We start from the raw sequence: 288,358 nt of genomic DNA, 5'->3' as shown, positions 1-288,358 counted from the left end.
GGGCATGATCATGAGTGATACTAGAGAGGTGTGTCTATGGGATAAGTTTATCCACTTGAGTGTTCTTGAATGTGAGTGGAAATATCAGCACACAGCAGACACTGTTTAATGTCCAATGCAGACCTGTATCATGAAAAGAAGTACATAGTCTACCTCCAGAGTTAGGTTTGGATCTACAACCTTGGTCATTTTGCTGCTGCTCTGCTGAACACGCATAACTAAAGATATGTTGCGCAAAAATGAGTTCGCCCCCATGAACACTGGGTCTTGTGAAAGGGAGTTGGATGTCTACAGCATTGAATTACCACACTGAAGCTGTGTGCAGGATGCTAAACTGACATGCTGTCTGAACAATATGATATGATATGTTGATATGATATATCTGATACGTTATAGCTTCTAGAAAAAAAAAAAGTTTCATCTCAGAACCCGTGTAATCTTTTATGGCTATGACACCTTTTGAGTAATATCACAAATGACATGAAGCAACAAAGCCTGACAAATAACTACACAAGATGTTGTATGACCCTACACTTACCACCATGTGCTAAACTGTAATATGCAGTTAGACAGTTAGAAAAGAGATACTATAAAAAGAGATAAAAATGATGAGTTACGACACAATGACAGAGACTGACACATACATGCGTTTCAGGGCATGCTTGTGTCAGACTTTGTCATTGTGTCTTTGTTTTCACCCATCACTAAGGGTTTGCACTGTAGTGACAGTCTACAGCATTGGGCTTTGCCGGTCGGCAAAGCATGTAAACCTAGCTGCTTTAAAGGGGTTGTGAAACCATTTCCAAACTTTTAAAGGAATAACATTGTAAATATTGATTTATGTGTACTAAACATACACATCAAAATGCTATGTTTGTGTGATTCCGCGTTACGAAGTTATTGCACTCCGAAGGTCTCCCGCTGGGCTAGCTACTCTGTCACTCTCAACTCTTCACCTCCTCGCCCGTTTTGGAGTGACGCTTTATTGTGGAGAAAGGAAATTTCCATGACAATGCAGGCGGTTGTAAAGAGGGAGTCAGCGACCGGAGAATGGCCTTCGGTTTGGTGACTTTCAGGTACTTTAGGGAAGGTGCATGAATAAAATTTCATTTCCGTGTGTCTGCTGACGTCTCTCAGCGCAGTTTGGTGCCACCATTGATGATGGCTTGAAAGAATCCCAGTTTTAAAAACCCAACAGTTAAAAAGCTTTTCAAATGAACAATGTGCAACTTTGCGTGTCGAATCGATGGGCTACAATGTATGAAACGGAGCCATACATTTAGTGGGTTGCATGTGGTTTCTCAACCCCTTTAAGGAGATCAAGACCCTTACTGTTGACTAACACAGCCAACAGAAAGGCATGTGTGACGGCTGATATTTTCTCGAATTGGGTTGGCTGGATTCATAATTTGGGTGGGTGCAACATCGCTAACGATGTTGACAGCGTAGTGACTCATGAAATGAATGCACTCGCATGTAACAAGTTTTCTCCCCTGAGATGTTTTGGTGCTTACCTGTGCAAGTAAATATTTTGAAATATTAGTGACACTCATATTTCCGGCATCCTGTGACTGCGAACGTGCGGCAAGGCCTAGCGAGCCATACTGAGTCTCTGATGCAGCTAGTATCGGTTGCGAGTTCATCAAGCAGGAAGAGGGAACCCCTTCAGTTTGACCTCTGTTTTATTTGAACAGATCTTCAATCCCCTTCGAGTTCAAATTAGTGGAATTGCATACTACACAGCTTCAGTTTTCAGTGCCGAAAAGCAATACGAATTCAATTATTAGATGTCATATGCAGTGTTGGAGGTAACTCCTTTCTGTAACTCAGCTACTTTTTTTGGTAACTTCTAACTTAACTCGGTCTTTTTGAGCTCCAGTAACTTCTTGAGGAGCTCGTTCCTTCTTTTGGTAACTTTGTCAAAGTAATCTTGGGTAAGTTCCAAGTTCCTTTTGTTTGATTCTGGTATACAAATATTGCAAGCTGCGTAATCCCTCTCTAATGAGTAGGGCCCGGAATTTTAGGCATTTGCCTAAAAATGCCTATAAACGCCTAAATGCGACATTTTCAGGGTTGCTCGCCTTTTTGTCGACTCTATGGAATTGTAGCCTTTTTGAACATTTTTGGATGCCATAACAGCCCTTTTGTACAGGTGCAAGTGCGAGTGCACCTTTCAGTCTCATGCTGAGTGCTGCATTTTACTTTTCGTTTCTGCGTTTTGCACCTTTTATTATTATTATTATTATTATTATTATTATTATTATTATTATTATTATTTCTCTCTTTCTCTCGTTTCGTTTCATTCAGTACCTTGGTTGGCTAGAAAGGGTTCATGTATATTTGAACAAAATATTTGGCCTTTATTGGCCTTTCGAGATCTTTGAGGGCGGAGAACTAAAAGTAGTATTCAGCATCGCATGGTTCTACGCCACCTCTGCATTCGTGTACAAGTACTCAAAGCATGTACGGTACCGTAGCCTTTTTTCTTGGATGGAGCATTCTGAAGCACCGACAAAGTCAAACCGTCAACAAAGTCAAAGTCAAAGAGTGTACCGGATTAACATGCCTATTTTTGTATTTTATTGCCTATTTTGCTGTTTTTGAGGGCCTAATTGCCTGCCTATTTCCATCGCTTTTAGTGCCTAAATTTCCGGGCCCTACTAATGAGACAACAGCCACATGTGTGCCGTCGTATGTGCACGGCACGTCTGACTCCGCTTTCCTGTGGTTGCATGGTAAACACTGCAAATTTAATGGCGCTTTGTAAACGACAAGCTTTTGAAAGACTGAAGTACTACCTTCATTTAATTGTAAACAAACACATCAATTTGAATTCGAATTTTGCGTGACCTTCTCCACTGCGAAGTGCGCACTTTCTCAATATTGTGCCCTTCAGCCTACGCATAGATGTGTTTAAATACATGGTGTCCCAGAAAACGTGTCATTGAATTATAATAAAAAAACTACGCCACCTAGAGTCATGCGGTCAACGGCATTTGTTCTTATTAGGTTTTTGCCACCTTGTAAAGTTAATGTCATGTACGCCAAGTTTAATTATGTAAATATTTGCGAACTGAACTCGGAAATTTGCCAAGGGAAGGTCACTTTTTCACCCCATCAATATAAAGAGCGTGCCGAATTCACTCAAATTCATGATAATTCACAGTGATATTTACGAGCTATCCCATCGGAAAAAATAGCCGAATATCATGATTTTCAGAGCACCGGACCATAACGCGCGATGTCTTTTTGAGCGCAATCGCTCGCAGTCCGACGAAAGGAGGTTCCGAAGCCAGCCTACAGAGTGATAGTAGAAAAAGTAACAGTTCATAAAATTGGGAGAGGGAAAGTATTATCCCAGCGAAAGTCGGACGTGATAAGCCATGCCTGCGTTATCTCTTTCTGCGATACCGGGGTGGGCTGGGTTTCCAACCTCCTTTCGTCGGACTGACAAAGATTGCGCTGAAAAATTGATCGTGCGCTATTCTGTGCGACCTCCGTAGAGCTAGATGTTTGGCTATTTTTTTCGATGGGATAGCTCTTGAATATCCCTGTCAATTATCATTAATTTGAGTAAATTAGACACGCTCTTCACATTGGTGGGGTAAAAAAGTGGCGTTTATTAGGCAAATTTCCGACTTAAGCTCGCAAAAATTTACATAATTAAACTTACGTTACGCGACATCCACATGAGGAGGTGGCAAAAACCCAGTAAGAACAAATGCCATTGACCGCATGACTCTAGGTGGTGTAGTTTTTTTATTATAATTCAATGACACGTTTTCTGGGACACCCTGTATATTTTTTCCCACACTCAATATGTTCATGGAATTAAACTCCTGGTAGTAACAGGGCTCTTCCCACGAATAATTTTCTGTAGCATGCAAGCCTGCTCCTGCCTTAGCATTAACAAGGCTGCAACATGTATAAATAAATGAAATTTTGTTTTGGCCGTACATTAGAAGACTCAGATGACGTTCATCATAGCGTGGAGCAGTGTATTTATAATGACAGAGGGCCCTGTGTACTAAGATTAAAACAGCTCAGTTCTACAAAATGTGCGTAGAAGACAACTCATGGAACCGATAAACTTTCAATGCATGGTTTGTGCTCCGTTGAAAAACCTTATTACAGGATAAATTCCTCAAATGCCTCGCTAAAGAATCACAATCTTTTGTCACATCAAATACTGGCACAGTGTTCGTATAAATAAAAATATTTGCACAAAACGTCTTGCACCACCCGTTGTGAGATCAATATCTGAATTAATTATAAAAAGGTCAAGAATTAGAATTAAGTGTATATTAGGTAGCAAGTAACTTGAAAGTAACTCGTTACTTTTCCAAAGTAGCTTAGGAACTTCAAGTCCATTTTCATTACCTGTAACTTCGTTATAGTAACTTAGTTACATCTTTTGCAGAGTAACTTAACTAGTAACGAGTTTCTTTTGTTGAGTAACTTCCTCATCTCTGGTCATATGACAGGTAGCATACTGCAGCGCACATAACACATACAATACAAACATCATCTCATTGCATTATTTTACACTGAAAATATGAACAAAAAGAGGCTGTGCTCAGCACATGCTCTAGATTGCTAGTGGATATGGCCTGCGCAATAAGCACTGTTGAAAATTATTACTCACCAAACATCACAATTTGTCTGCCGTCAATGCTAGCAGCAAGGCGACGGTCTTGCTTGGGGAGATCTCCCAATCGACACTTGATACGAAACATGCTAGTGATGGCGGATCCAACGTGGAAGTCTCCTCTCCTCAGCAAGCGCTGACCTCCACAGCTTTCTCGTGATTCTGGCTGGTACATGTAGAGGAGCAGATTCTGCTCAGAGTCTGTAACTACAAAAGCAGAAGCTATGGTTATATCACAGTGCGTTGCACAGAAGTTGAAGACCATCTGAGTACAATCATCTATGGTACAGGTGGTGCAACAATACACTATACACCATAGGTAGGGCTTGTGCGTAACTTTTTGCATTATTCTCATTCAGGTGACAGTTGTAATAACTAGAAACTATATCAGAATAGGAAACCCACACATGAATAGCCAGGTAAATTACCAAAATAACCGTATGTAACACATGGACATAGCCCAATAGAAGCTATCTCTGATTGCTCTAAAATTGAAAAAAAAAAAAAAAAAAGCATGCCGCACGAACAATGGAAGACGACTTGGCTATCAGTGTCAAATTCCTCTGTAGCTCACAATACACACTATAAATCAGAGGAAATACTGTGATGTATGCCGCATTCTAAGAAAGATTAGCTATTGCTTGTATTCACCATACAGAGAAAGCAGTCATTTGACTTGTTGCACTCATATGAACATGCTTCCGATGCTGGAACTTCTTACTGAATAGCATTGCAGAAGCATTTAGGAAATCGAGGACACATTAGTGATGCCTCAGCTTCTTTTCACATGCACTTTTGTTCATTAAGCGACTTGCAATAACCCCCAAGAGGAAGTACAAAGTTACATGGAGCATCATGGGTACAGCCCTAGCGTTCCGCGAAATTTTGAATTTAACGGAGTTGCCCATGTCTCGCGGAACCTACTGTTTCCCTCAGAATCATTTGTTTTTTGCGGAATATTCTATATATGTTACAAAATTATGTAAGGATTTCAATCGATTTGTGACATTTTCGTGGGTTAAACCCAATCAGTCACGACTGCAATGCTTGACACATCTGACACTGCTGGCGCTTACATGGCTGAACGTGCCGCGCTGAAAGAAACTTTAATGACAGGAACACCCGGAGAGAAATTGTCAGAGTTGAGTCTAATTTTCTTTGCGCACTGACAAGTTACGAAAGGCTAGAAAAGCGTGCGGGACAAGTCGCTAAGTGATCTTGGGAGAACGCTGTCACATTTTTTTTTTTTCTCTTGACAGCAGAATCCCGCAGATTTGTAAATCCCACTTTGCAGAAATGTTAATTTTCTACTGCAGAAAGCTAGGGTCTTTGAGTTATGTTGCAGGCACTCCACAGTCCGATGTGCCTTTAACAAACGTGGAGTAATGTAGCACTTCTTTTAAAGCAGGTCACAGTGCAAGGGCCTACTGTTCATCGTCATTAAATTTGTGGTATTATGGGTCTAAGTACAAAATGTCAAGCATTCCAGAAACTCCACACTTTAAGAGTACACACACAAAAAAAAAATCATTAATAGATTACAAACCTGGAGAGTGGGAAGAACAAACTGGTATTTATGCGTCTCAATATTTAAAATCATAGCAGCTCAACAAGAGTGTATTTACAGTGACCTCTCTACACACAAGAGCAATATGAAATATTAAAGGAGTGACTATAACATCGCACCAATGTCATACTAGGTACGTTATCTTAATCTTTATTTTTTATGTCCATGAACAGCAGCTATAAAAATGAAATTACATGGAATACTCATCTATAAAAGCCAAGCTTGCAGACAAAAGGCAGAGTTAAATACTCTGCAGATAGTGAGTCATATTACGTAGTTGTGTGGTATTACACAAAATCTCATTTCCCATTCAGTTATGCCTTGTGACAACCTGCAACTTGCACATTCTTGTGCTACATCACATACATGATACATTAGCTGAGAGGCCAAGTAGTAGTATACATATATAATTAGGGCCTCCAAATTAATTGCTAATACGTACATGCAGTGTGAGTGTACAATAAATAGAGAATATATAACGTTCAGTATGCTATACCACACTGCTAGTTACTATACTACATCACTTTTCTATGACATGTTTCCTGCTATCCTCGTATTCCTGCGTGATATTATAGCACACATGCAGGGTTTGACTCAAAAAGCATGTGGATGTGAATTGTGGATGCAAATTCAGAAGAACTGAATTGAGATTAAAAACTTCATTCGGTAATCATAGTTTAAGTAGAGCAATACATTACAGGGGAAAAAAAGCTTAAACCTACCAAGGAAGCTCATCTGAGAGTTGTCAACAAAAAACTCCACTGCATACACCTCCAAGGGCCTCACATCCTGCACATGAGCACAAAGCATCGAATGACATAAACAGCAACACTGAATGTGTTTTACTTATGAGTGTCAAAAGAAGGGAATACTGGGTGCAGGGACTGCCAGATGACTGTGAAATGGGTCAACAACACTTGAAGATACTTGAAGCACCAGGAAGACATTGCAGCCACGACTGAGGTGGCAAACAAGTAGGGCCTGACTTTTTAGGGTTATACCCGATTACGCCCTATATTTACCCCCTGATTCAAACCAGCAAAAACAGTGTTTCACCCGATATTTCCCCGAAAACTGCTGCACCACAGGGATCCGAAGTCATCACAGCCAACATAGAACTTTGGAAAGTGTGTTGTAAATGCATAAATATGCTCATACAAACTGTCAAAACGGAGACCCTGCTGCCTCTTAGATGCATGGACTAAATACTGATACTCTGTCTACTGGTGTGTCACGCGTATATGCCGAGTAAACTGCAGATTTATACCTGATTCAGCCCGATTCAACCAGAATTGGGTTGAATCAGGTTCAGTGCAACCCGATTACACCTGAATTATTGAAGCAAAATATAACCCGATGTTGCTGAAAAATATATAACCCGAAAAAGTCAGGCCCTACAAATACGGTTCTGTTGTATGAAATGGAAGACACTCTTAGGCTGCCAAAAGAAAATGCAGATAAAACACATTTTAAAGCTTGCACCATGCAGTGCAAGGCTTTGACATAAATGTTGTTGTCGTCACCATTAGCAATTAGTCAAAATATAGTAGCCAAAAAATAAAATCAATTAAAAGCAGACCATCTTCAGACGCATACCATAAAAAGAATTGTACCCTGCCAGTTTTTAACAGGCTTTTAATGTCTTAAATGCCCTGGTGCTTCAAGCACAAAAATACTCTGAGGTACAAAGGAAAAGATGAACATATGTTGTTTGCCCTTGTTGGCAGAACAGCATTCTCGTAAGCAGCGTTGTTAGTAGGCATAGCTTGACTGAAAGGTGGAATGCTATGCAGCACCTCTACCAAATGTAAGGTGGATACAGGAGGCAGGGTCTTAATTGATATGTTTGAAAAACCTGTTTGCAGTCAGTCACCTCAAAAGAACCCAAAAATGATAAATATGATGGTGAAGATGATGATCACAATATGTATTTGTCAGATTTTCCAGCGCAGCCCCAGTGCTATTTTTTAAAACCAATTTTGCAACTAGTGGAAAAGGTGCAGTATGTGGCACCTTCTGTGCCTCTTCATGGTATTCCATGGCACGCTTAGGACTGAAGGCCTCAAAGCCCCAGCAGCTCCCTTCTGCTGTCACCCAAATGAGGTCTGTATTCCACCCACCCACAGAATAGAGAGATGGCTCCTGTTATGTTTGATGTGCTGCGTAGTGAAGTGATGATGTTCTTGTTGTCATAACAAAAGTTCAGAAGGTTATCAAAGGAACAAAACAAAACATTTCAAGTAGTCCACATCTGAAGTAAACATTTATTGGCTTAAGCGACAAATCACTGAGGACAAGTTTGACTTGCCACTGGGTAGCTTGCCCTCAGGTCTTTCTGATACTGTGTTTAGGTCAAGTTTGCTACATTCACTATTCAGATATGAATAGAGAGACCCACTCACCCTGCTGACAAGAGACAATGTTCTCGATGCTTCTTGATATCTCAGCAAAGAAACTGACTTGAAAACATCTCCGACTAGTATTAAATTCTTGACTGTCACCATGGAATGAATGTAGATCTGAGTGTCAATGAATGCCACACCCACAAGTTCATTGTCTTTCAGTTGCCAAATGTACATCTGCAATCATATCATTTATTTGTTTTTGTTAGTACCACAAATGTCTACAACATGTCTACAACAGTAAGTCATTAAAGGGGAGAAAGTCAACCCCCAGCAAACCTTCTGTCCAATGGCACTGAGAAGGAACCCAACCACTTGTGTGAGAGACGTTACAGGACCTTTCTGCTCTTTACTGTACACAATCTAGGATGGTAACAAAACAAGAACACATTCAGTTTTTTTTTTGTTTTGTTTTTGCTTCACTGGATAGTGCTTTTCGAACATAAATAACCTTATTTTATACTAAAAAACTGATACAACTTTGTTCCAGATCCAAGTAGTTAATTACCTACTGGAAAATAGACAATGTATATAAACAAATAAACCATGAAGCAAATGTGTTACCTTAATTTTGTTTTTTGTCAAGGGCTGACCAGGCTCAGGCACCACATCGATGATATCCAGGATTATGATCTGGACGAAACATCACAGTCAACCACTTTACTGCCCTTTCATTTCCTCGTGTAATTTTGCATCTTTTAGCTAATACGCACCCTTCCTCGACTTGTGACATCCTCCCCGTAGCAGTAGTTGGTACCTAAAGCCAGGTAACCTTTCATGCCAGAACTTGTGCCCTCAGAAGACAGCATGACATTCTTGAGGCAGGTGAGATGTTCCCAGTCATCAAGATCAACCTTAGTGTTAGGGATTGTGTCCCAACTCACAGGCGACACCAGTTGTAGAGAGAACTTGTCCATTACAGGGAATATGTAGCGACTATCTGAATGAGCAAAAACAGAAAAAATTATTTTAAAAACTCTAGATGCTACTTCCCTTATTATACTTTCTCTGCATGGCAGAAAGTCTTTTTTTTTTGCACTTAAAGTTTTGGGCACGGTGCACTTTTTAATCAAGTAGTGTATTACAACAAGCATCCTCCAGAATCAAATTAGGGTGGATGCAACAAGCAAAATAATCCTTGAGTGTCCTTCGCACTGCAAGGTACAGTAAAACATTATTAATTACTACTCAGTTATTAAATATACTGATTAACAGAAGTTTAACCCTAAAACACAAGGCCCTCAAAATCAAATATTTCCTGGAACAAAGAGTTAACAAAGTCCACTATATATATGTAAGATAATGAGTTACCTCGTTCTAGAAGTTCATATTCCTTCTCCTCCCCTGTGAAGCGAACAATTTGAGTGCACGGTTCTGGCTGACTGGTCACTACACAGAATGTCTTGCTATCCACATGGTAGTTGACAAAATGTGGAGTGCAGCGCAGTGGCACCTTCCGTACTGGCCAAGGCGAATCATACGTCAAGTGTGTGGGCAACGTACTGATTCGAAGTTCACCCTATCGTAATGAACATTCACATATGCAGGATGGGATGCATAAGGTTCAGCAGGATGCAAAAAAATATATACACAGTATATATATTACGGCGTTCAGACTTTGGTACTAAAACCAAATAACTAATATATTTATCAATCAATTTCAATAAGTGTTACTTTACAACATTTTTAAAAGTATTAGTTATCACCAAATTTCAATTTCATAAATTACTAGAATTAACACATTAATTATTGAAGAATTACAAAATTAAGCAATTAATTATGCACATCTTTTGAAAAACTCCCAAGTTCCATTTCTCCGAGTAATAACATGACCCTCATGCTAATGTTTTCCTTGTACGTGCCAATAGTATTTCTAAAAGATTTCAAGACAATATTATTGGTGTGAGAATATTTCTATATCACCGTTATCAGATATGCAGAGTGTGTCGCAATGGCTAACAGAGCATTGACATATTGACACAGCACTAAGCTGACATATTGTGCATCGTTTATGTGAAATCATTTTCAACTATTTGATTGATTTTGATTTGTTTTGTATCAAATTATTGATTTGTTCTATTTACGATGTACATTATGTCATCTGTCACATATACAGTCACATACACTGACCCTGACGCAAAGATTCCTTCGAAACTGAAACTGTAATGCATAAAGCTAGAAATTTTGATAAAGTTGGTCTTGACAATTATGACTAGTCAAACAAAGACTTCAGGTTGCTTATTTCCTACTAAATAAAATTATATTCATGCACAGAACAGACTTTCGTACAATAAATAACTAAAAATTAGTTCAGCAAGCTGCTCTTAATTAATGCTCTCGTATTTGTGTAAAATATGCACAGAGACGAAGATGCTTGGCAAATCATGCAAGCAAAAGCAAATGACAAGAGTGAGAAGGAAAAACATGTTGATTGTGGCTAATCCTTCTTTCACACATAACAGAGTTACCACAAACAGAAAAGAATATGTTAATGAACTAGCGACAATATTTACCTGTTTATTGAAGTGCAAGAAACCTTTGGGGCAGTTGACGTTGTGAAACGGAGCAAAGCAGTGAATAGGGCCATCAATAAACATGGGGTGGTAACGCAGTTCTCCTCGTGAGGTCATGAACAGCCAATATGGCCGGTTGCCGCACAAGAACACCTAAAGATTAGACACAGAAGTAAATAATATGCCTTCCAATACTTCATGCTTCTTCATGCTTCAAAACCTAGCAAGTCTGTAATTAGGGTTTCTCGTTTTCAGTGACTATATTTTCCCCCCGAGGCATTATGGGGTAGGGCATAGACTAGGTTATGAAGAAAGATTATCCTACTATCTCACGATGTTACAAGTAAATTCAAACTTGTATCACTGTAATTTGGATTTGCGCTCCTTTTTCCCACATTTTGGGAGGTCCCTAAATTGTAATCACCGAAAACGAGAAACCCTAGCAGTAATGCATAATGATGAGTAGAATGATGGTGACTTACACCTGAGTAGCCAGAAATATCACCAAAGGGCCTCAGCCACTGTTGATTCGTCATCAACTTCTCTTCCTCATTCTCAGGCTTCTGAGATCGGAACTTGCGAGTCCTCAAGATGATGTCGTGATTCAGCTGCAGCCACAAAATATAATTGGTACTTACTTAAAACAAAATGCAAAAGCCACACAGACTGTTCTCAGGTTGAGAACAGTGCTGGAAGACAAATACCCTTAATGTATGCAAGCGTTACATTGGATTCACAGAGATGACTCCGTATTTTACCTCCTTTTCAACAGGTGAGCATCCATTGAGTAGCTGATCAGAAATGAACTAAAAACAGCATAGACATGTTGCACTAAATGTCACAGGGGTCCAAGTAAAGTTCTCTATATCTGCTAATTCACTGTTACCAACATTACTGAACATCGATTTGATTTCCTTCACAAAACCAAAAAAAATATTGTTGACCAAAAAAGACAAAAGAGTGTTGTCAAATGTGAGCATTCACTCTACTGCGAAAGAATATTGCGTTCTTTGGTTGAATACAGTTTGCGCCACACATGGGTTGATGCTAATATGGCATAGTAACCATCTGTTTGGTAAGAGCAGGTTAAGTTACTCTAAAGAAGATACACTACTAATTTCTAATTTAAGTGTCCTTCCTCGTCCCAGACTGGCCAGACTGGCCTTGCACCTATCCATGCCATCTTTGTACGTACTGCAACCACAGCCTCACTACAGCTTAGGCAGGCCATGTGCCTGTCCCTCAGTCCCTCATTCCAAGTCCCTCATCCATGTGCAGTCCTCATTCTACTCTTTGAAACATCAATGGGGGCCCTAAACTGCAAACACTGCTATGGGTCCGAAAGAGGGTGATGTGGTTTCCCATGAATGACAGCGCTACTTCATTACTGATACACACTACACATAGGCTTCAGTTCTCTCAGCATCACCTGGAACTAAGCTCCATAGCACATATTATCATCGCCATGCATGGAGGGGAACTCTACAAGACTTACTGCAAGAACCACAGTAAATAGCCTTTTACTATGCATATTATTCACCCTTGTGTAGAAAGTAGGGAAAATGAAAGAAAGGAAGAAGACAAAAAGAAGGTATGGTGCATAGTTATTCTCTTGAAATTTAAATATAAGCCTGCTTTCTTGCATAAGACCGTTCTGGCCAAAGAAAAGGGATTTCTGTTGTTGTTGTTCCGTGTTAGCACCGCGAAGCAACTTTGGCTATGAGTGACGTACAAATGTGAACCGTCCGGCGGAAAGGTCCGCTGAGGTAGTATACTTCCTTCTTTCCAAGTCATCATCCATGATGAAACAAGCCTAAGCATGGGCTACATGAATTAGACAAACATACACAACAAACATTGAGCTTTGTTGTGCATGTTCGCCTAATTCGTGTAGCCCATGCTCAGGTTTGTTTTGTCATGGATTTTGTCCACCAGTTAGCATGCGTCTATGCTATTTTCCAAGTCACGTTTGCTGTGTAAATTGCAACATGAACAGTACAAATAGAACAAACAGTATGCTTTCATGCAAGCTGCTGAATGAGAGCTTTCTCTCTTGATGTGCTTATCTTTCTCCCATTCCCTTTCTCGTTTCCCTCCCACAATCATCTGCTTCTCCTCTCCCTTTTGGTCTCACTCAAGAATAGATGTCGCATGATCTGTATTAGTTGATCATAAGAAAACCATCACTCTCATACACATTTTGAGGTTGTGCACAGGGATGGTAAAAGCCGTGATAAAAGTATCCAATAACATGGCTGACCCCATATATGATTTGGACATAATTGAAATACTCACCATAGAGTGCACACACAGCCTTACTTATATATTTCACACGAATAAGAATTGTCTTAAGCTAGATGCTAAAATTTCACACAGAATTGCACTTGAGCTAATTTTCTTCTTTTTTTTTCATCTTTCAGGTTTCGTTATTCACTTGCCTTTTTGAACCTGAGTTTGAGATGGCCTTCCCTCTGAGTTTCATGAAAAGCAAAAGCTTCATAAATTAGCAATTCTTCATCCACTCGTGCCTGGAACAGAAAACATTGCAGTTTGAAAAGGTTCTATATTCCACAAGCTGTTGCACATCCATTTAAAAGTTTGTGTTGGGCGCCTTGCCAGAAATAACATAAAATGGGAAGAACCCATACCAATAGCAGTGGCCTAGAATGCTGAAGACCAAGACCCACGACAAGAATCTCATGCACTACAGGCATTGATTCATGAGCTTTGTCCTTATCTCCTGACCTGAAAAAGAACACAATATTTGTGCAGACAGTGGACTGTGATCTTTCTTGCATATCCTGTTCCACTACGACTATACAACCCAAAAAGAAGTTGCTCTCATGATCAAGTACTTACTTCATTGCTGAAGATGCTGTCACTTGCACAGAATCAACAAGTACTTTCTGCCCCATCGGAAAGTTCTTGACAAGAAAACAGAGTTTGTAATCGGGAAGAGAATAAATCTGAAAATAAAGAGCATCATCTCTTTTACACAGCATACAAGGCATGTTTTTCTAAAGTGTGTGCAGGCTTTATTGGGAAAGTTCTTCTACTATTTAAATTACTAAAAATATATGTAATGTTAATATTTATTTAGGAAAAGAGATAAGGCTAAAATGCTACACTTAGGTTGAGCACCATGATAAACAGTAACAAACATTTAATAAATCTGCTGTGCCATATCATTTGCAAAGAATACATTTTGGATGTTTTTTAACATGGTGTATTGCATTATCGGCAAGGCTTGAAACCTTACAAATTGAGGAAGTTTTGAAAACAAAAATCTACAGACATTGAGAAAAAAAATAATAAAAATTTGGCTCATCCATAGTAGTGTATTCCATCAAGCCTGCTCATAGGATAACTGATTATGGCGAAGATTCAATAAAGCCTACCTCCAGGACACCATTTTCCCTGGCAACAAACACCCAATAGCTAGGCTTCACTTCTTTTACTTCAAACACATTGCCCTTACTGCAATATAAAAACGTTAGAAAGCATGCTGTAAACTGAATTGTACTTCATGAGCTATGTGGCAAGCATAACCACTCACTTTGGTAATGCCTCCTTCACTGGTATCTGAGATGCCTCCCTCCCTAAGGGGTCATCTTCAGATTCACCATAGAGTAGCTCATCTTCGTCATCCAGAGTGCCACTAGAAAGTTAAGAGGTTGATGAAATAAAAGCAACAGATGAACCATGAAGCTGCGCACCACCGTGCAATGTTCCTCGCAATGTACCTGTATAGAGCAAGGTCTCTATAATAATTACTATCTATGGCCTCTATGAGGATGAATGAGTATTACACTCGATGGAAATTGGTTTTCTGAGGCTGGAACACCGAAGACACAAAGCCTCAAGTGAGTATTACACAGCACTTAATGTATAAAAATATTACTTTGCATGTGTAACAAATGCTTCATAATATCTCAGCACTAGCACATCTTTAGATCCCGTAACAATGATTGACGACAGTACTCACTTATGTACAACAAAGGACATTGCTACTCCACACAGATATTGCTGCTAAATCACTATGTGCCTAAGCTTAGCATTTCTCCAAACAAAAACCTTCCATACAAAACCAGCCTGCATATTGTACTACTCCGGAAAGAAACGTGACAGTGCGTTAAGGGGAGCCATGAATCAATGTCTACAGTGCATACGAGACCCCCTGAGGAATCACAGTTAGGGCTGTGCGAATAGTAAAAATGTCAAATACGAATATTGCAAATATGTATTTGACTTTGAATATCGAATTGGGAATCGAATTGAATATCGAATTGGGAATCTAATTGAATATCGAATTGGGAATCTAATTGAATATCGAATTGGGAATCTAATTGATTATCGAATTGGGAATCTAATTGATTATCGAATAATGACTTCAAGCAACCCTGTTTACTGCAATGTGCACATACAGCACATACAACCACATTTTGATAATTACAGAAAAAAATTACAGGACGGTTAAGACTGTGTAACGCGAATTTCAGCGGTAGCTGTTGTGTGTGGATGTTGACACTTTTATTGCTGATATATGCACAACTAACCCAGCCCACAGAGTGATAGTCAAAAAAGTCATAGTTCCTGAAATTGGGAGAGGAAAGGTATTATCCCAGAGGAAGCCGGATGCAATAAGCCATGCCTATGTTATCTCTTCGTACTATCACTCTGGGGGCTGGGTTTGTCACCTCCTTTCGTCGGGCTGGCAACTATTGCGCTGAAAAAGTCATTGAGCGCTATGCTCTTGGTGCCCTGAAAAGCATGATGTTCGGCTATTTTTTCCCGGTGGGATAGCTCCTCAATATCCCTGTCAATTATCATGAATTTGAGAAAAATTTGGCACGCTCCTCAGATTGGTGGGGTAAGAAAGTTACCTTTACTTGGCAAGTGTCAGAGTTCAGTTCGCAAAAATTTACAGAATAAACCTTACGTTACATGACATCAGTAGGTGGCAAAGACATAGTAAGAACAAATGCTGTTGACCGTATGATTCTAGGTGGTGTAGTTTTTTTAATTATAATTCAATGACACGTTTTCTGGGGCACCCAGTGCAGCATCTTTAACTCTAATTGGTTAGAATGAACACATGCAGATAAGCATACTTTGTGTATGGCTCAACCACTTCCTTTGCAGGAACTGAGCTCTTTTCTTGCTTTGCAGGCTCTTCTGGTTCCTGATACTGTGTTGTAAAAAGTCCACTCATGTCCTTGTACACACAAATGCTTAGTATCTTTGATTTCTGGAATGACATATCACAATAATGCTATGATAAACAACAAATAAAGCATAATAAAGTGTAAACACAGAACAGTTGACACAGGAAAGATGTAATAGTAGTCCTGAAAGGCTAACTGGTGAATTACTATATTCCTAATGCTTCACTCAAAATATTACCACCGGCCCCCTTCTATATCACTCCAAAAGCTGCAGTATTTACACCTTTCTGGTCACGGGCTAAAATTTGCCTCGAGGAGTTAAATAAGAGCTCTCTGACGATGCTGGCCATGAAAACTCTAAAGCACTAGCTGTGAAGTACAAATGAGACATAGAAGTACAATCAGTTACAGACAACGAGGTGAAAATTAAAGCCGAGAAATATGCTTAAATGACTGGGTTGCGATATTCAATACTGGCAATACAGAACAAATGTAATTTAAGGCAAGATATTTTACAAATTTGCAGAGCGTAAACTTGGTTGTATTGGCCCCAAAGCCTCTGTGATTCTCTATTCTTGCAGAAGACAGAATCCATGCTCTTACAGGAGGAGGGTGGATAGCCTAAATTAAATTATCTATATGTGATGACTCATACTAGAAGCACACAATTTCTTTGCAGCTGGTATCTTTGGCTACAGGCACCAACAGGCAGACGTTTGGCACTCATATTATATTTCCTTCCAGTTTCCAAACAGGTTTGAGAAAAATAGTTCATGTAGGTATAAGCAGCACGTGAGCTGAGAAGACAGACACAAAGACGAAAGACACAGGGACGTCCAAACGTCACGCGAAGATCGTGTTGGCCGTCCGTGGCCACTTTCTTCAACTGTTTTTGAAAATTTGACAGCGCAGTGACAATACACTGCACAGTGAAAATATTTTGTATGGTGACTCCTGATGGACAGCTTGACAGATGAGACGGGGTTTTGCGCCACGTTAAATGTCACCTCATTGCTCCGTTAAGTGTAGGCCACTACGTAATATGATTTTCTAAGCAATCCCAGTTGGGTTCTCAAGTAAAAGTTGTGATGGAGAGGATAGTTGGGCTTCTCGCGTCTGGTTTGTATTAAAATCTGCTATACCAGAATGCAAACTCTAAAACACCGAAGGATGGCACAGGTTTCTGTTGGAAATGCGTAACAGATGCATGTGCTTCATAGTTCTCTAAAGAAAAAGCTCACTTTATGTGCCAGATTTTGAGCTTTGGTGTAAAAGAGCTCATCAAATTAAAGATTGGGGTCAACAAAAACTGCACTATTATGCGTGAAACTTTAGGGTTGAGCACCATTTGGTGGACACTTGTGTGCTAAGTAATATCTTATAAAAAGGAGACTACATATTTCTTTTTATGTTTTGTGTGGCACACTGTGAGGGTAAACGTACTGGAAAATGCATCAGTTGAGTATAAAAGCATGCTGTATTACCACGGCGGTGAGCTGCGGCCGCAGCACGGCAAGGCGACAGCCCGTGGAAGCAGGATCACCACGAAGAGTAAGGTGGATTACGAGCCCATCTCGGCTACGAATCAGCACATGTGGGTCTGCTAAAGATCCTGTGACAATAGGAGAACCCACGTCCAAAGGAATGTGTTGCAGCTGCCTAGTTCCATCCAGCAGTCGTACTCCCATTGGACAAACCTACGAATATGATGGCTCGATATTATAACACTGTGAATTAAGTACACTAGATCCTCAGTAACCTACAACTTTGAAGAACCCCAAAATCGTTTACTGGTACTTTGAATAGAGGGGTTGCGACACTTAGTCCCAAGTTCTGCCGGTTAAATGTGGAAGACAATTACTTGCATCGATGTGAACCTGCCTTCCAATTTTTACGGCAAAGAGGGTAGTAGACGCACAGAAAATTGGCCCTGCAAATACCAAAACTCATCTGGCTCTAACATCACTGCATGTGTCTCCACTAGTGAGGCAGTGTTGAGGAGGTCATGTGCTTGTGAGAACCAATGGGAATGGCCATAGCCCTTACACCTCTGATGTCAGAGCTTCATGTGCACGTTTTGAGGGGTTTGTATCTCATTCGGTACGACTAGTAGAAAAATAATTATGTTTTCCTGCCTACTCTGCACTACAATGCATGCATGATGTAAAGAGCCACGTTTATCAAAGTGTCACAACCCCTTTAATGAAATGGAGTTATTATCAGGCCGAATATCTGTTGCAACAGTCTCAACTTGCATTTCAGTGAACTTTGACTTTTGTAAATCAAAACTGTTGCAATATAAATTTTCAAGGCCACATCAGTCTTCATCCTTTCTCCGTACATGAAATACAGCAATAGAAAAACAAAATGGACAAGCACCTGAAGCACATAACTACGTCCATCCCCACCAAGGTTGCCAGCAAATACAGTGGGTGACTGTGTGCTGAATCCACTGTGATCCAGCTCATTGATCTCTTGTCCAGTTTGTAGAATCTACAAGTAAAGCATTCAGTAGAACACTGTGACAAACTTCGAACTCCATGAGACTTCAGGCAATATACTGCATATTTCTGTAATGAGGTTCTTGAAATGATTCTTTAATGAATTTAATGATTCATGCCCACAATAATTTTAACTTTTATCTAAATAGGCTTTGACTTGCAGAAATTTGGCTACGATTGGCTATATTCTTGGATTAGTAGACTACGAATTTTATCTGCAATCATGGCAGTGAGAGTGCACATTATAAACAGACCTGTCTGTTTTCAGGTTTTATGAAAATCTGGGGTAAATCTGGGGGAAAAGACCAATTTCTCGCACCTCAAGTTTACTATATCTATCTCTGACTTTTCCTATCTCTTCAAAAAGATTTATGAAAAGGTTTAGTTATGACTAACACATATTAAAACCATTAAAGTTTGATCAACAGCTACATATTTACTTCCTAACTTTTTGTAACTGGCTCTAGCTATGTGGTACTGTGGTATCACTTGTGCGTGTCACGAGGTAAGTGTATGTAGCAGGGAGGATGTATGTGTTTTATTAAGGTGTTTATACCATTCCAAACCTGTCCAAGTTATTCATCATTCAGCTGTGCGACGAGATCATGGCTCTCAAAAGCATACCTCACACCTAATCTTATAAAGCCTGTTCATTTGGTGATGCAACTAGACACAGAAAAATCTTGGATACAAAATAATCTCAAATTGCAGCTAGACCAAGCTCGCACACAAATGTAATGTCCCGTGTAATGTCACATCTGTGCACATTAACCTTATAGAAGGATTAATGAGACATGCTCAGTGTGTTCTCCTGCTTGTGCTATTTCTGCAACAAACGGATCTTTATCTTCTCATAGCCGCATTCTACAAAACTACTTGGCTGAGAATGATTAGGTAAGACCACAAGGGTTGATCATGGGCATGCAAATACGGAGATATGCTCACTGATGCATGTGATATGATACATGTTCACCTGGGTATGTACGTGGGGTGTACAAGTCAAACCGGGACTTTTCATTTTTTGCAAAAGTACAATGAACTTACAGGCGAGAAATTAGTTTTATTTTTCAACGTAATCTACAGCTGCACTAATGCACTTGTCCCAGCGTTTCACGGGAGCTTGGATGCCAGCAGCGTAGAAATCCTGACCGGCACGTAGCAGCCATGATCGGACCGCATTCTTGACCTCGTCGCAGCTGAAGTGGCAGCCCCCAAGGAACGCCTTCAGTGGCCCGAAGAAATTGAAATCGCTGGGGGCGAGGTATGAACTGTAAGGGGGATGTGGCAGCAACTCCCAGCCAAGTTCCCGTAAGGTGCGTGTCGTGAGATGCGCGGTATGTGGGCGTGCATTGTCCTGTAGGAGGAGGACTCCTTTGGTGATGAAGCCCGGCTGCTTTTGTTTCAGCGCCTTATGCACATCCCTGAGAACCTGACAGTAATATGCACTATTGATCGCACTATATGCACCATTGATATCGAGACATGTTATCCGTCGGTCCTTGAGGATCAGGCGCTCCACAAGTTGGATGTTCTCAGGAACTCTGAAACTGGGCTCTGAACCGCCCCGGCCGGGATCGTCCTGCACTGATGTACGGCAGTCTCGGAACCGTTTGCACCATTCAAATGCTTTGCTGCGGCTAAGTCTATAGTGGCCATACTAAGCCTGAAGTATTCTGTGAATTTCAGATGACCTTACGCCTTCATTCACGAGAAACTTCATGACAATTCGCTGTTCGACGTGCACGCTCACCTCGCTGTCGGCCATCTTGTCCAGCACGTGTCTTCTGTTTTGCACAAACTTTGGACCACCACGTGGTGAACGCGGAGGCCTGTCGCGTGTGAAAATGACGAAAAAGAAGTAGCACGAACCATTTGTACACTCAGGAGACAGAAAGTCCGGGTTTGACTTGAACACCCCTCGTAGGTACAGATGCACATGCAGATCTAACAGACACGGATAAATCCCGATGCAGGCATGATTTCGCTTACTTGAACACAATTCCAGTAATAAATACGATAATTTGAACCAGCTATCAGTTCCATGTGCTCACCATGCTGCTGTCAGTCCTGCTAAGAATAAGGTAAGAATGGGTATTTATCAAAGGTGCTGATTCTCCAGTCTTTTCTTCTGTTCCTTGGTCTGGGCTTTCCTTCTTCTCCTGATAATGACCAACAATTGACAATGACATGGACTTCCAAATCCAAAACATGAGTGTGATTAACCAGAAATGAAAATTTGAAAATTAATGCTTAGCATCACTGATATGTCAATTCACAACACCACATAAATCCAACAGCATATTCAGTTCCTTACAACAGGAGAGATGGCATGTAGAAAAAGCATCATAGAAAGTTTTATGTCAGTATTCCCAACAGTAAGATGGGAAAAGTGATAATAATAAAAGTGATAATAATTGCATATCTTGGAGATCAGGAACTCTCTGTCGTCATCAACAGGTCCAAGTCTGAGACGTCCGGGATATATTATGGGGTTTTTCAGGGCTCTGTCCTGGGGCCCCTTTTGTTTTTAATATATATTAACGATATAACGGAAGGCATCACATCCAAAATTAAGTTGTTTGCGGACGACTGTTTGTTGTATAGAGAGATCCATGGTCCTGATGATAGTACTGTTTTACAGAGAGACATTGATAGGACATATACTTGGTCCAATCCCTGGCAACTTCCAGTTAATTTAGATAAATGCAAGGTAATGTCGTTTACTAGAAGTTCATTATCCACACCATACTTGCTTAATGACAAATATTTACGCAGAGTGAACGAGTACAAATATTTGGGTGTAGTTTTTTCCAGCAACTTTACCTGGAACAATCACATAACATTAATAACTAACAAAGCTAGTCGCACACTTCAAATGCTGGTGCGGAACTTTAAGGATGTTGCCTGAAATGTAAAAGAGGTCCTCTATTCTACATTTGTAAGGCCAATATTGGAATACACCTGCGTTGTGTGGGACACTCGTTCCCTAGCGAATATTAGTAAAATCGAAAAAATACAGAACAATGCAGATATATCTGTTCTCTCACGGCTTAGATACGGTGACAATGTCACTGAAATGAGGGCTATGCTGGGATGGGAACTCATGAGTATTCGGAGGAGAAACCTCAGACTCAAGTTTTTTTTATAGCATGTATCATAATATGAGTGTATTGCATTGACATCATTACTTATTTCCTCCAACATATGTCTCAGCGAGATTAGACCACCGCAGGAAAGTAAGAGAATATGTTTGTAGAACCGATGTCTTCAAATACCCTTTTTTTTTCCATAGTCGATTTCCCAGTGGAATAGGTTGCCAGAACACGTTGTGAATTCAACTGACCATAACGAGTTCTACATTAATTTGTGTTCATTGTGAATTGTTACATTGTATGTCACGTGGGCTTTTGCCCACATTCATGGCGGTTTTTTGTGGGAGTGCCTTTAAATGCATTGCACTGCAATTAACAGGAGTATTATCCTGAGATTTCCTTTCTTTTTCTTTGTCTGTGTAACCAGCCCCCCTACTGTAATGCCTCTGCGATGGAGGTAAAAATAAATAAATAAAATATAAAAAAAAGACAATACACTAGTGCTCAAAATCTAAAGGGTTTCTGCCTTTCCAGGTGTCCACTTTCCACCAAGCATGGCAGATACATTCACTAGCTCCCACTGACACAATATGCAGACAAAACATTAAGGTGCCAGCACTGCTACGCTCAAAATATAATAATGCTGACATTCCCGTGAAGCAAACAAGCATCCATGTGTTCCCTCCAGTGGCTGCTGCCATGTCCCTGGACATGCGCCCTGTAAGCCTCATCCTGTTCTACATGGAATAAGAAGTCAGTCCACTTTGGCCATGGCTACTTGTGGACGAGCATGCCGAGAGCATTAACGAACATCCTCTTCCTCCTGGAAGTTTCTTCACAGCCTAGAGACAACGCCCACACGACACCCCCGTTGTGATTGGCCCACGTCAAAATGCCTAATAACTCTAGCTCCTGTTATGCCATAGAAGTAGACACATTGCATCATAGAAAACTGCAAGAAAGTGCCAAGCAACACACATTATCTGTGAACCTGAGAAGGCAGGTGTGGCCTTTACATGGATGGCAGTAACATGTTAATCTCTTACTGCAGTGGTGCTGCCACTTTTATGTTTTGTCCCTGACATTGTGTCCCTAGAAGCTACAGAATGTATCTGCAAAGATTGGCACAAAATGGATGTCTGGAAGAGTGAAAAGTCTCAAATCCCTTAGCACACGAACACCACTGCGGTACATCAGTTACTACAGCTACAAAGGGCTACATGAAAAGCAGCCTTACCTCGGGCTTCCTAGCACAAGGTCCCATAACAGTCCACATATCCACACATCCAGGGAGTTCAAACGTGGTGACTACTTGGGGCCGAATACTCCTCTGAAATTGGAAAGTTAAAGATAGAGTCTCCTGGAGCCTTATGAAGGTAACATAAACACAGAGAACACAGACAATGATCCGGACAGCACAAGACTTCTGCCTCGGACTTGTATGGCCCAAGACTCGTGAGTCTTGTGCAGTCCGGATCGCTCTCTGTGTTCTCTGTTTATGTTACCTTCACCAGACTCAAGGAGATGTTGCCGCTATTGAATCTAGACCAGCTCGCTTCCACACTTCTATTTTGTTCATGGAAAGTTAAGATTTACAAAGAATAGCAAACTAAATTAGTACGTCCCTCACCTGCATGATCACTTGTGTTACAAAGGAAGTGTAATTGCTTCAGCGTTTATATCAACAAACATACCACACGTTTCACTTGACATATGAAATAAACTTTTTCAAGGGATGGTACCATGAAGTGAAACCCACTCAGAATGTTATTTGCAAATGTCTGGCCGTGTTCAGCTCTCCATTAGATCACTTCAATAAGCAACACGAGGAGGACCTGCCCCTTACATTTTTTTCTTACAGGTGCCATAAATAATGACAGTGACGATACAGCCATATAGTGGTGCCTTCTCAAACACTGCTGATGAACCATAATAATGTAGAAAGAAGGAAGTCACTGAAAAGGTTAGCCAGCTGTAGGACTGGAATCCACATCTTCTGGATCTTCTGGCAGAGCCCCGGACCGGTAATCCAGAAGATGTAGGTTCAAGTCCTACAGCTGGCTAACCTTTTCAGTGACTTCCTTCTTTCATTGTTCTTAGGCACTTGGGGCTTTGTGTGTTGTCCTTCTGTGTTCCAGCCTCAGAACATCACTTTCCATCATGTAATAATGTTGTCTATGTGGTGCTGTGACAGCATTTGGGCAACACATATATTTCCCAAGGAGCTTCAACTATGGCATTTTCAAAGAGCTACTAATTCATTTCCAAAAGTAGGAAATGAACAGAATGTGGATGGATTAAAGCAGGATGTCGAACCGAAAAGTTTACGGGTTCAGTTCAGGTTCAGAGATTGTGTTTCGGTTCAGTTCCAGAGCACAGAAATAACTGTTCAAACTGGTTTATTCAGGTTCGTAATGGTTCAGTGCACTGTAGAAAAAGTTGTGTCTAACATTCTCTGGTAATCCGCTGGAGTGTATGGAACAGGATGCAAGCTTTCCCACGAACACATTAAGTAAACTGGTTTTGACATCAAGTATAGATTTATTTAAGATATGCATGATGAGCTGATGACAACACAAGCAAAAGAAGTAAGAAATGTTAGTAAAATAAGGAGTACATCTTTGATTACTTAGTATAGCACCTACTTTTTGTGGTGCCCAGGTCACCACAGGCTAACAGTAGGTGAATCAAGGTCGCAAAGATACGAAAACAAGCTTTGTACTGGGGCCTCACCCAAACACAAAGACACAAAGTGCATGACCAAAACGATTACGAGCATCGTGTACCACATTCACATGTAGATTGAATTTTCAATAACATTTGCAGCATATGAGGGAGTTTTAGCCCTCGACTATGATTTCCTTCACACCTTTCATATCATACTTTGTCCAAGCACATTGCAAAAAAACAAAAAACAAAAAAAAAAAAAAACATTACACTGAACCATTTCCCGAACCGGTTTGGAGCAGTACTTTTCATTAGTTCAGGTTCAGGTTCAGTTCCAAGATGGCAAAAAAAATAGTGTTTCAGTTCGGTTTTGGTTCCGGAAAAAATAGCGGTTCAGTTTCGGTGTTCGGTTTGGTTCTGGTGTGATACTCTGGATTAAAGAGAACAGGGAGATTCCTAAAAAATATTCTTGTTGACGAATCAAACTGTTATAGGTATGAAAGATGCACGTGAATTGATTGCAGCATGGGGATAGAGATAATTGTGCTTGCCATGATTGTTGAGTTCACTGTCTGGAGTGCCTCATGATTTCAGATGCATGCACAGATAACCCGTCATATCTCAAGACAGTGCTCAGTTATAGATGCTAATGCATAACTGGCGAATCAGGACTGGTGTCACTTCAGCTAAGCTGCATGCATTATACGTAATGTCGAATTTTAAGCCTGACTCAACCAATCCTGAATGACACCTTTGTTTGCTTATGTGTAGTGCCTGACATGTAACGCCTGTAATAATGATAGTGTAACAACTTCCAGGCACAACAGAAAGGCTAAACAAGGTGGGTAGAATTTATAACTATGCTTAATAATCACTGATCAGATGTAACCAAAAAACCTAATCTTAGCATCTGATCTGATTCAAACAATCTGGGCACAGAATCGATGCTTTATTTTTTAAAAATTTATTTAGTGTTCAGTCAAATTCCAGTCAAATGTTAGAGAGAAAAAGCATGTCCAAATACAAACCTGCAAAACACAGAGGGCACCATTCTTGCCATAGCCACAGGTAGAAACAAGTTCAAGATCAGGGTCTGTGGTCTGCGTGAATTCTTCAGACAGGAAAGCTGGTTCACCCATACAGACCTTTCCACATGGTGCAATGTTTATAAGACTGTCACACACCTGCCACAATGGAGAAGTAAATTATAAATTGCTTCAAATAATCTTGACCCGTGCCTACCAGAAAGGAGGAGGGAATGACACGCGAAGACTTTTAAACCACTATTGCTTTTTAAGATACTGGTCACCACAAACAAACCGCTTCTCTGAAAACATCCCATTTCCAGGAGTTCCTATATACCCTAATGCCCATTTCCATATTTCCAATCTGAAGTGACTCATATGAAATGTATGACTCGTGAGCAGTTTTTGACGCATCCGCCACTGATAATCATCTTGGAGTTTAAAGCCTTTCTGTTCATCGGTCTTCAGGGTTTCAAAATCCATAAGGTCATACACTTGAGGCTTTACAGTAGACACAGAAAAAGTGAACACTAAACAAAACAAGGCTTTTATGTCATTTACCTCGAAGGTGTACGAAGTAATTTGCTTTGCTGCCATCGTTTGACTTCCATACACTTCTAACTCATCAGGGTCAATCAAGGCGACATCGGATGCTGGAAATCCATTCAATTATTTATGACACATACATTGTACAATACTGGACACAAATATGCAGACCATTTAGTAAGTAGGAATGTCTACCAGCCTCGTTGGTGTCCTTTGAATTTGAGACTTACCAATCCAATCATCAATGACATCCATTTTCTTCTTTTTTGCAGGAGGATCACTCACCTGGAGGAGCAATGTGAACCACACTTACAAAAATGCAAAGCAAGGCATGCAAAAAAAGAAAAGGAAAAGAAACGAAAAGAAAAAGAAGGCATATGGAACACAATAACTATTTCGAAAGGATAACGCACATCACCATCAGTCTTCTCCTCCTTTTTGGAAGGTTCCTCTACATCATCCGCTTTTTCTGTATAGTAGAGAAGCAGGGAGTTACCCAAGCGGGATCCCAAAAAGAGGTAACCATCCTCGCACAGAGTCATCTGTAAACAATGAGTATTATAAGTATTAACATTTATCAGGTTCAATCGTGCAAGAGCAACCAGAAATACGTTTGCACCAAACCTCTTCATGAAGTGCTTGTACACTTACGCATGTTGTGAGCACACTTGCAGCTGCCCGATCAAAGTAAAAGTTCCTAACACTTCTCATTCCATCGTTGAACAACGTAAGCACATATCTGGACAAGAAAGATGCACATCTGTGTAACTACTTCTAGATGGCCAATCCCCCCCCAACAGAAAGGGTATTACCCAGAGAGGATAATACCTGTGCTAAAATTCCCACTGAATGCGGGAGGTCCCAAAACTTTGTTCTTCAGACAGCATAATATGAATCCGAAACCAAAACCAAGTGGCAAGTGAAGATAATGGGGTACCAGAAGGGCAAACCCCTATGTGGGGAAGGCAGCCTATCTAGGCTGCTAAGGCCTGGTTTTACCAACGCTGATGAACATTTGAACCAAGATCAACACGGTCCCTTAACTTTAATTTAACGCTGACCTCTGTTTCACTAAAGGGAATTATTGTCACTGAAACATTCATCACATCACCAACTACCATGTGTAAAAAAGAATTGAGTGTTGACTTCAAGTTTTAGCAGCCCTTGATCTCGGTTCAAAATTAACCAGCATTGGTGAAACCGGGACTAAGTTGTTTATCCACTATAACTGCTATAACCTGTAGTGGTCTATCTAACCCAGATAAGCAACCTCCCTCAGAAGAATAGTCTCTGTTCAAAATATCGGGGTCTCTTGTCCTGAGGCTCTTCCTTTAGCATAACCTTCCCTAGATAGGGATTGTCCTTCCTGAGCACTCTCATTCTGGCTGAATTCTATGGTAAAATTTTGCAATGTATATCTCAAAGTGCATTCTCGTTCCACGATTACTTAAAGGTAGGCTGGCTTTAAGCAATGACTACCTCCAATTCTGCTATCAAACATGTACCAGGGAACTCTGAAAGGTTGAACAGTCGATTAAATAACTTTTGGTAATTAGAATGTCTGGCCCACCTGCAAAAATAGTATCTGTCCTGCTCTCACAGGTGTCTGTTTTTTGTTAAAAATTGCATTCAATGAAAATAAATACTCTTATGTTTATGTGCTTTTATGCCTCAACTTTGCCACATCTATGTTCCCACAAACAGGTCTATCATGTACCAAATAAAAATAAAAATAAACAATACTTGCACTGTACACCGGTCATCCCTTATGTGTACCAGACATAACATAAATTTATCTAGAGCGGCCCACGTAATGTTTCCCTTTGGACACACATTGACAAATTTAATCACCAAACCAATGTGTGAAAGTATCCTATATGTTCATATCATATTGTTGATATGTGCAGTAAGCCGATGTGAACTTGGACCTACTACCCCGCTTTGTCCCTCTTGTGTATCCTATATGTAACAGTTCTCGACGGTAATGCCAGAAATGGGAGGTGAGGCCATCCCTACCAGACCAGGTTATTTTTTTAACAAAATATGTATTACACTGGAACAGATTATGCTCAAATTTGCAAATGCTATGTGTCCCCTTTCATTGTGCATAGGTATCACATCATCATTCAGCAAGGTTGTTTATAGCAATTTGGTGGATACAGTAAGCTGTTTTTTTATATCTTTTGTAGAGTTTCCAATGACATCATACATCATGACACTAAAAAGTTATCATTAAACAACATAGTGAAACGAAAGCTCACAATTCTCCTCCCTTGAGAGAAACAACCAGCCTGTCATGGTTGAGGAAGCATGCCTGAGCACAATCGAGAGACAGCTTTACTCCTTCTTGAGATTCTGCACAAGATAACAAAGCTGTCTGACATGTGCTCCTTTACTGTACTTTTCCCATAACACGCTGCAGCATGCAGCTACTTACTGAGTGGAAATGCTGTACTGAAATCAGTAAACGAGCTCAGAGATACGCCATAAGGTGGCACACTTTGATTCAAATATAGCAAAGCGTTCACAGCCATTATAAGAACGCCACCTGAAGCAAAAGAAGACTGCTGTTATTACGAAAAAAGCATTTTGGTTTCAAAAGCTTTGTAAATAACAATTGTATGGAGGTGTTACCTATGGGTTTTGGTACAGCAAGCACTTTGGTACAGTCAAACGGCAAGTTTGTAAAGGACCATATGATTGGATGCACTCTTTGCTGTAAGTTCAGTGATAGTGCTAAAATACAGCATGTGTCCTGGCGTACAGCGAGACGTCTGAAATAAAACAACCACTTTTCACTCTACAGTCACAGTGTCAAAAACTGCTATTATAACAATAAAGTAAGCTGCATCAAAATATAGTGACTATGGCACAACTTACCCTGGCCATGTTCTCAAAGGTTCATAAAGAATGAGAAGCGTAGGTTCATAATAGCCATGCAGGAACTGCATGTCGACAATGTTGTTGATTTTTTCATCAAAATCATTAAGCACTATGGGATAGTAGTCTAGAAACGGCGGCTTGCTGCAACAATAAATCAGAACAGATGAGTCCAAATACACAACACAGAGGTAAGAGGTGTGTAGAATGTAGCTAGAAGCCCATGCAGTAGCTAGTGTTTTGGAAGTACGAGATATTCATGGTTTATTTGAACCCTTCCATGATCATGCTCACAAAGTAGCACTCACTTCCCAAATGCAAGACCAGCGTCTGCTTCTTCTGTAGCCCCATCCTTCCGAAATGGAATGACGATAATGGTGCGGCTATAGACTAACATAGCAGCACAGCGTCCACAAGGATCAACACGTATCATGGGAAGCTGATAGTGCTGTACATAACCACCCTACATGGAGGCATCATCATTAATGGATGTAAAACAGCAATGCATGCATGCAACTCCCTCAGTGAACAGCACTAACCTTGAATTCGTCTTTTTCATATGACTTAATGCACACTGTTTTCAGATCATGAGTACTGGGATCATACTCAACCAAGGATAGCTGAAGATAAGATATATTTCGTTACTTTTACATACATTTTTAACACTCAGAAGTGTTCAAAGTGCCCCTGACGCAAATCCTTATACTTCTTCGATGACATGAATGTCCTAAGCTATGGAAAACCCTGTCTCATTCATCAAGGTGTCCATCAGGAGTCATCATGCAAAATATGTTCGCTATGCGTGTATTGTTAATGTGAAATAAAATTTACAAAAGCAGCCAGAGAAAGCAGCCACAGATAGCCGTCACGATCCTCGTGTGATGTCGGCAAGTCCCTGTGCGTTTCTTTCTTCTCAGCTCATGCGCAGCTTATAGTTGCTTGTGCTGTGCCAGTCTATGGTACAGGGAATATGCTATGCTAGGGAAATGTTAAGTTTCCATTAACTATAGCAACATGCACTATTGATCTTGCAATATTTTGAGAGCTGAACTATGGTATTAATTGTTTAGTCTTCTCGTTTCGTAACATGACTTTGACATTTGCTAAGAATTCTTGACGTTTATACGGTTGTGCCCTGGAAGAGCTCAAATGGGAACCACTTTCACTAATGCTTTTGTTAGTGACTTTCACCAACGAACCGGTCCAGTCTAGGTCAGAGCTTGGCTACCTGGTTGGCATAGAAAGTTATGATGACCTTTGTTTGGGGGATACACAATTACCCATCTCATCCCTATAAAGTTTGGGGAACTAGACCAAGGTCAAACATGCAAGATCGGGTTTCCCGTTGCCTTAAGAGTTTCTTGGAGAGTGTTCCATTCGTATTTGAGATTTTCTCTTGCCACAAATGAGTTGGATTATGTTCGCGCTTTTATGTTGTCGTCTTTGAATGGGTGAGATAATGATTTCGAAAAGGGTGTCTTGAGGAGTTGGACCTCTTAGACGAATTGGTCTCAAAAGTTGGCGAATCACTTTTGGGGGAAAGATCATTGGTGCTGTGCTTTGCCACAGAGTATGGGTTGTTCAGGAGGTGAGTAATTAAAAAGAGCATGAAGGGCAGGAGAGGAGATCTTTTATCTTTGACTTTTGATCTTCAGATTTTATATTTGGATCTCTCGACCAGGACTTGATCCACGGCGAGATGGTCTGTCTCTACCCATGTACTGTTTTACTCTAATCAAGTATATAGTAGTAAATAAATGGCAAAAACTGTTGCTACCCTGAGCTGGCCCTTGCTCATTCCGAGTACGGACTCGCGTCGTCCCGCCACCATTCTTTAATGACAACTTTGCTACTGGACATCAACGGTGGAACCCAAGAGCGGACGGATGGCGAAGTTGACTGGGAATATGCCGGGAATATGCCAGGAATATGCTATGCCAGGGGAATAGGATACATCACGATCTACCCTAACATGCAGCCAAAAACACAACATAGTTCTGGAGGTCACCTCAGTGCTCCGGTTACCATTGGGCCCAATAAAGGGTCTGGAGTAAAAAAAAATGCTTGTGTAGCAACTTCAATGCACCTATGCTATCTACAGCCATATAATAGGGTCACAGCTACGTCTTGCAGTGTTGTAATTATTAGATTTTAATGACATCATAAGTCACTCAATTTGTACACATACATCTTATAGCACTAACATCACATCAATACCCTGCAATCACTTGCCAATACAATAGTGCACATATTCTGCGGCTCATGCACCGTAATACACTACGGGTGAACGAAAAAGAAAAACAATTACCTTTGCGTCTTTAAAACCAAGCAGAAGCGTGTCACGTGGTCCCGAAAGGCGTACCACATCGAGGCAGACAATATTCCCAAACAAGTTGAATGTGTGAGTATGCTCTAACTTCACACGTTGTCTTTGCTCTGGGTACTAAAATTAATGAGACATGAGACAATTTTAAGAGTGCTCTTTAAATAGATGTTACTTTCAGGTACAGTGAGAACTTGATACATCAACTGAATAATGGCAGTTGAAGAAATGGCACCAGCAGTGGGATTATTCAACTGTCATTATTCAATTGAAGTATGCAACTGGGTGTTGTGATGCTTGTGTTGTGTTCATTCTTCTATTTTTAATTGCCTCATCTACTGCTACCTTGACACATCAAATTCGAGTCTTTTGTCATCCTGTCCGGTTTGTTTTGTCTTTTGTGCAGGTTTCCCTCAGACTCAGGGAATTAGCTTCCCTCATCGAAACAATATATACCATGCTTTGGTACCAATACGTAGGCAATGTTTACTTTTCTTGCAAAAGACAGTGAAACATAGAAACACAGCTAAATATTCCGTATATCTTTCCTAGCTTTTTGACAAAGTAGACTGGTGTGTCACGCTACTATCCTGTGTTTTCCCACCCTTGGGGAGATTTTTGAACTCGGGTTCTTGTGGGTATATTGTTCATGGTAATATTTCGCTCTCACCTCCACTTCTGGAACTAAACGATAAACCTTCAGGACTGTGGCTCCAGCTACAACTAAGTTCTTCGAACGGGAATTGTAGAAGTTGCAGTAAACTGAATGCTCTATCCCAGTGGGTGGATGTGTCTGCTTGTAGACCGCATACATGCTTGTAGACATCTTTACACGCTCCTCGAAATGCTGTGGGAAGAAATTCAGGCTTAAATTAAATTAGTTTGCCACATTGTGAACAGCAAAAACATGCGTGTTGAGCACATAGATGTTAGCTGTTGTCGTCCTGAGCTTCGTGAATTTATGACGCAAAATTGCACAAAAAGTCAAAGGATCTTTTTTGACAACGGCGTGTCTAGCCACTGTTTACTAGACATCGTAAACTTTTCAAATTTAAAGTTTGATTTCGACGCCATTGTCACAGAAGCAGCACACCACTTTGCCTGTGTTCTACTGCTGCAGTAAAACTACAAAGTGCTGGCTAATATAGGCTATGAGTCTGACCTTAATTGTTTCCATGGCTCTGTCTTTATTGCGTGTGCCTTCGATCTAATAAAGAAAATATGGTGACACTGCTAGAGATAGAGCGCGATCCGCATGTCCTCTTCTCACATCATGCAAAATGCTGTGGACCGGAAGTGGTGTATTCGATGCATGGATGGATGGATACCTGGATCAAAGCTTGGATACTGTCATAAGATGTGGCCCTTTTCTTTGAGCGGTAGCTTGCGCCACCTAGTCTAGAATTAACAAATTAAAAGGATTTAGTTACTGGAACTAACTAATAACTAACTAACTAAGCCAGGGTTTTGAACCTGTGACTGCCTTTTGGGAGTCTGCCCTGTAGGCCTTGCGGGCCCTGTATCAAAAGGGATTAGGTGCAAGTACTCTAGTGTACTCCACAGGGATTAGGATTAACACAGGATAAAACAGGTCCCCCAAGGTCGCCATTTTCCCATGTATTTGTTCCTATCCCGATGCGTGCAATGCCGGAGGCCGCCCTTAGATACCCCATTGTTACCAGACGTTGGCTTGCGTTTGATTGTAGCGCGCTAAAGATCCAGTTGAAGCACAATCCAAGCCAGGCCAAGTCACCGAAGGAGAAATGGACGACTGCGCCTGCGGCGCCTCGTACGACAGGTACGCTATGCGATGCACGCAGCCGTGCACTAGATCCTTCCGATCGCTCAACACGTTTAAAAACGGGACCAAAAAGTGAAACACGACACAGAAAGTTGTTATACGCGTATTATTTGGACATATACATACTAGATTCATTCGCAGAAACAACAAAAACCTTTTGCCGCTAAACTTAGCGCGCTGAAGTGATCCGGAACGGCAACCGTGGGGTATCTAGTGGCGGCCTTCTTCGTTCCACGCTTTTCCGTGGTGAGTTTGGGGGACCTGGGATAAAACATAGCACTAGGAGAACTAGGATAGGAGTACTAGGACGACTAGGATTAAGAAATGGCACAGGATAGGAAAACCCAGGGGGTGTAGTACCGTATTGGGATCACTTTGTTTTAAAAATCAGTGAAAGCTAGCGTTGAAAGGTAAATATTTGAAAGGTAAAGGTGGACAGGAAGTCTTTTTACATGCACTTGAACAACACCATCTGACATTTCTATGCCATCTGAAGCACTTCTAACGCAGGAGAAACGCGGCTAGTTGCCACCTTGCAAAAGGTAGAATCGTTAGGTTGGGTAATTTTTTTAAAATTCTGTGTTAGCACCGCGAAGCAACTGTGGCTATGAGCGGCGTACAGAAGTGGACAGAGGGAGGACAGCAGGAAGGAGTTGGGGACGGGGGTTAGTATGCGTCCTGGGCCGACCTCAAGGGAACTGTGCCGACATTCGTCTGGAAAGCCTTTGGAAAACCCAGGGAAAACCTCAGACAGCACAGCCGATGACAGGATTTGAACCCGTGCCACCTCCCAGTCTTGGCATGGACACCTAACCACTATGCCACAGGAGCTGGGTTGGGTTATTTCAGCTCACTTTAGTGAGGTTAGGTCAGTTTGGGTTTGGCAGATTGGGGGGGAGGGTGCAAGAGAAGCGAAAGTGATCTCCGAAAGAAGCGATGCACATTCCCCCTACATCACCCCACCACCACCACCCCAGAAGCGATGCGAGGAGTCAATATACCCTCCTTTTCACATTTCCTTTCCCAAGCTTCTGCTGATAACAGCAGCACGAATGGTTGCAGCTGATGGTTGCCACGCAAAGTTATCTGCAACAAGGAAACGGGAAGAGGCGGGTGACCATTTTTCTTCTGCCATATCATGCATTAATTTGTCGGACTACCAGCCTCAACCGATAATCTGTGCACCTCAAAACGACGTTTTCCACAATTTTCTCTTAGCTACTACGAAAGCAATAGGGAATGTATTTTACAATGTAATGGGATAAATCTGACGTGCGCATTCTGTTTATGTAAAAAAATTGGTGAGGTTGACTTGGCAAATTTCGGTGGCCAATTGGGAAAATAAAATTTTTTGCAAATGAAATTTGATAAAATTGTTCAGAAGTCATGACAAAATCTCTCCCAAGATAAATAATGTTGATCCCACAGTGTTCAGACAAGTAGATTTTTTAACCCATTACTACATGACGTCCAATTTATCAGATCTGGCTATTTCTGCCTCTAACGACAATGTCATGAGGTTTCAGGTTGTTTGAGGTTTTCAAGTTTGAAATGTTTTAAGTTCCCACCACAGGTGAATTTTTCCACCCAGGAAAAAATTTCTCCTAGTGGAATGAAAGAGGCACAAACCACGGTTACCTTTGCGTTTAAATCATGAACGACGCCATGAATCAATCCTATTCCTTCTTGTATTGCTGTCAAGGCTTGAGAGCAATGCAAGAAGGAACCGGTTTGATCTGTGGCGTCATTAGTCATGTGACTCTTGTGACTCATGAGACTTAGTCTGTGGCGTCATGGTTAGCAAAGGTAACCATGGTTTGCACTTCTTTAATTCCACTAGGAGAAATTTTTGCACCTGAATGCCTGTTTCACTACAGATACAAAAACCACAAACAAGAAAGGTATTGGATGCTCACTAACTTTGAGGGGGCAAAGCTAGCCAGAAATCCCTTTTAACTGTGTCTTCCACTTGGGAAAATGCAGACCAGAATGGAATCTGCTGATACACATGCACTTCAATAAATAAATAAATAAAATAAATAAATCTAGTTCAAGATTGGTAGACCGTTCTGAAGGAGTCTTTGGGACACAGCACCAGCCATTATATGCCTATAGTCAGTGATGGCCACTAACTACTTCTACAGTAGTTTAACTATAACTACTTTGCAATGGAGTAGTTTAACAAGTAGTTCAACTACTTTTCAGGGGAGGTAGTTAAAACTACTTCTTTAACTACTGCAATGTATTTTAACTACATTATAACTACTTAACGTTGTCCGTCAACACCAATCCCATTCTATAGTGTTCTCGGACACCTAAATATGAGTCACAAGCACTGATCAAAGTGAAGATTTAGTACACATGCACGGCACAATTGCTCTGCACTTCCGTTCTCATCAAACAAGCAGCTCAACGTAAAAGTTGGAAGCACAGTCGTGCCGTAAAGCTTCGGTAAAATCGGAAGTAGTTGGCGCCTGCAGTAACCTAACTACTGTAGTTAACTACTCGAAATAGTAGTTTAACTAGTAGTTGCACACTACATTTCTGCAAGTAGTTGATAACTACTTTTTAACTACAATCAGGTAGTTTAACTAGTAGTTTAACTACATGTAGTTAACAACTGGCCATCACTGCCTATAGTATTACTGTGCTATGTATTAAGAGTTAGTAAAAATTTTAATGGGTTTGGGACACTTTCATAGATCTGGTTCATTACATCATGGGCACTGCCAACTTGGACTAATTGCCTTTAATTCATGATATTTCGAATACATTTAAGTACATCAGCCTAATGAGTTATTGACTCGCAGATGCTACATCTTCCCGTTCCTGATGCTGCCGTTCCACAGCTCTTGACAGAGCCACGATAAAAGCTTCAACGGTCATGCACGCATCCTGGAAAATTCACAAGCACATAAATGGCAAGCTCCATCAAATACTAACAATATGTATACTTTGTACCAGTAGTGTTTGGTACAGGCTAATATGTACTGCTACTATAATGTTACCGTGGCAAACATAGCATGTGCTATGAGGGGTAACTTTCGCAAGGTTCGTCCGCTCAGTCCAATGCATCTTGTGCACAATGATTGGAATATGTTCCTTTGTCTATTGCCTTCAGAATAATCTTCCAAAAAATTTGTGTCTCCTCTGATAATATTTGTCTGAAACAAAGAAAACAAACATGGTATGTAAGCACAGAATGGGTTCTTAGCAGGTATTTTTCCAGCACCCCCAAAATTTTCTGGTAGGAATATCTTCTATAGAAGAGACGTGGCTGGCAGTAGTCAGCTGAAAGAGGTGCGACCCCCCCCCCCCTCCTTCCCTAGATGAAAATCCCCATAAACCCTTGGACAGTGCACAATGGTTTATAGGTATGGGAGAGCATGCAAGCAGTATTGCCCCTTTGCATGTAGAGTTCATTTTCCTATCTACATAGCATGACTTAATCAGGGACGGACAAATGAATGTTTTTGATCTCCATCATATCCTGCAAGTGACATCACAATGCTTATTTATTAATTTATTATCATACCAACATCACCAATAAGCATTACAGTAGGGGGGAGGGGGGGAGTGTACGGACTTTTATGTCTATCTTGACATCTGAACAAGCATTGAAATCCTGTGTGATGGCACTTGGCAGCAGGTGGAGCTTCTTTTTGCATGCAAACCACAAAGCTCTTAGGTTCAAGAGGAACCCGCGACACAAGGTTTGTGACAAGCATGATTTTCTTTACTAAGAATGCCATTTGATCAGTGACAGGAATATGTTCACAGTTTAACTTTTTCCTACCTCAACAAACGCATTAAACAATCCGACTATTTCATGAGAAACTAAAGCTTGCAAGATCTTCAAACTTTCATCTTGCCACTGATCTTATCTGATACTAAAGAGTGAGAATAAATACAAAATGAATGCTCACTGTCATGTTTTTATCACCTCAATTTCACAATGCTGCTCTAAAGTTCCAATAAATTTGCAATTTTCTAAGCATGTGTGTAGAAAAGTTGCATATGCAGGAAGTGCACATTAAACTGCTCCTGGTACAGTGCTGGGCGAAAGGTTATGGAACATGCTCCGCTGCATTCCTTCCTCAGAGTGACATGCTAGCAGCGAATGGTGCCGTACAGACTTACAAACAGGTAATAGGGTTACCTAGGCACATGTCTGCAAGTCCGTATGGCCCCATTTGCTGCTAGCGTGTCACTCTGAGGAAGGAATGCGCTGGAGCGTCTTCCGTAACCTTTCGTCCAGCACTATACAAATGTAGGTGACATGTCTGCAAGTATGGTGCAAATATGAAATTACTTTCCTGCACTGACCTCTATCGAGTCCTCCTCGTGCAGGATGGGGCTAATTTAGGGGCCACGGGGGCCTGTCCTCAGTTATAAATTATTCATAGATCAAGTACTGTATCCTTTATTTAACTCCCTTACTGTTACCTTTATTAACTCCTGTAAGCACGACTTCAGAATCTGAGCCACTGCATTCTGTGAGGGGTATCCAATGTACTGACGGATGTCCGCTCTGTCAACGAAAGCCATGTCTATCGATCCTGTCACATTGGATGTTGCCAGCACCAGCACATTGGAAAACCTAGAACAGTGTTCTTCAAGCTTACTGTTATGTAGTCATCTATAGTTTCTACATCACTTCATTTTGGTGGCTGTTAAAATACAGATTTCTCACTGAAGGACATGCAATACTTGAGCAGAAACAAATGTCCCACCTCTTGATAGAGTCAATCTGTGTGAGAAGAGCATTTACAACTCTGATGGCATCTGAAGGTTCGCTGCCGCCAAGAGCAGCTTTACGGGAATGTGCTAAGCTTTCTACCTGAAAAGTAGATATTTTTGTGTACAAAACACTGTGTACGAAAAATTTTTGTGGCATAAATATTTCATTATTGTCATGTGCTTTTTGTCTGTTACTAAGGTAATTTTTTAAAGTATCGTTAACTTTCAAACATATTACAATAGTGTAGGCCTATTGGTAAACCTGCTGGAATCTCTGCTGAACAAGCATAGACATGCCTCACCACACCACACTGGAGCATTCTGCAGAGTATGCATACATATCAATGTTGCATGCTTTAGAAAAAAAAAAAAAAAAAAAGAACAAGAGGTAGAAAACACTAGGCACATAAAACTATTAATAGTACAATGAAGTTGCACTTTTCTTTGTTTGAAATAGCTATGGCATGTTTGAAGTTATGTTTGCATTACCATAGGGTACCTGTGCTAACTTGTATGCCAATACTACAACTGTGCCTCGTAAGCACTGTATAAACTAACCACTTGAACATGAAATAAAGTTATAAAACTACCTCATCAATAAGAACAAACACCAAAGCATCAGGATCATCAATGAACTCCTGAATCTTCTGAAACATCTTAGTTACCAGCTTTCCACTCTGCAAAATACAAGACATAAAACATGTTCTTTGCTTCTCTGGCACCATTTGTGAACCTCTGAGAACCACTTGGAGAAAAGGCTGTGGCTGTTGATTTCAATCAGTTGCCCATAATGAAAACGGTGACCAAGACGAATGGATAGTTTCTGTGCAAGTGCCTTGCATAATGATGTTTTCCCTGTTCCTGGGGGACCTGGAAGCAATAAATGAGTTTTAAACCCTCGGTAACACTTTGCATTTCAACAAAACATAAATAGTACACAGAACAAAGTTCTTAGCTTAGAGTACACCCACTAAAGCAAGAGAGCCAAAAAGGAGCCACAGCCTTTTAAAAAATGCACTGAGAAATGACATTAAGAGTTATGTTGCATAGGGCATTTATTTGACCTGAATAAAAAATTTGAGATGTGGTTGATCTTGGAAAGTAATTACCGTGAAGGAGGACCACCTTATTCCAAGATATTATGTTTGGGTCAACGCATTGCTCCGCAAACATCAACGCTGTCGATGCATATTGTAACAGCTGTGAAAATACATGATATTAAAATATAATGCTCCTCATTAGTGAGGCAGAAATTTAAAGAGAAGAGCACAAGGTCTCAGCTTAAGTATAAGATCAATGTTTCACCTGGTCCTTTATTCCTGTATCATACACCAACGTTTCCCAGAGACCATCAAAATCAGTTGATGGTAAAACCCACTGACTAGCAGCTGACAGACCATCCTCTTCGAGTTCTTCTGTTTCTGCACCGCCGTCGTTCAAGTGATAATAATGTGGAAGGAACTGTGAACAATTTAAGTCTGCCTGCAAAACAAGATCAGCTGTCAGGGATGCCAAACTGTAGTATTTTACAGCAGTGCTAAGGGTTACGCAACAGGCTCAAGTGGCTATTTCCTTCTTTCTCGTGATTCTCACACAAACATATGCTAGGTTATAACAGACTCTTGGGGCAGTTTTTGTCGGGCAAATCAGCATTATCATCATCGTTATTATGCGTGCAGCCATAAGTCAATCATAGAATTGGAATACAGTGAGTCCTAACAGCGCAATTGTATCCTGACTTATGTCGCATTCGTACCGGTACATATTGTTATGGTATGTATGCAGGGCCGTACCTTCCTCACGCCAGCGTATTCTGCTACCACCTTTTCTAACTGTCCGTCCAGGAAAGTTCCTGTGAATGACTTCATAACCTCAGGATATCCCCTTTTCCTGAGCAGATTCACTACTTCCTCCGTCATTTTATCGTTCGTGAGGGAACTATAACAAATGACATCAAAAATAAGTTAGACGCGTTGATACTTTTTCCTCGGTTACATGCATCAGCAAGTACCTTTTCTTTGATTTTAAGATATCCATGTGAACTGTGGTTGTCGAAATTATTTCCATGGTATGATCGTCCCCACCATTAATATGCAGCATATCTGTAGGTTAAAAACTACAACAGGCTGAAACAAAAAAGAAATTTCAAGCAGCTTTGGACCACACACCACATTAGCGATTGAATGCCCGCCAATGCTCTGAGTTCAAGAGTTCGGCGGTTCGGCCATTTGGCTGGTCGTGTGGTGTGGCTTTGGCTACTTTGGCTTTGGCCAACTGGCCAACGAACAGGCAGAATGCCACTGCAGGCGAGATTATTTAATTGATAGCAACGTTGATAGTTTCTGTCATGAAAGTTTCCAATGTTGGATTTAGTTGTTCGTCGTTTGTTTCGTAATGGATTTATCACGTTGTTGTTACCTGTGGATAGCGAATATAAGGACCACTGCTTAGAACCTGTTACTCAAAGTACCATACGCCATGGGTCACCTCTTATTAATCGCATTTGTTACAGGTGGGTATATTTCACGTTACTTAGGCTTATTGAGTTTTGTTGTCAATTTTGTCATTTGGAGTGTCCGTAGACTATAACCAAGCATAAGATTAGTTCGCGAAGAAATCGTTCTTTCTTAGTTTTAGTACAGCTTTTCGCAGTTGTCTATCTTCTGTGCATGGTTTTAGGAGATGTGCTTGATAAATACCTGCGGGGCACCCTATAAAGAAAGCAAGACAACATCTTTTTATGAGGAGTATGTTCTGTAGTGTTAGATAGGTAGTCTCTGCAGTAGAAAAAGTTATCTGCAAATCATGTCACTTACCCTGATATTGAGTTTGCGCCGATCCTCTTGTTCTAGCTGTTGCCCTTCATGAGTGTTCCTCACTTCGGACCTTCCTAGCATCAAAAGGAAAAGATCCGAGTAAGTCTGAAGCTATTCATCAGCACTTTTTTTTTTTTTGCAAGACTTTCTACTGTGGAACATGACGCGGGCACATAGTGGTGCAAAGCTCAAGAAGCACTCATGCACGACACGGGTGTGTGCGAGTTCTACATTCACGTGCGTAAATGGGTCACAAGGACATGTGTTGTGAGTCACAATACGTTACATGGCTGTTGTGGGATGTCCTGTGCACCGCATATCAAACGCGACTAAAACCGTGAATGGATGACTATATTCTGATAACATGTTTAGATCAGGGGAAGGGAATGTATGAGCCAAAAATTGCACATTCTCTCTCACATATTTAAGGCAAGTAACATTCCCCTGAGGGTTCCTCAAAAGCAAGAGCTCCAAAACATCTAACACATGTTGCAGTAACAGAAGGGTGATTGAAATTTTTCTTGCTGAGTTCTGTGTCTCATGTGCAGATTTCATATGTAGTGGCACTACAGTGAACCCTCGTTAGTATGACCGCCGATAATCTGACATACTCGTTTTATGACTGTTTTTCTTGGGAACGGTTCTACCGCCATGTAAATCCACCTCATTAGTATGGCAATCCGCTTATCCGACCGTGAGTGAGATTTTTGGCACAAGTAGGATAAAACACGGGTATTATGGTGTTGTCACATGACCTGCAGGGTAGCCACAGGGAGAGGCTACCACATACCTCTGGCAGGGGGTGACACCTGTTAAAGTAGGCCGACGAGGTTTGGGATGACTCCTGATGTCTTTGATCACGGAATTACTCGTAGCACTTGTCAGGCTGTCAAAGCACTGTAGTGCATAAAAAGGCAGTGACCACGGGACCTGGTCACACTCTGATGCTGCTGTCATGCACGTAAGAATGGCTGGAACGAAGCGATCTCTGCGGTCAGCGGATTGTGCTTTTCTCGTTAGTATGACAATTCGCTTTTCCAAAATCTGCGGGAACGGTGGTGGTCATATTAACGTGGGTTCACTCTACACATCAGGCACATCATTGAGGGACTCTGTAAAACTGTGCTTACATCAGTAAGTGTGCAGTGTTTCAAGAGCTGACTAAATCATGACTGGAATCATTTTTATAGTTCAAACTCATCTACAGTATACATTTAAAGGCAAACCCAGGTGAAAAATTTTTGCAGTTATAAGTGGTTTATGGAACAATTTCCACTTGCAAAAGATTTTACAAAGTGGTTTCAAGTGGAAATTGTTTAATAAACGTGTAACAAGTTGCTTAGGCACGCCGTCTTCTGCGAGGACCATTAAGTGTGATGAGATTTTGGCACATGCTAAAGAACCCTTGGGTGGCAAAATTTATCCACAGACTGACCGCACTCATGATCATAGTTGTTTCGTGACATGAAGCCATGAATTGTCATTATTATGTTTCTTAAATCACTTGTCATTGTGAACATTTTTCACCTGGGAAGGATGCAAAAATTTTTTCAGGGGCCTTTAACTGAAGTTCTTGCCACTGTAACAGTAATTCATTTAACAGGGTAGAAGGTGGCACTGTTTCATTCCAACACTGTGTGTAGGTGCATGCTATTACATGTTTAGATGTTTATTCCATCTACAGTTACCCATATTAAGTGAGAAGCAAAAGTACATTCCCTTGTTATTTAGATTGCTCACAACTTGTTATGCATGTGTAAGATTGCTGCAAATGAACTCATTGCACCTTTCTGCAGGTTCCTGCCAGAAACAAAGACATATCGGCCCAAGAGGAAAGATTGCCAGTCCTGGTTACCCTGTTTCCTATGCGACCCAGACATCTTGCAGCTGGTACATTATTGGACGTGTTGGCCAAGTTGTTACAATTAGGTAGGCACTTTTCGACATTTTTATGTTGTCCTTTCACATACTGAGTAGGAATCTACTTATTGTCTATTGCAAGGGTTTTTCATGTTATACGGGCAGCTGTTGTCTTTGTCATACACTTCGTAACTTTGAGAGAAGTCCAACTTGCATAAAAAGTCCATCTTTAATGTGTGTGATGTGCTTTCCAGCTTTGACGACTTAGACATTGGAGATTTCGACGGTTGTAATGAAGGTCCACTGTGTTGCCTTCGTGCTTGGGTGAAGCTGGGGCCCACAGAGGATGGAAAAGAACGCATTTATTGTGGTCGTACAGTTCCGGAACCTTTCTTGTCTTCAACGAGTGAAGTGTGGATAAAATTTCATAGCTCTTCAGTGGGGACACCACATGGACGAGGCTTTCAGCTTTCATACACAGTTGGTGAGGAAGATTCAAGTTTATCTTCATATTATTCTGTTCTTTTACATATCGTTGGAAGATTTTGTTAAGCTTTACTTTGTATTGCTCAGTAGTATACATATAATTTTCTTTATACCTGAATATCAGGTTCTCTCAGGGGTTACATTGTAGAACTTTTTCCAGAAATCCCCCGTGGAACCAAGAGAACAAAAAAAAAAAATCTCTGCCTTTGTATTGGGAGAATATAGTGCTCTTCCAACCCTTCTGTGTATACCAGTGATATTGCTGCATAGGCTTGTTTGTTACTTTGTGACATTTGAAAGAGAATTTTTGAAAAAGTTCTGAATCTCTACAGCAATCCTTAATTTTGCTCACTAAATATATCTTTGTATGTAATATACATGGAGCCTAACTTTTTGGGGTGGGTTCACACGAGGGACACATCCCCGGGATAAGTCCGCAGATGGTGTAAATGTCGGCGCCTACGTCATCAAAATGTGCGTCTTCTCCGGTCCGCGGAGGACCGGAATCCCACCGCGGACCGTTCGTCTCCGACCCACAAACGGCCCCCATGTTGGCGGGGGACATGAGGACGGAGCAGCATCTTTTCACTGTTTTTTTCTTCTTTCGACTGGCTGTTTTACAGCTCTGACCGCTGAAGCAGAGGGGATTCAAAGAACCGCGTAATAAAAAAGAAAAACCGTGTACGTGTCTTCACGAAGCAAGAAAAAAATGGGGAAAACGAGGGTTTTGCTACGAGCAAGCGGATCTCCAAATACGATGCGCACTACAGCACGGCGTGGAAATGTGACATTACTGCGCATTCAACAACAAAAGATAAATTACGATTTTGGTTGTTATGATTGACAGGTTTTGCATATATATATGTCGCTTTGTACTGTAAATAACTTTTACTACGTGTCCAGACTGGAGAACTGACAGTTGTCTGTTTCCTTCGCTGAAAACTCAGTGCAGTTTGAGTTCTTTGTTTTCAACGAAGAGGACATTTTATGATTCTGCGGCACGGCAACACAGTTCCTACACAAAGGTGTCGACAGCGAAATATCTGTTGTCATCGACGACAGCAGTTTCTTTTTGATTTCGCTAGTGCAGTGGTTCCCTGCATTGTGGAATGCTGCAGGTGCAATGTACCCCAACGTACAAAATTTCATTTCTTCTCTGTTCAACCACAGTGCAGAAAAGTGAGAAAACTCATTCACGCAGCCTGATAAGTAAAGTTGGAGATGAACTTATCCGCTCCCATCCCTCGTCCCGTGTGGATGCTCGGCGGGGACGAGGACTCCTCTGTCCACGTGACGTCACCGCCCGCCACGGACTTATCCCGGGGATGCGTCTCTCGTGTGAACCCACCCTTACAGTTATACCTAAGGTTCCCGGTTTGTGCTTGTGGTGTTTATAATTTTTGAGACCTCCTGAAACGCGACTGCTGTAGGTGACAAAGAGAAGTTGCCCTGTTATTTAACGGTGTTACAAGCGCATTCAGTCTTGTACCCCTGTAATTTAGTTTTGCATTCATTTTTGCTGCGTTTCGAGAGGTCCCAGAAATTATGAACACAGAAAACTGGGAACCCTAGTTATATCCGATTAGGGTCAATATTTACCTCCCGATTCAAATCTGAAAAAACAGGGTTTAACCTGGTATTTCCCCGAAAACTTGCTGGATCAGTGGGATCCAAAGTCATTACAACTAACGCAGAACTTTGGAAACTGTGATGTGTAAATGCATAAATATGCTGATACAAACCGTCAAAAGAGAGGCCATGCCACCTCTTAGATGCATGGACAAAATATCGATACTCTGTCTACTGGTGTGTCATGTGTATTATGCTGAGTAAACCAAAGATTTATGCCTGATCCAATCCGATTTAAGCAGAATTCAGTCGAATCAGTTTCAGTTCAATCCGATTACACCTGAATTCTTGATGCAAAATATAACCCCATATTTACCCCCCCCCCCCCCCCAAAAAAAAAGAAAAAAATTGTTGGGAAATATAACCCGAAAAAATCAGGCCCTAAACATACATATTGTATATCGAGATGGACTGTGCGAGATTCGACTGAAAAGTAATGCACAGTCATACGTGGCTTGAGACCAGAGCATCGTACTGGGTGGTGTCTATCATCTTGTAGCTACATTCGCCCACTACAAACACGTCAAGAAACGTTGAATTCCATTTACTTGTTCTTTGTCAGTAGCTGTTGCCATAGGGTCGAGTGTGCCTGCTACGTCAGTGTGTTTAAAACAAATCCCAGTGATTGATTTTTTGTCATCCGAAAAAGTAAATCCTAGTGTCATTCATCGTTGTTTATCAGGCCGGCTGTGGTGATGAAACTGTTAATCGAAGTACTGTGGATAGGTGAGCAAGAAAATTTCATGCATTAGAAGCTGGCGAAGCAAACGTTGAGCACAAACTCCTCTCAACAGTGCTCTGCGATGCCAGACATGTGGGATGGAGTACCTGGAAGCTGGGGCGACCACGAATTCCATGTGGCAGTTGAATACGTCTTAGATCGTGAAAACAGTGATAAATAGCGTTTTTAGAGCGATTGGCAACGTGGAAAATTCGAATAAGACGTGTGTGTCATGTTCAAAAATTTACTGAGCCGATAGTCTTGCAACACGACAATGCTGAGCCGCACACCCTGTGCGCTGCTGCCACGGCTGTTGTGAAGTTGAAATTTAAACCCATCCCACACCCTCCATACTCATCGGATTCCGGACTTCACCCTGCGATTTTCACTTGTTCCCAAATACAAAGTGGGTCATTAAGGGCATTCATTTCACCACAGATGATGACGTGAGGGGTGCATTGAGATCGTGGATCAAGGAAGGACCAACGAAATTCTTCATTGACAGGATGAGAAAATTGGTTCACTTCTGGGATTAACGTACGGGCTAGCTGTAAATGGTGACTACGTTGAAGAGTATATGTACGCTCTTGTAGTCAGTAAAATGTAGTGTCATGCATTTTTCGTCACTCTATATCTCGCTTATTTGTCTATTATCTCTCTTCGTTTGCGAGTTACATGCGACTGTGCATTATTTTTTAGCCACACTTTTATTTCTTGTCATACAACACTCAGAAGAACATAATATGGATTGCATTGCATAAGTGTTTGTGTAACTTCATTTGAATAGGTGATTTTAGCCAGCCAACCTGTAAACAAGATGAATTCCAGTGTGTCAATGGCAAGTGCATTCTTCAGAAATGGGCGTGCAATGGGCGCTCCGAATGTGAGGATGGAACAGACGAGGTTTTTTGTAAGTCTTGCTTGACATTTTGCACTGCCTTCATCATAAGTTAGATATTTCATGTGGTCACCTTCGTGATGCTAACTCCAAGAAAATGTTTTCCAGGCACTTGTCCTGAGGGCATGCTGCGTTGTGCAACAAGTTCGCAGTGCTATAAACGCAGTGGGAGATGTAACGGCCACACAGACTGTCCAGATTATAGTGATGAACTTGACTGCCGTTTCTGTGGAGGGAACCGAACTCTCTGCAGTCCAACGTCTACCACTTGTTATGACCCTGTTTCAGAACGATGTGACAAGTGAGTATTCCTTGTCATCGCTGAGGTTCCTCCCTAAAAGTCTGCCCTTCTAAAACCACAGGATTTCTTCCAATTATTGTATATATGCATTTCATGTCTGTCATATTGATGTGATGTTTGTATTACATACGTTTACGGTGTGTCCCGTAACATTAGAAAGGTGGCCATGAGAAATGGAATTCCTGTTGTTTTGAGAGCACCTGCTAGGTTGGGAAGATTATGTGCCAAAGTTGATAATCCCCAAAAGAAAAATGCATGCATTGTCTGCCAAAAGAATCAGTTTGTTTAATGTAAACAAGAGGTTTTGTGCAGCATTCCTTTAGGATGTGGTAGTGTACATATCTTGGACAAACTGGCAGGTTGAAGGAGCATGCTGCTTTTTTGACTGGCACTCGGCCTGGGCACATTCCCATTCATTGTAACATTGCCCGCTACTGGAATCTACTGGGTTATGAGGACATTCAGGTTGAAAGGGATATATTCAAGGTCATTTGTATATGTATGGTCTGTAGGACTGCAGTTGTCTATAAGTAGAGCCTTGTGTTTTGTAGTTAAACATGGTAAAACCCATTTTTATCCCCGATTAGTATCATTGTCACTTCAGCTAAAACCCGAAAAACCTTGAAAATGAACTCTCCAAAGTGCGAATTCAACCACCAATGTAGTCACTGGAGAAAGCTCAGCATGTCATGTTCATTCGAAATGTGAAACGAGCTTTTCTTATTTTCCACCAGGAAATCTGCCTTTCCACTTGGCATATAACCATACACCCTGATTTTATCCTGTTTTACATCTTTACACCTAACCTAATTTATACCCCCCAATTTAAGAAAAAACGTAAAACCTGAAAACATGAGGGTCTATGTATAGCCCATCAATTTAACTCTTGCCATTTGAGACAGGTTATCTTGAAAGGGAGCACATGCGTAGCACTATCAGCAAGGAGGGCAGATATCTGTTAGGGCATGAGCACAATTGACCAGGTAATGCCCTCATAGGGCCCTTGGGATTTAAAAAATGAAATGAAATTAAGTGAACAGATGCATGTGAACTTAACGTGTGGCTCTGCGCGATAGAGTTCTGTTAGTTAATAGTCAGTGATGAATCTTGTCTTTCTGCCCCCATTGTGTGCTCATTGCTAAGATTCCAAATGTCATGTTACATTGCTTTGTAGAGCACTGTGCATGAAAGGCTCTATGTATTCAAATAAGAAACGAGCGCCTTTGTTTGGGAAATTGGATACAACAAATAAGATCAAGTATAGGTTATTTGCTGTGGTTTTTGTCAAATTTAGTGGATACAGAGAGTATTAAAAGTTGGCTAGTTCCATCTCAAATTGAACAAGGAGTGAAATCTTGGGTCTCGGATGAAATCGAAAGAAATATATGTTGTAGTTACGGGTCAGTCATGAAAAATAAACGGATTTTAAAAATTCTGCATCACGTGGTTCGGGAGCTAGGAGAGGAGGGAGAAAATACCTCTCCGAGGTCATAGTCGTCACGTGCGAGTTTGAGGGCCCCTTGCAGCGGCGCTTTTTGGTGCATGGTACTGATATTTTTTCGGACCACAGTTCACATGGCGTATAATGGGCCACTGCATTTTCGGAGTTCCAATGATTATCGTTTACCCGGGAACAAATTCCAAAGTTGAGCCGCGGCATCAAAAAGCACCAAATTCACGACCACACTGTGGGTGATCTAAACAACCGATGAAGTTTAGCCTTATGCCGCTGTATTGCTTGTTTATGGGGCTATTGAATGTTACTCACCTCGTCGCTCCATATGGCTTGCAACACAGGCTACGCTGGCTCGAATGAGGCGACACCTCGGGGAAAAAATGGCAAATTTCCGTACGCGTTACCTCGAAAACCCCACTAAAACGTTGCCCCAAAATTGGATATATTTTAGGTGAGTCCATTGACTGCATAGAGAAGAAAAATGGAAATTCGTATTTTATCGGTATTAGCGTGGCGATTTTTTTTCGAAGCGACGTCACCGAGGGAGAACAAGCCTGGACGCCCACACACCCACACACACCCACCCACCCACCCTGAGGAGGACTCAGTTGTGCATTTACGCGATGCAGTTGAAGAAATTAATGCATTCATATCCTTGGAACGAATCAATGTCACGCCAGTTAGGGCGAAAAGGAGGTTCGTAGAAGCATACACAAAGCGAAAGTGCTGCGAAATACAGCAAGAGCTGAGCAAAAACGCGGGTCGCCTAATCGAGACCGCTTTTGGGATTGCGGTTCCTGGTACATCAAGGAGTGATTGCAAGGAGTGCAGCGAATGGTCATACAACATGAGAACTGCTTATGAAACAAGCACGTCCTTCCATGAGCGCTGCCGGATTTTAACACTGCTCCCCTCGTTATGGTCAGAAAAGAAGATCCTCGAAGTAATTCCAGAAGCTACAAGATATATGGTGCGCAAGTCAAAGAAACTTCGGTTGGAAAAGCACGCATGTGCTTCACCAGATCCGTACCAAGGCCACTCACTTCACCAGGGGCACATCAACGCAGCCCTGGAATTCTTTACGAGCAACGACCTCGATCCTTTTGGTTCAAAGCCCTCGATCCAGAGATGTTGTGCAAGTGCGTGCAGGAGGATCAAAAGTCAGCAAAACAAAACGCTACATGACTCGGTCCATACGTGAGGCATACCAACTTTTCCAAGCTGCTTATCCAGACATCAAGCTCCGCCGAACAAAGTTCTGTTCATTACGACCGAAATGGGTTAGCAGCAGCCCATGCAGAGAAGAATGTGTGTGCATTTATTGCGCTAATTTTGACCTCTGTGTCGTTGCCATCAACACCGCATCAGACATAGTTGTAACAGCAGAGTACCTCATAGCCATGTTGATCTGTCAACAGCCGTCAAGTTCTTGCTTTCTTGGTGACTGCGACACATGCCCTTGCAGTGAAAGCCTTACTCCCGAGAGCCTGCACCTTTCAGAAGAAATTGATAATTTAGAGGTGGCACTGTGGGAATCTGGAGGGCTTGTGAAGAAACTTGTTCCCATCAAAACCTTTTTCAATCTCGTTAGACATTGGACAACGTGCTTTGTAATTCACAGCTACATCAGACGAGTTCAGCGTGAGGCAATATGGAGGGAGAAGCTCTGCGTGAAACCAGGAAGTGTCGTCTTTCACTTCGACTCTGCTGAAAACTGGACTGTCATTCTGCCTAAGGAGATCCAATGTTACCATTGAAAGAAGCAGATTTCCATATTCACATGCGTAGTTACAACAGCGTCGTTACGTAGTTGTTCTGCTGAGAGGAGACCGCCGTTCAATTCTGCGACGCCTAGTGACACCCTTGGCTTCCCGCCAACGGACAACCGACATTCTTCCGCCCTCTATGTTGAGCAGAGTTGATCCAACGCTCGCTTTCCGCATGCCACAAAACACCTCTCGTCAAGATGCTGCATTAATCCACCGAATGCGCCTCAATGTGGCCTTTACAGCTCAGTGGCGTTACCACTTGAGACAAGTTGACTCTCCCACCAGCTGCCACTGTGGTGCTCTTGAGGATCTGGAGCATATTCTTCTTCATTGCCCTCACTACCAACCTTCCCGAACCACACTCTCCGAGTCTCTTCGTCAGCTGGACTCTCGCCCTTTCTCCCTATCGAAATTGCTTGGTCCCTGGCCCAATCCAGCCCAGCAATGCTCTGCGCTCAAAGTTCTTCTGACATTTCTGGTTACCATCGGACTTCGATCGTTATTGTGAAGGGGCTCCTTATTTTATTCCCCCCATTCCAACCAGCAATGGGGTAGAATATCGCCTGTGGCGATGAAACTCCCCACTCTCCAAGGTAAAAAATAAAGTTGTTGTTGTTACATCATCAGCCGGAAGTACTCAGAGCTATGCAGTAGTTAGTGACGACACACGGCATGATATCGCCCCAGCACTACTTTCCATCCGGAAAATAGACGACATCATCGATGAGAAGGGTCCCATCTACGGCAGCGTAGTGTACATCACCGATGGAGCTAGTGCCACTGTTAGAAACACTGCACTGAAGAAATGGGTCTTTTCAGCTCCAGGGCATGGAAAGAACGCATGCGATGGTATTGGAGGCATAGTCAAGCATACTGCGACTCTTCATAACCTGCGCTCACCAGCGACACAAGTCGTACAAACTGCAGCCGAGTTTGTGCATATCTTGTCGGAAAAGCTGTCAAGAGTATGATTCAAGAGTATGAAGGACAATTCATTTACCGCGGAACGCAGTGGAAGAGTTCAGGCAATCGAAAGAAACGGAGTGGGATTGTGTGCACACTGTTCCAGGTCTTCGCTCGTCATTTGTATGGGAGAAGTGTGACACTCAAGATACGTCAAAAGTGACTTTGAAGAAAACAGACATGTGCATATGATCAACATGACCATGTACGCAACCCCAAGTGCAATATATGTTAACATGTGGAAGAAATGTGGTATTCATCTCTCAAGTGCCTGTGCAGGTTCCACGAACAACATGGAACCTACTGCACTGTCCACTATTTATCTGCAGCTTAAAACAATGTTTTGGATACAGAAAACGAGGATTACACAAAAGAGAGCAATTTATTGAGAGGAAAACGTTCAGCTCGGAATGTTCGATTTCCGCGTCATTCACAGCGGGGAGTCCAGGCTTGTTCTCCCTCGGTGATGTCGCTTCGGAAAAAAATCGCCACACTAATACCGATAAAATACGAATTTCAATTTTTTTGCTGTATGTAATCAATGGACTCACCTATAATATGTCCAATTTTGGGGCAATTTTTTAGTGGGGTTTTTGAGGTGAAGCGTTCGGAAATTTGCAATTTTTCCGAGGTATCGCCTCACTCGAGCCAGTGTAGCCTGCGTTGCAGGCAATATGGAGCGATGAGGTGAGTACCATTCGATAGCCCTATAAACAAGCAATACAGCGGTATAAGGCTAAACATCATCGGTTGTGTGGATCACCCACAATGTGGTCATGAATTTGGTGCTTTTTGATGAAGCGGCTCAACTTTGGAATTTTTCCAAATTGTTCCAAAATAATTGGAACACCGAAAATGTAGTGGCCCATTATACACCACGTGATCTGTGGCCAGAAAACACATCAGTACCATGCACCAAAAAGCGCCGCTGCAAGAGGCCCTCAAACTCGCACATGACGACGATGACCTCTGAGAGACATTTTCGTCCTCCTCTCCTAGCTCCCGAACCGCATGACGCAGAATTTTTAAAAACCGTTTATTTTGAGATGGAACTAGCCAGTTATAGCTGTTTTCTACACTTGCGTTCTGGACTAGATTGCCCCTTCTATGCATTTTGTGGTCTCGAATCACAAGCATCTCTGAATTGTTTATTTCAGCATCTTCCACTGTGAAAATGGTGAAGATGAACAGGGCTGTGTAACGGGTTGCGAGCATAAAATTCGTTGCATCTCGGGAATAGGCTGTTACAGCTCTGAAGAGCGCTGCAATGGTGTTCTGCACTGTGCTGATCATTCTGATGAGCTTGGTTGTGGTAAGTAATATCTCATTGTTGGGAAGTCTTACCAGCTGGTATTCTTGAAAACATGAAACTTGTTTATTCTATTTGTCGTCTTCTCCACAATCCTCAAAATTATACCTATGCCTTTGCAGGACGTGACAAGTGCCGTTCGGAGCGTGGTGGCTATCTTTGTGGTGACGGCCGATGCATATCTGAGGATGCCGTATGTGACCGAATTTCTGACTGTTCAGATGGGAGTGACGAATATGCTTGTGGGTACCCAATTTTGCATTGGCCTATTAAGGTGCCATAACATGTTAATCTTGCTCCAAATTTACAACCTAGGTCTCAAGAATAGCATGATCACAGCAGCTGTCATGGGATCTCTCATCTGCGGCCTTTTAGTTGTGGTGGCTGTCAGTTGCTCATGTCGCCTGTACGCACTGAGGCTGGCTGTACGCAGACAAGAGGCAGCAGCAGCAGCAGCTGAGGCTCGCTTGGATATCCCACCCCGTTTTGTGGATGATGGCGGAGACTTCTGGTTCAGGGAGCCTCCTCCACCATATGCGGTTGCTGTAGGGGAACCTAGGTAAAATGTCCTATCTTTTGTTCAGAGAAAGGTAGGTCTTGTGTACATTGCCAGTGTTCGGAAGCAGCATCTGCCTGTATTCATTTGTGAAATTAAAACTAGGGCATTCGAAAGGGCCCAGCAATTAAGTCGGAGTAGGCAAAGGCACCCTCATGTCTTTCGTGTCTTGAATGCTAACCATGCAACAGGAGAGCATGTTAAAGGACCCCATCTGTGTTGTCATTCTCCGCCACGGTATCGCTGCATGTTCTTCGAAGCTCAGTTATGTGGTGCTGGAAGTCCACTAGGTTGTCTCCACATTCTTTGGATAACTTCTGACAAACACATGTTTGTTGCCAGATGCTGAGTGCCATGCTTCTTGTGAACCGTCTCACCCATTACACATTGTTCTTAATCTCAGATCTGTCTAATCCCTGAGACCTGTATTATTATGGACACACACAACTCGCACCGATTCCTTTGATGAAGTGATCCTGTATATCCAGACTGTTTTTCTAGCAGAGTTACATAATTTCAGCTTTGGTAGCCTTGGCATGTAGCTTTCAATTTTATAAACAATATCATTCCAACACTGTGACTGCCTCAAGCACCTCACCAGAGCAGTGTGTCAACAACCAGGGCACCTGTGTGGCAGGGCAGAACTAGTGGTCCGGTAAAAACTCATCCATGATTGAAGAACCAAGCATTGCAAGGGAAATGTGGGTCCCAACTACTTCCCTGGGAACCTGCAAGAATCCATAGAATCTAAAAGATTGCAAATATTCTGTAGAAAACACTGAAGCGAATATTTTGGCGCAAATAAGTCTCTGTAGTCACGTTATGCATAGGTGCATTCTGCAGTGCCGTGTGACATCAATGTAAAATTTTCTTCCCCTCCATCTTTTTCATTGTTTTTGCAAGGGAAGCCCTTGTTCTATGTATTGATACATGGGGCAGTAAAAGCCTCAGCAAAAATATACGAGTCAGCTGTTGGCCACCATGCTTCACAAGGTGCTTCTGGTGGTACTCGTAAAACAGAACTCCACCACATAGGACACTGAAGGCCAACCATTGCACAGAATAATACTCTTACAACTTGTGATTTGTGCATAGCAGGGTGCACACATTTTTGTGACAACTAACAGTCGCATGAGTGTCACAAAAAGGTGCATGCCTCCCACTTTCAACAAATCAGGGGAAAGAATGATGTCATTCAGGATTATGGTTGGCTAGGAGTTCTGTTGGTGGAGTGTAGGGGGCACGTTATGAAAGCAGTTGGCAGTTCATATCTTAATTAACAAAGATACATAAATTAACTTTCGTAATGAAAACAAAAACTGCTAGTTGTAGAAATAAAGCATACGTGAAAAGCTGTCGAATGTCCTGTAAGCCACAATCCTGAATTCCCCATGCCTATCTAATTTTTCTTTTTCGGGCTCCGCGTATTTGTATAGATTAAGCGGCAAATATTTTTGATTAACCAATAGGCATATCTATTTTTGCCACAAAAGGTTTCTCCTCACCTCAGTCGTTTTTCTGAAAAATTTCGTCACCTCACCTTAGTCTTCCTTTCTGTGAGTTTTCCTCACCACACCCTATTTTCTGGAAATTCCCCTCCCCTCATCTTTATCTTTCGTGGGGAAATTCTCCTCACCTACACGACCGTTAGGCGAGGACATCCGCGCCCTCATCTGCCCTCGTTAGGATGACGACCCCTGCGTGTCGGTAGTAATGAATAATCTTTTTTTGACTCTAGTATGCATTGTCCTAAAAATGACAATATGGCAGTGAAGTCGTGAGCACAATGGCCCCAAAGCATGAACAGCACAAATCACCACTACTACTTGTGGGAGACACTGGTACACCAACGTGGCATCTTGAAAATCTGTGCATAGACATCCTCATACAGATAACTCTTATTATTATAGTAGTGGAAGAGAGCACATACTTGCGACTGGTGGGTGTGTAACCGGTCCTTGGTTACATGTGACGGCAGTGTGCGTGAGCTGTAATGTTTTTGATCGTTCATTAAACCGGTTGGAATTTTGGCGTTGTAGTGTTGTTTGGTCTGTGTGGTGTATTTGCACCGATATATTCTCTATTCTCAATTGTCTCTTTTTTTTTCTCCTGGTCCACCAGGTATCGGACCTATCCTGAGAGTGTCATGTACAGTGGGACAACATCTAACATCCCAAGGAGGTCACGTCGAATCCGAAGGCATCGTAGGAGGCCCTTATCTCCTCCAAGTCCATCGTCATCTCCACAGAGAACGCAGCTGGAGTCCGAAGAGACCCCTTATGCCTCTCTTCCCAGCATGGGCATTGTGCTTGCTGTTCCTCGTGAGGTAGTGGTGCACTCTTCCCATAATAGGCCGAAAGATTGCCCTTCTACAACGGCACTGAGGGAAGATGGTGTGGATGAAGTGCAGCCTGTAGCCATGAATGCTGGCATGACTGTGACAACAGGCACCGCTGTGTCGTGTGATGATACACTGCCACTCATTGAAGAAGACGACACAGTCAACTGACGCATACATCCAGTGCTAGGAGGCTGCCTATTCGTCCCAGTTCTCACTTTGGTGAAAAATGACAAGGACCATCAAGTAGCCGAGGAGAAAAGGAAAGGTAACAAATGAGTAGGAAAACATAGTAGCAACTAATGTCATAGAAGCAACATCACCAGTGTGGCATGTGACGTGCCACATGGCTAATATTAACAATGAGCTTTGATAATATGTCTTAGATACATATCTTAGAATTGGTCAATTTGTTGTATATTTGAACTTCTGAACTTGTTGCTGAAAAATGTGCTGCCATATTTACTCATTTGTAATGTACAGTCCCATTTCAGGGACCATTGTGGGGGGAAAGTGTGGAATCACATACAGCTAATCTATTCAGCTTTTGGCACATGCTAATCATACACCCACCTCAGTACAGCTGGACAATATGCCATTGTATTGAGACTGTGTTATGTGAGTTAATGGGTTCTATCAACGCCCTATCGCTATCTGCGCCCCCTCCAAAGGTGTTACAGTAATTCTACACATAGTGCCGTGTTTGTGTAACTTTGGCTATGAGTGGCTGTGGCTTGTCTCAGCGGGTGTGGCAAACATACTGTGGTTGTGAATGGAGGGAAGGGGTTTCGGAGGATTTTGCCTACATCACATGTACTGGTGATAAGGTATTGCTTAGTCTATGGAGTAGCAACCTATAATGGCTAGGTGTCTGCAATGCATCATATAAACCCTGTTATAGCCCTGTCGCACAGGCTAATTTAGTGTCATTTGTGAAGTGCACTCCGACCAAGCGAAGGTCACTTTCACTACGAGCTTGCTACACGGCTTAAGTAAGTGTCACTTATGCAGTGATTGCAATTACGATAGATAAGAATAAACGGTGGGAAAATTTTTAGGCGTGCGCCGCAATACCTTCCTCAGAATGCTTTTCTTTAATTTAGAAACACCTCCTGCAAATCTTCTTCCAACATTAAACAAATTGGCCTCAAACATGTGCCACAACAAAAATGGCCGCTGGCAGATCGGCGAGACTGCAATGTTCTCACGGGCTGTTAACGAGAGTAATGATATGTTTCTTCAGCACATAATCACACTGTATTAAAATAAAACAAACACGCTGTTGGAAATACTTGTTTAAAAATATTGTGGTGTCGGGGCTCCTCACTTTTTCTCAATATTTTTACCTGTACCAGAAAGCCTGCCGTCGAGGCTATGCACTCGGTCGTGAAGTGAGTTTGGGGAACTCACTAAATCGTTAGTGCACTTTCTGCCGAGCGTCACTAAAAGATGTCGTGTGACAGCACACGAATGACACTAAGTGCAAGTACCACTCGTAGAAAGTGACATTAAATGAGTCCGTCTGACAGGGGTATTACATTCAGATTACTTTGCAAATTTGTGGAAAAACTTATGGGACAAAATGTATGAATCCTCAATGTTTGGTTTGGTTCAAAGCGATTGCCCACTGCCAAACACGTTTTCCATTCAGCATTAGCGCATTTGCTGTTATAACTTTTGCTCCAAATTTTTTATTTCTATGAAATTAACAGGGGCTGTATATACCATCAGGTTTCTTTTTTATGCAGATGCAGCACTGATCCTGGCTACATCTTCTTGATATAGCAGATTGGAGAAACTTGCTCTGCACACGCAATCAATAAATTCATCCTCTTCTTTGTAAACGGTGCCACAGTTTTAGATTCATTGAGCAAGTAATGAGTAACATATGACTGCTAGCACCAATTCCTTTTTGAAGCAGCGACTGCCAGAACAACTACCCCGCCGCCCAGTCTTGAGCTCAGACATAACTAGCATTATCGTTATTTTTCAGGTTGGCGCACTCCAAATATCAAACGTCACTCAGCGTGCAATAATACTGGTTTTCTAGCACCCCTAACCTACCAGGGAAGCACCTAGCTTAATATGGATACACTGAAAGACCTCTATACAAGATCAGAAAAAAAAAAGTAAATGTGTCAGTGGGTGCCATTCCACCAACAGAAGGTGCATAAACATGGCAGTATATGTAGAAACACCTGTAACATTCCTTCATGTAGCGCTGTGATGCAGAGTGACACCATGTTATATTTGTTGTGACCATGATGACGATAATGTTTGTTATTGTTTCGAGCCTTGTGTTCGAATAACAGTGCAACATCACGTATGCCATTGTATCTAACTAAATTTAACCGTACTACTTCCATAATGCAAAACCTGGTGTAACTTCATCTCCGGTGCCCCTCAGGAGTTGTAAATCCTGTGTGCTCTGTACTTACTGGTCTGGCTGTACTGTGAAAGTGCAGTTAGTGGCTTGAGGTGGGCTGGGAGGACGACAGGAGCTGCCCTCTGGTTCTTTCTGTGGGATTTGTCACAACAGCTGTGTGTGGCTGGTCCCAGATGCTAGTACTGCCACTCTCAAAACCTGACAGTGCAAAAATGCATATGTTTCATGTGTTCATGGCAAATGTGAATGATCAGCATGAACGTTGTACTGTCTGTTATGTCTTTCAAAGTTATTTACATGGCAACATTGTGCATGCAGGCACTCCTTCCATTTGCTAAAGTGCTTCCTCTTGCCTGATAGGTGATCAGCCTGATTGGTGAGAGACTGAGAATAAGGGTGTAATTTGCGCTATGGTAAACACAACGTAGAGACTTCCACAGATGCTTCTTTACGTACTGATGCTGTTGATGTTCTCACAGATCACTCCAGCACAGGTGGTATTTCAGTCCCCACACACAGCATTTATCCCTGTAAGCACCACATGCTTAATATGATTGCATGTTGATGTATCAGATGTAAGTGGCAAAGGGGCATAAGTAACACCCAGAGACAAGACAGCTACAAGCTTGTACCTGGCTTTTCTTACTGTTTTTGTTGTCGAGGGCTACTAAGAAAGAATGAACAAATAAAAATCATTCATTTGTTCATTCATTCATTGTTAATGTTCTTACTCCAGCTGCATTTCAGAAGTTTATTATAAGTCCATAAGTTAGCAGAAGACCCTTGGCGGTAAACTCATCCGAATAGGTAGACAGCAGTCAATACATAATTAGAGGCTATCTTATAAGTAATGTCATGTCTTTAGGGGATATCTTGTAAGAGCTATGAAGCCATGAATGGCTACATTGTATATAGAATCTCAGGATCGCATATGGCACATGTGCCCCCTTGTGTTCATCTGCATGCTGTATTCATTTGAGCTAAATGTGACCTCCTCACTTCAGGATATACCATTTAAGCAGCAATTCGTCTTTTTTTTTTCTTCTTCTTTTTTGCCTTCGTGGATTAGTGTAATGACCATAAATTATACACACAAATGGAATTGTGTAAACTGTGAATTTAAACATAAAACATCACCTTTTATGCCCTTGACTATATTCGCTTTTAGTCCATGAAGAGAGCCATGGGTTTTGCACAAGGGATATCATATTGGCAAATGGAAAGAAAGGGACCAGTGAAAAAGGGAGTGGAAAGCACATAGCTAGATCTTTTTCACATGTCACGTTACCCCTTGTTCAAGGAGTAAACAAATATAGCAAATGTTTTAGCTTAGTTAAAGCTTAGTTAACGAAAGGGACATTCATGATGCCAAAATTTTGCAAAAAATGTAAAAGGAATGGAAGTATTAAATGCACATTAATATGAAATAGCTTTCCTTATTTTAACTTTCTGAAGGATTTGGCAAAACACCTTATGCATCTCCGAATAGCATTTACCATCACTACTTTGGACGTATTCCTGTGTTACATCCTGAGCCTTAATCTGGAAGACAAATTTGCAGTTAAATCTCTCTACATCATAGTAGTGCACCTCACATATTGCACAAACTCAATACTTTAAAATTCAGGCTACAGTTGAGCATCAGTATAGAATGTAATTGCACGTCGTACTGCAACCAGATTTCTACAAGATAATGAGGCTGATTCCACAGTAAATCCTATCTCAAGGTCAGGCAGCTAGCAGGATAGTTTCGGTAGGAATTATTTTTAAGAACCAGGCATAATGTCTTGAGATAAAATACGTATCAGAATTTTTAGCATTCAAATCATCATACAGGGTGAAGTATTGAAGTAAGAGCTGAACTGTTTGGTACACTTTTCACAGTAGTGCAGCAGAAAACTATAATGACAGAAGGCACGCACAGGACGAGCCACAATTATACAGGTTATTTTTTTATCGGCAACAGTTTTTTTTAAGAGCTGTAAGAGCAGCATAGAAGCTGTTTTTGCAGTTGAGTTATACAGATAGGCAGACATCGTCTCGAAAGAGTATGTAACTGCTATATGAGTAATTACCTAAAATCATTAACTTTTTAATTAGGTGCTCTCAGGTAATAGTGAGGTAGTAGAAGGATAGACAATCCTCGTTCAGACATTGTTTTTAAAATCCTGAAATGAGCATGTGCTTTGAAATATCCATCACCGAATTTTGCTATGTAAATGAGCTGAAACCAAAACTGCTGTTTCTAAAAAACATCTGCTGCAGATAAAAGAAGTAACACCATGTATTTGAAGACAAGATGTTTCCTGTCGCCTACTGCTGCTGCTAACATGTGGAACTTTGAGGATACACCAAAAGCCAGGGGACATCATGAGTATTCACCAGGCTTGTACAAGATAATCACAAAATGTATTTAGGTTAAGTTACGGAGTACCAGGAAAAAAGTAACTGAGTAGGGTACTAAATACCCAATATTGAAAAATATTTAACATAGAGTATTAAACACTCTTAAAACTAACTAGCTACTTTCAAGATACTTTGACGTCACTGTTGTAATTTGCTATCAAAGAAATATGAAGAGCATGAAGTTGAAAATGGCATTGCCAGAAAGCTTTATTATCTTGCAGGGACAACTGCTTTTCAAAATTGCTATCAGATAGCCTGCTCCGTTAAAAAAAAAAAAAAAAGTTACCCCCAATACTGAACAGGCACTCTACAGATGTGAATGAATGCTCCAGAGCACGACAGAATTTACTATTGTTTTTCTCCTTATCTTTGCTTTAAGTTCATAAAGACTTATTAATATTTTACGTGCACACTCTCTCTGTACGGCTATTGCCACAAGTCTTGTATCCTGCCTGTCCCTGATAGGGCTTTCAATGGTTAACCCACAAACCCTTCAGGAACACACATTGCGCATCATCCATGCTCCTAAACCCAAGGCACTGCACACTAACCCGATATCCCGAATATAACAATATCCCGAACATCTCGGACGCTGAAGCATATGTCCAGCGTAATGCGCATTGCCAAGACAAAAGAGAATCTCTCGCTCAACGTCCGTGCCACACACAAGAAGTACACTAGAAGTATATTCAAAGTAACTTGGAAAATGAGGTACAAGTTATTGAAAAAAGTATTAAAGTTAAATTATGAAATACTGACCTTTCAAAGTACCAAGTTGCTCGCAAATGTATTTAAGATATGCAACTTAAATACTCTACTCAAGTTACTGTACAAGTCTGGTGTTCACATATAGACACTGGCTTAACGCAACAGAAGAAAACGAACTTCAATGTGGAACTTTATGTGAAACTAACTTGCATTCAAGGGTGATGTCACATCATTCTGTTCAGGGCAGAGAATTTTCTAGATAAGTGGTTGTATGCACAGTTGATTGAAATGAAATGGTCAGGTTTGCATGCATCAGTACTTTGCCACCATCAAATTAAACAACATTTTGAATTGAAGCAGAGTGTGCTTTCTGTACATACCATTCTGTGAGAAATTACAGTAGTGCTATTTTGTTGGATCTAATGTGCAGCCATCAAAGTTGTTGGGAGGGAATTTGAAGTTTTGAAAAAAAAAATATCTCAGAGGCCTTCTATGCCTTTATTGCTTTCATGTTCTGCTGTAATCTCCTATGTTTGCTTCAGCTAAACTGCAGCATAAGCTACATCAGTCACAATTGATATAATTGCACCACTTCAGAGGCAGAATCAAAGTAAATTACAGTTAGGTTATGTTTGAACAAATGCATTTTCTAGTGTGTTCTTTCCTCACTTTAGATTCTGTCAGTATATTCTGTTACCCGAGTGCTGGGCAACCATGTATAAAACAACTAACAGTGTACATATTCATCAGACCCATTCACTTTGGCAGAATCACCTACTATCTGTCTATCGAATGTACATGAATACCTGGTTCAAGGAGCTGGTTTTGATTGCAGCTGCCTCGGAAACCAAGGATAAGAAAAGTATCTGTTGTGCAAGGTGTCATGTTATGAAGGAAATAGTATCAACCGACAAGTGTCATGCCATTGCATCCATAAGTACTGTAACTGGAATGCTAAATTTTTCTTCCATCAATTACCAAAGAAGTCGCATCAATGACTCGTGTACAAACCACTCCTTAAATATCTGACTTTGGTGTTAACGAGGTTGATGAATGTCTTTGATGTGGCTTTTTTATACCATGTGGCATGTTTCATAAAGGGCCTTGAACACATATGAATACACAGTTTTAAGTCTGTTGTAAGATAACTAATAACAGTGTAAACCCATAGTAGTTAGCTAAGAGTCTAGGACAAGGCTGATACAAGCATGATACTAAAAGGTGTTATCCTCGTGTCTTTGTAGTACCAGCACTGAGTTCTTATTGCTTTTGCTGATATGTAGCAATCAATCCGGCTTCTAATCATGTTCCACGATCAGTCATTTTCAAGTCATTCTAAGCTTTGTGAAAACTATTCAAAACAATTTGGTATCTATATCGCTGATGTGATTATGGCTAAGCTTCTCAGAGCAAAATTGAATTTTCATAAATTTTGGAGCGAAAGTAGATGTAGCACTCTGTGTAGTGTCTGATGAAAAATATAGGCATTTCTTACCGTAACAATTCCAGTGTAGCTATGCATGTAAAATTCACTTGTTGTGATTAGGCTTGTGGAAATAGTTGATGTCTCATGCAAGGTAAACAACCTATATGTACTTGAATTCTCCATATGCATCCAAGCTCAATGAGCATAAAAGATATGAACCCATTTATAACGATAAGGGAATTGCAAAAGATCACAGGGCCTTTTATTCGAGACTTCTGAAAATCATACCCACAGTCGAGTAACCACAAGAAATAACGTATAAATTGTTGCACGAAATCATTTCTGGCTATGTTTTGCCATTGGGAAGCATTGAATTACACTGCATTTGAATTTTGTCTTAGAATTCAGAAAATCTGAATACCCACCATAGGAGTGATATGATGAGTGAATCAGTTGCATGTTGCCCGCGTAGGCTCCACATTAGATTCATTGTCACTTTTTGGAATCCTGTGGTTCATATATATGTGCTTCTTCAATTCATATTGCACAGCTGACATGTCACAGTGTGACAGTAGGTGCTTTGGAATTCAGGAGGTCCACCACAACCTCTCTCATGTTATCAGTTCAACATTGGAATAAGTGTCAAAATATGGTTGGCTACCTGCAGGGTGAAAAAGTAATTTGTCCACTTCTGATGTTCTGCTGTTGTCCCAGGAAAATTTTAATTGCTATGTGTAATCAAGCACTGCTAGAACGGTCACTGTAGCTTTGTTTTCTTCATATGTGCCTCATTATTCATATGTGCAAAATTGAGTGTAAAATTTTATTTCTATATCAAATGTCACCTTAAATAGCATTGCTGCACAGTTCACATTTTGGCATGCCCTTCACACGAAATTTAAGGTCATGTTTCTTATTGAAAGACGTGCCTTACTAGTAGATCATAATGTGTTCTGATTAGCCAAAAGGTGTATTCAGCCACATAATGACACACATCTTGTATCCAGTTAGAGTGCATTAGACCCTTCAGATAGCTTGAGTTAATGAAGCATTAACATCTGGGCATGTTCGTACATAACTAAACATGAGGAAAAACTAGACACTGAGGCACTAATGCTGCAGGCAAGGTGGTTTTCACCTAGGCTCTACACTACCCTCCACCATAGTGTTTTCACTAAGTAGGTTGCAAGCACCTCATTTTGCAACTGCAAATGTCAAACTTGAGCATTTACTCTATGAAACCTGTGCCTTCTGCAAAGAATAATTTGGGGGATCTCGGTCGTCTTTGCATTCAAAGAAAGTTATTGCATATCGCAAAATGAAGGATACAGGAGCAGCAACACTTGTGTGAGTCAGTCATCTGCTTGACAGGTATGGAACAGATAATTGGAACAGCTACTTGGAGAGTCTGGATATGTGCACGAGCTTTAAAAGTAAGAAGAGCCTTGCGTTAAAAATGATAAACGTGCGCAAGAGAACAATAGGTTAGGGCACTTAAGTACACAGTGCTGACTGTGTTGTGTGTTGACTACCTTGTAATGTAAGTGAGTATGCATTGGTAAAGTATGTCAGGATAGGCAGGACCAATTGCATTTGAAATTTAAAAAAGTACTTAGTTGTAATAAACAGACTATAGTGATAGTGACAAGTCCAATTCTTTGCATTGTATAAATATGTACAGGGATGCAAATACATATGAAATGCTAGTTCAGAGTGTTGCATATCAGAGAAATATGTATCTGTGGTTTTCTTTGTTGGTACCCTAGTTCACAGATGTACAGAGTAAGGTACCCAATTGTTGTTAAAAATGTTGACAGGGCCTTTCTGCCAGCATCTTTTATTGCCGATGAATTTTCCACACAGCCACGCACTTATGCTTCTTAGGTCAGATAAGATTTTGTCATCTGTGGAAACTTGACGTAATCATTATGTACTAGGTGTCCAGAGATGAACTTCTTTCTGCAATGTTTATGTACATTTCAGGAGTCAGACGGACATATGGTATTGCTTTATGCTTCAATTTGAGTGGTAAAAGTCAGATAAGGCCTCGCTGTCTCATAAAGCAAAGTAGAATGCGTCCAATTTCTGAGGTATAGCAATTTCTGTGGGGACTATCGCTTGAAAGCTGCCAGCCATGGTGTTGCCCCAATACATTTTTGCAGGATCCCCCTAGAAGTGCAACTGACTCCCTGCAAGCCATAACAAAATGGAAAATAATGACAGTTCGATTGTCCCTTTAGCATGTGCATGGAAATATGCATATCTGCAATGCTCCGACTGGCAGTTTGCGAGCAAAGTATTGCCCATAGAAATAGCTGTAGTTTAGAAATTTACTCGTTTTACCCCACGTTATGTGGTAGTAAGGCCACCCCAGAATTTAGCCACTGATATTAAAACAAAATAGTATGTTTTTCTTTTTTGCGTAAAATTGGAGGCAGAATACAGACAATTGTAATGTCAGTGTCTGGACATCCCGTACATCAGGGTTATTAAGTTCAGTTTTGAGTTGTTGTCCTATTAACATGTCACTCGCAATGAAGTATTTTCTCTGCTGTAGCTTTCAATCTGTTGTGTGCATGAAATAATTTTCTAATCCGTAACTGGCAATAAAAAAATGTGTAAAAGATCAATTAGGTTCTTGTTTAGTAAGATTGAGTATAATGGCATCTGTTGCAGCTATGCACAAGCAGTGAAATAGTGCACAGGAGTGTACTTGTTGGCCAGCTGCTGGTTGCTGTCTGTGTGTGCACGTGCTGCAACATCTAAAATCTGTGTATGACGAGGTCTGCCTTGTCTTGTGTGCCTACAAAAGACACATACAATGGCATGGTTATATCAGTGCAAAAGACATGGACAGGAAACAATGTAGACGACCCACACCTGTCTACATTATTTCTTGCATGTGGCTTTTGTGCTGATACAACCATGCCAATTTCGCACCAACGACCCAGCTTTAGAACTTTACATATACAATCATTTTCTTCTGTATGTAATTCCTGAAAGTAAATATTTGAGTAGTTGCTTCACCTCTAGAAAAATGTGCTTTCTTTCTTCTACTATTTCTTTTGTGCCAGACTGCACAGAAATGATGTGGCAAGCTAATCATGCTTTGCAATGTAAGCTCCCTGAACACAAAGGACATATAAGTATACAAGACATTTTCTTGAAACATCCAATTCCTAAAGCTTTTACACTTATCTAAAATCCCAACTTCATGAAAGGGCTTTCATGTGCCATCGCGTGCCATTTGGAGCACAGTAACTTAAAATATAAAGGTAACACTTGTTATGTAAGAGTTCAGGATTGAGGCCCACGAAACCATACATAACGAGCGTTATATTTTAAGCAGCCTCGCTCTGAATGTCGCGCGACTGCACATGAAAACCATTTTGGTTTGCTGAAATTAAGCTTTGTGATGGGCCTTCACGCCAGAGCTGATGGTGAATCAAGTGGTGCTTTTAGCACATCCAATGGAATATCGACAAGTTGAAGACCTGGGCCCTCGGCCTGAGTTCCTCAAACTTTTTATCGATAGACTTCTGAGCACGTGTGACTTGTGGTCGATGTGGCTGGGGAAAAAAAGAAAACGAAAAGCATTTCTTGGTCGGTTTGCTATTAGGGGCGATCCATACACAGTGCACAGACCTGACACAGCCAGAAACTTGATTTTTGTGCAAAGGAACACAATGGTCTTGTGGTGAAGCACAGAAGGTGGCGTTTGCCTTCCTTGCCAAGGGGACTGCACAGACCATTTGCCAACATCTCCCAGACCTGAATTGCCATATCGATAGGTGCAACCAATTATCGCCTAGGTGCAGGTTAGGACAGCACCAAGCACCTAAGTCCGACCTGTAGCTTTTGCATGCTGCAGGCTGATGTCTACAGAGGAGAATGACACTATAATGGGGGAAGGAGTGCCAGGCTACCATGCTCGGTTCAGACTGAACAAATTCAACATGCACCTGAATGATCTAAAATTTACCATCCTGCTGATCATCAGGTGTTCACCTTGCAAAGTAGGTTGAAAAACCCTGCCAGAAGGCTAGCATGTTGGCACCCAACATTGCAGCAATACAGTTCGTCGGGGCCAGAGGTGAACCTCTAACCAGGTGGCAGCTGCACTGTCCCGTGCACCTCTGCCCATTGACAATGTTGTTACCACGCAGCAGGTCGTGGCCACAGATTAATAGTAAGGACCAGGAGGAGAGCTCTAGTGGGGACACATTATGACCCAGGGGATATCTTGGAAGCTCAGAAGACTGACAGCCTGTTTTGGCGTGCGCCAAGATTGCTGGTGTCTACAGACCCAGTGAAAACCTGATACATACACTGAGAAAGGGTACAACTCGTATCAGCTGAGTGAGCATGGTCTCTTGGTGACTACATACCCCAGGTGGACAAGGCGACAAACTGGAACAGCCAGGAGAAAATATTTGTGATGCAGGGTTGTGATTTTTTTTTCTGTAGCATGTGGCACTAGCATCCATACCTCATAAACAAAACATAGACATGAATAACCAAAGGAGTGAATTCATTTCAAGGATGCACGATAGTTCCTTTTGTCTTGGTTTGCAAGTGAAGTGTGAAATTAAAACAGTTGCAGTCTGCATTTATTATGACGTACACCTTTCAACCTCTGTGTTGAATGTACTAACAAGACAAGTGTTCTAAGGAAGGGCATACCATACTTTTCAGTGTATAACACGTGTGTTCTACACACAAAAAGTTGAAAATACACCAAAACATTTTCCTCTAGGGCGAAAATCAACGGGTGTGTGTTATATAGAAACAATTACGGTAGTAGAAGTACGGTAGTACAAACAATTCGGTTTTGCACTTGAAATGTAAGGTACTGGGAACGCACATTCTAAGCAGTTAAAGCAACTACTGTTTGACGCTTCAGTGACTAACTACAGCAGACACTGATTGGGAAGCAGTGAAGAGCTGCACCAAAGAATGGTACAGCACGCACAACAATGGCTTTACATGGCAGGCGACTGCTGATATGGCCATACTTTGGTTTCAGCAAAGCTCTCCACCATGCATTGAACCACAAATGGTTCAACCTTACCCAGACGGCAAAGCCTGAGCAGCTTGTTACTGGTTCAGTGTTGATATAGTGCCAGGACGATGGATTCAATTAACGATGAAAGATGGAAGTCACTGAAAAGGTTAGCCAGCTGTAGGACTCGATCCCACATCTTCTGGATTACCGGTCCAGGGCTCGAGTCCTACAGCTGGCTAACCTTTTCAGTGACTTCCATCTTTCATCGTTAATTTCTTAAGCAAATTGAGGCTTTGTATGTATTTGTCCTTTCTATGTTGTTCCAGCCTCAGAACATCAGTTCTCTCATGGATTCAGTGTTAGGAACTGCCATGGCACAATTGCTTTTTCGCAGTTGACTTAGGATTTCGTAAAGAAGGCTTTGCGTTCCAGAACATTCAGGTCACCAATCTGTGAAGTGGCTAAGACAAGTGAGCTCTACTATGCAGTTTAATTATCAACGTAAAATGGGAACTAGCTGAGGCAGGCTACATTTAAAGACAAACACAACACGTAAGCCTCCAAACGCCCAAGAATTTCGTTAATTCGTTTGATTTCATTAATTATCAAGGCACGCTCTTGAGACGCCATTTGGTGCCAAGCTGTCTGCTGCGTTTAAAAAAGAAAAATTAGGGGGCTCTTTCCGTTGGAGAGGTTTGCGAGATTTTGGGCCTAGAATTTACTTTGGTGACTCTTACTTTAGTTTAATTTAATTAAACAAAGCAATTGACTAATAATTACCATTACATTAATTAATTAACGCATAATTAATTAATTAAACAATAACACCAAAACGTTTGGTTTTCAGACTTATTTGGCGCCTTTGCATAGCCTCTGTAGCTTTGGGTGGTCATTGGACGATGTTTCATGACATTGCGAAAGAGTACCTTGAGATGTAACCGAAAAAGCTTCAAGATCTTGAGATACCCAGAAGAAGTGAGACACAGCACTGGACGATATTTCTGGATAGACATTAACTTGTATTTCAAATACATATATTTATGCATTTACAACACAGTTTCCAAAGTTCTGTGTTAGTTATGATGACTTCGGATCACCCTGGTCCAGCAGTTTTATGGGAAATATCAGGTTAAACCCTGTTTTTGCTGATTTGAATCTGGGGTAAATATTGGGCCTCATGAACTACTGGCATCATGTCACCGCATACACACACCACCTCTTGTGCCCGCCATATTTCTTGCATCAGCAAGGAATGTGTAGCTTGTGACTTTCCGATCTTCGACATTTAATTTACTTACTATCAATCTACTGCAACTTAATGGACTGCCTTTTGCAGTGAATCTGCAGAGTCAGACCTAATTTGTACTGGTCAGAAGAGTGGTTTTTGCACACACACAGACATACTCGCCTGATCTGTTCCTGCTTAGCGTTTTGCTACTTCTCAGGCTACAAAGGAAGGGCACTCAAGGGAATTTGTTTTGAGAGTGTGGAGTCTATTCAGAATGCAGCAGTGATGGCCCTACACAGAATTCCAAAAGAGGGCCCTTCCAGAGCTTTCCAGCAGCAGTGCCAGACGTGTCTAGAGAGGAATATGTCTCAGACTAAAAGATCAAATTTTGACTACATGTAAAATTCGATTTTTAGCTGCATATTAGTCCTGGGACATTCTGAATAAACTGTGCATATATATAGCAATGAACATTCAGTACAACAAACTATTGGGAGTGCAGCTTTTGCAGGCAGGAGAAAGGGCTGATGTGGAGGCACACGGAGTGTCCAAGACACGGTCCAAAAAGCACATGGTCTGCCAAATGCGCTTCTAAACATCAAAGTGCCTTAGTTTTGTGTCCAGTTGGATGAGCTGGAGGAGAAAGCCATTATTGGGCCGTACGGCGCGGTGCATACGAAGTGTGCGTAAGGCATCGTCCACTGTCATGCCCTTCTTGATCATGAGGTAAGCAATGGTGATGGTTGCAGATCGAGACATGCCCATACGGCAGTGGACCAACACTTTACCTGCAAAGACAGAAGCTATTGTGACTCGTTTCTGTGCACTGGCATTATTCTCCAAGAAAGCAGGCAACGGTAAGCATTCATAAGAAACCCAGAACCTTTTCTCTAAGTACTGAGAGGAACAAGGCAATGTGTGGCGGTAACTGCGATGATGTTTAAGCTCATAGCGTAACACGTTTGTACGTAGAAGTAGAAGGGAAGTTAAACTATGTAGCTAACTATGTTTATGTTGCCCCTAATTGAACCTCTGTATGCAATAAGGGGATAAGTCAAACAATCCCAAACCGAGAAAAGGGACCTGATCTGATTGTCCGTCCCATTGCCACACATGCATTTCCCATTTCTTACCCTCCTGTAGCGGGCCAATAAATTGCAATACGGTCCTAACTTTTCTTTGCCAGATACATACTGGTATGTAGATGTCATTGCAGCAAAAATAGTAAAAAGGGGATAAGTCGACTTATCCCCTTATTGCATACAGAGGTTAAACTGTGGTCTGCATCGGCCAATTCTCGTTTATGTTTCTAACATTAAGCAGATTGGGCTATGTAATTGGGCTATTGTTATGTATTGATGTTTTACAGTGTTGTATGTTTAGACCTTTGTGCTCTCAGTTTTATGTTTTTTTAAAATGGGGGGGGGGGGAAGAAATCTGGCTTTAGATCAAGAGCTGTAAAGAAGGAAAAATTTGGCAATATTTGGTAGAAAATAGAAGGACTGCTTCTACATTTTATATTAACACAAGGTACCAAGAGGCTCTGCTGAATAAGCAGTGCTTAGCATCCTCCACTGCCTCTATATGTGGCTAAACTTGCACTTTGGAATGTTCTTTTTCAGAGTTTTTCGACTGAAAAACTGAACGGCGGCAATGCCCGCAACCAACCGCCCGTGTCGCTTTGCTGTCGCTACGGTACGGCCGCTAACTGGTTTGGAGAAACGTTGTCTGCTGCACAGAGAGAAATTGGAGATAAACAAAAAGAAAAAGGCAGGAAATGCCGACCCCGATTGGGGTGCGGTCGACCTGGGAACCGTAATGACATCACCGGTGATGTTTACGTCGTCCTCCTCCTCCTCATTTTTTCCCTGCAGAGTGAGCTGAGTGGGCACGCACGTTGATATTTGGGTGCATTTTTTATGCAAAAAATATTGCATACAGACATTTTCTTTCTTTTTTTGTATTAGTCATGAAATCAAGTCACATCCTTTCATAATGCATCAGAAACAGAAAATCTTTGAGATGACTTTCTGTGCTCCTTAACATGGACTTGGTGTGTTCATCAGCCTTTATTTTATTATTTAGCATTAAAAGACAGGTGGCCTGGCTCACTTGCAGTGATGGGAAGGAAGAACCAGGTACTCAAGTACTACTTAAGTGCTTTTGTCACACAGTTTCCTGTCCTGGTCCTGGTATACATGGTCAAAATGTCAGTGAGCCATAAGAGCTGGTAGTTTTAAATGAAAACCATTAATTAAAGCTATTCTGTTGTGCAGAGGTCAAAATTAGGGAACATGAAAATACACGTGTGCACACATGCACACATACAGGGACAGAGAGAGAATGAGATATTGTAAAAGTGGTTAATTTCACAGTCTTAATAATTCGCGAATTTGTGTGGAATCGTACGGAATCTGAAATCGCAGGATCGGGGAGTTCGGGGGTTTGCGACACTGCCTGCAGTAAACAACAAGAATTAGCTAGCCTCTACATGCCGGCTGGCTTATAGAGGCTCACTGTGAACTCCAATCCCACGACAATGACATACGTGCTGGCTTTGAAAGCAGGTATCTGCAATGCCAAGTGATACAGTATGTGAATAAACTACTGACGTTGAAGTGGCGTTTCAATATAGAAATGTTTGACAACAACAAATCTGTGAGAATAAAGGCTGCCAAGCTAGTCGATTTGTCTTTGCGGAACTTATATCATCGCGAATTCCAGCGCCCATACTTTTTCGTCCCGGCTACCTATGTTTCGCAGGAACCTTAATTTCGCGAAAAAAGTTTGATCGCGAAATTCGCGAAAATTAAGTCTTCGCAAAAATGTATACTTTTACAGTAGTTTAGCTTCACATAGTAATGCCACAGAAGAAAGGAAGTTCTGCACTGCAATTTCTATTCAACTTCTCTGTTGAAAAGCACTTGGTATGTCTGAAGATGGTCGTGATGACTCGGAAATGTGTAGTGTTTGTTTGCATGTTTTTTTCCCAAGAGTGGTCAAGCATTAAAGGAAAAAAGACCGAGAGACAGGGAATATGAATGACATGACAGAATCTGCACCCATTTCTTCTTATGGCTCTGACATACTAAATTCAGAATGTACTTGAGTACTTCAGTGTATTTTGTCTAGTGCTTTGCACTGTCCCTGAGGTATGCTCGCTGTATAGTACATTGCACTGTACTTCAAGTACAAATTACTTTATGTACTTTTCCCATCGCTGCTTATGGGCTGTGTCTAACAATGAAAATACTGGTCATGATTGCCGCCAACTTTGGATGTCAAGGATGGGTGATGAATGGCGTGAACTCAAGTTGTTTGGTTGCGGGTTCGCTCGCAGTGTTGTATGGACATCCGTACCACTGGTGGCGCCCGAAATGTTTGGAACTGGCTCTGATAGTTAGTCCATCAATTCTCACGAAGATATGTCAGCCACAGATGCGCTGGCAGAATCGGCCGATGCTGTATTTGTGTGCTCTCATGCAAATTTCTATCATCCCTTAACTATGTGATGCGCTCAGCAATGGTCATGGCAGTCCTATTCATAGTTCTGACGCATTTTCAAGGACATAACTCGATATTATTTAAATTGTGACCTGAAGAAAATACTTCCACACGGTGTTACACAACCTTAACACTGCACAATTAACCCGGTGGCATTTTATGTTAGCTGAGCAGCCCTTTCAAATGATACGTCGGTCAGCTGACCAGCGTACCATGCTCAGTTGCCTCGCTACTTAGTGCTGACGCGCGTGGCAACTCTTTGTTCCTTACAACTATTGTATGGTATGCGCATTATCGCTCTCTGTTTAATAGCCAAGGAATGTTGAACGATCAAAACGTTTGGTCACACCTCAACTGCCAAGTGGTACCTTGTACAGGTGTAGTTGTATGTGAAAAACTGGCAAAGTTACTGTGGAACGTAACAATGAAGTACCGTCAAGAAGGCATTTTTTTATTTGGTGGACCTTGTGTGACAATGGCTGGAACACTTGTTCCCTCAGTACTTGAGAGAAAAACTTAACTGCATTTTAAAAAAATGTACTGCTCTATCTATAACTTGATTCCTAGGTAACTAAGTCCTGTGCATTACCCTTTCTTTCTAAGCAGGACTCTATGAATTCTGCAGACTTGTCAAAATGAGCTGATATGTCTTCTTGGGGCATATCAATGAGACGTAACCCAAGGTACTCGATGTGATGACTAGCATAGAACTCTTTGGTGGTATCCACTTGGCCGAACTGGTAACCCTCTGCCGTATTTAACACGTGGGTAACGCCGAGGCCTCGAAGGTAATCCTTGTTTCTTGCTGCACCTCTGTACGAAGAAGAAGAGAACATTTGAGATGTTTTTCGGGTGGCACCCAAGTTGTTGTAACGTCTCGCCATTTCTTCAAGACAATGGGCAGAATATTCTGCAGAGGAATAGAAGAAGCCCTATTGAGCCTGTGCACGTAGTTGTGTCCATGCCTGTAGAACCCTTTAATTTGGCTACCACAGTTTTTGCGTACCGGATACAGGGCACATACTCGCAGGCAGTGGTTTATCCAGAATCGCAAGCAAGGGGGCTGCAAAAATCGGGGGGGGGGGGGGGGGGGGGGGGGGCATTATAGTAACCCCATTACAGCTCGGCATATCATCACTGACATGTGTCTAAAGCTTAAATAGCAAGGAAAGGGTGCACATTTTTTGAAACCTGACATTTACTCCACCCTTTTTTTTTATCTCGTTTCATTAGGAAATTTGCAACTGGGTGTGTATAGTTGGCAGTTCCAATATTTTCGTTTTCTTCTTCTACCTTTTTACTAGCATGAGATTTTTTTAAAGTACAGATGCAGCTATCACATACCATGGTTAGTGAGTAGGTCACACTCAAAAAGCTATGGTTTGCTCATGACGTTCGCATATCACCTGTGATGCTATCGCGCTGGTCCTGTTAGCTTAACCTGCCCTCTTATGTTGTGGCAGGTTGTAGAGATGTTGCACAGCACTCTCGAAAATCGTGTCCTTGATGGCTAATTGTAACCAGGCCCGCTGCTTTCATTAGAGCCTTGAATCTCCACTTTCCACGATGCTAAAAGGACGCACATTGAGTGCTATTGCAGCTATTTTTCATGTCAAAAAAGCTGCCTCTCTCTCGTGACAGCGGTTGCTTTTGCTTTACGACAAATGTGATGACTGGGGCATCTCCCGTTGTGTTCACAACTACCTCTTTTAAGAAACTCACTCGAGATACTGGGGTGTAGTTCAATAGGATTGTACAGCGCAGATGTGGTACTCTGCTGGTGTTTGGAGAGTTTGATGGCAAGCATTACACTCTGCCGTCACCGGCGATCTGTGCGTTAAGTGCTCCGTTCCGTATGGATTTCTGACGTAAAATTTCAGCCATCCGTTGTGTGAGTTTTGCTAGTGGAGTCTCGTTACTAGGGCCCAGAATTTTAGGCATTTGCCCATAAACGTGTATAAACACCTAAATGCGACATTTTCGGGGATGCCTACCCTTTTATCGACTATATTGAATTGTAGCCTTTTTGAACATCTTTAGTTGCCATAACAGCCTCTTTTTAGAGGTGCAAGTGCGACTGCACCTTTCAGGCTCGTGCTGAGTTCTGCATTTTGCTTTTTGTTTCTGCGTGTTTGCCCCTTTTGTTCTCTTTTTTGCGTTTGGTTTCCTTCAGTACCTTGGTTTGCTAGAAGGGGTTCATATATATTTGACCAAAGGTTTGCCCTTTCTTGGCCTTTCAAGATCATTGAGGGCGGAAAACTAAAGATATTATTCAATATAGCTTGCTTCTAGGCCGCCTCAGCACTCAAGCTGTACCGTAGCCTCTAAATGAGCACGTTTTCCTGCGTGGAGCATTCTGAAACACTATCAAAGCCAAAGAGCGTGCCAGATTAACGTGCCTATTTTTTACATTTCATTGCATATTTTTGTGTTTTTGAGGGCCTAAATGGCGGCCTATTTCCATCATTTTTAGTGTCTAAATTTCCGGGCCCTACTCGTTACCAAGAGCAGATCCGGACAATGCGCATCCTGCTGGACTGGGGAGAAGCCGTCGAGCACGATTTGGCGTGCACGAGCACGGAACGCACCGCTACAGTGCATTCCTGTCGGGAAAACACTGCATGGGTTAATTGTGTAAGGCTCGTTCATTCGGGAAATCTCGAATATTCAAAGATATTAAATCTATTCGAAAGTCACGAATATAGAAACATTGAATCAAATACTGAAAATACCCGATTCGTATTCGAAATGTCGAATATTTTCTCAGCCCTACAAATAATACATTCCTGCAAAAGAGAGGGAGGGAAAGAAAAGGAATGCAGCCTCAAAGTAAAAGATTTTCACTGATATGTACACTGGACATCTATATAGTTTGTAATGGAAACAAAATTTCCGAACAGTGCCATTGCTATGCATTGACAGAAAGTGCAAGGGAAAGGATGCTGTGCTATTTGTTTCTCATTGGCTTTGTATAGTTCACATGCCCCTGCCCCGGCTACTGGCGAGGCTGTTGCTTGTAAATACTTCCAAGTTTTGTTTGCAACTGAGGCAAATAATCGGCTGCCACATGACCCTCAGTTGCCTGATGCAGACAAAGTAAAATACTTGGCCGCATAGAAAGCCCCAAACCAAAATGGTAACCGCAGCCCTGGCTTATAGCCCAATTTTTTTCATGCGATGACGTTCGGACGACATCACTGTTGATGAAAGTGAAAGCGAAAGTTAGTCACAGTGAAATCACAGTTGACATAAGAGTAAATAAAACATGTACATGTTCTACAAAAGGTAGAGCGTTCACTGATTATGCGACAACAGAGATAATATAATACACAAACCTCCTGCCGTTATCGATCTGAGGTTTTGATCAAACACGGATAACACAATCACGGATGGCATCACACTCAGATGACTTAAGCGATTCGTGGTTATACTTACTCGTCTCCGACAAATATCCCTGGAAAAACTTCATCACAGTCTATTCCATACGAATACCGATCTGCAGGAGGCGTTTTCCTGCCGTACACATTTGACAGCAGAGCTACGCCAGGCAGAGGTCTGAGTTCGGGTTTCACTTCCACGAGAATTTGATGTAAACCTTTCATGACGCTGTGGCTACTTGGGGCGAAGCAAGTCATTGATGCCGGAACTAGAACACGTAATATATTAAATATAAACGATACTCAGTCAATTCGCGCAGCAGTGCGCTGCGTCAGCGCTCGGTTCTTGCCAAGGTTGCGGTGCAGATGTATTATTTTAGTTCCTTACCATTTTTGGCTCATCGAATGGCGTTATAGCTCAGTTGGTTTCACCAGTTGCATTGACAAAATTATAGAATTCCTGCATACAACAAAATCATGGCATTGGACAGTGGCAGCAAAACAAAATCTCACATTCCCATACAACCTTGCTATTGTTTTCCTTGGTTGCCCCCGTGAAGAGGGGAGGCGCTAGATCCTGAGGGGTATCATTCGTTGTGTTCGTACGCCTCGGCGGCGGTGGCTATGAATGTAGTGCCCTGGTCAGCGCATGAAGACATCGATTGTTCTCAGTCGTCGGTTTCGCGCTGTCGTGGGTTGACGTGTGTGTGTGTTGTGCTTCTTGTTTCATGCTAATTACCACATGGAGGTAAGTAATTTTAGTTCCTTGGTGTTTGTACTCCCGAATTTTTAGTGAAACATTCGCGACCTGTTTCAGCTGTGGTGAAATCAGTTAAATAAGTTCAATTTCGGTAGATTTGCAGGCAACAGTGCTGAATGATGCGACGATCAAATTTGGACAACCAAAAAAGTTTATCTGTTCTCATATAGTCTTCGATAGCTTATAAATAGCCTCATTGATGATTTAACGTGTGATACAGTTAGAATTTAGGGCTCAAAACTCCGCGGTCAAGCAGCAGTTACGAATGATACCCCTCAGGTTTTAAGCTCCGATCAAGTTACAACAACAGAACGACGTTTTCCTGTTCTTGTGCAGCTTTCGATAGCTTATACAAGCCTCAGTAAGTGACTTAACGTGTGATACAGTTAGAATTTAGGGCTCAAAACCCTGCAGTCAAGCAGCAGTTACGAATGATACCCCTCAGGTTTTAAGCTTCGACCAAATTACAGCAACCGAACGACGTTTTCCTGTTCTCGTGCAGCTTCGATAGCTTATACAAGCCTCAATGAGTGATTTAACGTGTGATACAGTTAGAATTTAGGGCTCAAAACCCTGCGGTCAAGCAGCAGTTACGAATGATACCCCTCAGGTTTTAAGCTCCGATCAAGTTACAACAACAGAACGACGTTTTCCTGTTCTTGTGCAGCTTTCGATAGCTTATACAAGCCTCAGTAAGTGACTTAACGTGTGATACAGTTAGAATTTAGGGCTCAAAACCCTGCAGTCAAGCAGCAGTTACGAATGATACCCCTCAGGTTTTAAGCTTCGACCAAATTACAGCAACCGAACGACGTTTTCCTGTTCTCGTGCAGCTTCGATAGCTTATACAAGCCTCAATGAGTGATTTAACGTGTGATACAGTTAGAATTTAGGGCTCAAAACCCTGCGGTCAAGCAGCAGTTACGAATGATACCCCTCAGGTTTTAAGCTCCGATCAAGTTACAACAACCGAACGACGTTTTCCTGTTCTCGTGCAGCTTTCGATAGCTTATAGAAGCATCAGTAAGTGATTTAATGTGTGATACAGTTGGAATTTAGGGCTCAAAACTCTGCTGTCAAGCAGCAGTTACGAATGATACCCCTCAGGTTTTAAGCTTCGGCCAAATTACAGCAACCGAACGACGTTTTCCTGTTCTCGTGCAGCTTCGATAGCTTATACAAGCCTCAATGAGTGATTTAACGTGTGATACAGTTAGAATTTAGGGCTCAAAACCCTGCGGTCAAGCAGCAGTTACGAATGATACCCCTCAGGTTTTAAGCTCCGATCAAGTTACAACAACCGAACGTCGTTTTCCTGTTCTCGTGCAGCTTTCGATAGCTTATAGAAGCATCAGTAAGTGATTTAATGTGTGATACAGTTAGAATTTAGGGCTCAAAACCCTGCGGTCAAGCAGCAGTTACGAATGATACCCCTCAGGTTTTAAGCTCCGATCAAGTTACAACAACAGAACGACGTTTTCCTGTTCTTGTGCAGCTTTCGATAGCTTATACAAGCCTCAGTAAGTGACTTAACGTGTGATACAGTTAGAATTTAGGGCTCAAAACCCTGCAGTCAAGCAGCAGTTACGAATGATACCCCTCAGGTTTTAAGCTTCGACCAAATTACAGCAACCGAACGACGTTTTCCTGTTCTCGTGCAGCTTCGATAGCTTATACAAGCCTCAATGAGTGATTTAACGTGTGATACAGTTAGAATTTAGGGCTCAAAACCCTGCGGTCAAGCAGCAGTTACGAATGATACCCCTCAGGTTTTAAGCTCCGATCAAGTTACAACAACCGAACGACGTTTTCCTGTTCTCGTGCAGCTTTCGATAGCTTATAGAAGCATCAGTAAGTGATTTAATGTGTGATACAGTTGGAATTTAGGGCTCAAAACTCTGCGGTCAAGCAGCAGTTACGAATGATACCCCTCAGGTTTTAAGCTTCGGCCAAATTACAGCAACCGAACGACGTTTTCCTGTTCTCGTGCAGCTTCGATAGCTTATACAAGCCTCAATGAGTGATTTAACGTGTGATACAGTTAGAATTTAGGGCTCAAAACCCTGCGGTCAAGCAGCAGTTACGAATGATACCCCTCAGGTTTTAAGCTCCGATCAAGTTACAACAACCGAACGTCGTTTTCCTGTTCTCGTGCAGCTTTCGATAGCTTATAGAAGCATCAGTAAGTGATTTAATGTGTGATACAGTTAGAATTTAGGGCTCAAAACCCTGCGGTCAAGCAGCAGTTACGAATGATACCCCTCAGGTTTTAAGCTCCGATCAAGTTACAACAACAGAACGACGTTTTCCTGTTCTTGTGCAGCTTTCGATAGCTTATACAAGCCTCAGTAAGTGACTTAACGTGTGATACAGTTAGAATTTAGGGCTCAAAACCCTGCAGCCAAGCAGCAGTTACGAATGATACCCCTCAGGTTTTAAGCTTCGACCAAATTACAGCAACCGAACGACGTTTTCCTGTTCTCGTGCAGCTTCGATAGCTTATACAAGCCTCAATGAGTGATTTAACGTGTGATACAGTTAGAATTTAGGGCTCAAAACCCTGCGGTCAAGCAGCAGTTACGAATGATACCCCTCAGGTTTTAAGCTCCGATCAAGTTACAACAACAGAACGACGTTTTCCTGTTCTTGTGCAGCTTTCGATAGCTTATACAAGCCTCAGTAAGTGACTTAACGTGTGATACAGTTAGAATTTAGGGCTCAAAACCCTGCAGTCAAGCAGCAGTTACGAATGATACCCCTCAGGTTTTAAGCTTCGACCAAATTACAGCAACCGAACGACGTTTTCCTGTTCTCGTGCAGCTTCGATAGCTTATACAAGCCTCAATGAGTGATTTAACGTGTGATACAGTTAGAATTTAGGGCTCAAAACCCTGCAGTCAAGCAGCAGTTACGAATGATACCCCTCAGGTTTTAAGCTTCGACCAAATTACAGCAACCGAACGACGTTTTCCTGTTCTCGTGCAGCTTCGATAGCTTATACAAGCCTCAATGAGTGATTTAACGTGTGATACAGTTAGAATTTAGGGCTCAAAACCCTGCAGTCAAGCAGCAGTTACGAATGATACCCCTCAGGTTTTAAGCTTCGACCAAATTACAGCAACCGAACGACGTTTTCCTGTTCTCGTGCAGCTTCGATAGCTTATACAAGCCTCAATGAGTGATTTAACGTGTGATACAGTTAGAATTTAGGGCTCAAAACCCTGCGGTCAAGCAGCAGTTACGAATGATACCCCTCAGGTTTTAAGCTCCGATCAAGTTACAACAACAGAACGACGTTTTCCTGTTCTCGTGCAGCTTTCGATAGCTTATAGAAGCATCAGTAAGTGATTTAATGTGTGATACAGTTGGAATTTAGGGCTCAAAACTCTGCGGTCAAGCAGCAGTTACGAATGATACCCCTCAGGTTTTAAGCTTCGGCCAAATTACAGCAACCGAACGACGTTTTCCTGTTCTCGTGCAGCTTCGATAGCTTATACAAGCCTCAATGAGTGATTTAACGTGTGATACAGTTAGAATTTAGGGCTCAAAACCCTGCGGTCAAGCAGCAGTTACGAATGATACCCCTCAGGTTTTAAGCTCCGATCAAGTTACAACAACCGAACGTCGTTTTCCTGTTCTCGTGCAGCTTTCGATAGCTTATAGAAGCATCAGTAAGTGATTTAATGTGTGATACAGTTAGAATTTAGGGCTCAAAACCCTGCGGTCAAGCAGCAGTTACAAATGATACCCCTCAGGTTTTAAGCTCCGATCAAGTTACAACAACAGAACGACGTTTTCCTGTTCTTGTGCAGCTTTCGATAGCTTATACAAGCCTCAGTAAGTGACTTAACGTGTGATACAGTTAGAATTTAGGGCTCAAAACCCTGCAGTCAAGCAGCAGTTACGAATGATACCCCTCAGGTTTTAAGCTTCGACCAAATTACAGCAACCGAACGACGTTTTCCTGTTCTCGTGCAGCTTCGATAGCTTATACAAGCCTCAATGAGTGATTTAACGTGTGATACAGTTAGAATTTAGGGCTCAAAACCCTGCGGTCAAGCAGCAGTTACGAATGATACCCCTCAGGTTTTAAGCCCCGATCCGATTTGAACAATCAAACAATATTCTTCTTTTCTCATATGGCCTTTGATAGCTTACAAATGCCACAGTGAGTGATCAGATGGTTTAATTTTCAAAAATTATAGAGGATTTTATAAATGACATTGCCAAAACCTAAGGCTTGCAAATGATAATTACGGAGAGTGAAATGCTATCCAGCATGTTAAAAGCTGCAATCTTGAAGCTTTTTGTTGCCTAAATGCATTTCTTTCTGTTGTTTCCAGGTGGAACCCCTGTAGCTGACCAAAAAGGCCAGGACTGTCAGATGCCATATATGAATTGGGTATGGGATAGAGAGAAATATTGAGATTCTATTGGAGAATTTGCATACCCCTGCTTATGCTACTCCTCACTAGGCCAACCAAAGCAGGCACCCAATTGTTCTCGTGCTGAGCTGACGGATTCGTAACCGTCATTCTTTACTTATAATTCTCAGTAATTGCACACTACTCACAATTATGTTTTACTTTCAGTTCAAGTTCTTCAAACAGAGCTGACCCAACAGAAGGCCTCTGGTGGCACACTGTAATCAAGTGCGCCACTCCCACAGGATTATTGCATTGGCCTTTTGCATTCATGCCTGAATGCTGTCCAGGGCATCCCACAGGCACCAGCTGCGTGACGATGCCCCACCCCACAGATTGTCTTATGCCAACAGCGTGCTCCCGTAGGGAACTATAGACACTAGAAGATGGACTGTGGACATGCTAAGGAATTCTTCAGTAGCTTCATGGTGCACTGGACGAAGTAAACAAACGGCCCTTATCAGGGCCACCATATGTCTGCCACAATGGCTAGCGTTCTGCTGGTAGAAGAAACCCTGACGGTGATAGAAGATCACTGAACTAACCATAATTCAAGCATGATGGCTACAACAGTGCTGATAGAAAACAATCATTGCAGTTGCAAATGCCATACATTTCACTAAGCACTGTATTTTTGATGACAGTAATATTTAGAGTTGAAGGAGTCATGTTCTGCCAGTTTTTGGATGGTCAAAGTATGCATCACAGAACATATTGCTAAAGTGAACAGTATGTGGAACCGACTATAACTCCTGTTATTCATTCGCACAGAAAATATGAAGCAGAAAATGTCGAGGTTGTTGTGAGAGACCTGTACTATGTCTGTTCTATGTCTTTTGCAAAAGCTATCACCGTTTCTCAACAAAAGTGAGGTGGAGAATGTACTGGACGCCTCCATTTTTCCCCTTTCTCTCCGTACTGTAAAGGTAGTTCTTTTTGTGTAGTCCAATAATACGAGAATTTGAAAAAAGGTCTTTGGGTGTACTTGACATAATTGTGTGCCAGTCTATATCATTGAACCCCCGTGGCACTGAGGACAAAACTTTACCTAGACAGTATATTTGGGTCCTAAGAACGCCATTGGAGCCACAGGGCATATTGACTTTACACCACATCATGCAGGGCCACAAGGAAAAGAAACGATTGTAGTTACCATAAAACTTTGGTATATCATACATAACATTGTACACAAAAACAGGACCGACATAGTTATTGTGGAGCCGGATAGTGGATAACACCAAAAATTAATGGGCTTACTAGGCTAACGCCAATAAATGGGCGGCCTTCCAAATAGAGTGCTGAAGGTATGAAAAACTATTCGACCTTCACAAAGGCTTAGGAGAATGTTCAGTAGCACTCCAAATTATCCATTTACTTACTGTATTGCTGCCTTAGCTCACAGTTGGAAAAATAAGTATAGAAAATCAAAGAGAAAGAGCTAGCTGGCATATTCACAGTGGGTTATGGCTGCGGGTTTGCTATGTTGTGTTTAATGAGAAGTGCAGAAATTTGGGCTAGTTGGTACACAACTGCGAAAGGGAGAGTATACAGACGGGACAATGGAGGGACAGAGCTGCTTACAACTAAACTATAATGATAAGAAACCCGACGCAGTCATGTGCGCAGGTGCACTGCTATCCCACCATGTCAAAACAACGAGTACAGTGCTAGACAAATGTTAGAGAACACGCTCCGGCGCATTCCTTCCTCAGAGTGACAGCAAATGGGACCGTACAGACTTAGACATGTGCGTATAGGTAGCCCAGTCACCTGTATGCAAGTCCGTACGATACCATTCGCTGCCAGCTTGTCACTCGGAGGGAGGAGTGTGCCAGAGCATGTTCCATAAACTTTTGTCCAGCACTTTACAAGTATAAAACTGATTAACAATGTAGAGTGGACTAGTTGGTATGACATCTTAGACTATGGAGCTACAGCAGACAAGGACAATACACCACTCCATAATCCACTGGTTTATTTCTGGAAAAGGAAGGTTGAGCGTTGGGATTGGGGGTTTTGAGACGAACTGATTAGAAAGGAACTTTACACCTAGTGGTGATCTTTTCCTGCTGTCCTTGTCCGCCATAGCTCCGTAGTCGAAGTCTGTACAAGTATGTCAGACAAGACCCTCAAAATGACATTTTTAGGCATGTGCAAACAAAACCACCGTAATGATAAGGGGTGACACAAGTGAAAAAAATGCCTATGATTTGAATAAAAATTCAAGTTTCTTATCCACCAGACAAATAGAAGCTTCAGTAGTACAACTGGAAGAGCCACTTCTTATTTCAGCCACCTCGACTACCTGTCTTTCGAACTGACAGTTTGCTTTTCTTTTTGGCTGAGTTCTTTCAAAAGCCGGGTTTTAATGTCACTATTTGATATAGTATAAGAATTAGGATGGACAGAAGATCGACTCAATCCTCGCATTAGCTACGGTGTGCTAGTGTACCATACCGCACGCGAATACCGGGTTGCCGTGTCCGTAATTTTGTGAGGTTCGAGAGCCACAAGAACTGCTCGCATGCAGTGTATTCTACCTAACATGGACAGCGCAGCAGCAGTACTGGGGCCAGGCTGAAAACAATGCCTGAAAATCTGTTCTCCTAATTCGTCTTTAAATTTCGAGAGGGTAGCTTCGTTCTCTTTGGTGGCCAAGAGGCCGCGTGTTTGAGATCCCTGTAGATAGGGCAATCGCTTTCGAAACTAAACAACAAGGATCAGAAACATAACGCTGTCCTATATCTGCGCAAAAGCACCATAGCTCATGCACAAAGCAAGTCTTCCAAAGACATGAACGGGGTTTTCCGGGGAACCACCACCGTGGGAAAACAAACACAAGTGCAGGTGGTAAATGTGAATCACGTGTCGCCCCCAAGATTCTTCTAGAATTTCTTTGACAGATGTTCAAAATTTAGTTTGCAGTTTATTGAGTTTATATACGTATATCCAACACCGCAGGTCCCGTGATTTCTGTCCTTTTTTTCTTTCTTTCTTTTGTTTATGATTCATTTACTACAGCAATTCACATATAACATCGACTTGGTGAAAGTACACTTTATGTAGTAATTGTAATTTTTAATGCTTTTCATATCTTAGGGTTCCTCTTTGTTCGGTTTTTCGATAGTTCTGTCTTCCGACTTTCCAGCTTTCTGATAGTTCGGTCTCATGATTTTCGGCATTATATGATTGCCACTGGTCTTGGGCCCCGGATCCCGACAGCCTCGAAATACCCTTATCTCGTGACCACTTCTCCTTCCAACTGGTTACATAAAGTGAAGTGTCCATAACCAAAGTATATTGATATGCAGATTAAGTAGAAAGGAAGAGGGGCAGATAAAAATGACAAAAACATAAGAGAAGGCGACAAATTGTCTTCGATCAAGGATACTTCTTTATTGATACTAAGGTCACAAAATGATCACGATGATCGGGTATGTTTAGGGTAAATCGTGCAACACAGTCTCCAAAAAAATGACAAAAATATATACACAGTACCGAGAGGATAGAGAGGTAGCAAGCGAGCTGGTGGTATAGATCCATAACACAGACAAGGTTTTCGTTTTTTGTCCCCCAGTCTCGGGTTTTTAATTTAGAGATAACCATATATAAAGTAATTCAACCTCTGTATGCAATAAGCAAGCCATGCATGTAATGCAATCCCCTTTCGTGTATTTTTGCTGCAATGACGTCCACATACCAACATGTACCTGCCATAGAAAATTTAGGACCGTATTGCAATTTATTGACCTGTTACAGGAGGGTAAGAAACGAGAAATGTATGTGTGTTAATAGGATGGGCAGCCAGGTCTTGCCCCTTTTCTACACACGTTCTTCCTAACTAACACGACTGTGTCGGCAGTGGTACTGAGCGTTGTAATCGAAAAGAAATAAGAAGAAAAAAACGTGAGCACTAAGCTAATAAGTCATATTATGCTGGTCACCTACGATATATTTTCAAGATTGTGCTCGTTTAGCAGCACGATACGCTCGACCTAGACTGCTCTGCAACGCACAGGTGACTTCACCCTACCTGGTTCTTCAGCAATCAAAGTACGACTTGTGAAAGCTGCTTGTATTTGCGCGATAACCCTGTGTGCATGCGGTGTTACATTGGAAAATGATGTATCATGCTCACGGACAATTTCTGCTAACTCACAGACCCAAAAAACACAAACATATATGTTACACATTTTCCATTGCATTAGTCGAGGTAACCCGGCTGCAATTACTTTACCAAATACTCGAAGTTTTTTCGGTTTGGGATTTTTCGACTTATCCCCTTCTTGCATACAGGGGTTCAATCGTCAACTGAAGGGAAACTAAACTAACACTCTACCGAACGCTAATTCTTCCTAAATTAGAGTATGCCGCTTCGGTGTGGGATCCAGGGCAACAGTCACTCATTCACCAACTGGAAATGGTTCAGAACCGTGCTGCACGGTTTATTCTCGGAAATTATAGTCGTACAGCCAGTGTCACTGCGATGAAATCAGCTTTTAACCTACCTTCCTTGACTGTTCGCCGCCAGTTTGCTCGACTCTGTCTGTTCCATAAGATATATTACTACAACGAAACGCTAAAACTCCATTTAATTGCACATCCATCATACGTCTCATCAAGGCTTGATCATCGCCAGAAAGTTGGTGTCCCATCCTGCACTACTAAAACGTGTTTTGACTCATTTTTACCTAAAACCTCACTGGAATGGAATCATCTCCCGGGTCACCTTACCTCCATCACTGACGGTAGACAGTTCAGAAAACTGCTTCACGACCACTTGAATGCAGCGTAAGATTATTTAAGCTTTACATATACTAATCTGATTGTCCACCAGTGATACTATCTATGCTCGTGTTTTTGGTTCGTTGTGTTTTTTTATTATTTTTTATTATTATTATTTTTATTGTATTCCACATGCATCACATAAATGTAAATAAATAAATAAATAAACTATATACATGCCATCAGCACAAAGCTTGCCTGTCTGTATTTAAAAGAAACACACGGGGCACCAAATTTATGAACGAATCTGTTAGCAGTAAGCAGAACAATGTGCTTCCCATGGAGAAAAACGACATTCCTATACCTAAACGTTGTTCGGCCTAGTTGGGCCGAGCTTGCGAAAAAGAGGGTTCGGCCAAGCTTTGATTGACATCGGCCTTACTCGGGCCAACTGAATACCGCCAACTTTGGGCCAGTATGTGACAAACCGTCCTAACAAACACGGGGACCAGTATGCAATGCCGTTGGGGCCATTGTAGAACCAATCTTGGTTTCTAGTCGGGCATTAGTTGGCTAGATAGCATCCCATGAGGCACCAGCAATGATGGGCCAAGTATGGTCCAAATCTAATAAGATTCTCAACCAAGCATGGTTATGAGGTATCCCATGCAGCTTCTGCACCCCTCTACGCGATGTTCTATTCTATGACACCAGTGTGCCTTACAACTGTATCTGGCAGGTGTGTATATTGCAAAAATCAAATCCAAAGGTTGAAAGTGCTGCTGCTGGTCGAGTGTGGCCTGTCTTAACATCGTTTTGCCGCTATTGGAATAGATATGTATACGTACCAACCTGCTCGATAGCTGTTATTGTCAAAGGTTATACACATTACAAACGAGTAGGAAATGGAAATTCCTACTCGTTTAAGTAATGCTCTCCGTCTCATTATGGCTCAATGTATGAAGCTGGTTTTCACCTTGTCTGAAAATAAGTTTGCAAGCTGAAGAAAAAATGTAGAAATGGACTTGTGTACATCGAATTGAATGACATAGACTAGCATCGTTGCTTTGTTGTTTCGAGCAGCAGCTGCTGTTTGGGGCTTGGGGTTTACCCCCCCCCCCCCCCTTCCCAAATTGTAAGTTCGGTTAGTGCATTTGGAAGAGATGATAATGAAATCCCCCTCACCCATGTAAAGTCCCCATAGAACTCCTCCAGAAATATTTTTGGACTAGGCCACTGCTTTGAGCCCAACGCAGTTTACGAACTGCCTTCGCAGGTGACATTATGACGACGTCAGCCCAAGTTGAAGCGACTTGTGCAACCAAATACCGATCTCCGGCAGATTTTCGGCAATTTGCACTTTGACTTTTTGTCTAGCTGGACACAACGCTATTGAAAGATGTAACATTCCCATGTAGCATTCCTTTCCTTGCTTTTTTTTTTTCTCAATAAACATATCCCCCCCTCCCTTGAGTTTGAAGAACCCAGAAGACGACGAGGACGATACAAGACTCAAATACGAACTAAAAAAATGTTATAGAGTACATCAGTTCTCTTGCACTATATTAATTTGTTCATACATGATCATTGTTTTCAATATAGTAGTGTGGTATTGCAGCGAAATTGTAAAAGCTCCTCGTGACATATTGCACCCGGACTATTTCCACACGCATAGGTGTCAACTTGTATTCTTCGAAATCTGAAATATTCCTCATATTTTCTTGATATCTTTACATTTTTACTGCAGGACCGGTTCCCAAGCGTAGGAAAGTGTACAGTTTGGTTGAAGATGCCAGAAAATTGTAATTGCGGGAAGAATCAGATAATGACAATAATTGTTTCAATATGTATATTTTTCCTTTTATTAAATCGGTTAGACGTTCGGCGTCGTGGTGTGTATCTCTCTCTTTCTTTGTGCTGTTTTTACACCGTACCATCTACCCCAAGTGTCTGCGTTAGTTTGGTTACATTTGTAAATTTGAAACTTATTCATCTCTAACTAACTGTCATTCATCTCTCAGGCTAACCTGGCACGATATACGTTCAGTGAATAGCAGCAGGATGCTCTTAAGTTGACCACCTGGCCATGTTTTCTATCAAATTCCCCAAATTTCTGGATTCTGCAGAGGATTTGACAAACCCGGATTTGAAATGGGATTTGATTTGGCATGAAAAAAGGCAAATAAGCAAGAAAGATGCTTTCACTTTGTTTTCCATAATTTTAAACGGGCATAGTACTCGAGTACAGTACGCGATCCGCCCGAAATGTTTTAAATGCAGGAACTAGAGAGGGTTCAGGATATTGCGGTTAGATGAGTTGCATGGATGTTAGTATAAGCGAGATAAAGTCCAGATTAGGTTGGGATAGTTTGTCGACAAGGAAACAACAGTTACGTTTGCAATTTTTAGATAAGGTTACTACTAATAAAATTAGTATGACAAAGGAACCTCCTCTAATTACTTGGAACCTCCATCGTACATCTCATCGAGATTGATCATCACAGGAAAATTTAGCCCAACGGATGTATAGAGCTAATTTGTTCGGGACCTGAGTACGTGTTGTTTTATATACATGTGTACCCGGGTACCCAGGAGGTACCCGGGTTCGAATCCCGGTGCCGGCTGTGCTGTCTGGGGTTTTTCCTGGGTTTTCCTCAGTCGCTTTGAGACATATGTCGGCACAGTTCCCCTAGAAGTCGGCCCAGGACGCACATTTCCCCAGGGCGTCAGTCGTGACGTTGCCCACATACGTGAGGCCGACAACGGCAAGCCCTTTCAACATCACCACCACCACATATACATGTGTGCTTTTCAGTTTTTCTTTGCTGTACTTATTGCTTACTTTTATTTGTATGTATCCACGCCACAGTAATGTCGTAAGGCGTTGTTGCGTAATAGCAGAAATAAATAAATACAGAAAAACCTGTAATTCTGGATACATATAATGATTTCATTTGCTTCTCGAAAAAGAGTTGACTTTAACCCAATTTGTTTCACCAAATTCATATCACTGGCGTGAGGTCCCTCATGATGACCCATGAGAAACATAGCGGTGATGCACAGTACCCCTGACAAATTACAAAGTGCTTCGCATGCTTCCGATACACTTTCAACGTTTCGAATATGAGCGGGCTTCCATAGCCATGACGGCTTCAACCTTCAACACAAAAACCCAACAAACTACAAAGCAGGCAAAAAGTTCCCAGTATTTCAACAACGCGAAAAAGATCGTCCGTGCAACATTCGTGTGAAAGAACAGGCCTATTAATAAACAGTACAACAAAAATAGATGAAATTGAAATAATGGCTTCATTTTTCCCGCGGAGGCAACTAGAATGCAAGGCGTCCCACACAGCAGCCAATGAGAAGTAGGAGCTACATTTTTGCGCGGAAGCACCTGCAAGAGTGAGTGACGCGGCAATGATACCCCTCAGGATCTAGCGTCTTGTCATGAAGAGAGGGATGATGAGGTGATGAGGACGAGAAAGAGGGCACGCACCAAAGAACGTACTACGTACTACCGTACCAAAGAAGGGCAATTAGCAATTGTAGTTCGCGTAGATTTAATTGCACGCGCTACACAACAAATATTCAGAGCAAGAAATTGCACAAATATTTTTGAAAGAATCGGAGCAGACTGATCACATATACTCGCCGTGATTTACTGTGCTTTTAAAAACGCAAACGTAGCAATATAAAATGGAAGAGAAAATATAGGTTGATATATAATTCATATTTAACTCTTTTGGGCACATTCTGGTTGAAACATCCAGGACGGAACGGCAACCAGGTGCAAAAAGAAAAAAAAAAGGTTCTCTTTCTTCATGCTTTCCTCACAAATATTCCTCTCACCTGATTCTGTCAACAACATGGCCGGTACCCTGTGGATTGTTTTCATTGGCTTTATTGTGCGCTTCTGCTTAATGTTCACATCAATACGAAAGCTAGTAGCAGAGAGAATAGAGGTGTCAACTCCGTTAAATGCATGGCGAAGAGGTACGCCTTTGTTTTTGTGGATGGCTTCCGTTTGAGCTGCGGCGACGAGCACGCATGCCGGCTTTCATTTCAACGTGTGTCGCTGAGTTTCATTGCATTTGTGTATTCCTGTATGCCTAGACTGGTATTACTGCAATGTATAGTCACAGTGTATGTGTCTCGGTAATTTGTTTTTGAGCGAGTTAAAAATTAACGGTTCACTTTGCCTGCAGTCACCGAAGGCGTTTATCTGCAAAGAATTCATACTTCCCCGTATGATGGTGATGTATTTCACGAGGTGAGCATTTCGAGAGCATTTCTGCAAGAAAGTACATTCTGGTAGTCTTCTTTTCAGCCTCCGCTTCTGCTGTGGTTGTACAATGGTTTGGGTTTGACAGCTGCTTCAGCCGAAACTACCTTACTACCGTTTTACTTCTCCGTATGTATGCGTTCCTTATCATTCGCTCTTCTGTGTTATCTAAAAATCGAAAAGTTGAATAAAGTGTTACACAATGTGGTTGCATTACACGTACAGTTATAATGTTGTAATTGTATAAACTTTCAGGTATGTGATGTGCTCACTGCAGTGTTACTTGGAGTTGCTGCAAAGAAAAGTATGGAACATATGGTGAGGTGCTGCGCCATCATTCTTTGTTGCGGACTGGATTCAAATGTCTTTTGTCAAGTGTTGATATTCATTCCTATTAGGTGGAGCAAGAAAGAAGACTTGTAAAAGTAGAATCTGCGAAAGACCTTTTCCTGACGTCCAGTGCAGTTATTGATGTTCCCCAGCTGGTGATGACTGTGTAATCAATCATAGCAATCTTTGAAGATGAAAACGTTATTGTTCTCTAGTTGCTCCATACTCGAAGGTGAATTTAATGTCTGCCATTTATTTCCTCAGGTACCTGCTCTCACCGTACAGTATTGTAAATTGTGTAGGCATGGCAACGACAGTTTTTTCAAACTTGCTCATTGCACTTTCTTTTGCTTGCACAGTATATGGTAAGCTCACACTTTTAGCCATCATTCAAAGAGAGTGGATGAGAGCATTCTGGACACAGCACGCATATCACGCATCCTTTCCTTTGCAAGGTCATTGGGTTCCGACAGCAATCGCACTTGCTATTGAAACATACAAGTCATTTTACCCTATGATGCTTCTTGTGCCAGCACTGCTATATTTCACTGAGGTAAATCTTTTGTGCCTATCATTTACCTTTTTGGCTAGAAATTTGAATAGCAAACTGGCAGCTACTGTGCTCGTCACTGTAAACCAATCTTCCGTTCCAGTAGCCTTGCTCTGATAAGCGCTCGACTATCGGGGGAACAGTGGAAACAGCAATAGACTGATCGATTGTCACTTTGGGGATTGTCGGGTGCTGGCATGGTATTGCTTGTCGACACTGCGTATAAGAACGACGACTCAGGTCAAAGAAAGAAGACTGCTTATCTGGGGCTTTCCTGCCTGATACCTGTTTCCCGCCCCCCCTATATCTGCGATTATCTTTGCAAATGCTACAGAGCCTTGTGACTACTCGTTTGTTGCTAAATATCTTGTCGAACTTAGGATGAGTATAGCAATAATGTAAGGCTTCATGCAGCATTCAAATAGCTGGGCCTTCAGGGAACTACATTACATATACAGACCAGACATATTATGGACCAGATTTCCACATGACGGATGCATATTTAGTGGTCACAATTTTCTCCATGGACTTCTGGAATCCACCAATGAACTTCGCTGTGGCACCTGTTTACTTTGTGTGTCATTCAACCTCACAATATGAGGGAGAGTGAAGTAATCTTTAAAATAGCTTTAATATTATAAGTATAGTCCCAGCAGTCAAAGTAATAAGTTGTGATGACTCTTGTTGGGCGCATGGTGTAAAGAGTGTTTTTTTTTTTTTTTTGGCTTCCATAAACTGTATAACAGTGCTACTTGAAAATTAACCTCCTTCTTTTTAGGTGAATACAACTAAAAATCGCACCTCACGATGGTACCCTATACCAGTTGTTTTGGCAACTATCTCTTTATTTGCATCAGTGTTGATGGGCTTGCTGTATGCTTCTTACTGTGTCTGTGGGTCATGGAGTTTCATCCCATCTACATATGGTTTCATGTGAGTACCCACTTTTACAGAAATCGAGGTTCCTTATGTACCTACATGCAGTTGGCCCTTAACTTTTGTGGGTTGGGCTTACATGAATTTGCGAAAGTCAAGGGCCAACTGTGTATAAAAATAAATAAATAAAGGAACAAATGGTCTATGCCTGATACATAATTCATTCTGTTTGTCACAGATGGTCTGTGCCCGACCTAACACCAAACATTGGTCTCTTCTGGTACTTCTTCACTGAAGTGTTTGAACACTTCCGAACATTTTTCTTGTGGACGTTCCAGCTGAATGCTTTTGTATATGTACTGCCACTGGCAATATGCCTAAGGTGAGTCGCTTTATCTGCAACCCATAGTACTCGTCCCTGGACATGGGACGACAGTGCTCACGTGAGCTTGGTGCTTTCTTGCCATCCTCAGGAAAGATCCTATTCTGTTGTTCTTGGTCGTGCTGGCACTTATTGCAGTGTTCAAGTCCTATCCCAGTATTGGAGATGTGGCACTGTACACTTCTTTGCTCCCTCTGTGGAAGCATGTGTTTCCACGTAAGTTACACATTCCAAACTCTGTTCACCATAGTGGTATTGAGCTGTATTCTAAGCTAATGAAGCTAACAATGCACATAAACCTATAAACTGTTACGGTAGTTTCGTGCCTAGGATTGATGATGTTGAAAAATGTAGTAGTGGGAGACGTGTGATGCCATTGTGGAAGGGATTTCCTAGCGAGGAAGTGCACGTGAGACACACACACAGCCATCTTGACTGCCTTTCAAACTCGAGGAAAATGTCATGTACAGCATTGTAGGATATTTTACTGTTGTGTTATATTTCTGTTTTCTAACAAATTTACATTACAGATATGAAGCAATACTTTCTCATTGGCTGCATCTTCATTGCTTGTACTGCCCTAGCTCCAATCCTGTGGCACTTGTGGATCTATGCTAACAGTGCCAACGCAAATTTTTATTTCGGCACTACCCTAGCATTTAATACTGGTCAGGTGAGGTGTCCTAGTCACTACCAATTCAGAGCTTTGTGTGTGATACGCCTTTCGTGTAATTGTGGTGCTGAGAACTTAATAGAACACTTCTCATATGCTGTATGGTTCCTTATGCTTGTTATGCAGTTAAGTTTATATAAGTTGTATATAAGTTTGCTTATAAATCTGTCCATACATCTTTCACAGATATTCCTTATTACGGATTTGCTATTTGCTCACATGAAGAGGAGGTACTACATCGAGAATGGGGGTCCCAAAGAACTTGAAGCAAAGGAGTTGAGATTGGAACTCCACTGAGTGGCACTTAATCAATGGGACCTTGCTTTTTTTTTTTTTTTTTTCGTTTGTGTGAAGGTAATGCAGAGAATGGTGCAGAGATGATGTGCCTTAGTTTTCGCATCACTTTAACATTCCTGGCTTTGTAGGTCTGAAATAGTGCATGTACATAATGCTGTGTTACAGGTACAACAGTGAAGAATCCATTGGAAACCTGTTGTAGATATTGTGTTCATTGTCCATCGAAAATAATTGATAAAGGGAGGGGCACAAGTCCATATCAGAAGTGGCTGCTCTTTTAATTGAATACTTAGGTGCCTTGTTCTCATTATTGGACAGCAAAAAAAAATAGAATTAAACCCTTAGGTCAGGAGCTCCTTACCTGAGGATTAAGTGTTCCTTCCACATTAGAATATTACATTTGCACTATATTTGTTGCAGGATTCTGTTGTCCAGCAGATCTGCTTCCTCAGTCCTAGATAGCAAGCCCTTCTACACAGTCCATAGAGGGTGTGTGTCAGATTTGTTATTGCGTATTGTTCAACTTTCATTAAGCATTAATGATGATTAGAGCACAGATAAATATGTGCTAAAAACTTCTGAAATATGCATGCAACTATGCATCAAAAATCTTCAAAATATGCAGTAAAAACTGAATATTGTGAGACAGAATCAGCACCCTCATCATCACGATTGTCATAATCGGTTCCAGGCCGCAAGCATTTTTGAGCCCTTGGCATTCCTTCCCTTCTTGTATCATAAACAGTAGCTTCCACTGCATCTCTCCTGCTGTCAAACTTAATCGTCATTCCATACTTGACAATATATGGCAATATTTTTCATTGTTCTTGGTATGAAGGCAATGTGTGTCGGCACAGTTCCCCCCGAAGTCAGCCCAGGACGCATACTAACCCCCCTGTCCCCCACTCCTTCCTGCTGTCCTCTCTTCATCTGTCCACGTCTGTATGCTGCTCATAGCCACAGTTGCTTCGCGGTGCTAACACTGAATTAAAAAAAAGGCAATGTGTCTAATATTGAGCATTGTATTAGGGATCACACGAAAAAACCGAGCCTTCGCCCAGGAGCACAAATATAGAAGGCCTGCGCCACAGATATAAATCCTGCAGCTGAAGGCTTTCCTTTCAGCAATGCACCGCAGTGCAGACTGAAATGTGAACGCCACGACTCTTCGTAACGGTAAAGAAAGTAGCGAAGGCGAAGTACAGCCCACTGGCCATAGATGTGCAGTGAACACACTTCAACGACACACGAAGTCACAAGCCTTGAGTGCCTCTATAAGAAAAGATCTAGAACATTTGTGGGTAGTATTTCGCGTAATGGAGCAGCCAGTGTGGGGGCTGGACATCACATCCCACCACAACAAAATTATATTCTGACCGAAATTCTTGTGAAAGGGACCCAAAACCTTCCGAAGCCAGCAAAACCTTAAATGAAGAACAAGAAAAAAGCTCTCGCTCCTGGCGATCTGAAAATATGGCAAAATATGCAGAGCGTGCATGTGCATGCAGAATATGCCATAGAACCCTTCTAACAAATTTTTTTTTGCTTCTGATGTGAAACCATGTCAGGAGAAATACATGCACTTGCATGAAAATCCACGCTCAATGATGAGGCTTATAGCTGTAACCGTTGTAGTACCACTGTATGGTTATACTTTGTGCATGCTAGAAAACATTTACTGAAGCTGTGCAAATAGTAGGGTTTTTAAAATAGAAATAGCTGCAGGAAAAATGCTCCACAAGTAATGAATAAGAGCTTGCACAATTTAATGCTGCATACAACAAAAGGCGTTTATGCGAAGTGCTGCACAGTGATGACATCATTCTCAGTAAATCCATAATACACACATGTTGTGCATAAGAGTGGGAATTTCTATGCACTGTAAATACGAAACACTGATCAACTGAACCTACCATACAAACATCTGTGAAATATTGCAGGTAAAATATGCTGAAATGTGGGAATATTTGAAATTTAAAATATATGTGACCATAACTTTGTGAGAGCTCAAGGAACCCCTACCCATTTGCCGGCATAGCGAGGAACTTTTTTTGCGATTGATGCCTTGAAGTAGCAGACATGTCACTGCCATCTTCGTGCAGCACCTGACAGAACTCGATGCTCTTGAACGTGATGTGGTGGACCTGAGCCCACTGATAATGATATTCCTTGTGTAACAATTAAATCTGGGATATCTGAGGGTATCTTCATATGTTGGTTGTTCTGTACTTGTCTTCTCTATTCCTATCACAAGGCAGAATCTGCTATGCAGGAAACAAGCAGAGAAATCAGCCCATGCATGGCATAGTAGATAGTAGCCAGTATCAGACAACACGTAACAGGACACAGAGAAAGGAAAAAGCATTCTCCTCCCACCAGTTCTTAACGAATCCCAAACTCTCTTCAGTGGTTGGATGTGACTGGCCGGTAACATTACGAAGCTTTCTTGGCGCAGCCCAGCTTGTGGTGGCACACGCAAAGATGCGCGGTATGGTTACGGTTATGTGCATTCTGTATTGCTGAAGAACCGCCACGAAACCCCTCACAATACATCACGGAACCTGAGTTTCAGAACTCCTGAAATAGACAGTAGCAGTAGAACTGTTGTTGAGGGTAGGTCTTAAAGGAGCACTGAGGTGGTCCCCCAAATTTTTTTTGTATTTCTGTGCAGAGTGTTCTCCAACGAATAAAATGAGTTCCTGCGAAAGAACGACGAGTGCAGGTAACCTATAGAGCGAGCGCGAGGGCTCTGTTCCGCGCACCTTCGAAAAATTATCCTCGTGAAAAGAGTGCATCACAGAACGAGAGGAGGACGTGATGTATGCTACTCCCCTCCCGTGACGAGTGATTTAGAGTTGCACAGCTCAAGCACGTATAAGCTGTGTGCGAAGAAAAAAACAAAGAAACAAGGCACGGAGCTTCCAATACGTCACGTGAGAATCATGTTGGCCGTCTGTGACTGCTTTCTCCGACTGTCGGCTTATAGCAGCGCACAACAATGGTCACGATGCACTGCAGCACGGTGGACAGTATGCACAAGCTGTCTTTGCAGCTTTGTCTTTGTCCAGCTGTTTGGCAACTGTTGTGCCGGATGGCCGCACTTGTGTAGATGTCTAGCCACATCAAATACACTGCTGTCCACTATGTCTTATTGGGGTCGTTCTTCAACAGCCACCTTTATAGTAGCTTCAAGCAACTCCTGTTAGGTCAGTAACAACTCAATTGACAAATGATCGGACATGGAGCGTTGCAGCCATTATACTGTCTTGATTCCCGCCTGTCTTTTTCACATGACTCATTCCTCTAGTTTGTGCAAGTCAACAATTACTTTAATATGCATCATGTAACCTCTGCAGCTGCAAAGTATCCACACGTTCTAGGAATTCTGCCCCCAATAGCTGCAGTACATGCCATTTTTCGTGCACCATCAGAGCATGCTTGATGCTCAGTGATACCCTTGTCAGCAGACAATGACATCAGAACAAGGGCACCTCCATCAGTTACTTGTTTGAGACTTGTGACCACTGCCTGATGCAGTTCCTTCAAAATTTAGAGACAATGCGGTATCAGTTCTTCTGCAGCTCTCGAGGACTGTTTGTCGATATATTAGAATACATCTAAGACCCCTACAGGGGCATTACGTGGCAGACTGGTGAGTTAGCTTGACAGAGATAAATGCATACTAGAAGCGATCAACACACTACACATTAGGCAGGAATAATAATAGTAATTTTACTGTATTTTTATTGAAAACCTTTTAATGTTTTGTGAAATAATTAGTGATGGCTACACAATTTCAGCGTACTGCAAACGCAGTCTGGCAATCCCGTGGTGGTGGCATTGTCAAGTAGCGCCACATGGCCTATAAACTATCGCTTCAAAAATTAAGGCTTTTTACAGTGGAGGTGAGCACGGATATAGAAGAATCGGCACACTTGTGGCAAGTAATTTCGTTTTGCTTCCCCACGTGTAATATCTGGAAAGTTGCTGATCGTTCCAGAAATTGCCTCTGATTAGGTGGCCGTACTTCAGGTAACTAAGTGCGTATAACACCGCATAACATAGTATGATAACAAGATCACTCTAGTCAACATTATATTTGCAACAACTTTATGTACATTATGCATACAGTCTCAAGGTTGTGTCTGCCCCAGCTGTGATGATCCAGGGTTGATGAGGATGGAAAGCACAGTCCAGGACACCCATGTCCTTGTTTATAGTGTGGCCACGAAGCACTTTTACTGGTACAATCAAAGGGTTCTCCATCAAGTCACTGTAATGGAATGTGGCAATGTATTTGATAAGCCAGGGACTCCTTCAGACATAAGATTCAAAGAATGGAAAAGCATTGCAAAGTGGCATTTACCTGTAAACCATTCCATGGCAAATGATAACAGTGCCGTCGTCAGATGCAGATGCGAACAACGGGTATTTCTTGTGATATGTGACTTGCCTAATAGCCTTCTTGTGATATCTCAGAGTTTTATAAGGCTTTGTTGAAAGGTCCATGTCAAACCATGAAAGTCTGTTCTCGTAACTTCCGGCGATCACGTTGTCACCTTGTAAGCAAAAGTGGTGCAAAAATGTAAACACAAAGAAAATCTGCAAACTATGCATAACTAAGTCTACAATGCAAATCACTTTGCAAAGCTTACACATATTGCAGGTACTTATCCAAAATAGCAAAAAAGTTTTGCAAGCATATTACAAATGCAGAATAAGAATAATTTATCCTATCGCAAGATACACTTTCTGTACACACAGATTTCATTACAACATCTGCAGGGCCATTTATTGTTTCACAGTTAGTATAATTAAATACATACAATACTTCTGGAACAAATACAATGTCTAGAAATGTGAAAGGAATCACATATCCAGCAATACCACTGAATGGAAACAGTACGGCACAGAACAGTTGCTTAAAGTGCTTGGTAGTTTGCCTTCAGCTTCATGGGATGGATGTAAAAGACAATTGTTTGCGTTAATGTGAACCTGCAATTTAAGGTTCACAGCAAATAGGGAAGCTCCTTTTTTGGTGACATCGCGGTAGGGCTCTCCGCCGGTGAATTTGCCGGCACCAGCTGCCTGGGGACAATCACATGCTTGTGAGAACCAATAGGAATTCTCTGATGGCGTTGCTCTAGATGCCAGTGTGCTCAAGACTGTACCTCATTAACCACATTGCATAGAACATTCCTTGGGTACGCCTCAACCAGAGGCGGTGACATTCCTCGATTTTTTCCATTAGTTGTCCGAAGCATATGACTGTTCTCGGGAACACTGACTGCAAAAAACCAGCAGCTTGCAGATGCAATTTTCCTACGTGACTACATGTGGTACCTACATAGATGGATTGACAAGCTATCACAACCCCATATAAATGCAGAATACAAAATAGACTCAAGTGCAATGCACTGAACTGGTATTCAAGGAATTTTTTTCCATGAACACTCACTTTTTGGTACCATTATTGTTCCGTCGTGGTGCATCGGTGCTCAGAAATTCAGATTCTCTCTTTCCCAGTCCTTATCATTTTTCACTACCTTCATCTCTTTTTTTATTCTTCATTTTAGAAGCATACTAGACTAGTCCTGTGCTAGTGGATTGTGGTACAGAAGGCAGGTATACACAGTATACTCCAAAGCTATATAATAAGAGCCTTGCAAAAAAATTTCAATACCTCCTTCAAACCAGTTTCTACAAGCCACAATACGCTCAAAAAGATAGCTCCACTTCCTAACTTCTGACAAGGAGTATAGGTTACAAAATGCTTTGTTATGGTATAAATTCCTAAAAGAGTATTCCTATATTTATTGAATGACAGGTACTAGACATGCAGTTCTATGCAGAGGCATCGAAAAATACATGCGTAATTGTTAAAATTGATACGTTAAAACATACATGCATTGTGATCAGACTCTCCTTTTTCCCGAAGAATATATGAACTGAATAGAATTGAACCATACCCTTTGGGTGAATTGCAATGCTTGAGAGCCACTTGCAGTTGCTGATGAGCTTCTTGGAAAGATCTTGCTCCAGAAGGTTATACACCCGCACAAAACGTTGTGATGCCACAAAGAAGTACGGTCGAATTGGGTGGAACAGAACCTTTGATATATCGCCCTTCACCTTGCTGAATGGAGGCTAAAGCAATGAGAAAGATTTCAATACACCTCTAGCATGATGCTCCGTGCAGCGCCCAGTGGGGGTACAGGGCATCGCACAGTTTTTCAGAAGTTTCTGAAGGTAGTATGTTCATATCATGTTGTAAAAAAAAAATATATGTTCAAAGGGCCTTCCATGCTCCTTTAAAACAACACATTCACTGCCCTCAATGTCCTTTCTGTTTAATTTTCAAGTTGTTGGGCCAAGTGTTCGAGGTAGCTAGTGAGGCTACAAGCCAGAAATTACACCTACCTGTGACCGCCACAAAGAAAGCTGATGGATAAGGACAGATCCACTGCTGCAACCAGGCATTACAACTGCAAAGTAATCACCCTTGGCATGCCAAGTCACTTGCTCAACAGGGTTCTTGTGGACAACGTTCACGCGCACTCCTTGCCCATGCTCCTCTTCACTGGCCTGTTCCCATTGTGCTGCTTCTTTTCGACCTTTGTCATGCAAGAAGACAAAAGTATATGTTTCAGCACTGTTTTACTTCATGCAACCTAGCACTCTACTCCTCACTGTGCGCTCACCAGTTTTGTTATAATCCTCCGGTACAGCTCCAATTAATGTATCTGTGTTACTGACTATGAGCTTGTCACCAATGCCAGGGTTTACAATGTGCACATTCTTGCCACTGTAGGGATAAAGAACCACCAAAGCAGAGCTCCAAATTGAATTTTGCACAACTGAATATCTCACGGAAGCAGGACATTCAAGCGAAACTAATTTTGGCCACAGCACAGATCTTTTCTGGATTGTTTTCATATTCTAAAATATTGCTACTGTTTACACTCCAGTTTAATTTTGATGCACACATCCTAATGCAAAGCATTACAAGCAGAGGTATGAAAATATTCAAAATAATGCATATAAATAGAGTACCTTTGACTACTCAAATGATATATGTAAGATTTTTTTTTTAACAGTTTTCTAACATTAGAGGTGAAGAGCAGTAACTACCTTCGGTTAGATCATATCAGAGAGGGGGGAAAAAAAGAACACACTTCTCCACATGTGATGTACGATGGCAAACAACTTGCAGAGTTACACAGCTTCAAGAGGTCTAGCAACCAATGAATGGTGTTGATACACTTCTTGATTTCTCTCCATGGATGAGTTAAGGGAAGCTGAAGATTTTATCATCACTTTCTATTGCAAAAAGTGAATAGCTCTCTGTAAGCTAGGCAGGGGGTCACTGCAGGTTCAAGATAAATTTTGTGGTGGATATTTCTAAAATAACAAGAAACACTTGCTAGGTTAAAATCTTCATCTGGCCTCATAAGTAGACAGAAGGAAATTCCAGCATATCAGTGATAGGAAACAGAGGTATAAGCCTCAAGTTTGGAGTGTCCATCAAGGACGGCCTTCTATTTGGCTGGCTCAGTGTCTTCCGAACTGATGCTGAATTTCATGCTCTCATAAGCAGTCTTTTCCTCAACAGAATTCACAGTCATCTAAAGGGCTCTCCATTTCATCTGAAATACTGTTTTACTTACGCAGCTACAGCAATGAGGCGCACACTTTGGTTGGGGCACCATGCAACACTTTTTACGGCTGCCTTGAAATGCAGAACCTTCATGCAGCGTCCAGTGAGCACTTCCCATATTCGTACAGTGCAATCGTCACTTCCTGCCAAAAATATGACCATGTAGTTAGTGCATGATACAAAAGTGCATGCATACACAGCTGGAGCTGCATTTCCCTACGCAAGCCAGGACAGGATTCCCCCCTCGAACTGGGCCTGAAACAACCAGCTTGATCACCCTCTCTCAATGTACAGTAAAAAGAAATATGTGGATAAGGGAACCCCCATGTGAGATCTGATAGCTGCAATGTTTATGCGATGATTATGCTTCTAATGTCAGGTGGTAGTCACCATTTTTGATGACACTATTTTGCTCCGTCCTAAGGTGATGACGTGTCAATGGGTGGCTGAGGCAGGTAAAGTGAGGCAGGAACCACTAGACTGCTTGCATGTGGCATTATGAGGTCTAAGAGGCTTTAACATGACTAAAGACTATCCTTGACTTTGCTGACCAAGAGCGAGGGAGGCTCCGCCTCCAAAATGCGCGCCAATAGGAGGACTCCGAAGGCGGAGTGCTGCCTCTGCTACAGGTAGCGCTCGGCTCGGGATATGTGAGCCGCTGTCGTCTGCTTCTTCCGGTAGAGCTACGACCTTGAAGCTGACCCGCAGCCTCTGCTCTCGCAACATTGGCGCTCGGTAAGGGCACGTGTGGTCGCAGTTACCTAAATTCCGATGACGCTGCGATACTGTGTAGTTTTGACGATTATGCTTTATGGATGTGTCATTACCAAATTTTTGGCCAGTTCGACATTTCGCTCCACTCTTATGCGTGAACAGTGGCATCGACTCATACAATATCTCAAATGTACCTCGAGTTTACCTCACATAACTGATGCACCCCCTCGCTATGTTTTGGGTAAAAACAGCAACACACTTTTTTTTATAGTAAAAAGCGTGGCTCCATAGAGGGGTGCATGAATTACGTTTGGAACAAGAATGGAACTTTTTTTTCCAATTTCCAATTGTCGTTTGAATCATGACCTTTCTGTACGAGGTCAGCTTTCATGCTGTCAAGTGCTGAAGTTATCCTAAAGCTGTCCACAATGACACCAGTTGGGGTGCATTGATTCTGTGAATAAGTATGGTAGATAAAATCAACTAGATACAGGGAGGGTGGTGGAGGTACTCCATAATAAAAAAGTAGTACGGTATTGTTTCCTACACCAAGCACATTGTTACATGAAGTGTACTAAGTGCACTTGTTACTAGTGTACTATACACTGCTGTACACTAAGCGTACTTTCAGAAGTAGACTTACCCGATGCAAAGAACTGGCCAGAGGGCTCAATGGTTAAGCTGCGTACAACATCAGTGTGCCCCTTGTACACCTAAAGTTGAGTGACAAGTGAAGAAATTTATAAAGGCACAGGCTCCGCACAGGTGTAAAAAATTTGCTTTGCTCTGGGCACCAAATAATATCGAGTGACAAGGGCATAGAAATTGTATGAGGTGGGCAGCCTGACTGAAAATCTTGGGTTCTCAAGATGTCTGCTCATGAATGCAGCGTTACTTTGCATCCTTAATGACACAAAACGTTCTTGTCTTGCAGGCAGTATGAATAGCCTGAAGTTTTAGGGTTTAACCGAATTCTTCCCCGAATTGAAGGTTGCCTCTTCAGGGTGAAACCCGATTTTTACCCAGCAAATTGCCATCACTGAAACGTCTGTAGCAATTCACACTAGCTTGTTTGGCAGCAAACACAATTACATACCAAACCATGTCTGTACCAAACCAGTACAGTTTGCTAGAGTAATAGAGCCAGATTTCTCCCCAAATTTAGCATACTAGAAGTTTTTCCACCCAAATTCAAATAAAGTTGGAGCACATGTTTATTTCCCAGAGTTTTACCCCCCGAATTTGGAAAAAAAATTTCCCAAAAACTTCAGGCTCTAAGTATGAATAATGCTTCTTGCTAAAGGATATTTGAAAGGCTCTTACAATGTACTGAAGGCTTGGGAATGGTTGCAGGTCCTTTGGCTTTGGCAACTTTGGGATGAGGTCTTCAGCATTAACTTGCACCTATAGGAAATGCGTGTAAGCATACAGTTACGCTTCTCAAAGGCACAAGGAAAGATACCAATATACTTAAATTATACTCACTCTCATTTTCCTCTGGCGGGGACAGAGATAGAGATCAAGACACCTTTCAAATCTTTCTCTGATAAACTCTTGATAAGAGCAAACTTCACGCAGGCTGGAGAACTTGCGAGGAATGAAATTGAGCTTTCGTTCCTCTGGCTCTTGCTCTCGCCATTTCTCTTCCTAGAGAAGTTTGTACACGTAACGTAGACAGGCAAGAGCTACTCATTACCACTAAAAAAGGTGGGGAAAATCATTCCCTGTTGATATAATTATTATACAGTTTTTCCATTTTGGTATGCACTTTTACTGCAATTTTATACTTAGACACGTTGCAATGCAGGTATTTGAAAAGCGGCATCTTCCTACTGCTGTGCTTCACTAGAAGCATATAATAATTAAATGACTGTGACCTTAATAAGTGTGACACATTCAACTAAAGCGTGAAGCTTGAACCTAATGCTAAGCATAAGTGCTTGGAGCTATAAAACTTGACAGCATAAGTATAGCATATGATAGTAGTATACTATAGTACAGCATATAGCAAGTAGCAGTATAAGCATGACTATCTCTGACCTCCTCCTTGGTAAAGAGATACTCAGGTGGTGGATTGTAAGATTCTTCGTGACCTGGAAGCTTCATCTTTGGGGCTGGTATGTACCTCTGTATTCTTGCATCTGGTGTCTCCTGTGAATTAAATTCAAGACGAAACATTATGCTCAGAGAAAGCTAGCTCATAAAGGCAATTCCCCATATGAGTTGTGCAAAGATATATAGAAAACAAATCATAAGTACACAGTGAAAACCCACGATCTTACTTCCTCCTCTTTATCCCAGAGCAGTGTAAACCTGGAAGCCTTAACCTTCTCTGCTCGAGGCTTGATCCAACCCATTTTGATGGCATGAACCATTCGAGATACCTATAGGCAAACAGTAACAAAAATTAGGAACAACATACTGGTGCTGAGATGTAAATGTAAGATTGACAAAGTCATGTTTTAAGGCAACAGTCAATGTTTTGACTCCTTGATACAAACTGATCTTTTGAACCATTACATGAATTAGGTTCGGTAGCAAATTTCAATCTTGAGATAAGACATCCACCATTTTGGGTCTTTCAACACTCAATTGAACTCTGAACACAAGGAGTTGAAACAACATACAGAACGTAACAAAAGTTTCCAGACTAACCACAATTATTAAAGTGACAATCTTTGAACTTCTGATAGATATGTAATGAATTACATATTTTTACTTGCAAAAAGAAAAAACAACAACAGCCAGGTGCATCTCATGTGCTAAAATGCAGATGAGAAAAACATTTGCAGCAGGATGCTAGATGTTGTGTCCATACATGAACAAGCCGTTTGTACTCACCATCTGGCTCTCGATCTTTGAAGGAATAAAACTCCTCTTGTGTTCAGGTTGGTTTGTGACGGGATGTATCATCTTCTCATGGGAATATATATCCTCAAATTTCTAAAATAAATGTAAACATTTGATTATTTATATTTACACAGAACTATATTGTGTCAATAAACTTTTCAAACAGCTTGTGGTAATTAAGAGAGAAAGAGTAGCAACGTCAATACCTCATACACATCAATTTTGGGGTTAGGGAAGCGGCCATGTTGAAGCCTCTGAATTAAATCCACATCCTCATCTGTCAAGACAACTTGCTGGCCTGTAGATTTGTCCTTGACTGTACGCCTGCATCAAATTGGATAAAAATGTTCTAAGGTATGCAGTTGCTTGTTTTTCTTACAGTTCATTTCAAATTGTGTAACCAACAAAAAATAACTGCATGACTGGCACACTATGGTCATCAGGTTTGCAGTAGGTATGTATATTCTCACCAATAGTTTGCATCATCCATCTTCTTCAGGAATTCGTCTAGCTCATCCCCCTTGGGTGGCTTCAAAATTCGTTTTCCATCGAGGTCATATCCGATATGAGGATAATTTTCATACCACTCCACCGGAATGTTGCCTATGGTGTTCCTAATGTCCTAAGAGGAAACACAGGGTAGAACAGGACACAATTTAAATTGACAGTGATGAAAAGAAATGCACCCTTTGGAGTAGCATGCATCGTACAGTGCTGGACAAAAGTTTACGGAACACGCTCCGGCACATTCCTTTCTCAGAGTGACACACTAGCAGCTATGGTACCCACAAAAATTACCTTTGAGGAATGCAATGTATTTGATACCTATTGCAGTTTGTACAAGCTTATGAGGGCAAGCTAGCCAGAGGCAGCAGGAGAGGCAAGTGTCCGTCAACTTTCGGGAAGCAAAAGAACAGGAAAAATTTCACAGCTGGACTAACTTTTGAAAGATCACAAAATCAGAAAATATTCAGCAAATGTCCCAATAATCCAAGCTCTGCTGAGGACCCTGGTCGTACGGAAGTAGCAAAAAGAGTAAGGCTTGAATGGTCCAAGTCTTGGCCCACTTATGGTTGGCAAATATTTTGGGGCAAAACCTCTCAAACTACAGAGTCTAACGAACAAGCATGATGCATAACAGCTGGCAATGCAAACCCTGAAGTTCCTGTGAACAGATTTCAGGCTATACTGGTAAACACTGTTTCGTTGAAACGTTGAAACCACCGAAGCGCTCCCTGTGTTACAGCACGAGCGAGAGCACTTTTCTCTAAGCTTACCAACGACTGTATTTTCACTGCATGAATTTGGCTTGGGGCATCCAAATGGCTCCCATCAGTACAGCTCAAAGCTAGAATAGTACCATATAAGGGTTGCGCAAATTGCAGATCAGAACTTCTAACCTAATAGTCAAACACGAGAAATCGACAGCACAAATAATGTCAGTTAAGGTTGAATAGAAGGCAAAGAGTAATGCGAGACAAGCAGAGTTCGAGGTAACTCGTTACTGTAACTAAGTTCCTTTGTTTGGTAACTTGTACCTTAACTCAGTCCTTTTGCGCCGTGGTAACTTTCAGAGGACTCGTTACTTTTTCAGGTAACTTTGCCAAAGTAAGTTAAGTTAAGTTCCAAGTTACTTTTAATTCGCTTTTCACTCACGTCCACATATTTTCTTGCTTTCTCTCCAGTTCCTTCATGATTTTTTGCCATAAAACGTGATATTCAATCAATGACAGTATGTTACCCAGGAGAACCGCTGCCATTGAAATGAAACTGAACCACTGTGCGCCTACAGGAAGTAAGATACAAAGCATTTGAATACACCTCAACCAGACAAACGTCATCACAACGTTGGTAGATAGACTAAAAGCGAAACAAATCGGAATGAGAGGGCTGGGTTCCACGAACAGGCACTTGTTCGCTGCCTCCGACTGAAAGAAAAGTAGGACCGAAGGTGCCTCGCTTTCAGGGACCATCATAATCCCCTCAAGAACGTGGCTTTCGGGCGCGACCTTGTTCACTTCTAGCTTCGAGCGTACTTCAACTTAGTGACTCTAGTTCAACTCTATCAAATATGTGGGGATGTCGAACACTATGACGTCATCTGTTTACAAACAGGGAGAGGTCTATTGTTGGACATAAACGAAAATGATCTAAGCGTGTTACACTCCTCCGCAGGCAACTCAAGGTCTAACTCAACTGCTCACGGGCGCTGCACCTGCGCAATACTATTTTGTGTCCGAAGTAACTTGGAAGTAACTCGTTCTTTTTTTTTAAGTAACTCCGTAACTGTGAGTTACATTTCAGGCTGAAGAACTTCGTTATTAACTTAGTTACATTTTTCACACGGCAACTTAACTTGTAACGAGTTCTTTTTGACGGGTAACTTCTCAATCTATGGAGACAAGGCAGTATGTAATAATACACCAATATTCAAAACAAAACTCTGATTCATTTCTGCAACTTTTACAGCTTTGTACTAAAAATGACACAGTAAATTTAGTTAACACGATATTTTCTGTTTTCTTTCTTTTGCCATGCATATTGGTGCTTTCAAAGGCCTTTCAATGGGTGTCCCTCCCAAATGGAGGGACAAATTTCGTTCCTCAATCATAGTGGGGGATGTGTAAAACCTTTCATAAAGTAAATAGTCATCAGTGCAACTGGACTAAAAGACCAGAGCATGGGCATGCATGGGCAAGTAAGGTAAAAAGAAAAAGAAAGAAAAAAAAAAAAAAAAACATCACAACAAGGCTGTTTTGGGGACCTCTCCATTAATTTTTACAGCTCCCACAGAAAGATCAGTATGCATAAAGCGGCAGTCACAACTCTGCACCTGACATATACAGGGTGTCCCAGAAAACGTGTCATTGAATTATAATAAAAAAAACTACGCCACCTAGAATCATGCAGTCAACGGCATTTGTTCTTATTAGGTTTTTGCCACCTTGTAAAGTTAATGTCATGTACCCCAAATTTAATTATGCAAATATTTGCGAACTGAACTCAGAAATTTGCCAGGGGAAGGTCACTTTTTTACCCCACCAATATGAAGAGCGTGCCGAATTCACTCAAATTCATGATAATTGACAGTGATATTCACGAGCTATCCCATCGGAAAAAAATAGCCGAATATCATGCTTTTCGGAGCACGGGACCATAACGCGCGATGTCTTTCTGAGCGCAATCGCTCGCAGTCCGACGAAAGGAGGTTCCGGAGCCAGCCCACAGAGTGATAGTAGAAAAAGTAACAGTTCCTAAAATTGGGAGAGGGAAAGCATTATCCCAGCGAAAGTCAGACGTGATAAGCCATGCCTGCGTTATCTCTTTCTGCGATGCCGGGGTGGGCTGGGTTTCCAACCTCCTTTCGTCGGACTGACACAGATTGCGCTGAAAAATTCATTGTGCGCTATTCTGTGTGACCTCCGTAGAGCATGATGTTCGGCTATTTTTTCCGATGGGATAGCTCCTGAATATCCCTGTCAATTATGATTAATTTGAGTAAATTAGACACGCTCTTCACATTGGTGGGGTAAAAAGTGACCTTTACTAGGCAAATTTCCGACTTAAGTTCGCAAAAATTTACATAATTAAACTTACGTTACACGACATTCACATGAGGAGGTGGCAAAAACCCAGTAAGAACAAATACCGTTGACCCCATGACTCTAGGTGGTGTAGTTTTTTTTATTATAATTCAATGACACGTTTTCTGGGACACCCTGTAGAAAGAGATTACACAAGATGTATTTGCGACCCCTGTAATAAAGTTTGAGAAGAAATATTAAAATCTTCAACTACATGGAATAGCTGTAACTTCTACAAGTTTCAAAATAAAAATGACATACCCTGTCACTTTTCTCACTGCAAATTTTCACAGACAAAAAATATCTCACCTCTTCGTCTGATGAATCGAAGGCATACTCGTCAACTTGAGCCACTGGCGTTTCCTCTGTACTGCCCTTTGTACTATCAACTCCTTTTTTGTGTTCCCTCGCAGATCTCTTTGTGGGCACATTAGGAGGCAACTTCTCTATATCCTCCTTGGTTTTCAAGTCTTCACCTCCCAAAAATGTGATATTTTTCGTTTCCTCCTAAATGACAGTGTCAGGCACACATATTAATAAGAGAACAACATCCCAACACAATGCCAGGGAACAAGGCTATCATATTAGTTTAACTGCAAGGTACAGAGCTTTCGCTTTGTCTTTTTTTTTTTTCAAATTGGACTGTAATAGATGTTCAAGTTCAGCCCGTGGAGTTGGAGTTCATGGAGGTACACCCCTGGTATGCTTGGGCTATCTAGTATGCTTTAGTTAGATCCAGAATGCTGAAGTGAGACAATGTTGGAGTTGCAATCAATGCAATATAAAAGCGCAACAAGGGATGTGGAAATTGTATTGCCATCACTATCAAGCCGTAACTGCTGTGAAGGCAATCTTTCTGTTTCATTTTCAGATGAGAACGATGTATTTATCACTAAACCTTTAAAGGAGCAAGGATGTGATGTTTAGCATTTCTCAAAACCCTGCTTCATTCATTATACAGTCCATCAGGAGACACCATGCGCATTATTTTCGCAGTATGGAGTCCCGTCACTGCGCAACTAAATATACAAAATCACTCTGCAAAAGCAGCAGTGCGATGTGATGCGACCTTGGAGTCTCAGCCCAGTCTCATGGCCTGACATAATCTCAGTCTGTGAGGCACAGCATCATAGTGGGGAGCAGCCACAAGGTCCCATTTCTCCCATCAAATTAATCTGCTACGAACAGGGCATGGCACTACTTTTGGGGGACTCTCTGAGTCCTGGAGCGACATCAGCACCACTCCAGCTCTCTGGAGGAGTTTCTAGATGGCGTGCACATCAAATACCTTGTGCACACTACAGGTGAGCGAATATCATTCAAGAGCACATTATTCATTGTTGCACAATATGCCACAGCCAAAAACGAAAAATTTAAGCGGAGCTTCACAGCTCCTTTAACTTTGTTAGTCTTCCTGATACTTCAGTGCTTGCCTTTAGCAAGGCAAACCAATGCAGACTTCCACGGCACTATACTTGCCGTGCTGCTCAAAATGACATGTGCATTTCGCAGCACAATTTGAATCTGAAACTTCTACAGAATTATATATATATATATTATATGTTTATAAGTCCCATACGTTGCCACACCAGCACTGGACAGCTGTTTCGGCCTTAATGGGCCATCATCAGCAGTGTGCAGGTGGGCAACGTTTGAGTGGGAGGTGTCAGAAGGTCACATGGAACGTGATGTCCTCCCGTCAAGGTGAGAGACTCACAAATGAAAGCCCAGTGCAAAGCCAGTGAAGTATTTAAGGAAAAGTAGCCAAAGCTCTTTGGCTGCATGCAGAACATATGTTTATAAGTCCCAAACGTCGCCACACCAGCACTGGACAGCTGTTTCGGCCTTAATGGGCCATCATCAGCAGTGCGCATGTTCTACGTGCAGTCAAAGAGCTTTGGCTACTTTTCTTTTTTTTGGGGGGGGAAGTAAGCTGCAGCTGTCAGGAGAAACAAATAAGAACAACATTCTTTTTCTTCTACTTTTCTTCCCAAGTAAAGTAGAAGCAAAGGTGTTTTCTACCATATGCTAGAAGTAATGAAGAGACTCTGAAGCCATAAAGGAGTGCACTAAGGGAATGCTTATTACATTTAAATAATAAGAGAATATAAACTAGGGGAAGCTTACAAGTAACTGTATACTTAAAATTAGGGATCAACGTTTCAATCACGGCATCGTCTTCAACAGGACTGGACTATATTATCTACATTAATATGAACTCTATTAGTAACATGTACTATTGATTATTTGGCTACGTTCCAAACACAGCGAGCGTAATCCTACTTACATCAGACTCACTATCAGCGCCTGACTGCTCATCTTCCTCATCAGCGGAATCACTACTGCCAAAATGTGCACTGGCAACATTTGTACTGGATCTCCTTCCTCCTTCTGGGTCTCCTTCCTCGCTTGAAGAACCTGCATCATCATTTTCTTCCAAGTCTGAATACACACTGGAGTCCGTGTCCTCTTCATCTTGAGAATGATGAGCGATCTGAAGGAAAGGAAATATTGTTTTGAGGACAGGAATGGTGATTCTCCAAGATTTTAAATTTATAAAATTTTCATGAGGCACTAACAATGTATTTTTTATGAATTTATCCCTTCAAATGCGATCTACACGAATAATGCCACAGTTCTGTCACAGTAGATTTATGCTTTGTACGACCAGTAAGCTGTGTAACACTATGCCGACAGGGTCGATAGTAAACAAATCATATTATCCATCACTCGCAAACAGATTGGTTCAGAATCTATCGTGTGGGGCGACGTTCAGCTGCACACCAGAGCACACACGGTTGTCTGAAATCAGCACCCCGTGGTTTATCCCATCTCAAATCTTGAGGTGTTGCACGATCATTTATGTCGAGTAAGAAACACGTGCAGCATATGGTCCACCTTTAAATACTACATTGGAACCACATTTTCGATGGCAATCAAGGAAATATGGGCTGCAGAACTACTGACAGGCGATTTCAGACAACCGTGTCGCGAGTAGTACCACAGAGTACAAACAGCCTTTTGTTGTTGTATAACATAACATGCTAACCTTCTTTTTGTCTACAGATTTTGTGAAGCGTGAAATGACTCCTTTCGGTGTATTCTTTCTCAACGAGGCCATAACCAATCTAAACTGAACGAACTACACACTTCCACAAACCCACAAACTCAAATCACAACGACAAAACACGTGTATGGTGTATGGCGCACTCTGCGGCCCTTGTGCAGTCTGCACTTGTGACTTTTTACAAATTATTATACTAATGTAATTTGAAAAAAAAAAAAGAAATTGTGGTCTTTATGAATTTGTTTGAGATCCATGTTTACTTTTTCAAGGAAGTCGAAGAAACAGCGTATTACGACACAGAGCGAAATTGACGAACCTTTGCGCCGTTGCTAGCAACCATGTTTGGAAACACATTTTATGGAGGCTTTTAGGGGATGATGGTTGCATTTTTCACTAGATGCGGCCTGGTATTTAGTAGTTAATAATATAATCATGCACACCACAGAAATTGGCGCAAGTAACGTTCCTGCATTCCTGATAAAGCTGTGGAAGCTGGTTGAAGATGAGGATACAAATGACTTGATATGCTGGAGGCCGGTATGTTGAAACCACTGTATTAGGGCTAAGGGAATATTCTGCGATAATCCATGCTTTTTACACACTTTGCCTGCAATAGATACAGGGTGTCAGATATTAACAGCGAGTTTCAAGACTAGTTTAATCGTAGGCCACTTCATGCACTGTTGTCATTGTGCTTTATGTTGATACCGGTAAAAGCGTTATGTCGTATTGGGTCTGACGCGATATATGCGGATTAGTTTCGAAGTTTTATTTGTCAGTACTGTTTTTTCGCTGCTAGAATTATATACAGCTATTGATATATTCTGACATGGCCAGGTGCGGACTTTCTCTTATTGGTTTGTTGGTATTGTGTACACCATGCTGTAAATTAATCGTTCACTGTGTCGGTTGGGCTCATGAGTGCGCCTATTGTAGTACAGGGTCGTCCTTAACCTCGTTGTGTGTTTCTGTAGAAGGACAGATCAGATTGTACGGTTGTACCATACTATGCATACTGTCAGTCGCACTGATGTTAGGTCTAGTATTGAGAGATCGTGTCAGTTCAATCTTCAAAATTTAAATTTCTTTGTCACATCTTGATGTTTGGTGATGTTGTGTTTGTATGTACCCGATCGCTACGATAACGCTTTTTGGGTCACTTCGAGCGTTCTCTTACGAGATCCTAGTCAGATGCCCCTTCGCGTCAAAAAGTCTAGAGCATATAGAAAGCTGTCGGGGTCGCGCGGAATAATCCTTCTGTTTCAGTTCGTTATGTTACTGTGGCGCAGTCTAGCAGTGTTCCACATTTTAGGGCCATGCAAACAGTATGTGGTGTTGAGATATTGCTGTTTCACAGTTGACGCTAGTTGTTGACATGCAGTCCCTCTGTGTCGGCTCACTTCTTGCACATATAAGTACAAGTTCCCCAAACCCACGCATTCTTGGACACATTTTGGTTGCCTGTTTACAAGAAGTATTCATCCAAAAATGACCATACAAATTGTGTATGGAGTTCATGTCCAGTACCTTCGAGTGTACCTATCATATCTCTTCGTTGTGAAGTTTGTACTTGGAAATTATGTACAAAATGTTGTGAATTATGTTTTTCGGATAGACACACACATGCACCAAAAGAAGGATTCATGTACTATTTGAGTAATGAGATGGGAAGTACAAGAGCAATATTGTTTCAAACAAAAATATATAGGCATAGGAGTCATTCTTCAAAACAAAATTGCAGTTGAACAGTATGAATCTATGATGAAAGATGGAAGTCACTGAAAAGGTTAGCCAGCTGTAGGACTCGAACCCACATCTTTTGGATTACCGGTTCAGGGCTCTACCAATTGAGCTAAGCTAACACACCTCCCCAGCGACTTCCAAGGGTGCGCCATCTGAAGGGACACATCAACCACTCTCTCACTCATCCCCCTTTCACTCTTACATTTTTCTCACTCATACACACACACAATCATACGACGGGATTGATGCAAGCGGCAACTGTTGAACACGAGAGAACTGAGGACTGAGGATCAGTTCTCTCATGTTCTCTCAAGTATGAATCTAATTTGCCGAGAATATGTTTGGGTGGTAGGCAAGATCAAAACTGTACAGGTTAAAATTGCCTTTGTGTACTTGTGGAGTGGTTGTGGTGCTGCTCCCCAGAATCAGGCAGTTCTCGATTGTGTGCAGGACGACTTGAGCTCACTATCATAGGAGGGCGAAATACTAATAATGGGGACCTCAGTGCACACCTAGGGAACCTGGACTGGCACGCAAGGCAGCGTCTCTGAGCAAATTTGCTGAGGCCAACAGCCGATTGATTGCCAACCTTGAGGAGAAACGTCAAGACAAATATACATGGATGTCCATAGGATGAAAAACCTGCATTGACTACTGGTTTATATTGCACAAGCTATACCAAGCCCTTGCACATATGCACATTGAGGGTAGATGGAGTGCAGGTAGTGACCGCAACAGGATATGTGCTAGGTTTGGGAAATAAGGTGCAGCTGTCAGGAGAAACAAACAAGAGCAAAATTCGATTTGGAAGAAGCAATAACAACTTTAGAAGACCTAAGGAATGGTAGCTACAAGAACCCAGGGTCTCTAATTAAGGAAATCATATCCAGAAAATGTGCAACCTACGAACATGGACGACGCAAACACAAGAAATTGTGGGGCTCTGAGGTAGCCAAGGCTGTCCCGGATGGGAAGGAGTCTTGTGCCCAACACGGAAAAGCAAGCTTTTCCGGCACAGAAACATCTGTTGCGAAGGAACTGTGGGGAAAATATCTTCAATGAAAAAACACAGCAGCAACACTTGTAAAGCAAAAGACAAAGCAGGTGGATATTGAATTGAAAACGTGACCCTCAAAAGTTCTGGAAATATGTAATACTGCTGACTAGGCAACATTACAGGACATGGAGACAGGGGAGGAAGTCATGGATGTACTAAAACACATTGAGCAATGGCTGCTGTGTCGGTTTAATTCAGGAAATTAAGGTTGTGAAGTGACCATCATGCACCATACAGGAGCAAAACTTCCAAGAAATCTCTATGCTAGAACTAGAAGCAGCCCTCATGCATATCAGCATGCAAACAAGCACTGTGCTTCACAATATTCCAGCAAGTGTGGTATAATCCATGGGCCAGAGAATGAAGCAAGAGATACTGAAATGTTTCAGTAATATTGTGGAAGCTAAGCAAATTCCAGACAGCTGGACCAAGACCAGGGTCAAGTCTTATCTGCAAGGGCAAGGTTCCCAAGGAGGACATGAACAACTATAAACCAATATCAGTGACTCTAGTCTTGTACAGATTATTTCCCCATGTAATAAGAGCAAGAGTAGATTAGTGGATAGAGGAGGAAAATGTCGAGTGAAATGTGAAGTGGCTTCAAGAGCAACAGAAGAGCTGAAGACAATGTCTTTATTCAACTCAGGTGCTGCAAATGGTACAAAAGTGAGGCACAAAGGTACATGCAGCATTTCTGGATGTAAAAAAAGGTGTATGGTTTGGTGGACCATGCTAAATTATGGGCAATATTAAAGAACAAAAAGGTTGAATCCAGATACTAGCAAAACTACCTATTCTGACCTCATCGGAATGATTAAGAAAACTGACTCGTCAGATAGATAAACCTCGTGGAGAGGTGAAAAAACGTTCCTGTATTTCACCTTAAGTTACATGTTCAGACAGAAGAGAGCGAGAGCTCAACAGTTGGTCTACATAAGACACAAGGGAGAGAAGAAAGGTCATGTGGTACAGAGATCCAAAACGTTGTACACAAACGGAAAGAAAAGAAACCGGAGCGAACCATAAACACACCGAAGCCACCCACCTCGTCCAGCCAGACCGCTGTAACGCAAGAGTTAAACCCGACACTTGTTGTGGTTATGGCCTGTGGAGTCAGACAGGGGTTCTTCGAATTGTATCAACACCGGGGATCCCGCTTCGCTTCGAGATGGGTGGCACGTTATGGTTCCCTCCAATCTTCCCCTCCGTGTATACTTCGACTGATATCATTTGGTTTGAGTACAAGAAATTCACATGCTAAGAGCAGAAACCCGTGCCTTGTAAGTGGCAGCACACTACCAGATCTGTGGAATACTGACCGCAATCTACACAAAAGCAGACATGGTGGTGACATGGGAAGGCGAAGTAACTGAACCTGTTCAGATTAACAGGGGAGTGAAGCAAGGTTGTCCTATCTCCCCCTTTCAATATACAGGATGTTTCACCACAGTGATGGGAAGTCTCAAAAGGGCCCGAGTCCCCTGTCCTCTCAACGGTGTCGCCCAGTATTGTGTTCAGGCAACAGGCTTTTTCCAACAATGCCCCGACAATGCTTGATGTTCGATGACGGACAGAAGAGACGAAGTCAGGCGCTAACGCGACTTTGAAATGTCCCATTGTACTCGAAATGTATTTTAGAAAAGTGGACGTTTGGGCTTGTTGGTACTCCATAAGTAGTCTACACAGATTTCCGATAGATAACCCGGCTTTTGTTCTTTGGCTGGAGCGCTTTCTTGTGGTGCACGCTCAGCGCGTTGACGGCATGCGCACTTTCTTTTTTAGCTGGAGAAAAGGTCTACATGAGCCGTACGTTGCTAGAAAGAGTTGCGATTGCCGATTCTCTAAACGCTCTACAAATTTCTAATTTACACCTCGGGTCCAAAGTTAATGAACAGAAACATGCAGCATAATCAGATGAGGCAATAAAGATGTCTGGATAATTAAACGCAAAAAAAGAAAAAAATAGATGACTAAAACACGAGGCTCTGAATACTATCCAGAAGCTCTGCTTCTCGTATAGCGCATCGTCCTGTTTAAACCGTCGGTGTACTTTAGGCTGGACACCGCGCACAAATCACCAAGGTAGTTAAAAATGTAGTTAAACTACGTCCCACTAGTTACAAAGTAGTTTTAACTATTGGGGCTATGATGTAGTTACACTAGTAGTTAAACTACAATTTTAAGGGGTAGTTAGTAGTTGTAGTTAAACTACAAAAAGTAGTTACTGCCCATCACTGTGTTTCAGTAACCTGTCAAAAAAATTGAATAGGAATAACTGTCACGTGGTTTGATGAGCCAGGGATTTCCCAACGCGACGACGTAACTGGGGAAGAGCTGTGTTGTCACCGACCAATGCGCAGACCAAGTCACACAATCGTTTTTGGAAACACACACATTTATAAGCAATTAACAAAGAAACAATCAGCTATACAGTTACTTGAACCACTAGTTGAACACGAGAGAGAAGTTTGCCTGACAGTTACAGTTACGCATTACAGAAGGTCAACATACAAAGAATAAGAACAAAGCAAACTTGCGGTCAAGGACTGTCCAATAGCCGGTGAGTGAGGTCCCTCGTAGAGACGAGATGCGCAGTGGAGAAGATGATCCCGAAGAAAAGTCTGGTTGTACTTGAGGAGGATGCAGATGGAGCTTGAAGCAGAGAACACTATTGCACAGATTGATTGAAGAATACACCAGCCCAATACTGGTGGCACAACATCGAGACGCCCGATACGCCACGTGAAAGTGTGCGACTTCTTCGTGAGCTAGCCCGATACCAACTGCTTACAGTTCATTATTCTGTCCCGCTTCGGGACTAGAACCCCCCCTCCATAAATCTGTCGTCAGTGTCAAACACTAAGGAAGCGCACAACATTCCCGTGTAACACTGCGTGTCCAGTTACAGAGGCCCGAAGTGTGGACCAGACACCGTAGGGGAATAATTCTTGGAACCACACGTGTGCGAATGGCTGCTAACAGAGCGCAGGCCATTCGCGCAGTTTCTTGCCCGTGTTGCTGTGCCGGACAGATGTTTTTTTAAGCAACCGGGGAAACAGAACTGCAATATACTCGTGTGGGGTGCTGCCTTTGTTCGAGGACTGTGACAATAACGCTGCGGAAAAATATGCGACCAACAACAGTTATCTGTAGGGCATTTTTGCCACATACTGCACATAATTTTACCACATTTTAATTGAAATAAATTCCATTCTCTGGATTGATCTCTGAAATCTGCCTTTGTAATAGAGTGGGGTAAATCAGACATGCGCTTTCTGTTTCTGGCAAAGAAAACGTTATGTTGAATTGGGGGCAAAAGTTCCCTACAGGTAAATGTCCTTGATCCCATATTTTTCCATAGCGTGCTCTTCGCATTAAAAGTTTTGTACATAGTTACTGAAATACCCTCTATGAGGTGTTTTCTTTTTCGATTTGTTACAGATTGTTCATAAAAGAAGCTGTGAGAGCAGCATATTTACCGTTTTTGCAGTTGAGTTATACTGCCAGGCATACACCTTCTCGAAGAGAGCTTGTTACTACTAGAGGATTAGTTACCTAATGGTCATTAACTCTTTAATGACTTTAATGGTTTTTGGGCGAAAGTGAGAGTAAAACAATCCTTGTCGAAAGCCATTCTATCTTGTAAAAATACTGGAACGAGCACGTGCTTCGAAATGTCCATCGCCAAATTTTGCTATGCAAATGAACCAAAACTGTGCATCCCAAGAGCTCATGACCTTCTGGGCCACAAAGGGATTGATCTGGCCATCAGCACCTGCTCCAACCATCTCCATTGCTCCAAAGCATGTAGCCCTCTGATGTGAAATGAGTGCTGTCCTGCCTGTATTCCTGATGCGCATGGTTTCATCACATTTGGATCATGAAATTGAGCAATGGATATTTGGACGCACATGTTGATTTCAAGATGTTTTAAAATTAGAGTGCTTTTAACAAGGATTATCTCCCATTCTGCTGCCTTACTTTCGCCTGGAAGCCCCTAATTAAAGAGTTCATAAATGAATTTTAGATGATTAGTCATACAGAAGTTACATACTCTCTCTGAGAGAATGTCTGCATGACTGTATACCCCACTTGCAAAAATGGTATCCATGGTTCTCTCGTGGCTTTTTTTATAAAAAATCTGAAACAAATAAAAAAAAACATGTTGTATACTACTGAAGCTGGAATGTCTAATGAGTAGAATGCATGACAGCTAGTACTCCGACATATGTATAGAATAAAACAGAAAAAATCAGGGGGCATTACTTTTCAGCATACCCTCGTATATGTGAATAAGCACGTCCTTGACTATTTCAGTGCTCTCTAAGAGTTGCTTTTGGTTATGTTAAAGTATTGTTATGTTATGTATGTAAGTTAAGTTATGTATGTTGTCCTGGGCTCTTCCTTGTGTCTATGCAAGCAAAGCACTGCTGACACACCACATGAAGGCATCAATGGACTAGGAAGAGAGTGAATTCTTCACTGAAAAATAGTCATACTCTATAATGGTGTTGAAAGTCAGCTATATTTTTCTAAAGTTTGGCTAATGCTGTCCATTTTCCACTGAGTTTTTCTTTTCTTGTTTACACAATTGAGAAGTGCAAAGCCACTATTTGATTCATGGTTGAATAGAATGCAAGCATAGCAGATGAACAAAGCCAAAGATGATGCCCACACATAGGGCATGCTCATAATGAAAGGCGTGGCTGAGTATTATCTGTGCAGGATTCTTAAAAGAAGGTCTAGATTATTGAAACTGTTGTTCAGACATAAGCAAGCCAGATACTGCAATGTGAAATTTGAAATACCAAAAGGGGATATGGCAGGTAATGAAATTGTTAATGGTTTTGTTTGTGTATACATTTTTTTTCCTGTCACTTTTGTAGTGTGGTTCCTCAGACCATTTCTGTGTTTATTTTTTCCTGTTCTGCAGGAGCAAACATAACCCTTTGCACCACAGTCATGGTCCTGTTGAACAAAAAATTATGTCTTGTGTGCAGTCGAACCTTCCTAATAGGACCACAACTGTTCCCACAGATATTGCTCATAAAGTGAATTGTCACATTAACGAACAGCACATGATATACACCAAAGAAAACCCTGTGTGTAACAGAAGGTTGTGCTATGACTTACTACAAAAACAAGGCACTGCTGCTCAAATCTCATACTGTAGAAGTGGTTTTTTCCGCGTGGAAAATATTTTCGCGTTTTCGAGCAAAGCTGCTTTGAGGATTGATTCGCGTGAACTTAAATTCGCGACACAGGTTTCCGGGAGTGCTTTGCTCTTGCATATCGTGCCGCCGTCAATACTCGGGCATATTTCGGCACGTACTAAGAGATCCGTTGTTCACGTGGATTGCGGCATTCTAGGTCTATTCCTTTCTTCTCCTCACAGAGATGGGACGAAAGGCCCTGTCAAATGGCCTTTAGGGGCCCTGTAGGAGGCCATAGGGCCGTGTGCAAGTTAGCCAGCTTATTGTAGCAGTTCTTATTAATTATCACTCGGGGCACGGACCAGTTCGGTTGAGATGTGGTACTATCATTCAAGCTGGTTTTGAGAATGCGGGGAAAGGCATGTTCTGGCTTCCTGGTATAGTGGTATATTGCATGTATAGTGCAAAGCGTTTATAGGAGTAACAAAGCATGATGAAGTTTCATTTCTTTTCATCTTGCCTGACGGAATAAAACAATCTTCTGCGCTTGCTTAAACTGCCTATGCTACATGGAGTAGAAAGGGTCAGGTAGTCGCGGTATAGCGTCGAACGCCGAACGATTTTCGCCCTCATATGGCCAGAGTTATTCGCGGGAACTTAAATTCGCGATTTTGGAGGTGTGCGCGAAAAACGCGAAAAATAATTCCGCGCGAAAAAAACCACTTCTACAGTAAGTGTCTGTTTAGTTACATTTTCAGTCTGGGCACTTTACTGGCCGATTTGGTAGCTGAATCATCATCCAAATCCTTCAGGCACTTGTAGGTCACTCATTCAATTGCCAGTGGTCACGTGTTTGCCAGCTATACACTATGGAAGTGGACCAGACTTTTGCGCAGTCCCTCAGCTTTTCCCTTTCCCCCCGTGCACATAGAACGGTCTCATTGGGCACTTTACTGGCCGATTTTTATAGCTGAATCATCCGAATCCTTCAGGCACTTGTAGGTCACTCATTCAATTGCCAGTGGTCATGTGTTTGCCAGCTATACACTATGGAAGTGGACCAGACTTTCGCGCAGTCACTCAGATTTTCCCTTTCCCCCCGTGCACGTAGAACGGTCTCATTGGATCGCTCTCAAATAAGGTACCACAACAACTGCACGTGAGGACCACATCGCTTCATCTTTTTCGGCCATAGTGTTGTGGCCCGTCTCCGAATACCCCCTTATTGCTGCTTTCTGAGTGGACAGACACTTTGTCACATGCTTTCTCCAACCTTTTCTTTCTCTCTTGCACAGAGACCTACTGTCGTAGCATATTTGTGCAACAAACCTCAGTCATTGTCAGATAAGCTAATTGTCATATTAATGAAGAGGATTTACTAGGTTTGGTTGTATTTTGATGACAGTTTTATTGCTGGTGTGAACTTCAATAAAGACAATTGACTTACATGCCAGTAATGACAAGATGATGGCAAAAAAAAAACCATGGTACAATCAGTGCCGGCGAGAGAAATTACAGACCCCGGGGATGACTTCGGATGGGTCCTGTCCTTCCCGGCCACCCTCCTCACGTCTCCTGCGGTGCTAACAGCTGTCGGGCAGGCGGGCCCCTCTCGCTGACCCTGTGTACAGTGTCAGGCCTCATGCAGCTGGAACATGTAAATGGGAAATTGAAAAACATTGTTTGTCATCACTTAGACAAAGGAATTGATAGACATCGCGAGTGCCAAGAGGGATCAAGGAGTCTGGGGTCTGTTCTGGTCACTGCACCATATGAAAGGAGCCTCACACTAGGTTCCACAATCTCATGCGGGCCCTGGAGGCACAATTGACAGTATTTGGAGAGTTTCTGTTTTGGTTTTACATACCCACTTCACACATTAAGTTATAGAATTGTGCATACTTGCTGCACCTTTGAGCTGCAGCATTCACTTGTCTTTTAGAATGCTCCAACTTAAAAAGTTGCCATATGTTTCAGAATGGCCAAAGCTTTGTGATTCATAACCAAACCCAGTTTGCAAAAGAACTCCTTCCACTTTACTTCAAGCACAACAATATGGCCAGTTTTATTCGTCAGCTGAACATGTGTGAGTTGTACTGTTCTGCATCTTTTGAATGTAATAGTCATTCAAGTAGACTAGTTTGTTTCACTCTCTCTTTTTGTTACCTGTCAAGGTACTTTTCATGTTGCAGCCTGTTGCTCATTGTGTACTTTATTATTTGTCTCTTTTAGATGGATTCCGTAAAGTGGCAAGCATTGACCAGGGTGCTCTGAAATCTGACAGAGATGACATTGAGTTCTTCCACAATTTTTTCATTAGAGGGCAAGAGTGCATGCTTGAGTTCATCAAACGGAAGGTAAGTGACATTAAGAAACATTGCTTCGGGGTAGTCTTGTACTCATCTTTGTAATTCTGAGTAGGCACCAGCTGGGCGTGCTGAGGACTCTCGAGCAAAAGCAGATGTGTTGAAGGAGCTTCTATCTGATGTGGGCAGCATGCAAGGACGACAGGAACATGCGGACCAAATGCTCTCCGACATGAAAAAGGAAAATGAAGCATTGTGGCGTGAGGTGGCAATGCTCCGTCAAAAGCATATTAAACAGCAGCAAATTGTAGAGAAGGTAAGATGATATGTTGCCGCATCTGTGTGTCGTACTTTCTGCCTGTGGCTCGTTAATTCCACAGCGTTACTTTGTCGAAATGTAACACCGCTATCTATGTCCATCTTTGCAGTTGATTCAGTTTTTGGTGACACTGGTCCAAGGAAATCGCAACATCACTGTAAAGCGCAAGTTACCCCTCATGCTGCAGGACAGTCAAAGTTCCAGCACCAAGATTCCTCGTTTGAAAAAGTCTCAGTTTGGAACTACAACAGATTACCAAGTCAGTTCGGTAAGCTGCACTTAATGCAAATTAGTGGAGGCACCATTATCACCACTTTGTCCATCTTGATTGTCCTAACCACTATTATTTGAAGGAATTCAGGTAGTGGTGCACAGTACGCTTCACATTTTTGTCTTTCCAATGTTTCCAGCCAGCAAGCTTGTCAGATGGTCCCATGATTCATGATGTGACAGACATAATTGAGGATGTTGCAGACCCAAGCATCCTTGTTACGGGAAACACATCCGTGAGGCCAGAGTCTGCTGCTGGAAGTAACGTGGGCGCATCGTCGTCTGTCAGTGTTGCTTCCCCATTGCCTTTATCTCCTGCCCCTCCAGGAAAAGTAGTAATGGGAACAACAGGCATATTAGATCTGGACTCTGCACCCATTGTGGCCAGCCCCCTGGATCCAAATGAGCCGATAGAGCCCTTGAGCCTAATGGAAGCTCTTTCAGATTCGCCCAGGTACGTCATGAAAAGTGTTGCCTGTCATTGGTAAAATTGCAAAAAAGAGAGCATGTTCATGACAAACCAGCACCTTTTTTTGTAATGCTAGAATAAAATTTTAAAAATTTTAATGAATACATACTTTTATTATTAAAAAAGATATGAAAGTATTACGGACACTATTTTTGCAGGTTTGTTAGATGGCCAGACTGATATTTTGTACAAAAAGTATGTAACTACTGCAGTGGTGTCACTAGGGTATACGTCACCTGGTATGGGAGCTCTTTGCCCCCCACCCTAGTAACGGATCCCTTTCCATGCCAGGTAATACAGGATAGTTAACAGTATCATACCACGTACAGAAAGAAAAAAAATTGTGTTCGCAGAAGGCGCTCCTCATGTTGTTTTTGTCGTCATCGCGCCACAGAGGAAGAGAGGAAGCAGAACTGGTGCAGCGCGTCACCCCCTTCCGTCACGTCACCTGGTGCGGACTGCACCCCTAACCCCCCTATAGTGCCACCGTTGAACTACTGTATGACTGATTGCCTAAAATTCGTTAATTAACCTTTTATTTAGATGTTTTTGGTGAAATGTAAGATCGCAGAATTGGAGGCAGTCCCTGCTCTGAGATATCCATCTGATATATCTCCACTCTGAGATATCCATCACCAGATTTTGCCATGCAAATTAACAGAAACGAAGCGCAGCATTAGTGCAGGAAAGGCAAACCCCATTCCAGAGGGCTATGTGCTATAGACCACTGTCATCAAGATCAATAAAAAAACTAGTCCATGTCATGCAATGCTGAGATGTTACAGTGCTGCAAGCTGTTTGTTTCCTTGGGTGATAGACGGGAGCTAGCAAGATGTTGGGATACAAGTTTCAGGTTGGCTATATGCATTCCCACATGGTCTTGGCATCAGGGAGAAATGGATGACAAAGCCAAAAAAGTGAAATGCCCAAACAACAACCACATGTTTGACAAGATGCCCTCTCATACAGCCTGTCACGTGGGCTCTTTTCTGTTCACCTCTTCTCATGTGCAGGGACACTGTCATAATGTATTGCTTATTTCAAACTTGGTTAATTTGCAGTGGCATCTATATTCTCCCAGAGAGCACAAATGAAGTGGAGGTGAGTTCTGGAAGGAGTGGAAGTTCTGCAAATATTGATGCAAGTACTACAGGAAAGTCGCCATGCATCACCTCTGATGGCACTCAGGTACAATAGCTTTCTTTTTTTTTTTTTTTTAATTTCCAAATTTCCATTTCCACGGATAGTTAATTTTCCAATCTACCGAATCCCTGCTTCACTTTTTGCCAACTTGGTATTATGAGCATTGTAATCCACACAGTTAGAAATTCCCACGTTGAGAGATGTATGTATGACGTCAGTGTGACAACGCAGGAGGTTCGAACCCTGAGGAGCGAACTTTCCCTTTATCCTGCTAATGGCACACTGAGTTCTGCTTGTTATACAAAGAAATTAAAGTAAATTTGTGCATTAGATGATGATTCTCTCCTGGGGTAAGTATTCCTGTTCAGAGTGGATTTATAATTATTATTGGTTCTGTAATGTTTTGCCAGGTCTCTCGGACAAACCCAACTGTGCCACCACCATCGCTTGGAGACAGGATTGAAGCAGTGACTCCTTCCAATGATCTCCTGAGCAGCTGTGTGATGTTGGAAAACATCCCACTAATAGTTGGACAGGCTGACCCGGACACAGGAACACCTCAAGGGTGCAGTCAAACACATCAGGATACCAAGGACCCTGCAGCTACTACTTCAACTTCAAGCACAGCTGTGCCACATGTGCAGGACACTGGAATGCAAGTGGCACTACAGGACAAGAGTTCTACAGCTAATGCAAGGCGAGTACCACTGTTTGTGTACACAGCCACAGAAAATTCAGTGACTTCATGAAGCTGAGTCCTTTTCCAGTTTGTACATTGAATGCTATTCTGAGTTTTACTTTCTATTTTTGTCTTTCAGAAACGTGTTATAGTGTGACTAAAATGTCTGTAAGGCTTAAAATAGTCTGTTACATTTCAGGGTCTTCTCGGAGCACGTTGAAGGCATTGACACGGAGCTGGACTGGCTTCAAGACCAATTGATGTCTGGTGGACTTAACCTAGACTCCTCAACACTGATGGGGGTATGTCCCGACTGGAGGGGGCTTCTTTCAAACGACCTAAAGGTAGTTTTTGCTGAATTGGAACGGGCTTCTGCCACACACTCATGTCTTAAGACCACTTGTCTGCCTGGAAAAGGAATTGTATTCCTTCATTCTTCGATTTTCTATTCTCACTGCGTGTTTTATCTTGTAGAACTTGTATGCTTGATCTGTTTCTGTGATGTTTTTGTTCTTTCTTTTCTAGCTTTTTAGCAGTGACGATCCCCTGGCGTCGTGTCTTGGGGTGAGCTGAGTAGTTTTATGGGCTGTAAGCTATGATGCTTATGGTGTTTTATTTTCATAGGATCTTATTGCTGAAGGAAGGGATACAGATGCTGTGGGTAAGTGGCTTTCTTAGAGGCTTTTGTAGATGTACATTGCGCTTACTTGAGTGTATGTCAATCAGCTTTCTTTCCCAACTCGCGATCAAACTGATGTTGGGACACTAATCAGATGTCAACCTAATAGCAAGCTGTGGTAATAATGGGTAAATGGGTCATCACGTTCCAATAAGTCGTTGCACATTGAATAAAGGCAACTGTGCCTTTTTTTTTTTTCATGTCTCTTATTTGTTAGACATGAGTGTCGTCATCAATTCTAGGCAGTGTAAAAAGACTGTCTTGTACTATGAAAGATGAAAGTCACTGAAAAACATCAGTTCTTTCATGTCTTGTACTGTTTGTAGCAGTATAATGCGAGCCTAACTTTCCTGCAGCAACAAAATGATTGATTACATTCCACAAAAAATAAAATAGATAAAGATAGTATTGTACAGGATATTATGTGTTGGGTGGCAGGGTGCTATTGCAAGATTTTCTGGAAATATGTTAGCTTTCCCTTATTTGCAATTCACCAGCATCCCCTTTGAAGTGACCTCTTTACGACTTTGTGTGGCAGCCTCAGCACTTCTTGCATTTTTCAATTGCTCCTGGAAAATCTTTTTTGCTGCAGCATGCGAAGTACTCTCTGTGATTCTATCTCAATCTCTTGTACTGCATCAGAATGTCACTCCCTAAGCTTCTTTCATTTGGATACAAACTGGAGTTGCAACAAGCTAATTCTGGTAAGCACTGAGAGCACGGAATGACCACCATGTTGTTGGTTGCCCAAAGTCGTTGCGTTCTTAGGGCTACGCAGGCAGGAGTATTGATGTGGTAAAGCCACCCGATAAGATTTGCCACAGTGCTTTGCTGTGGACGTCCTCTTTGTCATGGGTAAACGTTGCAGTAGGAGTCTGTATTGATGAACAGTTCACGCATCTTTGTCAATACAGTACAATCCTGTTAATTTGAACTCGAGGGGGACCGAAGATTTGTTCGACTAAAACGGAGTTTGAACTAAAGGGACCCCCTCCGAGTGAGGGCTTGACGTGGTCACGCGATGGTGGAAATAGAAGAGGCTGTTTCTTTCCAGAATATTTATTTACAGACAAACATCAAAACAGCTCAGAATATAAAATAATCTTATACACGCCTGCATTCGTTTCTTCAGCTGTGACTCCATAAACGTTGTTTGTGATGTTAAGCCCGACCCAATCGCGAACCCGGCGGATGCGAATATCGCCAACCTAATTCGAGAAAATATCAAATTGCTGCCTTTTTCTTAGCTATGTAGTCAACAGGAAGTCTTGATCCCCTCAAAACCGCGAGGCTTGCTTGCTTTGCTGAGGACGGGTAAGCGGCATCATTCCGCGCCTTCGCGCTTGCGCACTCCCTCGCTCCTCTTTCCTCTGGCAGAAGTATTGCTTTTATGAGAAATGGACTTCTAATTAACAAGGAAACTTTAGTTTAAAGTAAAGGTGTCTCTGACACGCCTGCAGCACGCCATGCTTCCGAGCCAATGCATAGTCTGGAGTGGGCCAGCCGTAGCCACGCAATCTCGTTCGAATAAATATTTGAGCACGTTCATATGTTCGAATTATCGGGCATTTTCCCCCCATTGAAATACACATGACTTTGCCGGGACCCGATCATCAGTTCGAATTAACGGGATTGCACTGTCTCTCTCAAGGTAGCTGAAAAGGTGAGATAGGTAGATAGAAAGGTGGCAAGGTAGAAAGTATAGGTGCACCAATGCATTTTCTTTTGTTTAATGCACTTTTGCTGTGCCATTTGTTATAGTTGATGCTCTATTGAACTTTGTTTCACCACTAGGGTTGACCTGCATGAGAAGGTGGTGTTTACCAGATAGATACCTACATTTGAGTATATACTGAATTTATAGAGATAGATTGACTGGGGAGGAGTTACACACACACAGTACTAAGGGAGAAATTTTGTCTACTTTCCCATATTCTTCAATGTTGAATACAGTTGTAGCTTGCTTTCATGAAGGATGTGCTAGGACTGGCTCCAGTTTGCTTGCAGGAGCAAATAGCTAAAAACAAAAGTCCAATGCTGCCTTTTTAAGCAGTTGCCATGAGAATGAGGGTATTATATTTGCGTTCCCAATATTTGCAGGTTTTGCATTTTTTAAATGTGTTGCTAGTCTGCCAACCAAATTGTCTAGGAAATGCACATAGGTTTGCACCTTGCTTCTCTGTGCTTTGCAAAAGGGAGTGGGTGTGGGTTTAGTGGCTGCTTACAAAAGCACATCAGAATAACGCTATGATTATTGTTTTCTGAGAAGTCTTACCTGTGTAAACTGCTGTAGCACGAAGTTGCTCACCCTGGCTACTTTGTGGAAAATCACATGCTGAGTGCAGTAGCTTGTGCCCTGAAGCAAAAATCAGTGGTATATTGTCTCCACCAGAGATGGAGAGTAACAACTTTTTTCTTTTTTTAGTTTAACTACTAGTGTAACTACATCATAGCCCCAATAGTTAAAACTACAGGGTTCACCAAGATAAACTTTTGAGTTTATAACGGAGGTAAAACAGATAAAAATACTGTCAGGAAGCTAAAGTACATGTTAGACGACGCATTATGCACCAAATTTTTTTATCGATACTGCCACTTGGTCTGTTTCTCTGCGGATAAATTGTGGAAATTAAAAACTTTGTACGTTGTAACTACTGGGATGTAGTTTAACTACATTTTTAACTACATTTTTAACTACTTTTGCATTTCGTGCGCGATGTCCAGCATAAAGTACACCGACTAGCACTACGCGAAGCAGATCTGCTGGTTAAGTTTCAGAGACCCTGTGTTTCAGCCACCTGTTGTTTTTTTTAGTTATCGAGACATTCTTATTGCCTCATATGATTATGTTGCAAGTTTCTGTTTATTGACTTTAGACCCGCGGTGTAAATTGGAAATTTGTACAGCGTGTCGAGAATCAGCAATCACAATTCTTTCCAGCGACGTACGGCTCACTTAGACTTTTTCTCCAGCTAAAAAAAGAAGGTGTGCACACTGTCAACGCGCTTAGCGCGCACCACAAGAGAGCGTTCCAACATTGCCAAACAACGAAAGCCGGTTTATATCTATCAGAAATCTGTGTAGTCTAGTTATGGTGTACCAACAAGCCCAAACGTCCACCTTGCTAAAATAGATTTCTAGTACAACGGGACATTTCAAAGTCGCGTTAGCGCCTGTCTTCGTCTCTTCTGTCCTTCGTCAGCGAGCATCATCGACACATGCCTGTTGCCTGAACACTATACCAGGTGACACCGCTGAGAGGAAAGGGGACTCATGCTTGTTCCGATTTGCCGTGTACCCTGTTGGACATAAAACACGTGCATGTGTGTCTAAGACAAAAATTATGCCAGCACGCCTTGTATCATGTTTACTTTTTTACAATCGTGGGGAGAGCTGCGAAACAGATTGGAGACAAAGTCCTAAAATGCTAAGTAGCTGTAGCCTGCATTAACCTAACTACTGCAGTTAACTACAGAAAAATGTAGTTTAACTACTAGTTATAATTACATTCCCAGAGATAGTTTCCAGCTACTTTTTAACTACTATGCAGTAGTTTATAGGGTCCATGGAATTCTTTTTGCGAATTCAGAGCACTCTGCCAGAAACTGTTCTCACGATCCCTCACTATCATACACGCATCGACTTTTAACCGTACTCAGCGTACCAGGGGAGCAGTTACCACGCAAAATTAGCGGGGCTTGACCGCCGGATACATCTCTTTGAAGCGGGCTTACGTCATCAACATCCAGTCCTCTCAGCCAATTGTGGACGACTGGGAGTGCATACGCCCTGCGGGACCACGCTGTCGTATATCTGCCGTTGAAATCTGTAGAAATATAGCGAAACGCAAATTGTCAGCTATGGTGCAAGAGATTATGTGACGCACACAGCAGCTAGGAATCGTTCCATACGCAGTAGCTCCCAAAAGGCCACCAACAGAAAGATTTTTTTACGAAGAAACTCGGAGAGGAAACACAACGGCTACATTACACTTCCGGTAGGCTTCTGTGTCAACGATTAGGTACGATCTTAGCTTCAGGTCAAATTAAAATATATTTCATGGCAAAGTTTACGAGCTTGCTTGCAAATTTTGCAATTTGCTCGCAAAAGACCGTCCGCCAATCGGCGACGTCCCCTCTGTTTGACGTCACGGTCAGTTCGTCTCGCAGGCGGGTCATAGCAGCCACAGTTCACGGCCGTGGTTATGGAATATTTTCGCTATTTGAACAATTTTCAACTTCATATTTCACGGGTGAATGCTTTCGTGCAGAGAAACAAATTGAAAATGGCTTGTCGAATATTATTTCATGGTCCCTTTAACTAGTAGCTTAACTACATGTAGTTCACTGCTTGCCATCACTGGTCTCCACAAATAAGATTGTGGCACCAACTTTCTTAAAATGGGGGCCACAAATGTGCCAGGCCTGGCTTTTGGTCTCACGACAGCAGTCACTGGAGGGTGAAACAGAACTACCCTCATGAGGCTTCATTTGTTAAAGTTGTTTGAAGTATACGAGCTTTCTACTGAGGAACTTCGCACTCTTCATAGACAAATTAACTTCTTCACATATCTTGGAGTTACCCCACCATCTTGGCCGAAGTCATGAGCCAGAACCTGGAGTGTTAGTATGTGGCAGTAATCGAAGCTCATCTTTTTTTCAGACATCTACTTTTGTGACGAGGATGTTCAATAACTGGGGTGATTTGGCTTCCGGAGGCAATTCTCATTGCACTAACATTAACTTTGTAGTTTGTAGTTAGTGGTAACAATACAAACCACTAGCAGCTTTGACCATTCTTATCGCAAACAGAATCCACTTTGCCCTTTCTGAAGTGGAGTGTTTTCAAATGTGCTAATTTAGCTCATCATAGACAATGCCTGTGAGCAATATGAATGTTGTTGTGAATGGGAGAATATGCAAAATGGGCCCCTAGAGTTGCACTTTTTTGCCAATCAGCCCTCTCTAAATGCATGCTAGGAGCGCTATTCCGGATCACCCGACGTGCTTGATAGGAGCAAAAAGGGCATTCTGAGACAAACAGAATGTCACTAGTCCCGTTAGGATGCACCCATCTGGAACAAACCAGTGTGGCACAGAAAAAGTTGAATATATCACAAATGGAGAAAATTTCTGATTTTTTAACTACACGTTTGCAAAATCAAGAACCTCAGGCTGTAGCAGGCAATACACCACATCATCAACACTATGTAGGGAAGAAATCTGCTCAGTGTCTTTAATAGTTACAAAGATACAAGGCCTGTAATTTGAAAAGTGCAATGATCAGAAAAATAACTATCTATAGTTTTCAAATACTTACACTGCTGATATGTGTCCCAAAACCTTGGCTTCCCTATATTTATATTTGTAAGAAAATAATCGGAGAGGTCGACCAGAGAGTCACTCAGCAGGGATTTTGTCCACACAGGTCCTTTATCACGTGTCTCTGTAATACAAAAGTCTGCATGGCCCACAAGAGTCTGTCTGTCTGTCTGTTGTATTGAGATCCTTACTTCATCACAATCTAGACTGAGATTTATAGCTCTCTACTTGTGTCAATGGGCAACCTTTAACAAGGTTACTGAAGCTAGTTACACCACTAGTAGATCCTGAATGATTACTGTGTGTGTTCCTGAATGGAAACTTGAAAAGTCTGACTGTCCTTGTGCGCTCGTACAGCGTTGTTGTGAGTTTTCTCAGAATAACAGTGTTGAATAATAAACTTGGACAAAGTTTGCTTCTTTTTCTTCAAATTCGAGACCTACTCGGGAAGAAAAAGTGCACATGTGTCACTTCAGCCTTCCTTCCAATCACAGGGGTGACACAAACCCGCCATTGTTGTAACTACCCTCAAGCGGGTGCTTTTGGCAAAACTGCCATCTTGTCCTGGTCGCACGTCATAGAAAACGTCATTTTAAGGTCATGTGACTTTGTTTACATGTAGTTTTGCCGCTTACCGACATATTTTCACCGTCTTAACACGAAGAGATGGCCGTATTTAGCCAGCGTAAAGTATGCGGTGCTTCTTCTGCAACATGGTAGCCCATTTCACCTTAGTTTAAGTACATCGCATAGGCTCGGAAAGTCTTAACGCGCGGTCGTCACCACATCTTTGGAAGTTGTCAACAATACAAGGCTTTATGTGTAAAACTGCGCATTTTACTGCGAGATTATCGGATAGAAATAATTACCGTGATCGAAAAACATCCAAAACGTCGTCCAGAAACAACAACCGCATTGTTTACAAAGGGTTTGGCCGCCGATCACGGGCGACGCCATCTTTAAGGTCACGTGTGCCTTGACGTTTGCTGTGACGTACGACCAGGACCTGTCCAGGATGCATTGCGTTCGCCCAGCACGCTTTCGTCTACGGAGCAATACATTGGATGCCACCCCTGTGCTTCCAATGCACCTGATGAACACATACTCATATTGCAATGAGCCAGTGCCCATATTGCTTGTGGAGCAGTGGCCAAGTCACTTGATCTCATGTTATTCATGTGGGGCATTGCATCCCCCATGATGACATGCTTTGTTGGGCTGTAAACAAAAGTTTGTTCAAGTGACACAGACTGTAGCCATGCTTGTGCCTTTTTGGTGCATGGAAGGGACCATGTTGATTAAGGGCCTGCTCCTTTTCCTGATGGTCTGCTCTGCTCAGCTTGCTTTTTGCTCTAGATATGATGAATAATTATTGAATGTAGATGGAATAACTTCTTTCTTAAGAGGGGATATCACCGAGGAGCCATCTCCGATTCACGACTTTGTCGCATGTAGATGGCGCCACACAAACATCCGGGTCTCATCAAGGTGAAAGCTCTAATGAATACCCCTGTTACGAGTTTCTCCTCCGCGGGATTGTGTAGTTCCATAAACACGTGTGACCTCCTTGACTATTGAGGTGCAGGGATCTCCCGTCTTGTGTGGGTTGCCAAGGTCAACTGAGCTAAAGGAAAAAAGACAGGTCCGACCAAGGCGAATTCTTCTTCATTGTCCCTTTGTGGACAGCATCTCCTGACTTCTGGGGTTGATATTATCTTAGCTTTCCTAAGCTTTCCATGTCTGAGTTCTTCGACACCAGCACGCAAAGTCGAAGTGTTACGTTTCGTTCGCCGCGCTTATTTCTTTAAAATTATATTGACCTGCTGATGTTTCTTTGGCTGGGAGTTGCAAAACATTTCGCAGATAGAAACTAGGCTTTCGTAAAGCCAAGTGCTGTGTATTCACAGAAAAAATGTGGTGCATTGATTGATTGATTGATTACATTACCATATAGAATTTCTCCAATCTGCAAAACACACACGCAAGCGAGCCTATGCTTGATTAACGATGAAAGGAGAAAGTCACTGAAAAGGTTAGCCAGCTGTAGGACTCGAACCCACATCTTAGTTCTTTTATGTCTATGCTGGATGTTTACGAGTCTCGGGATCCGGACGAAATGTCCCCGGACAAAACGTCCCCGAAAATGACCCCAGATGCAGTCCGGTTGCACGGGAACCGGAAAAAATGTTCCCGGAAAAAATGTCCCCGGAGGAAGTGTCCCCAGAAATAATGTTCCAGGAAGAAATGTTCCCGGAAGAAATGTCCCCTGGAAGAAATGTCCCCTGGAAAAAATGTCCCCTGGAAAAAATGTCCCCGGAAAAAATGTCCCCTGAGAAACATGCACTTTTGGTACGCGTGGAATTTTTGCGAAATCCCCGGTTGCGATATTGCTGGCCTTGAAGTCCTCGGATTCAAAATAAATACGAAAATATCTAACCACTTATTAAGTGTTTTTACTTTGAAAGCTTGGGCCACTTTCACTTATGATTTCGCGTAGAGAATACACTGCAATCAATTGTCACGTTTGTTGATACAACGTGCACACTTGGCTGGGATATTCTTATTTTGTTTCTTTCTTCTTGTACTAAAAAGTATATCCTGCATGACGTCACACTGACTCGTGTGCAACCGGAACGCCGGGATTTTGCGACTGTAGATTTTAGGCATGATGACACAGCTATCCTTTCAGGTTTGAGGGAATTAAAAGCGGGACGTACATTTTTCTGTACCAGCTCGCGTGGAGTAGCGGTTAGGATCAGGGTGTCGGAGCGAACCGAAAACCGGAACCGAAAACCGAAAAAAACCGCTATTTTGGTGCGAACCGGAATGGAATCGAAACCGTATACGTTTTTTTCGCTCAGGAGGGAAACCGAAAAATATATTTAACGGTTTTCGGTCCAAGAAAAAACTTCGCCGGTTTGGACTTCGTAGTTTGGACTACGGATAGGCGAATGAAACAGATGTTGTGTGCTCTGAAGTCATGTCATGGATACTATACGAGGGTTACGGTTACGGTGGAATGTATGTCGGTATACTATGACCCTTAGGCTCCCTTTGTAATGGTTTATCGTTCGCGCACGCACACAGACTTAGAGGTACATGTGACTCTCTAGCAATGTGCCGTATAGTGATCGTTTTAATTTGATCCCCCCCGCGACCAAAGGGGGCTGCATAACGGCTTCTTTATCGGTAATGTCGCGCAACGCGTCCCTTGTTGGAGTGCAGCTAAGTTGAATACATTTACGTATACGCGAGGGCAAGCCCATGCGAAGTGGCAGCTCTTTTGTGGACAGGACACGAAGAAAATAAGGAGCCGTCGAGCGCGTTTGTGAGTGAAGGTGTTCCTCGATTTGTATCCTACTCGTGCGGTGGTGCTTGCTGTCTAGACAGACATTCGGATGGGACGCGATCGCTCCAATCCAGCAAGAAAGTACTTTACGTATGACATCACGACAAACAAGTCCGTTTGTAGCATGTGCTTCAAGAAAGGAGAAAGCCCATTTGAACAGACAGTAACCTACAGGAACCAGGAGCTACCAATTTCACAGCTGTCTATTAATATTAAATACCATGTATGCGGAATAAAGGGGTTTACATTTTGTAACATAGGTTTTTTTTGTGAGGATGAATATTCCCAGCAGAAGCGGAACCGGTTAAAAACCGGTATGAACCGTTATTTTTTTGCTCCGGAGCAGAACCGGTACCGGATCGTTTATGATGTAACCGGAACGAAAACCGGAACGAAAACCGGAACGAAAAACGTTTCGGTTCGACACCCTGGTTAGGATGATTGCCTTCACGCCGAGACTGGGACGCGACGCGGGTTCGAATCCCCGTGCTGGCTGTGCTGTCTGAGGTTTTCCCTGGTTTTCCGTCGGACTTTCCTGACGAATGTCGGCACACCTAGCCCTGAAGTCGGCCCTGGACGCATACTAACCCCCTGTCACCCTCCCTCCTGCTGTCCTCTATCCACGTCTGTACGCCGCGTACAGCAACAGTTGCTTCGCGGCGCTAACACGGGAAAACATATTCTCCGCTAATTAGCACAAATGTGAAATGTCACAGAAAGGCGTACGCCGCCCAGTTTCAACAAATCGGGAGAGATGTCATTCTGAATGGGTAGGAGCATGTCAAGTTCTTTTTTTAAAAGCGCGCGGATCGACGTGCAGGGTGATGTGTAAAAAGGAAAATAAAATGCGGGGGGAAAGCAACAAAATTTACAGGCAAAAATGTATTTCAATATCTCTAGCGGTGTCATGCGTTGGGCCTCGGGAGTCCCATGACTGTATGGCCCCTTTATTGCAAGATACAACGAAGTAAATTCACCAAAACTGACCCTGGTCACCCGCAGTGACTCCCTAGGCAAAGAAATGTTACGTGGGAATAGTAGTTTTAAAACGGAATTGAGTACGAATAAATTAAGTGACTCGTCGAATAACCGTAATTGGATACATATACAGCATATATTGGAATATAAACATGTACGGTAGGCGTAAGTATAGCGCTCACTCTGTTCTATGCCTTCCATGAGCCGGCCTTACGTGTGCAACTTCGGGACTATTCAAATATATTCGGTTTAGAAGAAACATCAATTCGATTTGGAATTCGAACATTGAATTCCATATTTGATTCGGAAATGGAATATTATATACGATTACTCGCTTCGGTGCTCAAAAATCCAAATATTCATACCGTCCTAGTAAAAAGTCGACATCCGAAGTCAACCAGGCCTCGCGTACCAAAAGTGAATTTTCCTCAGGGGACATTTTTTCCGGGGACATTTTTTCCGGGGACATTTTTTCCGGGGACATTTTTTCCGGGGACATTTTTCCGGGGACATTTTTTCCGGGAACAATTTTTCCGGGGGCATTTCTTCCGGGGACATTTTTTCTAGGGACATTTCTTCCTGGACCCCGGTTGCACAGCCGTTGGTACCTCAAATGTGACAAATGTTTTTCATGCTATCATGTGCAGGGTTGATTGATTTAAATCAGCCAGATTTAAATCACCGATTTTAATCGCGATTTAAGTCATGAATATTAATCAAGATTTAAATCACCTCCCTTATGTTATGTTTGAATTCGAATAGTAACATAAAACTGGAGACGCTGGGGAAGATGAGACTGAGCCTGGGAATGAACCACAGCCTGAAATATATTATACTTCAGTGGCTTTTAGCACAAACAGCGTCACGTGACCCCTTCAGTGGCTCTCCGGTACACTGGCAAACAATTTGGTTACACATGGCGGGTGGTCATTCCACGAGCGTAGAACTTTCCCAGTTATTTCTTTTTCCTATTACTATTCGGTGTAATTCATAATATATAGTTTTCAAATAGATCTCCATTTGCATTAGCTAGTAACTGTTAGCCGCACTGTTAGAAGTCTAGACGCCCTTCTTTGTATGTGCTCAAAAAGTGATTTCGCTACTACGAGGTGGCACACGGAAGCCATGAGGTGAAGATCTGTCTTAGAAGACAAAAATCAACTCAGTGATTTAATCAATATTCATCATATTTAAATGAAAAAAATCTGAATAATTTGACTTTTTAATCCGCCGAACAAGAACGCAGTTCAGGACTGGCAGACGGCTGAGTGACGGCAGCTGGGGACATTTTGTCCGAGGCCTTTTCGAGGGACATTTTGTCCGGGGACGTTTCGTCCGGTGACATTTGAACCCACAGAAGAAAAAGAAAAGGCCATGGCAGTAAAAGAGTCGCAGTCGGTAAAAATGTGACCGATATCGTTGGGTGAGCTCTTATTCGATGAGCGATTGTCGGCGCCCTGGTGAACTTCATTCCGATAGAAATTAATTTGCAGCGGCACTACATGCGAAGCGAATTGTAAATAGCTGTATTCGAAACGAATATGCGAAATTTTTCTTCTTTTTTTTTTTTTTGTTTGTTTGTTTGGTTTTTCAGCTGAAGAGGGGAGACCACTGGTTATTTTCATATCTTTGTCATTCACGAACAGCACAGCGGAATAGAACAGTGCGGAACAATCACGCATACCAGTAGGACACATATTGAAAAAAAAAAAAAATGATTCCAAGCTGGGAGCAACCTCTACATTTTCTGGGCATCTTTTTCATTGGTAGGGAAAGATGGGAATTCATTGGTAGGGAAACATGGATTAATGGGATAGCGATATGTGCGCGTAAGCTACCCGAAATCTGCGGGTGCTACGAAGATAATTTCGCCATGGTACAACGAAAAATAATGAATTAACAGCCATATAAAACCTTAGTTCAACGTTGTTTATAGTATGCATCTGCAGTCTTTTTCGATTTTCGGATTCGGTGAATCTGCGTTTGATGAAACGTTCATTCGACGTTCATTCAGCCTTAGTTGGGCCGTTCTTCTTTTTTAGTGACTCTAGTTCTACTATAGCAAGCGGAGGTCATTGTAATAACATTCTGGAATCTCAGGGTCGCTCTCCCAAATCCCTTCCTACACCAGAGGTGTGGTACATGAAGCTTTTGGGGTTTAGTGAGTCATGGGGAAGTTCCACACAATGTTCTCCCACAATCGGGTCAATGGCTTCCGGGGCCATAAATACAGTAGCCGTACAGATCTACCTCTTCTACGCGTTTGCGTTTTTTGCTGTTCTTCAGCTGTTCCGCTGTTGAACAGCTTTTTCTTTTCCTTTTCTTTCTTTCTTTTCTTTTTTTTTTTTTTTTTTTTTTCTTGGGGCACACAAGGACGGGTATAATTTGCGTGAATGTAGAGTAACGACCGGAGTAACGCGTTACTTTTCTACTCGTTACTCAATCACATTTGGAGTCGAGTAATTGGTAACGGTAATCAATTAGCTTTTGCGTAGAAGTAACGGTAACAGTAATCAATTACTTTTGTCGAGTAACGGGCACAAGACTGCTTGAGGGGCCATTTTTTGTCGACCATTTTTTTCTACACCCGTACGCATGGTATCCACCACATGCGAAATCATTATTCAGCATGAAACGGACGTAATCTTTAAATTTCCTTATCAACTTAGCTTATCTTGCTACAATTTACCTAGACGTTTCGTGTCCTCCGTTGCTTTCCATGCTGGAGCAGCGCTCACATTATTTTATGCCCTCTAGTCTAACGTGTGCAGCTTCGACATTATTGAAATGTTTCTCCCTGGTTTTCTTTTAAATAATCAATCAATCAATTATTGAAATGTGTTCGGTTTGGAAGAAACATCGATGCGATTAGGAATTCGAACGTTGAGTTGCATGTTTGATTCGGAATTCAAACAGAATATACGACTACTCGCTCCGGTTGACCTTTCCTTTTTTCCCTTTTTCTTTAATTCATCTTCATATTCCCCCCCCCCCCCCCGTGTTTATTCACACTGTAGCAAAAAGCCGACGTCCAAAGTGAACAATCCCACGCGCATCAATATTGGATGTCCCTCAGGGGACATTTTTTGTGTGCACATTTCTTCCAGCTGATAATTTTTTCAGTGGCATTTTGATTATTTGGGGGGTGGGGGCATTTTTTCCTAAAACCCTGCACCGGAGCAACTAATAACAAAATCAGTGCCGATTTTCATACTCAGTGCAATTAAAAACTTGTATGCTTTCAAAGACAGCACCATAAAAAAGTAGGATACATGGTCCTTTCACCGAAAAATTGGCGGCCACTGTGCACAGAAAACAAACAAGGGTGATCGACATAGCTGCAGACTTGCCTGCCGGAAAACTTGCATTGCCATACCGATCAGGTCGGAAAAACCCTAGGCAGGGAACAGACTGGGAGATTGCGACACACATACTATCTCCAACAATCCCAAACAGCAGACGCTTTTGTCATTCCCTTACCTAATCTCCCATAAAGAGCTGTTTCAAAGACTTCATCACAGGGAATGGAACCTTTCAGGAAAGGGAATCTAGGATAGGGTGTTGGATTTACGCTGCTGTGTGGCGGAGGGATTCTTTGTACCCCTTTAGCCCGCGATATGGCGCCACAGGAAGGCGCAAAATGCAGCGCGTTACCAACCTTCACATTTTATCATATATCGAGAGAACAGATAATCGGATGTGGATGATCCTCGTGTTAAAATGCTCTAGAAAGATTTTTGCTTTGCCGCTCCAGGAAAATTTCCGCATAGGTCTCTTAGTTTTTTTATCAGAGCGTGTCAAAGCTTGAGTATCCAATTTTGGTAATTTTTTATACTTCAATAACGTGTTTAGAAAAATGTCTTGAGAAAAGCAGTATTTTTTCCTGAAGCGACAAAGCGCATTTCCGAATACTATCCAACAAGACCAGTCTCGTGAAAATCTGTTCATTATTTACCGAAAGAGACTGCAAAGTTTGTCCCATAGAGAATACATGGGGCCGCCGGACGTGGTATCCCCTCTTAGGTCATCTTTTTCCTCTGAACAAACTTGGCATCGGTAAAGTGTCAACTTTACACATTTGTGTAGTTTGACATCGTGTTGGGAAGCCAGTTGTCCTTTTTGAAACACTTTATGCTGTTCCCGCGTGGCAAATTTCACTGGTGCTTCTTGGAAGCATACCCCAGGTAGCTTCTTAGTATCTGACCAGTAAAGGGGAATGTAATGGCGGGCCATATGCTTTGGTTAAGCTTTGTTTCCATAAGTTTGTTATCATCTCTGGGCAGTATAGCAGCATGCTATGCACAAACAAAAGTAAAAACTACCCATCCTTACCTGAGGAAAAGATCGTCATAATGGGATGAAATGAAGCTTCAGCATGACAGTACTTCCAACACAAAAGCACTGGAAAAGTACCTAGCATAACAGAGTCCTTTGCTGTATGCAGTTAAATACTGTTCAACTGTACTCCACAGGACCTAGTAAGGTTCTGTATAATAGCTGCATTAATGGGACCTTGTCCCATTCATATGCACTAACATCAGAGTATTCCTCATGGGACCTCTATCCCCCCTTTCTAATACCCTTTGGCAGCAAGATTTGAATGCAGAAATATCACCCTAAAGCCTAGACTTTCTGTAGGGAACCCACCTGGATAATGCAACGATGCTACACTTAGAAAAGCGTGAGCTTGGAACACTGAAGGTGACACATTCAGCTCTGGATATCTGGGTCATCCTTTAGTCATCATAGTCTGTGTCATCCTCAATTCATATTTTGTGAAATAGAGATTTCAGACACTGGCTTACGCCCACATATGCAGTTTCATCTACTTACCATGGTATATTTGATACTACGTTTTCAAGCACTGTGTGAACAATAACACATCATGCATACCATACTTTGCCTATGACTAGGGATGGCGGTGTTAGCAGAGACAGTTCAGAGGTCACAACTTTGGTTATGCTTAGCTGTATGACTTTTAAACTGCATTAATGTTGCGAAAAAAAAAACACTTCCACACATTTGCTTTGGAAGGTGAGGTGTACTTTGTTAGAAAAATTGATCCTTATTTGCAGACAGAAACATTAATCCGTGAGCATAATTTTGTTACTGTATGGTCCCAATATGTGCCTTTCTTTAACTAGAAACTCCATCCAACACCAGGACATAAAAATATCAGATGCGTTATAATAACTGTAAATATTTTGTTTGTACTTTTATGTTGTTGGGCTGGTGGTTGCGAATGAGTGTCTTCGCTGTTTCGCAGTTTACAAGCATGGTCATCAACAGCTGGCCCAGCCTGAAACCCAAGTTCTTTTTCATCCCAGACCCGACTCAACGGGCTGGCCCGACCTGACGCTGTTGTCTACTCCTCTGTCACCTCCTTTTGCTTATTCTATATGTAGGAACATGATTTCTGTGCAGGCTTCAACTTTCTGCTGATGTGGGATGTGTACACTACAACATTATTACACACATTATTACTACACATTATTCAACTCAGTATGCAGATAACACAGGTGACAGTGTGCTGCTGGTTACTGTACTTCAGCATTAACAACATTACTAGGACTCCTTTTGTTGTGTCATTGAGGCAGGTGACTAACACGGGTGCATGCATTCACACATGAAAAACAATTTTAGGGTATACATGCAAAAAGCAGTCTTCATGTTAACACACTTGATGTTCTCCCATAGGAAATGAAGTGGTCCAGTACACACCAAGCTTGCTAGACCTGGAAGAAATTGATGACGACCCAGTTATATTCAACCCACCAACTGCTGCTACTACAAAGAGTGACTTGACTTCATCTGGAAAGTCTGTGAGCCCCATTCAGACGCCTATTGTGGAGCAGGTTGGCTCCCCAATTAATCTGTCAATGGGTAAAAAAGGAGCCAGTAAGAAACGGCGGGGCAGAAAGTGATGTCTTAACCTGCTGCTGTACAAAAACGCATGTGTATCATAGTAGAGACATATTACGTTAAGTTTCACACAGTTCCTTCAGTCAGCATTTCCTTCACAAGGAATGTGGAGGACTTTCAGCCTCCAGTTACCATACAACTACAAGGTGCATTAAGTTGACTAAAACAGTCAACAGTCACTTGCACTGTCTTACATTGACCAAAGGTTGAATTCCAACACAGATTGGTCCAAGAAATGCCAGCTACGTTAACTACAGGGACATTATTTATTGTAACCTCTATTTCCACAACACTCGGCTACCAACAGGTCTTTATGTGATGAGTTGTGTTCTGTTGTGAAGATGAAAGAGAAAATAAAATGTTTTGTGTTGATAAAAACTGTTGGTGGCACGTTATTTGGGCAGTGATGCAGGACCATCCCTCACCTTCAGACATCCCCTACGTCACTGGTTCCCAAAGTGTGGTCCGCGGTCCTCCGGGGGTCCGCGACGATCGAAGAGAGCCCGAAGACTGTTTTGGCGAGTGCTGGTCACGTAATCTCTGAGGGGGACAATATTGATATGATACTAAAGAAGGCAGAAATATACTACCTTCTCGTTTTCTGCATGGCGGTGTCCTTGTTTGTTTGTTTTTCCTTTTCTTTCTTCAAGTCCCGTATTATGTCAACAAGAATCGTAATTAACGGGGGTCCTCGAATGGATTCAGTGGTTTTGGGGGTCCGACGCAACTATAAGTTTGGGAAACGCTGTCCTACATCATTCACTGGCACTAAACGTCAACGCACTCGACGCCATACGAGATGCACCACGGTCTCTCTACACGAGTAGAGGGACCGTGGATGCACCAACTTACAAAAAAACGTCCACTGCCGCCGCGATAATGGCATGGTTCTCTGTATAGATTTCCGCGAGTTTCGTCATCATTATAACGAACTCTGCCTGAGAGATACCGTGGAGGGTGGTAGCTTGATCGCTTGATGAACAGGCATGTACGCTGTTTTCGAAATATAGCGTGCATACCCAAACCGCTTGGTGTCCTATCCTGCAATTCCCAAATGTTTTGTGGATACTGTCCAAGCGGCCTGCAATTGACGTTTTTCACACTCGTGTCGTATCCTAGCGGCTGTCCAGCGAAACATGATCGGCGCGCGCCAAAGCATAGTCTGTAGCCGGCGCAATCTATCGAATATGTGGTTCCCTTCTTCGGCGCCGTCAGCGTCAGAGAGCAAGCGCATAAGCGTTGTGAAAAAGGTTCATTAAGACAACGTGGTCGCGTTTACTAATCCGGAAGGCACGAAACGCACCGCCGCCCTCGGTGGCTCAGTCGGTAGCGTGTCCGCCTGCTGATCCCAAGAACGCGGGTTGAGACCCTGTCGAGGACGGTGGCAACTTGGTGGAAGGGTACAAGTTGGGTACGAGATTTTTGGCGCATGTTAAAGAACCCTCAGGTCAGTGGCGTAGAAAGAGTGGGGGTTTCGGGGGTTCCAACCCGTCGCGAAGCCGTACCTTTGGTAGTGCATTTGGGAGAGGGAAAAGGGGGCGAAATCCTCCTCCCCCATGTAAAGTTCCCATCGAACCCCTCCCGAAATATTTTTCTGGCTACTCTACTGCCGGGTGGGCAAAATGAATCCACAGACCCGACCACTGTGGCGTCGCTGATGATCGCAGTTGTCTCGCGACGTAAAGCCCCGAATTTAAAAAAAAATACAGGACGGTTACGACTCGTGCAACGCGAAATTCAACGTCAGCTGTGCGTGTGGTGAAATGAGGCCGGATGAAAGTGTGTAGACAAATTTATTTAAGCGTGATCTGTGGTCGCTGAAATGGTTGGCGAGGTGAGTGGTGTCCTGAACGAGGGGGTTGTTCTGGAACACCAAGTCTATGCATGAGCCATGTCTAGTAGTTGTGGGTTGGCGGATGTCGGTGCACAGCGGAAGGTCCAGTTGTTCGGACATATTACTTAGGAAAATGGTGTTATTGGCCAGTGAAACGTCCACGTTGAAGTCTCCGGCGACGAGAAGCTTGTGCGTGCGGTAAGGCGCGAGTACATACACGATACAGTCGCGGATATGTGTTCCGGCGCGGCGCGAGGCGAGAGTAGCACACAGCCACCACGAGCCCTGTGGGAAGCTGCACGGCACAAATTTATCCGACGTCGTCTCCAGGAAGGGTGACTTCAAGTACCAGCCAGTACTCCGGCACGCAGGTAAATGCATGGCAACTCCGGCCGCTCGGTTGCCCTTGCCACTGCGACGCGCCCCGCTGCAGCACTTGAAGCAGTCGACTTGTATTGGTCTCTCCGTCTTCATCCACGTCTCTGAAAGACGTAGAAGTGATGTCTTACGGAGGACATAGTCGTGTGCAACGTCTTCTGCGTGGAGCTGTACGGAGCGTACATTTGGGCTGCGAGTGTCAACAAGTGGGGTTTGCATATAGTTGTTCCACGCACTGCGTAGTGATGGTGCCTAGGCGGTGCTTTTGCAGTCGATGAAATTCGTCTGCCAAAGTTATGTCGATATTCGCCTTTCCGTGATAGAAGTTGAAGTCATTGCCATCTCACTCAGGTATCTCACTTTCCATCGATAGCGGTTGTAAACTGGCGGGATTCTCCTCCTCCTCACTACGAGTTTTGTGCGGACATGCGAATGCCGACGACGCCGACGCGATCTCGGAAGCTGTACCCCCGAAGGGCACCCTGAACGAGTTTTGCAACCCGTCTCGGCCCCCACGTTGCCAACCGCCAGGCTGAGGCACTGACTTGCTGGCGGGGGCAGAGAGGGCGCCGAACGGCAGGCCCTGGCTGATTGTTTGTACAGTATAAAGCGGGAATGAAGATAATTTGAATTTACGATCTCGGCAGTGCAAATGGTCGTTTTCTTTTCTTTGTTTACAGAGCTACTGACGGCAGTGAGAGAGGGGAGGGGGCGCTTCACGTTTACCCTGCCCCGGGCGCAAACTCGCCTCGCGACGGCTCTGCCTCAGAGTGAATACGGGGGCCGACAGAGTGGTACTTCCGCCAGCACGGAAGCTTCGACCTACGTACTTCGCACAACCGAGGATATAACGGCAGCTCTTCAGGCGGTGCCGTAAGGACTTCCTCCAATCGAGCTACTGCCCCAACTGAATGCCCTCATGGGAGAAAAGGACGGTGTTACCAGCCCAGCTGGGAGACTCTTTACCAGTGGCTCTCATATGATACCGCCAAAGAAAAGGCGTTCTGTGCAACTTGCCGCGCAGCTTCGGGGATTAACGTACCTCTTCCGAACACTTCAAGACAAGGATTCTAAACGACTTTTGTGGAAAATGGGTTCACCAACTGGAAGAAAGCTCTCGAGAGAGTTTCAGGCACATGAAGCGACAAATTTCCACAGGGCTGCATTGAATGCATTAACAGCTGTGAAACAGGGAGCAAATGTCATGTCGGCCTGTGTACAAGGGAAGGAGAGCGACATGAAAGCAGCAAGAAAAGCGCTTGTAACGACACTATGTCTCTGCAGTATCTAGTTTGCCAAGGGTTGGCAATACGCGACCATGACGACAAAGAGAGCAATCTGCAACAGCTTAGAACTTCGCGCAAATGACGTACCGGAGGTGAAGTCATGGCTTCGCCGCACGAAATTCAAGTGGATTTCGCACGACATTTTAAACGAACAGTTGGAAATGATGGCTCATGTACTTCGTTCCCTGACAGATGAAATCCGTGAAGCGGGGCATTATGCCGTGATCATGGATGAGACGACACACATATCCGTCAAGGAACAAGTGTCAGTATGCTTCCGAACAGAGCAAGCGAACTTCAAAGTTGAGGAGTAGTTCTGCGGCTTTTTTAGTACAGCATACACCAGGGCGGCAACCCTCTTTCGCTATCTTGGCCTATGCCGATTCAATCTTCCTACTGACAAGTGTCGTGGACAGTGCTGTGCTACGACGGTGCGGCAAACATGAAAGGGCAGCACAGTGGACTAGAAGCTCTGGTACAACAAGAAGAGCCTCGAGCGATATACGTGCACTGTGTGGCGCACGTTCTTAACTTAGTGCTTCAGGACATGAGCCAGCGATTGGACATGTGTCGTGATTTCTTGGGCGTCATAACAGACTTGATAAACTTCATGTCCTCTCCAATGCGCCTCCATACGTTCCAAGAGGGCGAACAAGAAGACGGAAATGCAAGCCTTCGAAAATTTCGCCCAACACGCTGGACGCTGAAGGCTTCCTCCCGGCGATCGGTTGTTCAGAATCACAGCCGACTGACGACATTTCTTGATGAGATTGCATCAGAGGAACGAAACGAGGCTGGAGCGCAAGCAAGTGGGTTTGCGAAGGTATTATCAAGGTTCGAGATTTTTTATGCTCAGACTCCTGACCCTCGTGTTCTCGAGACTAGAGAGCGTGAGCTTAGCTTTACAGAAACTGGTATTGAGGTTCGACCACGCAGAACAAATGGTGGAAAATATCAAAGGGAATATTATTGAACTTAGGCACGGCTTCTCGCGCTTCTGGAACGAAACGCAAGCGGAGGCGAAAAAGTTTGACATTGAAGAGCCATGTGTTCCGGTTTCAAGGCAAAGAAAGGTGCCACGGCGATATGAGGGATCGGACGCTCACATGTTCCAGTCAGCGGAAGACATGTATCGATCGACAATGCTACTATACGAGGTAGTCGACACCGTGTAATCATCGATAGTTGATAGATACACCATCAGCTATGTGGCAGCATATGGTGCACATTGAAAGCTTCGTCACAGGTAGAAGCGACAGCACGTATCTCTCGTAGCTCGTGCATCTCTAATTTCTATGGTGCAGATTTTGATGCGGGACTTCTTGAGTTACACCGGGACGTGGCGATCGATATTGCTACGCAGCGTTGCGTCATGCCCTTGAAAACATTTCAAGATGTTGTAGGACTCTTCCCGGGCGATGACGGCAGCCATATGAGAGACAGGACTTCAGACAACAGTGACGTCAAAGAGGAAATGACAGAACTCTTAAAAATCGCACTGACCATTCCACTGACGTCGTGCACGTCAGAAAGATCGTTCTCCTGCCTCCATCGCATCAAAACATTTGAGATCAGCAATGTCCACTGAGCCCGACAAAGCCCGACTGAGCCATATGGCACTTCTGCACGGCCACAAAGAGCTCGCCCACAAATTAAACCTTGATGCTATTGGAGACGAGTTCATAGGACGGTCCGCAGTGCGAAGGAACACATTTTCCACCACGGCGGAGGAATTGTTCCCAATCTCATTTCGTTTCACTCGTGATTTCAGTGTAGAAATCGAATACAAATTGCGAGACGCCCATACAACAGTCTCTAGTCTTTCTAGGGACAGTTACTACAACCTACCTACAACATCTACATCTATTCTTTCTGGCCCATGTCAATCGAACAGATCACTGGATCATTCCAAAACTCGCAGTAAACTCAAAGCGCGTAAGAAAAATACCAGAAAACGTATCCAAGAAAATTCTGCCTGCGCAGTAATTAGAAATTCCGTGCACGGCAAAAGTAAAGGCGTAAAAGTCGCCCTGCAAGAGAGAAGTCCGGTGATGCCCCGACGGTACCGTATACGCACGCATAACACGGAGGAGCTCATCGTGGAAACCGTACTCTTGTCACTCCCACCCACCGGCACACATACACACTTTGCGTTCGCTCTTGAACCGAAGCCCCTGCTGCCCCCCCCCCCCCCCCCCCCCTCGGCAAAATGAAAACTCGGCGCCTATGACACAGTCCCCTCTCGCTTGAAATATGCTTTGCCTCGCAGGCTTTCCGAAGCGTCAACATTCTGACTGTTAGGTCGATATTCTGCGCCCTGTAATAACCACGACCCTGCAGTGGTGCCTTTCGTCCATCCCACCGAAAAAGATGCCACAGAATTCACCCTAGACATCTGGCACACCAGCGAGTGCATCGGTATGCCGGCGGACGTTCCAAGGTTTCGCGGCATGATCAGTGCACAAGCAACAGTTTGAATACTTTGAAACATGGGACACACCACGTTGTAACTCGGAGGCGTTATGCGTCCGCCCAAGCCAATCACAGACGTCTTTTACTTCATCTTTGGAATTCACTTCGAAGTTGTCGCCGAACGCCAAGCATTATGCTGGTTATTCGTTTTGAAACCGCTATCAGAACGCCCTAGCTGATGGGTCTTACTCTTCCGCAAGGCTAGCTTTGTCGTCAAAGGCGTGTCCATCCGACAGCGTTTCAGTTTGCAGGTTCCCATAAATTCACCACGTGAGCCATCTGACTGCACTATCGGTGCTTTAAGTTCCGTAAGCTCCACCATCATCGCCAAGTGTCTACAATACTCCGCTTTAATTCGTCGTCTGACCGCGAACATTGCCTTCGACAGACAAAGCATTGTATCAGTGGTTAGCGTGCTGGCCATGTCACGTCGAGACTAGGATGTACCCGGGTTCGAATCCCGGTGTCGGCTAAGCTGTCTAGGGTTTTCCCGGGGTCTTCCTCGGACGCTTTCAGACATATGTCGGTACAGTTCCCTTAGAAGTCGGCCCAGGACGGACATTCCCCAAGGGCGTTAGTCGTGACGTTGCCCACCTCTAGGAGGCCGACAACGGCGAGCCCTCACACCACAACCACCACCACCGCCCAAATAAATTTCGCACTACTCTCCAGATGGCTCTACTGGAACCTCGCTATATGGTCCCGATCGCCAGGACATTTATCCAGTTTCACAATGTCCCATGGCTGAGTGCAAGCTCGGATTTTTTGTGATGTTTTCAATATGTCAGTAATTTTCGCACTGAATAAAGTTAGAAGATGTTATATATAGCCACGATAAGTAGAATATGCCCTTAGTACATGAGTTATTTGGCCTGTGGCCCTACTGTCACGCTGCGCTTCTACACCACAGAAAAATTTCACAACACCACTGCTGAACAATTGTATTGTGCACGTCATAAAGGCTAGCATGCACTTTTTCTTTTTGTTGTAGAAGAAGCGGCATGGTACTTTTAAAGCACTCTACATATTATCCACGACCAAGATCACGGTTTGTGCCCTGTGCCCAGGGACGGGACAAACAAAGCACGAAACTTTGATGAGCTGCGCGTCCATAAGTACGCTGCAACTTGTTTTTGTCGTCCCTTTCGGCTTGTTCGGTGACTGCCTAAGGTGCACGGGATCGTGCCTTCCGGAAGTCGATACTGGGGATGGTGGATCCGCTTCTACTCAGTGCCCATCCGTTATTGATGTACATGTAAATCTGTATACTTGTGGTTAACATTTCCTTGAATATGAAGAGAAGACGACACGAAGGGACTGTATACTCCACCACAAAACAACAAACAACTTTATTGTGAGATGATAGATGGGGAGTTTCATCGCCAGGGGCGCTACTCTACCCCATTGCTGGCGGTGAAGCGGGAAATGAAATAATAAGCCCCTTTACAATAAGGATCGAAGTCCTATATGGTGTCCAGAAAGGTCAAGAGAGCTTTGAGGGCAGAGCGTTGGTGGGCTGGATGTGGCCAGGGACCAAGCAATTTTGTGAGAGAGAGAGGGGGCGAGAGTCCAGCTAGTTAAAGGATCCGGAGAGTACGGTTCGGGAAGGTTGGTAGTGTGGGCAATGGAGAAGAATGTGCCCTAGGTCTTCTACGCCACCGCAGTGGCAGCATTGGGGAGGGTCAACTTGTCTCAAGCGGTAACGCCACTGCGCTGTAAAAGCCACACGAGGCGCATTCGATGAACTAATGCGGCATCTTGACGAGAGGTATGTCGAGGCATGCGGAAAGCAAGCGCTGGATCAACTCTGCTCAGCATAGCTGGGGGGGGGGGGGGGGAGAATGTCAGCGGTCCATTGGCGGGAAGTCGGGAGTCACGAGGCGTCGAAGTACGGATCGACGATCTCCTCTCAGCAGCGCAATACGCGCGCGTCCGTCTCCGAGACGAGAGAGCTGCTTCTGCGGCGCTGTCGGCCTGTTCATTCCCTCGACACCGCAGCATAGGTGGGCATTTTGGTGAAACCTCACTCGCTCTCACCCTCACGGCCCTCACGGGCACATGCCCACACTCGCCCTCACCCTCACCGCCCTCACGAGCACATGCCCTCACTCGCCCTCGTCCTCACGGCCCTCACAGACACATGCCCTCAATCGCCCTCGCCCTCACGAGCACAGGCCCTCACTCGCCCTCACCCTCACGGCCCTCACAGACACATGCCCTCAATCGCCCTCACCCTCACCGCCCTCACGAGCACAGGCCCTCACTCGCCCTCACCCTCACGGCACTCACAAACGGAAGCCCTGAGGGTCTTACCCTCATAATGTCTACTGTGAGTGCACTCATGAGGTTGTGTCCCTCATGAGACCTCCTGTGAGTGCACTCATGAGGTCTGAGGGGCGCCAGGGCTCTGTGAGTGAAGTCACTGGTGAGGCCTGAGGTATGTGAGGTCAGTATGAGGGCATTCAGAAATAAGGTCAAATGACGCATGATGTGGTTCCAGCGACACAACCACTGGCTGTGTACACTTTAAAGGGCTGGTGTGCACGTATTTAGCAATTTCGTCTACGTCGCGCTGAGAACACAGCAAAGCGTCTTGGCTGACTGATTACTTGGCGATATGGTTACAGCGACCCAACTACAGGCAGGGTGCACTTTAAACGGCTGGTGTGCACGTTTTTACAAATTTAGTCTCTGTCGCGCTGGGAACACAGCAAAGCGTCCTGAGCTGACTGATTACTTGGCGATATGGTTCCAGCGACCCAACTACAGGCAGGGTGCACTTTAAAGGGCTGGTGTGCACGTTTTTACAAATTTCGTCTATGTTGCGCTGGGAACACAGCAAACCGTCCTGAGCTGACTGATTACTTGGCGATATGGTTCCAGCGACCCAACTACAGGCAGAGTGCACTTTAAAGGGCTGGTGTGCACGTTTTTACCAATTTCGTCTATGTTGCGCTGGGAACACAGCAAAGCGTCCTGAGCTGACTGATTACTTGGTGATATGGTTCCAGTGACCGAACTGCCGGCAGGGTGCACTTTAAAGGGCTGGTGTGCCCGTTTTTAGCAATTTCGTCTACGTCGCGCTGGGAACACAGCGAAGCGTCCTGAGCTGACTGATTACGTGGCGATACGGTTCCAGCGACCCATATACAGGCAGGGTGCACTTTAAAGGGCTGGTGTGCCCGTTTTGAGCAATTTCGTCTACGTCGCGCTGGGAACACAGCAAAGCCTCCTGAGCTGACTGATTACTTCGTGGTATGGTTCCAGAGACCCAACTACCGAGAGCATGCGCTTTAAAGGGCAGGTGCGCCGGTTTTTAGGAATTTCGTCTATGTCGCGCTGGGAACACAACAAAGCCCAGTACACTTGGCAGTGTTCCCAGCGCGACGTAGACGAAATTGCTAAAAACGTGCACATCAGCCCTTTAAAGTGCACCCTGCAGGTAATTGGATCGCTGGAACCATGTCACCAAGTAATCAGTCAGCCAAGACGCTTTGCTCTTTCCCAGTGCGACATATACGAAACTGCTAAAAACGGGCACACCAGCCCTTTAAAGTGCACACTGCGTGTAGGTGGGCCGATGGAACCATATCACCAAGTAATCAATCACCCCAGGAGGCTTTGCTGTGTTCCCAGCGCGACATAGACGAAATTGGTAAAAACGTGCACACCAGCCCTTTAAAGTGCACCCTGCCTGTAGTCGAGTCGCTGGAACCATATCACCAAGTAATTAGTCAGCTCAGGACGCATGGCTGTGTTCCCAGAGCGACGTAGACGAAATTGCTAAAAACGGGCACACCAGCCCTTTAAAGTGCACCCTGCCGGTAGGTGGGTCGCTGGAACCATATCATGAAGTAATCAATCAGCTCAGGAGGCTTTGTTGTGTTCCAAGCGCGACGTAGACGAAATGGCTAAAAACGTGCACTCGGGCCCTTTAAAGTGCACCATGCCTGTAGTTGGGTCGCTGGAACCATATCACCAAGTAATCAGTCAACTCAGGACACGTGGGTGTGTTCCCAGCGCGACGTAGACGAAATTGCTAAAAACGGGCTCACCAGCCCTTTATAGTGCACCCTGCCGGTAGTTGGGTGGCTGGAACCATGTCACCAAGTAATCAGTCAGCCAAGACGCTTTGCTCTGTTCTCAGCGCGACATATACGAAACTGCTAAAAACGGGCACACCAGCCCTTTAAAGTGCACACTGCGTGTAGGTTTGTCGATGGAACCATATCACCAACTAATCCGTCAGCTCAGGACGCTTTGCTGTGTTGCCAGCGCGACGTAGACGAAATTGCTAAAAACGGGAACACCAGCCCTTTAAAGTGCACTCTGCCGGTAGCTGGATCGCTGGAACCATATCACTAGTGCCTTCATAATTCGCCCACGTTTCGTAAGTGTCATTTAACCTCATTTCTGAATGCACTCATACTGAGCTCACACCCCTCAGGCCTCACCAGTGACTTCACTCACACAAACCTGGCGCCCCTCAGACCTCATGAGTGCACTCACAGGAGGTCTCATGAGGGGCAAAACCTCATGAGTGCACTCACAGGAGACCTCATGAGGGTAAAAACCTCATGAGTGCACTCACGGATGGCCTGATCGCGGGCTTGCCCTCACTCACCCTCACCTCAAAGGCGTGAGGTGAGGGTGAGGGGCACTCATGAGGGCCCTCATGAGTGAGTTCGCCCAGCTATGCACCGCAGTGGGCTGGAACCCACTGGAGAACCAGCCTGTGCCCTACTTCGTAGACAAGGTTGTAAGCCATAAACACATATCCATCACCAACGGTGCGGATAAGCCTCGGACGCCAGAATTTTCAATTGCTTGCAGCGCAGATGTGGAAGCAGTGAACACGGACCATTCCCGCGGTGTAAAATCAACGATGCGCCAGGGGCGGATTTAAGGGGGGGGGGCGACCGCCCCCCCCATACGGCTGTGTTCCCTATGTAAAAACCCTATCTCCTGGATGATGCTGCACCGCAAAGCACGAAATTTCCTTAAGACCGACCGCCCCCCCCCCATGACAGACCCTTAAATCCACCCCTGCGATGTGCTGCTGAACGAAAAGTATGGCATAGAGTTCCGCAGCTGTGGATGAGGAGTGATGCGAAAGGCGATGTCCTTCCACTACGCCTTCGGGTGGGATGACGAATGCCGAGGCGGACTTGCCATTTCGAGATGCGCCATCTGTGTATGCAACTGTCCAAAGGGCAACGTCATCGGCATACATAGAGAATGCTACTTTCCGATGAATTATCGATTTTAGGCCATTACCACATTAAAGAGTGTAGGACTCGGAATGCTTTATTGGGGTATGCCTTGATGAACATGATGCTTAGGGTTTTGGCCGTGGGATGTGCGGACAGCGACAGTTCGGTTCGTAAGGAAATCGTGGAGCCAGCTGAAGAGTCGACCAGATACTCCAAGGAAGCGCAAGGCATGCAGCACACAAGTGTGCGAGACTCGTAGGCGCGCTTGATGTCCAGGAAAACTGATACAACGATCCGCCGATGTGCACGAGCATGTTGAACTGTAGAAACGAGGTCGAGAACTGGATCCATGGAGCTTCGGTGGAGACGAAAGCCTGCCATTTCGTGAGGGATGTCGTCCAATGTCGACGTCCAGTGTGGAGCCCGGACCAGTATCCGGACCAGTATTGACGTCCAGACTCCAATGTGTACAACAAATGGTTGCCGAACAACCATTTGAAGAGTTGGAACAACTGCCTTCCTCAGGTCCACTGAAATCAACACGGCTTCTTTCGCCAGATTCCACTTTCACCAGATAAGAACCACACACTACGACGTGTTCTTTTCGTCGTCGAGTTCTGTGCTTTCAGCAGCTCAGCAGCAGTGACTCAAATTTTGTGTCGGTCTGCCGTGTGGTTCAGCACAGGCTCTCAGCTCTCTCCACCAGAATCTTCATCAGCAGAGTTTCCATCAGTGGAGATATTTTTCTCTCCGTGTTCATTGTATATAGCAGACATATATTCACCATTATTTCTAGTAAATCTGCAACGTCGACGTTAAGCCACTTATGAACCGATCAAAGTAGTCGAGAATGAAACAGTAGTGCGAAGGCCTAGCGTGATCACATAAAGTGAAGGGTAGAACGACCGTTTTGGCTCCAGGATGCATCAACTCAGCTGAAAGCTTGATCCAGGGATTTCCCTACGCTCCCCATCGTTTCTATCGCGTTTCATCGTTTTTATCGCGTTTCAGGCGCCTATTTCATTTAGCTATACCCGCATATGGCGAAGGGAACTAGTATAGCACGTAAGTGTCGTGTATTGCACGTATGTATATGTACTCGTACGTAATACATATTTGAGACCTAGGAGATATGATACCGACACCATTTTGTGGTGGTGGCGTTGTTGGCCTCACAAATATGGGCAGCCTCACGACTACAGCCCAATGATGAGATGGTGTGATGACAGGAGATGAAGGTAAGCGATTAGATTCGATTGATACGGCAAAAACTATTTCGTGAGTATTACTGAAACCAGCATGCTGCAAATTGCTAACAACGCATGCACCGTAGCACACACATTTGTTTGTGTGTATATCATTTTATTTTCCCTTTGTGTGGATATAAGCCAATGCAGTGTTGGTATGTCCTGTCACACAAGACTTGTCTTGTACAAGTCGTATGCTGACCTGTTTGGCGAAACGGGGTTCGAAGAAACACTTTCGATGATTTTTTTCGTTCCCTGTTAGCGCCGCGGAGCAGCTGTGGCTATGAGCGGCATAGAGACGTGGACAGCAGGAAGGAGTGGGGGATTAGTATGCGTCCTGGGCGGACATTCGTCTGGAAAGTCTTCGGAAAACCCATGGAAAACCGCAGACAGCACAGCGGATGGTAGGATTCGAACCCACCGCCTCTCAGTCTTCAGCACGACCTTGTCTTCCACCAACGAGTGGGACGCCTTAACCCGCTCGGCCATGCCGCTGGTATTTTCGATGAAATGGAGTTGGATAAAACGGCGTTCGATGAAATGAACGTTCGGACACCTTTTAACCTACCCCTTCCAACGACAGCAAGCCCTCTCCACGTTTTGACCACGGATCGACACCGCCACTTTTCCTTGAAACGCGACTTCTAATGCTAATGCATTAAAATAAAAACCTTCTCTGACACACATCGTTCAAATAGCCATTTTGAAGGTGTTTTTCGAAGCTACCTTTGTCTATGCACTTTTGGAAACTCAATTTGGTTACAGAATATACTTATACGTATACACACAGCGAACAGTTGCATATCTCCAGATGTTGACACGGACTAGTGGCACAGAATCGTACTACCAATAAAATGGCATTTTATTTCCACAAACAACATTCAGATTGGGTCGACGTCCATGTGCTTACAATATATCATTGCTCTTGATGCTCGGATATCGTGCCTTCAGAAGCCTTATAAATTAATTCACCTAATATCTCTTGAAGAACTTATGCGTCCAGAGCGCTAAGGGAAGGGTGTGGTTTCGCTGTTGGAGCCTGGCGTCGAACACGTTGAAATCTGCTAAGCGCAGCCTCTGTAGATACTTGTCAGATGACACCTAAAAACGATAAGTATTGCAGGTATGTTGTTGACGTACATCGAGAGAAGACGTCACGCGCCACGATAACAGAAAACGGTGGTTTTGTGCATAGAGCAGCGACTCAAGGTTACGGCGACTGGCAGACTCACCGCTGGCAAGAACACTGTCCTCAGGGAGAGTGGTACCTTGTGCTGGAGACTTCGAGCCTGCAAAAAGAAAATCCTCGTTGAAATGCTCCTATACTGATCGGTGACGTAATTGTGTGTAGAATACATTTATTTAACTCATTACTCGGTTTGTAAAGCAGCCCTAATAACGCCAAACTTCAATTCCTTTTTCTGTAATGTACCCGACAGCCTGGGGCATACGCAACTTCCATACTGCAATCAGAGGGTGCGGGTTCGAACCCCACTGCTGATGCCTTTACTTCAACTGCCAGCGCCGTATGCGGGTGATGTTTGGGGAAGTTGCGGTGCATCAAGTGGCAAGGAAAAGGGAAGGGCGAAAGAGGGAGAGGAAAAAACGATATAGTGGCACAGGAGAGGGAAGGTTGTGCAGTGCCTCTTGCTCGGGGATTCCTATAGTCCCGCGGAACTACGCACCACATGCAAGCGAAAATATGCGAGCATCCTTCACTGGGATGCTCCCCGAATGCCGCGGCAACCGCCAGGATGATTGACGAAGGTACTCCGCAGCTCCGTAGATAATTTATGTTCACCACACACCGTTCCAGGCGTCGACAAGAAAGTTGTGCCCAAAGTCACGGCGATGTTGATTCTCACTGAAAACGCATTCCCTTTAACTACGATCATTCCGATAGGGTAGCGAACGTGTGCTGCTGTCGATCATCCGAGCATTCAACTTGAGATGGCGTCACCAGTATAAGACGACATCAGGTAGGCGTATTCTCCCCATTTGAAACCTTTCACTGAAAGTAGTGGTGTGCGTGGCTTCAAGCTATGATTCCATTCAGGTTTGACATGATAGCGACTTGGTAACCTACACCACGAACGGCGACAGTGACGTCGCGCCTTGCGCTATCTTCAGCGCTGTCGACAAGTTGCAGACACGACGGTCCCTGTCTGGGCATCGGCTCAAGTGGAGGTGGGTGCTACGACTCTTTTGGATACTCGCATGCAGCGCGTTAAAAAGGAACATCAGATGAGGTGCTACGTATTTGCTGGGCATGCGAGCACTGGAAAGAAAGAATGTCACATGTGTTCGCGCATGTCACCATTTTGATGCGCTAAACAGGGCGGTAGAGATTTTTTAAATACCAGTTTAGTCCGTGTAACGTTGGCTCTATAGCGATGCAGACCTCCAGCGAGGTCACATACCTTGTCCATCCAAATGTGTAGTCTAAAAAATTAAATGCGCTCGTCACCGTTACTGCCTTCGCCCATCACTGACACAATCAGTCGCCTAAAATATGCACAAAGTATAAAACTCTACGTCAATAGAGCTGTTTGGGTGGAACGTGGCTATATAACCTACACAAAAAAAGAAAGAAAAAAGCATTTCATCGCTAGCTCGAATATAATTTACGAATAGTTTTAGTTTGGTATACAGCAGTGGAGCTTCGGTCACTGTTTCTATATTGTGCATCATGAAGAGGGGTAACGTATGAGAGGGAAGAGCGAGTGAGGTTTTCCTTCCTTCTCACACATTACTCCCCCACCCAACCACATACACATTTTAATATTGAACGTATTAAAACGATCTCAAAGTGTCAACGCAAGACGTTGAAGCAATGCACTAAATTTCTCACCATGTTGAATGCAAGTCTCAAAATACCTAATTGTTCCGCTTACTGACATGGAGATGTTGCCCTTTTCATTTTTTCATCTACCGTCTCTCTTTGCCCTCTTTGAAGAAAATGGAGATGATTGTATCTTTGTTTCTTATTAGTGCGTGTATTCTGAGGACTCTACCTATGTACTTTTCGGGAAAGCGCTCGCACACACAACACGAAAATACCAGTAATATAACACATATTATTTATTGAGTTTCTGCTACGTTGTAGTTGAGGAGACCGTGGACTCTGGGTCCCACACGACCATCCCGCAGCAAATTCTGCCTCGACGAAGATAGTATCGGAGCGCACTTTCATGTCACTTATTTCTTCTGGGGGTGGGGGACGTCTTCCAGAAGGTGTTCCACGAATACTGCTGCGTGTGCACTACATAAGTTTCCCTCGGTGAATTTTAATACTGGTATTTTAGAATGGCCTGTACACATTGGGTAGCCCGGTGAATTTATAATGCGCCAGTGGGATCGTGAAGTCTTGTTTGGCTTCATTATCTATACTCTTGTTGTCCCGAGCAGGCTCTGACCCGAACTCTCTGTGGTCCACTGTGCTTAGTTTGATAGTCAAAGGTCGCACTGACTATTAGATAGCAGTATCGCAGCTTACTCCTTGCTTCCCCCCCCCCGTTTTTGTACCTGGGGCTGTTTTCTGCCAAGTGCACACTTTACGAGTTGTCCATGCGCACACTTCTTACAGAGGGTGTTGTTTCTCTGTACTGTTGTAGCGGATGAGGCAATGAAACATAGACGGACAAATACAACGCAAGCTTCACACGTTGAGGAGCGGGTAGCTTGTGTAATTGGTAGCAACACTCTGACCGGCTATCAAAGGGTGTGGTTTCGAATCTCACTGCTGGCGCCTTGACTTCCACTGCCACCATTCAACTGAAGTTGTTGTTATACACTGCATATTTTTAAAATAGAACAGCTACGATAATCGCACAGAAGTCGTTTTTGCGAGTGGGTTATACGGCCACGCGGACATTTTTTGCAAGACTGTCTCACCTATCAGACGACTAATCCCCTAAAGTTCGTTAGTCAACATTTTAATTACGAGTAACAAGTATTCGGTTATATGTGGAGCTGAACCTGCAGTGAGTAGATCGTCAATGTAGGCTAAAACAAACTGCGGATTCCTGGACATCCTGTGGCGCGTTCCGTAGAGGCGTATGCGAGGACTCGCAGTCCAAACGGGGTGGCGATTGCGGTATTTCCTACGTCCTTGGGTGCCACGAGTACGTGATGGTACACTCATACCAGATCCACTTTGGAGAAACTTTTGCCTCCAAATGAATTTCCTGCGAAGGCCTGGACGGGATATGGGACGGAGGGTGAGACCGTCGAAAATGTCGGCGTCTATTATTTTGTCGGCAATCTCTGCCAAGGCTTCGAGAGATGCTGCTAGATGTCGCGCACGGTGTTCGGTAGGCGCTGCCGGAGGTACTCGCGCATTAGCCATCGACCGTCGGAGCCTCGTCAACCAATAACTGCTGCAGTCGGTGGAGTAGCTGTGATGGCTTTCCGTCTCCGAGAATTCCTGGAGCTGCCGCAGTCGTTCTTGCGCTGATGTAGTTGTGCACCTGGTCAACGCGTTGACGAAGGGCATCATAATCATATCATAAGAGTTCTGCGCGGCGGTGACGGTGATGACGACCCGCGCTGCAGCCGCTTCGTTCTGTCCGGGCGCTCCCATGAGTCAGTTGGGGCGTTAAAGAGGGTGAGATCTCCTATCTGCAGCTATTGAGTTACGGGTGTAATAGGCGTAATATTGTTCTTCTACGCTTCGTAATTCTATTTACAAGTTCTTGTTCAATACTTCTTCTTCATAACGGGTGCAGCGTTAATACAAAAACGCACTTTTTTCGGAGCACGTCCAACGCACTTCCAGTCATGGGCAGTATCGAAATTACATTTATCTTCGATACTATCTTTCGATACATTTTGTGTATCGGTATTAGGTATCGCGTGCCAAAAATGAGAGTATCAGAGTATCGGTATCGAAAATACATTTTTAGTGCATCGCGTATTTTAACGATACTCGATACTAAAAAACAGACGCAAATATTGAGGAACGCCTTGGACGTTTTCTCAGCGTGAAAACGTCGCGCGCACGCCGTGGCCTTGCACACGCGGCGAATAAATGCCAGCGAGGCGACGATCCGAAACGCATGGGACGCGTACGGAGCGGGTGACGCGCGCCACTGTTGCTATATTCGTCGACCACAAATATATGTTAGATCATGCTGATGCTCTTTTTTCCTGTTGTTCCCGCGTTCCTTCATTCCAGACACGATTAAAATGTTCACGTAAATTTAGTGTGATGGATAATGTCTCAAAAATTTATGCGAGCTGCTCATACGCAGCCTTGCCTGCCGGTGCATGATGGTTCTGTCGTCTCGGAAAACGCGCTCAGGCGCGCACGAATATCTGTAGCCGACAGACTCCGGCGTACGCCCACACGCACGCCGAGCGCGCTTGCCTCCTGAAAACGTCGGGAAAACGCTCCATGCGGTTAGGCCTTTAGGGTCGGCGGCGCTCGCTCAGACGGTAGTACAAGCCAGGCCGCAGCGGCGTAGGCATGTCAACCATAAATTCGCTCGAAGCTTACGTCCGCGTGCGCGCTCCATCGTCAACGTCGCCGCGAGAAGAGGCCCTGGGCAGTGCTCTGGGACACGCGCGGCTTCTAGTTGGTTCCAGAAAAATATCTTCCGTCTGAACATGAGAAATTGGTGTTCTGAGGCTGGAACACATAGAGAGGACAAATACATACAAAGCCACAAAGTGCCTAAGAAATTAATGATGGAAGTCACTGAAAAGGTTAGCCAGCTGTAGGACTCGAACCCACATCTTCTGATTTGGATCTTCTGGACCTTCAGGTTTGTCCCTTCAGATGACGTGCCCTTGGAACTCGCTGGGGAGGTGTGTTAGCTTAGCTCAATTGGTAGAGCCCTGGACCGGTAACCCAGAAGATGTGGGTTCGAGTCCTACAGCTGGCTTTTATGCATTCCTTGCAAGTCCTTGCATGCATTCCTTATGCAAGCCCTTTTATGTCTTCCGTCTCTTTCTACGGCGGGCGCACCGAAAACGCCCAGCGTCATCCATTGTGGCTTTACAGAGGAACAACCCGGCGACTTCTGGAACTGCGCTGCCCGATGTCCCCCTGCTCAGTGCGCAAGAGGACGTCCACTTAAGTGTGGATTCCACGTCTGTCATGCTGAAAGAATAGCCACCGGCATAGCTTGAGCACGGGTGTAATACGTTACGGGTGTACCCGTTCTACAGCTCACAATTCACACGGGGCTTGCAGCTTTTCGCAAACAGCAAAGTCAGAGGCTACCGGGTAAGTACTGCAATACCAAACGAAAAGCAGCAGAAAAAAGTTTCAGGTGAAGAACATTATCTTAAAGAATTGTTATTTTGCTAGGCTGCTTATGGAAGCGATCGTTTCAACGTACCCATGGCTTCAGTCCAATTAAGTCAAGGCTAGCTGCTCAGACAGTGCAGCTTCATTAAATCCATGCGGTCGGATACGTTTAAACCCTTTCAGAAAGAGTGCGCTATAGAAATACACGAAAGGTTCCAGAAATAACGGAGATTTTTTTTTTTTTTTTACTTCCCGAATCAGATTACAGTAAAAGCTTTATTTATTCGGGATTTCAGTGATGTATCGAAGTATCGACGATACAGTATCGAGTATCTGTATCGAAAATCAATTTCGGTTCTGTATCTTGTATCGGTATCGGAAATACAATTTTTGGGGGTATCGAGTATCGGTATCGAAGATACGTTTTTGAAGTATCGTGCCCAGCCCTGCGCACTTCGATCGCATTGGTTGCATACGGACCTATCGGATTCATCTATACAAAAGGTGTCACAGCTAACAACTTAAATTCGACGTTTGGTGCCGACACAGTCGGCGGGCTAGTTTGGTAGAGTTCATAGCCCATTAAGCCTCTGATCGCAAAATAAACCTCGATCTCGCCGAACGCGAGGGCCGGAGCCGGCTGGCTAAAAGCCAGGTGTCTAAAAAGGCCGAAACGCATGGAGCGTCTTCCCGACGATTTCAGGGCGCGCTCGCGCTCGGCGTGCGCGTGACCTCGGAAAAACAATTTTTCAATTTCCAACGCGCGCGTCTCGGGCACGCCATGGGAAGTGACGTTCTGCGACAACCAATCGTGACCTAGAAAAGAGATGAGAGGAAGTGTTCTCTCTGCATAATGTGAAAAGCCTGGGCACAACTAGAGGGAGAACATGAGAGAACTGATGTTCTGAGGCTGGAACAACATAGAAGACGAACACACGACTGAAACCAGCGAACGTTTAATTATCACAAGGCCATATAAACACGACTCGTGAGAAAAAGAGGAAGCCAACCTAAAACAGAAAGGAACCAGGTCAAGCGAAAGTATATCGAAAGTAGGGAAGCTAGGTCAAAGAAGGCATCTGTAGGCTGGATGTCCTCTCTGCCACGCTGTTCCCCAATTCCTACCAGTGATTTTCACCATGACGGCATCGGGCTCTCAAGACAACGAAATCACGACCTACACTACATTAGAGACCCGGTCAAATGGCAATCGCCTATGGGAGAGCCGGGTCATGTGTTAGTTACGCTAGTGGCCCCTGCAAGCGCCACATAGCATTATTGGGGAGAGGAAATGACATGTACACTATTGTCATCATTGCCACAGTCGTTCGTCTGCTACACAGGGCTACAACACTGATCTCTATGTATAAAGGCTACACAGGCTGTTGCTAAGCACGCGCTACTCTCTTCCGTATCTCTTCGTCGTTGTCAACAGAGCCCACCATACATTGTCGCGGTTTCGGCAAATCACGTGGTGACAAATAGTGCTAGCCAGCGCCAAATCCCATAGCGAAGCGGCGATTGCCGGAACTACTACCCCGGTGCTGAGAGCTTTGCGGATGTCCAGGTCTCTAGTATAGTAGTAGGTCGTGAACGAAATATTCATTCTTGAAGTGTCCAGGCGTCCTCCGTTGTGGAACATGCGTTGTAGAGAATATAAAAATCACGTACGATCGCCCGCCATATCGCTCGTTCTATAGACACGTCCGATGCGTTTCGGGCAGTCGTATAAACGCGCGCGCTCTATCACCGCACGAGCAAGGGCGCCGCGTGCGCGCAGCAGCTTTGAATTTGCGATTTGTGATTTTTGCATTGTGGATTTCAGGATCTGCGATTTTAAACGCTGGGATATCGCGGCGTACTCTAAGTTCACATGGATGCGAATAATTGTCTTTTACATTCACCCGGGATAACTTTTGACTCCAGCAACTCTCGTTTGATGGGGAAGGATTTCACTATCGTTTCCCCTCTCCCAAATGCACTGCGAAAGGTATGATTTTTTTTTTTTTTTTTGGGGGGGAGGGAGTGACAACCCTCTGACTACGCCACTGCAATTAGGTGAGACATAATGGTTTGTACAATATCCCTCACCTGAAATCAAAGCGGGCGATTGGAAAACATTCTCTTGGGGCATTCGAGTACGTTCATTGTCCCCTGTTCCAACGCTAAGTACCGAGTGTAGACCTTCAATTTTACAATTTCAACTTTACAAGAAAACTTTCCAATTGCGCGTTATTCAAGAATGGCGCCATTTCGCGTTGGAAATGTTTACCGAGTTTTGCACCGAGTGGTACGGCAAGCAACACTGCTCCCTACTTGTAGTCACTGACGCTACAACCAGATGGTGGTGCATGTCTTAAATCATGGCGACCGGGTCTCTTCGATTTCGATACATTGATTCGTGAAAGCGTCATCGGGGCCCATTCGAGTTAATTATCTGTTACGTTACCGTACTGTAGCATATGTTCCTCTCCGAAGACAGTGTTCGCGCGGTACCCTTGTTGGCGACAAAAGAAATACCGGGAATAAATGGCACGCGCGCGTGCGATAAGGTATCGAAAACCCTGAGGGACACCAGTCGTCACGTGAAGCGTGCCGCCAACGAGGAAAACGGGTAATGTTTCGTTCTCTTTCGTGCAAAATGAGGGCTGTTGCGTGAACTTTTGATGTTAGTTCTCTATGTTAGCAATGTTTTGTTTCAAGTCTGCCTGTGTTCATCGGATTGCTTAAATGAACCGGCAGACTCGAACACCTTCACCATGTACTCTTCTTTAGTGAAAACTGAAAGGCGCTCTAATTTTGAAACGACGATAGCTCGTCGCCGAAACTTGGGCAGCCAGCCCGGAGCGACAGAGTGATGTGTTCGCGCGCATTATTCGGACAACAATCAACAGGCTTGGTCGAAGAGGAAACGCGTCTCCGTGCATACCACCGGTGCACGCATCTTGACATTGCGTTGGTGTCAGACTCTGACCCTGCACATGCTGATCGCACACTGTCAAGTTGGTGCCTTCTTATGGCAAGCCTCGAACCCAGCTTTATAAATCAACAGAGTTCAATAAATAAAGAACTAGCGAAAAGGTCAGTCGAGATGAAGTGACAATATTCTTCGGGCAGTCGTCGAAAAAGCACGACAGCGGCGGGATTTGAACCATGCACCTCTTGATCGCCTGTCTTAAGGCATTGAGGCTTGTGTTGTGTTTGTCTGTTCCAGCCTCAGAACAGTTACTTTCCACCGAGTTCAATATTCTTCCGACCCCAAGGCGGGGGCATCAGGCTTTTTTTTTTTTTTCATCAGGCTCTTTTTCGTATTTTTGCGTACTACCTTGCGCGCACGTAAAACTATTTTGACTAAAATGTCGATAAAACACCGCAAAAACTAAAAAAAAAAAAAAAATCGTAACGTGTGGTCACTTAAGCTCTAGAGCCGGCGACTGATTTTGAGACTAGATTTGTGCTCCACTGTGAGTTGCATGTCGGTCACATGTATAGATGACAACGTGCAAAGGTTCGTTCAACAGAGCCTCGTTGTCTGGGAGGTTCAGAAGAAAAACGACACTACATGTTCACATCCGGTGTCGGCTTTACGGTGACGTAAGCTTGAGCTGCTGTACTCTGCGGACGATACGGCGGTGCGCGAACGGTCTAGGGTGACTCTGGGCCTCGTACGAAAGAAAGCATGCGGTTTTTGGGCTCGTTTCGGTTCAGCCGAAAACGAACCTCGGAATTAAATCTGAACGGCATCCGCGCTGCTCTCACATAGTTTGTAATGAAAAATCAGCGGAATAAAAACACGCACCGTGTATAAAAGACCGACTGTATCGTGTAGCGGCTTGCGTGGTTCTATATTTTGCACGAAACAGCTGTCCCGCTGTGAGCGGTACTGAGACCGTTTGGGAGCTCATCAGGCTGACACCAGATTGGGATTCGTGAGGGGGTTGAATCACAAAAGCGGGGTATGGCGCTATGACGGGGCTATTTTTGAACGTGATTTCCTTCTCGCCCCCTGCACTTTGTCGGTCAAGTCAAGTTGGTGACAGATTCCCTCTCCAAAGTATCCTCCTTACCCCGTTTGTGAATGCAGCAATCTTATTTGGTTGGACCAACTTCCGACCACTCTGAACTGTCTGAGTGGTTCCCCAGGTTTCGCTGTGAAGTTGGCCCAGGATAGGGCAGGCAAACAACTCCGTAACACACATCACTTTCATCTGGAGAGTCTGTGACACCTGAACCTGTTGGCTTTTCGGATTTTTTTGGCCTCGTTGGGTTGGGAGATTTTTCTTTTTTTTTTTTATTTTCTTTGTGTGTGTGTGTGGGGGGGGGGGGGTGTTGGGAAAACCCCTGGTAACACGACCTTAGTTCCCAAACACAACCTGGAAGAGCCCTTAATTTTGGCAGACATCTGTAGCTGTCATCACAATACGTCGTGCTAAAGACTGGGAGGTGGTGTGTTCGAATCCTACCACTTTCCCTGGGTTTTCCGGCAGACTTTCCAGGCGAATGTCGGCACAGTTCCCCCTGAAGTCGGCCCACGACGCACACTATAACCCTCCTGTTCACCACTCCTTCCTGCTGTCCTCTCTCCATTTGTCCCCGTATGTACGCCGCTCATAGCCACAATTGTTTCGCGGCGCTAACACGAAAAAAAAAAAAAAAAAATTCGTTACTGCAACACTTTTGCATGTCGTGGCTGTTGTATATCGGCGATTCGCTCCCCTATGCATATGGATGCTCTAGAGCCATAATAATGCTTAAATGTTGCTCTAGTGGACGTGCATTCCTCAGGGGGTTTTTTTCTTTCTTTTTTTTTTGGGGGGGGGGGGGGAGCGCTCGGATGAGCAGGAGACCGAAAGATATATGTGACGTCTGTCGAACACTCTCTCAGTTGTGCTTCTGGCAAGAGCGAAGTGATTCACAATAATTAATAGGATGGCTGTGTTTGAGAATTGTTGTGTCCGTCCCAATCTCCTCCGTGTCTCTGGTTCCTCCTTCTTCAAGTATGCACCAGCTAGTCAGCGTCCTCTCTCTTTTATCAATCAATTAATAGGATATAGGATTTGCATGGCTGTAGCGTTACTGAGAGGGAGTAAATTGCCCGCGTCATCGGCTTTCAGGTGCTTGCGTAACAAAATGTACTGGGAACGTACAGGGAAATAGGCATGACCGCAACAGCATCCGAAAACTTTCAGAAACCTCCGATATACTGTAAAACCCTCGGTGCTAGAGAATTTCGCGAATTTTATAGGCACGCGAAATTATTCGAGCCAGAATTGACGCTTCGAAAGCGATGCTGCAACCGCGAACTTAATATTCGGAGTTGGTTGTACGTACACATTACTAGTAAGCGGCTGGAAAGGAGTGAACTGTCAAGGAACAGAAAGCTGTCACGTAGTAGAAAGGCGTTAACTGCTTTCCAGCATAGGCATGCGTAATGCGTATCACAGAATAAGTGCGTATCACGTAAGTATCACAGAGTAAACCGCTGAAACCAGGAATTTCGGCAGCCAGATTTCGCCAAAGAACGGCAGCCGTAGTCAGCCTTCAACCTCCGACTGTGCGCTTGTCACGAAGCTTACGAGTGTGCAACCTAAACTGTATAGCCGAACATAAAAAAATCATTATTGGACGCGTCTTGGTGAACAAAAGCGTATTGTACGTAGTCATCCTTTTTTTAAACATCCAATTTTGTTATTGACTCCTTTCTTTTCAGTGGCTAGCGAGGGATGGAGCTGAAACTTGAAAACCGTGCATAGTTAAGAATTCTACGTTCCGGTATGCGCGGGTAATACTACGCTGCGGTAACGCACCCTTCCGAACTGTTAATCATGTATTAAACCGATTCTTCATTCTTGTAAAAAGGCGAGAGAGGAATTTGTTCTCAAAAACGCTGTACTCTGAAACGAGACATCCCCAGATAGTGCGGGGGCCGATTTGTACGTGCGTGGCCCGGATTACACGCAGGCGTTTTCCTGTCTCGCATTGCAACCGACAACATTCACGCGACAGGAAAGACACTTTGTCATTGTCGCTGTTCGTTGTTACATCGGTAGCAGTACCTTAATGTATGCAGATAATCGACTGATGTTCCAGTCTGTGTAAGACTACCTTGAATGGAGGAATCTTTTATGCGAGTGGAGGAAGATAAAACTGCAGTCTGTGAGTACTGTTCTTATTTGAACGTCACGCGCGAGCAAAACTCCATAAATAATAGTGATAAGGACCGTCTTTTCTTCATCTCTATCGTACGGCATCTGGGGTTGCACTGTCGTACTCAAATGTAAAGAAAGAGAGAAAAAGAAATTGGACGGACGTCCATTCCTTTCGCCGTTTCGAAAACGTGAGCGCACATTTTTTCCTCTCCTTGCTTTCTGGGAATACCTTACACGAGGCAGCGGTGGCAATGCACAGTTTTGTCCCGCTTCCCGTTGGAGACGCGGATCTTAGAGTGAAACGGAGGTACATAAATAGGGTCACTAAATTGGCGCCGATTTGTTGAGCCGATTTTTCGAGACTCTTTGGTACTTTGTTTCAGAGCCATGTGGCGATGGGATGAACTACTTCCTCGTGCTGTCAATAGGAAGCTGCTGCCTCTCAAGGTCCACTTCTTCTTGTACTTGGCAGGTAAGTACGTCATTCTCGACTACGCTGGCCGATAGAAGTGCGCCGAACGGGTTTTACGCGAGCTGGAGATTATGCGATATTTAAAAATTGTGCGGATGGCGAGCGTGCCCCTTTAATGCAGTGGCCCAGTAAGAAAAGTTTCGCTCACTCACAGTGACACTCTGTTGTTGTTGTTTTTTTCTGTTCAAGCGAGTTGTACTATAGAACATGATGTACAGCTCTGGATAGGGTTGCCTATAACGCGGAGAGCGCGCGGCTTTTCAGTCGCAGCGCCACCCTAGCGAGAGATCCACGAGAGGCAAAGTGTAAATTTACTTCAGGGAGGATGGATGTATCCTTGCGCCATTTGGTCTTTGGGAGGTACTTCGCTAGTTTCGGAGTATTTCCTTGTGGATACGTTTGTCGCGCAGTCGCTGGTAGAGCCAGATATTACGGATACGGAGAACAGCTCACGCATTACACGACGATTCAGTTATCATAACACGTTAAAGGGACTGTCGCATCCGTCCCGGTCCATTCCGAAACTATAGCGCCGTTTAGCTCTTCGTTCATCACCGACAATAACGGCGAAAATTCGACGCGAACGAGTGGAGTAGTTTCTGTGCAATTTGATCAATTTGATGCAATGCACGGCAAGAGCAGACGTCGGATGTTGAGAGGAGGAGAAAACGTCACACGGACATAGACTTGATGGCGACCGGCTAGGCGGGCTTTCGGCCGGACACCTGCAAGTCGCGGAGATCTGTGATCGCGCGTGAAATGTCGGAATATCGTTTAGGTTAGCGCAAGACGTGTTCCACGCGACATGGTGGCGTCGGAACCGACCCTCACAAGCGAAAATCGGTGTATTAACGGGGGATTTTTCACTTAGTATGTATAGGGTGTATGCACATGACGTCAAACAAACGCGTTTGCCGCCATGGTAGTTTCGGCGCATCGATTCGAGTTGATCTAGCGTTTGCTCGTAAACGAAGCCTCGAATAGTGATTGCTCTTTGCAAACCTTAAAAATGCTACATTCCATATACTACGTTTAAGCGCATATTCTGATCAACTCTGCAAGGGAGCCAGATCTCGTTGTCGTGAGAAAGTTTTGAAATACGTGTGGCGCCGGTCCCCTTCTTTTTTTCCGAAGACACTGTCGTTTTCTTTTTCGAAAACTACCGTTGCTGCATTGAAAAATCGCGCAATTCGTCATCTTTTAATGCTGCCACCACGGAAGGCGACCACAAGTGGGAGGAGCTTCGCGCATGCGACGTACTGCTATGCGAACGCGAAGCAGACGAGCTCGGAGCTGCGCTCACATTGGTGTACCTGGCTACGTCATCATGATGTTACTATCGCTGCAACCTCCTTAGGTGCAGAACCTTTAAAACTCGTATAGTTAATATGTAAGCTGCTTCCGGAAGAGAAATTTGGCCAAGTAGACTGTGAATCGGTGCCAAACATTACTGTATCAAACACACGTTTCCGGATGCAATAGTCCCTTTAAGGATGCTATTACCTTGACACCAACAACACAAAAGGAATAGGGCGTGATTTATGAGCGGAGCAAAACACAATGTACGCTCTCCCTCTGGAGAAGCGCGACAAACGTATTATAAAACTGAAATTATTGCAACAGAAATTCTGGAGACTGTTCTCTAAGCTAAAAAAGTCAGTATTAAAAAGGTGATTTGCCTATTGACCTTTTTCGACCGCCTCAATGCTGCAGAGGTCACGAAAAAAAGAAAAGAAAACAGACAGAAAAAGAAAAAACTTTCGGTCAGCACGGCCAAAGCTTCAAATATAGAATATATTCTGTCGTACTGCTTTCGCGATTCAGTTATGAAAGACAATGCCGATATGTATGGAATCGAATTGGATTTGTACACCTCGAAGCGTACTTAGCAATAACACAGTTTCATCGGCCGGAGCTGGATCAGGGCCACTCTAGCGGCGTTTGGGAAAGGTGAAAAGAGAGAGCCTGTTTGGGCTAGGCTATTTCTGTAAAACTGGAGTCGTGTTCGTTGCATCATGAGCCAGTGGCACCTTTCTCAATATCCTGAAGCCTGCACGTAGTTTGAGATATAAATCGTCAGTGGTATGCAAATGAGGCGAAACCAGAACTACGCAGTTCTCAGGCGCAGAAACGACATCGCTTCGGCTTATCCGGGCTGGAACGCGCGACACGAGCGCCCTTCCCCTCCTTTTGCGCCGGAGAAGTGCGTAGTTCTGGTTTCGCCTTATTTGCATACCAAAGTTTGGCGATTTATATCTCAAAGTACGTGCTCGTTTCAGGATTTTTGAGAAAGATGGAGGGTGGATTCAAATAATGCTCGCCTCCAATTCTGTTGTCACGCATTTTCGCAAAAACATCTAGTTAAAGAGTTAATTATTGAATTTTACGTAATTAGTCTTCCAGTAGCAGATAACGAACGTTATGTTCAGTTCAACATAGGGCCCGATGCTGAACTGAACATATATCTCCCTGACCACGGTCCCTGACTAAAGTGAAGCTGGCTCACAGCCATGCGATCGTGCATTATAGTTAAAGGGGTTGTGACACTTTGATGAATGTGGTTCATTACATCGTACACGCACTGTAGTGCATGCCAGAGTTTTGTGGAAAAAAGAATTATTTTTATTCTTGTCTTACTTGGCAAGATATAAACTGTCGAACACACACATGCATCAAACTGACGTCAGAGGAACCATTCCCATCGATAGTCCTAAGCACGTGACCTCTCTCGAGCTGCCTCACTGGCGGAGACGCTCACAGTGATGTCAGAGCCAGATGAGGTTCGGTATTCGCAGTGCCGATATTCAACGCGTCTGTTACCCTCCTTGCTGTAACATCGGAATGCATGTTTACCTTGATGCAAATTATTGTCATTTTATATTTATTTGCATAACTTGGGACCAAGTGTCACCTCTAAACAGGGCTCAAGTTTGACTAATAATAATGAATACTGGATTGTGTGCAGCCCAGGCATGCGTGTACAGCTATCTGGCAGTGGTCGGTCGCCAGAATGGCATCAATGCTGCCACTACTGCCATCATCTTCGCTCTGACACCTCTGGCTGCTGTGCTGCTGAAGCCAGTCTGTGGCTACATTGTCGACCGAACTCAGAATGTAACGGCTGTGATCCTCATCCTTCAGCTGCTAGTTGTTGTATCACACGGCACGCTGTTCTTTAGTCCAAGTATACCAGTGCCAGATATCAGGGGTGATCTCCATTGCTCTCAGGTTTGCCATTTAGGTCTATCTGCTTGTTTGACGAATATATTACAGCATCCCCAGGATTTGTGAAACATATCCGACACTTCCTTTTCTTTCTTTCAGGGCCATTTCACTTACTTTGGTGACCAATTTCAGACCAAGGAATCTGCACCTTGCTACAATGCCACCTTTCCTATTCGTTGCACGCTTTTCTGCAGAGATATACCTCAGGAAGGCGCTGTCAAAGCGAGCATTGAAAATATCACTGGCGCTACTTTTGAAATCGCAAATGTGTCTTCTGTTTGCGCCTCCTTGGTGTCCAAGGGGTGGACGAGCAGATCCTCGGACACTTCCTGTGCCCTGCGATGTTCATGCGAGACGGGTGTCTCCAACTACGTGTCTAGTGCAGAATTCTGGATGTACACCGTGTCAGTTGTGATTGCCTTTGCTGTTACAGCCACATTATTCAGCATCACAGATGCCGCCGTTTGTGAGGTGCTGCAAGATAATGTGAACGCATTTGGATTGCAGAGGCTTTGGGGTACAATCAGTTGGGGTATAGTGAGTCCGTTCGCAGGTTTTCTCATCGATACAGCAAGTACGCCTGGTAGGACAGATTACACTCCGGGGTACTACATGTTTGTAATGTTTATGGTGCTGGACATGCTTCTTATTGGTTGCATGCCAAAGCTGAAAACTGCAGAATTGTCATCTAATTACTTCTCTGATCTCCGTAAAATATTTCACGGGGTTGAAATTATAGTGTTCACGTTGTGGACTTTCATTATTGGTGCACTTATGGGGGTAGTGTGGTCGTTCAGTACGTGGTTTCTCGAGGACATTGGTGCACCAAAGCTTCTCATCGGACTCACTAACAGCGTGATGAGTCTGTGTGTGGAGTTGCCATTCTTCTTTTTTTCAAAAAACATTTTACAAGCTGTAGGACATTTTCTGTCGTACTCGCTTTCTTTTGTCGGTTTTGCCATCAAATTTACAGGATACTCATACCTGTCAAATCCCTGGTATGTACTTTTGATTGAATTCGCTGGAGGTGCCATCTTCCCACTTACTTACTCTGCCTTGACAGTATTTGCCAAAACTGCGGCCAAGCCTGGTACATCGGCTTCTATGCTCTGCATTTTGGGTGCTACATTTGAAGGCTTTGGTGAGTGTGGTACTTTTTATGACACTGTTATAGATAGTCGCTTAACTGGAGGTTTTTCAGACATTCATTTTCCCAAAAACCTGGCAGCAGTATGCCATAACACTCACACAGAACTGAACACCAGAATACATGGATATGGACGGGACTGCAAAAACTGTGCTGAAAGGGCACTGTGATAAAGTGTTCAGTATCTCTGGCCATATTCAGGGTTCCTAGCTTTCCGTTGGAAAAATACCAGAACTTAACAAAATACTGGAAATTCTGTGTTTTTCTGTACGAAATATAACAATGACAATTATCATACACTACGATTGCAATGTCACCGCCGTCGCAACTCTCGCACACAAATGGCAGCACAGAAATGTCTTTAAAAAAAAATCTGGCTTGAATCTGGCTAGATAACATATAGTCAGGCTTCATGCCTCCCAATACTTGCAACAGTGCTCCGAAGTAACACAAATTCCTAGGCAGCACAAAAGTGTCGTGCATTCACGTTCTCATGATTGGTATGAAAGCATAACTACTCATGGTAAATATTGTTGGGAGTATTGTAACTGAAGCTCCACTGTACGTCAGCTGACAAATCGATCGGGACTTGAGAGAATAGAGTAGACAAGGACCCTACAAAAAGTGCGAGGCGTTCCCCTTTAGTGTATGGGTCTTGCAACTATTGGAGAATATGCTGTTATTCCCTTGAGAGTTTATGATTGGCAGCTACGATCTGCCAGAAACTATTGCGACAAAATGGTCTAGGATTCATGGCGAAGTGGACAGCACTACCTTTGTACCCAAGGAGAAACAAAAATCCTACCTTTCAGCACCCAAACAATAAAGTTTGACTTTGTGTTTCGAAACACAAACTCTGCATTTTTCTGTGACCGAAGTTGACACATCTCCACATTTGTTCCAAAACGTCCTTTTGCAACTTTGCCGTGGCTCAAATGTGGATCTCCTAGAGCAGCGAGATAGCGAGATATTTGTCGAGTTTGGTGCAGTAGTTATTTCTCATATGTCAAAGCCAGCAGCTGATGAAAAATCAGCAGGTGCCGATGGTGGGAATATGACAACATCATGATCTTGTCAACGTATCAGCGTGCAATGTTGGCGTAGTGTAATGGTAGCAACCTGACTGGCAATCAATGATGTGTGGGTTCAATTCGTGCCACCGACATTCACTGGCTTTTCGTCAGCTGCTGCCCTTAAGATCCTTGCTTGGATGTTGATGAGGCATAAAGTTGTGTTTGCCTTAATTGTTGACTCAGCCTCTGCGATTTATGTTAGATCTCTCATATGGCTAAAACTGGGTTCTCCTGAACAACTTGCGCTTTATCGTGTGCATAGGAATCGCTGCGGGAAATATGCTAGGTGGATTTGGCATTGAGACAGTTGGAAGCAGACTGACATTCCGATATATGGGCTACGCATCATTGGCCTGCGCTGTTCTCTGCACAGTGTCTTGCATTGCAATAAAACAACGTGTCTCTGCCAGTACAGGTGAGTCTAAAGTATGTATATCTGTATGCATTTCTGTGCTCTACATTGGGACCATGTTAAGCATTTTTTCAGTCAGCATTTGTGCGTACATAGAATGTACAGCACTAATGCTGAGAACAGTGCCCAATGATATTGGGACTTATTTCATCATCATTACAAGAGTTTTCACTGTACTTTTTTTAACTTGCAGATACAAATGAAGAAAGTAATCTCACGATTTCAACAAAGCACGGCAATCACTGCACAGCAAGCAAAGCACAGTATTGCTCAGACGAAGACATCAGTGGTACTAAAACAACCTGGGCCGAACAGAATTCTTATGGCACTAGTTAACCAGCTGCTTGTAGTAGCTACTAGGTGGCAGAAGCTACTGATATGTATTGTTAGGTCGAGAGTGGTCCAGTGTGCATAGCACCAAGGCATCTATGGAGTGTAAACAGAGGTGTGCAATGTAATATCATTCTGTGCAAAATATTGCAGATCTCATTGACCCTCAAAACCAATGCAATTGGTTGTGACTTGTGACAACCCTGGTGGTTCTGTTCACTGCAGAACTGCCACACCAATTTTTATATAAAAATGTGTTAAGGTTTTTGCTAAAGATTCCTTGAGGTGTAAAGCTTCATACTGCGTGATTCAGAATGACACACTGTTTGGAGGAGCAAGTGACTGCTTGATTAAAACATCATTCCTGAGAGGAAATTTTTAGTGATTAACCTGGATGAGCACATGGATGAGACCTTTGGGTGGTCCTTTACAGAGTAACTAAATACTCTAATCCCACATGGCTGAACCGTGCTTCAGCTGGGGATGAACCAATATTATGTAAACCAGGTGCATCGTGCAATCTCTGGTGCTTGGCGTACACAACCACTTTCAAGATGGCACAGAAATGAAACTGTGTTCCGTGTTACCTTCTAAGTAGAATACAGAATATTTTTACTGAAGATACATATGAAACTCCATCATTTCTGTAATAATGCCATAGTGATGTTTTTGATAATAGTAAGAAACAATGCAGACACCTGCTGAGAAAGCAAATAATCGGATAGCACAAGGTACCAGGAGTTTGAATTTCCGATGAGTGATAATCAAACATTATGGTTAACTCTACTGAACTTGGCAAGTAAAGGGACGTGATCAGATATACTGCAGTTTAATGCCAATTACTGTGCCTGCTACCTTTGTTTTCTGATATCATTGTTATAAGCATTACATTAGTGTGTTCTTCATTGCGAATTAACAATGAATGAACAACCACTGAGTTTTACAGTAAGTCACTGTCGAAAGAATGTCAGGGCAAATAGCACTCTTGATTGTGACGGCTACAGCGGGTCAAGGGGCCAAAAAACTTTTTGTTTTGTTTAGTATTGATTTCATTCCAGAATTTTCTAGTTTCCTGTTCAGCTCAGGATTGTGGTCAACGGTGAGGCTATCGGTCGCAATTTTGCAGTGGCCAACAAAAACAAAATGAAATGACGTTTAACAACAATGTGGCTGCATGGTGCAAACTCCATTCAGGAATTCTTTTCATTCCTGTTCCAGCAAGTGGTGGTCCTAGTGGTGCAAATAGAATTGACATCACTTAGATTTTGTTTCATGAGCTTGGTTGTTAGGCAGCATAGGCAAATCTATGACAGAAGCTGATGCATCCACTGCACCAAAACTCAATGAGCTCACATGACAGACAGCATTGGTGTGCCATGCCACATAGGTCAGCATCTCAGGTTCAGAAGAAAAAAAAAACAGGAATGAAGGACAGGCATGCAAGAAGTGGACAAACCAGGTTTCAAGCTCCCTGCCGCACTGCTGTTGAAAGTGCCCATAAAGTAGGTGAGGAGGAAAACTTCTCTAGCCATGGACATCATGCTTTGGAAATATCCACCCTGGACTAAGGCATTCCCACTCCCAATCCTCCTCCATCCTGCACGGACTGGTCATGGTGTAACATGAAAACATGGTAGGGTTGGGCTGGAGAGACATGCTGGCACCCTATGTGGGTTGGCCCTGGCAACCCGACATCTAGCAGATTTTTTCGAATTACTTCCAACAAACTTGTTCACGCCTCTTCATCTTGGATAATAACAGATTTGTCCGTCATCATAGCTAAGGCCTATTGTAAAGCAGGAGGGCATAGACCTCCAGACAAGCACAGTGAGACTTGAAATGCATAACCAAATCCCATTACAAACATGAAAGTCTAAGCAGACCAGGGAACGTACTCTGTTGTCAAGACAACAGCGGCATCACGTGACCATCTTTGTGATCAGCTTTGTGTGTCATGGTTGCAGTTTTGCATCATGGGGGTCGCCTGTGCCTCAGTCAATAAGAGCACGTACAGGCGCTCGACGCATGCTGCTGGCTAGGTTAGAAACATACGCACTCCGGCAGAGGTCGCTGAGCCCTGCTGCTGCTGGTTAGCATATTGTGTTCTTGCTACGTCTTATCTGGTTCTCAAGCAGAACATAACACTAGTCAAGGCAGTGTACGAGTAAAAGACTACAAAGACAAGCCTGCTGAATAAACAACTGCTTAGTTTGTTTTCATTGTGACTTGTCACTGCCACAAGCATTGAGAGAATCCAAGAGAACACTTACAGTCTCCAGGTGCTGATGAGCAGCACTTGCAATTTCGTATATAACCTCTTTGACGTCACCCTTTCCTTGAGCCACTGCTTCTTGCGAAACCTTATGCTATAACAGTTAAGGATAAAGGTGATCAATAATTACTGTTAGGTTGCACTCACAGGGTGCACTCCAGGTGATCTCTATCACACCACATATTGAGAACAAGTACTTCTACTTGTATCTTTTCCTCTCTTTATTGCTCACTATGATAAAATTTCTTCAAACAGCATCATACTCACAGTCCACTTTCTCATGATAAAAGCAGTAGCCCACCTCCTTACAGTATTTCTAGACCATCATTAATCGTGACATAGGTTATACATCACAAAAAACTGTCACGGCATGTGGCATGATAAGGATGCTTTGAAATGTTTGTAAACAATCTTGTTTTGCACATAAGCTAGCACTGCAAAGCACTGACTTGAAGTTCACTTGACATACATGGCCAGCTGGGTAAGAGAAGCTCTCACAAGGAAATCCGCCCAATGTGCTTGCGTTGCCGTTATTAGGATGTGGCGATAAGCTATGACAAAATGATTAGTTAAAACTGTGCTTTGGACATGTTGGTAACCTACTGAAGTCATCATTAAACGCGCTAAAAGGACGGACAGAGAAGACAACGATGTCAGGCGCTCTGTGTCATATCGTCGACTTCAGACAAAATGATATTTGTTTGGTATGATTTAATCAAAACATGGAACTTAATTGGTGCCAAATAGTATTATACACTGTTTCACCACGTGCATGGAATGTAAGTGAGAAGAAAGATAATTGAAAAGCAAATTTAGTTAAACTGGATTCCAAGATCTTGTTCTTCCAACCACTGGTGATTTCACTTGCAGTCCCCACTAATCACTGATAAACATGACCAGAGTTCAGAATAAATGAATGCTGTTGCTTGTCTCCACCACCCCATTTTATTACCTCTCTATGTACAATTCATGACTCTAGTTTCACGCAGGAGGGACAAAAAATAAAGTTTGAAATTACTGCAACAAACAGTGAAAGAATACAAACTCTGTACTCCAAACAAAATTGTGTATGACATGTCGTGAAACAGGTTCCACGCATAAAAGAGGGTTTTATTATGCCTTCCAGGAATTTTATTAAAACGCCAAGCAGTATTAAAAATTTTTCTACATAACCACGGTACCCAGTACTGGGAGTGGAATGGGAAACTAAGTGATATAGTACAATGCTCAGGATGAATAGTGCAGGAGAACAACACGTCAGGGAATAAGCACTCAACGCGGCCTGTGTCCCTACATACACATGAATCAGATCCAATTTGCACAGCTTGCTGCCTTTATAGGGGGGAATGTATGTCTTCTCTGCATAATTAATTTATTACTAAATAGGACAAAATCAATCTATTTACCTTGGCCATTGTTTCTATAGGCAGATAGACTCTTCCTCTTGAAGCATTGAAAGGAACCCCACGAATAAGATTTGTAAGACCTTGGAGCCTCCCAACGTGGCTAGCAACATGATCGCACTGCACATCTTGTATACCTGAAACCAATCGTTAGGTTCAAAACCCTGTTCATGTGCACCACTGTCTTTCGACAGACATGTGTCCTGTTTTACATGTCAGTGTTCTATAATGTTTCATTAACTTTTACAGCAAACGTTTTAGTTCAGCTCTCCTAGGCAGACCCTTCATATTTGTTGGCCTGTAACAGGAAAGACTTTGTAGCAGTAAGCTCACCAGATGCTTGCAGGATTAAATATAATGTTGATGATATACTCCTCTCTGCATAATCTTCTGCATTTTGCAAAGTTGTGTGAGGTCTATCTGTAATTAAGTCCTCCTAATAAAACACAAAGAACAGAAAACTTGATTTCATCAAGCAATATGCATGTTAGGAAGACTTAACATTTCCACGTTTTGAACATTGAAAGATTGTGGTGTTCTTATGAAACACCAATAAACATACTGTTCCCATGAAAATACTTTTAAAAACATGTTTACTTTATCTAATCATGTAAGCTATTTGAGAAGTGCCACAGACGGTCTGTATATTTCCAGAAGGGTTTAGCTGTGATAACTTTTGTTGGTGAAAATGGTAGCTTTCCGCACACCCAAGTTCAGAAATATTATATTTTGCAATTCATGCAGGTCTATTGCAATGCTGTCTAGTTCTTAGCACCAACATTAGTGGAGGCTAAATATATTGTATATAAAAAAAAGAAGAGCTTGCACACAATTTGTGTCAACAAGCATAGCGAGCCGACAATACACAACATCTACAGTCAAACCTCGCTTTACAAACACCCTTCGTTTCTCAGAAAATCGTTCGTAAATCGAGGTCTGAGGTGTGCAGTGCACAAATACCTCACAAAACCACGGAAAATTGATTTGAATAAGTTTTATTTTTGAAAATACTGCGTAATTGTGCTTTGCACCATACTTTCTGCAGGGTCTATCCTGTTTAGAAGAGATGACAGAAGTCTGACACTTGACTCATCCACCCGGTCCTCAAAGTACCGTATCGCGCGCGGATGAGACTGTTTCCAACGGCAAATATCACGCTTGTCACCGGCTGTCAGGACTGAACGCCTTCTCTTGGAACGGCAAGATGTTTCCATCTCGGAGACCTGGTCCAAGCTCACAACCATTTGGCTGTAATCGCCCGAATTATTCTTTCAGGAAATGGTGAATCATGTTTGTGGAACGTAGTGGCGTTGGGACATTGTATGTTTGACCTTGGCAGCATGTACTGAGGAACTTTCATTATCCTCCGGTTCATTGGCCTGTCCTCTGTACGTTCGTAATGCCCGTTCGTATATCGAGGTCAGAATGGCTTGGCTACTTTGGGTCCGTTCCTTCATAATCCGTTCATAGTTCGGATATCGAGGGTTCGTAAAGCGAGGTCAAAATACACGGAAAAAGTTTGGTTCCCTGTGGAGCCGTTCGTAAGTTGAGGGAATTCGTATATTGAGGGTTCATAAAACAAGGTCCGACTGTATTTAGATCAACTAACACAAATATGTTCATTCCATAAAACATTGTTATTTTTGGGGAACGATCACAGTGCTGCAGAAGGTGCACATGTACACAGAGTGATGCTTTCAACTAAATCTGAAAAATAGGTCTAAATGGACTAACGTAATGAAGTGTGTTATGTCACTTGTTCACAAGGTCTTTCAGGGAGAATGGAACATTGGGGTCCATTGCCAAGTATTTTAGTGGTTGGCTTTAAGAATAAAATTATTATAACAATGCCTTCATTCTATCACACTCAGTTATAAGGAACTGACAGTTTCCCTGCCTATACATAGGTTAAGTGGAATAATGATGATGCATGAATAATACCCTGGAATCAATCATTCTATTCAACCAGTGCTTGGACAGCCGTTTGGATTGCACCGCCTACAAAAGAACAAGACATGTAGTGTGTATTATATCAAGTACTGCTTGTTGCCCGTTAAGGATATTACCAGTGCGAGCTCCATTGCAACAGGTTGCTGTGGAGGGCTTTCCTGAAAGAGAGAGACAGCGAGAAGATTTTTGGACGGCTACATTCGAAAAGGGTTGGATGCCTGCAATACATAATGTGGTACACATATTTTCTTTATTGCAATTTCCTTTATATGTAGCTCTTCTCAACTCACTTACGTTGTAAATGTTTTCAAGTGCATCTCTCCAGAACTGAATCCTCATGCGTCCAATTTCTGGCTTTGAAACGAGGTCCCTTATCTTGAATGAGTATAAAACATCTTTAGAGCATCTTGAATCTGACATACTAGTGTTGCTAAAATGAAGTGATTTGTGCCAGTGCTAATATACCTGTGAGAGTTCAACGTTGAAAGCTCGAATACTTATTGCACTGCGACGAATGTCTTTTGGCAGCAAAAGACAGCAGAGAAAGTTTTCATAATCATATTTCCTAAACGTGAGATACATGAGAACGTATAGTTAATAAGCTTGTTTCCAACTTCTGAGAATATACTGCCGGGCACGAAACAAATCCCAAGGTGCTCGTGTGTGTGTGTGCGGGCGGGAGGTGGTGGATAGTGTGGCACTTTTTCTCAAATTTCGGAATTGCTCCATGATGTAGTGAAGGGAGGACTTTGAAGACTCTTTAACCAATGTCCATGTATGCGTGCATAATTACTTCGTAACAATTAACTTGAGCTTTGTTAAAACAAACAAAACAAGTGTGAAATTGGGGCAAAGTTCAAACCAGGGAACATGAGAGAACAGGGAAGGGTAATGGCCATATTTTTGTTTATGGCTTCCATTTTTGTTACTCCCATGTTTCTGTTTCTGATACCATCATTTCAGTATCATTTTTATGTTCCCATTAATGAAACAGCTCTTATGGGGCTGCGAGTGGACACCGCCTTCAGCTGTGAGGTTTATGTCCAAATGTTACTTTAGAGCAGATAACGACACACGTCGCACAGGTACCCTAGTTCCCTTCAGTGGTCTTGTACATCTTGCAGGATTTGAATGAAACTCTGTGGAAATGTATCTGCGCTCTGCATAGTGGCCTACATAAAAGTCCAGCAACTCTACATGGGCGCAACCAGACCTCCTCTCAGGGTCACACTCACAAATGGACACTACGAAAACTGCACTACCAGTGCCAGTGGCGTAGCCAGAAAAATATTTCGGGAGGGGTTCTATGGGAACTTTACATGGGGGAGGAGGATTGCACCCTCGCTTCCCTCTCCCAAATGCACTGCCAAAGGTACGATTTCGGGGGGATTTTAACCCCCAAAAACCCCCTCTGGCTACGCCACCATCTACCAGCGTGCATACTCATGCTATGTCGTGGTGTGCAGATCTCTTTTGCAAGAGAGTGATGTACACCGAGACCAGCTAGTGACGCACAAATTTCTTCTGACGCTTCCCACGTTATTGTGTGGTATTCCAGGAATGTATTACCCGCCAAATGGAGTACTTAGATAAAAAGAAAAAACACTCATGTCGTTGCATTGCAGTAGCAGCCATTACCCTAATTTAATACCAGCTGATAATTTTCGTAACGTCCAAACACAGCCAAAGACACAGACGTCCTCTGTGTTACATGTCTAATCTCTGTCCGTGTCTTGTCACGTAACGCAGAGGACGTTCGTGTCTTTGGCTGCATCTCGACGTTGTGATCCAACACCCACTACCCCATCTTGCACCACTTTTGGATCATTTTCGGTGCTGTTGCTGCTTCCGCTAATGGAGAAGGGTGATACGAGTTTCCGTTTTCGTTACCAGCTCCTAATTTTCGGTAACACACAGTTTCTGTAATAATGTAAAAGCCTGAGTCTGGGCACACAGAGGGATGACACGAACACACGACTCAAACCAGCAAAGTTTACTAATCACAAGAACACCATGTACATATGTGATTGGTAAACTTTGCTGGTTTGAGTTGTGTGTTCGTGTCGTCCCTCTGTGTCAGTTTCTGCTACCATTACGTCTGGTACGTACAGTTCGCTGGTTCGGATACAAGGAGCACGCTACATCATCCCCCAAAATAATGGTAACAGCATGAGGGTTGATTTTTCTTTCCTTCCTTTAACATTTGGTTTAGAAAACATGTTAGTGGAACATGAAAGATGAAAGAACTGATGTTCTGAGGCTGGAACAACATAGAAGGGACAAATACATACAAAGCCAGAAGATGTGGGTTCGAGTCCTACAGCTGGCTAACCTTGTCAGTGACTTTCATCTTTCATGTTAGTGGAATTTCTGAACGGCTCTATGGACCCTTGTTAAAAATGTCTGTAGACACGATGCATTAGACGTACTTCAGAATATCCATGCAGTAGTGAGCATTGCTCTGAGGAGTTACTTGAGTGAATTTGTATCGTCGCTCATTTGTGAAGAGAATTCTATAGTACTTATGGCGCATAAACGTTTTGAATGCCCTAGCATTCATCACTCAGCTTATAGCCTTATAGCCAGCCTATGGTAGCTAGAAGGTAGCTAGAAGCCAGCCGACGTGATTTTTTGTCGGCGGCAGCCGGCGGCATCAATCGGCGCGGAATCCACGTGATTTCCAGGAGCCACTCAGAGTGCTCTAGCGTAACCAGCGCGGGAAAAAGCGGCGTCACGCTGGTCACGTCACGCTCCGCCCGCTCCGCACTCCGCATGTCACGGCACGGAGGCGCGGATGTCTGACGGTTTTTGAGGAGGAACGGTTTTGAGTTTTGAACATGGCTTGAATCACTCACGACCTCCTACTATACTCGTGGTCGTGGTTTGTCAGCAGGTTAGTTTGTTTGTTGGTTGCTAGTTAGTGTGGGTCGGGGTTTGAATAAATCGTGACGGCCATACGATGGCAGGTGCCCACAGCCAGAGCTTCCTACCACAGTACCACGGCATACCACATGTAACGGCGTTAAGACCAGTTTCATTATTGTGCATTTTGAAACAAATTATGTTTACTGTGGGCACATGAGGTTTTATCAGTTTTGTGTTGGGTTTTTAGCGATAGCTTCTGGTTAGTGATGGGCGATAGTCATTCAAACACTATTGATAGTATGGACTATCAATGGTTGAGACAACCACTCATTTGACTATCGATAGTTCTGCTCAAAACCGCCGATAGTTTCATCTATCGATAGTAAGCTCGACACAGTCCAAAACCGCTTGCTGCAAAAATGTAGAAGTCGCTCCCAGTTGTATTATCTAACCAAATACATTTATTTAGTAACACTGTTGAAATTTTTGAAATAGTGTTGGACCGTTAGCATGAAAACAGAGGAGCTACATTCCGAAAAACCGACGGGAACTTCTATTTTGCTTAAACCAACCAAGCAGAAAGGGAGATTTCGTTGATTCTTGTGCGCTATGCGTGCGGTTGAACATTATTCAGAGCAGCCGTATACGCTGTCAAACTATCAGTAGTTTATATTACTGTCGCAGTAACACGGGTTTGTGACAATTAAGGACATTTGTTCTGTTTCACTAATTCCTCCTCAGAAATGCCCACTTTATTGCCGTGTAGATGTATAATATGCCGATATTTCATGAATTTCATGTTTTATTTACGATGATCATATTTCTTTTTCTTCCCTGAGAGGTAACTATCAATACAAAACGCAATAGTCAAACTGAATCAGAAAAATGAGAATTGAGAAGGTTTTGTTTCCAGTAGAAATATGTTCAACTTTTAAATTGTGAGTGACTAAACTATTGATAGTTTACAGGAGTGAAACGCAAACTGAGGCGGTTTCTTTTTTGAAAGAAACCTGCTCAAATTTTAAATTCGGAGTGAACAAACTATTGATAGCTTGCAGGAGTGTAACGCGAATTCAGAAGGTTTCGTTTTCAAAAGAAACATGCTGAGATTTTAAATTCGGAGTGAATAAGCTATTGCTATATACTGGGTGATTTTTTTTTATTCGTTACAGAATTTTTATTAAAAAAACTAGCAGAGCAAAATAGATGCCGTTTTTGCAGTTGAGTTGTATGGCCAGGCGAACCTTCTCTCGAAGAAAGTATGTAACTACAAGATCACTAACTATATTAATATATATATCACTATAAATTCACTATATATTTAGTTATAAACTAACAATTTATATATTGGGTTCCCCCCAAACTGAGGGTCTGGATACGCCCCTATCTGACTGGCATGCATTTTGATAATGTTGCCATTGAAGGCCACAAATTATAATTAATTATTATTATTGGATTTAAATGTGTTACAGTTTATCAGCTTATATAATAAGGTGATGCTGTCATTCTTTGTACTGCTTGTTTATTTTCGTAGGTCACACCAAAAACAGTATTCGTTCATTTTCATGTGTAGTAGCGACAGTGCGGACCACTGTTCACACGTTCAAAGTAGCAAAGTCTAGGCTCCTTCCTAGAGCACCAATCACACTTACGTGCAATGCGTGAGCTGTGGCCACCGACAGCACCAGTGGACGAGATTTGAAGTCAGTCGGAAAATCCACTATTTATCTGTCTGGGAGGGTCACTGCCAGACATAAGTGATAAGAAAATGGTATTGGTGTGAAACCAGAGTGAGAACAGCTCCCATGCATTTGTATGTCCTGCCCTACAAGCAGCCCAACTGGATTCATTTGTCATCCTCAGGTTCTCAAATCCCTTCAAAGGCCACAGCTCACGCCGCTTGTGCGTTGCATGTAAGCGTGACCTGTGCTGTACATAGTTCATTTTACAGCCTTTTGAGTTCTCTGCTTTTTGTGCATCTATTTTGTTCAACTGGGTTTTATCAGATTCCACATTCGAAAAGCGAATTTGCCTACACCTAAATTAAGAATAACATTTTTCCCAAGTCTCCACCACTATAAAGAACCGTAGATGACGCAAATATTGTTTGGCTGTGCAGGCAACCTTTGCCTTGGGCACTTGGCCAATGTGACAATGCTCTCGACAGAAGTGAAAATGGAATAACCACTTTTGTTATTGTACTGGCATGCCACACAAAGCATATGCACCATGAACTTTACCACAACTGTGTCCCAGCTCCTTTCACAGCCATTAGAATGCTTGCTGATCATCTTTATGCCATTTAAATGGAAATGGTTCTTCTGTTGCTACAGTGACTGCGTGAAGTAATGTGGAAGCATAGCTCCCCTAACAGGACTTTTTTTTCCTGTATCAGTTGCTCTGCCATAAGTTAGCACTGTGGAGAGAAGCACCTCATTTTTCAAAATTACTGCTTTGTCCCATGCAAACAAAAATTACTAGCTTTATCAACATTACACATTCATAACAGTGGAATGTTACTGCTTTATTTTCCATTTTGCGATAGAAGGCTACATGAAATGCAGGGTTTTCAAAATTGCATGCATTACGCCACTGGGGCAAAATAGATATGGAAGGCACTTGGCGATCACATACACTGGGAATACATGGACAAATATAAAAATACATTAAAGACTAGGCACAATATAGCTGGACTTTTTATTGTAGCAGTAAGGGCAGGCACGTGGACCTGAAATTGCTACTAAAAATTACGCGGCAATACACAAGCAGTGGAGCAATGCTTACTAAAGACCAGCCTTGGATAACACTGGAGAACTAGGCACTTAGTCTAGTCATTCTGGCATTGAACCGGGAAATTGCTGCTCAAGCATGAACCTTAGCACGTAAGAGATTGGTGCATCTTTGCTCGTAAGGTCAAACAAACACTGTCTTGCACTTTCACATGTTGGAACTAGGCTTTCAGGTTACCTGATGCTGGTCCTTAGCAATGCTGGTACCATATGCTAACATCAGTATTACAACCTTTATCTAAAATAAATATGTATGCAAATATGGTGCAGTGCAACATGTCTACAAAAATATTGAAATTTGATAGCTTCATAGCTCAGAAAAGGCATATTAGCTAACTAAATCATTAGTGAATTACTCTAAATTGCAACATTTATTGACAGACAAGTCATTAATAACAAACAGAATATAGTTGTAACAGAAGTCGAGTACAATATGTACATGTATTTGTGATTTGAAGTGACGACATGTATACTTACATAAGAAAATACTTCTGTGTAGACTTACATAGCATAAGTACATTCACAGAAAATGAACACACTTCAAAAGTAACTGACATGCATGGGGTAAAGGGAAATATAAGCAGAATAACATACAATTGTTATAACTAGCTAGGTGAACAAAAAGTAACACACACACTCATAGTGTCATGCAGAGATATGATGGTCAGCTAGGAAAAGTTGCAGGAATTCAATGACGTGAATGAAGACAAAATTTTCTGCTCAAGAGTGCAGAAGAAAATTTGTCACACAGTTTGCTTATGAGGAAGCAAATGTAATCTCAAGTGTGCACTGCAGAGACTGGGCCACAACAATTGGTGCACTCTGCTAGAACAAAAAAAATGCATAATGCAGCTGTCCAGGGTAGAAAAACAATCTGTTGCTAGGACTTAAAAGAGAGGCACACTAAAGAACACACTATGGATTATTGTGGTCATAAATTGCACTTCATTTCTCAACAGTGCGGCAATAAATATATTCGTGACTCGACGTGAGCACTGACATTCTGCGTACTGCACAGGTGTCCACGGCCACATGCTTTTGCAAGCCTAAAGCAACATGAAGAGGCTACAACTAGTGAAGAATACAGACAAGACAAAAATAATACATTGCTACAGTAAAAAGGGATCAGCTCTATATATCAAAGTATACTGGATAAATGCTCAGTACAGAGCTTTTAGGCACCATGTGCGGTGCACTCACATGCAATTAAAAGTAGTAGAACAGTTGCTGATCACAGTTTGACTGGAAGAGCTGTGGGCCACATCCTTACTGATAACATGTGCCTCATTGAAAGTAATGTTATGATAAATGTACTAAAGCAGTGCACAAAAACACATATGCAAAAACGAACTAATGTAGCTTCGTGCAAAGAAACTAACACATGGTGGATGTTTTCCTTTGCAATCAAAGGAAGACTAATGTGATTTTGCTGCCTTTCTGAGTAGTACTGAACAACTCTGTGCTGCTAGTGGGGTGAACAGCTCCTTGCTCATGAGACTCACTGCTGTCAAAGCGAACATGAGCAATGAAATAATGAGCCATCCGATGGAGTCACCTTGACTGTTGATTTGCTTTAAAACTAGTAGAACTAAAACAATGAGTGTTTTTCTATGCATTTAGAATATGAAAAGTAAAACCCCTGATAGTCCTAAAATAACACTTGCATGTTGTCTTCCTGCCAGCATCACAATAACCTCTTGAAGTTCCCACCAGCAGCACTTTTTTCTCTCGACATTATCTGGAAGTTGTTGCTCAGAGCTAGTGAAAATGGAGCTGGGATGGGCTAGGATACCCAATTATCATGCCATAAACAGTTCGATGTAGCGACTGCCAATGTTTTGTCTGTTCTTTTCCTGGATAGCCCGCTCAGCGTCAGCTCTTGTGGGGAAGGTGACCACGGCTTCACCATTCGGTCTTCCGTCTGTGTTCCGTTGGATCTGGATGCAGTCAGCTGTAAGCTGTAACAGTCAGAAAATTGTTACCCGCCCAGTGAAGGGAGACTGCATAGCCTCAATTTTTTAAATCCAATATCATTAAAGGGGCACTAAAGGGAGTTTGTGGGCTTTATGGGATACCGGAAGCTGATATGTTGTGCATTCTTTATTATTTAGAAAAATTGATTGCTGCAACGCATGAAGGCATACTATTGCATGATGCGAAGCAACCTTCAGCTCTCCGAAAAGAGAATTTCGACATCTATGACGAGGAGACATGTCAAAGTGATTAAATGACGCATATTCTAATGAAACGGATGCATATACATATATGTAGCAAGGATTGTACGACACAGAACTTTAGTCAAGAACAACGTTGTAGAATACCATAAAACCTATATTGTTGGCACACCCCTAATTTTCGCAAATTCAAAAATTAGCGAACTATAAGGGCATACGAAAACTTCGAGAAAGAATTTACACTTCGAAAACTATGACACAATGGCAAACTTTATTTTCTCACTTGGTTGCCGAGTAAGCATTTGAACTGCTTTACCCCAAAAACATGTGGAACGCTGCTTTAATTAAATATAAGGTTCATTCTTTTCGCCTGCACCTCCTGAACTAGTTCAAGGAGTGCAACCCTCTTGTGTTCTTTGTCATACACCTCGCGCTTACTTAAGCACTGGTGCAGCACAAGTGCACCTATAGTAAGAGCAATCTAAGGCAGACCACAAAGTGAAGCAATCTAACCACGAGCCCTGGCGTCTAGATTTTGTAAAATTTAGTGGCTGCAAATATGTGCCCTATGCCCGATTCGCGAAGACTTTGGCTTGCAAAATTAAAGGGTTTTACAGTATAGTACCATATAAGTAGGGTCTGACTTTATCGGGTGAAACGTCTTTCCCAGATTTTTTTTTTGGGGGGGGGATCGGGTGCTATATTGAAATCTGAAATTCGGGGTGTAATCCGGTGCTATTGATACAATCGGGTGTTATCAGATTACTTTTTTTTTTCTTTCTGTCCAGCAAGCGACCCGTAGTTAAATGTGCGTTCCTCGCAATTTCTAGTCACAAACTGCACATGATGTAACATTAAATGTGCTTCGCATAGTTTATTGTTGCACTCAGATCATATTTTCATCAGGTGTGTGCACAGATTGCTACTAAATCGTGTACGTGATACATTTAACAACATAATACGTGATTAGAATTTGGGGAGAAATGTGGTTTAACCCGAATGGGTCCGAAACTAATTTGGGCGGAATCGGGTCTAACCCGAAAAAGTCTGACCCTACATATAAAGTGAAAATAAGAATGTGCTGTATAGGAATGGTGGTATTATAACTGTCCTCACAGTGGCTTTAGCTACTTTTGCACACACGTCTCCAAGCACCTGATTTGTACGGCACTGCATACTAGTTATCGGCTCAGCATGCCACCCGGGTGGTTTCGGTTTGTGAGTGTGTTGCTCCTGGCTGCCTGTCCTGCCTTCTACAGTGCTGATTGGACAAGGCAGTGCGCATAGGGCATGTTCCATTGGTTTCCTCAAACGATTTCCTGCGATGGTTGGGTGTGTTATGTGTGATGTACCCATTATGTTTCAAACCTCTTGAGATAGAGAGAAGAGGGAAGGCCTAATTTGCGATTTCACTCACACTTTAGTTATCAATGATGCAACAAGTGAATCCTGCTCCTTTCGCATTACTATCTAGGTGGCATATTTCATTCTGCGATGAGAAATTTCTGCACTTTAGTGCCCCTCTAAGCACTTGTGGTTCTAACTATTCACACCACTTCGACTCCTTGTTCAACCATTATTCAAATTTATCATGACGTTGTGGGACTGAAACTGAATTGCATACGAAATATGTCATTTTATAGGTGGTTCAAAATAAAATTTTGTAGGCTATTTTCTAAACTAATAAAATAAAGTTGTTCTTTGGCAGCGAACGTGGTGTGCTCAACAAACACCTAAAAAATTACAACACAGAGACCTGGAATTGGAGGGGAAAAAATAGTGTCACAAAATTTCATAACTCAGTGTTTCTACTAGGGAAAAATTTTTCATCGACTCATTTACTCAACGGTTATTGTTGAGAGAATCGCGGTTGTGATTTCATTCCGTTGCTAATGCACCAATGATGGAGCAATCATTAAACGAAAAGGACTCACGATGAGGCAGTCTTGTTATATACTGTCGAATATTGACAATCTTTTGCTGACCTGCAGAATGGCTATCTGACAGCTATCCAAAGTCTTACATCATTCTTCTGCTACTTGCCTGTATTCTTTTGTATACTTTTATACTATGAGATGCAGACTTTTCACGTAAGAGAATAGAGTACCTTAGAACAAAAAGGTTTAGAGCTACAGTGGGCACCTTATTGAAAAAGATGCATGATGCCCTATAATGCTTATGATCATCAAATAGTTCAATAAAAATTGCATCCAATTATTTGTATTTGAATTTTATTGCCAGTGGTAAGAGCAATTGAAATTTTTCCACTGTGTAGGATTGGAGACATAGGTTCGAGACAAAAGCTATTATGTTCCTCGAACCCCAAGGCGGGACATTTGTGGTGAGGGGAGGAGGGGGAGGTGCTGGCAGTCAACAAATCAAACTCTTCTGATTTTGCCTATGCCCAAAGCTGTTATTTTATTTATTAATTTTCACTTATTTTTTAAAATTTTGATGCACTACCTAGCAGACATGTCAGACTTTGACAAGAACATATTCTGTCCTCATATTTGCAGACAAGAAGGGAAAATATCAACTCAAACTTGCTGAACTTGTCATATCAATTTCGTCATTATACCAAAACTATGCTCCCACCGAGGTAGCTTGATGAGCAAAGCATGTGCAAGCGAGCCTTGCTTAAAGGGACGGTCTCGTACCCCCTGCCCCTCTCATAAAGTGTACCATTCGATTGCCTTTTGTTGAAAATGGAATACTGCGAATTTACCCGACAAAAGACGTCACGGTTATGAAATAACCAGATTAAATTGATAAAGATTGCAGAGCATGCCATGATCTGTGTTGGCAACAGTAAGAATGGCCACGTCGGCCTGTGGGAAAGTCCGTGATAGGATACAGAAATCGTCTGCTTTTGCGCGCGGTAGTGCATCGGCGTGAGCAGACGACTTTCAGAAGTTACTGGGGACCGCAGCAACTCTCGTACATTTCCTTTCAGTTCTCAGGCGAAGCACGCACATTCTAAGAAGTTTAGAACAACTATGTTAATCCTCAGAGACAAGTTAAAAGTCGCAGGACAACCCCACCCACAATCATAAATCTGAAGTAGCCGGCCATCGGCGCGCGCGATCACATTACAGCTACGACCAAAAATATATTACATGCGCTTCCGTTACACTCCCCGTTGCACACTATCATGTTTCGAAATGAAGTGTCGCTGACGACTTACATGGAGAAGGAGTGAGTGTTTATTTAAAAACCGCATTAAATACTCGCGGAAAGAAAACACGTGACTTAGCTTCCACGTATCCGATTATGCGCCACATTATCGTAGACCCCACAGTCAGTGCACGGACTACATTCTCCGTTCGCGGAGATATATGCCTGCGTGTCCCCATTTCGAGAGCATAGGGGATGACTCAACCCAAGGTGCTTCTGCAAGTTACAATTACCATGACAACGGCGACGTACCTGCAGGCCGACGTCATGCGTGACGTTGCATGAGAGAAGTGCAGGTTTCGTCGTCTGCTATTACGGCACGTTTTGACGAATTCCTCGAAAACGATTTGGTTATTCCAAACAAAACTTTGACGGTTGTATGTGTACAGTACTCGTTAAGATAGTTTTTGCTAAGTTTCGGAATCGCCCCGGCTGTACGAGACCGTCCCTTTAAGAGCGAGTATTGACTCTGGGATGGCACCAACACGTCTGAATGTTCCATTGGCTAGGCCAAGCAGAAGTGAAAGCTCGTTCGCTATTTAGTCCAATCTTTTTCCCATTCGGGGTTCGCTTCAGCCACGCCACCCACAAGTAGGCTCGTGGGACAGCGGGACGACCGTAAAAGTGGGACCTGTCCTGACTAAATTGGGATATCTTGTCACATAAGTCTTGAGTCACCTTTCGGTCGCAAGCCTGTGTGACGTCTGATAATGCTTATGTCATTTCAAAATTGGAACGGAATATGTATATGTAGTTTTCTTGTGTGCATGACATTTTGCACACAGCATCTGCACATACTCCTCAATTGTACAATCAATTGGCCTTTGTTGCCTTTGTGCCATTAAACACATCAATCAATCAATCAATTGTACACAACGTTATTGGTGGTTGACTAAAGATGCTCCCTTAAAGGGACCATGAAGAGCTTCTCAAAGATTTTGCGTTCTCGGTGGAGAACGGTTCTCAGGTGTGACTTTTATCTGAAAAATATGTGATTTTTGTCATATTGCATTCCGTGTGGGCCCAGTTCATGTGCATAACAAGCGACGAGCAGCCGCTTGACACCCCCTACAAGCAGCCTGACGTCACTTGTATCATTCGCTCACTCCAAGCCAGCCCTCCAGTGGAGAAGGTCATCTGCTTCTGACGTCACATCTAGTTTCTCCGTCTCGCCGGCAGCGGCTGGGTTGCAGCAGTCGCTTTTGGCAGTGGTTTTTAGTGACGGGTGAAGTTGGAAGTAACAGGTAATATCTCCATTATTTTAACAAATGTTCGGTTCATACTCCGCACAGTGAATATATTATTTCCCAGGAATGCATTAGAGATGTTTACAGAGGTTTTGAGGATCTCTGCATGGTCCCCTTAAGACATACGACATTCATGTCAAAGCACATAACTGAACTCTAGCTACAACTGATGAGTACCTGAAAGGAACATACTCAAAGTATTTAATAACAAGGCAGAACCTCATATGATGCACACAGGAATTCTCAAATGTGTTCTTTCCTGTCCCTTATTTTACCAAAGAGAAACCAACGTGCAAGGCAACATTTCAGAGTGTGGATGCAAGCACTTATGTTGAACCCTGCAGTATGAACTAACTTTTAGCTAGGTGGATCGCTCCAGCATGCATTAATGATTACATCGGTAGGGGCTATGCTTTCCACCTGATTCTCGCTGTATGCATTTCGCAGCACCCATGCTAGCACCAGAAACCACAAAGGCTTTTAGGGAAAAGCACTGAGATGAAATGTACCCGAGCATTCAGAAAACACAAAATCGTTTGATGGATATGTATGATGCTGAGACAGATTAAAGGCATGGCACACTCTTCAGAGAAAGCAGACAAAATGCAAACAAGGAAAACTGGAAGAAACATGTCCAGCTTGCTTGCACGTTACTTTTATGTTCAACACTTTGGACGTTACTTTTGCCATACTCTACAGCAGTGGTTCCCAAAGTGTGGTCCGCGGACCCCTGGGGGTCCCAGAGTGTGTTCGTGGAGGTCCGCGGCGATCGAAGACAGCCCGAAGACCGTCTTGGCGAGTGAGGCAAAGAGAAGCTTGGGAAACGCTGCTCTACAGCACAATACTATGTCAGAAAATTACTTTGTGAGAAAGACATTGGACTATACTTGGTTTCACCTCAAGGAAGATATTGCAGGACGTGCACAAAACTGCCATTGGCGAGAGGGGTCCGTGAGGTGCTGGCAGAAGCTACAGAAACCCTTGTGGCGTCATTAGAACGGGGACCAGCTAACATATGCATCTGTTGTCAAACATATCACAGTTGGAAGTGCGAAACATTGCAAATCACATTGCATGGGAGTCTTGTGAATTGTGTCACCGAATGGTACTACTACTACTGCTACGGGGGGCTTTGATGGCAAGCACCAAGATGACTTGGGAGATAATCCTGGTTGGGTTCAACTCTACCTGCTACATTACAGTAGCTAGTTAGTTTGTAATATATCTTTTCAAAACGTACCTCGTGCATGTTTCACACATATTAGAAATAAGATATTGCAGAATCTCAAGTTCTTCAATCTGGGTAAAATTTGTATGGCTAAAGTAACTGTCATGACCATGAGGCTCCACTCTCATTGGTTAAACTGGAAAAACAAAAACCTACAGCAATGCAAATGAACGATGAGAGGACTAAGATATGTTGATTTGTTTTAGCTCTCCGAATTGTGTCACATGAAAGTGAACACCTGATGTTTCACCTTCTTGAAATGGAGAAACACGAAGGAGCTCATGTAGCCACGTGATGCATATATAGGTTGGCCTCCACAATGTCTGTCACCACATTCTCTGCTAAGATGACAGGCGTGTTTTTGATGTTCTGTACACAGAATGGGTAGTACAGAAGTAATTCATCATATTTCTTTCTCTCTCTCTCTCTCTCTCTCTCTCTCTCTTTGTTTTCACTTGAAATGTGGTGCCACATAACATGAGTTTGACTGGGTGACCACTAGGTGACAAATTGGTGATAATGTGTGAGATGCCTCCGGAGCCAGGAAATCACAGGAAAAACAAATATTGTTGAAAAGCCTCAGAATGGCTGATCAGTGACGGACAACATCACAACAAGCAAGTGCGTGATGTGCATCAAAAAGTAGCTGTGAGAACCATCATTAACAAAATAAAGTATTGTACACGGAGGATCTTACAGACAAGCAAGCTCGGAAAGTCATCTTTTCAAAGCCTTTGGGGCCACATCATGGAAGAGACTGTTCATGGAATAGTACCATAAGGCTTCACCATGAAAGAAGAAATTCAAGAGGGGCCTCTGCGGGTAAAAGACAAATGCCAAGAAAAAGTTCGCATTCATGACTATCAACAAAACATGAACAACCATCCACCTTAACAATGCAAGACACCAGTTTGCATGCCAGGGAGGCAGTCTCAAGACTGGGATGGACTGTTCACAAAGCCTGATAGCCCTTCTGATAATCGCCTCTTTATCCCCTTGAGAAATGTAGTTGGCGTTTTGCCAGTGTCGACGAGCTGAGACAGCAGTGAGGAATTCTATAGAGCTGTGACCTAATTGACAGAGAGTACAAATGCAGAGGTAATGACAAACCTTTTACAAAACCAAACAGGATGTTCATGAAAGACTGTTTGCAAGAACCAAAATTTGTGAAAAATATCAGTACTTTTGCAGCAACCATGTGTATTTGACAATGAATAAATGTTTTCTAGCTGTAGCTAAGTTGACTCTCTCTTCCCTCTCATCAATGTTTTACCTAGCTTCCTAAAAGTAGGTGAGCCATACCAGTTAAGGCAACAAGCTGTGGTTTTAACTCTTCTAGTACTACAGAACAAAACAGAGGAAGGCATGGTATACTGCAGTAAAGGCTCTGAACAAGGATGTTACTCAACCGTGTTAAGGTGACAGTTGGGGAAATACACGCGAATAATTTTGTGCTCTTTCTGTTCCTCACAGAAGGCAGTGTATTACATTAGCTGCACAGTAACAGCAAATGTAACGACGTTTTGCGCAAGCATTCGGGTGCTTTCTACAACTGCTGTACTGATTTCTGGTTACACAACAAAAAGGCTTAATGCCCTTAGTGTAGGTTGGACCATGGAAGGCAGTATAATGAAGGTGGTAGTGAAAACAATTTCACATGGGGATGAAAACATGGCTGGACTGGCCAACGTTTGTCCCTAATGTGAAATGCAGCAGGTAGTTTGCAACCTTCTGTATGATACGTCATTCCCAAGAACCTTATACATTGCAATCGCAGACAGTTTTGGGATGAATAGTGGTGGTGGGTTCATGGCTCCTGCATAAGATGCAAAGACAACCTCAAACATGGCACTATGCTACTAAGCAACCAGCAGTGCTTTTCCCAGAAGTATAAGAATAAAGGCCACCTTCTGCACCAGTGAAGTATTAGTAGGAAAAAGAGGGGAAAGGAAAGCAGACTCCTAACCTCTGCAAAGCCCTGGAAGAAGGTTAGAATGTCCACGGCCGTGGCGCTATAGGGCAGCCCTCGTAAAATTACCATGGTGGGGCCCGTAGAGTGGGGGTAGTAGGTAGTCGGGGACACTGGAGGACTTGGGTAGGACCAGTAGAATATGGGTGGGTAGTAGGTGGACACCCTGGGTGCTAAGGTGGTCACCGCTGTGGCTGGGAGCACTGGGGCTGGTGGTTGAACGTAGGGGTAGGCTCCATAGGGGGGAGGTGGAAGAATGGCACCACCTGCTGGGAAGAGATCCGAATCATGATCGTCGTGTGAAGAAACGAGCTGTGCTCAATCAGCCTATGTCAGATAATAAGGACAGCAAATGGTGGAGTGATTTTTCTTATGTTATCATAGCTGGAAAATTCCTAAAGAGCACTGCTTGATGACACAAATTTGAGCACGCAGTACATGGAAACGCTGTTGCCAATCTCAACTAATAAAATAAGTGAAAAGTGGGTGAGTAAGTAAATAAGTAAAAAAATAAGTGAATAAGTGAGACAATGAGCACATAATCCACTAGCTATATATTTTTGGAACGTGGCATGAAGGACAGTGCTACGACTAACTTGGAAACACCAAGTGAACACATTACCAACTAACCCAATGAGCATTCAGTACTGTTGGTGCAGAGTAGTGATTACCCTTTCTTCTCCACTGTGTGTTATGCATGCATGTCCTACCCTATGTAATCCCCTAAGAGCCTTAATAAATGAAATGAAAAAAAGCCATCCGATGCCAGACAAACTGCAAAACCGATTAACAACTTGGATGAGTTTAACACAGCCCATGTACTGAGGTCCTTAGCAAAATCACCAGAAAGTGTTGTCTCACGTTTTGGAGGTATGCAGAAAGCACATGATATTTTGTATTCCACAGACTGAATTACATTATTAAGGTTGTAATGCTGTAAGAGCAGACAGTTTGTCCTCATGCACATATCTGTACATGCTACAAGTTTTATTATGCACAACTTATTACAGTGAAGCGTGCAAAATCAGTATCGTGTTTAGTACCACAGCAATAGCCCCCTCCACTGGAGTGACTACCAACCAGTAAGGACATCACAGTGTACCTGGTAATGCTGGACAGTTAAGTTACCAAGTCTAACAGCTTCCCAGCTTTAGGTTATGGCACTCACATGAAAACAGATGAGCTTCCTCGCAGCATCACATGGAACAAGAATTCTACACTGGAGTAGTTCCATAGATCATGCAGAGAATGTTCCATCAGAAGCGACAGATCACTTTCGCTCACGTTGTCTTGTATCATAGAAATGACCTACCAGGTGAAAGAAGAGGGCGCTGTACAGGGATCCCTCCTGTCAACACTAGGTTCATATCATCGACGGAGCACTGGAACACTTCAATATAACGTGGCTTTTTTCCTGGCATGTAACGATGATGGCGCTGTAAGGCGCATAGATAAGCTGAATGTTCGGAGTCCATCTGAATGAACGCCTCGCCAGATGGTTGCCCCTGTAAAACCGTACGATACTGTCATTGCTAATGTGAACATGTCTATTTTGGCATACTTAAATGCCATCTCATGCAATGGCAATATAAATTATAACACACACAATTGAACACAAACACACAACAGAAATCACAAACAAATTCTAATTATTTGTGCAATTTCTGTGCGAAATGAGAGGACAAACATTAGTGAACCTCAAAGGAACCTTTTTGCATGTACCTAAGTGAGCTTTTAATAAATCAAAAACAGAACCAAGTGTGTTACTGGGTGTTGATAAAACAAATCGATTTATTTACATTTAAAAATGTTTTTACAAAGTACCTATAGGTAACATTCTGGAACACAAAGTGCAAAGAATCTAAAACAATAGGCCAATTTGTGCAATAAGACTCAACCAGTGGCGTAGCCACGGGGAGGCTAGGGGGGCTCGAGCCCCCCCCACCTGCCACGGACCGACCCACGCAAATCGTGTAAATACAAGGAGAACATAATATGGGGGGGGGGGGGGGTAGCGTGACGATCGCGAAAGTTCTTGCAGTTCATGGCGTCTATCTAAGCAGCACTCTCGAATGGTTTTCAAAGTATGAGCTTCTCAAATCTCGTGACACCACCTCATTGGTCATGGCAGCCTATACATGTAATCGCATTGTGAGCGTCCAAATCAACTCGTTTTTTTTTTTTTTTTGCAGTTGTCGCACACAGGGTCAGCAGGGGGGGGGGGGGGGGAGTTTTCGTATCGAGCCCCACCACCACCATACCTTGGTGGTCTGGCTACGCCACTGGACTCAACCTATCCACTCCTAACGGGAAAACTGGGCCTACATATTAGTGTGTAGCAGCCATTTCTATGGTATAGCCTGATAAGTGTTTCGGTGACCGCTAGGGAGAAAGGGCACATCTCATAAGGCAGTGAGATCAGCCTCACCTCCATGCTGGGGACACAACCATTCTGAGGGAGGTGCGAGAGAGGCAGCTACCCCGGATGCCTTCCCCAGAGGGGGGGAAGCCCGAGGGGGTCCCGGAAGCTCACAAGGTTGGTTAACACAGAAAGCGAGAGCAGAGAGAATTTGTCACTTTAGGACTTATAGAATTTTCGTAATTCACTTTTCACCATTTCACTTTTTCTTTAGTTCAATTTGTTTGCTATAGTACATCGGAAGGTTTTCACGATAACGGTTCCGAAAACATGATAAGCCAATCACCCTCTTTCTTTGGAGCGAGAGACATCACATTGCTAAGCTTGGATTTGATAACCTCTTTTATCGTATCGTTTTCGTAAAATTCTTCCAATGCACTAAAACTCGCTATTTATGCGATGGAATCAATTACTGGTCGTGTGTAGCAAGGGGCGGATGTAGGATTTTTCGTGGGGGGCACTGGCCTTGGACACCATGCTACATACACTACCTAAGGTTAATAGAAACACTACGTGATGACAGAAATTGAGGAGGGGGTCAGGACCCCCCTTTAGATCTGCACCTGTGTGTAACTAGAGATAGCCCATATGTAATTTTTTTTGCTATCTATTGTGCAATCTTTCGACAGTGTTTCTAGGGCTGAGTGTAGGGGCTCGACTGTCTTCCTGCCCCAATCATAAGTTGGCTTTGGGCAGCTCTGCCTGAGGACCAATGCTATTACCATATTCCTTTCCATCTAAAACACAGAGAGGAGCCTCACCTGCGCATTGTAGACCATGTGCACACCCTGGTAAACAATGCTTGTAGCATGCTCCCCCAGAAAGTCTAGGATGTGCTCCACCTGCGCTTCATAAGGGAGACCACGTAGCCGAATGCAATCCTTACGAGATCCCGAGGGAAGAATCTGTTGTGGCAGCAAAGGGACCTGGGGGAGGGATGCGATCAGCGGCTGCGCAGTCTCGTACGTCCGGGGGTCCATTGTACGATTGAGAACCTGTCGTAGTATAGAGACCATTAGATTGAACCATAATGACTGGTGACATTTGAGATTTGGTTAGCTCCATAGACGTGTCGTTCTGTGGCTCACGGAACCCGCTTGCAATCGTGCAGCCTTCTTGCTCACCTAATCCAACGGCAGACCTAGTGTACCGCGGTTACACAAACTGCAACCGCGCGACCGACACAAAAGCTCCGAGCCACCTGTTCAGGAGCGCGCGCAGTAAAGTTTACGCCACCGCCTGCGCGCCTTCGCCGATGGGCTGTAACATCTGTGAGCAGTTTCCATTATGCCTCTGCATGATACTTCTTGAAGCGCGCAAACAAAAGCTGCCACATTTTGAGCGCATATATGTGCTAGGATTCTTCTGTATTTTACGCGACGAAATGACGCGACGTTTGTCTTACGCAGTCTCGTAACAAGGTAGACGTGCGTGCCTTCGAATCCCCGAAGTGAACCACATGAAATAACTCAGCCTTCCTCAATTTTTGCGCACAATGTTGGTGTTGCGCAAGGTGGTTTAAAACGAATATTTATTAGGCACTGTCGGACAGAGTCGTTTTATCTGAGGTCCAGACACTAAATGCGGACCATATGTAACCAAAGCTCTTTGACTTAAGTTCATCCCGTTATTTCTTCCGCGAATTTCGAAAGACATTATTTTTCTCCCCGATCTAAAATGCGATGACACGCACGCACACAGCACTGCATGTATGCCGGACCGAGGAAGGCGCGTGATGGCTGCGAAAATCTCTTACTTTTTGAGGGTTCCAATGCTCGCTACGCGTGTTCCAGGCAGGACCCCTTCGCCTACGTGTCACGGGGAACAGAAAAAGACGACAGCGAAGACGTCGAGATAGGCGCCACAAGTGCGCACGTGCCGTCGCGCGTGACTTGCAAGTCACGCAAGCTCACATCTGCGCTCAAAAATGAACGTCCAAACAGAAGTCTGAACGGAGCGACGTCCCAGAGCACCTCGGAAAGACCATCGGTTTCAAAAGAACCTGGTCCTTGCCCAGAGAAGACTCGCGTATTGGCTTCCGCAAACAGCCATCCTGGCCTTATTGGAAGGCTCATCAGGTGAACCAGCCCATCCCGAACACCGTCGTTGGCTCCCCTGATTTCTTCCTTCATAACGGGAAGCGTACGCCTTTTTTGTGATACTTATGCAGGTATGTTAATTGTCACAAAAAGAGCCATCCCGAGTCGAGCTTCCGCGAAAATGACAACTGAGGTGCAACTATAATAGCATTTTCCAAGCCAATCGAAAATTCCACAGGGGAATCAAACTGTCGCGCGTGCCTAAAGTTAGACCAATCGCGGCGTAATCAAATGATGTTAACGCTGCTCATTTGAGGAGAGTGCAGGCCCGTGTAAAAGCCGTTTTGTTGGCAGTTAACATCCATCCAAGCACGTCTCCCATTTTCGACAAATAACGAAAGAGAACGATATCGTTCTGAATGGCAGTTGACGTGGATCAAGTGGTCAAGCAGGATCGATGGTCACCGCTTGCCTTGCACTTACGAATTAAGCGATTCTCCGCCAAATTTCAGTTGTTGCAAACAAATTGCTAGCTGTCGAGGGTCAAAGGCCTTTGTGGATGAGAACGTAAAACGCATCACGGTTTTCGATTTTCCTTTCGGGTGACATTTTCGTGGGAAGTTGTAACAAAAACAGGCCGTACACTCTTAAAAATGAACTTCACCACATAGCACTCTCCTAGCCAACCATCATCCCGAATGACAACGTTCTCACCCCTGATTTGCTGAAAACGGGAGGAGGAGCCTATTTTGTGCCATTATGCACGGCACAAAATAGGCTCCTCCTCCCGTTTTCAACAAATCAGGGGCGAGAACGTTGTCATTCGGGATGATGGTTGGCTAGGAGAGTGCTGTGTGGTGAAGTTCATTTCTAAGAGTGTATAACCGGTGAAGGCCAACCCTCGCTCCTGATTTGTGGAAAGCGCGGGGCGTACGCCTTTTTGTGACAACATAACTGCCCACAAAAAGGCGTACACCTCCGGCCCGTTTTCAACAAATCAGGGGAGAGAACGATGTCGGGATGGTGGTTTACCAGGAGTGTGTAATGCGGTGATCTCTTTCTTCCCCTTCACATTCTAGCCGGTGGCTTCTTTCTGCTCTCTATCGGGAGCAGAATACACGAAAGATAGAGTCAGCTACAGGTCGAAGAACCGATGGTCTCCCTATCCCCGTTGTATTAACGAGATCGCTTCCACCATGGACCGACAACGGCGTACACTCTAAAAATAGAACTTCACCGCATAGCACGCTGTGCGTCAACCATTGCCACGTATGTGATAGAGAACGGATTTTTAGGCACTAAGGGGCTCTCTTGACCGCATAGCACGCAGCATATGCAAGTCATCATTGCAGATTATATCGCTCCGTCTCCCGATAAGCTAAGAAAGGGGCCGCACACCTTTTTATGTATCAAATTTCCTTCCAATCGGAAGATAAAACAGTACGATTCTGAAGGTTGGTTAGCCTAGAACGATTTATGCGACGAAGAGCGCTACCTGTTAGTGCCTAAAAATCCGGTTTCTCGTGATAATTGACACAAAAAGGCGTACGCCCCCCCCCCCTCTCTCTTTTCGAATCGGAGGCGATAACCCTATCATACGTGGTAATGGTTGGCGCGCAGCGTGCTATGCGGTGAAGTTCTGTTGTTATAGTGTAGGTCCGTCCGTAACGGTTGTGGAGAGAGCAACTAAGGGAAGGACAATGACACCGAAACGAGTGCAGGCGCCCGAAGATCATCAAGGACTCAACGCTCAATTTCCACATAGCGAGCATTAGCGAGTTTTAGTTTCAATTCTAAAGGCAAATTTGGAGCAGTCAGCCGACTCCACAGGAGAGCGCCTTACTCCAGCCCAGAGCACACGATCTGTATCTTCAATTGGAACATTCGCGCACCCGTTAGAGCGAGGGAGTGGTTGGAGCACTCGTGCGCGATCAGACATCACAGCTCCCCTGTATTCACACGAGTCAGTTTTCTGCCGGCAGCAAGTCGGGAAGGAGTGAGAGGATATCAGAGATAAACGAGGTCACTACGCGTGTGAAGACGCCCGCTCGTTATCTAGCATTCACACGAGTCATTTTCCCGGCGGCAGTCAGTTTTCCGATCCCTTCTGTATTCGCGCTTGAATTTCGTGTCTAGCGTAGGATGGACCAATGAAAGAAAAAACTTCTTGCGCTTGGGCTCCTTGTGGATGGTTCACAGTGCATTCACGTGAGAAACGGGACAACATATGGGCCAAAGAATAAGTTCCGAAGAAGCGCTATGGAATGTAAAACAGCATTCACCCAAATCTCCGCGAGGACGACCCAAACGCCTGTCGGAGTATTTGGATAATAGACGTTGTCACATTCGGTTTTATTTTCCACTAATGAAGCGTATCTCGATGCTGAGCATCAATATAGGCGCTACAGCGTGCCGACAAGTGATGGACTGGCGATGAAGCTGTGATGTCGAGCTACAGGTAGTCAATAATTAATTTAATTAAATTAAATCAAATCAGTTTTTATTTTCCTTTCGGTAGGACGAGTAACTTCCAATTATTATGTTTTTATACGTGTATTGGACAGGTGCAAGCGAACGATTATGTGTAGTCAACGTCTGTCCAGCGAAAGAAATATCCACGTTTATAAAATTCATGCTTTGTATTCCGTGTCTGTTTCGTCTGACGTAGAGAAAAAGCTTCCTATACAACACTACATTGTAGGCATCTATCTATGCATTGCATAATTGTTCCAAAGCTGCTGCGCCGGTGTGTCGTTGCACCACTTTTGCGGTAAAGCCAAGCATCGTTGGCGTTCCAATTCAGAATTGGCCATAGTACAGTGAATGCCGTTGTATGGGACACATACAGAACAATCCTGATGAAATAAAAAGCAAGCGCGATAAGTATCCGTTGCGTCACCTTCTCCTTCTGCCGGCAGCAGACGCCGTCGGTCGTCAGAATCTGTGCCGGGAGGACAAGATATCCGGCTGCCTCCGACTGCCGCTCCGGAGATCAGAAAGTGGTGACGTGGCGAAGAGCGCCGGTCACGTGGCACCAGAAAGCGGTGACGTTCCCTGCCGCCTGAGCGTCAGCCGGCAGAAAACTGACTCGTGTGAATACAGGGTACCCTGTATGCAACACCTGCAGCAGGAGCAAGCAGGAGCTTCCGCCAGCGAAAGCAAATTGAGGGAAGCGGCAGGAACCGGAAAAGCATGCCACGTGACGCGGGGGTTCCGGCCACATCTGCCGATTTTGGCGGAGCAGTCAGCGTCAGAGAGTCGAACCGAAAATGTCATCGGTTCGGTTCGGGTCTGGTTTCGACCGTAAGGGTTCAGTTCCGGTTCAGCTCCGGAAGGCGCTCCGGAAGCTCCGGTTCAGCTCGATTTCGGAGCGAATATCGCTCCGAGATCGAACAGTGTCGGCGCGCTGCGGAGAAACGATGAAATACCATAGTGTGGACGCATCGTCTGCTTTTACACGTTTATTCAGCGTTTAGTGCAGTAGGTGGAGCATTTGGGGACCGAACAGTGTCGTACCAGTGATCTTCCGGTGAATATACGCTAGAATTACGGAAAAGAACCATCAACTCCGAACATCGGCCCACGTGTTATCCACACTAGAAAGGTTACAGTTTCGCCCCTATAGGTCGACCTCGCAGCGAATAGCGGTTCAAACCGGTTAATTCTAAACGGTTCACGATTATGAACTTGCCTCCATCGGCATGTCACTGTACACTCTAAAACAGAGCTTCACCGCACAGCACGCTACAAACCAACCATCACCTCAAATGCTATCGTTATCTGTCCTGATTTGTTGGAAACGGGAGGCGTACGCCTTTTTTGTGACACTTATGCTGTTCATAATTGTCACAAAAAAGGCGTACGCCTCCCATTTTCAACAAATCCGGGCAGATAACGATATCATTCGAGATGATGGTTGGATAGGAGCGTGCTATGCGGTGAAGCTCTGTTTTTAGAGTGAAGGCGAAATTAGCCGTGGTACGCGTATTATGTTGCAACAACTTTGTTGTTATATTAAATTTTCTATGGCAGACAGTGACAGGAGATTGCAATGCTCATGGCGGATTTTTGGGGGACGGTTGAACACGGAGGATGAGGAACGTGCACTATTAAATCGAGCGGCTCCTCTTACCACGATCACAGTTAACTGCCAACTCGAATTTCATCTGAGAAGTTGAGAACAGGGGCGGTTCCATTATTTGACACTCTGCACATATTTTAATTGTAAGTGAAAAGCGTACGCCCTGCTTTCGTAGCAAATCGCAAACACAACTTTGATAGAAGGAAGTCAATGAAAAGGTTAGCCAGGCTGTAGGACTCGAACCCACATCTTCTGGATTGTCGGTCCAGGGCTCTACCAATTGAGCTAAGCAAACACACCTTCCCCAACGACCTCCAAGGCAGTTGAGGCTTGTGTGTTGTGTTCTTCATTTTTCATTTCATTTTATTTCATTTTATACAGAAATGAGGTTCAGGTACAAAAGGCAAAGCCTGACGTGGTACCTGAACCAAAAATCTTATGTGTTCAAGCCTCAGAACATAAATTTCCATCGTGTACAACTTTGATCCTTCCAATTTGTGCTAGCACCCCCATAACAACCTACGTAGTGATTGGTCCTGAGCATGCTAAACGGTGATGCTCTGCTTATGAACCAGCCAATGGCAATGACCGCCACCATCTGCTCAGAATCAGCACCACAATCATCTGTGAACTAAGAGGGTGTGAAAGGGCGTAAACTGGGGAGTTTAATTGCAACTTCTAGTTCCCTATAGATTACAATTACTCTCTATTTCAGTCCCCTGGCCCCAAAATTTACTCCCCGGCACATCAAATAGTTACGAAACTTCGCAAATGATCCTCTGAATGCAACAATCTACGTAAATATGAGCTCTTTCTGAATTTGATGGAACAAGGTCATATAATTATGCTTTTTTTTTTTGCCCACAGGGTAAGAAATAGTAGTTCTTCCTTGGCAAATTGTGTCTTATGCATGTCACAAGCTTTTATCTTACTCGATATATCACGGTTCACTGTTTAGTTCAAAGTATTTTCATTCATACACATGGATTATGTACGTAAGGACTGTGAGGACAAAACGTGAAATGCATTATCCACTCTATGACATTCAATTAGCCCATGGATTTAGTCCAGAATGGTTGTGGCAATTCGTTTAGCCCCCAAAAGGACTAAGTTTGTGCACACAGAGTAAATTTAGTCCTCTGTGCATCGTCTTTTGTGACGCTTTTTTGTGATGCTACAACTCATTTTTAGTGTGGCATGTGAAAGGCGTACTAGCATACGTACACCAGTCACACTCTACGTAGCGTAACTTATAGCCCTGTCACACGGGCAGTCTTCAATGGTCATTGAAACAAATGGTCATTGAACATACACATAGCGCCACCAAGCGTGTAGCATGTCAACCTGACAGGGAACATTGCATCCAATGTTCTTTGAGAAGTTGACACGTCACACGCTTGGTGGCTCTATGTGCATGTTCAATGGCTATTTGTTTCAATGATCATGGAAGACTGCTCTGTCTCCAGTTTCTCCCACAGTTGGTATTTTAGGTAGGTGCGAACCGTTATTTTAACCCGTTACCGAATTTTTTTAATGGTTCATTTCCGGTTCAGCTCCAAGATGGCTTCAATAGTTTCGGTTCGGTTCAGTTCCCGTTCGGCTAAACATAACGGTTTTCGGTTCAGGTTCGGTTCGACTCTCTGGTCGCCGTTGCTCCGTGGAGCGACCTTGGCCCCAGAGCCGCGCGAAAACTGCCGTTGGAAGGCTGGGACAATGCTCCCATTCTGCCAATAGAACTGAATTGCTCCAGACAGAGCAATGAAACTTGCTCCGGAAGTGCTCCAAATCCGCCATTGGAATTCAATATTCGGAAGTTGTTCAGGTTCCGAGAACATGACAAGCCAATCGCACTGTTCCTTTGATGTGAATGACATCACATTGCCTGATATCTGATTCAACAACTCCCTCTATACGTACACGTGTACAGGGTGTTCCACGAGAAGATGTCACTCAATTCCTAAAAATAGGTTTTACTTCAAAAACACTATAAAACTACTTGGAATACACCCATACAAACTTTTGCCACAGATTGAGGCTGTTTGAATTCGTGTCGTGCATTAATTAAGCTAATTTGCATAATTAAACTCGAAAAGTTGCCGAGCAAAGGCAGCATTTTTCTTCCTGAATTCGAAAGCCTATGGCCATAACACACTATTTCAATCAAAATCACGGGATTTTTCGCAATATTTCGACAAAAATTTGACAGCCGAAAGTCAGTCGCTGGACGAAGCGCGCTCGTTGATATTTACGTTTGCGGAACTGTTGGGTCCGTCCAAATACCCTCCCTTCTGTACACTCTTAAAAATGAGTTTCACTACACAGCACGCTCCTAGCCAACCATCATCCCGAATGACAATGTTATCGTCCCTAATTTGTTGAAAACGGGAGGCGGAGCCTATTTTGTACCATTATGCACATGCATAATTGGTACAAAATGGCTCCGCCTCCCGTTTTCAACAAATCGGGGGCGAGAACGTTATAATTCGGGATGATTATTGGCTAGGAGCGTGCTATGTGGTGAAACTCATTTTTAAGAGCGTGGTAACTATTGTCAGTGACAACTTAAGTCCTACAATTGGGATCGCCCACTCATCCGTGGAATGCTCCAGCGATTGGTTACCAGCCTATGCACGACGCCCCCGCTTCGCGATGTAGTGCAGGCCTCCCGTCGCTCTCTCTCTCAGTCCCCACTTTGCCGCGCCGCACTACACTCGCGCGCGCGGAGCGATTCTTGTGTAGGGGCGTGGTCAAGTGTATGACCACGCACGTGCATAATGGTACAAAATAGACTCTGCCTCCCGTTTTCAACAAATCAGGGGCGAGAACGTTGTCATTCGGGATGATGGTTGGATAAAAGCGTGCTATGTGGTGAAACTCATTTTTAAGAGTGTAGTTACTGTAACTAGCTACAGTTTCAAGTTACTTCTAACTTAGTTACTCCGTGAGAGGTGAACGAAGGAAGAACACAACGTCCTACGAACAACCGAATCGGCGAATTGAGAATGGACACGGGCGGTTCAGACATCGATTGGGATTCGGCTGATTCAGAAAACACAGCACCTGTGGTCGGCCACGTGGTTACACTCTAAAGCGGAACTTCACCACATAACACGTTCCTAGCCAACCATAATATCGAATGACATCGTTGTCGCCCACGTGAGGCGTACGTCTTTTTGCGCGTGTTATCCAGTTCCGTTAATTGTCACAAAAAAGCATACATCCCGCGCTTTCCCACAAATCAGGAGTAATAACCGTATATCATTCTCTGCACTGGTTGGACTTCAGCGTATCTGTGCATGACGCAGACACAGATACGCCAAGTACTGCGTGCGATTAGTGAGTTTTAGTATATCGTACACTGTTGCCTTTGCGTACGATATACTAAAACGCACTATTTTGTATCAAGGAGTTTGCGGTCCGACTGAGCGCTTTTTGTAAATAAGAAGTTTCCGTAACGCTATCAGCGTAGCAATAGCTAATTGGCTGACAGCAATACGGAAAAGGAATCGGAGGGTGCTCACGGTTTCCTAAAACTCCTTAATGACGTCTGACCGTTTTCGGAATATTTTCGCCCATTCAGGCGACGACTTCATGACGCATTTCAGGATGAGGCTGGCTGCACATAACTCTTCCGCACTATGTACGTTCCATTGTCGCAGTAACTCGACGCATCGTGTTGAGGTAGAAAACGTAAAATCCGTTTTTTTTTCTTTTTCTTTTTGTAGTATACAAGTTCAGATGGGATCTTTACCGAAAAACGTAGTAAGAGCGTCTCGGATGTCACTTCCCGCGTGACTCCCACCGAAGTGGGATAATGAGTGTTGGTTGACATACCTGCTGCACCTCTGCTGTAGTGGATCGGAAGAGTTCTATATAGCGAGTTCCTATGACCTGCCGGTGTTTCTGCAGTGCCCTCGCAGCCACGTCCTCGGAGTCAAAGAGTACAAAAGCGTCTCCCGTGGCCCTTCCATCCGGCTTGCGAACAAAGAGCACGCCTTCTTCATCATCTAGCACTGCACAGCCAGACTCCTCCGGTGCCGCAAAGAACTCCACCTTGTATAAAAAATAAAAATTCGTCCAATACGTGTTACATAGTGGTCAACCGGCCCCTTAATGGAGCAATGTGATGGTGATTAGCCCTCTCCAATTGGAATAAGTGTCACGAAAGATTTAAAATAACCATGCCTCAGGGTCGGAATCATAGGGTGGCACCACGTGGCACGAATGCTTCCATTCTAGGGGTCCACCACTCTACGGTACTTTTTCAACGAGATTTCAACGAGAACAATTTATTCAACGAGAAACTATTTGGCGCACGTATCAATCAATCAACTGCAGGCATGTTTAACAGGTTAGGGCCAAACGCAGCGAAGAACCGTGGACAGCAACAAACAATTTTCTTCCAGCCAAGAAAACGTCTATAGCCCATCTTTTATTAATATATATCTCAATACCTTGCTGAACTCCTGAATATGCCTTCAGGCTTATGCGACACGCCACTTTTCTTTTTACACTATCCGGCGTATTCTCGCTACACCTTCAGATTCCTAAAACCGAGCGCTTTCTGCGCCCGCGCCGACTGGGTGCTCAATGCGCCATGCTCAAGGGATCCCTAAGGGCGAAGCGGGAATACGGCGGTCTATAGTCATTAAAAATAACTCGCATTTTATGCGCACGCTTGAACGTTCCCTTCAATTCCCTTAATCGATCTTTTCATCTTTACCTAACCCGTAAAAGAAGACCCGGCGACAGAAAATGAAACAAGGTGAATTGTCGTCTGCTCGGACACGGCTGAAACACGAAGAAATCGCAGCCAGAGGCGTTGACACGGAAGGTTTGGAGCGCCACTTAGCAGCGCAACAGGTCTATATACTGTCGGCCCTCTGTAGAGCTGTCTATGGGAGTATGGGTGCGGTACCACAACTAAAGCGGGACGAATGAATCGTACTGGCAAATACATACCACTTGTTTAGCCGTGCAATCATAAGGAAGTCCTCGCATGCGTACTATCACTTGACCTCCCCTCGACAAGAAAGCTTGCGCTTCGTTGCTATTCCCTGCAAAAGGAAAGCGCGAGTCGTGAATTTGGTTACCAAAAGCCTCGCCACTCAACAGTGAGAACTGGCAACAAAGTCAGATGAGCCATAGCCACGAGACGGCTGATAACCACCGTGCATAGATAAGTCTGCTGCGTGGCTCCTGGCAAAGTCAGCTTTTCTTTTATCGTGATACTTTCCTGGCATTCGTATACACGCCGAATGCGAAAAGCATCGCTTCATTTTCTGTACTCAAGAGTGTCATACGGACCTACCTCCAGCCACATTAACGAAGTCTTCCCCCGTAGCGCGATAGACCTCGATGTAGCGCTGTCCGATGTGGTGCTTGTGTCGCTTGAGTGCCATGTCTCTGTGTTCTTGACTCTCGAAGCGCACCAGGGCCTCTCCGTTACGGCGTCCCTGAGGACTCAGGCACAGTGCCACTCCGCCCCTGAGAGAAAAATCACAACTTAGGCTTGCTATACATGTTCCCCACACGATGACGCTGTCGAGTAAAGCCGATTGTGTGCCTGTAGGATATTAGTGACGAATACTGGGAATATGTGGTTCATTGTCGTAGTTAGCCACGTAACAGGCGCGGTAGTTTGATTTCTTGCGACTTCCTTTACATTGTTGCCCACTGTGCAAAAATACCTTACCACTTCAGAAGTAAACACGGCGAGTTGGGCTGCTGGTACATGTTCATCGTTACAAAGGAGCCTCCAAGACACGGACGAACCACACGACAGGACGCATGGAACAAGCGCTTTTATATACTCTGCTACAAAGAACATCTCGAGCATCATTCTGGCCTGCATAGTTACTCAATCATTAAACGAAGGGACCCTGCCTGCAGACTGGAAGCTAGCAAAGGTCATTCCTATCCACAAGTTCGGTGACCGGTAAGATCCTCGAGCACATACCTTACTCACACATAGTTAACTTTCCTTGAGAGAAACAGCTTCTTCTTTTCCTATCAGCACGGCTGTCGCAAGCATCTGTCTTGTGAAACCCAACTAGCATGCTTTATACATGATATAACATCACAGTGGATATCGTACCGATGCGCTTTTTCTTGATTTTTACAAAGCTTTCGATAGGGTACCACACGACACACTCTTCTTAACAGCAATGTAATTCACTGGCTACGTAATTTTCTCTCGCAACGCCTTCTCTTCGTCAGTTGCAACGGTCATACATCGTCCACTCCCGTTAGCTCCGGCATACCCCAAGGATCTGTACTCGGCCCCCTTCTGTTTTCCGCATACATCAATGAGCTTCCCGATAACATACGTTCTCAAATCCGCCTCTTCGCCGATGACTGTGTGCTATACCGTAAAATTTGTTCCCTGATGATGAAATAACACTACAGAACGATTTATCCTCAATCCAATCCTGGTGTGACACTTGGCACATGTCCCTAAATCTAAAATGCTCACTTGTAAGTTTCCATCGCCGTAAAACCTCGCATCACTTCCAGTATACCCTTAACAACACACTTATAACGCCCTCTAGTACTTACAAGTATCTCTGCCTACATCTTTCAGCAGATTTTACTTGGAATAACCACACTGATAAAATAATCTCAAATGCTAATCACATCCTACACTCTTAAAAACGAACTTCACCGCATAGCACGCTTTTAACCAACCATCATCTCGAATGATATCGTTATCTGCTCTGATTTGTTGAAAACAGGAGGCGTACGCCTTTTTTGTGACACTTACGCTGTTCATAATTGTCACAAAAAAGGCGTACGCCTCCCGTTTTCAACAAATCAGAACAGATAACGATATCATTCGACGTCATGGTTGACTAGGACCGTGCTATGCGGTGAAGTTCATTTCTAAGAGTGTAGCCTTCATCCGAAGCAATCCTAAATCGGTCCCACCTAACTTAAAAACGACTCACGTACCTAACATTAGTTCGTCCTAAACTAGAATATGCATCAGCAATATGGGATCCTCACCAACGGTATTTAATAAGTAACATCGAATCCGTTCAAAACAGAGCAGCACGATTAATCTGTAATATTTTTTCTCCTAATACATCAGTCACTGCTTTGAAACGCGAACTTAACCTGTCGCCCTTAGAACAGCGCCGTCTTATCTCACGTCTATATCTCTCTTTCGTAATTCTTACATGACATTCCCCCACAACAGTGTTCGATTCAGCGATCCACTGCCATCTTTCCCCGCCTTGATCACCCAAATAAAGTCGACCGCTTTTTATGCCATTCTAATGTTTTTTGTTTTTTTTTCAAAATCATTTTTTTTGCCGCACCGTGCTAGAATTGAAATGACCTTCCAAGCAACATCGCTACCATAATACAAACTCAAGAATTTGATCATGTCATATCTGTTGTGTTCTCATAGTTGCTATCCGGTTACCTTCGTATGGGTTATCCTCACGTCCAGGACCACTTACGTACCCATTAAAATATACTGGGTGTTTCAGTTAAATCCCCGGGCTAAATAATTTGCGAACCGGTGCACCAATCGAATAACTTTCTTTTTTAGAAGTATCTGTCCAATACCGCTGACAAGATGCGCGCCGCGTGAATGAGCGGGAGGCGCTCATTATTTAAATAAAAATTCAAATGAGTTTCGTGAAAAAAGTTAACTTCTAAAGCAGGGCGCTGTCGGCATTAAAATGGGTACTACCCCTTTTGGGACCTTCAGTGGACACCTTTTAGAGAAAAATCTGCCACCGAAGCGGGTCATTTCTTGCAGTAATTAATATGGTTTCGGTTTACGTATTTTTGTCTCGGCTGGTCGCGGTGAAGCGCAAAAGGACGTAATTCATTGGTGTAAGGACGTAATTCATTGGTGGATAAGGGAGTGGAAGAGCATCCTTTTGCGCTTCACCGCGACCAGCCGCGACAGAAATACGTAAACCGAAACCAATTTATTACTGCAACAAATGACCCGCTTCGGTTGCAGATTTTTCTCTAAAAGGTATCTACTGAAGGTCCCAGAAGGGGTAGTACCCATTTTAATGCCGACGGCGCCCTGCTTTAGAAGTTAGCTTTTTTTTAACGAAACTCATTTGAATTTTTATTTAAATAATGAGCGCTTCCCGCTCATTCACGCGGTGCGCATCTTGGAGGCGGTATTGGACAGATACTTGTAAAATAGAAAGTTACTCGATTGGTGCACCGGTTCGCGAATTATTTAGCCCGGGGATTTAACTGAAACACCCGGTATAACATGATCAATTTTCATCGTAGCTGATGCTGTACCACATTGCTGATTCATCATGCATAAAGTTCGTTGTATGATACCTTATTACCTCACATCATCGTGCCTTTGTATTTTTTATTTTATTTTTCTGTACTAAAAGTTATGTACACTCGCGATGCATTACACTATTGCTGAACCCACACCCTCATGTAATGTCCCTCAAGGGACCTTTGGAGGTATATTGAAATAAATAAATACCATGGAGCGATTTTCTAAAATTTTGAGTTCACGTTTTTGAGTTCTCGTGTATTCGCCAACCCCACTTTGCGCACGAGTAATTTATCCATGAAAATTACCTAGCGGTGCTGCTTGACTCTCACCTCCGTTCCAGTGAGGTCAGTGAGGTAATGTGCAGTATGAGCGAGCTCAAATGAGCTAGTGACTGACAGCAGCACAGGATACCCCCAACGCTGGCTGCAGCTGAGACACAACTGCTGCGATGGTTCAACGCCATTATTATAGAATATCAACATTATTTAGGTGGCTCCTAGTCCTATATCTCGCATGAAGAATGAAAAAATAAGTACTGTGTGACATATGGCGTTGGTGTCGCTGTTCAGAGTACCCCAACGCACCAACGCGCCAACCAACGTTCCATGACATCTTCATCAATCGCATTGGTGTTCGCGGCCTCGACATTTTACGACTTAAGTCACACTATAGTAGTGAGAAATCATCCCGTCTCGGTTCCAACGCATATGGTGTGGCTTTATGAACTTGCGGTCTTCACGTGAAATACAATGTTTACTCCGTTCTTCCATGACCCTAAGATGATTCTCCACGATGAAAGAAAAGCCTGAGCAAGCGTGTCGAATTTATTGCCTAAGCTTTGTTCATTACGGAATTAGGGTGTACATTTATGCTATTTTATCTCTTAGGGCTCATTTATGTTACCCTTCTCCATTCCGCGTTGACTCGCCATTTCCTGTGCATTTCTCAGAAGCAATACAACACCAGGGCAGTACAAAAATATCGCACAGCCTTCCCAGTTGGTCTTCTTTTAGGCTTTTTTTTTTAAATTTAACCTAACCTTGCTCTCTACGTTTGTCGCCAAGCAACCTATGTTTTTATAAAATTCCCGACCGTGTTTCTTATTCTCGTTCTTTTCTTTTTCAAGATAACGTCCTCATATCGTTATGGGGAAAAGCAGCGAGTTCGTGCGGACATGAAATTGCTAAAAAGTTTGTCGCACACATCACTTCATCAGGTCGCTTCATCGGCTTCATCGGTCAACTGAAACAGTCTAGTGGAGATTATGGTGTGTGTGTCTATTGTATATAGGATGGGACAAGCGCAATGCTTGCCCACATGACATTTCAAAAATAGCACTGCCCTCGCCCTAAAAACGAAAAGCAGGCACTCATTGCATTGTCTCCCTCCCCGGAGCAGGAGAACTATACCTATGGAGGTAGCCCCCTTTGCACAGGCACTAACTCTATGCCTTACAGTCCCATATGCCAGATCAATAATAATTATGCCAGATAATTCTGGTATAACTACGTATAGGCAGCCATGTGCCCGTTTGCACAGAAATCCTGCTAGCACCCTACAGCAGCAGCAGCTTAGCTGCCGTTTTGACGGTGCGCAACCTGGATGATAAGTTGATAACGGAGTTTAGGGCTGCAGCACGTGCCGAAAGCACGTGTCCTTGCAGCTTTAGCTACGAATCATGCCACGTATATATAGACACAGATGTGTGAAAATACTAAATATCACGTGCACAAACAGTGCGGTCCTTCTATAACAATTTCTGGCAAAACGTATTTCGGGCGGTAGAAAACTAAGTGCGAGCAGATTTCCCAACTTAAACAATCACTTTGCACACCCTTAAACCATATCGCCCTTCCGAAGGAGGTCCAGGTAACGTTACAGATCTAACAAGCTTCGTATAGGAAAGACTTTACGTTTCAGAAGTAGCCCCCTACCCTAAGAGAAATTTTACGACTAATTTTGAAAGCAACGCGGCCTCGGTGGCTCAGTTGGTAGCGTGTCCGCCTGTTGATCCCGAGATCGCAGGTTCAAACCCGGCCGAGGACGGTGACAACTGGTGGAAGGGTACAAGTCGCTCAGACACGCCGTCTTCCGCGAAGGACGTTAAAATGTGGTGTACCGTTTGTCTCAGGTGGGCAAAATGAATCCACAGACCCGACCACGGTGGCGTCGCTCATGATCACCGTTGTCTCGTGACGTAAAGCCCCGAATTAATAGTAATCCGGCTTTACGTCGCGAGACAACTGCGAAAGCCCCGAATTATTATATTATTATTAGTGTAGGAAGGAGTACAGAGGTACACCAGGAACTCGTCGGACAATGAATAACCGGACACGAAGGCACGCGTTAGCTTAATATCAAACAGCAGCTGCTCACTTACCAGCTTTTGCGGAACCAAAACTGTCGAAAAATGAATATGGAGTATCTACACTGAAGGCTTGGGAAGAAAGCGCATTTGGCCCCTTCGACCACGGAGTAGGGGGGCGGATTACGCGTCGACTGACTGGCAGACTCCACAGAACCCTGGACTCTTCTATCACGAATGTGATAACAGATAATCGTGTGTCCGAGATAACATACGCGGAGCTTCTCCCGTCCATGTGATGAGCGAGCAACCTTGCAGCCTTATCGGAGCGCTAAAAGAAGACTGACAGAAAAGCAGTTTTTTTGCTCACTTGTGGCATCTTGCCGTCTGTGACTGAGCCGTGGTTGTGTGTATTCGAAAGGCACCTTCGATGTTAGGTATATCGCGAAAGACTCGAGACGCGAACAAGTATGTAGTTTTAGTGAATCGTTTTCGCTCAAACGGTTTGCGAACCGTATCGCGGAGGGCCAATGAGAAGAGGGACTGACTGAGAATAGAATCCTCTGATTGGGCAGCGGCAAAACCGTTCGCGAACCGTTTAAGTGAAACTATTCACTAAATGAGAAGGAATCGATAACTAGCGTACCGAGCTCTAGATACCTGGTCGGCTGAGAATAATATTGAACAACGTTCAGAGAGTGTATACGAGTCGTGTGTTTGTCCTGTCCTTCTAGTTGTTGCCCAGACTCAGGCTTTTCACATCATGGAGGAGATATCATACACGTATATAATACAAATTCGAGAGATTATTGCTGGACCTGTGGCCCCTATGTTTTGTTTCGGCATTCATTCTCAAAACTCGGGGAAATATTACCAACTGCTATATTGCTTTATTGGTTGCATATTTTGTTTCCGTCCATTGCGACCGAAATAATCAGTATATACTTATTGTAACGAAGCAACACCGGCAGCACAGCTCGAGCCACGAGAGGGGGAGGCCCTCGATATTCCCGGTTGCGAAATCCCCGATCTCTAAATTCACGTTCTCGAAACAAGGAAAAGGAAAATGCTCGATTGCTTCGTAAGATGATATGCAATGTTTGATAACACGACATCATTTAACTGCTCAAATTCACGGGTTTTCGATGTCTGTCCAGGTCGTTTTAGCGAACAAAAGCTGCATTTTAGCGGCCGTGCTTAGCAGGGCTGACACGACGGAACAACACATTGGTTAGCTGATTATTAAGTTAGTCCAAGTTCGGTGTTTGCATTGTTATGTCCACACTCTTAGGAAAAAGGATGGAGCAGTTACACCTTTTAGGGGGTAATAGTTGTCGCATATGTTGTGCCTAAAAGGCTGCAAAGTTTACCTGCTACCTATGTGAATGATAGGGTTACCGCTTCTGATTCGGTGAGCGAGGGGGCATATACGCCTTTTTGTAGCAATTTTGATATATGATAATTGATTTTACCACCATTTTACACCCTTTATCAGACGCTATGTTGACCTAGGTGGTAACTATAGAAGTTACCACCTTTTCACACCCTTTTTTTCTTAGCGTTATGTCTAAGTTCGATGTTTGCAGTTTCCCGCGCGCGACTGTGCATTTTATAGTCAGATAACATTTATTTATAGTATATTTTGCAACGGGGATTTCGATCACTTTATTTCGAGGTACACCCCACAGGAGGAAAGGCTGAACGGCCATTGACGTCGCGGTCAGTCGAACCTCGTTGTGAATAGCGTTACCTCCTCTATATTTCAGAATTTGCCGAAAAGTAGGTTTTGCGAACCCATGCCGTGTAGGAAACGTGACTTACTTGACAATGTTGAGGCCACTAAAGAACTTGGCAATGTCCTGATCCGAGGACTGCCATGGGAGACCCCGGGCACGAACCACTGTGTTGCTGTCCACAGATTCCGTCTTGGTGCTACACAAAAATCGCAAGGTGGTATTACCTACACGAAGTAGCAACTCACAGCATCTCTTTCTTTCAGCGTCCCACCACAACGAACCGATACACAAAAATATGTCGGCACAATTGCTACGGACAGTGTAATCGGAATGACGAGCAGGCGAGCCACTTCAACATATTCGACTTGGCGGCACTTCTCAGGGCGTAAGTGTAACGGCAGCAAATTTTACGAGATCGTTGTTGTCCTCATTGTGTACGTTGAACAAGTTTCGTGTAATATACAGCGCAATATAGTCCTCAGGTATCGTAAAACTTTGTGCTTTGCAGACTGCCTCAATGACTTACACCAGTCTATGGGGGGGGGGGGGGATTTATTGGCAGAAAAAGAAAAAAAAAAAAAGGAAAAGGAAAGATAACAGGGGAAAGGTGCAGTCTATAGGCTCATCGATGAGCTCACAAATTTTCACATATACGTGAAATGATATGTGAAAAGTGGGCAGTGTAGGGGGGTGGGGGGTGGATATATTTATTAGACGAAAAGGGAAAAAAAAAACGGGGGAAAGGTCAACCAAACGGGACGTCTGTTTGCTGTTCCGCAAAGAAAGAAAATAAATGAAAGAAGAATAAAACAAATAAAAAAGAAAAGAAAAGAAAAGAATAAGGAAATAAACGATAAACTAACAAAGGGTGAAAGAAGGATGAGATGGATTACAGAAGATGACTTTAAAAGGAAAGCATGGAAAGGCAAGGGGCATTCTGAGGAAGCTGCGTACGTCAGGGCTATTCTGTTACACCCGATTGACGAATGCGCACAACAAACGAATGCTGTAACATAAGTCATGAGATTAATTTGGGGACGGATGTGGTGGCGCTTGTGTAGAATAACAAACTGCTCGTATTTCGTGCAATTGTGATGTGGATGCCACTCTTTAAATGGTGCTGGTAGGGATTGGTGTCTTTATGGGCCATATTAGGATCGAGCCGGAACTTTTCTAGATCAACTTTCGTTTCAAGTTGTACCATTTCCACTCATTTCATATGAATGTCAATATCTGAGCACAAAATATGAACATCGAATGGAGCTAACCAAAGTTTGCATAAGATTGCTTCGATTACCAGACATATGTCGGATATTGCCATTTCCCCATTCATCATCATCAGTGTATTTGTTGTTGTTGTCAAAGCTACTCCGATTTCGGTAAAAAAATTTCTTGTGCCTTATCGAAGGAATATGAACTATATAAAAGACGCCCTCAAAATCTAACCACTGAAAATATCTGAAAACGCGGGGTTCTGGCCTGACGTGTGGATGACAGTTACAACGGCCAGAGTACACGACGAAGTTATATCCGTTAATTTGTCGAAACTTGAAGCATCAAACGCCAGCCACGGCAGCGCGTCTTCCTCATGCATTTGATTTTCTGTTAATTTCTCCCCCGTGTGTGCCCCGCCAGATTAATGCTAGTATTCAGCGTTCTTTGCCGGGCCACATGAGCTAGCACCCCGTCGCCTCGACGCTGACACGAAAGCCTGTCATGGGGTACTTTCGGGGTAGACCGTAGCTCGGAAATTTAGTCTTGGGTTCGTGCATGCTAGGGACACGTAGTGGGTTAAAAACATCTTCGAAACCAGTCTTTGAAACAACAAGTAGTGCATGTAATGGCGGGCACGGCCACCGTATGCGTCTCAATCCTGTTTCCAGCGCTAACTGCAGTCGGGGCTTGTTGTAACAGGCATTCACAGTGGCACACAGAGCTGGGTAAATTACTCGTATTTTGTAATTAAATAACGTTACTCATTACTCCATGCAAAATATTTGCCTTTTATCGGCTCTCGCTACAAACTCGTCTACACGCTTTGAAACTCCACAGAGAGTGAAATAAGTAGAAGGAGATTTCAGAAAAGAACTATAGGGCTGACTATTCCTATACCGGGTGTTTCACGAAGGTCCTCCGTCTGAATAATTCGTGAATGGGTGTCGCTATTGAAAAGCTTTTTCAGTGAGTATTTTCCCCAGGGACATCGACCAAGAACTGAGCAGTCTCAATTGCATGCGCTCATAAATTGAATAAAATTCTAACTTTTAAATTTCACTTCGGACGCTTTCGGAACCTCGATTAATAAACACGTAAATAAACACGTCGACACTCCGTCATTTTTCGAGTAATTAACTGGTTTCAGTTTACAAATTTATTGCGCGGAGCAATGCGCTCTTCCGCTCAGCTATCCGGCTGCCAATTACGTGCTCCTGCATCCGCCTGCGCCTGGTTCAGACGCGGGGATGACGGAAGATAAGGAACAGCCGTAAGAGACGCTTCGGTATATCTTTTCCTTCTGTAAACGACTAGTACACAGCGCTCGCGGTGGATTCGTCATCATCACGATAAAGCAACGCAACCTCACCTACCGTACGACAGCACAGCGAGCGCTGCGTACCAACTGGGTAAAGAAGGGGAAGGAATACCGAAGAATAGAGAGTTTTAGTACATTAGAGAGGTTTAGTACATCGTACGCAAAGGCGATAGCGTACGTAACAGATAGCGTCGGTGGTTCTGCGCACTGCGCGAAGCTCTCTTTCTGTTATGGGCGTGCGCAGAACCATCAACGCTATCCCTTACGTACGCAAAGGCGATAGCGTACGATATACTAAAAATCTCTATTGTACGCTATCACCTTTGCGTACGTAATGCATGGCGTTGATGGTTCTGCGCACGCCCATAAGAGAAAGAGAGCTTCGCGCAGTGCGCAGAACCACCAACGCTATCTCTTGCGTACGATGTACTAAAACCCTCTAATCTCTTGCGGCCGTTTCTTATATTCCGCTACACCTGTGTGTGAACTAAGCGGATGAACACGTAATTGGCAGCCGGATAGCTGAGCGAAAGAGTGCATTGGTACGCTGCTCCGCGCAAGAAATATGTAAACCGAAACCAATTAATTACTCGAAAAATCACCGTGTATCGACGTGGTTTATTTTTGCTGGAATATATTTCGCTTGAGGTTCCGATCAGTAAAACAGAGGTTCCGGGAAGCGTCTCAAGTGAAATTTAAAAGTTAAGAATTTTATTTAATTTATGAGCGTATGCAAATGAGCTACTCACCGCTCAGTTCTTAGCCGATGGCTCACTCAAAAGAAAGCTTTTCGACTGCGCCACCTGTTTACGAGTTATTCAGCCGGGGAACCTTCGAAACATCCGGCATTCCAATGCTGACAAAGCAATGAAGTAATGTCATTGAAATTACATCCCGGGAACGTAATGAAGTTACGTTACGAATGTTTAATCTACGCGTAAAAAGTAACGCATTTCACGACAACTTACCCAGCAAAGTAGTCTAATAGTGTCATACCGTTACTACATGCTAAAAACAGAACTCGACCGCGTAATAATAATAATAATAATAATAATAATGGTGCCGTGATGCTACACGTAAGGTTTGTCTGCCCAGTGTAACGCGCTAAGAAGAACCAACCGTCATTCAGAATGCTATGGCTCTATTTCCTGGTTGGTTGAAAATTGAAAGTATACGCCTTTTTGTATCAAGCAGAATTTGCCCGTATAACACGTTCTGCGCCAACCATTGCGCCGAATAATACATTTATGACTTCTAACTTCGGGAGAGTGCGGGGCGTACCTCTTTTTGTGACATTTAACATAACTACACTCTTAAAACAGAACTTCACCGGCCTCGGTGGCTCAGTCGGTAGCGTGTTCTCCTGTTAGCGGGTACAAGTTGCTTAGACACGCCGTCTTCCGCGAGGGACGTTAAATACGGGATGCCGTGTAGTGAGCTTTCATCGCACGTTAAAGAACCCTCAGGTGGGCAATAGCAATCCACAGACCGACCGCTGTGGCGTCGCTCATGATCTCGGTTGTCTCGCGACGTAAACACCCAATTATTATTAAAAACAGAACTTCACCACATAGCACGGTGAAGGCCAACCATTGCACAGGATGATACTGTTATCACTCCTGATTTGTGGAAAGTGCTGGGCGTATGCCTTTTTGCGACAATTCACATTATTGCGTAAGTGTCACATAAAGGCGTGCACCTTCCGTTTTCAGCTGATCAGGGGAGAGAACTATGACATTCGGGATGGTGGTTGGCTATAAAAGCGTGCTATGCGGTTTCGTCCTGAGGTCGCCGAAATCACTAACATATATACACAAGAACAGAACTTCACCGCATAGTACGCTGTGGGGGGCTTTTTGTGTAAATTTGGATGTCTGATAATTGGCACAAAAAGGCGCACGCCCCCCCCTCTCTCTCTCTCTCTCTCTTCGAATCAGAAGCGACAACCCTATCATTTGTGGCAATGGCTGGCTCACGACGTGCTATGCGGTGCAGTTGTGTTTTGAGGGTATACGTCAAATAATCAACGATTCCGCTAGGGGAGGCTCCGCGGCATCCCCGCCGACGGATTGCAAGGCAAATACTGCCTCTGTGAGGCCGACAACGGCGAGCTCCTTCATCAGCACCACCACCGAGGCAAATACTGGAAAACAGCAGAGGCAAACGGACGGCGCAAGGAATTAACCGACCCACCAGTGCCCACATGTATAGGCAGCAGACGGCACTAAAGCACAACGAAGCACGTGTATTTCAGCGCGGTTGGATTCCATGACGCAGAGAATATAGTGACGACGAAACCACGCTGTTACACTCAACTCGTTAGTGGTTAATGGATACTCTGTGTATACGGCGAAGACAGACGACGACGGCATGCGCTCGCCTTGGGTGGATTCTCGTCTTCGGTAGCAGTCCGGGTGGGTAAATCTAGTTGTTTGAGAATGCTGTGGCCTCCTGAACCGCAGCCACAGAAAGTGGATAAAACGCACGCAGAAAAGGCGACTGTAGGACACCCGCGGGGACCAGCAAACAACGGCGTTCGCTCCTGTTTGCTGTCCTACCGCAATGACCGCAGTCTATATAAAGCAAAGCAGTCTGGTGCTCTTTGATGTCGCGCTTATGTGGTGTGGCCACGTAGAGAGGCACCCGTCATCGAGTGACAGGTGCGTATATTGTGAGCAACACAATTAATTCTGCGTCAGGGATTTGTACAAACTTGAGGTATAAGAAAAAGCAGGCGAGCGAATCCTTACCATATTCCGGGCTCTAACCTTTGCGATATCACTTCTGGGTCGACAAACTTGTGGCCTGCGAACAGACAAGGTTTCGTCAGTTACTTCTACAGCTTTCGCAAGAAGGGAAGGGAAATATTCTTCTCCCTTTTACGTTTTAGTCGCAGCTTGTCGACACTGACGTCGACTAAGATGCGTAGACGCATTGAGACGTGCGTGTTACAACAAGGTCAATTGACTCGAACTGTGAACGTGTCAAGAGTGGTGAGAGTATGTGAAAAAGTAAATTAGGTTGTTGCGAGGAACCTTTTTATTCTTTCTGTGATCGAGTATGTCGTTTCCCGGCGTTTTCTTCGAATTTCTGATATTAAGTCCGATATGAAGCAAACGTCGAAAAATGCTGAATTCTCAGAAAATTATGAGCTCGCCACCCCGAATTGGCCAAAAACTAAAACTCCGGGAACCTGGAACCTTAGTAATAATTTAGTATTGTCATAGAAAGCAAGCGACGTGGTACACATTCAGAATTCTACATAGTGACGTTAGAGGCATTTCACGTTCCATTCTCAGTCTCAAGGACAGTGACACAGGTTCTCGGCAATTTTATGTACCATTTACCTGTAACTAAGTTCCCTGGATTTTATAGCCGTTATAAAAACTGTGAAAGCACGAGCTAAGTGCGGTTGTTTCGTACCGTTTTCAATATTTTCGAGATGTGGTGCGCTCTCATTGGAACCTTTTTGCTTGGAAGAAAATCTTACAGCATCGAGGTGTACAAACAATCCCAATTGGAAGTGATGTAGCGAGAACTGTCACATAATACGAGGCATTTGTTTTCCCTTTCTTCCATGCAGACACCTACGTACGGAATACGATGGAATCGTGCATAACTCAGATCAACCGATGTGTAATGGGGTGACCTATCACCGTTAAGACCTGACTGCTGATGAGTATGCCGACATCTCACGTAGAATTTACCGGAATATGCTTGGAAGATTATAGTTTAACGTAGTGGATAACACGAGGAAGCTTTTAAGTGCTACAACGGAAGCACACGGTGATCTACACTCTTAAGAATGAACTTCACCGCATAGCATGCTCCTAGCCAACCATCATCTCGAGTGATATCGTTATCTGCCCCGATTTGTTGAAAACGGGAGGCGTACGCCCTTTTTGTGACACTTATGCTGCTCATAATTGTCACAGAAAAGGCGTACGCCTCCCGTTTTCAACGAATCGGAGCAGATAACGATATCATTGGAGATTATATAGTTGGCTAGGAGCGTGCTATGCGGTGAAGTTCATTTTTAAGAGTGTAGAATTGGGAGTTCACTGTTGGTGAGGCGTGGCTCACTGTGTGCTGTCGCATCTTCAACTGTGTCCATCTGTTTGTTCGCAAGGAGTCTCTGTGCAGGGCATGATGGGCACGGGCCCATCGAACAGGGCATTCTTTTCTTCTCAGAGGCTGCAGAGTAGCCAAGAGGGAGAAAATATTTGAGCGGAAGCTCAGCTGTGTGTGGGCGTCCATATCGTCCTGTTGGTACAGCCTTGAGAACCGATGGATATATCACTCTTAAAAATGAACTTCACCACATAGCACGCTCCTAACCAACCATCATCTCGAATGATATCGTAATCTGCCCTGATTTGTTGAAAACAGGAGGCGTACGCCTTTTCTGTGACAATTATGAACAGCATGAGTGTCACAAAAAAGGCGTACGCCTCCCGTTTTCAGCAAATCAGGGCAGATAACGATATCATTCGAGATGATGGTTGGCTAGGAGCGTGCTATGCGGTGAAGTTCATTTTTAAGAGTATACTTGAAAACATATAGTGCACTTGGAATACAGTGCAGTTACATACAGTGCAGGTCTACTAGTTTTTCAGCATGGTTGTTTGTGGTCCAACCAAGAAGATAAGTCTCATTTGTAGAGGAGGTGGTAGAAACGATTGTCCAGTAAATATAGTTAAAAACACCTCGAATGCCGGTAGCAACGTGACAAAATGCCGATTTCCATGTCCCTCCTTGCGTGTTGCGCTGATGTAATGCACGGTGCCCAGTATTCGACTAGGAATAATGTCATATAATGTCTCTGTGTAGGCTTTGTGTGCATTACGTGGACGGTAGCAAGTAGGTGTAGTCACGTGTAGCTTAACCGGGGTTATCGTTCTTCGGCCCCGCCTACTTGGCTTGCCCGATTTCAAATGACGTTACAACACAAGCTTCGTTAGGTCGCTTATGTATGGAAGTGGATTTGTCTATATTAAATGCAGATATAGCGATATATGAAAGCCTGTCGTGTCATAAATTTCTGGGCGGAGCAAAAATAACGTGGAAATGTGCCCGGGTGATCCGTCGTGTATTCCTCGTTATCACATACAAAAACGTCCATCGCTAAATTCCGTAGTCGTTTATTGTTTTGTGCGTTGAAGAGGTGTCTAGAGAACCACGCACAAAAGCTTTGGACCGGAAATGTCCGTGAGTAGGGTTGACAGCATCGTTGATTCTACGTAAGACACGCTCTGCTTGGCCGTCTAGAAACAGGTTCCTTTTCTCACCCCTCTCACGGGGGCTCGCGTGCTTCGAAGGCTGAAGACCTCACGATATGGCTAACGATAGGGAATTCCGCGATGAGGCTAAGGTCCTCTTTCCGCCTGGCCAGTCGCCTGTGACACAACAGGCTTCGGCGCAACGTCCACTTAAAATGGCGCTCTTCTCACAGTAGGATAAGATGATCTCTTCCAGAATGGTCCTAACACAGCTTCTGTCGGGCTGCCGCCAACTATCTGGGAAATTTCTGCTTAACGATTTATCCAGAGTATACAGCGTTCCCCAAGATAGGGTATTTCGGCAAACAACGAAATGTGTATGGATGTGCTCAAAGATCGTGTGAAAAGTTTTCAGCTTCTAGATTTGTTTCGGTAAAAATTAACAATACGCTCTTTCCTACACTCTTAAAACAAAACTTGACCCCCTAGCCAACCATCATCCCGAATGACATAGTTATCTCCCCTGATTAACTGAAAACAGAAGTTGTACGCCTTTTTGTGATACTTACGTCAACTGTCACAAAAAGGTGTACGCATTGTCCAGAAATCAGGAGTGATAACGGTATCATCCTTGGCAATAACTAACCTAGACCGTGTTATATATGGTGAAGTTCTTTGGCACCTGTGTTTTACGATGAAGAGCCAGCGAGCTCTTTCACTAGCACCACCACCCCGCGATGAAGCATTTTTGATGTCATCTCCTCACGTGGCTTTTTATTGTCTCGCTTTACTTACTGTCTTTAAATGGCTCACCAGTCCACTAATAGTGCACGGTCTCACACTAGACCTTCGCACGGGGACCAGCTCGCGTGGCTCAGTGGTTAGCGTGCTGGCCATGTCACGTCGCGACTGGAAGGTATCCGGTTCGAATCCCGATGCTGGATGTGCTGTCAGGGGGTTTTTCTGGCTTTTCCCCAGACGATTTCAGACATATGTCGGCACAGTTCCCTTAGAAGTCGGCCCAGGACGCACATTCCCTCAGGGCGTCAGTCGTGAAGTTGCCCACCTCTGTGAGGCCGACAACGGCGAGTCCTTTCACCACCACCTCGCACGGGGAACTCGAGAAAATAAAACAATATATTTGCTGGCTTGTGCCATGAATATTCATAAAAGATGTATTTGTGTGATAATTTTTCTGTGTGTTGGGTGGTGGTGGTGGTGGTGTGTGTGTGTGTGTGGGGGGGGGGGGGTTGCTGGGAAAATCTCCGCACACGCCGCCGATTCGCAACGACTCATAATTTAGGCTCCACGTTTTCGTGGGACAGGGCGATTGCTTTCCTTTTTTCTACGGTGTCACGAATGCAAGACCTGGTGGCGGTGTCACCGATATCTGTGCTGTTGGAGCGTTGTTGTTAATTGTTATTGGTGGTGGTGTATCTGTTATGTACCGAGCCATTTGCCTGCCATTTTGGCGGCATGCTGCAGGGGCGTGTCGCGAGTCCTACAATAGGTTGGTGCCTCTGGCCAATCAAAGCTGACAAGAGAGTGCGACACCGTTTTCGCTAACGAGGAGAAACAGTAAGAGGGGGCGCCACTTCCGGGACGAACTTGTGTGGCGATACACATACGCGTTCACTCTCCACATACACTCTAAAAAATGAACTTCACCACATAGCACGCTCCTAGCCAACCATCATCCCGAGTGACATCGTTCACTGCCTTGATGTGCTGAAAACGAGGGGCGTACGCCATTTTTGTGGCATTATGCAATTCATAATTGCCGCAAAACTGGCGTACGCCCCCCGTTTTCATCAAATCAAGGGAGTGAACGTTGTTGTTCGGGACGGTGGTTGGCTAGGAACGTGCGGTGAAGCTCTGTTTTTAGAGTGTATACATCAGTTTTCCCTGTCACGTTCACACAGACGAACGCAATCAAAGCGGCCGGCAGCTTTCTCGAGTTACATAGTAGTATACCTGAGGCCGGCGAAACACGGAAGGATGACTAGGCAGTATAGGCACCAGCAGTGGGACGCGAGCCTTGAAATTTCGGTACAGTAATTGACTTTCGTAGAAGCAATGTTGCACTGGAAGTTACGGTTTGCGAAAGTGAAACGGCTACATTTGGCGCTATTTAATACACAAGTTCTCCCAAATGCGTTGCACTGCGCAAAGAAAAGTTGGAAATCGTGAAATAATCTCCCAAGAATCAGTCGTAGTAATGAGCGCAAGAAAAGTGTCTAGGTCCATAAGAAAGGAGCGAATGAAAAGTTATTTCTGCATCTCGCAAATTTAACGGAATTCTTGAGTGAAAGTCGGAGCGTGCAGTGTAAATTAAGAGTAAGACAAGGGGTTATGTCACGTATGTGGTTCATTGTGATTATTTGCGTCATGCACGTGTTATACTGCGTGGCAGAGTATTGACAAAAAGAGGATTATGTTTTCTACGTGTCGTACTTGGCGAGGTATAAACCCCTGAACACGCATGCGCGTCAAGCTCTGACGGTAAAGGAGCCAGAGCTGCGGACATTCTTATTGGTTCTCGTAAGCACGTGACTTCACCCCGCGGCTGCCTCACTGCCGGAGACGCCTGCAGATGAGTTTCGGTATTCGCGATGCCAATTCTCTCACCTTGCTGCAAAACTTGGAATGCGGGTTCACATGAATGCAAATAAGCATCTTTGATATTTATCCGGCATAACTTAGGTCACCACCCTTTCAACAGAAAAGAGTTGTTGTTTTCCTTGGAGAGAGTACTCATCTGCGGACGGGCACCGACAGGCATTCACCCGTCATAACACCCTCTCTCTCTCTCACCGACCGGTCAGTTCCATTAGTGAGGATCGTGAAACCTTGGCTTACCGTCTGCGCTTAGCCTGAGCACGACTTTGCCCATGTCTTGCACTTGTCGCATGACGTGCTCCGCCGAGGCGTCCGGTTCCAAGGAGAGGACTGTCTGGGGGGTCAAGGCCCAATACACTCTGTATAGTGGAGAGGATTATTCAGCGTGCACGACATAGCTCTCAGTTGGCGTGCCATTCTGAGGGCTTGTCACCAGTATGTGCATCGTAAACATTTGTGAGGAATCAGTATCCGGGGTAGTTCTAATAGCGTCAGTGCAAGGCTCCTGGCGGACTCTCATGTGTATTCACTCTGCTTTCAAATAACACGTTTTAACTGCGAAAAACTGCTAAAAAGTAATTATAACCAATTCGCAAATAGTTGTAATATGGCAGTCGTCGAAAAAGCCACACTTTCCATCTCTTTCATACGTATTGTGGTCGATATACTCAATATGCAAAATCTTGCTCGATTCCAGTGTACATCCGTTTTTGTAAATACAGAAACCGCAATTTCACACACACCTGGGAGAGAATCTGTATAAATGTTAACGCGTGTATGAATGTATGTATATGAATGCTCGACTGTGCTTGATAAATTTTCTTTGTGTATGAAAATAACTAAATAGCTATCTAAAATAGCTACGTATATTGTATCGCTGGGTGTGAAAAGATATATGTGAAAACGAACTATTTTCAAATGAGCGTTTATAGGTCCCCGTTGAAGTACTACCACGGGGAAACATCCCATGTCATCATCACTTCTCCATCATTTATTGTTGTTGTTCCTTTGAAGTATTTTAGGGATGTGCGAATATTCGGATTCTTTGTATACCGAAGCGAATAATTGTATATGCATTCGATTTGAATTCTGAATCGGATATGGAATTCTACAAGGGTCGTTCAAGGTTGACCGAGACTATTATTTCTTTAAATACAATGGAAAATTCGGGAACCCCAAACTATACGTCAGTTTTTCACAGTATGCACCGTGCGCATCTAGACATCGCTGCCATCGCTGTGCCAACCCTTTGATGCATTTGGCGCAGAAAGAAGTGGGCTGCTGTCGTAGCCACTGCAGGATATCTTTCTGGAGGGCTTCATCTGTGTGGAACGTCTTTCCTCGAAGGTGCTCTTTAGGGGGCACAAACAAATGGAAATCGCTTGGGGCTAAATCTGGGCTGTAAGGGGCATGGGGCAAAACCTCCCAGCGCATTTTGGCCAGGGTGGACCCTTCCGGATAACATCCCGGGCATTTTCTTGCGAATCGCGTTTTGTACGGCACCGTTTATCAAAGTGGAGCAGGACTGCGCATTAATCGTGACCCCTTGCTGCATAAGAAGTCCACATGGATGACACCCCGTATACGTCCCAGAAGACAGTTCCCATGGACTTCCCAGCAGACGGCTGCATCTTGCTTTTTTTTGGTGGCGGGGAAGCCTTACGTCGCCATTCCGTGCTGCTTCTTTTTGTCTCTGGGTTGAAATGACGCATCCAGGTTTCATCGTATGTGATGAAGAAAAAAGGGTGTGAAAAGGTGGTATACTTTCTATAGTTACCACCTAGGTCAACATAGCGTCTGACGAAGTTTGTAAAAGGGTGGTAAAAGCAATCATATATCCAAATTGCTACAAAAAGGCGTACGCCCCTCTCGCTCACCGAATCAGAAGCGGTAACCCTATCATTCGTAGGTAGCAGGTAGAACTTTGCAACCTTTTAGGCACAATATATGCGACAACTATTACCTCCTAAAAGGTATAACTGCTCCACCCTTATTTCTAAGAATGTGGGTTGCAGAAATTGGTTCCCCTTGGATTGAAACTAGTTCAGTAGCTGCTCAGAGACTGCCATGCGCGCTCTCTTCTGGTCACAAGTGAGGTGTCGGGGAACCCAGTAAGTGCTCGTGAATGATTGTCTCCACTGCCGACACTAATATTACGCTGGGCTGCAATGTCCCGAACTGTTACTGGCCGGTTCTCGAGGATGGCTTGCTCAACGTCTGCGATGTTCACTGGCGTGACTGCAGCCGGACGAGCGTGTCCGTGTGGTTCATTCGTCACCATATCTCGTCCTTCGCCAAACAGTCTGCACTATCCGTACACTCCTCTCCTTGACATCGTTTGTTCTCCATACTGTGCCTGTAATCTTTGCAAAATCTCACCTGGTTTGGCGTTCTCCTTCACAAGGAACTTGATTATACATCACTGTTCCACAGCTACAGACACACTGCTCGCCGCCATGATAACTGCCACTGCTGCACGTGCCGCTGACCGGAGAAGGATCGCACTTCGTACTCCGAAAGTTTTAATCAATTACATTTACTCACTGTTTTTTCTCGAGCAAAAGTCTCGAACAACCTTAAACGACGCTTGTATTTTCGAATTTCGATGCCGGACGTCTGTTTCGAACATTCGAATAGTGCCGAAGCTACATTTGTAAGCGCAAAAAGCGCCGGAGAGAGGATATAAAACAAAGTGAGTGCATGCTTCATGCGAAGGTCCGTATGCACATATAACATATATGTGCTACATATGTATTCGGTTTGGTTATATAACTATATTCGCTTCGGTTCGAAAGTTATTATTCGCACAGCCCCAAAGTGTTTTCGTTCTTACATCCACTTCTGCATTCTGGTCATTTGTGTTTCCAGTCTCATTTAATTTCTTTTGTTTTTGAGTAATTAATAGAAATTTTCATGACGTTTACATTACGAGGCATTTATCGGAAAGACGGTATATTAAAAAATATTTCGAGACAGCTTTGTCGCGTAAAACCTCGTTAGAAGAAGTGGAACGATGAGGAATACTGACCAGTAATTGCACTTGGAAAACCGATGGAAGCCACAAGCACTTCGCTGTCAGCATAATATTAAAATTTAATTTTTCTTTAAGTTTCTTAAAGGGAGGCTCGCTAAAACGAACGGCGCGCAAACACTTCATTGGAGTACGCAAATGAAACACATCGTTTGCGAAGCAGACATGTTTCATATAGTAGCACAAGATGATCACCTATACACAGTAATTTTTTCACGTTTTCCAGCATGTGAAAAGGGTGTTTTTGTAAAGAAGCACCCTTTTGTATTCCGTAGGCTCAATTGAAAAGTCTAATACCACTGCTGAAAAAAGGTTTTAGCAAAACACTCATCCGAAGCCGTGTGTTTTAAACGGAATACACCCCCGAAATTGTGTTTTCTGTAGAACACGCCCTTTTTGTAGAATACACTTTTGAAGGGTGTTTTACAAAACACCCTTCTGTATGGTGTGAAACTTACACCACAGAGGTGTGTGTGTGTGTGTGTGTGCCATCCATAGGACACACCCGAATGGTGTACAAATTAGTACCATAGTAAATGTAAAGTATCATAGTAAATAGCAGAAAGGATAACAGCAACCACATCTATAACTGAAAAGGAAATGCAGTAAGGAAGGAGAAACGAAATGGGAAGAGGAACTTGAGAGACTGATACCGGAGGTAACGGAAACATTACAACTAACCCTTCGAATCGGAAATAATCCCTGCAATCTATAATACTTGGCTGTCGTTCATTCGCAAAGAATACGTTCAGTTGTTCCGTACCGAGCCACTAATATACAAACATCCTGCGATCACTACTTTCCTCAAACGCTGTGGCTACGAACGGAAAAGCTCGGAATAAATCAGCACACGCAACGACCAAAACACAAACGTAAATGATTCAGTAACTACGTAACGCCCGGCGAAAGTTCGCAGACCTTTCAATGGTGGCGTCCCTCTCAAGGTTGTTCATGCGTCAACTAAATACAGACAAAACGTGTTCCCCCATGCTTCGAGTAGATACGACAGGTTGCCAGACAGGTTGCATTTGGCTGTGGACCTGTTCCGAGCGGGGGGGCTTCACTGTAGCCCGGGAGCGTTGCCCTCCAAAGCGCTCTTTCAAACAAAGCCAAATGATGACCGAGCAGGGGAATCAGAAGCGTTCCCCGTGCGGCCGGCGTCGCGAGCGTACATCCACTTGCGAGCACTGGAGTAGAAATCGAAAGTTTAGGTGCAATTTCTAATAGCGCGTAAACATGCATGGCGCATTTCACGGATTTGGGAGACGAAAGTCGCCGGCTCATTGCGTATAGAAGCAGTTTTTAGCAAAGACTGTACCGGGACGCACACCTACTTCGTGCAGGCAGTGGCGTAGCCAGGGGGCAGGGGGAGGGTTAGGGGGTACAACCCCCCGGAATCGTACCTTTGGTAGTTCATCTGGGAGAGGGGAGCAAGGGGAAATCCTCCTCCCCCATATTCCCATAGAACCCCCCCCCTCCCGTCTAAATATATTTTTCTGGTTACTAATATGAGTGCAGGTATGGGATAATAATGAGTTTTATATTTCTGTAGACGGGTATTTCCACCACCTATTGTATGATGCTCTGGAACTTTGAAGATAATCTTTCGAGAATAATCCATATCCTTCGCGGTCACATGTACCCCCTTTTGGATTTGGCAATATAACACTGTCTGCCTCTTACCTGGGAGTTATATACAACTCAATATTTCACCACAATGGCTCTCGACTTTGATTCGTTAAATGTATAATTCGCATTTGCCTTCTTATAAACGCTGGAGTTCAGGCTTTTATAAACGTTATACAACCAATGGACTACCCGGTGACACGTTCCTGTACGTGAGCCCGAGGCTCGCTTGCTAACGGTTTTCTGCACCCACATCACTGCTTCCCTCACAGACCATGCGATGACGGTTGCGGGCTAAGCCTAAATGAATGGATGGATGAAAGGAAGGACGATCTCCCCCACCCTCCCAATTTGGGACTTCCTATAGGTATAACATCCCTCACAAATTACGGTTCGTTCTTTTCTTTCTTAAGAATAGAGATTTGGGCTTAACACCGGGTAAATAGGCGAGGAATCTGGGCTAAGACTGTAGACTTAACGTATCGTTCTATATAGCCATATACGAGCGTGCATGGTGGTCGTTAAATATACAGTGTTCTCGCTGGTGTTCATTGGCCATCAAATAGAAAGCACACAGAGAGACAAGTTTCAACGTCTGAAACGAATATCTTCGATATCATGCTCGAAAGCGTACCTCTTCGTCGTCTTTCTCAATTTTTTAATACATATTTTCGCGCTATAACAACGCATCTTTCCCTGACCGTTATCAATGAACTGTTGGTCTGATGTACGGAAAAATAACTAATAAGCTGCCACTGTTTTGCATCGCCCAATTTCTGTATCGTCTTGTTTCCATAACTCTCTGACATTGTGAATCGTTTCTGGCGTCTCTGGGAAACTGCGAGGTATAGAACGTGACCCAGGTGAAACCCTCAATCATGCATGCAAAGAAGCGGCATTATACGTTTAGTATCGTGGTAACGCACACCTACAATTTCATGTGTGTGTATGCCTGCAAACGAGGAAAGCGAACATAGCCATGTTGACGTCACAGCTAATATTACGCTAAAAGTATCAGCAGGAGTCCTGCTGCTCTAACACTCCTGCTCTAACACTCTGTACATTATAGGAGTCTGAAACACGCGGTCCGCAATCTGCTCTTCTGCTGCCCGAGGGCCATTGACCGCCGAACAAGAGGGAGCTATGTTCTATATATATATATATAAAGAATAATTATTCAGAGTTAGCGACCAAATCAGATTTTCAAGCATCGTCTTTACGCTTCCATGGCATAGAGCTAGCCACGCTACGCACGCATGTATGAACAATTCTTTTCGCGTATGCACCTTAACAAGTCAACAAGTTGCGATGACAGCCGTCTCGTGGCGCAGCTGCGAATGACCACGTCGCTGGACTAAAACTTGACCTCACAACCTCGAAGAAAGCCCTCCAGGTGTTATCCGCACGAAATTAGAAAGGAAGAGGAGGTGAGTTTGAGAGCTATTCTATTTTAATATTTCACGTATCATATTAGTGTAGCAGGCGCGAAACTATCCAGTGTCAATAAACCATCTAGTCTACTTCCTCCTCCCTCTCTCTGCTGCTTCTATTTCCTTTTACAAGTTATAGAACCGTAAGCAATGGTGATAATATGCAGTGCGTTAATAAGAGATGATTTCAGTGATCCTGAACACAGATATAGTCGTACGTGACTTGAACTGTTTTTTCGTTTTTTCAGTACCTAATTTGGGAAGGCAGCTTGCCTATTTCTCTTGGTAAGTCAAGCGGAGTTACGAACTGTATACGAACCGGTCATCTGTTTGCCGTGCGGCACTCCATGATGCAGTCTATAAGGTCAACGCGGCCACGACTCGATTTGAGTTTGCGGCCCCTACTCTACAGGATGCTATTTGGTCCGCTATTCTTTCAAACGACTGGAAGGGTATCAGCAAAACGACATTGGCTGAAACCAAGTGCTCTCAGAAGTTCCGTAAAGGCTGTCTGTTACCCCTGCACATCCACTGACAAGCCGTCCAACCGGCTTTTCTTTCCCTTTTATGCCCAGGCTGCGCCTATAATGACGTCATTTCAGGTCAAGGACCCGCAAAGTTAATTGGCGTCCAGTCGGAACCTGTTTCATGCAGGAAGCAGCTTTGCCCGGCCAGTCTCCACACGACTGAGAACGCTGTTGTAATCGACCGTCATTTCGAGCAACACACTAATGTAATCGAGGTGCCACCACGATTTCCAGTCACCGTGTGAGAAACACCGAGCTGGTGATATATTTCCAAGTAACGTCACCGCGGATTGGTGTTTATTGGGATGAAAATACTTTTCAAGAGAACGAGGAAAGTGAACTTTCCTGGCGACGTTGTCGACAAGGAAGAGATCGGTTTGCTTCCTCGACAAAACAGAAATATCTACTATGCAGTTTGGTTTCTTATACATATATTCCGGTATGTACATTTAGGCAATGTATACAATAATAAAGAGGGAAAATTCATAAGAACGAAACAAGCGGAGTGGAACGCCCTCTCACAAAATGCCTGAACTTACTTGCAAAGGGTTGTTTTCTTAGGGTGGCTCAATACTATAGTGTTGAGGAACCCTGTGTTTTTTAATTTGCAGTGCGACCTCATGCGGGGAGCGAGGACAACACTTCGGTGTGAAACCCAAGTCGAAATTCTGCAGAAACCCTCCACTATTTCACAATATTGTCTATCTCTCTCAGACCTCATCATTCAGTGTCTATACCATGTCAACAACTTGCACTGGCAAAGGATACAGTCTAGCATTTCGGTGAGTGACTCCGTTGTCCTGCCGTAAAAGCGGGAGAACTCCTTCCGTAGGTCAAAGAATCGGTTGAAGGACTCCGGCAAATTGTGACCTTTGCGGGTGGCTTCTGGGTGCAGCACCTGGCGAAGGTGCAGCTGCCCGTCAGTCACGAAGGAGAAGGGTCCACCGGCCTCTGGCTCTAGTCGCGCTCGGGCCCACTGGCTGAACTGCAACACAAAAAACTCCATTCCGTTGTTCACCGCTACTGTTTATCGCGGCACTTCTACTACTGACGTCAGAAGGTGATGAAATAGACGAACACATGAAGATGATATCACTTTGCAGTAAAATCGTTTCCTATAGAGAGGCTCAAAGCGCCATGAGAAGTTTGAAGGCAGAAATTAAAGTATCACGTTTTTTGCCCCCTCCACACATGAAATAATCGAAAATGAACTTCTGTTGCTGAGGAGCCACAGATTTTCGATGTGGTACCCAAACAATATCTCGACTGGCGAAGAACTCCGCAGGGTATGGGTCGTCTGTGGGTGGTTCCCCACGTTTTGAAATCGCCTGTCTCACCCGGATCATTGAACGTATTTTTTGCTTTGTCCAGGCAGGGTGACCTAAAAAGGCGGGACAATGGGGTATTATGCTTTCATTTTTCCTTCGCGCGTGCCACAGAGCGCCACTATCTTCTATACGAGGCGTGATAGTGCTTACAGATACTGCAGATGTAGGGATGTGTTTGTGATTGAGTGATGAGCTTGTGGGTGTAAAACTTTTTTGACAAATAGTACTGCAATCCCACTGAGTATTGGCTGGAGTACTGTAATATAATAATTAGGAGTAGATTTGCAACCGGGATATGGCGTCATGGCCATACGCTCCCAAATTGGAGAACAAAATATGCCTACGTTTTGCGAACATTTTCGTTCGAGCGGCAAAAGTAGCCAAAGTGAAATGTGCGAAAGCTGCCGTCTGACAAGAACCTACGTAAAGACCACCCATTACGCTACTCAACTTCTTTTAAAATATCAAATAAAGCCTCTATTGGCATACCATACAGAATGAAATAGCTATAGGCCTTTCTAGCTGGCGATTTTACTGCAGAAAGTGCATGCCTCTTAACTCTTTGTGTGGAAAAAACCCCTAAAAGGCACAGCCTTAAAGTTACTTCCATTGCGAAAGGGTCACAGAGAAACAATCCCATTATAATATCTTAAGTAACACTGTATGAAAAAAAAAATGAAAAAAAAAACACGCAAACAAGCGGCCAAACTCTCTGACTTATTACTATTTTTTTCAGAGTCACTGAGGTGCATTCGCACTTTTCTGACTCCAAGCAGGGGTTCCTCCCTATAGCTGTTTCCTGGAACCAGCATTTTGTTCTTTAGTTTGATTTACTTCGTCGTTCGTCCTTCCCTCAAACTTTCTCAAATTTTATTTCCCTTGACCGAACCACGGTGCTGTAGAAAATAATTTTAGTTTGCATCGCATCACTTGATATGATGGCATTGCCTCCTTCAGCCGCAAATACTGTATGATGCCTTTATGGGAATAAAAACGAAAAGAGAAGAAATAGCAACAGCGAGAAAAACGCGCTGACACAGACGAGAAAAGAACGCTCATGAAAAAAAAAAAAAAAAAAGAAGAAGAAGAAGAAGAAGCAGTAAGGATAATAAATTAAATACGCGCCGTCTTCCAACAGAAGTTGCATTCGTTGTCGAAGTCAAAGGGGCGCTATTAAATGAATTGTATTTTCAAACGCTCTGCCTGAATAGTAACGAAAACAATAATTAATTGTTTCGCCTGTGTCTCGCTTTCTCACTTGTTTTGTCGGAAAGTAGCTGTAGAGGAAATAAAAAGATCACCTAATTTCAAAAGGAAGTAATTTTCCGGAACCAAATGAAAACGTAGCGCTAATGGCTACTCCGATAGTGAAAAAGGTAGCGGATACTATACGGCGCCGCCACGTAGCCTAATTCGCACCTGCAACCGAAAAAGTTAAACTGTACCTGAGGTTTAAACGACGGCGAAGCGGATAATTTTACACCCTGAACACCAGGCGTAATTTAAAAATTAGCAGCAACGTTTACGGCTTTGTCGTCTTTTTATGACTCGAAATAACCAACTATACCACAGTTGTTCCAACAAACACACTGATAAATATCTCTGAAGAACTGCACTCTAAAAACTAACTCTAAGCACTACACCCTAAAACAGAACTTCACCGCATAGCACGCTGTGCGCCAAACATTGCCACGAATGATAGGGTCATCGCCTCTGATTCGAGGAGAGAGGGAGGCGTACGCCTTTTTGTGTCAATTTGAATGATAATTTACACAAAAAGGCGTACGCCTCTCTCTCTCCTCAAATCAGAAGCGATAACCCTATCATTCCTGGCAATCGTTGGCGCAGAGCGTGCTATGCGGTGAAGTTCAGTTTTTAGAGTGCACGAGTGGGCATCGTCACGACTACACTCTTAGAAATGAACTTCACCGCATAGCACGCTCCTAGCCAACCATAATCTCGAATGATATCGTTATCTGCCCCGATTTGCTGAAAACGGGAGGCGTACGCCTTTTTTGTGACAGTTATGAACAGCATAAGTGTCACAAAAAAGGCGTACGCCTCCCGTTTTCAACAAATCAGGGCAGATAACGATATTATTCGAGATGATGGTTGGCTAGGAGCGTGCTATGTGGGGAAGTTCATTTTTAAGAGTGTACACAAAAATAACAAATAAAAACGAAAGGGTGAAGTTGAGGTATACAGGGTGTCCCAGAAAACGTGTCATTGAATTATAATAAAAAAACTACGCCACCTAGAATCATGCGGTCAACAGCATTTGTTCTTATTAGGTTTTTGCCACCTCCTAATGTGAATGTCATGTACTCCAAGTTTAATTATGTAAATATTTGCGAACTGAACTCGGAAATTTGCCAAGTAAAGGTCACTTTTTTACCCCACCAATATGAAGAGCGTGCCGAATTCACTCAAATTCATGATAATTCACAGTGATATTCACGAGCTATCCCATCGGGAAAAATAGCCGAATATCATGCTTTTCGCAGCACCGGACCATAGCGCGCGATGACTTTTTGAGCGCAATCGCTCTCAGTGCGACGAAAGGAGGTTCCGAAGCCAGCCCATAGAGTGATAGTAGAAAAAGTAACAGTTCCTAAAATTGGGAGAGGGAAAGCATTATCCCAGCGAAAGTCGGACGTGATAAGCCGTGCCTGTTTTATCTCTTTCTGCTATGTCGGGAGGGCTGGGTTTCCAACCTCCTTTCGTCGGACTGACAAAGATTCCGCTGAAATCAACGATGAAAGATGAAAGTCACTGAAAAGGTTAGCCAGCTGTAGGGATCGAACCCACACCTTCTGGATTGCCGGTCCAGGATTCATCGTGCGCTATTCTGTGCGACATCCGTAGAGCATGATGTTCGGCTATTTTTTCCGATGGGATACCTCCTGAATATCCCTGTCAATTATCATTAATTTGACTAAATTAGACACGCTCTTCACATTGGTGGGGTAAAAAAGTGACCTTTACTAGGCAAATTTCCGACTTAAGCTCGCAAAAATTTACATAATTAAACCTACGTTACACGACATTCACATGAGGAGGTGGCAAAAGCCCAGTAAGAACAAACGCCATTGACCGCAGGACTCTAGGTGGTGTAGTTTTTTTTTATTATAATTCAATGACACGTTTTCTGGGACACCCTGTATGTACAGGATGAATGAAACCGATGGGACCGAAGTGCATTGTGGATGGAAAGTACGCTGAGGGGTCTTTGCAAAAGGCCCGTTTCTTGGAGAAAACGCAGGAGGTTACGAGTTTTCGTATATCGTAACAAGTTGACAGAAAAAGGCGTACGCCCCATCCCCCATCTTCGAATCAGAAGCGATAACCCTATCATTCGTGGCAGTGGTTGGTGCACATCGTGCTATGCGGTGAAGCTCTGTTTTTAGAGTGTAAAAAAACAGATCTTCACCGTATAGCACGCTCTGTGCCAACCATTGCTACATTGTAAAAACAGAGCTTCACCGCATAGCGCGCTCCTAGCCAACCATCATCCCGAATGACAAGGTTCTCTCCCTTGATTTGATGAAAACGGGGGCGTACGCCATTTTTGTGGCAATTATGAACTGCGTAACGCCACAAAAATTGTGTACGCCCCCGTTTTCAGCAAATTAGGGGAATGAACGATGTCATTCGGGACGATGGCTGGATGATGGATTCGGGATGAGCTGATGGCTTCATTTTTAAGAGTGTACGAATGACAGGGTTGTCGCTTCTGATTCGAAGAGACAAGGAGGCGACGCCTTTTTGTGTCAGTTATCGTATTTATCCAAACTGACACAAAAATGCATCCCTCTCTCTCTTCGAATCCGAAGCGATAACGCTATCATTCGTGGCAATGGTTGGCGCACAGAATGCTATGCGGTGAAGCTCTGTTTTTGGAGTGTACACTTTAAAACCAGAACTTCACCACATAGCACGCTGTGCGCCAACCATTGCCACGAATGATGGGGTTATCGCTTCTGATTCGAAGAGAGAGTGGGGCGTACGGCTTTTTATGGCATGGCGTCCTCAGACGCTTTCAGACATATGTCGGCACAGTTCCATTAGAAGTCGGCCCAGGACGCACATTCCCCAGGGCGTCAGTCGTGACGTTGCCCACCTCTGTGAGGCCGACAACGGCAAGCCCTCTCGCCATCACCACCACCTTATGGCAATTTGGATATATGGTAATTGCCACAAAAAGGCGTACGACTCCCTCTCTCCTCGAATCACAAGCGATAACCCTATCATTCGCGGCCATGGTTGCCGTGCAGCGTCCTGTGCGGTGAAGTTCTGTTTTTAGAGTGCAGGAGCGTGTATAGCGGCGTCGATAGGATTATTATACCCTACACTCTTAAAAATGAACTTCACCGCATAGCATGCTCCTCACCAACCATCATCTCGAATGATATCGTTCTCTGCCCTGATTTGTTGAAAAAAAACGGGAGGCGTACGCCTTTTTTGTAACATCTATGCTGTTCATAATTGTCACAAAAAAGGCGTACGCCTCCCGTTCTCAACAAATCAGGGCAGATAACGATATCATTCGAGATGATGGTTGGCTACGAGCGTGCTATACGGTGAAGTTCATTTCTAAAGTGTAGCCACACGGCAAACGTAATACATTAAACGGAATGGCAATAACTTCACCTCCTAACCAACTATCATCTCGAATGACATCGTTCTCTCCCCTGATTTGTTGAAAACAGGAGGCGTACGCCTTTTTTGTAACAATCCTACGCCACCTGTTTTCAACAAATCAGGGGAGAGAATGATGTCATTCCATATGATGGTTGGTTAGGAGGTGAAGTTATTGCAATTCCGTTTAATGTATTACATTTGCCGTGTGGCTACACTCCTAGAAATGAACTTCACCGTATAGCACGCTCGTAGCCAACCATCATCTCGAATGATATCGTTATCTGCCCTGATTTGTTGAGAACGGGAGGCGTACATCTTTTTTGTTATGAACAGTATAAGTGTCACAAAAAGGCGTACGCCTCCTGTTTTCAACAAATCAAGGCAGATAACGATATCATTCGAGATAATGGTTGGCTAGGAGCGTGCTATGCGGTGAAGTTCATTTTTTAAGAGTGTAGGGCATAAGTCTACTGCGGTGCTTTCTGGTGCCCAGCGACCCATCCAAAAATAGAGGATATCGCGTTGCCCCCCCCCCCCCCCTAATTTGATAGTTAAAATCGTCTGAATGAATCAGCTGGACTATGGACCATCGCAAAAACAAGAGAAAGGGAGAGAAATAAAACGGATGCCAGCAGGAATGGCTGGTCCTATTCACTAATATGAACTTGTTTGTTAGACCTCGGGATCCGGTACCACGAGCTTTTTTGTGGCGAAGAATAGTGGGCAAGGGCGTCATTTGCTGTCTCTTTTTTCAAGTTTCCGAGCCGCTTCGCGACCCCCGCCTGTATCTGTCACGACCCCTGGGGGTCGCGGCCGACACTTTGAGAACCCCTGGTCTATACTGTCTACTAATGGCAGCGAAGGTCCCGATTTTCGAATTGCCGTTACCAGGGTTGCTCACCTGATCGATGACCTGTTCTAAGGGCTGGCCATTCTTCACTTGCTCCTCTGTAATGCCGAGCTCGGTTCGACAGGTGTCCGACAGCAGGTTTTCGTTCTCGTCACTCGACCGCGGTCGCACCCAGTTGTGTTGAGCAGCCACCACCTGCGAATGAAGCCAACATTTTACACACTGCGAAAATTCTCTTCTATGTTCTCAACGCGTCGTTCACACAATTTCGTCGGCGGTTGATTCATGGAGCTCACCTATCGTGGGCTACAACGTCCGCCCTTATGTAGTTTGAAATGCTTTTCAATTATGTGACCACAAGGGGCACACTCTAAAAACGGAACTTCACCGCATAACACGTGGTGCACCAATCACTGCCGCGAACGATGCGGTTATCTGTTTTGATTTGAGGAGAGAGGGAGTCGTACGTCTTTTTGTGGCAATTACCATATATCCAAATTGCCACAAAAAGGCGTACGCCCCACTCTCTCCTCGAATCAGAAGCGATAACTCTATCATTCATAGCAATGGTTGGCGCACAGCGTGCTATGCGGTGAAGCTCTGTTTTTTGAGTGCATCTTCAACATAAAACAGATACAGGGCTCTTAACATAAACTCATAAACAGATACTCTTAAAACAGGGCATAAACTCTTAAAATAGAACTTCATCCACAACAGATAACACGCCGAAGGCAAACACAAAATGATACCGTTATCATTATTGATTCGTGGAAAGCAGGTGGCGTACTGCTTTTTGTGACAATCAAAAATCACAAAAAAAGGCATATGCCTCCCGTTGTCAACAAGTCAGGGGAGAGGACGATGTCATTCGGGATCATGGCTGATGATATAAAGCGTGTCATGCGGTCCTGTTTTATGAGTGGAGGTGGCACACAGGTCGATGTCATTTCATGCACAACAGCCTGCACTCTAAAAACAGAACTTCACCGCACAGCATGATATGCGACAATTATTGCCACGAATGACATGGTTATCGCTTTTGATTCGAAGAAAGAGGCGGCGTACGCCTTTTTACGGCAATTATCATATATCCAAATTGCCACATAAAGGCGTTCGCCCCCCTATCTCTTCGAATCAAAAGCGATATCCATGTCACTCGTGGTAATGGTTGGCGCACAACGTGGTATGCGGTGAAGTTCTGTTTTTAGAGTGTGCTTAAGGTCCGGAACCAACTTTTTTCTCGCGATCATTCCTTTACTACAGAAGGACATTGTGGGCGCACAAGATAAAATACCATCTATTCTCAGAGCGCAGTTACCTATGGGAACGAAAGCCAGACATTGTTTCTTCTGCGGTATATACACGCCTTCTTTCGGGACCTACGCGCCTCGCTTCCTTTTAATTGGCGTCCAAGAATATGATGAATGGATTATAATGAGCGTACTGACGCAACAGGACAATGTCCTTCGGAGTGCGTGTCGTCCTGGCGCGGCCGCGTTGTAATATTGCGCGTGAAGATGCTATATAAGGCTACCCAGACCATTGAGAACGACTACAAGCAGGGTGTGATAGTTGCGTCGTCCTCAGATGATAAGCGCACAATGTGGGAGTGCGTGTCACACATCACTAAGTAACTGAAGCGTTTGACAGTATCATTGTGCTCGCACCAGTCGTCATGTGCTTGCAGACGCAGTAACCTCTTTCTGTCGCAAACAGGGTAACGTCGTATGTTCACTACAATTCTCTTCACCGGTGATTAGAAATTAAATCACGCTCTTCTTTTTTCTCCAATTGTGTTATTGAACCCGGGTAGACAATTGAACTGTCTGTGTCGGTGTGTTGCGTACATGCAGTTACTACATAGTACGAATATCACTTTAATATGTTCGACTACATAGTTACGTGCCCAAGATACTCTGAGTGCCGTGACAGACTTGTAGCCGCGTTAGGCCGGGTTGACAATCGACCCTTCGGAGTGCAGAAGGTGCTCGGCCCATGGCCAATGAGCACTCAACTGACAGCTTTGCGAGCCGTTACACAGTTTTTAAGGGACACCAAGCTGTTAGATGGGCTATGACCTGTCTGTGGCGTTCGTCGCCGCTTCGCGACATCTCCAGTGGGTGATGGTGGATGTGTCTGGAATTCCTTTCCTTAGGTGATCTGGGGTAGCCGGCCCTCGTGATGAGGGCTACAATCCCCATTTTTTTCTTTCTTTCAATCAATCAATCAATCAATCACGATATCACTTCTGCTTTTACGCGCCCCATAGATCGATATTCTGGCCTCGTAGTGTAACGTACAATATGCGTATAGACAGAAGAAGAAAGGACTTTCGCAAGCATCACAGTAATTGACCGTTTTATTTGTGATCATCGGGATATATAATCTAATCTCCTGGCAACTCGGAGGCCCATCTTTGGAGAACAGAGTATCTGTTTAGAGAAGTCATACAGTCAGTTGATGTACCTGCATATTTTTAGCATTTTCGCACGTGCTTCACTGTGTACGTGTAGGTGGTGATGGGAAGTATTTGAAGAAACAAGTAAGCGAGTGCCACTTTAAGTAGCGTACATTTCTGGGCACTTGCACTTAAGTACATTTCAAATCGTGTATTTTGTACTATACTTAAGTCACTTTTCGCTACCATTTTGCTGTAAAGTACTCAACTGCAAAGATAAAAATAGGAAAAAATAAATAAGTCATTTTCGTTCGGGACCCGGATGTTTTCTTTTTTTTTACATTGTCCCCTTCATTGGCAATTAATAATCATTGTACGTGTTTCATAATGTGTGATTGGCCTTTGATTATTACATGATAAGGAAGGAAGAGACCGAAAGCGCTTTCACCACCAAGCGAGCAGTTTCACCAGCCACCACCACCTCCACACGTGCTTTCGTTTTCCATTTTTACATTTTACAGTATTTTGTTGCGAATAACAAAGCCACATACAAAAATGGAGTGTCGCATTGCGCTTCATGTTATTTTTTCAGAAACAGCGGAGAGTGGTAGGTAATGTATAGCCTCTGTTGGCTGGCGTATTTTTTTGACTGAACGCGTGCGGAGATTAGCACCACAACAATGTGCACTTTGCAAACATAATAACGCGTTGCTCTATAGCACAGTTGATTGCCTGTGCGCATGTAAACGCAAATTTGATTCAGCTCATATTCGCGAGTAAGTAGGAAGCTATAGCAAGCACTCGTGAGAAACGCTAAAATGTTGATAATTGCACATTTGTAACCATTACACGGTGAAACGTGAACTGACACGAGACTGAGTTTGTATAATATACCGTGTGCTTTGCTTTATGTACGTTTGCGGTATCAATGATGCCAGGTACATGTTACTTTACTTCAGGTACAATTTTGAGGAAAATTGTGTATCACTATATGCAGGAGCATAATTCGGCAAATTTTCCAATAAAAAATGCAAGTTTTCATCGTTACGTGTGGCGTATCAAAGCAAGGACAACACGGGGACTCCCGGTAGCTCGTTGCGACGCCAACGCATTGCCCACGTCACGTGACATCCCTGCCTACAAGATGGCGTCGCCCACTGTACTTGCGAAGTGCACAATGAAGTCATGTCAAGTATTTATCGTGGTTTTTGATAGGTGCTTCCAAGGACAGGTTTTTGAGTGCTGCAATAACGAAATCCATAAGCAGCAGTCGCGGTCCCAAGGGTGAGGGGAGATCCCCCCACCTTTTATACGCTGATCGATAATGAAGCCCTCTCTCACGTATTTCGCCAGGCTTGTGCCCGTGGGCGAAAGCCTCGTGAGAGATTTGCCGTGGAAAACGACGTATCGGCTACAAGCACTGAAGACCCCAGTGCTTTCTATGGATCACCAAACAGCTCAATTTCTCACATTGTCCCATCTATACGTAAGAAGTTGGAGAAGTTGGGAGAGTGGAAAACGTCCTCACTTCATCATCAGAATATATCTGTTGTTGTTTTTGGAATCAGTACCCAGAGTTACCATAAGCCAATCATTAATCACGGATACCACAGCGAACCAATAAAATATTTTGGTATCGTCGCATGCACCTCATTTACCGACACAAAAACGTATTCTACGTATGACTATTTTGTTAGGTAGGCCAAACTACTGCCCCAAATTTTTCTGTTGCGTGAATATCGCTTGTGAAAAGCAGAGTCGAGCCATCTTACAATCCACAGCATAACGGTCTTCGCGCCTTGGATCACTCATTCACGAATTCGATCACTCCGATATGCAAAAGGTCGATATTACTTGGAGTCGTCTGGTCACCGTATTCGTAGTAGGCTCGAAAAATGGGCGCCCTTTACAGATGCACACGAGGAAGTAACGTCGGAGGAACATTTTCCTGCTTCTATGGACAACTTATAGCAAGGGAGGATGTTTGCACTCAAGAAAACATTGTCACCTACAGTGATTGTAGTATGGTTGGCACTTTCGTGCTAAATAATGACAGTCAAATTGTCCGCTTGATCGCAACTAAACTGACGCAACACGATTTGCAGGAAAAAAAGAAACCGGAAAAAAGATTTTGTCGATTTCTCGCAAAATATATCAAGTTTTATAAAATTGACTACATCTTTGGGCATTCTGCCAAACGCGTTTGAATGCGGTAGCTTTGCGGAGTGCGGAATGCGGAGCCATTTTCCGATCTTGTGATTATACGACTTTAGAAAATCTCAGAGAACTTAGCGCCGCTTTGAACTATGGGAACTTGCTTATCAGAAAGGAGGAGAAGGTCTCCAAACTGTTTGGATTTCTCCTCTCTTGGCACATTGTCAACGAGGTGTCTAAGTCAGAACGAAACGTGAAGGACTGCTGTCCCTTCCTCATGACCCAGGATGCAACGCGTGCACAAGGCGCACTGGGATTTCCTGCTACCTTCCTCTCTTCTTCTTTCTCCACGACTGTTACGGACGGCCCTACCAAAATGACTAACAAGAAAAAAAAAAGTTGCCCAAGATGCGAGATATCCGATAATTCATTTTCTAGCGCAATTGTTCCCGAATATGCGATAGTTTGAAAAAGAAACTCGACCTCCTTTTCCTGGCACTACCGATAACGCTGAAGCAAAAAGTGGAATAAGCCGTTTAACCGACTCGTGCGCCGCCTCCTTTTACGAAGCGAGAAGGGTATGGATGTTTACCAGCTCGCCAGCGCAGGATCGGAAACAGCTTTCACGTTTGTCCTTCCCACGTACGTCATCACCCATTCACAGTCCAATGCGCTTCCTCAACTGCCCGTCTGTCATAGCGGCGTCCCAAGCTTCGCTTTATGATTTTTTAGCATATATAGTATAATGGCCTTAAATGTTCAACTCAAAACGTGTATTTTTTTACTGAAAATACTGTCAATATAGTTATCATTACACCATTATTTACCGTAAGGATCTGTCCAAGAAATGAAGTGATCGTTCCGGGGCCTCTTGTCCGAGAAATATTGAAGGTCACACGCACAATGTCTTACTGTCTCATTCCTCAGCACTCTTCTGATTGTGTATCGACTACAGTTCATAGCGATTATTGTTTACAGCAGATGATCCAAACTTCCGAGCTACTGTATGGTTAGTGGTACTATAGCATGTACCTAGTACTCAACGTCCAGGAAAACGAATCCTTTGTGAACGCAGATGAACGCTCGTCTCGTAGCAGAGCTAAACGCCACAGAAGCCTTAGACTCTGTTGGAAATATCCCGACTTCACACTTTTGCTTCAACATACGCAGGGGCGGCGCAACGCATGAATTCAAGGGGACCCCAGATCCCAACCGGCGTCCCCTTCCATCCCCCATACCAATTCATGCACGCGGGTCCCAAAAATTCAGGACCCGATTCAGGAAAAGGGTTTATGGCATTTGATTTGCATGCGGCACCCGAGATAACACTTTGGCACCTCACCTCCATGGGAATTTTGCGCCCCCTTCACACATTCAGGGGGTCTACAGTAACCCCTGTTACCCCCCCTTTCCGCCGTCCCTGAGCGTACGTATAAAACGGGTTTAGGCCACTCTTCGGTTTTGCTCTGCTCGCTACAAAACGCCTAGGTTCAATCTAGCCAGTGCCCTATCTACCCGGCTTCTAAATCAAGTACAGTTCAATTAAATTTCGAAAAGTGACACGTTTCCGATTCGCTGCTCTGCTATGCCTCTGGCGCAGTAGCGTAGCCAGAAAAATATTTTGGGAGGGGTTCTATCGAAACTTTACACGAGGAGAACAATTTTCCCACCTTTTTCCTTCCCCAAATGCATTACCGAAGGTACAAGTTCGGATGGGTTGAACTCACCCGGGCTATACGCCACTGCTCATGGCGGTGACTGAGAAATGTCCAAGGGGCCTCTTTTGAAGTGTGGGAGTTTGTTATCTGAAAGGAGGAGAAAGCTTCTCCTGTCCAGGTCAGCGAAAACGAAACGTGTTACTCTCCTTTCCCATAACGCGCCCAAAATACTTACGTGGCAAACACCACTGGGATACTTTTTTTCTTTCACTCGCCGGCCTTTCACGTAACCAGTCTGGCGTACGAAATACGCGTCAAGTTCATGCTGCCTTATAGGGTTTCTGCCCGGAAACAATGTCCGCGTTTCTGGAATAGAGGCGTCCATTATGTCCTGCATTCGTAAGAAATTAAACCCATGGGCAGTTTTAGAATACGCTACCCCTGCGCATTGGGTACTCAAAGAAATAGCGTCGTCGCCACTCGCATGTGCAAATCCTAAACCACTCCTTCATGCGTACAGCGCGTCCTAAATATGTTCACAGCTACTAGCTATCCATCACGACACTGAAAGATAACAGACATAATCACATAGATAAGGCCTCGCTACACATGCAGGAAGCCCCGCGGAGAAAGTCTTGAACGGTTCAAGATTTTTGTGTAAATGGTGTGTGTGTGTGTTCGCAGACGTGACACAAAGGATGGCAGACGGACTTGTGATTTTCACTGTGGGACGCAAACGAAGAATTAGCTACTTAATTAATTAAAATTTAGTGAACTTTCTCGTTATTGACACGTCAGCTTCGCAAATGTTTGACACCCACTTTTTCTTCCAGTTAGGAATGAGATGGGTATACTGCGGCTTTTCGCTTTGTAACGGGCTGTAACTTGCTCCACCTAGCCTAGAATTATACCACGATGGCTCTATGACTTACTTATCTCCATGTGTCCTTATATGTCTCTATAGTCTTTGGTTTTATACCACCAATCATTTAATCGATTCTTCGTAATTTGTAGTGTTGCAGTGTTAACTTCGTCTCTATCGTTTCGAAAATCCAGTGCTTCCCACAGGCTCACTTCCCCTTGCGCAGGCTGAATGCCCTTACCCCCTTACATTCCATGCTCCGCAGTCTCCTCTTACCCACACCTCATGTCCCTCGTTCTGTCGGAAAAACGTCTCGACCGTATTTCCTTTTTATGTTCCCTGAAAGCTCCCATTGACGGTTTCACTTGCATCTTATATACTTGCCCAGTGTCTAGTTTCTGATTCTTTTACCCTAGTGTTTGTACTTTTCTTCTTATATTCCTCGTCCCAAGTTAAATACTTAACATACAAACGCCTAGTCGTTTTCCGCCATTTTGTGTGTTGTTTATAGATATGTATGACAGTTCATTCTTTTTGCTTCTCTCGCTTCAAAACGATGACCATCTCATATCTCCCATTACCCCTTCACTGCGCGTATTTCCATGTGCCCCCACCCCCACCCCCAGAGCCAATCTTCCGACTCCCCTCTACCCAGAGCTGCCTCTGCCGTGCGTCCATGAACGATAGGATGCCTGTGCGCTCCTATGCCAACGCAACCTGTCGGCTGCTATCAGATGTACGAATGAAGATTTTCTATGGGAGAGGGGATGGACACCCAAAGAAGGAAAGAAAATGTACAATGTAGTCTCTCTTTCTTTTTTTTTTCTCATCCTCGCTCTCCCCCTGGAAAAACGCGGCAGCGTCGCAGCGTGCTCGCGTGCTGCAGCGGCCACAAGGACGCTGCGATAAAAGCGCACTCGACTCGTTTCCGCGGGGCTCATCAACACCGGGCGCCTGATCATTATTTTAAACAGTGGGAAAACCGTTGGTGTGGGCTCTGAACGTTTGTGGGAATGGAAGTAATTCCTATAGGCCCACGACTCTGCGATTGTGGCCGTATCAATATCCCAATGGACGGGAGAGGTAATTAGCGTTAAATTTTATTGATAAGTTAATTAGAATTCTGAGTATCTCCCGATGTGTGCCCCACAGTGAGAATCGCAGATCCACTAGGCGCGTACTAGAGCGTCGTTCTCAAATATTGAAATTTCTCTTCACTATGTATAGACACCCTGGTTGAACATAAGCATTGTTCACTAAACCACACCGAAGCCAGGCTAACCGACGTAAGCAACACCCGCGTATAATATTTATATTTGATCTGCTGATACGTCTATGTTCGAAGGAGACCACTCTAATTTCCTTGTGTAAAAAGAACATACAGCGTCTATGTTCAGTTCAAGGAGTATGCCGAGCCCGACGACTTCGCCAACCACTCTAATGGCAAGTGCAAACAAAACGGTGTTTTATCTGCATCATTCGCTGGGCGCACAACATTAGAGGCAGGGTGTGTGAGTGTTGTTGTAACACGCAGCCAGCATGTGGATGTGTTCATGTGCGCAACAGCTGTGCTCCCGTAGCATGTTGACCTCTCCCGTATATGGTTGAAGAGGCAATTCGTTCGTCCGTAGCGCTGCATCCTGTTCCACCATGAGGGTTGTATACATGGGAAGCCTTTATCACGTACGGTATACAGATAGTGGTTGCCCTAGTGTTGACAGGTGCTTTTTTATGCTTGGATATTGAAGAACATGCGGCTCGACGAGAGCTCATAGATTTCCCACAAATGGTGTTCAGCAGGTAGCGTGCAAAAGTACGAGCCCGTGGGGACAGCATTCTTTCATGTCCCGCAATAACGACTGGAATGTTTCTTCAGTCTGTCAAGAGGATAATACATGTAATATTGAAAGATGCTGGCGGCGCTTCTTAATTGCAAAGAGAGCCGTACACACAAGAACAACAGGAGCGAGAACGGAACACGACCCAATACAAAAAGAAACACGTGTTGCAGTGTTTTAACTTAATAACGATGTTCACATTTTCACCGGTTGGGTGGTGAGTACAATTACTTCGAGAACATTCGTATTATTTTCTTCCTTCGCGGATTGTTTACCGCAGTTGCCGTTCGCAGAAAGTACTGCCCTCCCCACTCGGGACCTAGCAGTGGCACGCAGGGGTGCCACCAATGAAACTGTTTCACCAGCCTTCGTCGCCTGGGCAGAAAAACATCGTATTGGTAGAGAGGAAGGGCATAATACGAGATGAGCCATTACGTCATACGTAGGTGGGCCTACGAGAAAAACGAAACTAGAGCGGCAGCACGAGGCAGCAGACTGTTTGGAAAGATCGTGTTTCCCTCTCCTAAACGGTGGGCCCAGATGCCAGAGAACACGTGCTTTGAAGACGAGCGCCGCATTCTGATTCCGGGAACGAATGCAACAGGATTACGATTCGAGAAAGGTACGAAGCGGTGATGCAAACACGAGATATGCCACGTCATGGTTCAGTTAAGCTTCGTCTGTAGTCCACATTAGTCATTTCTGGTATATCCAGGGTAACTGGTTGAAATCGTTTAGCTGATGCTACAGTATCACGATGGCTTTGTAAAATGACCAGTTATATTCGGAGGACCATTTCTTGGCCAGCTATTGGAGCGCATTCACTATACCGCGATGTCATCTGCAAACCATTCTGTTCCGCGATCTGCTCAAAACGGAAGGACTACAAAACGTCTCTGATTTTAAAACCACACCATAAACATCATTTCCAGATTCGAATGAACGGAAAGATGAGGGAAGTCGCGTAACTCTTGGAGAGCCGTGCATCCGGAGGGCCTCAACCAAGTATAGTTTTTTTTCGTGTTTTTCTGTAGCTCAAGGTCGTCACATGGTTCTCCTATGTGCACAGGCACGTGCGGGCGGCACATACGACCCCAACGGAGGCACAGAAATGTTACTTTACTCCCCGCACAAACATTATCCCTTCTTGTTCTTGTATGAGTCTGACTATCAGACAGTTCTATTGATCATTGCCCGGTAAATGCGTGGACGTCCCGTCACGTCAAGGTGGTGTGAGTCCTGCACACACTGTTTCACACAATTTCGTGTTTTCTGCCAGCTAGATCACGACTGCATGTGTGTTCCTTTCCGCCTTATCGTCTTTTTTCCTTCTCGAGCTCGAACGCAACAGCCATATTTGTCAACATCAAACGTAAGGACAGGAAAAAAAGCTACGTAAGATGTCGTGAGAGGTTTCGGAAGGACACTTCCAAAAATATTAAACCTTGACCACGTGACCTGACACGAAGTCGACGAGGTAGCATCATTAGCAGTTCCTTACCCTAAAACTGATTACAAATTTAATACGTTTAATTTGCGATTGAGATTTGCAAAAGCATCGCTTTCGTGTCTTCGTTGTTCCCCACAGGCCTTTGAAGCGTCGCCTCAGTGATCTTTCCACGTGGTATTTACCTCACTCCAGATGTGACGTGGCAGGTCGATTGGGCTTCCACTAATTTGAGAAAGACGTCATTAGGAAGGACGCAACCTTGAGCGAGCATACGAGAGGAAAATACGAGAGCAGTATCGCTCACTTCCTGGTGCCATGATTCGGACAGTCCTTTTACCGATACACCCTGGAGCTAGGGTAGTGTTCCACTTGCGGGGATTGCTGAGTTTCGGTTCTCTAATTTAGGAAGGTGCCGTTGTCCCTGTCAATATTCTGTGTTTCTTATACTTCACAGGAATCATAGGCTTCAGGACCCGTTTGCATATAGAAATCACCCACTAGGATCCTAGATGGTGGGGTGGTGGGACTGCTTGCCGTAGTCGGCCACGATCCCATAGAGTGGTGTGGTGGTGGTGTAGGTGAAAGGGCTCGCCGTTGTCGGCCTCACGGAGGTGGGCAACGTCACGACTGACGCCCTGGGGGAATGTGCGTCCTGGGCCGACTTCTAAGGGAACTGTGCCGACATATGTCTGAAAGCCTCTGAGGAAAACCCAGGAAAAACCCCAGACAGCACAGCCGGCACCGGAATTCGAACCACGTCCTATAGAGGTGGTGGTGGTGATGATGGCGAGAGGGCTTGCCGTTGTCGGCCTCACAGAGGTGGGCAACGTCACGACTGACGCCCTGGGGAATGTGCGTCTTGGGCCGACTCCTACGTGCCACGTCCTACATATGGTGGTGGTGGTGGTGGAAGGGCTCGCCGTTGTCGGCCTCACAGAGGTGGGCAACGTCACGACTGACGCCCTGGGGGATGTGCGTCCTGGGCCGACTTCTAAGGGAACTGTGCCGACATATAGAGGGGGGGGGGGGTCGAGGTATAGAACTTGAGCGCGTAACACGTTCCTGGCCAACCATAAGTGATGTCGAATGACACGTTTTCGTCTTCTGATTGTGGAAAACGGGGGCGTATTCCTTTTCTGTAACGATTTATAAAAACGCAACAATGGCGTACGGCCCTCGTCCTCAGCAAATCAGAAGACACAACGATATCAATCCGAACGCTGGCTGCCCTTGAGCGTGTTATGCGGTCAAGTTGTGTTTTTAGAGTCAGCAAATAGAATGAGGAAAATCGTTAGTGCATTTCGCACGCGCTGGAAGATAACGCTGTTTAAGGCGCTGCAGCACGTGGTTAAAGCAGCTGCAAAGCTGCGCAAGGGTTAGGATCCTACACTCTTAAAACAGAACTTCGCCGCATAGCAGCTGTGCGCCAACCATTGCCACGAATGATAGGGTTATTGCTTCTGATTCGAAGAGAGAGGCGGGCGTACACCTTTTTGTGGCAATTATCCCGTATATAAATTGCACCCAAAAAGGCGTACGCCCCCTTCTTTCTATCACTTTGAAGTCCTCAACTCCCCTTTCTCCCACCTTCTTCTCCTTTTTTTTTTTGGCTATAGTCGTGACGATGCCCACTTGAGTGCGGCCAACAACGGCAAGCTACCTCGACACCCCCCCTCTGTTTTTAGAGTGTAGCACGATTTTTAGCCAACGGACCCTGATCTTTCTCTGTCCAGCGATAAAATGGTAGCCATGCGTGCGGCTGCGAAACGTGGAGCAAGCACCATGTCCGTGTCCGCACCAACTGACAACGACGAACAAATAGGGCAGCGTAAATGTGCTAAACCATACGTTTGATCAGTATGTCCCCGTTTCTAACTAATTGTAGGTGCGTGCCAAAGTGTTTCTGAAGAGTGTTGCCCAAGAGCTACTGCCTCCTGGTTTTATGTATGCATGTGACTTCAGGAGCTGTTCCGGTACCGGCCTAAAAGTGTTATGAAATACGTCTTCTGCGTACACTATTTATCTGCATTAGTCAACTCTTCCCTAACAGATTCTCTCCTACATAACCTGACTTCTCTGGTCAAATAAAGTATTCATTTGTGGTTCTGCCCACTTCTTGTTCGTCGCTCGTCCGTGCTCAAGCTCGAGGTTATGTCGCCCACATCGTCCACACACAAGATTGCTTCTCTGTTACTTTGAGCCTGACCAATATCTACAGCTCGCTTCATATAGGTAGTTCTTCAAAACCGCTATAGCATCTTCCGAATTTGCCCAGTATACCGCATATAGTCAGTTTTGCATGTAATCTCGAATGGCTGTTTATCAATTTTAGCGTTGCTGTTCCAGACCCTGTTTTTAACATTTTGCTCGTTGTGCGTTATGTGTGTAAAACGTGAAAAAATGTGCTTTATGTAGACACGATGCGTGGAACAAAGGAAACTATAGGCACTGCAGCTTGTTAATTGATATTATCATCACTCTTCGGATTTAAGATTGTGTGATTACATGTGCTCGCTTTCATTCTGTGTTCCGGATTCTTGAAGATCATTGAATGTATGCGATATAAGTACTATGGGAATCGTTGCGCGTGTCTGCGTTATAACGACAAGACCGTTGCAACGGAAGATTTCTAGCACTTCTTTAACGTCGTATTTGAGTGACAATGGTTCTCATGTGGGGATGCTATGTGATGGAGAACTGTCGGTCCCTCAAGACACACCTCACGTTGGTTTCTCAGCCCGTTCGATATGTCTCCAACAGCACGAAGCAAAGACGCCCTCTTCAGCGATTCCAGAAGCGGCCTCAAAGCATCTCGCAGTCGGTTATCATGACCAAAGAGTCTGAACGTATGGTTGTGCTGACCAACGTTCACAAACCGTGGAATAGTTTTTTTGCTATCTGTACACTCTTCGATAAGACATTCACCCATCCATAAGGCAACCACACTAACACTGAAACTGTTACGTGCTTCGACAAACTCCATCTAGTCCAAATAATGTCATGCTGTTCTGCGTTCCTTGCAGAAGTCGACACGAAGAAGCAGGCATTCGGACTAAGCCTCTGCTAGATTAACTTGGCGTGCACATTCCTTGAAGCCCTTCCCGATGCCTCAGGGATGGCAGAAATCGAACCAATATGTCAATCGTCTCCAGGCTTATGCGCAACAACCTCTGCTAGAGGTATCAGCAACAATCCCTGTCACGACGACCCAACTTGGGCACGCACCATGCCCTGGCAGAGGCTCATGAGATTGTAATAGTTCTTCACGCACCTTTATTCGCAGTTTGCAAACACGCGAAATCTATTCCAATTACCATTACGAGGCCTTTACACAAGTGTGGCCATTCTATTGACATGCTATCAAATACGCAATCATATACAAAGGACAGCAGTACCAGTTCAGTGCACCTACTTGCACCTTTCTTGAGAAACAAACTTGTCAACCGTAGCAAAATTGCAATGGTAAATCAAAAATAAATAATCCTGCTAAAGCGCGTCTATGTACCTTGTAACTTTCCAGTAACTATATATACTGGTCACATGAGTGCTTTGCGCACACATAAGAAAGCTCGACAACGTTTGAGGACCATAAATGCTGTATAGGTCGCAACAACGAGGACTCGCCGAGTTAGTAATCGACCAAGATCTAAGTATGTTGTACATATTAGATGTACGCCGATAACTGAGGCTTCATTCAGTACTATTACAGTGGTCATCAGTCGTTGTTCTACTATAAACAGAGTGGACTTTTCAGTATGGTGTATAGTTCCTGCAGTCGTCTCAGGAGCACGAGAAGTTATATTGTCTCATGTCATGGTCTGTGTTCCAGTGCTTTGGGGTACTATTGACTACTTATCTTATCACGGTCGCGTAGCCAATAAATTTCCACGATCGATGTCTCATCGTGGCATACCATAACAGCTTAGTATAGCTATACTTAACGTTAGGTAATAGTATTGCGCAAAATGTCTGATCACAACGGCCGGACAAATCTGTCTTTTCTTGGACATAACGCTTTGCGCTAGCTTGAAACTCTTTCAGTTAGAATTCCTTCACAGTTACACTCAGACTGCCAGAAATGGTACACGAGGACAGGCCATCACTGAAACATTAACTCTTAGATCTCTTAAAGCACGTGAGGCCGAAAGCAAAAATAGAACAAGCAGCAGCGAGAAGTGACATTCGGAAGCCCGCTTTGTCCAATCCCCCAGCCCTCAATAGAAGTCCGCTATAGTTTGGATGCACTGTCAACAGCCTTTCTGTATGGGAATACAAAGCTGGCATCTAAATTCAAGGGTCCCCGACCAAGTGCTATCACAGAAGACCCCGACAAATTACGCAATAACGAAGTCATCATCTACAAAGGTCCTCCACTGGAGCCAAATCGGAAATTTGAAACCAATGCATGCACGTCGATCGCATACCGCTGCAGCCCTGCACCCTCTGATCACCAGAACACGCCTCCAATACATCAGTCACAGAAAGCGCCCGATGATTCACCAACACGTCTTCTGTTTCTGATTTCAGAGGGAAATACTGAGCCATCGGACACTGAGAAACCACCTGTGTCAACGTGTCCAGTATGGAAGAGGTAACTATAGCTTTCCATTTGAAGGACTTGCCTCATGACGTGCCAACACATGATACAACGACACACTCGTCATTATAGATCTCCATACGCACTGCCCAAGTCCTTGTACCTTATGGAACAATTTGGTACGTAGCGCTGTGCTGTTCGTTCGTTATGGACTTCACAGCGGCAACAGGCCCACTCGAGGAACTATAGATCTCTCCCCGTATATATCTATTTTATACATCTTGATGTTATTCGTAGCTACCAACCCACAGGTAATGGGGTAGGGCTGTCCTCCATCCTAAGTGATTGGCAATTTCTAAGGCAGCCACGCGGACGTGGGCTTCGTGGTCTAACTTGGGTCGCGATGTGAGCCGCCCAGCAGGTGGGCTGCTTGTCCCTTAACTATAACTTCTAATTAATAATTTCCTCTAACTAATAATTTCTGCGCCAGTCTCTCATAACCGCAGAGACTTTCCCGGGATTTTCATCTAGGGAGTGTGTCGATGTCTCCTACGGGGGTGGGGTGGGAGGTGACACCCATATCTGCTGCTTTTCTGGCTCTTCTTAAACCTTTCTGGTGGGTATTTTAGGGAGTGTGCAAGATGTTTGGGGGGCATTAGGGGTGGGGGTACTGGGACAATCCCTGCACAACCGCTTAACCCTCCCGGTCCTGTGATGTGTCGTGGTACCGCGCAAGCGCTATACAAGCTTCCGAGTTCAACTGAACCTCTGTATGCAATAATGGGATAAGTCGAAAAATCCCACACCGAGAAAACTTCAACTGAATATTTGGTAAAGTAATCGCAGCTGGGTTTCCTCGAATAACGCAAATGCAAAATGTGTAACATACTGTATATGTATGTGTCTACTCTACATGCATGTCCTGTTAGCACCGTTTTTGGGTGTGTGACTTAGCAGAAATTGAACAAACCGGGACATGACATATCCTTTTTTTATATATAACACCGCACGTGCAGGGTTATTGTGCGGAATAAAACATTTTTCACGAGTCCGACCTTGATTGCTGAACAATGGTGATGTCAGGTAGGGTGAAGTCACCTGTGTGTGTGGGGGGGGGGGGGGGTATCGGAGCGGGCTTATCGTGCTGCTAAACGAGTACAATCTTGAAAATAATGTCCTTGTGACATTTATTCAGAGGTGTGCGTTGGAGTCAGCCTGTTAGGATCGAGTGATTCATTGTGCGTCACGCTAACCGGTGATTTGGCCTTTGGCCGATAGTTATCGCGAAAGCGGCGGGTTTCTTTTTTCTATTTTTTTTTTCCCTTGGGGGGGGGGGGGTCTGTCTATGGGAGTAGCCGAATTTGTCGTGTGACGAATTCAATCTGTCCCTATTATTTTGTTCGTCAACATCAGCATCATGTCCCGATATACCAGCATATCTATGACCAGCATAATATGACTTATTGGCTTAATGCTCACTTTTTTTTTTCTCGATTACAACGCTCAGTAGTACTGCTGACACAGTCACGTAAGGTAGGAAGAACGTGTTCTTCGAGTGGAAGTCGAAGTTCATTTCCGCATCGTAGCAAAATTTAAGTTACACCATTTGTATGCGTGTGTAGAAAAGGGACCTGATCTGCCTGTCCGTCCCATTGACACACATGCATTTCCGATTTCTTACGCCCTCGTGTAGCGGGTCAATAAATTGCAATACGGTCCTAAATTTTCTTTGGTAGATACTGGTATGTAGATGTCATTGCAACAAAAATACTGAAAAGGGGTTAAGTCGACTTATCCCCTTATTGCATACAGAGGTTCAATTATGTCTTCTGTCGTACGAGCCTCCTTCCTCTCGCGATATCATAATATGCAAGGCGAAAATCTCTACCACTAATTCCAAACGCACTTCCCACTTTTTTTCTTCTATATTTACACTCGACGAATTTCTGGCACGTGATGAACTTTGCCAAATGGCGAAGAACGATGCGATACTTCACCGAATGTTACACGGAGGCACAATCGCGCAGCAAATTACAACTCCATACTGCAAAAAAAAGCCTGAGTTTGGGCACAAAAAAGAGACGGACGACACAGAAGGTATGGAGTATATGTAGTATGGGGTTCCTCACCAGCTCGTCTGCATTTATGCTATTTTATAAGCAAATTAGAACATCGTTAGATTAACCGATACCAAAAATACGGTCGCCAGGGGTCTTTGACGCCCGTATAATAGGTGCCCCAAAGTGTCATCCAGGCAATTTCCCTTCCCCCTTGTAGGTTTAATTACTGCGCCACTTCCCTAGGGGGTTTACGTGATATCATTTTCCATGCGGTCTCCTTCTACGTCAGTGTGACTACTTCCAGAGAGGCTGTGAGATGCGTTTCCGGCCAAGACCACTGTTGCAAATTATGACATGCTAAGGTGAACCCATGTTTGCCTTATCGGAGAGAAGAAGGACCTCTTTTGGGGAACGTTTTCCCATGGTTCCTCTCCCTTTCTTTAGTGCCTGAGAAACTATGCGTACCGCGAAGAACAACCAAGTAATTCTATTCGATGCGTATAATTATTCTGTTTTTGCTGCGATTGTATCAGAATAGCTTCTGTATTGCGACGGATTCCAGTAAAAGGAAACCTGTTCACGGCACTTGGATTGCACCAAGGGTATACAGTCACGGTCGCGACGAGATTTAGAACCAGTATCTGCTAGAAAGAAATGACATGGTGGGTCATATAGGGCAAATGATTGTCCTACTGTCAGAAGTAGAGACGTAAAATTGTCGGAAATTTTGAATGACTTGAAAAAAAAGTTTGAAAATTTGAGAACAAACGAAAAAAGCATGGTTTCATTAAGCATCTTTATTCTTACGAGAACGGCAACATTTCCTGGAGTTTGAGGTGACATGGAAGAATAGAGACGGAACGAAGCGGATAGCACGGACTCAAAACCAGCAAGGGATGAAGCAATTAATCACCGCTGGTTTTGAGTGTGTGCTGTCCTTCCGTGTCTCCCCCCCCCCCCCCCCCAAACTCCAGGAAACAATTCCCTTCTCGCGTGTACACCAGCCAGCTTGCATTCATTTTCTACCATTTCCTCCTCACATTCTTCTACCATTTTTTTCATAATGATTTATTCCGTAACATTACAAATTATTTGAAAAAAAGAAAACAAAGTTCCAGCAGAATCTTCACGACAGGGACACAAAATTTCACAACTCGAAGTGCTGTGTCGCTCTGAGTCGATACCACTGGGTGAAGAAACGCTTCCCTGTGAATCGCTCGGTGCTTTTTCCACATTGAGATGGAAGGCGCACTATACGTATGGTCTTCGCCCGCGTTCCCCCGCAACCACACTGCCAGGACAGCGGATACCTTGCGAGTAAAGCCATGAGAGCTTTCAGGCTGCTCGCCTTTTGCCTGGAGTCGATGATTCGCACGTGGTGAAACGTTTCCAAGTGTCCATGTGTCCCGCGGAAAAACCACTTTGCAAAGGTTCGCTATACGCACAAAGGAAATGCATAAAAACATATAAGCTCCATCTGAAAATTACGACTGTGATCTTTCGCTGCGTCGCCCTGATGTGGGTTTGTTGCCGTCTGGAAGCAAAACCCAAAACTGACAGTACACAACGAAATTATATACTGTGAAGCAAAATTTCTTCCGAAAATTTTGCAGGTTTTTCTCACCTTGAGCCAATTGAAAAAAAGAAAAAGAAAAAATACATACATACATATATAAAGTGTTTTTTCCCTCTAGATTTTTAATTTTTATTTTCATTTACATCTCGAGTCAGAACGCGCCGCTCGATCCCCCATCTGTAATACGACGCCGGGGGGATTGTGCTCACATTGTTGCGTCATCGACAAGGGTGACACGGGTTCGAATCCGGGCTGTGCGGTCTGGGTGTGTGGGTTTTCTTCAGACACTTTAAGACAAATGTCGGCACAGTTTCCCGTGAAGTCGGCCCAGGACGCACGGTTCCCCTGCGATAGTCGTGCCCGCCTGAGCGTGGCCGACTACGGCAAGCCGTTTCACCACCGCCATTTCGTCATAGCGATTTTAAAATTTCACTGGTCATGCTTCGTTTATTAATGGCTCTTGAGAAGCCAGTCTCACGCCAGGTGGGGCTTCCATATTTGTCATCATCATCATCATCGATTACCTTCTGAGGTTATCACGCTTCATTGGCATGGCAAACAGAAAAGCGCTTACGTTCCCCCCATCGTGCTTATTACAACGTCATCAACGGCGCCAGAGCATAGTCGAGAACAAGCTCTAAAATTTCACCGTAATTTCACCCGTTGACACCGGGTGTTGTGAGGGTATACTGACCGATGTAGTCACGGCCGAATTTCTATCATCGCTATTCTCTTTAGAGCCACTAAATAAGCGCAGTTATTCGGCCCATTTCTCGAATATTATCGGAAACCCATTTGGACGAAAAGAAGTTGGGAAGGATTTTCCACGCACCTTTCGTAGGCGGGCATTTATGACCTATAATTTGTTTAGTTCCTGCATATGTGGCGCGTAAAGAAGGCGCTGCCGGACTGACTTTTGCCGTAACGGCACCAAGGCCATGGTGTGGTCACGTGGGTGGAGTCGACGGCCATCTCGAAATAAGTGTCTACCGCCCTCGTGTGTTGCTTGTGTGCGCCGCAACTCTCGAATTGCGTAGAAAAGTGCGTGTGACGCGCCGGTTTATGAACATCAAGTCCCTTTTTGACCAAGGCGCTTTTTGAAGGCGAATGACCTGATGGAACTGAACCATAATTTCTGGAAACTTGATAGAAACAGGAAAGGCAAATCTTGACAATTAACGTACACTCTTAAAAATGTACATCACCGCAGACAATGAACAATGATGTGACAATTAAGAACAGCATAAGTGTCACAAAAAAAGGCGTACGCCTCCCGTTTTCAACAAATCAGGGCAGATAATGATATCATTCGAGATTATGGTTGGCTAGGAGCGCGCTATGCGGTGAAGTTCTGTTTTTATAGCGTGCAGGAGTCGTGACACTTCGTTCCAATTTACTTCAAATAAATATGAAAGACAAATATTTGCATCGAGTTGAACTTGTGTTCCAAGTTTCACAACACACGGGTAAACAGGCGCGTGGAAAGTCGCACCGCGAATACCGAAACTCACCCGCACTGCAGGCGTCGCCACCAGAAAGGCAGCGCGTGGGAGATGTCACGTGCTCACGAGAACCAATATGAATGGCCATAGCCCTCGCTCCTATGAAAAGCACACTCAGAGCAAGCGGGATATTACACTCTTACTTCCACGTGCCACCGTCGGCAAAGTCTCAGTGTCTACACAAAAAATATAACAAAAGAAATTAAAGAAAAATAATGCTTTGTAACGTGATGTGTTCCAGTTGTCGTACTGCACATTAAAACTAGGCTGGTATGGCAGTACCACACTCTTAAAAATGAACTTCACCGCATAGCACGCTCCTAGCCAACCATCGTCTCGAATGATATCGTTATCTGCCCTGATTTGTTGAAAACGAGAGGCGTACGCCTTTTTGTGACACTTATGCTGTTCATAATTGTCACAGAAAAGGCGTACGCCCCCCGTTTTTAACAAATCAGGGCAGATAACGATATCATTCGAGACGATGGTTGGCTAGGAACGCGCTATGCGGTGAAGTTCATTTTTAAGAGTGCAGCTACAGACCATTCATATGCATTCGTATTTTTCATTGGCTCACCACAGGCTTGCAACATTGGACCAATATTGGCAGTTTCATTGGCGCAATATCGTGCCGAGTTGCACGGCCAATGTTGGACCAATGTGGCTTCTATTGGCTGCCAATGTTGGACCGATATTGGTCCAATGATGGTGTGCTGCCCATCACATGTAGCAAAGTGTCAGAACGCCTGCTGCGTTTTATAATGGTGTCGTTTTAACGTTACCTTTATCGTCCATCGTTTCGTTTCCACAACACAAGACTGCACCGAAGTTTGTGTTAAGGAGAGAGGGGACAAAGCGGCGGTTTGACGATTAAATAATGTCCAAAAATGATGATGATGATAATGATTGACAGACACAATAGTCGCTGAGATACCAAAAAGCCGATCAACTTCGGATATCTTTGGAGTGATGTCGAGGTAATTACTTATATGGTTGGAACGAGAACCACGGAGCTTCATCTAGGAAGAGCCTAGTATTCCGTAAAAAAATAGACGTGCCGATGTTCTTTAGTTCTTTTTGAGAGCCCGTTTGCAACACGACTATCACGACACAGAGATCTTCGTTCGCATCTACAGATGACGGGATGAAATGCCCCGGCAAAAGCAGGACCAGTTATGCATCGTTCAATAGGTGCGTTCGAAAACGGCAGTCAATTTTCCTAGTATGATTTACCTCAGGAGCGTCAAAATAACAGACCAATAAGAACGTTGCTTAATTTTCCCTGCGGGGTGGGCGGTGTAGCGCGTACTGGGTCGCATAGGGATACATCGTGCAGATAAGCATGTGAGTTCCATACTAAAATACCACCTCACTTTGCATCTTACGTCCGATGTAATTCGGAGTGAATACGTGGGCGGTCCCACGGTCGTTATCGCGGGCAGGATAGTCTTCGTGTGCACTTAAGGGCCCCGGGCAGCGTGCCATTCTTACTGGTGTGACAGGTTTCATTCGCGTATTATTTGGCTGAGATTGGCCTGCTAGAATGCGCAGCCAACGAACCTTGCACGCATGGATGCGTGGAGCTCACTGAACTTCCAAGGAGGTGATCTCAAGTATGCATATTAGACGCATATGCGCGTTATGCGCCACTTGAAGCAATGCAAGTGTGTTCCTTTGAGTGCGCTTACATTAGCAGATGGGGAAATACGCGACGCCATTGTTGAAGGAAAGCATGAGCCGGTGACTGCATGCTGAGACAATCAGGGGAATGTGGTTAAGCACAGGGAATTCCAGTTGGTTCAGCACAATTCGACAGGCTGAGGCAGACAGGCCATCGATCCTTAGGCTGAGATATCCTCTAAACATACGCGGGGTAATGCCAGGACTCGGGAATTTTCGTTAAAAGACGGCTCTGCTTGTAGAATAGACTGCATCATTGATGTCGAAGGCAACCCGAACTCAGGAATTGTCGCGCTTCTCACCCATTGCACGCTTGTGCCCGGTGTGCCTCAATTGACAACTGCCATTTCGGCCTATTGCAGCTCCTTCATAGCAGCGAGGTGACTTTTCCGATGTATTGGATGTCAAAGCAACCCCTGTCCTACAGACATTCGTGTTGTTATTCACCTCGAGGGAGTAGAACAACTAAACTATCGTACTTCAGAGCCACCACTAGGACTGCAAGATAAAAGCTTTCGTGCATAAGCCAGGTTGCTATGTACCTGCAACACACATTCCTGAGTGGCGAATGAGTCAATACAGGTGCATCAACTAGGAACTTGCTAGACATCGCGCATGAAGGCGTTACCCGGATTTTAGGACAGTTGCTATAGTGCAGTAATTTCTGAATCGTGGGTCACGTCCCCCTGACCGATGTGGGCACTGCCGAGACGTGACGCGATGTGGATAGCAGCCTACACAAACCGCGAACACGCGGCACCCCAGCTGGACACAACTGTCGGAGAACCGAAAAAATTCAGCCAAGGAAGATGCGGGACGGGTCGGGGTAACTGTACTACATAACCATGTTTCTCATCTAAATAAACATCGCAAAGCGACCAGATAGCTCGAAATAAACAATGAAAAACATCGCGTTTATCGACAGTCAGAATATACGCTTCGCATTTAAAACGATATTACTATATACACGTTATTAGGTTCTCTGCATCTGACTTTTTTCCTCCTATGTATGCGTATGAGTGGCAGAAGCCGTCTACGCTCTTGGCTGCATCTTTGGGCATTGAGCCAAACGCGTTTTAATGCGGTAGCTTCATATAGGGCCATCACCCGACCCTGATCTTCTGGCACACGTACGCTTCGGCGCCGTTGTAACATCCTCTTCCACCTTCTCTCTCCACATCTGTTACGGACGGACCTACACATCTGTCGACGTTGGTGGACCCTATAGCGCTATCGCTTTAAAAACGGAAGTTCGCCACATACCACGCTCCTATGGCCATCATTCCTATTGATATCGTTTTATCTCCTGATTTGTTAGGGCGTATGCCCCGCTCTCTTCTCAAATCAGGACTGATAACGGCATCATTCTGTGCAGTGGTCGGCCTTGGACGTGTTACGTCGTGGAGATCAGTTTCTAGATTGGGGGGTGGGGGGCAAATATTCCAAAAGCTTGGAAACTGCTGCTCAGTAGCCGCCACGAGTACAGCTTGACCATCGCGAGAAGCTTAATACCGTAAGCCAGGGTTTACCTTGGCACCGGGCACTTAAGACAAGTCTAAAGAACTATCAGACGTTACTCGGAATGTAAAGACAGCGAACAATGCACTTCCCTATCCGGCTGTCGTCTGCTATAGCGCGCGCCAGGCATTTGTCAGGAATGTATTCGAAGCAACGAGCGATGGGAGTATAGGCGAAAAGCAAGCCGGGAAGAGGACGATGCGTGCTAACGAAGGCACAGGAAAACGATGGGTGCATAGAGGGCATCGAAAGTTTGCGTGAGAAACTGCCATCTGGAAAATTCCACGAAAGCGAGCACCAAATTTTGATGACGAACGCCATACCCAGCTCTGTCTCAAGGGTACACTCTTAGAAAGAAGGGTGGAGTAGTTACGCCTTGTAGGAGGTAATAGTTGTCGCATATGTTGTGCCTAAAAGGTTGTGAAGTTCTACCTGCTACCTCACTCTCTGCCACGAATGATACACTGTTAAAACAAAACTTCACCACATAGCACGCTCCTAGCCAACCACCATTCCGAATGATATCATTCTGTGTCAGGATTCGTTCAAAACAGGAGGAGGAGCTTATCTGTGACATGCATAATGTGTCCCAGATAGGCGCCTCCTCCCATTTTCAGCAAATAAGGACACAGAATGATATCATTCGGTGTGATGGTTGGCTAGGAGCGTGCTATGTGGTGAAGTTCTGTTTTAACAGTGTAGTGTTACCGCTTCTGATTCGGCGAGGGAGGGAGGCGTACGCCTTTTTGTAGCAATCTGGATGTATGATAATTGCTTTTACCACCCGTTTACACCCTTTTTTTCTTAAAGTGTAGAATCACGTGGCGGACCGAACCTGAACACGCACCCCTATCTACTGTGCTATGTATGGTGGCTCAGTTGCTGAGATACCCCTTTTCGCTGCCTGTCTTCAAATTATTGTGTCCGCACCTTTGTCGATTATAGCGCTACCCAGATGGCTGCAAACCAGACGCGTTCGACCTGCCCTATTTTGCCGGTGATGACGGTGTGAGCAAGAAAGTCTAGAGTCGTTATCGCTACACTGGGAGTGGCCAGCTAGCAGTACGAGGTCACATTTGCAAACCTACGTTTTGTACGGCGCCAATGTGCGATAAAACTAACGACTGGCATCGGAAGATTTTATAGTGAATCACATAAATCGTGTTGCTTATATAGTCGGTTCGGCAGCCGATCATGAGCACCGCCATTTTTATCGTCACGTGTACGATGACGTTTCCAATGACATATGTGACAAGGACCGGTCCAGAATGCATTGCACACGAGCCGGGCCCGAACGCTTGAGTAGAACGATGCGTATAGGACAGTGTACTGCGTTCAACACGGTTTTTGGCATTCGGCGCGAATTAGGCCCCCTTAGCTTTATCGACTATGGTATTATCTACGTCCTAGACGCACAGCGATGTCCAAAAAGAAACAACGAGCTTCTAAGCTTCTAAGCGCGCACTAATTAGGTTCCGGAAACCATGGTTGGAGCAGTTGGCAGTGGGAGTGTAATAACCGGCAAGGCGTGGGCGGCGCGCATCCACATGTTTTTTTATACATGAACCCAAGTCGAACCCAGTTGGTATACCTCCTGGTACCGCGTGGAATGCGGTCGCCCTAACCACTCAGTCACTGGGGCTGGTATATGGCGGTGGTGGTGCTAGTGGAGCTCGCCGTTGTCGGCCTCACAGAGGTGGGCAGCGTCACGACTAACGTCCTGGGGGAATGTGCGTCCTGGGCCGACTTCTAAGGGAACTGTGCCGACATATGTCTGACATAGCGCGCTGAAGGTCAACCATTGTCCAGAGCGATACCTTTATCACTCTTGATTTGTGGAATTCGCAGGGCGTACGCCTTTTTGTGAAAATTAACATAACTGCTCACAAAAAGGCGTACACCCCCCCGTTTTCAACAAATCAGGAGAGAGCACGATGTTATTCGATGATGGCTGACAATAACTGCGTGGTATGCGGCGAAGTTCTATATTAAGAGTGTAGGGGTACCACGAGGAACGATATAGGCTCCGCTGGAGACCAACTCTGTGGCCACTCGCAGCATCTAAAGGACATCGCGGCATATCGAAAATAACTGTGGCGAGAGCACCTGGTCCCATTGCAGAGCTAATAGTTTGCGTAAAGCCCATATCAGGTTAGCTTGGTCCAATCGCCCGGGGGTACTTTAGTTTTGAAGAGCCACAAGAGCTGCAATAAAGTTGGGCTGCTGCATAGTATGTACTATGTGACAGACGGGCACTGCTGCCGATGTTTACGTCTGCTGTGACAAATGTAATAACTGAGCAATGTACCGCTACATTGAAATGAAATCTAAAATCTAAATCTGGAATCGATAGCTCATGGTCTATCCTACCTAAAATCTCCAGCTTTTGCAAGATTATTTCTCCTGACTAATAGAATCCTGTGGCATATGGCCTACCTTCAGACACACTATTGGTACATCCCTTCGAAGACGACAAAAACCCAATAGGGGCTGTTGCACCACTGATAGTATGCTAAACCCCTGACAAGTACGTCGCAAGCAGTACAACACTGACACTGTGTGAGTTAAAATGTGGTCATGAAGTAATACAAGTAAAAAATAACTAAGATACGGACAACAAGAACGGGGAAAGTACAAATAAAGAAACCCGTTTAATATTTAGAAAGTTACCTACACAAGTACGGGAGCGTCGACATTGCAGCAGAGGCTGCTCCTTCTTCAAGGCAAAATGGTTCACGCAATTATACGTACAAGAGCTTTTAAAGGTTACTGTCGTGACGTCACACACAACAACAACAACAACGAATATATGTGGCTCACTACCCCACACACGGATCCACGGATATGTGCTCGGGTTTTCAACATAGACATTCTTTGCACCTCAAGTAACCTACATTCCCTTTAACAGCACCTACATACGTCCGTCCCCTTTCTTTTGCAACTTGATCGCTGGCTCAAGGGCCAAGGCTCCCAGTAGTCCTTTCCTGGATTTCAACCCCGGACCTCTGGTACAGCACATCCGGTAAGACGCCTTTTGACAAACGCGCTGCTTCTTTTCCACCTTTCTACATTTACTGTATATTTCAACTCTCGTGGTCATACGCACAATTTATCCATGTAGGTAGTCGTAGGCAGGCAACGTTTGAGGAGGTGGCGTCACAAGGTCACTTGGACCTCCCGTCAGGGTGAAATATGCGTTCAACTGGAGTAAAGATCCCGCGCTTATTTAACCGGAATCGTTGTGCGAGTGGAAAAGAATATCGAACTACATGTCGGAACAAATAGTGACCCGCAAGTAACTATATCTGACAGATTCCATATGTGCTAGACCAGTTTTATAACTGGAAGTCAACAATCGCTGCAAACTCTCCAGAAACAATATACGTAAACGTAAGTAAAAATAAATAATCTTGGATTAAAACCACCAAAAACACAGGGACAAAGAAAAGCTACCGTGTCGTTCTTCTCTTGGTCCCTTTGTTTTTGGCGGTTTTTATCAAAGATGCACGTTCGCAGATGCAACTATTAAGGCATGAAATATCCTGTAGCGGGCATCTGTCGAGTGTGGCACGGTATTCTCCCCGAAGAAAGAAATTGAACCGAAACGAAACCCACATTGAGGCCAGATATGTATTTCGTTGAAACGTCGTTCTCTAAATCGATTTTCGCTAAAACGTAACACGTCGCCATTTTCCCTGAGACGTAATTAATCCTTAATCGCTTGCACGCCTAACGAGCTAACGAGGGGCGGGGCACTTGTCGAGAAGGGCACGTGATAAAACACGTGCGCGGCACTCTTCGCGCGATACGTGAAGGGCGTCGCATACGTCACGCGCAATGTGTCACGTGCTCGTCTATTTGAATTTCCCGCTACTCGTTAGACGTGCGAGCGATTTAGGCCCGGTTTCACCAACGCTGGTTAACTTTGAACCAAGATCAAGGGTCGCTAAAACTTGAAGTTAACACTTTAACTCTTTTAGCAACGTTATTTAGTGACGTCTGAATGTTTTAGTGACAATAACTAATCCGGGTTGGTGAAACCGGGTCTAAGTCTACTAACTTTGAACTGCAGTCAATATGTAAGCCGTGACTATAGTTACCGTGCTGAGATAGTGACTGCGAAGTGCGCTTACAATATACCCTGAAACGTTCTTCGTTAAAACGACGAAGCAATGGATGTTGCGGGCTCCCCCTTTTATTTTTCCCATATATTTAAGCATACGCAGGCTTCATTGGCGGACATGGGACCATTTTATCTTACATCCTATAAATAAACGGTCGATTAAATTATTTTTAGGCACACTCCTAGCCAACCACCATCCGGAGTAAAATCGTTCTCTCCCCTGATTTGTTGAAAATGTAAGATGTACAACTTTTACTAACACTTACAGAGTTAGATTAATTGTCACAAAAAGGCGTACACTCTTAAAACAAAGCTTCACCACGTAGCACGCTGAAGGCCAACCATTGTACAGAGCGGTGCCTCTATCACTCTTGATTTGTGGAAAGCGCTGGGCGTACGCCTTTTTGTGGCAACTAACATTTCTGCATTGGTGTCTCGAAAAGGCGGACGCCTCCCGTTTTCAACAAATCAGAGGAGAGAACGATGTCACTCGGGATGATGGTTGGCTAGGAGCGAGCTATGTGGTGAAGCTCATTTTTAAGAGTGTACGCCCCGCGCTGTCCACAAATCAGGAGTGATGACGGTACCGCTCTGTGCAAAGGTTAGCCTTCGGCGTGTTATGAGGTGAATTTCTGTTTTTAGATGATGATGATGACGATGATAGGAGAGAATAAAATGGAGATGTGAGCCCGCTCACTGCGGAACAAGCCACTCCAGGTCTAGTAAAGAAAAAAAGAAAAAAGAAGACGTCTGAAAAGACGAGAGCTGTGCTATGCTCTTAACGAAGGTGATGAGTGAGCGATGTGCACCCTGACGATGAATCGCAGGCCATTCGCCCAGCACTTTCACGACGTCAAAGGGTCGGCTATCAAGTGCAAGCGGTTAGAGTGCAAGGGTTCCGTGTGATGAACCGCAAAGGCAGGTGAAGCTGGTGGACTCTCTTCACAGTATAGCTCGCAAATTGTGGCTCGAGTGGTTCGCTGGACGTATTTTATTTGCAGCAGCTTCTGGCTCGGATATCGTGACAGGCTACACTCTAAAACAGAACTTCACCCCGTAAACACACGCTGGGCCAACCATTGCGCCGAATGATACAGTTATCGCTTCTAGTTTGAGCAGAGCGGCCGGACGCTTTTTTGTGGCAATTAACGTAAATGAATAAGGTCGCAAAAGGAATACGGCTCCCATTTTCAGCAAATCAGAAAATATATCATTCTGAATGACGGCTGGTTGTGAGAGTGTATTGTGCGGCGAAGTTCTGTTTTTCGAGTGTAACACCATATTCTGACCACATCGTTTCTTTTCTTTTCTTTCTTTTTTTTTTTGAGGGGCGGGTGGGTGGAGTATAGGTAGCACTGTCGGTTGATTCAAAGCATAAAGCACGTAATCTTGCAATGGTTGCAATTGTCGGGGAACGGTTATCTTTACGAAGCCCAGTAACGGACGCCGTTGAAGCCTCACTATATATCGTCTCACATGCCAGGGAGCAAGTTACGTGCTGGTAGCGCGCCTTATCGGAATTGATTTTCGTACCTCCTTCGGAATTGTCCCTGATATTTGAACCAAGTTGGGTGTTTTCAAAGTGTATGTAATAGATCCAAAACGCGCTCGCAGCAAACAGGAAACTGGGCACTGACCCCTACGTAATCGTGAGGGTATAGCGCCGTATACAACGATATTTCCTCATGCGAAATCTATTTCGGTGAATAATGCGAGGCTACTCCCTTGAACACTCTAAAGACACAACCGGATAAGTAGATCTGGTCTTGGCGAAAAATTACAGGAAGATGCTTTACGGCCGGACTAATGAAACCACAGTCGTAAGTTAACCGAGAAGCGCTCACCGAAGAGACAAAGACTGACAGGCAGACGAGAGACTTTTCTCTTCGGTGGGTGCTTCTTAGTTACTTATGGGTTACCCCCAACAGGCCCCCAACAGGCCCAAAGATGAACACTTATCTTATGTTATCAACACATTTTATCATATGTACGTAATTCAATTGTTGTAGTAATAGTTGTAGCATGGAGTTATCATTGTTGTGCTTGTTGTTCTCTGCAATTTCCTTATTGCAGGTGTGCATTTTTTGTATTCATTAGGGAGGACCCTTTAACAGGGAATGTCTCCCATGGGCTCTCCATCTCATATGTATCGAGTATTATATTCTTTCATGTGAAATAATAAACTTCAATTTCAACTAGCGTGATTGTAAGCCTTTGAACAGAGGTTCTGATAACTTGTAAAACACATTGAAGTGTAAGATGAATGAACATTTCTCGCGGGCGCTAAACATCAAAAGTGCTTGGTTGGAGGCAACTAACAGTAGGCGGCATTAGTCGTTAAAGGCACATTCACTTTGCGTCCGTGTGTTGATCGATCGAGAAGTAATATCTGCCAGTGTACAATCAAAAGGCGCAGTTTGAGCACAATGAAATTGCTCGTTCGTAACTCGTTTCATTTCGTGTCGTAACAACTGCGATTCCGCTTCGTCGGTTGTCGGTGAACGGTTATGAGTGACATTATTTGCTTTGTTTACAACAGTGGAGTAAGGTGTGACAAAATTAAAGAGGGTTTTCAAATATGAAAGAAAAATCTGGTTCGTGAAAACCGTGTAGGATGCTAAAATATCGATGGCGCTTTGTTCTGAAAACTTTTCCATTCAAACTCTTTCCTGTCTAAGTTGAAGCTGACTGAAAACGAGTCTATACGCTTCCAAATTTTCCTGCAGGCCGTGAGAGAATGGCTGTGTTTACAACGCAAACTGTAGCGAGTTAGCATCGATTTTTAATTCTGAGGATAAAGCGCTCTCTCAAAGTTCGAATATCAGCGAATCGGGCTCATCGGTACTCACACGATGTGTTCGAGGCCGCAATTTATTTGTGCGCCCGAATTGGTTTTGTGGTTTCCGCAGGCACGCCCCGAAAGAAAGCCCGTGTATATTTCTCATCTTCAACCCATATACACGCACGGTGCTGAAAATTTCTCTGGTAGGAAACTGTTGTACGGGCCCGCGAAAGGGGTGTTTGCCGAAAGCAGTTCACTACATAGGAATTTCTTAAACTGAGCATCCGTCAGAAAAAAGAAAAAGAAAGAAAGAAAAGAAAAACGACTTCAAGCAGACCATGAGGGTAAGGCCAGGAAAAGTCGCCCGTTCAGAACCAATGAAGGAGGAAATACAGGGGTAGACCGGTAATGGTGATACTTTGTTTCATGATACTATTCCCGTATTTTTTTTCCCACTAATTTTCCCACAACCGTGCCCCACAAATGTTTTGTCACAAACAAGGCACTAAAACGTCTGTGGAGAATGACTGTCTCAAGTAGTACACAAATTGTCCATATTTCTGCTTTTTCTTTCTTGGTAATTCAAGGGCTGAGTATAAATGTATTACTCGCGTAACACATACTTTAAGTATTGGTATTATGCATTATAATACCTTCGCATCAAAGTATTACTTATTGGTGTAATAATGCCGTTTTCTCCCAAGTATTGTGTATTTGTATTACAATACAAAATATTAGTATTATGGCCCTCGCCTGGAGCAGAACCATCTCTTCCGGAGGGTTACGTAACCCTGCGATTTCGAATTTCTTTTGGAGACTCGCACTCATTTTGTAGAGGTGAGCAAAAGCTAAGAGTTCAGCGGCCTCGGAGTCATGCAGTTATGACGTTGCGTGCTGGCGAATTACAAGACTTGGTATAAATTTGGGCTACATGGTTTGCGTGGAGATATGACCTTATCGTTGCTAGAGGTACAATACAAATAGGCGGCATTTACATACGAGGTATGTCCACTTGTATAACTATAGCCACGCATATATCGCGCATGAAGAGCAACCGTTGGAAACCTCACTGAGTGATAGACACATTTGCATTAAGAATTTATAATGGCTACAGTATACTATACGTGCAAATATCGCCAAAGGAGCCCAGGATATGGCAGTAGCCGGTCCTGGTTGCGTGGACTCGAATTGCCGCGTTTTTCTTCGTACTATTTAATATTCCCCAAAATCTCTGAGCAGAGAGGCGAGGCTGTTGTACACGTCAGGCGACATTTGGAAGATAATCTCACGACCAGTCGTGACAAACATTACCTATGAGAAGGCTATTACTGCACAGAGCATCATCAAATTATTCTTCTCCCGAGGGAAATCCATTGCAGTCGACTGCTTCGAAGCGGTACTCCTTGCATACAAACTATCTTAAGTTTGTTGTGCCACATTCAACGAAATTGTCGGCGTGTACCAAATGGCCACAGATAGATAATTTCTCCTAAACACTCTAAGAACGTAAAAGAGCGCGAAATCCATTTTCTGACCTCCATCGGCTCGATAAACACGGTCCATCAGCACGTGAGTGGCGACGGTCGTGATATCCGTCCTTGTGGATACAATAAAAGGCGTCTTACTGACACGAAGTAACGAAACAATGATAGTACGCGGCTATTGTGACCTACCACCTGGCCAGCAGCTAGTGCCACGTAGCTCAACATGGCTCCCCAGGAGTGTGTAAAATTCGATCAATATCCGCGTACAATCTCCCGTTTAAATTGATGTAGTAGCCTGGCGCGTTCCTGAACAACGCGCGAAGCTACCACGGGTTTTTACAACGAATACTACTTAATGGTAACATTCTTCCAGGCGTACGACCGGTTTCCACCCTCACGAGATGCTCTTGAATGTACCAGTACGAAAATAGTCCTTGGTGATCAAGAACGATTTTCATTCTGCACCCTTGCAACTCACCTTGTTATTCGCCAAGTCAACGACGAGCCACGAAAACACTACAATGTCTTGCTCATCGCTTCCCAGAGCATCACCTTGCTGTCCAGCCGTGACAACGTACACCACTACTCCAAATCTCGTTGCCATGGCGATGACACTATAGTGCTATCAACATCCTACTCAAAACTGTCAGCCTAACGAGGTTTGCTGGCTACAGTTGACCCGCTATGGAGCAAGCAGACGACAAGACTTTGTCGTAGCTACGACATGGCACGAGGGCTGCAGTACGTACACACAAACGCACGCACACACACAGAACAGGAGACGGAGTTAATACGCTTGGAACACGTGTCAGATAAAAAACACCCGAGTGTTCAAGGTGTGCTTTCACCCCCAAATCACCGCCATCCCTGAAAGAAGTAACCCCCACAACACACACACACATAAAAAAAAATAACACGACCTCCACCACTAAACACAAGCACGGCTAACAAGAAAGTGGCCGTTGAGTTCACCAACTTTGCTGCTTCCTCGTTCTGCGCGTGCTGATTGGTCCAACCTGTTACAGGTGCCTCTCTTCCCTCCCGTATACCTTTATCTGCTCTCTCTCGCTCTCTGACGTCGCGGATCAACAGGTGGAAGGGCGGTGAATAAAGAAGCGAGGAGGAGTGGGGAGAGAGAGAGAGCATCGCCAGGGACCGCTTATCTCACGTGGTGCTTATTTTTCTCGTCTGCTTTTGCTCTTTTCGCCCCCATCGTTTGCTTTTGGTCAGCTCCGTAGCCGTCTTCCTAGCTGTCTGCCTTCTGACCGAGACTACGGAAAACCAAAAAAAAAAAATAGACGCCGAGAAACAGGTTTCACTTCTCAGGCCTCTCCGAATCTCGCAAATTGTCTCCGGAACGGAAGACGCACTTAAAAAAATAAAAGGCCTTTGATACCTAGTTTTTAGATTACCTTGCTTTTTCTACATGCTTTTAAAAGTTTACCTACTTTTCTGAAAGGCACGTCCTTACTCTTCGAATAATGTAGCCAATTGCTCTGGATAGGAATTTTGCTCTCAACCAGAAATCGTGTCGTGAGGAAGGAGAGGGGGATATTTTTTCCGTAACCAGCCCGTCCGGTTGCCTTGGGTTGAATAGCCCAGGAATCATTTTTGAACTGACTGCACAAAAGGACCCGTAGAGATAGGGTTTTAACTTTGGCTCAAAACAATTAAAATGATGATTTCTCTACATTGGTTCGCACTCATAACAGGCATGGTCCTTTCTTATTCTTTATTTTTTTTTTTTGAACATTCTCGCATTAACGCTTACCAAGTCCGCGTACTTTCAAACGTGATCAAATTTGTACTGTATTCGTGACACCCATCAGTCAGCGAGAGGCATGGGAGAATCGGTGGGGTGGCCGGCAAGTGTTGCCTATCCTTCAGCAAATCACTCTCTTATTAGTTTCCAGTGAAACTATGGGCATTGTGATGCTGAAAGTTGTTCAACCAAGCTCAAACCAGTCTGGTGGTTATGTTTCATTCATTACAATGAATATGTTTCCCACCGCATTTTTTTTTTAAGTATGCCAATACTACTTCTTGTACAATTAATTGATATTTATTCAAGAGACACCCGCATTTTATCGAAGACGTACGCACAGCAAAGAAAAAAAAGTGTGTGGGGAAGGGGGTGTTATGGAGGTGCAAAAAAGCGACCCGCTTTTGAAGAGCACATTTGCACTTCCGACAGCTTCACGACCTTCAGCTTCGGCCGCATAACCGTTCCGCCTTGATGATACCGAGCCAGGACAAACCTAGCTACCGCATATTCTGATTTTCTTCTTAGTTTGTCGATTAAAGGGGTCGTGACACTTTGATAGATGTGGTACATCCATTGCACTGCACATCAGAATACCGAGGGGGAAAACATGAAGTAGTTTTCTACGCGTAGTACTTGGCGAGATATAGACCCTCGAACACACGTGTACGTGAAGTTCTGACGTTAGGTGAGCGAGAACTAGGGTCATTCCCATTGGCTGAGTTGCTTGCCGTGTTGTCAGAGCCGGATGAGTTTCGCGGTGCCAGTTTTCGACGCGTCCATTGCCCTCTTTGCTGTAAAACGTGGAATACAGGTTCACATCGATGCAAATAATTGCCTCTCACATTTATTTCAAGTAAATTGGGACGAGGTATCTCAACCCCTTCAAGGTTATTCGATCTCAATAGATAACGCTAGATATGAAGCTGTAAAAGGCGGCATTTCTTTTTTCTTTTCGACATATTTGGATTTGTCTCTCATTTATCCTCGCACAAGTCGAAAAGCTGAGGCGTGATGTGTGTACGTGGCATATTTGCTGACTTGACAGGGAGCTCTGCCGGCATTTGCCTTGCACTGTTAATACAGCACTTCGCCACATAACGCGGTCCGGAGCCAACCGCCATTCAGAATTATATGGTTGTTCACTTTAAAAACAGAACTTCACCGCATTGGACGCTGTGCGCCAACCATTGCCGCGATTGATAGGGCTATCGCTTTTGATGAGAGGAGAGAGGGGCGTACGCCTTTTTGTGGCAATTACCATATACCCAAATTGCCACGGAAATCTTGAAACATATAATATATTCAGCTCTGTCAAATCATCTTGAGACAAACAACTTCTTTAACATGGGTTTCGTAAAGGTTATTCATGCGAAACATAGTTGTCCTAACTTATTTTTGATATGAATTCCCACATGGATCTTTCTATTCAAACAGATGCCAGGTTTGTTGATTTCAAAAAAGCGTTCGACTCTGTTTCGCATTCTTGACTTATCCACAAATTTTCTTTGCTTCAACTTCACCCTGATGTCTTTCATTGGATCCAGAGCTATAATCGAACGCAGACGACCCTTGTAAATGGATCCTTGTCTTGTTTCCTTTCAGATTCTTCTGGTGTTCCTCAAGGCTCTCTCCTTGGACCTCTACTGTTTCTTATCTTTATTAACGACCTCCCCAATTCCGTTACACCCAATATTAGGCATCCTGCTGACGATTGTGTTCTCTACCACCCTATAAGATATTCGTCCGACAAAATAGCCCTTCAGCACGACCTTACTATTATCAATACCTGGTGCTCTACTTGGCTTCTTTCGCTCAATGCATCTAAATGTCGTTTCTTCCATTTTCTTGTTCCCTTAGTATATCAATACCATGTTGGTCTTTGTCCTGTTTCACTGTCTCACTCTTACAAGTATTTAGGTCTTTATCTCTCCACCCATCTTTCCTGGTCTGAACATATTCGCACTGTTGTAAGTGATGCAAACCGGAAGCTTGGTTATCTCCGCCAGAAACTCAAACTATAGCGCCTCCCTCTGTCAAACTTCTTGCATATCTAACTTTAATCAGGCCCAAACTAGAATACGCCTCCAGCGTCTGGGACCCTTATCAGGGGGTGGGGGTGGGGGGGCTAATGAGTTAAGACATCAGGCTAATGTTGTTAACCTACGTGAATCTGTCGCAAATATTATTATTCCTATTCCTCCCTCCAGTATTACTTTTCGGATATCCTTAATCGGCTTACCTATTCTTGCATTTTGGTAGAAAATATTTTTTGTTTATGACTTTTTCATAGTAATAGCAGTAGTAATTAACTGCTAAAAAAGAAATGAAAGGAAGGACTTGGAGCAGGGTGCCTGCAGCTCTATCTCATTTAGATGGTTTTGAGGTAAGTTCTATTATAAACTTTCTATCCGCCCTTCCTTCTTCGTCCCCGCTCATTGTGTCTCTCCTATAGGACCGACCATCCCTGTAAGCTTGACCGTATTATTTGTCGTTCGTCTCACTTCCCTTATTCGTTTTTCACACAAACTATTATCGATTGGAATGACCTTCCCCAGTCGCTTGTTTTCATGTCAGATTCTGTTGTTTTCGCCACCAGTTATGTATATTCCTTAAGTTATGATGTCTTGTATCCTCATTATGATTGGTACCTATATGTTCATCCCCCCCACCCCCGTCATGTAACGCCCTTATGGTTGCATTGGAGGCATCGACACAAGTAAAAATAAATAAATAAAATGATGAAGGCCAACCATTGCACAGAATGATACCGTTGTCACTCCTTGCTGAAAGTGCCTGGCCTACGCCTTTTTTGTGTAACAATTAATATAATTGCATAATGACGAATTCCGCTGGTCGTTATCGTGCACACTCTAAAAACAGAAATTCACCGCATAGCACGCTGTGCGCCAATCATTGCCACGAATGATGTGGTTATCGCTTCTTATTCGAAAAGAGAGGGGGCGTACGCCTTTTTGTGCCAATTTGGATATGTGACAATTGACACAAAAAGCCGTACGCCCTCCTCGCTCTCTTCGAATAAGAAGCGATAACCATATCATTCGTGGCAATGGTTGGCGCACAGCGTGCTATGCGGTGAAGTTCTGTTTTTATAGTCAGTGTATATGTGCCGGTGTCAGTTCCGCCTACACTCAAAAATAGAGCTTCACCGCGTAGCATGCTCTGCGCCAGCCATTGCCACGAATGACAGGGGTATTCGCAGATATGGTGATGATAGGGTTATTCTGATTCGCAGAAAGAAGGGGCGTACGCCTTTTTGTGTCCATAAACCTCAACCCGAGAAACGTCATCATGACGTTGGTAGACAGACTGAAACCGAAACAAATCGGAAGAGGAGGGCTGGGTTCCACGAATGGGCACTTGTTCGCTGCCTCCTATTGAAACAAAAGTATAGAACCGAAGGTCGCATCCCTTTCAGGGACCATCGTAATCCCCTCAAGACCATGGCTTTCGGGCGCGACCTTGTTCGCCCCTAGCTTCGAGCATAGTTTAACTCTACCAAACTGGTGGCGCTGTCGAACACTATGACGTCATTTGTTTACAAACAGGGAGAATTCTATTATCATATATCCAGACTGACACAAAAAGGCGTACGACCCCTCTCTCTCCCTCTCTTCAAATCAGAAGCGATATCCGTATCAGACATGGCAACGGTTGGCGCAGAGCGTGCTATGCGGTGAATTTCTGTTTTTAGAGTGTAGAAACGAACGAAGAGCGAGCGGAAGGACCAATAGAACGCGACGCGCGTGGAACACCGTGGAACACTGATGTCTTCCCGAGACACTCTATCTGCACCAACTCAGGATCGTGTCACTTCCCTGCGCTGCGCCGATGACTCCCAACAAGGACGAAACGGCCACCCGCAACTGGGATGGCACGATCAAGTTATAAAAATATTGTTTACATACAGCCCTAGAACTTCAGATACTTTCGGTTTGTATATGCTCTTTCTGCCTTGCACTGCGGCCTCCACAGATGTCGCTGACATCGTGGAACACTGATGTCTCACCGAGACACACTGTCTGCGCCGATGAGTCCCAACAAGGACGAAATGGCCATCCGCAGCAGGGGTGGCACGGTCAAGTTATAAAACATATTATTCACGTGCAGCCATCGAGCTTCGGATACTTTCGCTTTGTATATGCCCTTTCTGGCTTACACTGTGGCCTCCACAAGTGTCGGTGACACTGCCTAGACACATGCAGTGTGTGCGCAAACCCAAGATCGTGTCACTTCCCTGCGCTGCATTGATGAGTCCCAACAAGGACGAAACGGCCGTCCTGAACTGGGATGGCACGATCAAGATATAAAAATATTCTTCACGTGCAGCCTCAGAGCTTCGGATACGTTCGCTTTGTATATGCTTGCACTGTGTCCTACACAAGTGTCGCTAACACTGTGGAACACTGATGTCTCGCCGAGACATGCTGTCTGCGCCGACCCACGATTGTGTCGCTTCCCTGCGCTACGCCGATGAGTCCCAATAAGGACGAAACAGCCGTCCGCAGCTGGGATGCCACGTTCAAGTTATAAAAATATTCTTCACGTGCAGCACTAGAGCTTCGGATACGTTCGCCTTGTTTATGTCCTTTCTGGCTTGCACTGCGGTCTGCACAAGTGTCGCTGACAGCGTCTAACACTGATGTCTCGCCGAGACACACTATGTTGAAAGAAGGGCTAAGGCACAAGTAGTACATACATAGTAACTAAACGTAGAACCCGAGACAAGGCTGCGCCGACCCAAGATCGTGTCACTTCCCTGCGCTACGCCGATGAGTCAAAACAAGGACGAAACGGCCGTCCGCAGCTGGGTTGGCACGATCAAGTTATAAGCTTATACATAAATATTACTTACCGCGTGATATGGACATATTAACTTCAGGAACTGTCAGGCAAAATATTTCCTTTCAGAAGTGCGCATTTCGTGAGAAAATTAGTTTACAAGAATGCGTGTTGCGGCGACGAACTCTCCCAGCTCATTCTGGCGTGCTTGACGGAACCTCATCCGATCACGTTTATTGGCCGCCGAGAATAGTTTGCTACAGCACGAGAGCAAGGCGAGCAGGGCAGCACTAGCGTCATCGTCAAGACAAGAACGATCAACATGAATCCAGGGGCGCGAAGCCGTAGTAGAAATCTATTGTAGCTGAAAACTCACGTGACCTCCGGAGCTCGACCAATGACTGAGGACTAGCCACCCTATTTTTTTCTTTTTTGATTATGTCGCGAATGACGTAAATGACGTGTCATCTGTTTCTCTCTCACTACTTTCCTCCTCTCTGCTCTGCTTCCCGTCTTCTTTTGTTGTTCCTTTTTTTCTTCCATGCACTGTTTTTTTGGTTCGCGTTTGTCGGAATGCAGTGGGAGTTACAGGAATACGACGGAGCCTTGGTTGTTTTTGTCACATGAAGTATTTTATTGTGCGACATACGGTTATGCAAGCAAGACGTACACAGGACGACATTAATATTGCTCCAGAATTTGCTTGAAGAAGCCTGATAATGTCGGACTGCCTCTAGCAAGGACTGCTACTGGGAACTGGAGCTCAGTGGCCGCAAGATGAAAAAAATTGGTATCAGATATACGGTTATGCATGTAAAAGTAATAGAAAGAATAAAGGTGCTATTGAACGCGAAAAATAAGAACGGTGGTAGGGTTGTGAGAAGCTCGCAGTCATGGGGTGTGATGAGCGACCTTAGTACAAAAAATACCTTTTATTGCGCTACTTCACAATGATATATTCAGACCGATTAGCCTGACAATCTTGGCTTTGGCGCTACGTACAGAACAGCTACTAAGTCAACGCATCGGACAAAACTTCTCGAGCGAAATCACCAAGAATCAGACTTACAGTAGCGCCATACCTTTATAGAGTACGACGTGAACGGGTATTTAATCATAACATTTAGATGATATTGTTTCACGAAAAGAAATATAGTCTACCATCGTATCTGCAAAGCTACGCTGTCTGTGACCGCGTATTCCGGTAACTGTTAGCAACTTATTCACAATACACGAAGTGAATGCGGTGTTGTAAGGCAACAAGCAACGACAAATGACTTACCTCTCGGCAGTCGTTGACTAGGTATCAGGTACGAGGCGTTCGGACGCTCGAATAGTTTCTACACCAAGAAGCGGAGCACAAATGTTGCGCAGGCATATTCCCTGACAGCTGTGACTGTTCGAGGACACTCACATGATACAGCTTGGGTTTTTAGACAGGAAAAATCAAAACTCATAGTCCCATACAGCCGCTACACAACACGAGCCGTCCGAAACGGACGCCTGCGACTCCGTGGACGCCGGTTCAACCGGCACAGCCGCTGCTGCTGCCGCGCTGTCGCCTGTTCGAGCGCTCGCGAACAAATTTGAAACCGGCCAATCATCGCTCAGAAAACGAATTCATCCTCATGGGAACCAATCAGTAATCACTAGCCACCGGATGTCTCCATGACGTTCAATTTATGACATTTTCTGACGTCCGATGACGTGAAACGCATGAAGCGCCTCACTTTATCCCGCAAAGGAACTGGCGAGTTTCGGGCCCTTGAAGAATCTTTCTCGTCCAAAAAGAAAAAATACAAAGCTAGATGCGTAAACAAAGGAAAGCATGCAAGTCGGGGCATGTCAGGACATTGCTCAAGGAGCGCTGTTACACGAGGAAAAATCGGTTATTTCTATTGATTTCCTGTTTCATGATTTCTTCTGCTGCTCTTGTTTTGTTATTCGTTTTAAGCTGTTTTTGTTAAGCTGTTTTATGTCAGGTCTCTACATGGCAGTTTCGCAGTGGAATTTGTAATGTTTCACTGCAAATCCTTTACGTGCACTTCTCTGTGTCAGACGCGGTACGCGGAGAGCCAAGTGTAACAGGGTGGCCGAATATCCTTGATTCGAACTGCAGATCTCTGTAGGTTCGGAGCGCAGCTCCAGTTCCGAATAATCACCTGCTTGTGGGGCGCGGTCCATCAAGCCACATTTGCGACGACCACTAGCACCACTACACTCCTCCCTCTCAGGTAGAGCCATACCGCTAAGGCGGACGGTGGTCCCTTGCAGGGTATCTCCAAAGTTGAATGGCGGCTTCGTGGTTGCCTTCTTCGGCTGGTGAAGATTCCGTATCTCCATATGACGTTGTCGCAGATTCAACCCCGTGAGTCCAGTCAAGGTTCGGAAAGCGTATCTTGAGATCGTCGCGTTGACCCTGTGTCGCTGCAGGTCCTCGAGAAGTGCGTAGTTCTGGTTTCACCTCATTTGCATACCAAAGTTTGACGGTTTATATATCAAAGTACGTGCTCGTTTCAGGATTTTTGAGAAAAAGAATGGATTCAAATAATTCGAATTCTGCTGTCTCGCATTTTCGCGAACATCTAATTGAAACGTTAATTAATGAATTTTAGGTACTTATAGTTGTCCAGTAGTTACATGCTTTTTCCCACAGGACGTCCGCCTGGCTGCGTAACCCGCCCGGAAAAATGGCATCAGCGCTGCTGTCACAGCTTTTGAAGAAAAACAAAAGATACCTAAAGGATTTTAAAAAATATGTAAAGGATAAAAAACCACTCTGTAGACATCTCACCGCGAATAAATATTCGTCAAAAAGTAGGATATTCCATCGCTGTCTAGCTATAACCTTTTCTGGTTCATTAATGATCTTTCCCGGTATGAGTTTTACTGGTTTTAATTGCTCTGGTATAAGTTGGGCTTGGTATGAGCTGTTTGGTAGGAGTTGTCGTGGTATCAATTGTGTGGTCGCCGTACTTTCGACTCTGGGATACACTCTTTAGTCCAGTCTTCTGAGTGAAGTGCACGAGCAGTGCCTGTGAGTACTTGGCTGCATCCACCGAAGGCATACCCAAAATATTTACGGAGATCCGGAGGCCAACATTTTCTGTATTCTCTCGGTGCACGCAGGCGGCAGCTCGTAAAGCGTGGGTACATAATGTTTTTACGTATCCACTACAGTCACTATATAAGCTTACGTAAGCTTATATAGTGACTGTAGTATCCACCTCGAAGCACAACATGAAGAAATGGAATTAATAAGAGTAGATACCCACTTTACTTTTTTATTTTTGTATTTTTATTTATATACCCTCAGGGCCAAGAAGGCATTATAGAGATTTTAAAAGACGATTACTTTAAAGATTTTTTCAAGATTGAAGATTGCTTTAAAAGAAAAATTCATCAACCCTACGATAAAGATGTACCGTTTTTGAAATACTTAGGTTAACCTTCCAGCATTTTCTGGTTATTAACTTTTTGTTTTCTCGAGACACAACAAGCCGGAGATCAGTTGATGAGGGATGTTCAGATGCAGGAGTTAAGCAAACGAATTTGTGTTAACACCGCTGTGAAAACGAATGTAGCCCGACTATTCGTTTTTGTACAACTTTTTGGCATCGCTTCGGGTACCGACCGACCGAAACTTGGTTTTCTGGGGACATCGACATCCAAAGAAAACAACCGGTTCGGAGAAGTCTATTTCGCTAGAGGACACGCCGCCCTATTGTGCAACAGTCCAGTTCTCTGCAGCTTGTTTTGTTCAACTTGTCCGAAGATATGCAGCAAGAGAAGGAGGTGCACGGCAGCGTAGGTGATTGCTGACGGAGGCTACCTCTTCTAATAATAAATAATCTGAGGTTTCAAGTCGCCTAAAAAGATCAGGAACGGTGGCACAGCGGTTGTTTCGGGCATTAATTTTACCCACTTGATTTTGTCGACGGATTTAACGTAATTCGCGGTGGACGAGCGCCCTGTAAAGGCAGCCATCATGAGCGGTGCGGCATGACCTTGGAGGCCCGGCCCGATCTCCTGGCGTGACGTAATCAGGTCCGTGTAACGTAGCATCACCGTGTCGAGCACAGCCGCAAGGTGTCTTTTCCGACTGGAAATGACATTTCGCACTGGAAATTTCCCACTGGACAAGGCGCTTGTGGCGGGCTCTCCACGTCGCGAAGTGACACCACCATCACTCATTCACTTGCGGGCTCTGTGAAGGATGGGAGGGATTTCTAGAGGGTGTGCACCACAAAAGCCAATCTCAGCTAAAACCATCGTGCTTTCGCATCGTGCTACTTGTTGCACAATACGCCGCACGTAAAAACGAAAAATTTATGTATAGGGGACGGGCGGAAGCTTTCAATACCCATTTAAAGCGACTGTCCGCATCCAAACCAGAGCCAAACAAATGTTGTCGCATGCTTACTTATGATGCTGAGAGTCATCGCGCAAAATATTTCAATGAAATTCTCAGCCAATTAGTTATAAGTGAATTGTTTAACCATGGCTGCCATGACATCACTGTCAGCAACTTCCGGTTTCTACTCTGCCAAGCAAGTGACCCACCAATTCACGAAATAGCTTGGCGGTTATGAAGGAACGTAATTCATCTGAACTAAAGTCTTGAAGTGGAGTAGTTTGGATATTGCACATGTTTGTATCAAGCAGGAACCAAAAACTGCAGCAGGGCGTGATGTGCGGTTGTTGTCCCGTTTTTGTGCCTGCTTGATCTAGAAATTGTTCGCCTCTATCTCCGAGCGTAGTTCAACTCTACCAAATTGTTGGCGCTGTCGAACACTATGTTTGTTTACAAACAGGGAGAGGTCTATTATGGCTCAACTGAATGGAAACGATGTCGGAAGTAGACCACTACGGACTGAAAAAAAAAAAAAAAATTATTTCGTATTCTAAATCAACCTTGCTCGAAGTCCCGGTACGCAAAATATGAATACCGCTAGTGAACATTACGCGCTTCCACGAGTTTTCCAAAGAACATATAAAAGTCCATAGTTTCGGTTTCAGCAAGAGTAGGTGACGTCACCAGGGGTTCTGGCATGTGTTTCCTAGCATCAGCGGGTGTCTCTGCTCTCTGCTCCGTTTGGAAGACTGCCAGCAGCTGTGATGAGGAGACGACTTTCAAGGAGCAATATTGCCAGACGCCTGGGTTTATTAGCACCCCATGACGTCATGCTTCTCAAAACTAGATAAAAATGTATTTAATTTATTTTATGATACTTCCGCGTCACACAGAGAAACAGTATTTTGGGAGGATACAGTGCAAGATCACGTGGGTTGTAATGGTATAGATTCGATATAGGATCCTGAATGTAGTCTAAGCACTCATTGCATCAGCATGGGGGCATGGGTAGTTGTTTTAAACACGGAGCGCGAGCATTCGAGTTAACGATGCTCTACTCAGCACTGGGAATAAACGGTTTGTTGTGGATTGCCGACACCTTTTCTTTTCCATTCTATTCAATCAATTCGCAGTGGAGCTTCCAAACAAGCTGGATTTTAGGAATCCGAATGATTGAAAAAATAGTACACAAGGTGAAGAGGTACCGCATAATTTCTAGCCTCAACCTCTGAGACGAGGAGACCCAGATAAACACCCTTGTCTACGCTATGGGTCGAGAACCGGAGCATGTTCTGATTTGCCTCAAGCTGACCGATGTTCAGGAGAGCAACAGTAGCAGAGTTCGAAAGCAAGTTCGAACGCCACTTTATACCACGTGTCAATGTCATATTCGAATGGGCCTAGTTCAACAAGAGACGGCAGGGGCCGAACGAAACTGTGGAAGCCTTCATCACAGACCTGTACAGAGTAGCTGGCACCTGTGATTACGGAGAGTTAGAGGAGCTTGTCCGGGACAAGTTGGTCGTCGGACTGAGGGACGTAAGACTCCGTGAGGAGCTACAGCTTGATTCGAGCCTCAGACTAAAGACTGCATCAGCTCGAGCGAGAAATTCTGAAACCATTAAACACCAACAGCATGCAGGAACTTCGCCCTGAAACGTAAACTGCGAAACCAGTCGATGAGGTACATGTAGCTCGTCAACGGAAGCACAAAGCGGTTGCTTCGAAACCGAAGTGGAACAAAGCACCACCAGCAAACAAAGAGAATATGCAAAAGCTCACTAAATGCAAGTGCTGTGGTAGCGCACAAGCCCATTAAAGGGAGCCGTGTTCAGCGAGCGGAAAAAATCTCCATGAGAGACAAGAAGACTAGTCATTTCGCAGCGGCATGACTCTCATCCAACACACAGCAGTCTAATCGACACATGAAACCAGATGACCCTCCAGCAGTGCACAAAGAGGCCTTCATTTGATACGTACAGCGACAAGCACCACGGTGTATCACAGCTTTGCTGGGCGAGTATGCAGTCGACTTCAAGGTTGACACAGGTGCCGACGTGATAGTTCTCCCAGCGGAGAGCTACCGGAATGCCATGGGACAGTTGGATACTCCGAACTAGAGACTCCTGGAACCAGGGAGGTCACCCATCCCGACGCTAGGACACTTCTCGGCTGCGATGGATGTGGAAATTATGCACTGCACAAGTTTGACTTTCAATATGGACCTACGTGCTGAATGTCTCAAACCGAAAGTAGTTACAAGCACAGGCGTAGTCTTGATGTGAGTTAATACTCCAAGCAATTCCTCACTTCGGTGTTGGATGTATGCGTAATCGAGTTAAGCTGGGGCACGTCACCCTTCATTCTGACTCGTCAGAGGCAAGCAGGACACTCGAATTTGCGGAAGCTCGCGAGTCAAGCAATATATGGTGTCTGTTTTCGCTTAGGAAGGAGATGCCAGTGCTGCATGTGCCTTTCTAACTGCACGTGCTAGGTGCTCAGAGGTGGACGTCTCGTCCTGAAAACACTGGTTAAGCTATTGCAAATGGCACTGAGGATTATCCTCGATGATCCTAGACGTGTGCTAATGATGGCCTCGTACTGCTTCTCAACACAGGTTAAGAAACATCAATACGCTTTCACACAACGAGAACTCAACAGAGTTTCTGATTCAACATATCACAGTTCATGAATCCGAATAGGGTGCATATCATAATGACAGAAAGGGCAAGGTGGACTACGGCCAGTCTATTGTCAGTCTACAGGAGATGCCATAGAGAGGCAATGACAGATGTCAATTTTCTTTTCATATCAGGTTGTCCATAGACTGTTGGTGCCAATCTTCCATTGACAGGCCAAAGAAAGGATACACGGTAGTCCAAAAGATGTCTATAGACTTGAAACAGACAGGATATATATTCAATAGTGCAAAGGATGTCAATAGACTGGCCAAACTAATTCTTGTAAGGGCGGGTTCATATACCGCTTCTTCCAGCAGTACAGCAAGAGCTGCAGTGTATGGTACTGGTGGGCGTCATCAGGAAGATGGAGCACGCTACTGAGTGGTGCGCTCCAATGTCAATAGCTATGAATAAGGACGGTCAGTTGAGAATCTGTGTTGGCTATGGCGAACTGAATACCCAAGTCATCCGCGAGAGGTTGCTCCATACCAACTGTCGAAGAGAATCTCGCTAAATTCTCGGGCGCGAGCATGTTCAGTTGGACGCCAACCGAACGCCAACGCAGGATACTGGCAATTTCCACTTGATCCGGAGTCGCAAGAGTTGACGACGTTCATTACTCCGGTTGGTACGAGGGGTGTTCAAGTCAAACCGGGACTTTCTGTCTCCTGAGTGTACAAATGGCTCGCGCTACTTCTTTTTCGTCATTTTCACACGCGACAGGCCTCCGCGTTCACGACGTGGTGGTCCAAAGTTTGTGCAAAACAGGAGACACGTGCTGGGCAAGATGGCCGACAACGAGGTGAGCGCGCACATCGAACAGCGAATTGTCATGAAGTTTCTCGTGAATGAAGGCATAAAGTCATCTGAAATTCACAGAAGACTTCAGGCTCAGTATGGCCACGTTACACTTGAGTTGTGCAAACGGTTCCGTGACGGCCGTACATCAGTGCAGGACGATCCCGGCCGGGGCGGCTCAGAGCCCAGTGTCAGAATTCCTGAGAACATCCAACTTGTGGAGCGCCTAATCCTCAAGGACCGACGGATAACATGTCTCGAACTGGCTCGAAAGACGGACCTTTCTGTGGGAACGTTGAACACTATCATTCATAAACACCTCCAGTTTCGGAAAGTTAGTGCCCGTTGGGTCCCGAGGCAGCTCTCCGTGTTTGACCGGCAGAGAAGACTGGAAATCTCCCAAGAGCAAAGGTACCGTTTCGACACTGAAGGACAGCCGTTCCTTGATCGGATCATCACGTGCGATGAAACGTGGGTGCACCGTTTCATTCCTGAGTCTAAACGCGCATCAAAACAGTGGAAGCGTCCGGGCTCGCCAGCTCCCACGAATTTCCGAAGCACCCCGTCTGCGGGTAAGGTCATGGCCACGGTTTTCTGGGACAAGGCTGGCGTTGTTCATGTTGATTTCCTGCCCAGTGGTACCACCATCAATAGTGCATATTACTCCATGTTCTCAGGGATGTACATAAGGCGCTGAAGCAAAAGCGGCCGGGCCTCATCACCAAAGGAGTCCTCCTCCTACAGGACAATGCACGCCCGCATACCGCGCATCTCACGACACGCACCTTACAGGAACCTGGCTGGGAGTTGCTGCCACATCCCACTTACAGTCCAGACCTCGCCCTCAGCGATTTCCATCTCTTCGGGCCACTGAAGGCGTTCCTTGGGGGCCGCCACTTCAGCTGCGACGACGAGGTCAAGAATGCGGTCCGATCATGGCAGCTACGCGCCGGTAAGGATTTCTACGCTGCTGGCATCCAAGCCCTCGTGAAACGCTGGGACAAGTGCATTAATGCAGCTGGAGATTACGTTGAAAAATAAAACTAATTTCTCGCCTGTAAGTTCATTTTACTTTTGGGAAAAATGAAAAGTCCCGGTTTGACTTGAACACCCCTCGTAGATCTCAATTCCGGAGGTTACCTTTCGGTATTGCTACGGCGCCGGAGCTTTTCCGAAGGGAAATGTACCTAATCCTGCAGGTCTCGACCGCCACACGAATGAAGTCATTGTTTTCGGAAAGGACAATAGGGACCACGACATCAAGCTAGAAAAAGTACTGCTATGCCTCCAGGAGTGTGGGGTGACACTGAACTCCAAGAATTGTGAATTTCATAAAACGAAGACACTATTGTCGGGGTACATTATCGATGAACACGAAATGTCAGTAGATCCGGCGAAGACAGAGGCCGTTTTGAAAGTGAGGCATCCAGAGAACACGACAGGGCTGAGGTTTTATCTTGGCATAGTACCTTGCAAAGTTTGTGCCAGAACTAGCAGACAAGACGAAGGCCCCGCGAGACCTTCACCTAAAAGCAAGTTGGACCTGGGGACCAGCCCAATAAAAGGCATTTTAGGCGATAAAAGAACCTCTCACTAAGTCCGAAGTTTTGACCGATTATAACCCTAGGAGACATCTTACAGTACCGCCAGATGCGTCTTCCTATGGTCTCGGTGCTGCACTGCTACAGCAGACTAGGGATACCGGCTATCGGTTGCATATGCCTCACGTGCTCTGTTGACCACGGAACAGAAGTACGCAGAGAATGTATCTCTTCGGACTACAGTTCGCACCGAAACAGCTCGTGCCACTCTTCTTTGCGGAGAGGATTGATGAGTTGACGCAACGGCTATAGACATTTAGCAGGCGCATCCCTGAGTACGGCTTCAGGATCATCCACGTTCCAGGAAAGCACACGTAGTGGTATACAGTAGACGTTCTGTCAAGTAGTCCGGTGATGCGTCAACAGGCCAGTGTTTAGAAACAAAAATACAAGTTTAGGAAACGTTAGCAGTGGAGTGGCTGCCGTCTTCTTCTGACATGCTTCAGCGCATACGAAAAGAGCCAAAGAAAGACTGGGCTTTGACAAGGATCCCGGAATACTGTCAGAGTCAGTAGCTAAAGGTGGAAAACACAAGATGCCAAGAAGCATCTGCACAAGCATGGCGGCGGAACTATCAGTCACATATGGTCTACTAATGCGACGGTCGAGGCTAATGATTCCACCGACTCTTCGACGGGAAGTTTTCGAGTGTATCCGCACAGGGCATCAATGAATCGTGCGATGTAAAGCAAGAGCACGGGAGTCGGTGTTGTGGCCAGGCATAAGTCAGCATATACAGGACTACGTGAACAGATGCCAAACGTGCCATAAGTTGTAACCACCACGGACAGAAACACAGGCTGAACTACCAGAGAGGCCATGGAAAACTATCGGAATGGACCTCTACTATGCCAATGGTCAGAACTGAATAATTGTGGTTGACTACTACTCGAAGTTCTTCGAAATGGTAGAGTTAAGAGCAACAACAACCGAGGGCGTTATCCGAAAGCTGGAGATAATATTCGCACGCTTCAGCATACCTGATATCATACCGTCGGACAATGCACCACCATTTGGTTCTGGAGAGTTCAAGAGCTTTTGTGAGAACTGGGGAATAGAGCAAGTCGCGTCGAGCCCATACTATCCCCAAAGTAATGGCGAAGCTGAAAGAGCGGTTCAAACGGCCAAAAACCTGGCCAAGAAGGCACCGAACCTCGAGCGAGCCTTACTGGCACACCGTGCGACGCTGGGATCCGAGGGATTCTCACCCGGAGAACTTCTAATTGGCAGGCAGCTTCTGATAGAATCAGCTTTGAAACCTACTCGAAATCTTTGCATGTGTACAAGGAACGAAATGTCCGGGAACAGGCAAGACGGGCACCCAACTACAACCATCGCCGGAAGGCGCGGGACAGATCGCCTATCAACTCTGGGAACCACACAATGCGGAACGGTGCTCAGTCCGGCAAGACAGCCCAGGTCTTGCGTGATACAAACAGAACATGGGACCGTGAGACGTACGAAAAGGACACCTTCAGCCGACCGAACAAGCTGAAAGCGTAGAGGCTAACTGGCGTAGAGACAAGAGTCAAGAGTGTCAAGTGTCAAGAGTGCACTCTAAGAAAAAAAGGAGTAAAACGGGGAGTAATTGTAGCTTCTACTCCCCTAGTCTGCAATTACTCCCCATTTTAGTCCCCTAACCCAACATTTAGTCCCGACATTTACTCCCCAGGACTGCAAATTGTCACTAAACTTCGCGAATGGTCTCCTAAATGCAACAGTGTACGTAAATATGTGCCCTTGGTCGATTTGAACGGCATAAGGCTGTATAACTCCGACAGCGTCGCAATTTTCCAGCCACACAGAGTAAGAAAACAGTTGGCGCATCTTTCTTCGCAAATTGTGCCCTAGTATGGCGCAAGATTTTATATCACTCGATATATCACCGTTGACGGTTTGCTTCAAGGTATTTTCATGCATGCGCACCAATTATGTACCTGGGACTCTTACAACAGCGGGTGAAATGCGGTCTTCACTCTGTGACATTCATTTACTCCCGTGCATTTACTCCCGAAAGGGACTATTTTTTGTGGCAATGCAATTACTCCCCAAAAGGAGTAAAAGTCCTTGGCTATATGCAAGTTCCAGGATAAGTCCTTTGATTTCCAGTCGTTGTCCAGGACCCATAGTGCTTACACCCGAAAAAAAAACATAAAATATAAATTTAGCAATTTCTTTTTAGCAAGGATAATGCGGCAACGCATTACGAGTACTATGCTGTTTTATTCGGTAAGCCGTGTTTGGCGCTGTGACCGAAAAGACTGTCTAGGGAGGGGCCCTTATAGGACCTCAGGTTGTAAAGGATGTTGAGGATGCATATATGACGCCTGCGTGCAGAGGTCGGCATTCGTACTGCAGCTCACTCACTCCGTGATCAGCTCTCCGCTTACTCACTCATGCTCACTCACTCTCTGTTCAGCTCTCCGTTTGCTCACTCATGCTCCCACACTCCCCACTCAGCTCTTCGTTTGCTCACTCACTCGCTGTTCAGGTTTCCGTTTGCTCACTCATGCTCATTCATCCTCAGCTCGGCTGCCCGTCTATGCCTGAGGTCTCTGTGTGACCACGCTCGCCGCACGGAATTGCCTCGTTTGCCATCTCATCTCACACATCTCTAGGTTGTTAAGAGCGTAACGAGATATGAGGAGAGAGACGTAATCAAGGAGACTCAGAGGGAAAAGAGGCACGGGTGGCGAACCAGAGCACGAGAAGGAAGAGGCAAATGGTGTTCGAGAGCGATTGTGGTTTGGCTCGCGACGGGACGGCAACATCGATCCTGGAGGCTGGTTGCAGACTTTTCACGGGCGGTTCCTTCCTGACACTTGGGCTTGTGCAACGCCTCACCGACAACTGGTCCCGGTTCCCGCTGCGCTGCCCCGGAATTCTTCCACGACAGCAGTTCCTGGCTCCGCGCACGCAGTCGTGAACTTAGTCCATATTAACGATGAAAGATGAAAGTCACTGAAAAGGTTAGCGAGCTGTAGGAGTCGAACCCACATCTTCTGGATTGCCGGTCCAGGGCTCTACCAATTGAGCTGAGCTAACACGCCTTCTCAGCGACTTCCAGGGTGCGTCATCTGAAGGGACAAACCAGCCACCCTCTCTCACTCATTCTCCTTTCACTCTTACATTTTTGCTCACTCATACACACATTCATACGACGGGATCGACGCAGGCGGCAACTGTTGAACACGAGAAAACTGATGTTCTGAGGCTGGAACAACATAGAAGGGACAAATACATACACAGCCTCAATTTGCCGAAGAAATTAACGATGAAAGATGCTCCTACAGCTGGCTAGCCTTTTCAGTGACTTTCATCTTCCATCGTTAATTTCTTAGGCAAATTGAGGCTTTGTATGTATTTGTCCCTTCTATGTTGTTCCAGCCTCAGAACATCAGTTCTCTCATGTTAGTCCATATACCTGGCCCCGCGGCGTCTGACATGGCTCTCCCAAAGCACCATCCCAATCTGGTGCTCACTGCACTTACTAAACAGTGCCAGTAAAGCTTTTTTCTGTCCAGTACTGGCTCTGTCTCATGCTGCCTCTAAGTCACTAAACCCCGAAGTCCTGTCGACCTCCCCTAATGCAGGTACTGTGAGCATGCCTTCCCTTGGGTAGGTTTTCTCACAGGCACCAGAGAGTTGAGCTCGTGTGAGGGGATTACGTGAGGGTGACATGAGGTTAGGAGAGGGGAGTAAGGTAACGTGAAGTGAAAATGAAACCATGTAGGTTGTGATATAAGGTGTAAGGGAACTGTATTGTATCTGGAATCGCAAGGAAGGGGGGCATCAGACCTTCGCAGTTCACCTGCGTGAGCGTTACTCAAGCTCATTCACTACACTCAGCATGAACGAGCATCCTCATGAGTGAGCTTTGCTCATGCTCGTCTCCTCGTTTGCTCTCTCATGCTTACTCTTCTCCTGCTCAGCTCCGTTTTCTTACTC

The 288,358-nt window shown here is 44.0% G+C and overlaps 11 protein-coding genes and 2 long non-coding RNA genes across 27 annotated transcripts in view; 7 read left to right on the top strand and 6 right to left on the bottom strand.

Moving 5' to 3' along the window:
- The window catches only part of LOC135377767 (cleavage and polyadenylation specificity factor subunit 1-like), a 34,660-nt gene extending 2,027 nt beyond the window's left edge, over positions 1-32,633 (bottom strand). The window contains exons 1-33 of the mRNA XM_064610424.1: positions 32,492-32,633; positions 32,000-32,176; positions 31,315-31,449; positions 29,546-29,626; positions 29,315-29,469; positions 29,007-29,150; positions 28,761-28,900; positions 28,564-28,674; positions 28,388-28,481; positions 26,778-26,865; positions 26,540-26,668; positions 26,357-26,411; positions 26,142-26,233; positions 25,584-25,739; positions 23,126-23,218; positions 20,848-20,955; positions 18,675-18,788; positions 17,780-17,992; positions 16,242-16,378; positions 14,687-14,788; positions 14,529-14,607; positions 13,990-14,096; positions 13,779-13,875; positions 13,569-13,658; positions 11,613-11,738; positions 11,131-11,283; positions 9,929-10,136; positions 9,331-9,557; positions 9,182-9,250; positions 8,897-8,980; positions 8,618-8,794; positions 6,938-7,004; positions 4,646-4,855 (exon numbers count right to left, since the gene is read on the bottom strand). Of these exons, the coding sequence (XP_064466494.1) occupies positions 4,646-4,855; positions 6,938-7,004; positions 8,618-8,794; positions 8,897-8,980; positions 9,182-9,250; positions 9,331-9,557; positions 9,929-10,136; positions 11,131-11,283; positions 11,613-11,738; positions 13,569-13,658; positions 13,779-13,875; positions 13,990-14,096; positions 14,529-14,607; positions 14,687-14,788; positions 16,242-16,378; positions 17,780-17,992; positions 18,675-18,788; positions 20,848-20,955; positions 23,126-23,218; positions 25,584-25,739; positions 26,142-26,233; positions 26,357-26,411; positions 26,540-26,668; positions 26,778-26,865; positions 28,388-28,481; positions 28,564-28,674; positions 28,761-28,900; positions 29,007-29,150; positions 29,315-29,469; positions 29,546-29,626; positions 31,315-31,449; positions 32,000-32,176; positions 32,492-32,506 (4,033 nt within the window). The 5' untranslated portion in view covers positions 32,507-32,633. The remainder of the gene's footprint in view (positions 1-4,645; positions 4,856-6,937; positions 7,005-8,617; positions 8,795-8,896; positions 8,981-9,181; positions 9,251-9,330; positions 9,558-9,928; positions 10,137-11,130; positions 11,284-11,612; positions 11,739-13,568; positions 13,659-13,778; positions 13,876-13,989; positions 14,097-14,528; positions 14,608-14,686; positions 14,789-16,241; positions 16,379-17,779; positions 17,993-18,674; positions 18,789-20,847; positions 20,956-23,125; positions 23,219-25,583; positions 25,740-26,141; positions 26,234-26,356; positions 26,412-26,539; positions 26,669-26,777; positions 26,866-28,387; positions 28,482-28,563; positions 28,675-28,760; positions 28,901-29,006; positions 29,151-29,314; positions 29,470-29,545; positions 29,627-31,314; positions 31,450-31,999; positions 32,177-32,491) is intronic.
- A 698-nt stretch (positions 32,634-33,331) lies between these two features.
- On the top strand, positions 33,332-64,528 carry LOC135377764 (low-density lipoprotein receptor-related protein 12-like). Of its 4 annotated transcripts, XR_010418188.1 has the most exons (12): positions 33,332-33,376; positions 35,941-36,051; positions 40,723-40,785; positions 42,483-42,615; positions 42,801-43,030; positions 46,170-46,292; positions 46,389-46,581; positions 51,927-52,081; positions 52,201-52,320; positions 52,394-52,637; positions 54,756-55,240; positions 56,721-64,528. XR_010418188.1 is itself a non-coding variant. In XM_064610420.1 (11 exons), the coding sequence occupies exons 2-11, from the start codon at positions 36,015-36,017 to the stop codon at positions 55,141-55,143; spliced, it is 1,686 nt and encodes a 561-aa protein (XP_064466490.1). In that variant the 5' UTR covers positions 33,332-33,376; positions 35,941-36,014; the 3' UTR covers positions 55,144-64,528. The 4 variants fall into 4 exon arrangements, 3 of the variants coding, with proteins under 3 accessions (XP_064466490.1, XP_064466491.1, XP_064466492.1); XM_064610420.1 differs by having other exon boundaries at positions 54,756-64,528; XM_064610421.1 differs by lacking the exon at positions 33,332-33,376 and adding an exon at positions 33,445-33,540 and having other exon boundaries at positions 54,756-64,528.
- LOC135377766 (pachytene checkpoint protein 2 homolog) lies at positions 35,861-40,299 on the bottom strand. The gene is made up of 10 exons (XM_064610423.1): positions 39,882-40,299; positions 39,664-39,808; positions 39,176-39,352; positions 38,980-39,070; positions 38,604-38,740; positions 38,461-38,547; positions 37,864-37,970; positions 37,577-37,730; positions 36,139-36,294; positions 35,861-36,025 (listed from the first exon to the last, which is right to left on the bottom strand). Exons 1-10 carry the CDS (start codon positions 39,968-39,970, stop codon positions 35,927-35,929), a joined length of 1,242 nt encoding a protein of 413 aa, XP_064466493.1. The 5' UTR covers positions 39,971-40,299; the 3' UTR covers positions 35,861-35,926.
- A 3,373-nt stretch (positions 64,529-67,901) lies between the features above and the next one.
- On the bottom strand, positions 67,902-75,639 carry LOC135377762 (dual specificity protein phosphatase 3-like). The gene is made up of 5 exons (XM_064610419.1): positions 75,539-75,639; positions 75,401-75,472; positions 75,071-75,281; positions 72,225-72,448; positions 67,902-68,919 (listed from the first exon to the last, which is right to left on the bottom strand). The coding sequence occupies exons 3-5, from the start codon at positions 75,268-75,270 to the stop codon at positions 68,723-68,725; spliced, it is 621 nt and encodes a 206-aa protein (XP_064466489.1). The 5' UTR covers positions 75,271-75,281; positions 75,401-75,472; positions 75,539-75,639; the 3' UTR covers positions 67,902-68,722.
- LOC135377763 (uncharacterized) lies at positions 75,640-82,463 on the top strand. Its single transcript, XR_010418187.1, has 2 exons — positions 75,640-75,760; positions 80,116-82,463. It is a non-coding gene; the product is annotated as an uncharacterized LOC135377763 (long non-coding RNA).
- A 6,275-nt stretch (positions 82,464-88,738) lies between these two features.
- Positions 88,739-93,073, top strand: LOC135377761 (phosphatidylinositol glycan anchor biosynthesis class U protein-like). 2 transcript variants are annotated; one of them, XM_064610418.1, is made up of 12 exons: positions 88,739-88,917; positions 89,130-89,194; positions 89,252-89,335; positions 89,462-89,524; positions 89,605-89,702; positions 89,801-89,901; positions 89,992-90,089; positions 90,865-91,019; positions 91,201-91,344; positions 91,436-91,560; positions 91,875-92,017; positions 92,204-93,073. In XM_064610418.1, the coding sequence occupies exons 1-12, from the start codon at positions 88,746-88,748 to the stop codon at positions 92,312-92,314; spliced, it is 1,359 nt and encodes a 452-aa protein (XP_064466488.1). In that variant the 5' UTR covers positions 88,739-88,745; the 3' UTR covers positions 92,315-93,073. The 2 variants fall into 2 exon arrangements, with proteins under 2 accessions (XP_064466488.1, XP_064466487.1); XM_064610417.1 differs by having other exon boundaries at positions 89,240-89,335.
- Positions 93,074-96,407: 3,334 nt separating this feature from the next.
- Positions 96,408-110,330, bottom strand: LOC135377760 (ribosome biogenesis protein bop1-like). The gene is made up of 17 exons (XM_064610416.1): positions 110,169-110,330; positions 109,407-109,613; positions 107,429-107,626; positions 104,006-104,157; positions 103,742-103,859; positions 103,527-103,628; positions 102,968-103,069; positions 102,726-102,836; positions 102,171-102,332; positions 102,009-102,089; positions 101,329-101,398; positions 99,982-100,114; positions 99,016-99,119; positions 98,735-98,928; positions 98,284-98,461; positions 96,681-96,873; positions 96,408-96,587 (listed from the first exon to the last, which is right to left on the bottom strand). Exons 1-17 carry the CDS (start codon positions 110,238-110,240, stop codon positions 96,434-96,436), a joined length of 2,331 nt encoding a protein of 776 aa, XP_064466486.1. The 5' UTR covers positions 110,241-110,330; the 3' UTR covers positions 96,408-96,433.
- Positions 110,331-110,521: 191 nt separating this feature from the next.
- On the top strand, positions 110,522-139,952 carry LOC135377759 (heat shock factor protein-like). Of its 2 annotated transcripts, none has more exons than XM_064610414.1 (12): positions 110,522-110,723; positions 120,117-120,225; positions 120,372-120,496; positions 120,561-120,761; positions 120,874-121,032; positions 121,175-121,488; positions 122,565-122,691; positions 123,057-123,343; positions 123,525-123,627; positions 123,851-123,889; positions 123,950-123,986; positions 139,350-139,952. In XM_064610414.1, exons 1-12 carry the CDS (start codon positions 110,619-110,621, stop codon positions 139,574-139,576), a joined length of 1,833 nt encoding a protein of 610 aa, XP_064466484.1. In that variant the 5' UTR covers positions 110,522-110,618; the 3' UTR covers positions 139,577-139,952. The 2 variants fall into 2 exon arrangements, with proteins under 2 accessions (XP_064466484.1, XP_064466483.1); XM_064610413.1 differs by having other exon boundaries at positions 123,525-123,669.
- A 12,885-nt stretch (positions 139,953-152,837) lies between these two features.
- On the bottom strand, positions 152,838-179,324 carry LOC135377758 (NADH dehydrogenase (ubiquinone) complex I, assembly factor 6-like). The gene is made up of 10 exons (XM_064610412.1): positions 179,120-179,324; positions 177,156-177,255; positions 176,985-177,065; positions 176,807-176,848; positions 176,682-176,738; positions 175,074-175,176; positions 174,744-174,877; positions 173,336-173,431; positions 153,237-153,293; positions 152,838-153,105 (listed from the first exon to the last, which is right to left on the bottom strand). Exons 1-10 carry the CDS (start codon positions 179,248-179,250, stop codon positions 152,977-152,979), a joined length of 930 nt encoding a protein of 309 aa, XP_064466482.1. The 5' UTR covers positions 179,251-179,324; the 3' UTR covers positions 152,838-152,976.
- On the top strand, positions 153,585-171,433 carry LOC135377756 (major facilitator superfamily domain-containing protein 6-A-like). Of its 5 annotated transcripts, XM_064610409.1 has the most exons (8): positions 153,585-153,771; positions 153,821-153,983; positions 154,061-154,191; positions 164,790-164,878; positions 167,844-168,106; positions 168,203-169,244; positions 170,586-170,738; positions 170,929-171,433. In XM_064610409.1, exons 4-8 carry the CDS (start codon positions 164,794-164,796, stop codon positions 171,069-171,071), a joined length of 1,686 nt encoding a protein of 561 aa, XP_064466479.1. In that variant the 5' UTR covers positions 153,585-153,771; positions 153,821-153,983; positions 154,061-154,191; positions 164,790-164,793; the 3' UTR covers positions 171,072-171,433. The 5 variants fall into 5 exon arrangements, with proteins under 5 accessions (XP_064466479.1, XP_064466477.1, XP_064466481.1 ...); XM_064610407.1 differs by lacking the exons at positions 153,585-153,771; positions 153,821-153,983; positions 154,061-154,191 and adding an exon at positions 160,614-160,871; XM_064610411.1 differs by lacking the exons at positions 153,585-153,771; positions 153,821-153,983; positions 154,061-154,191; positions 170,929-171,433 and adding an exon at positions 160,614-160,871 and having other exon boundaries at positions 168,203-169,101; positions 169,167-169,244; positions 170,586-170,673.
- A 133-nt stretch (positions 179,325-179,457) lies between the features above and the next one.
- Positions 179,458-204,765, top strand: LOC135377755 (uncharacterized). Its single transcript, XR_010418186.1, has 3 exons — positions 179,458-179,583; positions 196,349-196,725; positions 204,585-204,765. It is a non-coding gene; the product is annotated as an uncharacterized LOC135377755 (long non-coding RNA).
- LOC135377753 (RNA-binding protein fusilli-like) lies at positions 182,059-269,371 on the bottom strand. Of its 5 annotated transcripts, none has more exons than XM_064610402.1 (13): positions 268,890-269,370; positions 236,841-236,984; positions 230,739-230,955; positions 223,597-223,686; positions 218,269-218,323; positions 213,071-213,181; positions 205,987-206,162; positions 205,638-205,732; positions 204,510-204,728; positions 195,317-195,550; positions 193,449-193,641; positions 192,206-192,402; positions 182,059-184,302 (listed from the first exon to the last, which is right to left on the bottom strand). In XM_064610402.1, the coding sequence occupies exons 1-13, from the start codon at positions 269,013-269,015 to the stop codon at positions 184,144-184,146; spliced, it is 2,016 nt and encodes a 671-aa protein (XP_064466472.1). In that variant the 5' UTR covers positions 269,016-269,370; the 3' UTR covers positions 182,059-184,143. The 5 variants fall into 5 exon arrangements, with proteins under 5 accessions (XP_064466472.1, XP_064466470.1, XP_064466469.1 ...); XM_064610400.1 differs by having other exon boundaries at positions 192,134-192,402; positions 268,890-269,369; XM_064610399.1 differs by having other exon boundaries at positions 192,134-192,405; positions 268,890-269,368.
- On the top strand, positions 211,632-272,258 carry LOC135377754 (uncharacterized). 2 transcript variants are annotated; one of them, XM_064610406.1, is made up of 5 exons: positions 211,632-211,686; positions 213,249-213,370; positions 251,677-251,740; positions 262,931-263,044; positions 271,779-272,258. In XM_064610406.1, exons 2-5 carry the CDS (start codon positions 213,316-213,318, stop codon positions 271,837-271,839), a joined length of 294 nt encoding a protein of 97 aa, XP_064466476.1. In that variant the 5' UTR covers positions 211,632-211,686; positions 213,249-213,315; the 3' UTR covers positions 271,840-272,258. The 2 variants fall into 2 exon arrangements, with proteins under 2 accessions (XP_064466476.1, XP_064466475.1); XM_064610405.1 differs by having other exon boundaries at positions 211,632-211,717.
- The last annotated feature ends 16,100 nt before the right edge of the window (positions 272,259-288,358 follow it).

Source organism: Ornithodoros turicata, chromosome 1, assembly GCF_037126465.1.
Source record: "Ornithodoros turicata isolate Travis chromosome 1, ASM3712646v1, whole genome shotgun sequence".
Lineage (NCBI taxonomy): Eukaryota > Metazoa > Arthropoda > Arachnida > Ixodida > Argasidae > Ornithodoros > Ornithodoros turicata.
Note: the sequence above shows the minus strand (reverse complement) of the source record. Positions and strands in the feature narration are given on the sequence as shown.

Coding starts and splice junctions, on each gene's coding strand:
- LOC135377764 (XM_064610420.1), top strand. CDS start 36,015: ATGCACGCATCCTGGAAAATTCACAAGCACATAAATG. Junction 36,052..40,722: donor AATTCACAAGCACATAAATG/GCAAGCTCCATC, acceptor CTCTTGTTCTAG/CTGTTGCCCTTCATGAGTGT. Junction 52,321..52,393: donor TGGGAGTGACGAATATGCTT/GTGGGTACCCAA, acceptor TTTACAACCTAG/GTCTCAAGAATAGCATGATC.
- LOC135377766 (XM_064610423.1), bottom strand. CDS start 39,970: ATGCTGCATATTAATGGTGGGGACGATCATACCATGGAAATAATTTCG. Junction 38,741..38,979: donor TAAGGTGGTCCTCCTTCACG/GTAATTACTTTC, acceptor TATTGCTTCCAG/GTCCCCCAGGAACAGGGAAA. Junction 38,548..38,603: donor TCTCCAAGTGGTTCTCAGAG/GTTCACAAATGG, acceptor TGTATTTTGCAG/AGTGGAAAGCTGGTAACTAA.
- LOC135377762 (XM_064610419.1), bottom strand. CDS start 75,270: ATGACTTGCTTCGCCCCAAGTAGCCACAGCGTCATGAAAGGTTTACAT. Junction 72,449..75,070: donor GGGATATTTGTCGGAGACGA/GTAAGTATAACC, acceptor TTCTTCGTACAG/AGGTGCAGCAAGAAACAAGG. Junction 68,920..72,224: donor GTCCTGCTTAGAAAGAAAGG/GTAATGCACAGG, acceptor CTGTCTTTGCAG/GTAAAGTGTTGGTCCACTGC.
- LOC135377761 (XM_064610417.1), top strand. CDS start 88,746: ATGCTTTCCTCACAAATATTCCTCTCACCTGATTCTGTCAACAACATG. Junction 89,195..89,239: donor ATGGTGATGTATTTCACGAG/GTGAGCATTTCG, acceptor ACATTCTGGTAG/TCTTCTTTTCAGCCTCCGCT. Junction 91,020..91,200: donor CCATCTACATATGGTTTCAT/GTGAGTACCCAC, acceptor TGTTTGTCACAG/ATGGTCTGTGCCCGACCTAA.
- LOC135377760 (XM_064610416.1), bottom strand. CDS start 110,240: ATGGCCTCGTTGAGAAAGAATACACCGAAAGGAGTCATTTCACGCTTC. Junction 103,860..104,005: donor ATGGATGATGCAAACTATTG/GTGAGAATATAC, acceptor AATTTGATGCAG/GCGTACAGTCAAGGACAAAT. Junction 100,115..101,328: donor TGGCCAGTTCTTTGCATCGG/GTAAGTCTACTT, acceptor TATTTTTGGCAG/GAAGTGACGATTGCACTGTA.
- LOC135377759 (XM_064610413.1), top strand. CDS start 110,619: ATGCACACCACAGAAATTGGCGCAAGTAACGTTCCTGCATTCCTGATA. Junction 120,226..120,371: donor TATTCGTCAGCTGAACATGT/GTGAGTTGTACT, acceptor TGTCTCTTTTAG/ATGGATTCCGTAAAGTGGCA. Junction 123,670..123,850: donor TTCTTTCAAACGACCTAAAG/GTAGTTTTTGCT, acceptor TTTCTTTTCTAG/CTTTTTAGCAGTGACGATCC.
- LOC135377756 (XM_064610407.1), top strand. CDS start 160,720: ATGTTCCTCTCCGAAGACAGTGTTCGCGCGGTACCCTTGTTGGCGACA. Junction 160,872..164,789: donor GCCGCCAACGAGGAAAACGG/GTAATGTTTCGT, acceptor ACTTTGTTTCAG/AGCCATGTGGCGATGGGATG. Junction 169,245..170,585: donor TGCTACATTTGAAGGCTTTG/GTGAGTGTGGTA, acceptor TCGTGTGCATAG/GAATCGCTGCGGGAAATATG.
- LOC135377758 (XM_064610412.1), bottom strand. CDS start 179,250: ATGAATGCTAGGGCATTCAAAACGTTTATGCGCCATAAGTACTATAGA. Junction 176,739..176,806: donor TTGCAATGGAGCTCGCACTG/GTAATATCCTTA, acceptor GTTCTTTTGTAG/GCGGTGCAATCCAAACGGCT. Junction 175,177..176,681: donor ATAGAATGATTGATTCCAGG/GTATTATTCATG, acceptor GTGTTTTATTAG/GAGGACTTAATTACAGATAG.
- LOC135377754 (XM_064610405.1), top strand. CDS start 211,680: ATGTTAGGTATATCGCGAAAGACTCGAGACGCGAACAA. Junction 213,371..251,676: donor TTGGCGGCACTTCTCAGGGC/GTAAGTGTAACG, acceptor TTCTGATTTCAG/AGGGAAATACTGAGCCATCG. Junction 251,741..262,930: donor ACGTGTCCAGTATGGAAGAG/GTAACTATAGCT, acceptor TCCCTTTAACAG/CACCTACATACGTCCGTCCC.
- LOC135377753 (XM_064610399.1), bottom strand. CDS start 269,015: ATGGCAACGAGATTTGGAGTAGTGGTGTACGTTGTCACGGCTGGACAG. Junction 195,551..204,509: donor CTACAGCAGAGGTGCAGCAG/GTATGTCAACCA, acceptor ATACTACGACAG/GTTCTCAATCGTACAATGGA. Junction 193,642..195,316: donor ACATGGTCTACAATGCGCAG/GTGAGGCTCCTC, acceptor ACGGTTTTACAG/GGGCAACCATCTGGCGAGGC.